The sequence below is a fragment of the Anguilla anguilla genome, chromosome 5 (genome assembly GCF_013347855.1).
Source record: "Anguilla anguilla isolate fAngAng1 chromosome 5, fAngAng1.pri, whole genome shotgun sequence".
Lineage (NCBI taxonomy): Eukaryota > Metazoa > Chordata > Actinopteri > Anguilliformes > Anguillidae > Anguilla > Anguilla anguilla.
In genome coordinates this window covers 52,459,093-52,747,450 of record NC_049205.1, presented here as the reverse complement: position 1 = coordinate 52,747,450, position 288,358 = coordinate 52,459,093, and the positions used below count along the sequence as shown (strand labels likewise).

Here is a 288,358-nt window from a genome sequence, read left to right as displayed (position 1 = left end):
GTGTGTGTGAGTGAATATTAAGCAGTATGATCGGTAAAGGCCTCCCCAGCCTCTCTACGTGCGGCAGCCAATCACGCCTGATTACACAATAACAAAGGGCAGCTAACAAACCAAAGTAATCGATAAGCGCTGGAGACCCTGTTCTCAGAGTCGCAGCCCTGGCGTCTCGAGAGAGGAGGAAAGAGAAGAGAAAAGGGACTATATTTAGCTGACAATATCGCTGCTCCGCTGTATTTATAGGGCTTAAGAAGTTAGGGTCCTTTGAGCGGCAGGCTCATATAGCCAGGAATGCTTTGACTCATGAGTTGATGCCACTGATAATGTTTCATCGCGCAGCAGCCCTCTGTTTAATTGGTTAGCATTAGCGGGCCCAGCGCTGGCCCGCCTTCAAGGTCTTGTGACTGGGACCATGTGTCTGTGGGTATCCCGTTTCTCCCCCAGCCCCTACACCCCCCCCCCACGCCCCCCCAGCACCACCCCCCGCCCCCCCTCCCGTTGTAACGAGCACTGGTTCTGAGCTCGCCCGGCTCTGCCCTCTCATGCTGTTGACCTTTTATAGACAATGGCGTTAAGTAACTCCACACCAGCCTGCTCGAGCCCCCCTGCCCCCCTACCCCCGCCCCACCCCTAAACCACAGGTCACTTCAGGAGGAAAATATTAGCCCTTCACTTCTAACACCACTGCCGAAAAAAGAGGAATAATCAAAAATAGGGGAGAAAACAAGGGGGCCATTGTGTGAGTCCATCTCAAGGGAAAGCTCCAGCCTGTATTGCAAAGGCTGGTTTATGACAGAGCTTTGGGTTTCCAACAGTTAGGGGCAGCAACACACATACACACACAAACCAGAAAAGTGCATGTTACTCTTTGTCTTACATTATTTTATTTGCTGTGTGAATTAAAGAATAACTCCTGTATCACACATTTATGACTATATATATATATGATATATATGATAATAAATAGTATAGGCACAAATTATGAAACACAAATTTACGATTTTTTTATTTATTTAAATTTTTCTTTTTGGCATAATATATGTAATGTAATGAATGCAATATCAACATTAAACATAAATGAAGAAATAATTGGCATTTGTTTAAGCAAGTAATAACTATTACACCTTCCTAAATGTATTAATTCATACCCACACAATTGAGGAGTCTAATGTGTCTTACTGGGGGAAATGTTTATAATCAAGGTTAAGAAGATAACGAGTTTTATAGACAAAAATGGCTTGGAGAAATAACAAAAGAAGAGAGGGCACATATAAAAGTTTTATGAGTACTAAACGTCTTTAAGCACACTGTTTCCATAATCTGTGTAAACTGTATATCGACTCATTAAAAAATAAGAGGCAGTAAATCAAAAACTGTCCTGAAAAAACCATGCCCTTATTCTTACTCAAAATCCCTGACCTTAATAAAATAAATAAAAATAAAGCAGACCAAAGTTTTTCTGTGCACTAAATGATTCTTCTGTTTCACTCAGAACTCAATATTATTTTATAACTCATAATGGCAAATGAAACATGGTGGAGTAATCAAACTTAACCGACGGTAATTTGGGACAGTGTCTGTAGGAGGGGGAGAGTGTGAGGAGATGAGCTCCCAGAGCAGGGAAAGGGATCAAGGTTTGTAGGACACAGAGTGAGAAAAGGAGATCACACTTTTCTTTCAGGAGTGGTGCTTTCACGCTGCTTAAACAGTGTGCCGCTATCTCATCCACTGCTAATAAAAAAAACACTTATTACTATTGTGAGATTTTTCCTAAAAAAAAAAAATCAGTTCCCCCAAGAACTCTCCTAGAAGAGGGAATGTGGTTAACACTTGGGATTGTGTTTCGGCTTGTATCGTACAGATAAAAGTTCACTACTAAGAAAGTGGTATTTAAAGCAAACATGTTTTGACGAAGCTGGAGAAGACATTCATTCAATGGCATTTTAAATAAATGATGGATTCAAACAAAACAAGGATATGTCAAAAGGACAAGAGGAAGACACACGCAAGAACAATAATAAAAAGGCACGCAAATTGTACATGTCATTTATCATATAAAGTGGTCTTTCAAAATGACACAATGAGTTGAAAAGAAAATCCCATGGGGGAAAAAGAACTCCTGAATTTTAAGTGAACAGGAAAGATGAGACAGGACTTCAGCACTGAGCTTTGAAAGCGAGAGTGAGGGAGGAGGCAGGAGGAGGAAGAGGAGCAGGAGAGACTGGTGACTGAGCAGGATTCCTGGGGGGACTTTTCCCATATAATGAGATGCTCCTGACTGGGATATCATTGCAGCCTTTACTGTCATTTAGTGCAAATAAATGACCACCTTCCACTGTGACTGTACAGTCGCTCAAAGCCAAACCAGTCCAGCTTTGACACACAGTGTGTGAGAGAAAGAGGGCGAGAGAGAGAGAAAGTCGAGACTCTCTCAAACAAACCTGGGTAGCATATACTGTATACAACCCAGGTTTGTATATACTGTTGTATTACAGGGCAGCTCTGGTTCTATACTGTTGTATTACAGGGCAGCTCTGGTTCTATACTGTTGTATTACAGGGCAGCTCTGGTTCTGTACTGTTGTATTACAGGGCAGCTCTGGTTCTATACTGTTGTATTACAGGGCAGCTCTGGTTCTATACTGTTGTATTACAGGGCAGCTCTGGTTCTATACTGTTGTATTACAGGGCAGCTCTGGTTCTATACTGTTGTATTACAGGGCAGCTCTGGTTCTGTACTGTTGTATTACAACAGGGCAGCTCTGGTTCTACACAGTGGTATTACAGGGCAGCTCTGGTTCTATACTATGGTCTTATAATTGTGAATCAATGAAAAGCTACACTTCCAATCCTCTTGTGCTCTGTGCTGTGGTGCAAAAGCTACTCATTCACATATATACCTATCTGAAATGAAGAACTGTGAACATTGTACTGTGTGTTCTACATAACAATACACTGCACTACACCACACGACGCAGCACTGTCCCTGCTGGTAGGTCCTGAGTGAGCACTGCAGCATTGCAGTTATCATTTAAGCACAGTACCCTGTCAGTAATTATTTAAGCACAGTGCCCTGTCAGTAATCACTCAGCGACCAGTCAGTAATCACTCACACGCAGTGCCCAGACAATAATCATATACAATGCCCAGTCAGTAATTACTTACGCACAGTGCCCAGTCAGTAAGCAGTCAGTAATCACTTAAACACAGTGCCCAGTCAGTAATCACTTAAGCACAGTGCCCAGTCCATAAGCAGTCAGTAATTACTCACACAGTGCCCAGTCAGTAATCATTTAAGCACAGTGCCCAGTCAGTGAGAAGTCAGTAATCATTTAAGCACAGTGCCCAGTCAGTGAGCAGTCAGTAATCATTCACACACAGTGCCCAGTCAGTGAGCAGTCAGTAAGCACTCACACACTGGGCCTGCCAGTCCCCTCTGTGGTTCTCCCTCTACGGCATCCGTGTCCCACAACTTCACAGCCTGACGACATAACACCTTCTCAGATCACAGAGGGAGGCGGGGAGGCCAGGGCGGCGCTGCGATGGGCCAGGCGGGCCTGCCGGCTAGGCTGGCTCACACACACGTCCACAGCGGAGAGCCACGCGCTCGCTCGCTCACGCGCACGGGGAGAGCCAAAACCAAAACCGAATTTACGAGGAGAAGCTTCCCGCCGGACTTTGGTGCTGCAGCAGCGGCAGACAGACGCAAAAGAGAGATTCACAGACGAGAAAAGGCTCACACTGTTTCTCTCCTCCCCTCTCTCTTGTTCTCTCTCATTCTCTCTCTCTCTTTCTCTCTCTACCTCACTCTTTCACTTTCATTCTCTCTCTCTTTTTCTCTCTCACTCTCATTCTCTCTCTCTCTCTCTTCTCTCCCTCTCTCTCTCTCTCTAAATGTGCAGCGGTCTGGGCTTTCTGGGGGATGCAGTTCCCAAAGTGCCTGCTGTCACTGTGCTGCAGTTAAGCAAACTTTACAGCCCGGTCAAGCCATCAAACCAACGCAGCCTATTTGCCGAGCAACAGTAGAGCTTTGTGGTCCCGCTCACGGCTGACAGTAAGTTATGAGCCCTTTGTGAGAGCCGGGGAAGGAAAACAGAGATCGGAATTTGGCAGGAAAATATAATACAGAATTCTCCTCTCCTGCGAGAAGAACCTGCGTTTTTTTTTTCTTCCCGAGAACAATCAAGCATTGTCGAGAGAAAGAAAGGCAACTGTGACAGATGAAATATAGAGGGGGGGGGGCCCCATTTTAGGAAAACAGTAAACAAAGCACCATTCAGGGGCAGGTCTCTCTCTGTCACTTATACAGATAGGTTTCTTCTGTGCGGTCAGGAGTTTACGGCAAAGACTTCTGATTCAACAAATCAAGTGTAAAAACTCCCACAGTCCGCTCTCGAGGCTAGCTGCGGAGAAGGGACAGACTGCCAAAGAGAGGGGAGAGAGAGAGTGTGTGAGAGAAAGAGAGAGAGAGAGAGAGAGGGATATCACAAGTCTCTCTGTTTCTGAGGGAGATACAATGAGCAGATAGGGGCCAGGGGCGGGGGGTGGGGGGTAAAGGAAAATAAAGAGGGCAGCCCTGTAAAAAAGCTCCAAAGGCCTTGCCAAAAGAGCGGGAACAATGGCTAATTATGAAGGAGTAATTTTGCCAGGGACAGGGGGGAAAAAAAGAGGGACACTGGAGACTGTGAGGGGAAAATGAAAGGACGGGACGGGGGAACTGTGCACCCCAGTCTTCGGCCCATTCGGCCCGGACCTGATGAGGTCATCATTGGCAGCCGGCACCCGGAGGTCCTGGGCTGGTACAGCCGTCGTTCTGGGACATCTGGAATGCCGGCTCACAGTGGCCCGCTTCTCTCCCTCCAGCATCCCCATTCCTTTCTCCTTTCCAAAAATAGGAAGCCTTTCCCCAGTCACCCAAATTGGAAAATTTGCGAGCGGCACAATGCAAAGAAAAGCAGTTTTGTTCCTCCTTGTTCTCATCATAACTGGACCGCTGTTGGGGAGGGAGGGGTAGTGTACTGGGCACTGGGGGAGGGGTAAGATTTTTTTTGTGAGGAAATTACAAGACTTGCTGGTCTGTTCTTGGGGCCGGGCAAACTGCAGCTTGTTAGCTACACGCACACTCGTTCTCTTCCCTCAGAATCTCTAAATTTCATTGGCCGATTGCACGGAGCAAAAGAAAAGAACGGTCTGTGTGTGATCTCCCAGGCTTTCATTATATTACGAATTGCAGAGGTTGAAAATGATTGAGGATGATAATAAAATTACTGTGGGAAAGTCGTGGCCAAGTTCCGCATGACACTGGATAACACAAACATAAAGGGAGCAGCTTCATCAGCTCTGTCCATATGACAGCTGGACACGGCGAATTAGCCCCACCCAGATGATGGCAAATGAAGGGGCATTAGCTCCTCCCAGATGATGGCAAATGAAGGGGCATTAGCTCCACCCAGATGATGGCAAATGAAGGGGCATTAGCTCCACCCAGATGATGGCAGATGAAGAGGCATTAGCCCCACCCAGATGATCTGCAGGTGAAGGTGTCCTATCTGAATCCAGATTATGGCTGTTTTTGGGTTTGATGAAGCAAAGATCAGCCAAGAGATACAATCTTTTTTTTTAATGTATTGCCCCCAATGAATGGAGTCGATTCCATTGCATCAGAATCTGTTTAGAAGGTCCTAAAAGATTTAAAGAGTGTAAAAAAAAAAAACAGGGAGAGTCAGAGCAAGAGAGAGAGCGACAGACAGAGAGAGACTGTACTGATGACAGTAATGGACTGAAGCAGCTAGTACTTTCTTGGTACACATTTTATATTTTTAATGTGCCTTTTGAAAATAACAAATACTTTTGTAAACTATGACTTTGAAACTGTGACCTAAATCTCAGTATGTGGGTCCTAATATAGAGTGTAGGTCACAAGAAACGGTCCTTTATGATAAACGAATGAATGAATGAATGAATACATAAATAAAATGACTATAAATCAGAAGCTCAACATCAGTATTAATAAGTTCCATCAGAGCAATAGGAGCAGTCTTGCTGTCTGACACCGTTTCCTGCACTCTTTCCAGCAGAAGTGCAGTACGGGGGCACATCAGATAGGGTTTCAGAATCAAATCATTAACCAAGCTCTTTCTCTCAAAAACGTGCTCGGCAGGGCTTCCAGGCCATATCCACGACACTTTCTATAAAGCTCCTTTCCCAGGATGCTTTGCACAGATCCAGTTGTGGTATTCGCCAACCACAGACCGTACAGTGTCAGGCCCGGAGAACGGCGTGGCTCTGGAGGAAATATGGAATAATCTGGTAATCTCAAACTATTCCTCCATTTTCCCCCCCTAGGCCGACGGACAAAGACGCCCTTTGTGGCTTCTGTGTTCGTAAAAGGCTCACTTAATGAACCCTTAACTCACAATCACAAAATCAATCAAAAACACATTAAACTAATAAACTGCGATGTTCAGCAGAGGCCCCTTCTAAAGAGCTCTTTCTGAGGCAGACTCCGCTTCACATTCACACAGCACGAATGTTACGTTGCAGTCTGCAGTCAATCGGGAATGTATGATCGTGAATAATATTAAACCGGCACTTTGGTGCTGACATACAGTAGGCCATAAAACCCTCGACTCTAAAACAATAAATTATTAAAACAAACATAAGCAATAAATAAACAATACACCTTGAATACATAAGGATGTTCCCTTGTAAACAGGAATATGAATAAAGAGAGAATGAATGCAGTGAGGGCAGAGCATGTTAACAAGGTAAATTATGCAACAACAAAAAAAAAGACATTTCTTCAGTGTCTGATATGTGGAAATACGGTCTCTATCAGACTCAAACAGACTTATATATCCACAGCAAACAGACAAAGGCAAATAGCTGGTGAAGGCCAGACAAATATTTGACAAGTAGGGGGACCGTGCCCGCGGTCTCCATCAGCAGAGCTGACTGTATACTGTATGTACTACGGTTCTGCCTCTCTTTCTCTTTCCCTCTGCCTCGCTCCCTCTCTCTCTCTCTCTCTCCACCCCCTCCCCTCTCTCCCTCTTTCTCTAAGCTCCAGGGAGCAGATGTGTTGTTCACATGCCACGGTGTGCACAGGGAATCTGCAAACAATAGCCGTGAGCTGACAAAGGTCGCCTTTTCGCAACAGGCCGGCCGGCCACATCGGCCCGGAGCGGAGTCGGCCGCCGCGCCGCGCGCCCCTCCCGCGCTCGGCGGGCGGTCCCAGAATGCCCGGGGAGCCCGCCTCCCCGGCGGTGTCCTGTCCAGCAGGGCGCGAGTTCATGTGCGTGCGAGGGGGCCACTACAATGCTATTCTAACGTGTAAATAAGCCAGTTACGTGAGTTTAAGAACCCTTCTCTGACCTTACCTTAACCTGACAGTTGGTGTAAACAAGTCCAATCCTATTATCCTAATAATATACATGGACCGGGGCCACAAACCTGAGGGGTCAGCCCACTAATGCCGCTTCCAAGGCTTAAATAACACAGTGCGCCATCAGGGCCACACAGGGCCACTGACGGCCAGGGCAACTGTGCGATCCCCATTCTCTGCCCGAGAACAGCACTGCAGTGTGCATCTGATTGTCCCGAGTACACTGCACTGCCTCCTCCTTCAGAGCTCTCTGGAAAACCAGTGCCTGAAATAACTAAAAACTTTAAAAAAACAGAAACAAAACATGTTTTAGTCTTAGTGGTCTATGACATCCTTTTATCAAAATAATTAGTTCCCATATGGCAAAAAAAACAACATTTTTACAGAGAAAGGATAAATTTTCATTTATTAGCCTCTAAATTGTAAATATCATGCATTAATAATGGCATGAAATGTGCTGTAGCATGTTCTGGAATACTCTGTTCAGCATATGATCTTGCAAACACGCCAGCAGCGTCCTTTTGAATTTCCAGCGATGAAATTAAGGCGTGAGATTTTTTTCTTCTTCTTTCTCATATGCACTGTAAAGAATCTCATCTGTCTCTATGTATTTTACAACAGAACTGCATTAGCCCCCAGGCCAGAAACAGACAAAATGAGCTTTAATAAATAATTAGAGCTCATTAATTATATCTGTGGTTGAAGCAATAACCAACTGTTTGTGTTTACAGTTCTTTAAAGTTGTTATTTACCGCAAAGCTTTCTACTGTTTGTTTTTCTACTCTATGCATTTTTAATGACCTTTTTGAGGAAATGAGCAGTGAGCTTAGCGGATGTGAAATGAGTTGACACTGGAAAGTGTGCTGAGTTCTGTGATATCACTACTTCTACCAGAGCATGTGGCTGTGAAATGGTGGTGTTTTAAAATATCAAAAAGCCTCAGATGGATTCACTATTCACACAGAGTCCAGAGAGTCAGCCTTTAAAGGCACTGTAATTCTTTGGATCCCTCAAAAAAAAAAATAAACAAAATATTTTCACAAAGAAAATTAAAACTAAGATTATCAGACAGATATGTTAACAACAACATTCAGGGACAAGTATCAAAAGACAACTGTACACTCTTTTTTGCAGGTTATCGAAGATTTTCTGAGCAAAATAAAAAAATTTAATTTTAAAGACATCTATTTAAAAAAACCTTAAGTAGTTGCCACAGATGAATCGCTCAAATAACTTAACTTCATTCCCAGATAACGATTAAATGTTTGAAAGCAAACTGGTGTAATGGAAAGTGATCAGAAATTTATTTTACCTTTCACACCACACCTGGGTTTCAAATGGCTTAGGTGGTAAGGGTGCAGTTGGGCTTCTTTGCATGGTCGCATGGATGTACCTGTTTGATTAACCCTGTTTTAACATTACACCAGTATTCAAATCTTCCTATTACCCTCACCAGTCCGGTGGTCAAATTATGCACTAAAACAATAAATACCAAAAAAACCAGTTACTAAAAATGCTGAATTTCTGTACGTTTTGGTGGGTGCCTTAGCCAGAGATGGGCTGGGATAATGCCTTCTCAGAGGCAGGCAGGCACAAGCTGAACAAGCCCAGGCTAATGCAGAGCCATGCAGGCAAGCCTCCTGCTGAATGAGGCGGCCGCATACAGAGACAAGGCAGGCCATGATGCGGCGGTGTAATTTTTAATTAAGTTCCCCTTAGCGGCTGCTGTTATCTCAGGCTAATGGCATACGTTGGCCCTCTCCCATTACAGGAGTCGCTTTTTAACTGGGCCACTTGTTCGATACATTTAGAGTTAATGCACTATGAATATCTCACACCGAGAGTCATCAGATGGTTTCGCCGAGCGGCGTCGAGCAATCTGAATATTCAATAACTTCCGTAATTACATGCGCAATTCATCAGATTCCATCTGATTGCCGGAGAAGGAGAAGGAGAAGGGGGGAGAGAAAAAAAAAAAAGAAAAGAGGTGCAAACAGATCTGATTCCTGGAGGACAGGACTCCTAATCACAGAACTAACATTATGGCTGCCTCTAATTGAAATCTAAATTGAAAGGCTTGGCTCCGGGGAGAGAGTGCGTTGGACTGCGGGAGAGGGAGCCTTCGCTGCCGCTCACCAAAAATGAAGCCGGCGGGCTGGGAGACGGTGGGCTTTGTGGTGCAGGGGTGGAGCACGAAGACGGAGGGCATGCTGACAGAGATGAAGGAATGTAGCAAGAGAGACAGTGGGACTGATGATGGAGTAGCAGGGCAGTGAGACAGTGGGCCTCCTGATGGAGTAGCAGCAGAATTGAGCAGTGAGACAGTGGGCCTCCTGATGGAGTAGCAGTGAAGTGAGACAATGGGCCCCCTGATGGAGTAAAAGGAATCGAGCAGTGAGACAGTGGGTCTCCTGACGGAGTAACAGAGCACTAAGGAAATCCTCCCAACCCTCACAGCAGCAGCCCCCTCGTTTCCAGCACTTCCGTGAGCCCAGATCCCACACGCTGCCAAAGCTGTTGCTCTCCCCGGAGTCCCCACATGGTATTCTAGGCTGCATACATATATATATATACGCACAAAAGCCATCTTATCCCATCCCATCCTGTGCCATGCCGGTCACCTGTGGAACAGTAAGGGAGCGCAGAGCCGAGCCGCGGGCGAGACTGAGCGCTGCGGTGATCCTGAGGGTGGCGGGGCGGAGCGGGTTAATGGGAACACAATGAAAGGCCGCCAGTCTCTCTGACGGCACGGCAGCACACAGGGCTGAGTGTATCGCTCCACTCAGGTTGCAGTGGGTGGTTCATTCTCTTTTCAGGGGCGACTGGGGGTGTTACAGAAGAGTGTTCTTCGGTGAAAGAGTGACAAAAAGAGAAGAAAGAATGAAAAGAAAGAGGGAGAGAGAGAGAGAGAGAGAGAGAGAGAGAACCTTCCCTTGCAAATTCCTGCCACAAGCTTTTTTTTTTCGCTGAATGCTCTCAGTAACATTGGGCTCAGTTCTCTGTTTTTGAGCGGTACGTGTAAAGTAAATGCACAACAATCTTGCCTGCATAGCACAGCCTTTGTGTGCATGGATATTTTGTACACTGGGTGGAACATAAGGTCCTCAATTCACCTCCAGAGGTCCTGTTTAGTTTGGTTTTCTATAGCCCTGTGTGATACGTGGCTGTGGTTCACACAGCAGAAATGTGGCTTAAATTCATATAAAAATCTCTAATTAAAAACTCAGACACACGTTTATTTGGAAAAATATAAATATCACAATTCTGCACGTGAAGGGCATGTTTTTAAAAATAATATCCAGTATATCAAGTACCACCTCATATAAAGTCATGTCATTTACTAATAGACTTCTCTTGTGTTTAACTGAAGGGGCAATGTTCCAAGATATTTGATCAAAATCGAGATATCCATATCAGCAATCTCTCTCTCTTCAGGCCCTTGGAATAGAAACTGGCTTTTGTGTGCTCTGGAATTTTTTTCTTTGACTTTATTTAAAAAAAAACAAAAAAAAAAATTCCTTTGTGTTCTGGTACTTTAGATGTTCGACATCACGCAGCACAACAGCTCTTGTGCGCAGTGATACGGGCTTACTAACGCACTTAATAAATCAGAGGGCTGATCTCCTGTCCTCTCTCTCCTCCCCCCTCCCTCTCGCAAGCCCTACGGTCTGAACATCCTCCCAGAGGTTGGATTAATATTCAGCCCTCAATAGCAGTTAATTAGCAATGCCAGATTCATTAACCCGTATTGCTGTTACGGTGGCCCACACCATAAATTAGCTTAATGCGAGCAGACATATTCCAGTTGTAATAGGAGACATAAAATGTAAGGAGAAACACATATGGCCGCAGATCGTAGATCATAACAACTTTAGGGGAATGGAGTCCCTTTCCTCGCAGATAGACTTTGGCTCGTATTACAGAATCTGTTAATTCACGCTTTTTATTAGAAAGAATTATAGCTTGCGAACTTGTGAAATAAATCGAATCACGGGAAGCAGCAGGCGTCAGAAACTGAGACCAACAATGGGGCGGAAGGGGGGGGGGGGGGGGGGGGGGGCGATTCGTCCTGGATCGCAGGTGACGAGAACAGGGGTGCTTGCGTACGTGTGTGTGCTTGCATGCGTGTGTGTGTGCATGCGTGTGTGTGTACGTGTGCGTGCTTGCATGCGTGTGTGTGTGAATGCGTGTGTGTGTACGTGTGCGTGCTTGCATGCGTGTGTGTGTGTACGTGTGCGTGCTTGCATGTGCGTGTGTACGTGTGTGTGTGTACGTGTGTGTGTGTATGTGTGTGTACGTGTGTGCGGGTCGGGCCCGACGGGAGAGGCCTTATCTGAGCGGAGCGCGCCGTGCCTGAAACCAAATATTAAAACTGCAGAAAGCTTCCCCTCCCCCCCCCCCCCCCCAAAACTCCCCGCTCACGCAACGGGTCGGGGGAAACAGCTGGAGCCGGTCCAAGCGGCGTCTGACAGCTTACAGGAGGAGTTCTCTTTCTCCCAAATCTCCGGCGTAAATCCAGTTTGTGTTTGTTTAGCCGGCCGGTAACAAGTGGGTTTTGGCGGGGCGGCGCGGAGCGCTTTCACTCCTACAGCGCTCGGGCCCGAGTCCTCCTCCTCCTCCTCCTCCTCCTCCTCCTCCGCTCCTTTCTCTCCCTCTCCCTCTCTCTCTCTCTTTCATTTCACCCCGCCTTTCAGAGCGGCCGAGCCGCAGGTATTGGGTTCGGCGTCTGGCCCGGAGACGGGGGGGGGGGGAACAAACGAAGGCAGGAACACAAACTGCTATTGTAGAAACGAGGGGGACAGCGACCTTCGCCGTCCTTGGATTACGCGCTGACCTTTCATCTCCCCGAATCCCCCAGTGGACTGGACTAACAAATCACAGCGCAGAGCCTATTAGGCCTGGGATTCCACTTTGTTGTTGAAAAGGGTCTTGTCCTTTCAGAACGTTCTCTTTCTCTCCCTTGCTTTCCTCGCTCTCTATTTTTTGAAGCCAAGGTGGTAGAGGAACACAAGTCCATTGTTCCCGCGCAGATGGAAGTTGGAGTTACTACGGCAACAGCTCTAATCCCTCTTTTTACCACCTTCCTTCATATTATTGGCCTATCAAGTGCTACCTTTTAACTCATGGGCTCAGAGGCTGCTGCTAGGGGTGTCACCCCCCTCCCCACCCCCCTCCCCAACGAGCTCCGATTTTCACCATACAAGACAATGTGATGAGCTAATCGAAAATTTGCTAAATAATGACGTACCCACAGCAAGTATTCCTCCTCCTGAGGCCTGGTCTAAGAATAACAATAATGAGTCCATTATCTGCCTTTAAAAAAAGCAGCCCTGCCCAGCAAACAGAGAGCGTAATTGTTCTGGTGTTGTCCACACAAGCAACAACCTATTGTGGCCAGCTTGACAGATAAAGGAGTAGTAGAATGGCTGGCATAATGATTGGTGTGCACTGCTGCGGCGGCTCCTACAGAACTTCTTTAGAGAGAGAGAGAGTCTGAGAGAGAGAGAGAGAGAGTCTGAGAGAGAGAGAGAGAGAGAGAGAGTCTGAGAGAGAGAGAGTCCAAGAGAGAGTGGGGGGGGGCTAGAAAGACTACTGATTTTTCAGTGCTGTTTGAAGGCTGCATGGATGTGGACACCTGACTTTTTTTAAATATAAAAGGATGTTCCTTTCTGTCTTCTGTCGCTTTTGCTGTTCTGTTTTTTTTTTAAATAGCATGACAGGAAGGAAAATATTGCCAAAGTGAAACAACAAAATGTAAGAAAGAAATGCAAATGTTACTCTGTCAAGCAATTACTGGACTATAACAATAATGGCTGTTTAGTAATAAGTGTACTACACACAGTATAGAAGCATGCTAGGCACTCACAAATAAAGTTTCTGTTTTTATAAACAAAGGTCGACATGTTAATATTGCCGATTGCTGAACTCTCTTGCATTTGTGCATCAAACCAAATGGACCAAATTAACACTGGATTACTCAATAACATTTTTTAAATGTCTTTTTAATGTAATATTAAGCCATGCGAAGGCACCCCCTCCTGATGAGGAAAGTGTCTCTCAAGATGGCTCCCAAACGATGGAGGGGCTGCATCTGCAGTTTGTGGTTTTCGAATGCAGATTTCCTTTCTTTCTTGGTGAAAAGATTCTTGTGTTAAAGTGAGCGAGGGTGAAAATGAAACAGGCCCTGGCCTAACCGGGAGTCGCACCTTGTAAATGAGCTTCATTGTGAGCAGAAGGTGGCGGTGGGGGGGGGGGGGGGGGGGTTGGGAGAGCAAAGCGGGGGGCCCCCTACCCCTCCTCAGCCTCTGGCGTGCTTCATTTATCTTCATCTCGTTAGACTAAATTAATTAACAATCTCAGTGTTACACACTTTCTCTTTTCATTACATCAAATAATGGCAGGGATGTAGGAGGAGAGGCTCTCTGGTGGGATTAGGAAGAGACCGCGGAGTAACCTCTCTCTCCGTTTCTCTCTCACACACTCTCTCGCACACACAGGCGGCAGTGACAAACACCGCGCTTCAGATTCTCCAGCCACAACGCCAAAAAAATGCCAGATTTTTCCTAAGGAGCGAGACATGGGTCTGGTGACTGTCTTTTTATTTTTTACTTTGAATAGTTATTTAAAAACTGATATCACACTGACGTACTGTATTTTGGTCTGAAACCTAAACCCCTTTAGCTATATCGCAGATGTCCTGCTCTGTATGGGATTACATGATTTACATCTGATACATTTGATACGGCAGTGGGCCTTTCTAACCTCCAGTTTTAAACTCAACAGTCATTATTTTGGACACGTCGTGGAAAAGGTGGTACGTTCAATTATTTATACAAGCCAGTGTCACAAGTGCTTAATGTTGAAATGAGTTTTTTTGCTTCTGGGAACCTTAGCATGTCTCTCAGAATGAGTACTACAGTAACAGAGTTGCAGCTTACATCAAAATACATAATTATTTTGACAACTGTAATAGGGCACAGAACATAAAGGCAGTTAGAAATACCATGACTCACTAATAAAAAATAAAGAGACTCAATTCTTATGTGGAAAGAATTCACAGAAAGAGTGCGTTCTTTTTCCACACTTCGGTAAATACTGAGGGACTCCAGGGTTTGAAAGCCTCTTCCTTCAATAGCGCCATGTAGCAGGCCCACTAGCACTAGCCCTGTGATTCAATTCACGGAGTTTTAAGAGCAGGGAAAAGCCAACACGTTCTTTTGCGAAAGCTATGCAAGAAAGGAAAAAAAACGAAAAGGAAGAAGATGTATTGCTTGCTTGAAGTGCGAACTTGGAGTTGCTACACTATGGTTCGCGTACTTTCGCATATTTGCACTCGACAGAGCCCCTTCTGACCTCGTACAGTTGCTTAATAAAATATGTTGCGGTACGCTTAAGAAACATTCTTTCACTCTTTCTCCATCTCTCTCGCTCCTTCGCTCCCTCCCTCCCTCCCTCCCTGGAACACAATAAGCACTGGCAGGGCAGGAGGGCAGGGCCCGGGGAGAGCTTGGCTGTAATCTGGGCCTGATTGTTGGGGCAGCCCTCCTCCTCCTCCGATTCCCCAGCGCGCGCGTGTGTGCAATATCTCCCCACTGCCACTTCTGTCTTCCTTAATTAAAACAGACATTGACAGAAGGGTGTGGATTAAGACCGTAATGTTGCTTTTACTCAAGATTAATCGCGGCTCTTTCTCATCGGGGGAGACAACGACGGAGAAGAACAAAAGCAAATTGTTACGTAACTGAGCCTTTTGCACTGGGTCAAAGGTCAAGAGGTTTTTTTTTTTTTTTTTTTTTTGTCCAGCACAGTTCACAGTTCCAGAGGTAGAGCATTTCCTCTGGCTCCTCCCCCCGTACTTCAGAATGCCAGACTGCTGCTGCTTCTGCCTCAACAGGTGGCTAGAATCTAACACAATCCCACAATCCCCTACTCACAATCCCACAATCCCCCACTCAGAGGTATTAGGAAGAGAAAGGAGGAAGGTGACATGCTGGAAATAATCCAACACTTGCCCCTAACTCGTCCTACCGCTAAGAGCCAAAATAGGAATTACATTACACAACCTCTACTTAAAGCGCAATTGACAATTCAGATGGATTCTTTATCAATGTCATATTTCATGGTTTGAAATATTCTCGAAATGAAAAGTTCCTGGGGGCCAAATTCAATCCAACCACAAGTCCCTGACCTGAAGTAACACTCGTTTTTCTCTTAGCTAGTTTTCTTTTCTAGCAGTATTCAATGCCTCATCATATTCACAGGCTCTTCGCATCACTAGCACAGCCTCTGCATATTTGGGAGAAGGCAGGCAAGCATGTGTTCTGTTCTTAATCTGCTTTTTACTGTAATGCTGGACTAAACTGAATGGGCAGCAGCCTGAGGAGGAAATCTTGGCCGAAAAGGAGGAGAAAATCGTGCTGACTGGAAACCTTGGGCAGTGCAACAGTTACGTTCAATACCAGACCATGGGGTGAGGTCTTCAACACAACGACCAACCAGACAGCTCCCCAGAAAAAAAGAATAAAAAAACAGAACCAAATAACATCACAATGTGATGAGATGGTGTGAAAACTAAATGCTCTTTATTTTTAAGTGCCCCTAATAAGAATTTGTTTTCAGATAAGCATCTATTTTCCACTCTGTGTGTGTGTGTGTGTGTGTGTGTTGTGTGTGTGTGTGTGTATATAATTTTTTTTCTCCACACCGTCAATCCAGATCGTTGGCTATAGATAAACTAAATAATATTTACAGATAGCAAACAGGAAATTTGGAAATTTCTTTATTTTCCCATTGATGAACAACTTGTATATAATTTTTTTTTTTTTTTTTTAATTCTACACAAGATCACTGTCCATATACAATACGCTAAATAAAATACTTAATAGTAATGGACAGTAAAATAGATTAGGCAATTAGATACGCTAAATATAAATACTATCGACCAAAACAAATACAAGAAATATTTGAAAAGTTTAGCATGAAATAGAATACAGAATTATCAACTGAGATCAAATACAGCTTAATACAGCTGCCTGCTGTTTTCAATTTACTGACTATGTACCATTTAGAAAATCTAACAATGTGTAATTATGACATTTCAAACAAGTGCTAGTAAAATATGATCATTCTGATTGCAGGGTACCTGCGTTTAGTTTTTTTGGTTGTGTTTAAATGATAAAACTAAAAAAAAAAAAAACAAAGTTTGTCGTGTGTAACAATTATAATCACACAGTGTAATTATTGTTAAGGTTTTTTGGTGTGAAATCTTCAAGGCTATAATCCTACTTTTCTTGTATTACTTTTACAATATTTTCCAAAATTTCCACGGCTGCCACACTGATGCAAAACAGTCGAAAAAACAAAACTGCACTTGTTTGCATTCATAACTTAAAATTAAAAAAACAGCAACGGTGGTGAGATTAATTCTCCCCCACCAGCAAATTTAAATATTTGTATCACGGGTCAGTTTTTCAGCACCACAGACCTCAAGCCTACATTATTAATTTAATTAGGTCGGAGACCAGATTCAGATCACAAAGATTGCCATTACCTTTGAGGTGCCACTCCAGACGGGCCCTGGTTGTCTGGTTAAATGAATAAATGTAAATGTGCCATGAGGACTTATCAAAGGCTCATCAAACGCATCAGGACGGCCCCCCCCCCCTCGGGCGCCTTCGCTTACGATGGCCAGGGCCGCCGCGCTGCGAGCGCTCCAACGCCGACGCCAGCGCGATCAGAACTTTCACGGCTGGCTTCTCCGGAGCGCGCAGACGTTGCGAGGGCCGGGATCATCCGGGCGAGCGGGCAAATCTTCAAAAGGAGCGCGGGTCGCTCACTCCCAGCTCCGCAAATTCGAGGCGTCACTTTCGACCCGCCCGAGCGTTAAGAGGGCGGTTCCGCGCGCTCCTCCTCATTTTTTTCGCCGGCCCTAACGAGGCCCGCGGAAACCCCCGGCCCTTCGCCCCCCGCCGCGGGTCTGGGGCCTCCCTCCGCGTGACGGCCGAGCAGGGCGCTGTCTAAACGTTTCCGCGGACGGATTACCGGGGCGAGCCTTCGCCCGGCGTCCCGAAGGGCCGAACGGCCGCGCCGTACGGACGGGAAAGCCTCTTCTTTACCGCAGCCAAACCCAAGCGAGGAAGGGAAGCCGCATGTGCACCTGCACGCCGTCCCCCGCGTGTGGGCACCACGCGCTGCAGCCGCGCTATCCAGCGTCTGAAATATTACGTATTACGCGCAGATTCCAGGAAAGGGACCCAGCTCTGCACTGAGGGCTCGAGATGCCCGTGCTGCAAGTGGACGGTACAGTAGAAGTGAAACAGACACAGTTCCTTGAGCCACACTTTCGGAATTAGACTTACCAAAAACAAACCAAAACCCCCCAACTGAAGGGGGGGGGGGGGGATATGTGTCATACCACAATGCCCTTCATTCGATTAGGTTAAAAAGTGTTTGAAAGGAATTGGCGTAAATCTAATCAAATAAATGACCTCCATTACACTTAAGCAATCAATTTCAGGAGAGCGAGAGAGAAAGAGGGGGGGGGGAAGAGAGAGAGAGAGCGAGAGAGAGAGAGAGAGAGAGGGAGAGAGCGATAGACAGAGAGAGAGAGAGAGAGCGATAGAGAGAGAGAGGGGGGAAAAGCGCGGCGCTATCAAAGCAGATCCATTAGGTTCAGTAAGTTTCGGCTGACAGCAGCTGTAAAAGGCAGATGCTACGGCGGGCCTTAATGAGAGGGACGTAATTAGGGGGTAACGCTCGGGCCCAGGAGAAGCTAACTCACCAGAAGAGCAGCGAGCGCTAAAGCTACTTACTGCTATTTATTTCCTCCCAGCAATGACAGCACAAATTCTTAATTAGAATCGCAGGATGGCGGGGGCGGGCGGGCGGGGGTGGGGGGGGGAGAGGGGGGGAAAAAACGGAGACTCCGGGTCGTTTCGGCTTGGCGTACCATTTCAAACGTGCTGAATAAAACTGCACGTCCCGTACGCTAACCCCTCCCCCCACCACCCTCACCCCGACATGTGCACACACACACACACACACACACACACACACAAGTGCGCATGTGCACACACACATACACACACACACACACGCACACACACACACACACACACAAGTGCGCATGTGCACACACACACACACACACACACACACACACACGCCCCACTACCACCACCTGTATAAGAGCAGCGAGGACAAACAAGCACATGCGATGCGAGCAACAAAAACAGTCCACCCGTGAAGGGGCCGGGTTGTGAAATGTGTCATGTGAGAATCTCGGCCTGTGAAATGAAAGGCTTTCGGTTTCACTGTACGGGGAGCGGCCAGAAGCCCTGTGAGCATGCCGGTGTTACATGGGGGGGGGATGGGGACACGGACAGGGGCGAGTGTGTGAGTTGGGGAGGGGGGGGGGGGGGGTGGGTTGCGGGGGGCGACCCTGGCAATTCACTGACAAAAACACACGAGTCCAGGATTCATTGCTTCCTTCTCGCCAGATCAAACGGAAGGTGTCAGGACGGGTGGGAGCTGTGATTGGGCAGATGAGTTTGACCCCTCCCCCCACAACAGTGAGAAAAACAGAGAGAAACTGACCTCAGGAAAAAGCTGCTACGAGGAGAGGCCTCCATGGCTGCTGTGGGAGGAGTCTGCGACAGGAGAAACGCACAGAGAGCCACTGTAACTCTGCACAGAAACACGCAGCATACTCTCCATAACACACACACACACACACTCTCACACACACACTAACACACTAACACACACACACTTTCACACACAGACACACACTAATAAATGCACAGAGAGCCACTGTAACTGCACAGAGACAAGCAGCATACACTATATCACACACACACTCACATACACACTAACACATATACTCTCCCTATCTATCACACACACACACAAGCTCTCTCTCACACACATACACACACACGCTAACACACACACAGACACTCTCACACAATTTCCCTCTCCATCACACAGACACACACAAGCTCTCTCACACACACACACACACACACACTAACACACAATGTCCCTCTCTATCACACACACACACACACACATGCATGCACACAGATGCACACACACACACTCACACAGTGCACTCTCACATACACACTAACACATATACTCTCCCTATCTATCACACACACACACACACACACACGGTGTACTCTCACATACACACTCTCCCACACATAAACACACACACGCGCGCACTGCAGCAACGCAACAAGCCCTGCAAGTCTTTAAATAACGAGTGCGCGGCCGCAGCGGAAGGACCGTTCTGCCTGCCCTCTTACATCATTAATTACAGGCCGTGCTCAGAGGAGACGTGCATGCGGCCTGACGCTACGCTAGCGCCCCAGCTGCCGCCCATGTGTGCGCCGGGGGTCACCGCGGCTTCCAGGGGCCCCCCGACCGCACACGGGGGCCCTGGGCTGCCACCGCACACCGCTGAGGGGGGGGGGGTGGGGGTGGGGGGGTGATGTCACCGCTCTCAAAGCTTAACCTTGCAATTTGGGGGAACACGTGTTTGGGAAGTTGTGCCAAACGGTTTTCCCGTTGGCTTCTGGTGTTGTTTTGATTTGTTTTTTTAGAAACACTGTTTTGCGTACCCTTTTGTCATTATCCTCTGTAATTCTTTCTTCTTTCGTTTCCTTTTTTTTGTAAACGCTGAAACTCCATACTACAGCGTCTGCCAGAGCCGAAACGAGACTGAACCGAAAGTACATATGGTTTGCACCCTGCTATGTAAAACAGGAATATTTAAATGATTTGCAACTGAAAAATACAAAACAAAAAAAATGTGCTAGTACAGTTAAGTGCTACTGTAACGAGTGACTTCCGGATGCAGTGATGTGACAGAACGATACTGAAGCACTCCCACTCAGTTTAGTGTCTGTGCCTTTCACATTGGGGAGTTGACTCAAACTTGACTCAAAGTCCTACAACTTTTTTCCTAGAACTCTTAACAGTACCTTCCCAAGAGCATTGTCACAAATAAAGTGAAAAAAGACCGTTTGCACACTGAATCATTTCGTTTTCGCTGTTTTTCTAGAGCTCTCCCCTCTTCCTCTCCCCCCTTCCTCTCCCTCCGTTATACCATCTGAGTCTCTCTCTCCCTCTCCTGTCTCTCCCTCTTCCTCCCTCTTTCTCTCTCTCTGAGGAAATGGAAAGAGTGAGTTGCCGGAGCCCAAGGACGGCGTGTCTTTCAGGCGGGTGCGCTCTTAGCCGTGGCGTGAGCCCCGCGGGGACCTGCCAGCTTTACACCGAGGCTTTCCGCGCGCCCGCGCCCGGCCGGGTGCCACACCAGCCGTCGCCGTGGCGACAACGCGAGAAAACAACAGCGAAGCGTCGAGCGGCGCTGACCAACCGTGCTTCCTCACCACTCTGAGGAAGTGTGAGGAGCTGAAAAAAAAAAGTCTCCTCTGTACGTCCTCTGCCCCTCCTCCTCCTCCTCCTCCTCCTCCTCCTCCCCCACGAAAAGCAGCCAGAGGAGACGCGCACCCGACCCGCGTCACCTTCACGTTTCAGAAAACTTCCGCCAAGCAGAAGAGCACAGAGGCAGCTTATCGGGGTGAGAAGGACTCTTTTTGGGGGACCATTGTTCCTCCCCATCCACCAAGCAAGGGTGAGCCAATGCGACATAACCTCCACATCTGAAATGGGCCCTAAGACACTGCAGTGTGGCGCAGAAGAGGGGAGTCCCGGGCACACGCACTTTAAAAGCAGTGCTCTAGCTCTAACACTCTTCCCCAATCAGTAACGGACCAGACCATTCCGAAAAATAAGGCAAAAGTGAGGACTGAGAAGCAGCGCTGGGCTCACAGTTTTTTGTTAAGACGGGGGGTTGGTTAGGGTTAGGGTTAGGGTTAGGGAAGCAGCGCTGGGTTCACAGTGTTTTTGTTAAGACGGGGGGTTGGTTAGGGTTAGGGTTAGGGTTAGGGTTAGGGTTAGGGAAGCAGCGCTGGGCTCACAGTGTTTTTAAGACGGGGGGTTGGTTAGGGGCTCGTGTGCACGGCGGGCCGGCATGTTTCAAGGGCAGCGCTCCCGCCGGCGGGGCGGGGCGGGGCGGGGCGGGGCGGGGCGGGGCGGGGCGGGGGACGCGGGCTGCAGATGCTGGAAGGTGCCGGAAGGCTGCGCGGCGGCCACACGCGCCCGGACGCTGCGGGCCTATCGGAGAATCGCCCCGCTGCCAAATCCCGCTCCCATCCAGCCGCCTCTCCCCCACCATCTGCAACGAGCGTGCTCCGATAGAGCAGGACCATATGGCCCAGGAGCTCGCCATCAACACACGCCTCTGCCTTCTCCCCTTCACACAGCCTAACCGTCTGCAATTAGCACAGCTGCCTCTGCACCTTAACACCGAGTCTAACCGTCTGCAATTAGCACAGCTGCCTCTGCGCCTTAACACCGAGTATAACCGTCTGCAATTAACACAGCTGCCTCTGCGCCTTAACACCGAGTCTAACCGTCTGCAATTAACACAGCTGCCTCTGCGCCTTAACACCGAGTCTAACCGTCTGCAATTAACACAGCTGCCTCTGCGCCTTAACACCGAGTCTAACCGTCTGCAATTAACACAGCTGCCTCTGCGCCTTAACACTGAGTATAACCGTCTGCAATCAGCACAGCTGCCTCTGCGCCTTAACACCGAGTATAACCATCCACAATTAACACAGCTGCTTCTGCGCCTTAACACCGAGTATAACCATCTACAATTAACACAGCTGCCTCTGCGCCTTAACACTGAGTCTAACCGTCTGCAATTAGCACAGCTGCTTCTGCGCCTTAACACCGAGTATAACCGTCTGCAAATAACACAGCTGCTTCTGCGCCTTAACACTGAGTCTAACCGTCTACAATTAACACAGCTGCTTCTGAGCCTTAACACTGTGTCACTGTCTACAATTAGCACAGCTGCTTATGAGCCTTAACACTGAGTCTAACCGTCTGCAATTAACACAGCTGCTTCTGCGCCTTAACACTGAGTCTAACCGTCTACAATTAACACAGCTGCCTCTGCGCCTTAACACTGAGTCTAACCGTCTACAATTAACACAGCTGCTTCTGAGCCTTAACACTGTGTCACTGTCTACAATTAGCACAGCTGCTTATGAGCCTTAACACTGAGTCTAACCGTCTGCAATTAACACAGCTGCTTCTGCGCCTTAACACCGAGTATAACCGTCTGCAATTAACACAGCTGCCTCTGCGCCTTAACACCGAGTATAACCGTCTGCAATTAACACAGCTGCCTCTGCCTTCTCCCCTTCACACAGCCTAACCGTCTGCAATTAGCACAGCTGCCTCTGCGCCTTAACACTGAGTATAACCATCTACAATTAACACAGCTGCGTCTGAGCCTTTACACTGAGTATAACCATCTACAATTAACACAGCTGCTTCTGAGCCTTAACACTGAGTATAACCGTCTGCAAATAACACAGCTGCTTCTGAGCCTTAACACTGAATATAACCGTCTGCAATTAACACAGCTGCTTCTGAGCCTTAACACTGAATATAACCGTCTGCAATTAACACAGCTGCCTCTGCGCCTTAACACCGAGTATAACCGTCTGCAATTAACACAGCTGCTTCTGCGCCTTAACACCGAGTATAACCGTCTGCAATTAACACAGCTGCCTCTGCGCCTTAACACCGAGTATAACCGTCTGCAATTAACACAGCTGCTTCTGCGCCTTAACACTGAGTATAACTGTCTGCAATTAACACAGCTGCATGTGCGCCTTAACACCGAGTATAACCGTCTGCAATTAACACAGCTGCTTCTGTGCCTTAACACTGAGTCTAACCATCTACAATTAACACAGCAGCTTCTGAGCCTTAACACTGAGTCTAACCATCTACAATTAACACAGCTGCTCCAGAGCCTTAACACTGTGTCACTGTCTACAATTAACAACTGCTTCTGAGCTTTAACACTGAATATAAACTCTGGACTTGTGGTGCAAGTAGGTCCATAAAGGAGATGATATTATAACCCCTCTACTTTGCACAGCATGGACTGGAGGATGAGACTGCGTCAGCCAAAGTGTGAGGGCGGAGCATGGGCGGGGCATTTGCCCTGTCTGGAGGGCAGAGAGTGGGCGGGGCAGGGCATCTCTAGGGCGACAGAGCCCACCTCCCTCTTTGTTGGCGGAGGTGGCACTGATGAAATCTGGAAAGCTTTAACCCCTCGTCATGCAGTGACCACGGTGACGCCCTCCTCTCTGAGTCAGGCCAGGACCGCGCCCACAGGCTACAGAGCAGCTCTTTAACAGAGGGAGCATGACAGCATGCTGGGAGCATGCCAGGCACAGGACAGCCAGACAGATACACAGACACGCAGACTACAGCCCTGGGGACCAGACCCAACTGACCAGGTCACAGGACGCGTGTGTGTTTGTTCTCCTCAGGACCTGAGAGACTGACTGTTCAGAAATTACATATCAACATTCTACATTCTACTTAAGAGACTTCGCCGATCCAAGATGGACGCTGCTACGTAATACAGCTCAGTATCACGTTCCTCTGTGGTGCCGCACCTCAGTCACAATTTAAATGACGACTTTTTCAAATGTGTCCGTGCCCGTTTTCCGTCAATCTCCTCTGCTTACAGCACATATACACGGAGCACACACAGGACAGGATGTTGAGTTTTATAGCTCAGATGTCATACAGTTCTAAACGAGTGCAAAACTCCCATTAAATGTGCCTGCCCCTACACGTAATTTGGATCAACAACCTGTAAAAGTAACCTGCCCAATCACTCAAAAAATGCCTCAAACAAGAACAAGAACAAGAACGGGGCCTTTTTTAGCCAATTAGTTATTAATGACAGGAACAATTAGAGTGTGATGTTGGAAATAAACACACAGCTGCAGTTTTGGATACAGATTTTTTAAGCTTATGAAATTACTCATGTTGCAGAACATAAAATAGCTGTGTAAATTGAAATCTAATTTACAGTGTTAACTGTGTACTGGGCACAGTATATACAGACATGATGTACAGTGCTACTTAAAAAAAATAAGCAAAAGACTTGATGTACGAGAATTCATATTATAACTGTATAAGGATATAACAGCACGCACATAACAAATATCCTGAGAGTGCTGCAACAAAAAACATATTTCAGCCGACAGAATATTCTTGTGTTTATGAAGGGCTTTTGACAGGCACAAAAGCTATGATTTTGATGTTAGTCCATCACACAGGCAATCTTTCTAATGCGCGGGTCGCTCTTAAACTCTCCAGGTCACAGCTTTCAATACACAGCGCATCCGCAGCGAGCGGATAAAGCCCAGAAGGCAAGGACACCGCCAGCGGAACCGCACGCTCGCCGAGTTCCTCCCTCTGAGCGTCTGAGTGTGCGGAGATCAGGACCCAGCGAGTGTACTTTCCTGAGACTATCTGCATCAGTGTGAGTGTGTAAACCCTGAAGAGCTGTTTGTGAGGACCTGTATCAGTGTGAGTGTGTAAACCCTGCAGACCAGCATTGTGAGGTCCTGTATCAGTGTGAGTGTGTAAACCGTGCAGAGCTGTTTGTGAGGACCTGTATCAGTGTGAGTGTGTAAACCCTGCAGACCAGCGTTGTGAGTACCCTTAGCTTATGTGAGTATAAGTGTGTAATCTGTGCATCCCTGCTCCTGCTACCCATATCAGAGTATGACTCTGAGTGCTTAAAGTGTTTCCTCTGGGCACTGAGAGGTGTGAAAGGCCTCTGACTAAAAGGGGGGTGGGGGTTTTGGGGGGGGAGGGGGGGTGGCAGATGTCTCAATCCCAGCAGCCCTGCTGTTTCAGGTCCAGCAGGTCCCTGGTGTGCACTCCCACCTTCACACTGACAGACAAGAGAATGGGGCATGAAGACAGGCCTGACTGAGTGACAGGCCGACAGGATCACCTCTGACCAATCACCAGCTTGCCTTCCTGCACCTGACCGTACCTGAGGGTCCCTGTCATTCCACTGCCCACCCACCCCTGCCTTCCCCCAATCAAAGCTGGCAGATGAGAAGTGAATTAATTTGTGCAAAGCGCTGCGACGTGGGGAAGGTGTGCTGGAAGGTGTCTGCTCATGCTTCAAATGAAATGCACTGCTGGTCAGTGTTAGCACCTCAGAGCCCACCGCCTGCCTCTCACCTCCAACACTCCTGGGGGTCTGCGTGTGTGTGTGTGTGTTAGTGTGTGTGTGCGCGTGTGCGTGTGTGTGTGTGTGTGCGCGGGTGTGTGTGTGTGTGCGCGGGTGTGTGTGTGTGTGCGTGCGCACACGTGTGAACGCGTACGTGTGTGTGCATCGGGAAGAGGGGAGGGAGGCAGTGGATTTGCTGTTCACACTGGAATAATTAGAACATGTCAGAAAGAATTAATTTCCTCATTTTTCAAAAGGATACACAGAAATTACCATGTTATTATATGGCAGGGTCCCCGGGAGGATTGTATTAAATTTAATTTCTAGCGCAGCCCACACAACAAATTAAAGTCATAAATAAGATGGAAGGAAGCGGGGCGCGGAGCATATGTTTACGGCAACGAGGGAAGCCAGGGGACCCCAAACAACTATCTTCATTTCATTTTATTTAAATCAGGCCGACACCGTGTGTCTGAATGACAGCGGCTGGCTAATGGGGCCCAGATTACAGGCTGCTCCGCGTTAGCGCAGACACACAGCCCCTCTAATAGGTGAGCGGCACGGAGCCTTCCCCTACAGAGACCAGCTGGCCCGGCGGCGTTTCTAATGAAAACATTACCGCAGACAAACTTGCGAAGGTCCCCGCTCGCCGGAACTTAATAAATAAATAACAGAAAGGGATTCTGCAGGTTACACATTTAGCAAAGTGGAAATCAATTACAGTTCTTCTTTTTTTTTTTTCAGCACTTGCTAAGTTCACAGAGAAAGTCTCCAGTTTCAGTCGGAAGCCTAAATATCCATAATTTGACGCTTTGGAGTTGCATCTGGCTCTCTGAGTAGACAGGAAGGAGAAGATTAAGTGAGGTTATTGTGTAATGAAGAAGAATTAATTTCTGAATAAAGACATTTTTAGTGAAGTGAGCCAGCCACCATTCTTCCTAAATTTCGTTTCGATTAAAACCTTAATTTACAACAAAAAAACAATTCTTGAAATAATGTTTTTTCCTTTGACACTGATAGCCAGAAGAGATGCACTGAAAAATGACTAAAAATAACAAAAACCACAGCATAAGGAAAATATATTTTCATTACAGCTGTAATGTTTGATGAGGTTGTCTCGACAAGAGCTATTTCTTCTATTCTTAACAGCTGTCTGGCAGCGCTTTTCCCAAAATACACAAAAGAAAAGCTCAAATCAAAACTATGGAAAAACAACTTAAGAAATGACTCACTATGGAATTACATTTTTCAGCTGCCATTATCTTGCCTGGAGGTCAACTCTGCTACTGTGGAAGAACTCAGAAGTAATTCTGCAGCTAACGTTCTATAAAAGGCATCCTGTCAGGCCCTGCAATGCACTGCAGTGTTAATCAAATAAATATGTAACCGTATCATGCACTGTTGTTTTGGATAGGATACAGAAACCTGGCCAATCATTTTTTACTGACGAAGTTAAAAGTGGACCAGTGGTGTCGAGGTCATCCCTGCAAAACCAGCCCAGTGAAATGCCCACTGCAACCTGGTTTCTGATTGCACCGTTGATACAAAACATAAATGTTAAACAGGATGAAAAGATCCCTTTCACAAGGAAAACTGTAACTAAATGGTGTCAGTCTCGTTTACAATTCCCAGAACAATTCTTAAACCGGTGAACATAACACAATTACGTTATAGATACACAGTATAATTATTAAAGAATGTCTGTTGCATTTTGGTTTCATAACAAAACGGCTGCAGTCCAATCTGATGAATGTGTGCCTCATTTACAGACTTCACAGAGGAAGGTGCGATATCCTGAGAACAGGAAGTAAACAGTAGTCAATCTATGAGATGAGCATTATTATTTGAACTGAACTGCACAACTCAGTATTAAGAGAGGTCTGATGTAGTTGAGTGTGCTGTGATTCAGATTGGGTTGTGGCCAGTATAAGTTGTCTTGCTGCAGGTGATTGCTGCAAGCAAACATGGGGTAAAATGGGTATATAAACTATTATTACAAGAATAAATTAATATTACTAAATATTACTAACACATATTTCTACATACATACTGTAGTCCAACATATTTCTCCTACAAAGACAACATGTCCTGGCCATAAACCAACTAGCCAAAAAAATACTCTTAATATTATGAATATAACATTATTTACTAGTATTTAGCAGTACAAATTTAGCATTAAAATACCTTAAAAGGTTGCACAGCTAGTTAAATCATTTGCTGGCTACATTAGTTAAACAGCAACAAACTGTTACATAGAAAGCAAATTATTTCACTAGCCATGCAACCTTTTAAGGTTTTTAAATTATTTGATGGGAAATCCATTTTCAACCAATCATTAACCAAAACAAACCGCAAAGTATATTCTCAACCCAGTCTAGTTTTTCTGTGTAGAAAAAATTGTAGCAACACAATAAGCTGTGTTGCACTCCAAGGCACTTTAATGTCACGATAGCAGTAAATGTAGTTACAATGTAATTACAAGTGCAGGTTGTTCATACTGACAGTGGGCTGCGAGCCTGTAGCAGAAGTAGGCCTTTTCTCTTCTAAAATTAAGAGGAAGTCCTTGGAGGTTTCCGCCAGCTGTTCCAAAGTATAATGTTATTTTTAGACTAACTCCGTTTCAAAGGCCTCTGACCTCCACACTCGCCGGACACAAAATGGTTTTTAAACCAAGCTGAACTGATTGTTGGTAACAACAGAGGAGGGGCATATCATTAAGCTAATATCAGGCATACATTTCCAGTTACGGCAATAACCAACTCATAAATTATACTAAAAAATCTTTTGGTATAAATGATGTGTAACAGTTGTACTGCATGTTCATTTCAGCTAATTGCATAGTTACTGAAGCTTACCAGGGTATTTCCCACTCTTATTTCTCAACTTATTAATTAAACTCACATTAGTCACAAAACCACATCTAAAGCTGCACCGGAACCTAATCTTTGAGACTAAGATGTCATTTGACACTGCAGCAATGACGGTGATGGCCCGGCAGAGTCAGAAACAATCCTTCTGCCAAGTGGCCTGAGTTTATGTCCCACATCAACAATGAAGCAACTCTTCTTTATTTTTGAGTTTCATTTTCTGCCATTCCTGCTGTTGTAACACTTGTTCCAAAAACACAGCATGAGAGGATGCAGCCCCAGATTGCTGTCTCCATAATGACTGTTTGTTTGACTTTTGAATTTATTTATTTTTTCCTCAGCATTTACAAACAATTAGGATAATAATAATTAGAAAAATGTAAAATGCTATATCTTATACGTCTAAAGAATGAGCGGCATGTAGAAACTGTATGCTAGAGACATGGGCTTGAGCTGTGCGGTAGCAGACTCATCCAAATACATGCATCAAACACAGCAAGAAAAGAATAGTGCTGACCTCCCCGATCCACACAGAGCGCAGGCCGGCTGATGGGCACTGATCTGCAGACGCGCGCGTGGAAGCGGAGGAGGGCCGTTTCACCGGGCGCACTAGGACCGGGAGAGAGACGCTCGCCCAAACTAGCGCCGAGAGCTCCCCGGGGCACCGCAAACTTTAAATAATTTGCGAATCAATTAACTGACGAGGCTCGACATGGGGGGGGGGGGGGGGGGGGGGTTCACGCTGGCGGACCCGGTGCATTATGGGTGCCGGGGATTCACGGCCCTTCGGGACAAGAGTTCACGGCCAAAGCCGTTAATTCATTGTGTGAGACTTTAGTTTGTAATTATTGCTCGTCGCAGGCGGGGGGGTTAATGAGCAGCTACCCGGCGAGCTCAGCGGATAGGTGAGCAGCGCTTTCTCGCCTCGCGTCGCCTCTGGCTCGCTCCTCCACGCGTTAGCGTTTACCCCGGTCAGAATTAAACGCGGAATACGGAATCGCGAAACGGCATCCCTCCGGCTGTGGAGAGGAACGAAAGAACACGTAAAATAAGAGAGGGAGAGCACGACTCTGGACAGACACCGGGCCGGCGTGTGAACCCAGCAGAGCGGAGAATGAGCCGCCGTTCGGTGGAGCCGGCTGCGGATCTCCAGACGCTAAACGGGGGAATTATAAGCACAGCCCACAAAGCGTCGCACGCCTACCTCAAGCCATCTTCAGACTTTTCAGGAATCCTTTATTTATTTATTTATTTTTGTCCGCTTGTTTCTTGAGAGTAATTTAATCTGCCGCTATTACATCTTTAAAGACACGACACTTACATCCACCGCTCCTCTGGGGCCTGATGAGATTTAAGCATTTAGGAGCTGATGAAATTAAAACTCTGGCTCTCTCAAAAGTAGCCTTGTTTCCACGGTGACATCACTAATAATCACGTAACGGTCATAAGATGGGGCGGACAGATACATTTAAAAAACTGGAAAACAGGCATCCTCTGGCTGTTCATTTTCATTAAGTGGTGGAGTGATGTTTATTCATCCACTCCGAGACCCTTTCCTGGCCAAAGAAGACCCTCCACCTACCGAGCCCTCTGACGCACCACCCCACATCACCCCACTCCCTAATGCATCCTCCCTAAAGTGTCTCCAAACACGCCTCAGGTAACAAACCACACACCGCTGAAATTAATCACTCCCTCCTTTCATAATTAATTAAACATGCAGATTAAAGCTGCAAAAGAATTTAGATTAACGAGCAAGTGGAGTCTCCCTGATATAAGTGCTGGGGGGGGGGGGGTGGGGGCGCTTCATAAACAGTGGTTCTAAAAGGAGTGAGACAGGGGGTGCGTGCGGAACCCTGGCCACCTGGACCCCGTGCCTCTGTGTGCACTCTGTCCCGTAGCAGGCTCAGACGGGGGCTGGAATAACGCCCCTGCCGCCCAGACTTTGCCCCGTGTTGTTCCACGTCCTGTCCCGTCACATCGGAATGCTCAGGGCAAACAGAGAACTCTGACCCCCAAATCAATGATCCCCCTCAAAAACAAAACCCGAAACTCAACCCCCCCCCCAGACAGAGTCAGAAGAGCAGGCACTGAGCCGGGCACTGTGGGCACAGAGCACTGCCCTCTCCTGACTAATTAACCAGCCCATTGTCACTGCGACGAGGGCACTGAAGTTATAGCCCATTTCAACAGTATCAATAGCATCCGCACGTTACTGACAGAGAGAGAGAAACACAGAAAAAGAGATAGAACAGAGGCAGCGCAGTCAGGCAGGAATAGAGAGGAAGGTAAGAGATCTGAAATCATTTGGAAGGTTACCTGTTCACAAATAAGCCATTCGTCTTCATTCTACACTACCTGCAGTACTAAACTACTCCAGCACTTACCAATTTAAAATTGTATTTATGGTTGTGTGTTTGATCCGCATAATATCCATATTTGAAATCTAATGAGAACTTGTACTAATCTAACTAATACAATACAAATCATGACTGGTGGAATCCTGTAATTGTGGTCATAATTTTAGTTTAAATTTAACTCTACTTTCTCCGTCACACAAGACTAGACAAGGCTAATTCAGCAGGAGATTTATCTTTTGATTGAAATTATTTATCCGCAAGAGCCTTAAAAGAAGAAATCCTTACCAAGCAATTGTAAAATGTAAGATTTTTTAAAATTTTGTTTCTTTTTTTGAATGACAGGCTCACAAAATTGTCCACCAGGGGCCTAAGTTATTAAACAGTGTTATGGACCCATTCACAAACAGTAAATTAAACAAAAATTATTTTGGTTCACTTCAGTTCAGTTCTCACACACACACAAACACATGCGAGCACACACACAAACACATGCACACACACAGCTGTATGTTCTCTTTCTTTCAAAAACATAAACACACACATATTCTGTATGCTCTTGCCCTCTGTCTCCCTCCCTCCCCCACATTCACACACACATGCTTTCTTTCTCTGTCTCTCTTTTTCTCTCGCTCACACACAACCTCTCAAACACACTTACTTACTTACATACACATACACACATTCACAAATGCCCTCTCTCACACACACATACACTTTTAAAAACACTTATAGTGAAAGACAAGGCTCACTCTGTTGCTTACTGACTGGATGAAAGCCAGTTTGCAAAGCCAGAGACAGATGTTTACTTTTCAGAGCCAGAAGTATTTAGCATTTTTATGAAGTCCAATAAAACCAGTCTTATTGCCCAAGTTGAAAACGTTAATTTGCACCATATCAGTGCAAATATCAGAACTAACAATAACACCTACAGTGACTGAACAGTTCCAGCCTCTCTTGCCCCTCCTTTAGAAACCATCCACTGGCTTTCATATTTAACACCATTACAGACAGCTGAAATAATACAAATATGAACTTAGAGGTGGCAGGTAATTGGAAAAAAAAACTGAAAAACAACTAGCTTGAAATTGAGATATGCTGTATAAAGCGCTATATATATATAACTGAATGAATACATGTTCGTCCTATATATATATACACACACACACTACATGGCCAAAAGTATGTGGACACCTGACATCCAACATCTCAAAATTATGGGCATTAATATGGAGTTGGTCCACCCTTTGCTGCTATAACAGCCTCCACTCTTCTGGGAAGGCTTTATTCTAGATGTTGGAGCATTGCTGTAGGGATTTGCTTCCATTCAGCCAGAAGAGCATTAGTGAGGTCGGGCACTGATGGGGTGATTAGGCCTGGCTCGCTGTTGGCTTTCCAATTGATCCCAAAGGGGTTTGAGGTCAGGGCTCTGTGCAGAGCAGTCAAGTCCTACCACACCGTTCTCAACAAAACCATTTCTATATGCCCATATATTGCCATGCTGAAACAGGACAAGGCTTTCCCCCAAACTGGTGCCACAAAGTTGGAAGCACAGAATCATCTAGAATGTCATTGCATTAAGATTTTCCTCCTCTGGAACTAAGAGGCCGAGCCCAAACCATGAAAAACAGCCCCAGACCAAGGGGTGTCCACATACTTTTGGTCAAATAGCATGTGTGTGTGTGTGTGTGTATAGCCTAGAGAAAGCAACGTATAGATACCTCATATCTATAACATATTCCCATTGCTGTACGTGTAAGTATTTCTCGCTAGTTATTTCATGTAGGAAAATGGTAGGCAGACAAAAACAAAAAAAAAGAGAATATCAAATGGCCACATATAGAGTATGCCATAGATGGAGCTATTATTTCTAATATTCATATACCGTGACAGTTTGTAAAACCAGACGAGCCCAAAAGAAGCAGAAATGGCAGTCAAGTGAAGGGGCCGCTTTAGTTCAAAAGAACATAAATACACACGTAGTGTATCAACTCCGCGCTTCCTGGCCCTCCAGCCTCCAGCCCATCGGTCTTGGATCAGGATTATAAAGGCCCGCGGAATTTTCACAACGCCCCCCCCCCCCCCGAAACGATCGACGGCGAGACAAAAGGAGCGGACGCGGCGAAGCCCTTTGTCATCACAGCCGCTCGGCCCGGCGGAGCGCAGCCAAAGCAAACCGCTTCCCCTGCCGCTTCCTCGCGCTCGCCATTCCTCAGCCGCCGCCGCCGCCGCGGCAGACACCGCAAACAATGTAAAGGGGGACGGCTCGCTGAGAGGCAGGTGCCCGCGGATCAGCTCTGAGAACACAGCGCGACACGCTGCGCAGCTGACACGGCGATATAAGCGCACAGCTGTGAACACTCACACGGGGAACGCTCCTCGTGTCTTCACCCCGCCTGATTACGCGTTTTTATATTCTTATTTTATCTTTATTAATGTAATTCTCTTCTGTTTGTGTTTCCTGGTTAATCCTTTTGTTTTGAAAGATTCATATAGATTATGATTTCTTTTAGCTTAATATGCTTGGGCTTTACCTGAAACAACATTTTTGTAGATAATGCAGGCTCAAGTCTTACAGACACACACAGTCTGTGTTTATCCAAAAGACGCCTATCCCTGCCCTGTCCTTGGCTCCACCCCACTTCAGTAAAGACGGCCCACATTTCTCATGACCCCTCCCCTTTTCCTCTCACAACCGTCTCTGAAACACACTTTCTAGTTTCCGGACCGGAGAGCTGACGGACATCACCCCCCCCCCCACCCCCCACCCCCACAGGCATCGCACTCACCCACCCCCCACACGTCTCCAGCTCTCTTTCCCAAAAATGGGGAGGCCGCGCTTAGTGCCCTGGCCACCGCAGCGCAGCGCAGCGCAGCGCATGGCCCATGACACACGTCCGCGCGGACGTAAAGAACAGCCCCAGAGCACTCGCGGGCGGATATGAGAGCGGAGGCCAGCACGCAGACAGAGGCTGCTGCAGCACGTTAACAGCTCAACCCGACCGCCTTTACTTACGCCCCACTGCACTGAGCCTCCAAACATTCCACACCCTTATAAGAGAAGTGCGCCAACGCTGACGATATTTTTGTGACGTTTTCAACAGAGAAATATTACGAAATAAAATACCGGCTACAAGAGACGGGGACCTTAAAACTTAGTTTTGCTAAAATGTACGTACAGTTAGCTTATTAATTTATAGACATCAACTGCATATTTGTTGATAACAAGGGGTTGTTTACATTATGAAAAATAGAGTGTGGACAGAGTGTAGCTAAAGAGCTTCTATGAACGTCTGATAGATTTCTTTCCCTCAGTGTCTCTGGGGTGATTAAGAGTGACAGGAGTTGAGCGTGAGGTTGGGATTGGCAGCCATCATCTCTCAGTGCAGTTATTAGGAGAGCACTGAGAACAAGCTTTGGGATGATGAAAAATAAAGGTCTCTGCTTTGTTGTAATCACGACCAGAACAGCCTCATCAAAGGAAATGCACCGTGGTGAAAAAAAAGACTACTTACAGAAACAGAGAGATTGTAGCCCCAGCACCCAGAGATCACTGGTTAGTTGATTTTGAATTCATGAAAGTGACCTGAAATAGAAAGGAGAGACTCAGCACGGCAGCCTCTGACATCAAACATGCACTGATTGCAGCCACGGAAAAAAAAAAGAGTTTAACATTTGCTAATTATTCATCAACCGCACCGTGTTGTTCGCCGTGTCAAATGTATTGCACACCGAAGCGCTGAATGTTTTCAAAACCATTTTTCTCTGGAGCCATTTTCTACATTTCTGACATTTGACTCAATCACACAGAATTTTCTTTTCTTTCTGTTTGTCTTTGGCTCCCCGGCTAAGGCCAGCTTGTTTCACTAGAGAACAATAATCGACAGAGGGCACGGTGTCATGAGATAGAGGGAGAGAGAACGAGCGATAGAGATAAAGATAGAAAGAAAGAAAGAAAAACAGATCGACATTCACACCGCATTTACAGCTTCGGCGACGCAAGTTTCCCTGTGGCAACCGCGCCGCAGGCGAAACCGAACTTAAAGCTGAGAGAGGGAGAGAAAGACAAGGAGAGACGAGAGACAGGAAAGAAGGGCAGAGAGAAACAGAGGACAGAGAACAGAGGGAAGAGCAGCGAGCGAGAGGAGAGGAGAGGAGAGACGGGGCGAGGGAAAGAGAGTGGCGTCTGTTTGGATAAAGACGGCGCGCGGCGCACTGGCGCCTGTTCACAGACGGCCCGGATGAAGCAAAGCAGCGGCGGTGCCGCAAGAGCCCGGCCGCTCCGGGACCCCCCCCCACCCCACCGTCACCCCCCCCCCCCCCCCCGGGACGCCGTCCGAGACACTGTTTAGAATCCACTTCTCCGAAACCTCGTTAATCTGTCCGCCGCCCGCTTGATTCCGCTGATGAATGGCTGATGTATAAAGTAGCCGCGTCGCGTCGCTCCTGTCTCTGAGCCCGCGCACCGCTAATGATTTATCCCGCGACACGCACCGGCGGGTCACACCGCGTGGACCGGGTCCCGCGGGCCCTTTCTACACGGTGAACAGCGGCTCCTTAAACGCCCCGGCCGCCGGCCTCACCGTTCGGATGAATATTTCCAGCGCCGCGCGGAAGGCAGAGCTGGAGAAATGGAAAGGAAAGGGGGGAATAAAAGAGGTCACTCCTGAGTGCGCGCGGCGAGGGGAGTGCTAGCGCACGGCTCCGCTCCCTCATATTCATTTGCCACATTATTATATTTTTAACAACAAGCTGGGATCTCATTAACGGCTAATTTATGCCATTAGCCTGCCTGGGCGCCGCCAATTAAACAAGGACAGAGGTTTTTAAGGTCACGGCTAATTGATCTCCGGGCGATCGGCGCTACCTGGGCCCCCCGCACCCCGGCGGAGGGGGAGAGAGGGGGGGAGAGAGGGCCGACGCCGGCGGCGCGGGGAGATAAACACATCAAACAGAGGCGCCGCTGGGATCAAAGGTCAGGTGATGTGGGGGCGCGGGGGGGGGGGGGGGGGGGGGGGGGGGGCAGGCACGCAGGGGAGGGTTGGGTGGGGCCAGCCGGAAAGAGGCGACGGTCATGAAAGAACGTGAATGAGAGGGGCGGGGTTAGAGCCACACAAACCAGAGAGAGAGGCGTCGGCCGTGAGAGGGCTTGAATGTAAGGACTGTCAGCCCGCGCGCCCGCCTCTGATCCTGGATCAGTGCAACGCCGCAGCTTTGAACTCTTTAAGGACTCTGAAGGCCCTCTGCTCTGGAGCAGAGATACCGTACTCTATACTGCACACACACACAGGAGTACACACATTCAGACACACAGGAGTGCACACATACACACACACAGGAATACACACATTCAGACACACAGGAGTACACACATACACACACAGGAGTGCACACATACACACACAGGAGTACACACATAGACACACAGGAGTACACACATACACACACAGGAGTACACACATATACACACAGGAGTGCACACATATACACACAGGAGTACACACATAGGAGCACACACATAAGTACACATATACACACAATAAAACACACAAACGCACCATACAAATGCACGGCACAGCAGGTGAACACACACTATACTGTGCTGTACACACTCAACTGGGGGGGGCGGGGGAAATCTGCAGATGAGTTTCTATTTGTCAGATATGCCGCCTCAGACTTATTCCTGTTGGGTTTGAATAAGTGAAAGCTGCTTTAATTGCAGGGGGTCGAGATGAACGAGGCTGTGATTGGAGGCTAATTGAGAACAATGAGGGGGAAAAGCAAGCAAACAGAGAATGTGCCGTTTCTCATCCACGCCTAATGAGAACAAACGATTTGTCTGAAACGCTTCACAACAATCAATAACGACGAGAGTAACCACAACAATATTCCAAAATCCATAACAGCTGATAATGTTCAGATGCCAAATCCTATTATATTTGTGAGGCGGTTTGAACAGCCATAGAAGCAGAGCTCCCCGCAGACACACTGCACCCCTCTCTAATTAGGCAATCATACTTCCATTAAAGAGAATTCCAATCAATTCCCGGCTAATTTTATTAGTTTCCCAACAGTTTTATTACTGAATCATTGTGTCCGCAATTACAGCTGCAGTTTTCTCTCTCCTGTAGGGAGGCTCAGACTCACAGAACAAGGCCAAGAACACAAGCAGTCACACACACACACGCACACGCTCACACGCACACGCACCCACACACACGCAAGTGCAACAGGCAAGGGGCAGACATACATTTCAAAAAGGTTCAATCAACCCCCAATACAGAAATACCCAAACCTGCCTCTGAAAATAACACATTCCAAATATAGAATCTTTCAATGCGCCAGAAAGACAAGAGCAGATTATTCCCAAGGACCTGGGTGCCCAGGCACCTGCAGTAATTTTTCATCAACCTTTCCCTTTTCCGTTCATCAGGAATTACCGGTGACAAAGACACCCTTCACCAAGAGTGTACGCTTGGCATAAAGACTGAGCGGAACACTTTCCTGTACAGAATTAAAATAGCGTGGTCTTCATAGACACTACGGAAAGGGTGACTGAACAGGAACCATACGCTAATGTTCTATACAAGATTAAAAACACAGCTGCTGTCTGGCAAAATTTAATAAAATTAATTTTACATAGCATCATGGAACACCTTTGCAAGCGGTGCTAATATACACCAATCATAAGAAGCTAGTTAGCTATTAGCTCACTTGCCGTTACTCAGCTTCCAAATCAGCTCTGGATTTTCAATCGATTGCCTTCTCATGAACAGACTGGTATAAAGGTGTGGATTAACACATTTATGCGCTTTGAGTTTTAGTAAAGTGGAGTGGTGGCCATTTACAACTCACTGATGCAGTGAACTGCACACTCACAAATGGTGGACACCGTGAAAATCTGACTTAGTGGAGCAAAGCTATTGTAAATGACACCCAACTAACCAATAAATAATTGCTATTTCACTGCACAAACAGGTCCATCAAAATTGCGTGTTTATGATTGATTTAAAAAGTGCAATGTGAATGTGAGGCGGGCACTAATGAGACAAGACCAGAGTGTTTCTCACTGAAGTGGACATAACTGGCCACAAAAAGAGAAAATTTGACTCAGGGATTCATTCATTATTGGATGGGACTTTTCTGTGTGAAGCCCCTCCCGTCACAAATAGCCACTCCTTCATTGCGTGAAGCCCCTCCTATAATATATAACCACTCCCTCAGTGAGAAGCCCCTCCCACCATAAATAAACACTCCTCGCTGTGTAATCACTGGAATCATCCTGATGAAATGGACTAGGGCCACACACTGCCCCAGGCAAGCGGTGAAAGCAGTAAGTGCCTTTAAAGTGGTAAGGAGGTGAAGTAATGAACTGAGATGAAGCTGTTACTAAACTAATAAAATTCATTATTTCGCTTTCTGCTTACTGTGCACTGTCACCTGGCTGGGGGGGGGGGGGGGGGGGTGTGGTGGGGAGGGTGGCGAGGGAGGAGGAGAGGGGACACCCTTATCACTGCCCAGTTAGTGCATCTGAGGGGAGGGGCTCATTTTTCTGCTAGGACAACCTAAATAATGAGGGTCATAAATTCTCTCAGGAACCACTGAGTGCCATGCAAACTGTGCAAGCTTAAGTTTGGTGTCAGGAAGAAAAGCTTTTTTCTGGAAAAAAAAAGAAGAAAATCCACCATATTGAGTTATTTGGCACTGGAAGTGGTCCAATTACTGCAGGACACGGCTGTTCCAGTGTCCAATTGACAGGGTCCCACGACAGCCACCCCCCCCTCCCCCCCATGAGAAGAGAGGAGGGTTAAGAATGAGCGTGTGCAGGTTAAAATGGAGCTGTTTGGGGGCTTCTCCTGACAGCTGTGAAATCGTACCTGTCTGTTCCCAGCGCGAGCCCCCCCTCCTCCTCCTCCTCCTCCTCCTCCTCCCTCTCCTCTCCTCTCCTCTCCTCCCCTCCCCCCAGCCCAAACCGAGCGCTCTCTCTCTCTCTCTCTCTCTCTCCAGCTCTCCGCTCGTCCCCAGAACAAACCGGGCCGGCTGGGCTGGGCTGGGCTGAGCAGCGGGAAGCCCGCGCGGGCGCCCCACGTACCCCGCTATCCCGCGCGCTGCTCTGCCCCGAATGCGCCGCGAACAACCGACGTATCAAACTCGGAAACGAAATCCGAACGGCAGCGGAGGAGCGGCCAGACGGGGGGGGGGGGGGAGCGCCGAGCCGCCGGGTCCCCAGCGCAGCCCCCAGCCCGGAACCTTCCTCGCCTATTCTCTTTGATGCTGCTCTCATGCACTCCGCCGTGAAGCCAGAAACACACACTTGTCTTTTTGTTGTCTCTGATTTGTCTGCTGTTCCCTACATGGAAATATATTTCCCTGCAAGAGCGAAAAAAAAAAAAAGAGCCTTTATATTTTCTCTCTGGTTATTTTAAGACTTTATGGAAGAGGGGGGGTTAAAGAAACGTATCCCACTCTCCCCCTCTCAGGTAATGTCTTTATTTCACAGGGGCCATTTTCCACTGCACGGTTATAGTGTCACAGTATTCCTGCCCCATGCGGGCCGCCCCAGCTCTTGAAATCCTGTTTACCGCACTCTCTGATTTTAGAATCTGTGAAATGACTGCCAGAGAGGCGCGGCCACAATGTCTGCCCGTGTCACGGGCGGACTCAAATGGGCTCGCCGCTTTTTGTCGGGGGAATGCACAAATGGACGTTTTTAACACCTAAAAGAAACCTTCTGCCTTTATGTAGCAACACTAGAGAGGCCAGCCAGTCTCTGGAGGAGAGAGACATGCTGAGTGCAGCAGGACAAAGAGCCTGTATCACACAGCCAGCAGGAGCCTGTCACACACACACACACACAAACACACACACACGCACACACATGCGCGCACACACACACGCGCGCGCACACACACACACACACAAATGCTTAAATGGGGACACAAACACACACTCACACATAAAATGAAGCGCTAACACAATACTTCAACAAATGCATGAAACATCCACATACGCAAAATCAAACGCAGCACTGAGAGACGCTCATGCATCAACTCAAACACACCACAAAAAGAGTAGCGCCCACCAAAAAATACTCAACTTAAAATACAAAATCAACAGCAGCCACCTCAACAAAACTCCGGCTGAACTCATGTGAACACAGCAGACCCACTCCGGCAAAAAGTGAAGATAAAAACCACAAAAACACTCAAACAATTTACCAGATGTACCTTTGTGAGGTAGCTTTGTCCTCGTCCTTTTCCTTGGGCGCAATTTTCTTATTTTATCAAGTTAGGTGACAAACCAGCACTTAAGCCTTTAAATTAGGGCTCATGTTCTAAATTTACCGTGGATGTGCACAAGAGGCATTTAAATGCAAATAGTCCCTGAGCACAAAGGCTTCGCAAACTCCTGTCAGTCGCATCATAATCTACCTGCAATTGTCTACCAGACACAAGCCCCAAGTAGGCGGCATCTGGATTCAAATGACTTCCCTATTTTAGGCCCAGCTCTGCGCGGTGGATGTTTTCCGACAGATCGGAGCTTCAAGTCCATCACATGGTAAATTAAACTAGAATAGGGACAATTGATCCATAAATGATCGGGTTACGACAAGGGACATCAGCTCCCCCCCCCCCACAAATTATTTGTGTTTGTTCTTGTTCAAACATCTGAGCCGTGGCCTTTCATTCCAGCCGTGAGTCGGGTGAATTGCCTTCGCCGCCGGCCCGCCGGTGCGGGTCCGCCGCTTTAAAAGGTCAGGTGGCGTTTTAAAGGGAAGGGGCCGAGCGCCGCGGGTCGGCGGCGTGGGGGGGGGGGGCGGAGCGTCTCCCCCAGCGCTCCCGGGGTTTGGCGAACACCTCCCTAAATCTCCCGCCCGCCCGCCCGCCCGCTCCCTCTCTCTCTCTCCTTCCAAAGGGAGCCGGCTCGGCTAAATGAAAGCGCCGTTGATCAAGGGGGCTGTTTTTCCACCGGTGGCGGTTTTTTTAATCTCGGAGGCGCGGAGGGAACAACTGGGAGCGTTTCGCCGCGTTTCGGGCACGCCGCGCTCCTTTGTGAGCGGGCCTGGGGAGGCCGGGGAGGCCGGGGCCGCCGCTGGGCTCTCCGGTATTGTCCAGTGACTTTAAACAAAGTCGGCTCCGTTCCACAATGTTCTCACTACTGCTAAAAAAAAAAACTATAGAGGAAAAATAAATAAGAGGCTTTTTTTTCCCCCCTTACATTTGGGCCAAGAGGTATGAGCAAACACAGTGAGGAAAAGAAAGGCTGCACTGTCAAAGAATTAGAGCTCCATCACGCAACAGTTTAGCACAAGCCAGCTGTGACTGTGCATGCAAGGAAGGGGAGAAGAAGAAAAAACAAGAGGAAGGCTAGCATCTCCTTTCTCGAGCACTCACATTCTTAGAGAGGAGGACGTCTTTAAGAGGTGAACGGGAAAATGAAGAGAAACAGCGGCCGTAGGCAGCTGCTGTGGCATAAATCTGCCCGTGATTAGCTCCCGTGCTTTATACCCATACAGCCATTTTGATCGTCCAAACAATTACCACCATTTTAATTTACAGCCAAACCCATTGTATTTTTCTTTTATTTAGCTCTAAATTAACCCACATGACCAAATCTGCCAATTAATTCGGGAGGGGGCGGGGTGAATGATCGGTTTTCTGATATTTCTTAGTTTGTAATCTTGTAGAGAGGGGAATGATTTAGGGGACGGACACAAATCTCCCATGACACAGCTGGGACCGTGGGGCCACTCTCTCCTCTGCTCCCTCATTTTCCCTTCCTTCTCTCCTCCCTTCCGACAGGCCCCACAGCTGCAGGGTCCCAGGCACTCTTTCTTTTCTTCCCCCTATTCCCCCCACCCTTCCCCTTCCACAAAACAAATGTAGTGTTTGAGTCACTGATTGCTTCCATAATTGAGTTTAACACTCCTTTTCTGTACCAAAAAAAAGGTCTTTTGAACTGAGGGGGTCAAATAATCTCTCCAGTCAGGCAATAAATAAGTTGAATAAGGTAAGGGTCCTCCTGCCAGCTTATTTAAGTGCTGAATTCAATTAGCAGAAAAAGACAGGAGAGGCATGGTTCCTCCTGGTCACTTAACCATCAGATGCATGTGGCTTTCCCATGAAGCTCCTACTGTACACAGGGCAGTGAAACGGCCCCTCTGTGAGCTATATCCCGTCCAACAGAAATGACTTTTAACACAGTCAATCAGAGCCATAAAACAGGGCTTTGGATAAATCACAGGAAGGGGGATTGGGTTGGTTGGGTCACGAGACACATGCCAGAAAAACAAACAGGCAGGGTGGAAGAGTAGAAGATCTGCTGCTGATGTCTTGATGCTGGAGTCTACGAGACCTTTTTTGCCCCCTAAAATGCACTGTCGAATGATCAGGCGGGCCCTCAACCCAAAGGCCATTACTTCCATATCAAATGTACAGCACACTGGTTAACAGAGCCAGAGAGCATGCTAACGTAGCCCGTTCTGCTCGTCAGAGCTCCAGTCTTTCAGTCTCTCTCACACACGGGCTTCCTCTGGCAGTCCATTATGCAGAGGGAGCCGTCCAGCACAGGGGCCATTGTGCATTGATTCCCACACAAGAGAAGGAAATGTGCGCACAGCATGCTGGAGCCGGGGCGTGGCTAACGGCAAGGTGGCCCAAACGCCAGGGGAGGGAGTGGGCGGGGATTGAACGCGTCGCCCTGCAACCATTTGGCGACAGTGTTGCCTTTATGACGCGACCTGCTTTTTATTTCCACGGTGCCGTTTTTTTCCCCAGAAAATAATGGAGATTTTCCCATTCAGCACCTCCAGTAATAACAGCTTACATCACTGAGTCCCTCTATATTCCCTATATTATAAGAGAACACTATATTATAAGGGAGCATTCTGTGAGCGAGGGGAGGGTAAAGAAAATACCCCGAGCTGGTTATTATTTTCCACTCACAGCGGGAGACTCCTTACTCCTTTAGCACCGAGTGGAAGGTGAAGTCAACGGGAGCTCTTCACCTTGGGTGGATTTAGGGTGCGGCCGTCGCTAGTGTTTATGTGTTTGTGTGTGTGTGTGCCTGCATGGACAATAGCCTAATACACGCGTCAGATTAACAAGAATCAGGAGATTTCTTGAATGGAAATTTGTAAAGCAGGGGGAAAAAAATAAAAAGATGAGGAAAGTGAGGAAGCTTAGCATTAGTGTTTGTTTGTTTGCCTTTGCACTCGGTCATTGGTTATTAGAAACAGATCTGCTTCCTCCCTCAGGGTGGGGGGGCTACACCCAACCACACTGTTCCTGCCAAAAACCCTGAATGATATGGCGCTGACGCCCCTCCAGCCCCCTCGACATGAAGCCCCCTCCCTGGATGATAGTAACATGAGGTTAGCATTATCGGTGCTGAAAGCACGACAGGTGGGTCACGTGAAAGGTCGCTAATTTTCCTCAGACGGCCAGGCACATGGTTCACATTATTCTTCCGAAAAAGAAAAAAAAAAACACAGAAAAACTGAACAACCTCCAACAAAAACATCAGAAAACCTCTGCTACCACTACTGTTCGCTGGGATTTCGTTTTTTTTTTTTTGCGTATGTATTACATTACATATAAATACATATCTCTGAGCAGGGTGCGCGCTTTGAGCGGCCAGTCCAAACGAAACACAGAAAGCAAATAAGCAAAAATAGAAAGCCGGACACCCAAGCTGGGGCTTCTGGCATGAGGCTCTTCGTGTTCTGCATGACACTGTGAAAAACATGCCGCAGGACATTCTGACCGCTGGTATCCAGCACCCACGAGCCACCCCGGTTTCCGGACAGCGTGCACCTGCACAACAATAAATTACATCCGCCTAGCAGATGCTCTTGTCCGGAGAGAATTACAAAATGAAGTGCATACGCGCATTCAACTAGGTTAATAAGAGCCGCAGCACAACAGAAACGCATTTTAAAGTTATTTCCTGGACTTTTTGGGCTAATAACAGTGTAACAATAAGCGCTTAGAATCAGCTATGCTGTTAACACAGTCAAATACGAAAAACTAACATATCAGATGTGCCTGGAAACACATCAAATAATAATAAAGGGTTTGAAAGGAGGGTTAGAGTTGAGATAGCCTAGATACAGCCTGAAGAGGAGAGTCTTCGTGCACTGTCTGCGTATCCGCTTGATTCAGACACACGCATCAATAAAAGCAGCTCTTTACACCGAATAGCCGTTACGTACTAGATACAAATCCGGTCTCATACAAAAATCTAAAAGCATGTAAATCTTTTTAATGCAAGTTTACTCCACGAGCACCATGTGTTTAGGCTGAAAGAATTCCAAGGCTGATAGCAGCCAAATTTATTAAAGCTGAAAGTATGTTTTTAAATAAACACAAAATGTTCAACTAGTATCAATTATCCGAGTTTCTTCCAACTTCACACCGTCGGGTTTTTATTGATTAAAACAACACTTCAACATTGCAGTAAATTGTTGAAATTGGAAAAATTACACTTTTGTTCGCTGAATGGCAAATGCCCTTTTGCCACGAATACTGATGCAATTGAACTTTCTTTATGAATACCTTTCAGAGCTAAAACTTGTGCTTTTGAAATCAAAGGCAATAATTGGCAGGTTCGCCACCGGCATTTTAAAGAGGAAGTCAGTTGTGAAATTGTAAAATCCAGGAGCCTAGTTGTTTATTTCATATCTAAAGAGCAGGCACCCACCAAAAAGTAACTTCATATAATGAGGCTAACCCATTAATCTGTGTGGTAGAAGTCTGTGATGTAGAAAGAAAGATAAATTAATATTTATCTTCCTGTCGAAAAATTCTGTGAACAGTACGAACCTTTACCTTTGTGCTTAAACAGTGCGTTCTTTGAAGTTCAGAACGTGTGATACTTCCCGAGTTTTGAAGAAGCGAGCACGGGGGCAAACGCTTGGCTTACTTACACATTCCTGACGGCTTTGTGTTCAATTTGCCGTAAAAGTCCACTGCGTTACTCCTGCATGCCAGGCTGATAGCATGCAAAAACACGATTCACACTCGCTACATCTTCCCCTTTTTCTTCCTGATCAAGCACCTCGGGACAGATTTTAAACCTCGCTAAATCAGCTGGACAAATTCCTTCAGTGAGCAAGTCTTCCCTCCACGGCGCTCTGCCGAAAAGAGGCAGCCGCCAGGCTCCTGGGAGGCCGCATTAATGGACAGGCCTCTCTCTGTGGCTTTTCTGCCCAATAGCGGCCGCTGAAAAACCCTGCGATGAAGTCTGCAGCAGAGATGATATCAGCGCATGTGGTTGCACGGCCCGTCTGGCGGACTCGCGCGCCACGTCCAAACCCCACATACATTTATGCTTGCCTCAGTTTTTTGGCTCTAGGCTCTAACATGTAACAGGAGTTTTAATATTCATCCGTTTTTCCGCTTGCACAAAACTGCCCCAATCAGAGTCACCTCCCCTCCAATCCCAGGGCTGTAATTAAGCTCTAATAAACGGTTATGCCAGGAACCTTCAAGGAGGCCGCATCACTCGGATTATCGCGCCGCAGAAATGCTGTATTAAGAGCCGTCTTCTACAGCGGACTGATGAACAATTGCTGTGTCGAAGCGCAGTCGTTCAAAACTGCTTACTTGGTTTAAATCACCAGAGGCTTCTACACGTGTGGGTCTACTGTGTCCCCCCCAGTGTTTATTGGGCAAGTCAAAAGCAATGTCTCTTCCAGAGTTAGCTAAATTTCTCCCTCTCCTTCTGAAGTTCTGTAATTGTTTAAACCTTAGTGGGGATGGCAGTGTGCCTCCGAAACATCTGCCAAAAAAACGCGGGGGAAAAAAAAGCTTCTCCGCAGCACGTTCCTCCTCTGGGTCTGTCTCTCGCTCTAATTCAGCACAGCGCAGCCCCCGAGGATCCACTGGTCGCGCATTCATTCCGAGAGAGCCGGGCTTTGAGGATGAGCACTGACCGCAAGTTGATAATGATGACAGTTTAATTAGTAGCCTCTTTCTGAGCTGGCAGCCGCACGCATCCCTCCACCCTGTTGATGTCGACCAATAAATTTGGATTCATTCAGGGGGGGCTGGGGGGGGGGGGTGCAGGATGGGAGGCCCATCCCTCCTAACGTTTTCAACGAAGACACCCACTCCAGCAAGGCCAATGTGTGGTAAGTATGTTCTAGCGTAAACTGGCTGTATGTTCTGTGCATGAACCAGGTGCACGCCATACGTTAGCAATTCTCACTGTGAGTTTTCATGGTATCTCATTTCACTGTAAATGTATATATACATGCATTTATTATTATTCATATTAATATTAACATTAATATCAATATGAATAATAATAATAACCAAAGCTCAAGTGCTGATGGGTAATAGTGTCCACCAACATTCCATTACAGTTGGGACATAGATCTTATTTATGAAGCGTCCCTACAAAATAGCTAGCGATGAGTTACCACGGAGATCTGGTTGTTCCTCCGGTGAGTAAGAGGAGGGAATGCACCCGTGGGTTTCCTGCTTCCAGAGAAGGGGGCACACGTTTGGTTACAGTGGCCCGCTTTCATACAGAAACCTTGAGTGCAAAAGCAGATGGCTCTGGGACTACGGTTTATTCTGCATTATAATTTCTGCCCCTCTCCAGATAAAGGGCCCTGCACTGCGAGTGCTTTTCAACACCGGTCCAAAAGCCCACCACTGCAGCTTCCTGAAAAAAAGAAGAAGAAAAAAAAATCCTCAAAAAAAAAAAAAAAAGACTGGTGTGGCTGAAGCCCTGCCAGAAAAAGACCCCCTTCTGAGTTTCTGGTTTCCAGCACATTTACAGCAGGGCTCAGCAGAAGCACACCGCTGTGTGTGTGTGTGTGTGTGTGTGTGCGCGCCACGCGTGGGTGTGTGGCGTGTGCCGGAGTGGCTGTGCGTTCACATGGTCAAAGAGGCTCATGGGAGAATGCAAGGGAGGCAAAACCACAAAGCCTCTCCATCATTTCAGCACATCAATTTTTTTTTTTTCCATTTCATCCCATTCAAAAAAAAAAAAAAGTTATATTGCAAACATACGGCCGCCCTTCTCATCGCATGAACAGTTCCCAAAAATCTAAAGATGATGTTAAGATTTTAAAAAGGCTTGTTGCGAGTGCAGTGTGAGGTCTCTCGGCTACACGTTTGACTGATACAGGGCAATTTCATTACCCATCTGAAATCTGAAAAAAAAGGATTTTATGACCGCACACTAGAAAAGCTATCTTTGGGCAGGGGGAGGTTTTCTAACTATAGTCTGTGGAGAAGCTTTGCTGTTATTACAGCATGATGCTCACACTGTTCATGCAAGTCATTTTGAACACTTTTTACAGTTAGTGATCACCATTAAGCAGGTAGGCCGTGCAGTATAATGGTGTGGGAACTGGGCTTGTAACTCAAAGGTTGTAGGTTTGAGTTCCAGGTAGGCCACTGCTGTCGTACGCCTGAGAAAGGTTCTTAACCTGAATTGCCTCAGCAAATATCTAGCTGTATATATTGATTGTAAGTCACTGTGGATAAGATCAGCTGTTAAATAGCTTAATGTAATGTATTGTAGGCACACTGCTTTACATTACAGTGTAATTACATTACATTATATCTCTTACCATCTGACAGATAAAACAATCAAACACAATCCAAGAGTAAGACGACAGATGACACAATGCAACTGAAGAGCTAGTATTCACACACTGCCATGCAGACTCTTTGCATCCTGACATATATATTACATATGTACATTGTATGCTGACTCTCCATTTTCCATAGCGTATTACTGGTGCGACCCAAACCCCGTATAAATCCTATAAACAGCAGATCTGCTCGTATAGAGTGCATTTTCAGAGCCGGGTGACTGCCAGGCAGGCACGGCGTCACCTTGTATTGAGAGAACGCTCCTCCCGGTCTGCATGCATTATGATATTTCTTTTTTTCCCCCCATTTTGCTAAGAAACGCTAACAGCAAGCCCATGAAGCTCAGGCTCCGGTGTGCTGTGATTTCTCTGCAGTTCCCTGCCCTCCACTTTAACTCAAAGCGTGGGCTATTTCCCCCGGCCTCCTACGGCCGGCATGCGGCGGGATCGCGGCGAAGCGGCGACGGGGAGGAGGGGAAAAAAGGGAGAAGTTCTGGGGCAGATTTATTTCAGCGCGCTGACGGCAGTGAGGCCTCGAGGAGAGTCACGGCAGCTCCCCCGAGCAGCGAGTGTGTCCGTCCGTCCGTCCGTCTGTCTGTCTGTCTGTCTGGTACTGCTATTGCCAGCGACTGTGTGCTGTCATGGATGCCGTTCCCAGCAGGTCACACTCACTGGAGCCGATTCATCAGCGGACTCCCGGCAACACTGACACCATTATCTTCAGCCCTCGCTACGAGCAGGGCTCAGACCCTCAGACATCTCACTACCACGGGCCTGCCCCAGGGCATGCTGGGAAGCGTCTGACTGCTGTTTTCAGAGAGGGGGGAAAAATAAAGCAAACCCTTTTCTCTGGGCGCCCTCTCACAGAGGCACGCGCGGCTGCATGCAGCAGGCGTGCAGTACACACAGAAAGCAGAAGGCGCGCGCGCGCGTCACAGACGTTACGGGGGCTGGGGGAGGAGCCAGCAGCCGCACAACTCGCTCCGCCCCCGGTGAGAATCCCGCCGCCGCCGTTTCCCACTGACGCACGGCCCCCAAAGGCAGGCCCGCAAAAAAAAGCCTCCGTGGCGACACTATAAATAATCAGCAAGACCAGGAAACAAAAGCCTCGCTCCGGAGCGGGAGGAGTGTCTCCAGCTTAGCTGCTGTCATAACTTAACCGCTGTGGCGTCCCCCCCCCCCCCCCCCCCCCCCCCCCCCCTCGCTTTCTGTCACTTTAATGTGTTTTTGGCATCGCGCGTTCCCAATTTCCACACAGGGCTGCGGGGGGAATCCAATTCTGCCTTAATATCTCCCAGCTTTTCCATATCATTTCCCGGCCTGCTTTTAGGAAGCCTTCTCGCTTTCGCCCATATGCGAGTGTGCGGCTAACATTATTACAGGACAAGCTCCCAACCCTCTCACCACCAGCTCCTCGCTGCACATCACAAAGGCCGAGAGGGAGGGGGAGAGAGAGGGGAGAAAGGAGGGAGGGACAGAGACAGAGAGACGGAGACAGAGAGAGAGAGATGGAGACAGAGAGATGAGAGAGAGAGAGATGGAGAGGGAGATGGGGGAGAGTGAACCAGGGCAGAGAACCCATGGGGCAGGCAGATGACACTTCCTGGGTGGGTGAAAACATCACCTTGTTTCCCAAACTGTCAGAGCGCATCTTTCTGAGGAAGGGTGTGTGGCACAGCCATCGTGCTAAACGGCTTGTGAACGACCAGGAAGAAAGTGCCCTGTAAAAAAAGCCTCAAGAGATACAAGAAGAAAGGCATTGATGTTCCTCTCATTTTGTATGGCTTTTAGTGTGAAACGGCAAGGACACACGAAAGGGCACAATAGCACTGATGTGGACAAAGGATAAGGCCAAAATAGAGTCAAGGTGGTCTCACCTTGTTAATATGAAGGCCAGTTAAGGTAGCGTTATGTTTCCAGCCACACACAACCTGTTCCTCCCTGTCACTGTTGAACCTTTCATTTTGACAATATCTTCAGTGAAAATACAATTTTTGCAGCTCATAAATATGTGAAACATCAGAGAGGAGGACCAAGAACAAAGAAAAAAAAACACAGGCTACAGTGTGCCTTCTCAGCAAATTAAATAGTTACAGGACACTTTAATATGTGAGGGGGCTGTTGTCTGTCACTCAGACTGAGCACACAGGAAATGATGTTCAGATCACTGTGTTTTCTGCTCATTGTTAAAGCCGCTTTAACACACAAGACATCGGCAGGACAGCAAAAATCTGAGCACGACGGCAGGAGAGCTTGCGTGTCTGTCATCCAGCTCTTTACTTTCTGTCATGAATCCAAAAGTCATTATTGAGTAGGCAGCAGACTAAATGGGAGGGTCATAATTCAGCAATGAACCTAACGCCCAATGGCTTTGAGCTTATTCCCAATCTGAGCAGTGGCTCTCTGGCGGTGCTCACAGTCAGTGCTGCACAAACTTAGTTCCGAGTCCCCACAGATGCACAAAACATGGACCAAAAATCCATCACGCTTCACAAACTGCTCCTGTTTATGTACCCCATCAGCGTTTCTGCGGGGGGATACGAGTCGATGTCAGCGCCCATCTGCATCTTGGACGGGTTTTCCCATCTGCCCTCGCTCTCCGGGCGGCTCGAAAGTTTCTCTCAGAGGTCTGAAGCCCCTTTTGTTTTCCCCTTGATTGAAATTTCCCAGAGAAGAACAGACCTCCGCCGCTCTTAAGTGTTTGGCTGGCCTTTCTCTGAGCCTGTCGCTCCCTCTCTCTTTTTCTCCCCCTTCCTTTCTTCCTTTCTAACTCTCCCCTCACCTTCTCTCTTGCTCTCCCCTCCTCTTTTTTCTCACTCCTCCCTTTTTCTTTTTCACTTTCTCTCCCTCTATTTATCTTTTTTGTTTTTGCCTATTCAGGTTCTCGCTCCCTCTCTCTCTCTCTCTCTCTCGGTGACGGTCATCACCGTGTTGTGTAGGAGGTTTTTTTCGGCAGGCAGGCAGCGGCAGCGGTAACCCACGGCAGGGTCTCTGCGAGGGCGCGGCGTAATTATCCCTGAGAGGACGCCGCCGGTCCTCAACGTGATCTGTGCGCCGGGGCCCGGCGGCGGCCCGTCGGCCGTCAGCGCGCGAGCGACCCAGCGAGCCGCTACACTCGCTACGCACGCTCGCCGCTCTCCGCGCGAAGAAAAAAGCGTCCTGGCGCAACGGCGGAGTTTCCCCTCGCCTCGCGTCTACCTACGCCGTCCTCGTCCGCCAACAAAAATATCCTAAATGCGAAACGCTCTTCCTCCAAATATTCCCCAGTCAGACGGTCCGAGGACCACACACACAGAATGATACCCCTGTAAGGACCTGCAGCGTTTGGGGGGGGATCAGCAGATGTTGCTTTTGGGTCAGCGGGACCTAATTGTTGTAATTGTTCATTTATCTGGCTTCCTGTCTGTGGAAAAATGGAAGCAGGACACACTGAAAAGCCATAAGAGAGAACGAGGGAGAAACTGCTTTCCATCACAAATCGGATCTCGGATCCTCAGTGTTGGGAGTCACCTTGTAAATCTCGGCGCCAAATCATGTTATATCAATTAGTGACCCCCGAGTCACTTCTACATGCAATAAAGTTTGCGATCTATCATATGGTGACAGTTTTGTAGCGGATGAAGACAAGAGAGGATGGAGAGGAGAGAGAGAGAGAAAGGAGGAAAACGCATCTGCGATGCGGCCTCCGGGGCTACGCGCCGGGCGCTACACGCTACACGTCAGGCGCTTACATCATTCAGAGGCCAAATGTGACCTGCAGGCCGGCCTCCGCTCCCAGAAGCTTTGGAGCGTATTTCGCGTCTCATGACAGATCATACAGGAAGATGGCAGCTCAGCTGTCAGACTCCAATATCTGGCTCGTTTCGAATCAGTGTGTGGCCACGTCGAAGGGGGACCTTCAGACATTACCACGAAGGCTCATGAAAGTTCATCAATGCCCAAGAAGGCTCAGGGTTTTCAGTGGAATGACTGTGACATGGGAGAGAATATTCGAGAGACGGAAATCTAGACAGGTTAACTGATCGATACAGACAGACAAACAGACAATAATTTGCCATCATGGCAAGATACAGTATCATGCAGGCAATAACAACCACAATGACAATTCATTGGTATGGGTATAGAACAGGAAGTGGCATGTCTGAAATGAAAGGTTCAAGCTTAAAAAATGCAAATCTAAGATATGTGTACACAAACAAATCCATGCAAGCCCATACAATACAGCTATGGCATAACAAGACCAGCCATAACTGCAGCATAACCTTGCAAAGTAATATAAACATTTAAAAGATACAATACATTTTGACTGGAATTCCTCTTTAAAGGTATTCACCAACCAAATCACTCACAGATAAAATCCCAGATTCATTTTCGACAAGCCGAAGGGACACTGTGACGCTTAACAATGGCTGCCAATCATCAGTGTGCTTAAGAGAGTGAAGAGATCTGTTCCTCTGGCTGATTTCCATTTAAACAAACACGGTGTCGTGACAGCAATTATTTTTAGCTAATTTTGTTTCTTAAGTGCAGAGAACAATTGAAACTATGTTGGTGTCACAGTATGTCAGTGGGGAGTATGTATCAAGCCAGTTGGTTGTCATATGCTAAATAAATTACTCATCTTTCTACTTTTCGCAGATTTTTATTTATTTATGTATAGCTGAAATGTCACTTTGCCTTTGATTATGTCAAAGCCTTCCAAACATTTAATAAACAATTGCGAAATGTTGCCATTTCCCACATGCACACACACATACACGCATGCACGCACACACACACCACTGAGAGATGTATGAAGCCAGCCGAGCCATTGCCACATGACCGCTACCATCTGAGGCCACACCGACACGGTTGTCCTCATTTAAGATCGGTTACCAGGGCAGGGACCCTGAAACAAGCCAGCCACATCGACTCAGTCTACTGTAATGTAAGTGTGGCCAGAGTGGCCTGTGCCTGTGGGTCTCCCGGGTGGTATCCCCAGGGCAGCTCACTGCAGCGGGCCCACCAGCGGGGCTCTTTTCAGGGCCAGTCGGGAGATCAGAGGCTGAGAGCCGCTAAGAACGTCTGGGGCCCACGCTCCCTCCCTCATTCTCTCCCAAAAAAAACCCAACACCACGTCTTCTGAGCCTGGGCGCTGAGGCCGGACGGGCCTCACGAGAACAGAACAAAACAACAGCCACAGCTCCACCAGGACGCTGTTGACTCCCGCAATCCTTACACAGGGTCAGCTCGAAGTTAATTATTCACGCAAATTGTGGGTGGGGCGAGGTGAGGCAGAGGGCTTGTCTTCTGTCACTTGCAGTGCCAATCAAAAGCGCTGATGATGAGCAGTTACGAATACCTTTATATAACAGGAAATTAATAATACGAAGACTGATATTTTGAAGTAGTATCACTATTGTCATTTTACAAAGATCAATAAATGACAAAAGAATGAAAAGTGTTGTGCTAAATGACTTTTCTTTTTGGAGGCAAAAATAAAAAATGAATAATAGAAAAACACAGGAGAGGCCAGAATGAGAGGTTAGCTAAAGAAAACTAACTTTGTCTTGAAATGGTTTTGGCCGGCAGGCAAACTCTCCACAGCAGAGCGTGGACTGGCATAAACATTTGTACAAAATTATAAGTGTATTTGGAGAAGCATGCAGGAGTCAACCGCCCGCCGCCTGCACACACACACGCGCACACACACACACACGTGCACACTCACACACACGCGCGCGCACACACACACACACAAACACACACGTGCACACTCACACACACGCACGCGCGCGCACGCACACACGCACACACACGTGCACGCACACACACTCACTCACACACACACGCACACACACGTGCACACTCACACACTCACTCACACGCACACACACACACACGCACACACACACACACACACAGAGTACAAACTAGGTGACACTGCCACAGTGCATGAGCACAAACTTAAGTGCTGGGCTCAAAACCACTGTGTTTTAATTACTGCAGGACTGCAGGCGGCACTTTGATATCTTCATATCCACTGCTCAGATCTTGAATCATCCGATTCATAAAAAAAACAATAAAAAGCACTAATTCCATTACCTGATTACACTGATTAGAGAATCCACACGCAAAAAAAAAGGAAAAAAAAAGGAAAACACGGCACCTTGGATTAAATTTACATTCGCTGTTCATTAATGCGCAATAAAGGATTTGCAGATTCAACAGAGGCCGTTTAACAAAAGCCACCAGGGCTGTGTTGCTTAAGGCTCGCTTAATTATGCATAATGTGTTCCGGAACAAGAGAAACGGCCAATTAAATCACATATTGAGAATAGCATATTGTGATAGAATCCACTAATAATAATACAAATTTCATCATAACCGAATGTTTCCTGCTTTTCTTTCAAGTAGCAGTCACACAATGAGAAGGAAATCCTTTTGACTTCTTTTAAAGGCGTACAATAAGCAAATCAGTGTGGGGTGACTTAATTAACAGCAATGATCACCACTGCATTATTTTATTTTTTTCATTAATTTACTTTAAACAAGATTTTAAGAGGCAGAAATTATAACCGACATTTAAAGAGATTCAAACAGTACCACAAAAAATATTTTTATTTGTTTATGTGACAACTTGCACATGGTCAGTTGTGGGATAGAGTGTTTCGATTGTGCCTGAGTTTCTGTAACGGGGATGGCTTGAGTCGGAGTAAATTCAGTCACTGCAATGATCTCTTCCAGTTGTTTCACATTCTGCAACGGGGCCACAGGTGCTGGCTTTTTTTTTCTTCTTTCCAACATCGAGAAAAAGGTTGCAATCTCCATTTACAAAAGTGAGCGCAGGATTAAAAACGTATGTTCAATTTTCTATACTTAGACAGGGAGAAATCTGGCTCCGAGCTCACGAAGAAAGCGAGGGAGAAGAAGAAGAAAAAAAAAACAATAACTGCCCTTGAAAAGAAACAATCCATCTGAGCTTGCCCTGCGGTGAGAGGACATGGCGAACAGTGGAGCTCGGCTACGAGTCCTCGTGTGCTCAAGACCGGAGCTCTTTTTTACTGCAGCAAGACTGCAATTTGGGCGTGTTGTTAAGCCTCAGATAAGTATAGGCTGGCTAATTTGTACTTGCAATGTGGAAAGAATACTTAAGACTAAAGTTAAATGTCTATTTGTACCTGTCCATCAGCCAATTATTATTTTGTACGAACACGATTCATTTATTTGCTTATTTCAAAATATTTCCACGGTAGATGAGAAGTGATTCATGGTTCTGGCCCTGCTGAATAAAGCACTTTGTTCGTTCTTGCATTGTGCTGCAATGGCACCCCCCTTGTCCCTATTGTGTGTAGATTAAGTCTCAGTCAAACCCTCCACTTCATCAATATTTCGGAGGAGCCACACGCAGGATGCAAGGATGGGCCAGTGACAGAAGGGTTTAAATTCTCCAGCACGAACAAACAAATAAATAAATAATAATAAAAACCGTTTATTCAGAAATTCACTATATTAATATATCAAATTCAAAATGTAAAATCACATACTCTTAGAAATACTACTACTACTAATAATAATAATAATAATAATAATAATAATAATAATAATTCATTGTTAATAAAAATTGTAATTATAAACAGCAATCAGCACAATGTACCAAGTACAGAACAGCAAAAGCAGCCTGTAGCAGTGGCTTGATTAGCCTAGTTATAACCACAAATAATAAATATACATATGGTACATTGCCTAGAAAACTTCTCATTTTCTAAAATTACACAGGAGCGGACTTCACAACTCTGCTGCCTCTGGCTCCACAATAATTTATGGTGGTACTAAAACTTTTTTTAAAATTAATTAATGCATTAAAACTCCTTGAAATGACAGAACTGTAAACCTTCACTTGACTGACTGTTGCACAAAACTGGACAGAATTAGCATATCTGCGTCTACTGTGTTCTTTCAGAACGCTGGGTTAAAAAAAATCGCAACAAAATCAAAGGTGCTGGATTGATTGAATAATACATGTGGCAAAAACTTCTGATGTTTCCAGTCGCCACAAAAGAGAGGCTCCTGACTAGCATGTCACCGTGGGTTTTGATCATTGTTGAGATATTCCGCTGCAAATTAGCTAACACTAATAAAGACAGATGTCACAACATGTGTTTCATCACATTCATTACCCGGACTGTCCTCCCCCACTTCTGCTCTACCCCCCTCCACCTTTACCAGACCTGCTGTTGTTTACCTGCTTGCATCTTGTTTATCACTGGGGATCGGTCTGCCCGCGCTCCAGAAAAACCTCAAACACGCAGAGCAGAACAGCACCAGAACAAACAGCCACCTTTTTACCACACATACACACGTCCCTTCCTCTTCCCTTATCCTTTCATACTCAGGAGCACTGTGCTAATTCTACCGATATTAAGCAGGGGAAAAAAATTTACGGTTTCTTGTCAAGAAGGCCAATCCTGATATTATTTATGAATAGACAATAATTTCCATTTCCTCATTTCTGAAGTTGATTGCAACCTTTTTTGTCATCTTTTGCCCATAGGCGCGTACTGTAAAATATCATAAACAAAAATGTATTTTTTTTTTTTTAATCTAAAAGAGCAGCTTTCCATTTTGGTCTCGTATGGGTTCAGAAATCTCAAGCAAACACAGAGAGAGAGAGAGAGAGAGAGAGAGAGAGAGAGAGAGAGAGAGAGGTGTTCTGACAGTCTTTAAAGGTGACTGAAATTCTGCGGCCTAAGAGATGTGCATAACCCTGCATTGCTGCGGCGTCGGCAGTGGCGCGCACGCCTACCCACGTCGGCATGCCCGATGGGATTCACCTCATATTTTACATCCCCGGGTTTCAGACGCATCTTTTTATGTCAAAACAAATCCTGTCAAAACCGCACATTGTTACTCGATAGCAGAAACATGTTACGGCGCAATGCTATGAACAGCACTTCCTAAAACACTCTAACAGGAGACGTCCAAATGTCACAAAAGGAGAATGGAAAAAAAGCACACTGAGAAAGGCTGTTCTCTGTGTGCTAAATTCACAGTCCTGCTGTCGCAGCTAAGGGAGACGTTGTACTTTTTCACGGACACTGTGAAATGTAATGGCTTGTAATATGATTTTGATGGAAAATATTCCGTTTGGCATGGAAATTAGCAATGGATAAAATTGCTACAGCAGAGCCAGGCTTTAGATTTGTACCTACAAGCATGCACACTTCTCCACAAAATTCTAACATATACAGCATCGTCCGGACAAAAGTAACAACGCAGAACAACATGAATTTGTCAGAAACGCAACCGATGACTCAATTTCATTAAATGCCAAAGGATTAGAGCATACATGTCAGCCTTGTTACAATGAAAATACCTTTCTTTGCATTTCTAAATGCAGTAGATACAGTAAGACACAGTAAAAAACTAAAATTCACAGCAGCACTGTGCAGCATTAACATTCACTTCAAATAATATTATATGTCTTGTTCATCGTTATTGCAAATAAACATTTCTACTGATTGCTAAGAAGAAGAAAAAACTTCAAAAAGAACACTGCTGCCCAGAAACTACTCTGGACCATATGTCCAAAGGTTACCCACTCATTTTAAGTTAACATCACACTGTCTCTCAACTCTCAAGTTTGTTTTAAAAATGGAAAAACTGAGACATGCTTTCACGTATAATATCATAGCTGAAAGTATAAAAGACATTCTCTAAACTCATTATAATTACCCATCATGAAATAATAGTTCAATGCAGTAAAATTGTACACCACAAGAATAAATGATTCGTAAAAGAACCTGGCACCTGTAACACACCGAGCACATCAAAGACAGACACGCTTTGCGCTGTATGCTGTCAGTTAAAACATATATATGAACAGTACGCCCCCCTCCCCAAATCATACACATATTTCATTTTCAATAGTAAAATGAGGCTGTGTTATTTCAGAGGTAACAGCGTGATCACATAAAACAGAGGACCGTCAGAACACACAGTAAGCAGACCAAGTCTTCCACACAGTCAATTGAAATTATTTGATTATTATTATTGAATTATTTAGAGTTCAGTTAATGCCTGAATTTTGAGCTGATGATCCATTCCACTACAGCCAGCCAGGCACTGGAGGTCCCAGGAGAAGGACTCAACATTCAATTAGCTTTAAACAGACATAAACCCCACCCCACCGCCCAGCCCGACAATGCTCGTCAACATGTATAACATGCAAGGCACAAAATAACTGAGAAAAAATGTAAAAACCTACTATTTAGCTAAAACAGCCAGACATGAAATAATTAATTTCTCATCTTGTTAGGCTACATGTTATCGCACTGTGATCTTAAAAGCATTAAAAATAATTTGTCCAAGGCTGAATGACACTGTATTGAGGAAGGAAGATAGCAGATTTCACATGACATCTATCATGAAATGACATCTATAATGAAATGACAATTTCATAATGAGAAGTACACAGATAACAGTCCAAGTTGTGTCTATGAATGACTGTTACACTTCCATATACACTTTAATACACTTCTATCACTATGACAGCAAAACATTTTCCAAGAAAACAAGGGACTTAAAACTATTTTTAAATGTCTAAAATAAAACAACAAAATACCTGCATTAGTATATAATCGTAATAACATAAAATGTGACTACTGGACGCATGCATTATAAAGAATTACAACGGCAAAGGTGTTTTCAGTAGACTATGGCGCGTTCGAGTTGAAAGAAAACTGTCAGCGTCAGACACAAATAATATATTCAGCGTTTATGTGAAGTAGTGTTTTGTTCTTTTTTTGAAGCCACTAGTGAAATAATGGTTATTACTTTTTGTTTCGTTTGGTGATTAACGTTAGTCAAATTAATTAAGTTACATATATAAAGTTTTACAAAATGGAGCGCAGAAGACAAGAGTCGCTCGTCTTGGCTTTAGGTGGGGTATGCGTTTAAACAAATCAGCCAGCACGCGCAAGCGCGGCCTGCGGAGCATGCGGTTTCAGTATGGCTAAATGGTGTCCCAATTCTCTAAACTTACTGCCACCATATGTGTCAACCAGCGTGACATATTTTATACGTCCAGACTGAACAAGGAAAATGCGATATACGCGCGCACACACACGCACACGCACACACACACACACACACACAATTGCGTGTTCTTTCATTCGTATGTGAGGAGGTAAGATCAACTACTAATGCATTATATATTTATATTATTAAAAATTGAAACTCTAGATTGTGATTACTTTTTTATTTTATTTTTTACAAAATAATTATATTATTATAAAATTAAGAAAATAATTCTAAACTCTTAATGAATAGATTGTGTGTTAATATCAGACAATGCACAATAGGATACCACAGTAAAATAAAAATGACAAGGTTCAACTTTCATGAAAAAGTCAACCATAGATTTCTTCTCTTCTTGTGTGGTGTGTGTGTGTTTCAAAATTACACACCACTATGCGCAGTTTCCTTTTTCTTTTTTTAAGGGGGGTAAGACAGCACATAAGAATAAGTCCAGTGTCATCATTTCTTCTTTTTTTCCTTGCTTAGAAATTGTTTGCCGCGTTGCCATGCAGCTATGTTTATGCGAATGTATTTTTTTATCATGAAAAATGTTTGTCTGCGTCAATGACTTACAGCTGTTTTATTACATTATTTGTCATGTTTTTGGTTTTTTTTTTTTACATTAAATGCAGAGAAGAAAAATAAACACAAAAAGAAGTAAAAGTGCACTGAGAAAGACAAAGCTGATTATGGAAGTACAAGCGCATTAATGCCCCGCATTCTTATTTAGAATGCGCTGTGAAACAGTCGTCCAGTGGATATCAATAGACTCCCTTCTCCTACTCTCTCAACCCATCCGCGCGGGCTGTGTCTAACTGGCCGAGAGTGAATAAAGTCTCCTCTATTGAAATCCCAGACAGTGCTGCATATCCCTGTATAGCAATCGGGACAATGTGCTGAATTGGCAGTCTAATTATAAATGTGCCATTTGGACTTCCATTGGACACCAGTGCCACCTTACCTTATGAGGGAACTTCCACTCACAGCTAACAGCAACTGTTCAAAACAAAATACCATTACGGGATCAACTTCAACCCAACAGAGGGACAAGCCAGAGGATTGTTTTTCAAACAGCCCTTCTCACTTAAGACAAGAATGTATTATAAGACACTGAGTTATACTACTGACTGGACATTATTTAGGAAAAAATATGAGAAAAGTTAAGCTGCGTTTAATTAAGGTTTCAGAGTCCGGCTATTACTTGGAACAATATGCTATTGTACTGGTTTTTGAGGTTAGGTGCGAAAATGCTAAGTTGAATGAACAAAATTGCCTCTACAGTATACCGTTTAATAAAGATATGCCGGAATACATAGGCTATCAGCGGTTAATGTACTAACATATACGACAGTAAGCATATAGTATATATTTTCTTAATCTGTTCCACTATTTGGAGTGAATTGTCCTGATCACTCACATTTCTTCTCCTGCGGTTTTAACATATGTCCATTAACTCCCGTCTCCTGCAGCGTTCACAATATTGCTTATTAAAACGTTATCGCTACACTTGCAGCAGTAGTAAACATGCGTTATCTAAAATGTGTGCGTCTAATTTTGAGAAACACCCTTAAAATGATGAGCTATCTCGGTTCACCAGGCAAGTTCACTCAAACTGCGCTCGTTTTGTCCTCTTAATACCCCCCATCACACCAAATCGTGTTTTTAACGTCTCGGGAAGCCTGGAAATTTTCTTCCCGAAACATATCTTTTTTTAAATCAAATGAACACATTACACTGAACTAATATATTGATGGATCTAGAAAAGCATCTTGTTTAAAAATCATCTTGCTCAATCACCTCCTTGGCTCCAATTTAACACATAAATGTGTGTGGTGTGTGTGTGTGTGTGTATATATATATATATATATATCAAAAAGCAGAATCCAATTTTTCGCGCAGCAAGCCTATCAACATTTTACAAGTTGCCAAAATGACGCACAAAGCAAGTTTAAATATTTAAATTTCATCACTATTATACAGTCCTTTCTTCCATTGTGGCTGAAATATTTCCAATCTGTCTTTCATCCAATGGAAGTAATAAATATGGCAAAGGCAATCAAATAATTCCCCCGGAACAGAATTCCGCATTACAGAGTAGTTTACTTACTGTCAAGTTCCCTCTTCCCCAGCACCGCGCACCGTTTGGTCGGCTCGCGAAGGAAGCCTGGTTTGTCCAGGTCGTGTATTGTCTCTCACTGGATCAGGTTTTGGATGAGGGGTTTATTTTAATTTATGGCTAATGCATTCTTTTAAGGTCAATTTGCGTGACCTCCGGCGAAAGTTAAGTCCGAGAGAATTCCCAAGCTATAAGCGAGGCAAAGGAGATTCCAAATTTTCCCTTTGATTGTTACGATGCCTTTCCCATGAGCCAAACTCTAAATACCAACCTCTTTAAATTAAAACGTCTTCAAAATAAAGAAAATACAACACACTTAAAACTTCAAAGAAACTTTTTAAAGCCTCAAATCCGTTTACACTTGGAGTTGGATACCTAGTGATACGCACGTCAGTCGATGAATAGTACCGCTTTGTGGACAAAAGTGAAATTGCTTCCCCATAGAAACAAGACATTGAGCAAGCAATAGAACCCCTAATGCACGGCAACATAAAAGCCAACTTTTATGATATTATTAATGTTGGTGGCGACATTATGAAAACAAACCATAGCCTACCCAAGACAACGTTCAAGTGGCGCGTTACGTGTGAACTGCATAAATGTAGTACAGAACAGAAGACATTTACGAAAATATCTGAAGGAAACATGGGGTAGCCGCATTTCACGTTCAATACACGAAGAACGTGAATATTCGAACTTCTGTACACTTTTATGTAAGTCGCACTTATCAGTAGCCTACTCTAAATACAGGGGCTACAACAGAAGTAGCCTAATAGCCTAAATCATCACGTTTTCCATGATCGAAACCATGCCATATGTTCAAATAAGAGGCATTACTTTTATTGTTACACGATACAAGCTACTGTTGAACGTCTCTGGCGAAACGCTATAAATTATAAAAAGAATATTGCCTAATTCGAAAAAGTAAAATAACATTTAATGTAGCTAACAGTAGCCTAATGTATTCAAATGTCAGTTGCCCAAGCAAGAGAACACGCACACAGAACAAATCAGCTTATTGACAGCGATGACTGTCAATACTGTTACGAAGCACAAAAAAACTGTATCAACAAAACGTAGTAGGCTACCAGTAAATGCGGCATCAAACCACGAAACAGCGGACTCCGATCGTTTGCGGTTACCTTGTTGTAGCCAGTCAAGCAAAGCCAAATGCAGGTCCTTACGATATCCCGTTTGGGTTATTATAATTTCAAAAAAGCACTGCAAGAGGGAAAAATAAACTAAAGTCTATTGGTTGTTCCACTGGCCATGGAGAAAGACTCCCGATCTTTCGTAGAAGTTTAACTGTCAAAACTGCGAGGAGCTTTTGTTATTGTCTATCTTATTTATCTCCCTTCTCTCTGAAACACAAGGGAAGCGATGGTTACTGCTGTCAATCTTGGCAATCAATGTGAGCGGCCATGTCGCAAGTATTCAAAGCATTTCCCGTCGTGCAACATCAGAAAGTGAGTGGCCAGGGCATTGATCTGAGGAAGGCGGGGAGGCAGGGCTTCCCCTCCCAGACAAGAGAGGGAAGAAAGAGAGAGAGAGAGAGAGAGAGAGAGAGAGAGGGGGGGGGCGGTGGAGGACGCTTGTGTAGACGAGAAGGAGCAACAGAGATCAGGGTGAATACAGCAAAGAGAGGAAACAACATAAAAAGAATACTAAAAAGGAAACGTATTTGAAAGCTACTTAAATTAGACACGATTGACGACGAACGATCATGCTGACCTAAATTCAAAATAATTTTTAAAATATGCCTTAAACGCCGGATGAGCTAAAGTTCACGCACAGGTTCGTACTGATGTGGTGTGTTATTGCCTTTGATAATACAAAAAGTTACAGTCGGCTGTGACGATGGCAGTCAACAACTAACACGAAATAAACAAAGAGCAATTGTTACAACATCAAACTTGAACCGTGCAAAGAAAATGTCTTATTTGTAACACTACGTGCAGCGAAAGGAATGAACCGCATCAGAGATAAGCTACTGGAAAAAAAATCAATAAATCGTGTGTTCTGTCAGATGACTACGCTATATAGTAGTTAGCACTACCAGACATCAACTCTATTCGAATAAATGTTCTACACAGCGATGAAGACTAACGACGAAGCGTGAGGTGTTCGAAAAGCACACTGGCCGCCTTGTGCTTTTTTCTTTTCTTTTACGAAGGATTAACAGCGAAGATAAAGGAAGCTTAACGCTCCTGGGTCTGTCCTCGTGTGAGCTTGAGGGAACTGCTCGGTCGCATGAATAGGAATCAAAGTGTGATGGAGAGCTTGACACAAGTCATCAAGCACGTCACTATTAGAGAAACAACAATTCTAGAGCATTACGATAAAAACAGGGGACACAAGCTTAATGCAATTGCTAGACTATTTCAGGGCCAACTAAAGTCACTGACATGCACTCAAGGCTTTTGAATAAGATCGTTTTTATCGTCTATTCAATTGTGGATAAAGCATATTTTGTTTTTCAAATTTTTATTTTAATATTGCCAGATGAGATTTTTAGAAATCACACAGCATTTACCATCATTTGACTACTTTCTAAGGTATACTTCGTAGCGTATAACAATAAAATAAAAATTTTTAAAAACAGCGTCAATAATATTCAAATAATTGCTAAATCTCAACAGTTGTAACTTATCAACAACAAAAAAACAGTTCTATTAGGATCAAGTGTTTTAATTTGCAGACAGTTCAGTAATAACAGACATCGTCAATGATGAATGGATTTTCCATAAATTGATTATTATAGGCCTTTTTTATTATCGTGTTTTAAATATAATAATTCAGGAAATGAGTGAAACGTGCGCAGATTACACTTGTTACATTTATAAAGGCTTTTAAAATAATATATTAGTTATAAACTATGTACATAGTTTGGCCATATTTTAGTAACTATTTCCTCCCTTTTTGCCCAGACCACAGTCAAACACTGTCTGGATTCATGCAATTGTTTAACTCAAAGACATTTTACAGAAACACAAGTGTCAAGGATTGTTCATGATTTAACAGTGTTAATACCCAAAACGTGCAATGGTTTGATACGCTTGTTTAATCATAACCTCACCTGCGTAACAATAACAATGCATGAAATATTAATTATGAAAAATATATATTCTGAAACACCAGAAATAAAAGGGAAACACTATACAATATATTTTAGCTAATCAGCATCGCCCCATTTGTCTTATTTAATGTATGCTGGATTAAAATGACGAAAATGTTATTAAATGGGTAGCAGATGTGCGTAACGGAATTACCACGTTTTTGCCACTTCAAGTGCAGTGTTCAATAAAATTCAGGACATCAGAAAAACATTGTCCCCACTTATCGTCCCATTTGTTCAAACGCATGTTAAACTGATGTAAATACCTAAGAAGACCAACGCACCAATATACCATATCCGATAACAAAAGCGTTTACATTAATTAACAATGTAGAGTGATTAGCACACGTGAACGCGAACAGATACAGGGATTCCATTAGAACTCCCCAAACAGCATGAGAAATGCAGTTCTTAAAAGGTGTATCGTTAGTGTTAAAAATTCCACCGCTCAAAGCTTTCCTTCCATCAAAGAGCCATAGGCTACAGGTGATACCACAATTCAGAAGACACATTAAAACAAGATCTTAAATCCTGTTCAGTACTTGAAAGCCAATCACTTACGAGTGTTTTAAGAACCTGGACTTTATTTATTTATTTTATTTTATTTTATTTTATTTCATTTTTTGCCGATAATGGAATGGCGAATCGGTGGGAAAAGTAATTCAGGCTGAAAACAAGTCAATTTAAAGCGTTGCTAAAACTGTTAATCTCTGCAAATGAGCATAGCTTCAACTTTGAACTTGAACCTTACAACGCAAAACCTTCAGTATGAATTAAACGCCAACACAGTTCATACTACACTAAAATGGGTAAAATGCGCTGTCAGTGTAAAGTGTACTGTATCATACTTTATATATAACTGTTTACACTTTGCTGTAGGTCTCGAGGCACCTCAAGGGTAAATTAGGAAGTGAAGACAAAAGTTGGAAATTACATCAAAATACATTTTTTCCGGAAATAAAACATGCAATGCCAACTTTTATCCCATCCATAGCAAAGCACGCATAACAACATAACAGGCTCCACCAAAAATCAGATCGTTCAAACAAGATTCCAGACAACAATCGATCAATTGAATCTCTGCTGATAATAGAATGTTCGTACTTACAATGGAAGGGCAAGCTGCGGTAGGAAAAGCTGTTAGTGAACAGAAGAGTCACACAGGGCTGAGGGGAGAGGGAGAGGATGGAGAGAGGGAGAGGGGAGGGAGAGAGAGAGAGAGAGAGAGAGAGAAGGGCGGCAGAGAACGAGAAGAGGATGGAGGGAGGGAGTACCAAAACAGATACCCTTACAGAACATCTCATCACATCTGCCTGGCTCTTGTCTCTCTTTCATTTTTACATTCCCTTTGTTCCTGAGAAACTCATATCCTTACGTCACATCTTCATCCCTATATTCTGTCTACACCAAAGAGAAGATGAATAATTCAAATAGAGCATTGCCTTCAAGGCAATAAACCTTTTGCACTTAAAAAGTTTCCCTAAAACGTTATATAAAATTCCTGGAGTTGTTAGAAGTTGCGGCGGGGTGAGCAGAGAGAGCTCCAATGAACCTCTACAAAAATGAAAAAATGCAAGTTGTTTATTATTTTACAGTCACTAGTAATTGAAGGGGTTGTCAGTGCTATAAATTCACCTATATTCATTCTGGGATTGACACAACGACATCTCCATAAGGATCACTTATTCCTCCACTTTCCGCCTGAACATAAGCTCTTATAAAGGGACTATTGTGGATTTTTCAACAGTACTCCCTTTAGTGTACAATGACACATCATTTACCATAAACCTACTGCGCTGTAAGCAATCAATTCGACATGATTTAAAAGAAAAATAAAGTCTGAAGTAATTTTGGAAAACACTGCTCTTTCTAAGGTAAGTTTCTACATTAATTAAATTACCTGTTGTACTGCAATTTAAACAGATTGTATACACTCGGGTGATGCATAGTGAAACCTCAATTGTAAAATTCAATATTTACATAATAATTGGCGAATAACAGCTTAATTTCGGTTGAATATATAACCACATGGACGAATCGTGCTGTGTATGTGTAACCTATTACAAAGAACCTAACCTGAGAGGATATGCATATCAGCTAAACTCTCATTCAAAAAACATGCAATTAAAGGTTTAAACTTTATGGCAAAACTTATGTAAACAATGACTTTACACAGAACATCGTATATTTTCCTACTTTACAAGAGAAGCCCATATTTGGCCAAACAAATTCCTTGCCTTAGTTTCCAAATGTGCTCAGGTGCAGTATCGATAAAAGGTATACTTTATCTTAATACGTGCCTCATACGCCACCCATCGATGAACTTTAGAATTGCCTTCAAATGTTTATATTTCTTAAATCTTAAGTGTTGGTGCGGTAGCTGTGTACCATGGAATTTACGTCAAATTATTTCAGAGTAGACATTTTAAATGGATTACCACATGCTCGTCACAAAATAAAATGTATTCTACGTTCATGCAGCTCATCGTACAGTATAGAAAGTTGTTCAAAAGTAAATACTATCAGGACAATAAAGAATACGAATAGACAAAACAGTCATAAACTAAAAATAATACAGCGAATCGGTTAGGAAATCGTGTAAAAAATTGTATAAAATTACATTAAATTTCATTTCAGTCCTCGACTTCACACAGGTTCATATCCAATCACAATCGTTATAGACGGAAAATATACAGGCTTCTTTAACACGTGTGAGAATGCGTGGGTATCCCTGACCATTTAACAGTATATATAATTTTTTCCACGTTTCTGAATATATTGGCATTATCATTTCGCAGGCGATACCTAATCGTGCGGAGTTCTTAAATTCGACAGTTTATTGTGGGGTTTACTGATATCTCGGACAGTGTTTGAAGATATTTAATGTTTTTTTTTTTGTTAGATTTTTTTTTAAATTAATCAATATATTAAAGAGGGTGAATATGTACGCTTTAAACAACAACGCTGAAACACATGCTCACAATAGGCGAAGATGCCAATGTATGCATATAAAACTTCTCGTTCGTCACCAAAATTAGGCAAAACAACTTCTGAAAAACGATTATGTCTGTGCAGTCACTGTTTATACAAATACCTGGTAGCCTATCTAACTATAGACACTAACAGTATAACTTAAGTATATATTAATGCGGGGCCAGACTGATTTTTTTTTATTCGATGAATGCATTTTGATGCAAATGGTCCTTCCGTGTATTTTCATCACAAATAAAATAAGTCAGGCCATAGACACACATTTAAAAATATTTTGTTCTTTTAACGAAGCAATTAATTATGCCTACCGTCACATAAAACAACGTGTGCGCGTGAGCGTGTGCATGTATGTGTGCCTGGACGAGTTGCGTGCGGTATGGAGTGAAGTGTTTAAGATTAAAAGGACTTGCGCTAAGCTAGGCAACTCTATTCCTGCACGCGCTGTCATCCAGATACATTAGTTCCACATGGTCATCTTCACGCATCTGTTTTTAATATCAAACATTCTGTTAATGATTCTTCGAGAAGCAATAGCCACTGCTACAGCTATGAGAACATATATTAACAACAGAGATTTCCTGCTCTACCATTGCCTTGTCCAAATGTATCTTGTGCTCTTTATATCATATCCAGTGGTTCCATCTCTTTTCAGGCCCCTTTATTGGGTGACAGTAACAAAAAAAAAAGGACCAAACAGGATGCGACCATTTGACAGAAAAACCACGCGAAACTCCTAAACTTTTTTATCCTATGGTCAATTTTAAAATCGAATGTCTTCAGTCTTAGTGATATGCCACCGTTATTACCCACAAGCTTTTGCTATATCAGTCGCAGGACGACGGGAAAAAGGGTGTTCCTATAAAGGTTATGGGGACGGACCGAGGAAGAACACACTCCTCTATCGATCCCAGCAACACTGCAGAGGGAGGTATTGTCATTCTGTGTCACACCGTGGCAGTTTATTAATCTCTCAATGTTTCCTTATTCAATTATGCAACTATTCACTGTCTGACACGATGGCTTCACTACAAAAAACGAGGAAACCAATTGCCTTAAATATAAAATAAATTATGGGTTCAAGTAAAGGCTACTAGAATATTGCATTCCTGATAAGGCATTTGATTTGACTTTTTCAGTGGATACAACTCAAAATTAATTACTTCAATTCACACTCAAGCAACAATTTTGTAATGATATTCCGTAATTCTTGATATAAATGTTACTGTGAACTTGCAATTATCCAGACTCTCAACGTCAGACAAAGACAGAAGTGTCTCTCTTATACCATCTGTTCGGTGCTTTGAGAATAGAAGCACGCAGCCATCATATCATCAAACCCACTCATCCTACCCAGGGTAACCCAAAAACAAAACAGCATGCACCACAAGTGAAATAAACACACCTCTCATGTACATGATGAATCAACCTAAGGAAATTTCATTTCATGAATTTACGTAACTGAGTTTGGCCAGCTTAATCAGATATAGTCAAACCTACCTAATGAAAAGAAAAAAGATTTTAAGTGAAAAGTATGCTTTTTTTTCACCCCAGAAGCACAGTAAGGGGTGAGCTAAATTTCTCAAACAATTGTTCATAATAAAATTTTTAAAAATCACTGATTTATTATATGTTGGCTTTAACCATTTATTATGCATCATACTGGCAGGTCGCTCTGGATAACAGTGTTTGATAAACAGCTAAATGTATGTACGGTGTTGGTAAACAGTTTGAGTTCACACTTACAGCTTGGCTGTATAATTGGTTAGCTGAGCTTAAGACTCAAAAGGTGTGGGTACAAACCTCAAGTGTAACTCTGTCATTTTACACTTAAGCCAGGTATTTAAATCCACTGCTTTGGTGGAATATCCAGTTGAGCAAATAAGCAATTGTTTTTTATCAGATGTACACAGTGTAAAGCTGATTGTTTTAAGACCATAAACAAATATACATAATGTGATCTGAGGACTAAAGTAGTCATTTTGATGTCATGTTCCTGTTATAGTGCTGCATTCATTTCCGGTAATATGCATTCAAACACCCCCTATATAAATTATTGTTGATCTTTTTGAAATTTTAACAATTTCTTAATTTCATATCTTTGAGAATTTGACTTTTGAATCATTCTACCTTTGATGGCAAGTAAGTAAACAAGGAACATGTCACAAATACTGCAATCAAGATTTGTCCAATTTTTTTACCCTCGACATATAATAAAGTTGTGGCTTAAATAACATCCCATGCACTCCAGTTAAAAATAAAAAAGATTGGTTTTATTGTGCATGATGCACTGCATACTTGCATGCACAGTTATTTGACATACGTAATAATCTGTCACTTTTTTCATTTTTGGTCCTTCATATTGCACTCCTTCGTGGGGTGCATTCATGAACGCGCAATCCGAATCTCTCGGCGGATTCAATAGCCTTTCGCTCAACACCGCTGAAATGATCTCCCTTCTGCAAACATTTCAGTGCATTTTGTCTTCCTTAAGCGCTCCGCTCTCAGCCCGCTCCAGGCTGGCTGGCGTTCCGCAGAAAGGGCTGCGTCTGCAAACGCGCAGAGCTGAAAGCCTCTCCAGGCCGGGAGAGCGTCGGCCTAGCCTGGGAGGGTGCAGTCACATTTGCATATCACGGGCATGCTTTGATGCGCCTCAAAATGCAAGTCTGCCCCATTAATATTTTAAGGCCAAGCGCATGGAAATCAACATTTTTGTTACATTAAATTAACATGTGTTCTCTCCTTCTCTGTGTTTAATTGGGGAACAGTACATTGTCAAAGGAAATATAGAAACAGCCGTGTGATTTGGTGTGACTACAAGGGAGCCAGTAAACAGGCTATAACAGCACATTATTCAGTGTATACATTAGTCTGCCTTACGGTTACCCTACACTCTCCATTGTATGAGACCATCTTAGTGTGGAATCTTACATCACTTTTACGTGCACTAAGTCAGAATTATGCAGATTTTTTTTTTCAAAGAATATATTAATTTTTGCAGTATACCGTCAAAGCACCGATGACACCAGTGTACATGAAATAAAGGCTTATCCATAGCTGAAACAGTTTTACCTGAGGAGCCTAAAATACGCACAGAATAGACGACCCCAAAATAGACTGCCCATGACATCAATGAGAGAGAGAGAGAGAATGCATAAAGGATAATAACTGTATACAATAAAGGATATTAAGCTATTATATTTACCAGACTGAAGAAAGAACTCAATTAGGCTGATTTTTGTAATAGCAAAGCTTATACCAGGAATTGGTTGTTAACTGATGATTTCCTCTCCAGTTACTTTTAACACCGCTAGGAAGACTAGTAAAGCACAGAAAATGACAAACTGCCCCCCATTAAGTGGCAGGAAACAGAGGAGGTTACTTTCTAAACTGCCAGTGGGAACAAACAGTTAATTATGACATTTTGTCACTTTTAAGACTCCGGGGCATTTTAATTAGGCTACATGTAATTGCCCCTGTGTGTTCAAGGATGCATGTGTGCAGTGCATTTCATCTTTAAAAAGAAATTTTGATTGGACACAACTCCAGACATATTACGCAAAAAAAAAACTACAAATGTAATAAATAAAGAAATGCCGGCAAAAAGGCCTAGGCACTTGAGCGGGTTGCTTATAATTAAAAGTCTCAAAATAACTTTTCCACATCTTGTTTACTTAACTGTAACATGGTAAACTTTACTGAAAATCCTACAGTCAGAAATAGTGCCTAACTGGATCCTTAAATCAAACAAATACATGATAAAGATGTCTTGCTCTTGAAAAGAAGCAGGTCACAGTGGGAGATATTTATAAAACGCAGTGATAGATTGGTGTCAGAATGTAGGACCACTGATGAGTGGTCATTCTAACTGAGCTCATTCTAATTTAGCCTCACATCAAAAGAAAAGTGTTCCTCATGAAATGCTCTTTCCTTATATCCCGGCTGAAATACTGAAACAACTGCTCCTTGATCTGTGTTCTTAATGAAGGGCCTTCAACAGCACACGACATACAATTGTAAAGAAAGTCTGCAATACGAAGTGTACACAGATATGGAATGTAGGGAGAGGTGTTGGTTTGTACACCGATACATAAATGAACCTTTCTGCTTTCAGATGTGATCAAATGAAAACGGTGTACTTCATATGGCCACTATTTCTCACACAACAAATAACAAATGCCAGTGTGAGACTCCACTGCTATGAATTTATACAGAACACGGAAAGAATCCTGAACACACAAAACACAGGAAAATTCAGAAACCATCAAACACACACACGCACGTACGCACACACACACACACAAAGGTCTTAGTTAATTTTCCTGGCAGGTATAATTGCATTCCATTTTCCTTATATGATTTATTACTGTGAATGCTGTGTGAGCATTCCATTGGCACCTTGAAATCTCAGAGCACAAAAACTCCTTTATGTGGCAAATACAAGTCTAGTGAAATACTACCGTTAAAATGCCCCGCTATTTTGGGGTTCCCGAAAGATAAATATTTAATATTTGCATAGTGAATTAAATGTAGAATGCTTTAAACTTGACTGTTATTACTGTGTGTACAGAAAATGCAACACTTGTGCAACGTGACTGTTACTTTAGGACAGAACTAAAATTTCATTAAATCTAAAATGTGTTTATCTGACGGTCATCAGAGAAATATATAACCACTAAAAGTGGATGCAGTTATATTAATATGAATCTATATAATGTGTTTGGTGCGTACTGTTACATGAACTCACCATTCGCACATACAATTACACGGTCTATGTAACCTTACGTAGATTGTAGAATAGACTATATGAAATATGAAAAGAGCAATGTACATAAAACTGGCCTTTGCGGATAAAAAACATCTCAAAAGTGTTCTGCTTAAAGGGAAAACAAGGCAGGCAGATAATGTTAAAATTTCTCAATCTGCAAAAATATTCCACTCGGCTATAATTGAAAGGTTCTTGTTCTCTGTCTCTCTCTTTCTCTACTAACACTCTACTCACAAATACAATCACTCTTTCTTTCCCACTATCTCTCTCTCTCTCTCTCTCTCACACACACACACTAACCTGCTCAAAGGTTTCTGTACCAAATGCAACAACTGTCATTTTTTAAAGAAAAGATGTTAGGTAATTTACTGAATCACCATTTTCATGCATGTTAATTAACCTACTCCCATCTAGACTTGTAAAGTGAGACATTGTGCTCCCATTAGTTGACCTAAATTTCATACTTGTTCCTCTGAATTTCATCAACATTTAGTCTAGATCTAATAACTTGCTTTAAGTTAACAGGGAAAGTCTAATTAACTCTTAATAAGAGAAATTAAATGAATGCTATTCCGAAACCACATAATGATCAAAACCTTCAATATCTCCAGACTTTCATTCTGAGTTAATTATGGAAATGTATTTGTTGATTAATTTAAATGTAATTTACATAAACACTAATGAACCAAAGAGATAGTTGTATTTACAACATTGCACTCTGGGGTGATATGTTGATATTTTTCCCCAATCTCTCCCCCATCCTCACTCCAAGAGATTACAGTCTCACAAAGTGTTACACTACCAAAACTAGAAAAGCCAAAGTATATAATGTAACATAACTATGACTGAATTATGAATATATCAATATCCAAATATCATCAGTAAGATGTCATTTATATCTGCCATACATTTTTTAATAAAGTATTTCCAAAAAAGACAAAGCGGTTTGCTGTCTGCTATACCACAACAGTAGCTTTCATTGGCCAGTTAAAATTAAGTTAATCTCAACATTCACACTCGGAGACTAATGATGATAAATTTATGGTGTTTTTATAATACGAATAACCACAAATAATCATTTTTGCCAAGCAGTTCATACATGGCTTCTCCGACCTCCAGCCAGACACTAGACAGGTCTTTTCCCAGACTCCCATCTTGTATTTCACACTGCATAAAGAGGCTATAAATAGATGTTATTGAAACCCACAGAAAGAGAAGGAACAAAGAGCAGACTTATAATCTGAGGTGTACGTAGGCCACCATCCCCCCATAGATCGACGCACACACTCCCGTGACACCAGCCTTGGAACCTGGAACTTGGAACCACCAAACAGCAGGTCTATTCAGTGCCAACCCATCTCTGCTCAGGCTGTCTGTCCTGTTGCCACGGAGGCGTGTTGAGTGACACGTGGGGGAGCACACATCATTGCACAATCCAGATGTCCAGCTGAATCAAGACACAGCACTACTCCCGAGCCAGTAACTTGTGACTGGAGATGGAAGACAGAGCCGCTCAAGCGAAAACATGCAGCATGTCCATTTCCACACCCGGCTCCTCAGTGTCTTTATGGAACCAATGGCACTCGCGGGTGTAGATTTCTCCTTCTGGTTTCAACAGATGTTTCCTTTTTTCCATTGTAGCATTTTCTGTTGGTCAGTACAATAGCCTGGTCACAGCCTAATTGCACGTGTGTGCCTAAATGGACTGGTGGTATAATGTGTGATTCAAAAGCACATAGTGGCCATGGAAGTTGAAAGAATCACAAACTTGCACAAAAAACCTATCATCAACCACGTAATGTGGGGTCAGCTTTTACATTATTAAAATGTGGACATCTTGTGTTGTTTAAATACTGCAGTAAATGAAACAGATAAGCACCTCTGGATGTCAAAGTCATCCTTGGTCCCAAGTAGAAGGAATGTGCTGGAAGGCTCCCATCATGCTGTATTGTGATACTTCTCCCACAGGTAGGTATCATCTGAAAGTTTGACAAGAACAGGTTATCACTGTTTAGTAGCTCATTAGACAGCAGCTTGTTGAAACTGATACCAGGTGTAGTAGCCTCTAGGCTTAATTATCCTTTCTCCAGTTAACAAGGTACAGTGACATTAATTTCCCCAAGGGTGCGATGTGAACCCCTGCCTGATTGGTTCAGAGATACTACTATTATGAGGTGTGTCTGTATTTTTATACAGTCTAGGGTCTGGACTCAGCCAGATATTGGGGTGTTGTCTGTAATATACAAAGACAAACACTGCCTATATGTTCTGCTAGGTTCCAGGGTTTTGTTGGTTTGTATGCTTTTGCCTGGCAAATCTCTTCAGGGGATGCATGGAGCCGGGACCCCCACAGACCATTGTCTAGAAACCGGACTAGAAGATGCCTGTAACTGGGGACACAGTGGACCATCCTGGAACAGCGGATTTAGAAGACGCCGGACAATAAATAGTTCATCTGCATCGGTGTCCGTCGTTCTGTTATTATACCATTCAGATAACTCTGCTTTCGACATTTCCCGCAGCGTGTCTGCTACATCACCAGCTGTTTAGTTACTTCAGTTTAGCTCTAGCAAATTAATTTGGGAGAAAGAGCACAGGTTGTGGGTAGGACAGTGATGCAGTGGATAGAGCCGTTTTAGCAAGAAAGCTCGCGGTTCAAATCGCTCAGGGGCCTTTCTGTGAGGAGTTTGCATGTTCTCTCCGCGTGGGTACTCTAGTTTCCACAGTCCAAAGATATGCAGTTCGGCCGAATTTCCTTGGAGAGCCTAAATTGAACAGGTAATCTGTCCAGGCTGGAATTTCCACCAGATATAAGTCATGCTGCTGGAAAAATTACTTCTCTAAAAAAGTACTTCTCTAAAGGTATTATTAGTCTGTTTGGGCTGACACGCACTTTTGGTTACCTTGAATTGTGAGAGGACGCCGAGGCAAAAAAGAATGTAGAGCTGCTGATACCCGGCAACACGAACATACATTTTAAAGTTGTCCAGCGTCGGGCTTGTTTTCACTTTGGCGCTTAGCTCTTTCAAAAAATCTACTGGGAAATGATGCCTGGGAAATGGCGTTCTTTTGTACTACATATCCCACAGTGCAATATTCTGGGGTCTTTACAAATCAAGCTCGGTGAACAAACAAACTCCTGGAAAAATTAGCCAGCTTGTTGAGGAAAATAGCACCAACCGTGACATTAAAATGAGTTCCGCTGAGGACCGACAGCATGGAACAAAAAGACCAGCGTCTCCAAATGAAGTACTCTTTTTATTTCATTTAACAAAATGATAGCGGTTTATCGTGCAGCAGCCAAGGCCACAGTTGCCATTTTCTTTGTCAAAGATTAAATTGGCTAAGTTAGCTAACGTTAGCTACCAATAAGAACTGATTTTACATAAATATAGAGAGCTAGCAGGTTTTACTGTATTTATTCCGTGTTGTCATTTATGGCTTTATGTCTGATGTGATTGTGGGTCGCATTTCACTGGACGACCACTGACTGGAGTGCTTCTGTAACAAACGATTGAAAGCTATTACGTGAGGCTGACTAGCTAGCTAGCTAACGTTAGCTAGTGAACGTTCCCTTTTCGTTGCAACTTCTCAAGCACGGGCCAGTTGATACTATGAACAGTAACTAGGGCTAGCAGAGAAAACTGGATACTTTGGTTATTGATAGCTATTACATTATGTTTGTTCGTTGCATTATTGCTATCTGCAGAGCATTTCATTGAGGACTGAGTAGCTATTAGCTACAAACTGATTGCAAGAATAGTATCTTGCTTGACGTGGCAGTTTAGCCTACATTAATGCTATTCAAGTTATTTAGCAACCACCAGATCGTCTACTGGTTAACTAGCGATGTACTCTTAACTAACTGTAACGTTACTCTATGAAAAGGAACATGTGCTGAAGCTACACCATAAGCGCAACGCTTTACTGTATCCTCTGTAGCAAGGAGCCAACACCTGGGAGGATGCAGATTTGGGCAACGACGAGAGAAAACAAAAGTTTCTACGGCTGATGGGCGCAGCAAAGGTGGGACGTTTGGGATATTTAAATCTCTGTTCCCTGTCGCATACACTGTTTCAGATTCTAGCTTCGATGTGTAATGGACTAAGCCAAACTGAGCACTTTAGGTGTGCGCTAACGCATGCGCAAAGCGAATTGTGAGCCTTTGCCAGTTCCGCTCATCAATGTTTCATTTTATTTTAGTAGACACGGCAAGAGAAACTGCTTTCTCGGTGTTCTCGCAAGCCTTGAGACTATAGTGCTTTAATTTTACATGAAAGGTGTTGCTGAGAGGCTCTTCAAGTTAAATAAATTGTTAGATCTAACAATAAGCCCAAGGAAATGTAGCTTCATTTATGCATACAAAAGCCCAAACCACTGTAGATATTGTAAATACCCACCGTTTATAGAACATAAGGCGTGCTAATTATTGTTCCCTTAAACAGCATTTTCCAGTCATGTATACTTAATCATGCATGTGTGAAACAACTTGTGAGGGCTGATTAACAAAGAGCCGTGCAATAATCGCACGCGTCAGGCTTTTCTAAGCCATCGCAACGCAAGTCACAGTGTTTGCATATTAATTTATTCTTACCCTAGAAGGAGCATACGGGACGCCTCGTGATCGGCGATCACAAGTCAACTTCGCACTTCCGATCAGGTAAAAAAAAAAAAAAAGAAAAGAAAACTTTTCCCTACTGCATTTGAAATGTTGCCCATGGTACTGCGCACTCATCTGTTCACATGGGGGAATATTTCCTGAGAGTAGATTTTTTTCATGAAGCAAACACTTGTCTTATTAAAGAGTTTGTGTGTCTTAGTGTTTTGTCCATCGACCTTGGTTCCTTGAAAAAAGGGGAACAGAACTAGCTTAAGGGTGTATGAATACGGTGTGATTAGTTCCATTCAATGGGGACTTTGGTGTTTAGCTCATTAAACCAATCATATCCCCTGCCATGGTGTGCAGAAGGAAACTGATTTCACTGTTGCAGTTGATTTTTCCACCAGAAGAATGTGTCACTTTCTGCGCTGTGCAGTGACACTGGGGTGATGTGGTGGTTTGGGTTGGATCACCAAGAGATCATACAGAGAGTAGTTAATGTGTGGAATAGCCTGCCAGTTCAGGTAGTAGAGGCAGAAACTCTGGGGATTTTCAAGACCAGGATTGATACGGTGTTAGATGCTATCTAGTCTGTAGGATATCCGAGCACTAGGTACAATTTAGTCAGGAAAATGGCGAGCATTGTTGGGATGAATGGCCTGTTCTGATCATTATGTTATGTTGTGTCATGTTATGTTATTTCTCTGTGTGCCCTTTGTTGAAAACTTGTCAGACAGTTGTGCTCATTTTTGATTGGTCCACCAGGAGCAGAGGATAAGAAGATCAACACAGAGCTGGAGCACCAGTATCAGCAGGGCATGGAGGACAAGCTTTCTGGCAGAAACAGGAGGCACTGCGGTCTGGGCTTCACTGAGGTGAGTGTGAGCTGAACTGCGTTCACCTTGTCACCATGTCACCCCAAGGGCTGACACAGTCACATGACTTCGAGCACCTATGGTGGGGGATCACTTGCGGATGGGCACATTGTAGTAAACTATTAATTATTAATTAAGGTGGTTTACATTATACGTTTACATTTTGGCACTAAGCAAATGCTCTTATCCAGAGTAAGTTAGACCAATTATCTTTGCACACAATCCATTTATACAGCTGGATATTTTACTGAAGCAATTCCGGTTGAGTGCCTTGCTTGGGGGTTCATTGGCGGTGCCCCAGTTGGGAATTGCACCCACAAGTGCCGAGTTCCCTAAGCATTGTACTGTGTTGCCACCCCAGAATTGTCAGGCTTCAGCCTAGCAGGAAAGGTGCAGGCTGTAATCAGTTTGTAGCATACACAGTCTGAGGAATGGTTTGGAAAGGCTGCCTCCATAGTATCTAATCCTGACTGTGACTGAGGGTGTGAGGGGCAATGAGGTGCATAATTACCCAGTTCTGGAACCCCCTGTGGTAACAGTCACTGACGTGCCCTGTTTTGGGTTTAGAGTCCTACCCCAGGCACTCGGTGTGGTTAGTCCTCACTCTCTCTCTCTCTCCTGCCACCTGCACAGCCTGACCTGCCGGAAGAGAGCAACAGCACGGCCCAGCCAGGGAAAGAGGACAGCCCCGAGTCGGGCGGTGCCGCAGACGAGCCGGAGCCGGAGCCGGAGCCGGAAGAGGAGACGCCGGCACAGCCCGGCGAGCTCGGCGAGCAGGACACGGCCGCAGCCGACTGCACGGATAACGGGAAGGAAGAGAAGAGGCACAGCTTCAAGGTGGCGTTCGTCAAGTCGTCCTGAAGCGCAGCCGGGACTTTGCGCCGCGATGCTCGGTTGTGCACGTTTGTGTTTTCAGGGCGCGGTCTCCACCCCAGACAATTCGCTGTCACCTCTCCTTCATTTCCAGTGAAAATTTGTACTTCATGTCATTGTCCAATAAGAAGTAAAAACCCGATGAACTGTTAAGCAAAGAAAGTCGATTAGTTCAGTTTGCAATGTTATTCAAAGTCGGTCTCAACTAGGGAAATGGGGGGGGTGAATGTGCTTTTATATATGTATATGTGTGTGTTGTTTTTTTTAAAGCCGTTTTCAGGAGGAAGCGAAGAACGCTTTGTAAAGGATTAATGCGCATGCCGTCTATTACACAACAGGCCAAGGATTAGCATAATAGGCATTTTACATTCTCTTTGAAGTTCAGAGAAGAGCATAACAAATGTGTATGAACCATCATCTGAACATAAATAAATGGAAACGCCAAAATCCTCAGCGGACATTCTACAGTGGATATATAAAGGAGAAGGGGGGAGAAAACCCTCTTTTTTGTGTCAAATCAGCATAAGAGCGGATGTGATTTTTTTTTCCCCCCAGCTTTTTCCCACCAGGCACATTGGCACATAGGGGCCTGCCTTCCCCTCTCTCTCTCTCCCCAGCCTGATACAGAGAGCCGTGGCAGCTTTAACTGCGGAGCGCGGGGACGTGTGCATGCTTCCAACAGGTGTTTGTTTTTTGTAGTTGTGTTTTTTTTATTTTTTATTCAAAGATGCTTGAGACTTGAATGCATAATCACTTCCAATTAAAGTTTAAGATCTCACATGGGGATGAAATGCAGGGGCCTACTTTTCACTGAAGGCAAAGAAAATTGTGGTTAACAGTCTCAAGGATTTTTATTTGTTTGTTTTCCTGTATAAAGTCCGTGGTGGTAGCTGTGTGTCGAAGGGGTGCGTTCTGCCAGGGAAATTTACCCTAGAACAGAAGTGTTCTACTTTGGTTGCATTCTCAGAGAATAATTAGGCTATCGGTCTTCGTTTTGTGGTTTGGCCTCATGAGCAATATAACCTACTCAACGATCTGTCAGACAATGACATTGCACTAAGTACCTTTTAAAACGCAGCACGTGTGGGAGACACTGCTGTGGTTTTTTGCTGTTTAAAAGAAAAATTGCTTCATATTTATGATTTCTGTTGCATAAACGGAAAACATTTCTCCAGGCCTTCGGAACATGAACTGAGAAAAGGAATTAAAAATGCCCTTTTAAATCATAAAAAAAAAAACTCTTTGAACTATAGAAACATCTCAAGTTTTTTTTTTCTCTACTACCTTTTCGTATTGAAAGTTCACCTCTGTCTGAGTCTGCCAAAGTTAGAACCCCTTTTCAAATAATGGAATGAAATGTAGAGGTCAAAGCAATCAATAAAAATGTTCAAAGAGAATCCTTGGGACTGTGATGACAGAACATTTTGTTCTTTTCCTTTGTACTTGGTTACTATGACGAAAAGGTTATGTTGCTACACAGAGGGGGAAAAAGTGAGTTTTTAAAAATGTGAATGTCATGTGTTATTGTGACTCCGCCAGACACTGGACAAGCACAGCATGTAAAACAGAACACTTACAGTGTTAGAAAAAACCTGGTGTTACCTGAATTCCAGAACCCTTTCAGTTCCAATGCCTGCAAATAAAACACTAGGCCCAACCCAACACCGAACGCAGGTTCCACGAGGAGTCTGGTTCAGATGAATACTTTTTCTGTTTCTTTTTTGGTTTGTTTCCCTGCTGTTTTCAGTTCTTACTGAAATGTAAATGGCTGTGCCATTTTGTCCTCATAGGCACAGTTCACACATGCCTATTTCCTTTTCTCTGAGAGACTGGCACTGCAAACAGCTTGAGATCTACTCAGATGTGAAATCCCTTTCTCTGTACTGTACTGACACAAATAACTGAAAGTGGTTTTCATGCATGGAAATAAAATAAATGCAAAAAATGAACAATCGAAAAAAACAAGGAAGTAAAAATACTTTCAGAATCTGTAATACTCCCATTCAGACCGACAGACCAATGAGGCACATCCTCAAATAAAGCTCTGACTCCGCCATTCAGGGTAAGACAGCTAAATATAATAAACTATGCAGGCATGTAGCTATTTTGAAATCTAAACAGATTATATTCTTTTATACCAGCACATTTGCTCAGAGAATAATTTTTTCCCCAAAAAGATAAGTCACAGAACTCTCAAAAGAACTCTGTAGAGATGATTTTAAAAATCAGTATATAATTGCCAAAAATAAAGAAATATATCACTTCCCACCATTGGGTGAATAATTAAATAATTGTCTAAGACCACCAGAACACTGGTAAACCTTCCTAGTAGAGGACAAAAGTGCACCCTGCCCCCCACACACATCGATGGTTTGGAAGTTAAAGACAAATTCATAGGCCACAGAAGGAGATCTTCACACTGGGAAAAGTTGCCAAATCTATCAGATGCTGCCCCAGGCCTATAGACTTTTTAGAACAGTGTCCAGAAAAGAAAATTCTCTTAAGAACAATCAAGAAATTATGGTCAGATAAGACCAAAATTGAGGTTTTTGGCCATGGAGAACCACTGGTGGGTTTGGCACTGAAAGGAGGACACTTAGGCTGGAAATAACGTCATATCTATGGCGGAAATGTGGTGGATCTTTGATGTAATGTGGTTGTTTTGCATATGATGGTCCTGAGGTTCAGGTTAAGGTCAATGGAATCATACACTTTGGCAAGTACCGGGACATTTTGGCCCCAAACCTGGTTCCCTCTGCCAGGAAGGTCAAACTTGGCAGCAACTGGATCTTTCAGACAATCAGACAGCGATTCCCAAGCAAGCCTCAAAATCAACCAAGAAATGGTTTAACTCACCACAAAATTATTGATTTGGAATAGCCATCTCAATCTCCAGATTTGAACCCAATAGAAATTTATTTGTGGTTTGAATTTAAGAGGGTATTCTACAAGTGCAGACCAAATAATCCGAAGGACTCTGTATATATGATTCTGTATGTATAGTAGGAATGGTCAAATGTCCCCACAATATGTTCACCTCATAAAACACTAGAAGATAACTCACTGTTCATGTGAAGAGAGCATGAACAGTGTACTAAAACAAGGGGTGTGAATATTTATGACAATGTATAATTTGAAAAGTGTCATTTTGGAATCATTAAAGTTGAATATTTTCCAGATGTGATACAAGTTTTTTTTTTTTTTTGGTTCTGTACTTCAGGAGATTTGAAATGATACAATGAATATGAGGTTAAACTGAAAACTCAGCTTTAATTCAAGGGTATTTACATGAATGTCCAGTGTTCCATGTTGTTGTTACAGCCCTTAAACATGGTCCCCCATTTTAGGACACACAAAGTAATTGAACAAATTTACAACCATATAGGCATCATATAGTACTTGGTTGCCTATCCTTTGCATTTGATGATTGCCGGAAGTCTCCGACCCATAGTCATCACCAGACGCTGGGCACTGTATCTTCACTGGTGATGCTCTGTCAGGCCTGTACTGCAGCCATCTTCAGCTCCTGTTTGTTTTGGGGGATTTTTGCTCTCAGTCTTGTCTTCAGCAAGTAGCACGCATATTCAGTTGAATTCAGGTCAGGCGGATAGACTTGGCCAGTCAAGAACATTCCATTTTTTGGCCCTGAAAAACTCCTTGCTTGCTTTATCAGTGTGTTATTAGGGTCATTGTCCTGCTGGAAGTTGAAGCGCCGTTCAATGAGTTTTGCAGCATTTCTTTGGATCGGAGTAGATGTTTCTGGACGGCAACTGTGGTCGGTCTGGCTTTCCACTTAACGCGTTGCCTCCCTATATTTAACTTAACTACATTTACATTTAGAATGTAAAGTTCTAAATGTAAATGTAGTTAATGCATTGAGATGTAGGCTATAAAAGAAATGCATGACAAAAAAAAGTTACAATTTAAATATTTATTGAAGAGTTACATATTGTAAGTTCCAGATTTGGGGGGTGGGGTGGGGGGATATAGCCTATACTGAAGGATTTACAAGGATTTGTAAGGAGATCATTCCACAGGATTAGTGGTATTTGGAATTGTAATATCTCTGGAAATGCATTTCATATTTGTGCAGTGGGTAGCACTGCTGCCTCACAGCAAGAAGGTCTATGGTTCAAATCCTGGCATGTTCTCCCCATGTCTGCATGCAGGTTAGGTTAACTGGAGAGTAAAAATGTTGAGGGACAATTTCAACAGACTCCAAATGCAAATTCCACACCTAGAATCAACTCTAGAACATTTGTTAGTTTTCTTGTACATTAAACTGATGGTTCAACAGCATACAGCCGGCCAAGAAACAGCTCAGTAGCCAACTGCCCAATTACCTTTGCTCCCCCAAAATGGGGAGGCTGTGTAAAAAGAGCTGCATTTCCTACTTGATTCACCCGCTATGGATGGAAATACCCACAAAATAAAGCAGACAATCTGCCCCTTAACCTCATATTCATTGTTTCATTCCTAATCCACAAAAAATGTGTCACTGTCCAAATCCTTGTGGACTACACTATGTATATATATATATATCCAGAAACAAGCCAGCATGACACAGGTAGTCATACTAATTTTATGTTCTCCATCAATTTGGGAGTGTACCAACACAAATCCTACTGACAGGCGTGGGCTGCCAACTGCCAGTGCTTCTGTTCACCCTCAGACCAACTGCCGAGTACACTACATGACTGCAGCAACATAAACACAGGGAGAGAGGAGGCCACAGCTGACCACCAGCCACTGTCAGTATTCAGGACTCAACACTCTACAAAAACATACATATTTCAATGTGCACATTTGAACATGCTGATCACTCTGAAAGAACTCACTGATTCCGTTTCAAGGCAGGAATGGTTTTAATACTGTACTTGCAGTTCCTTAATGTGTGGTATAGTGACAAAATATGAGGCAAAAATATCTGGTTAATAACTTTAATATTTACATTTTTTCAAAATTTGCATCATGTACCTTTTTCTATCCACATTATTTCGAGAAAATAGTTTTGAGGTTGTCATTTCATCGCCGCAATGTTGTAAGCAAAAATAAAATCAGTTTGGCAAGCTAACATGAAACTTACACTGGCAGTGCTGGGTTACACAAAAATAATATTTTAAGTGATTTGGTGTAAGAATAACATCTGAGATCTGGCAAAAATACAATCAATTTTTTGTCTCTTTCTGTGACTTTCAGTTGTACAACAGCTTAACTTTCCCTTAAAATATCCCATGAACAGCAGTAGACACTCCAAGGCATAGCGAATGTTTCTCTTTCTGAGTAAAAACCATACGCATTCCAAATCTTCACTATGATACTGTATTATTAAAAGTGCAACAGCATGTACAATACCTCTTTCTACAACAATATTAACATTGTTAGACACTTCCATAGTTAACATACAGTGGCTTCCACAGCAGAGTTCCCATTTCCTGTAGAAAATAAAGTTTGTTTGAGCTCTAATATAAAAAAAGGAGGGTTGCAAAAACAAGTCATATATCGGGCGCTAAAATGTTAAGCATTAAAAGATCCGTGTTAAACAATCTTTAAAACCACGCCAAATGAAGCTCTTCAGTCCTCCAGGGTCCAGTCTGCTGTGACTCGTCCCATGTTAGCACCTCAGTGTTGGGACACAGCTTTGGCTGGAGAAAGACATGACCAAAGAATCAGTGGTGTTGCTATGGTGATGAATCATGAGTCCTGATTCAATACAACAACTACAACAACAACAAAAATGTAATTAAATAAATAGTAATCATAATAATAATACTTCTTTAAATAAGTATTCTTCATGGTAAAGGTTAAATAATCCCTCAAAAGATGAAAAGTGTAATTTTAAAAAATGAGCAGCTTGTTAAAATTTTGCGATTGAAACGAAAATCAGGGGTTGGAACGAAACCAGCATGAACAGGGGTCTCCCAGGGAACTGAGTTTGAGGAACACTGCTTTAAGGTAATGCTCCCATCGAGTACTCATCCAAAGTTCAGGTGAAACAAAACAAATTATTTAAATTATGTCTGAAAATAAAATCAAAAGAAAGAACGCAAAAGGTGAAAACACATGGATAACAGAACAACACAAAGATCACCAAGGGGGAAATTAGGAAGGCCTCATAAAAACACGACCATGTCATGAGAGAGCTGTACCTTTATACCTGGGTGACAGGTAAGCTCTCCCCGCTTTCCCTCGCTGCAGCACGTATCAGAGTGAGAGAGTTCGGAGTTAAACACCACGCTCACACCCAGAGGAGAATACAGAGCTTCCTCACACTCACACACACACCCAGAGGAGAATATCGAGCTTCCTCACACACACACACACACACACACACACACTCACTCACACCCAGAGGAGAATATCGAGCTTCCTCACACACACACACACACACTCACACCTAGAGGAGAATATCGAGCTTCCTCACACACACACACACACACCCAGAGGAGAATATAGAGCTTCCTCACACACACACACACACACACACACACACACACACACACACACACACACACACACACTCACACCCAGAGGAGAATATAGAGCTTCCTCACACACACACACACACACACACACACACACACCCAGAGGAGAATATAGAGCTTCCTCACACACACATCCAGAGGAGAATATAGAGCTTCCTCACACACACACACACACACACACCCAGAGGAGAATATAGAGCTTCCTCACACACACACACACACACACACACACACACACACTCACACCCAGAGGAGAATATAGAGCTTCCTCACACACACACACACACACCCAGAGGAGAATATAGAGCTTCCTCACACACACACACACACACACCCAGAGGAGAATATAGAGCTTCCTCACACACACACACACACACTCACACCCAGAGGAGAATATAGAGCTTCCTCACACACACATCCAGAGGAGAATATAGAGCTTCCTCACACACACACACACACACACACCCAGAGGAGAATATAGAGCTTCCTCTCACACTCACACACACACCCAGAGGAAAATATAGAGCTTCCTCACACACACACACACACACACAGAGGAGAATATAGAGCTTCCTCACACACACACACACCCAGAGGAGAATATAGAGCTTCCTCACACACACACACACACCCAGAGGAGAATATAGAGCTTCCTCACACACACATACACACCCAGAGGAGAATATAGAGCTTCCTCACACACACACACACACCCAGAGGAGAATATAGAGCTTCCTCACACACACACACACACACCCAGAGGAGAATATAGAGCTTCCTCACACACACACCACAGAACAAGTTTGAAGAATGGAAAAGCCACACTGCCCCCATTAGCCAACCTGAACTCACCACTGACCACAAGAATCACGCACAGTATAACAAATCCGGCACCAGTAACCACGATGCCAGCTATCTTACTAGATCTCAACCATTCACAAACAATGACATGCCTTAATATAATAGTAAACATTTCAACTACTATCCAAATAAACAGTTAAAATGTCAAAATTCATTTGAGTACATGAGAATACTTGAACGCAATATAGCCGTACATGTCACCGTAGAATATGTGAATTATCGCTGAATGAGGATCTGGTATTCCAGCTGACGGGAGGGCAGAGGCAGGCTGGTGAGGGCAGGGGAGCTAAGGCAGGGGAGCGCCGCACACGCCACGGCGTGGGGGACTGACACACATGACTGTGACGGATGCATGACTGCGCAGCATGACTGTGACTGGCGCACACAGCGGGTTAACGGATGTGAGTGTAGCTGCCGCTCACAGGGGGTCACAGGCGACAGCAGTGTGGAAGTGACTGAAAGCAGCGACTGTCAGCACAATCACAGCCCGCATGCAGAGATGAAGCCAGCTTCATTAGACGCCGAGGACCACAGAGACCCCCTCAGGGCTGACGAAATCCCCAAATACTGACCCCCCCCCCCCCCCCCAGTATCGCCCTAGAGCAGAATTCAGTATCCTGGTTTTTTTCCCACATAATGGTGTTTGGATCAGGGCTGTTTAAGTCTCACCAGGGGGTGCTGTTGCGGCAAAGGTTGGCACTGGTAGCTGAACTCAACAGGACACAGGTTCTCAGTGCGTGCGCCTGTGTTCGTGAGTGTGTTTGAGTGTGTATTTGTGTACGCATGCATTTCTGTGTTGTGTTGTATACAACTGAACAGGCAAAAGAGCAGTTTAAGAGCTAGTGTTTAGCCCACATACAGCTGACAACGATGGCCTTGCATGATCATGATTATCCCACAACAGGGTTCCCATGTGCATTATTGTTGCTGTGTCAGTGAATGAGCATGTGCATGCCAGTGTATGTGTATGTGTTTGTGTGTAAGTAAGTAAACTGTGCTCCACATTATTCTAACAGACAGAAGTTTCAGCGCTAGCCCACACAAAGCCAATGGTGACAGAGATGGTAGGATGGGACGGGTGCATCCCATTGGCAGGTTGCAGATGGCAGTGTAATTGGCACTCCGGAGTGCAGCTGTGTTTTCAGCTCCACACTCAAGGTGTGGAAGCGTGAGGGGGTCCCACTCTTTGTTAATTAGACACCACAGCACAAAAGCAGCATTTGTTCGTATTTTTCCCATTCTCTTGTTACCCCCCCCCCCTCAAAAAAAGGAAAAGAAAAACAAAACACTTGCGCAACTATCAAAACAAATTTGCACACAATTCACACGCTGCCTGCTTAATTTAATTCACAACCTGCAAATGTTTGATGTTAATGACAGGATGGTGCCGCAAACACTTTGCTGGTTTAAAAAAAAAGGAAAAGGAAAAGGTTCATCTGCGTAAGCCTTTCGGGCTTCAGGCCGGCGAGGCAAAACGCATGTAAACCAGGCCTGATGTTAGCACGATTAGCACGATTAGCCAAGCACACCCATCAGCTGCGTGAAACGGGCAGTTAGTCCTTACTTTGCTTGCCGTTTATTAGACAAACGTGTAGTGAAATCCATTGCTTATAGGAGAGGGGTGAGGCGCCCGTGTGACAAGAGGAGGAGGGGGGGCGGAGGGATCGTACACCTGCTGCGGAGCTGGGGAGGAGGGGGGTGGGGGCACACAGGAACACACCGCCATTAGTTAGGGGGAGGGGGACTCGCGCATCCACCACAAGGGGCAAGCATACTGGGGGGAAGGTTCTACGTCTACAGAACTACAGAAGCAGGACTCTGCTATCCTCTAACAAACCTCTACTGTTGCGCACTGGAACATGGGACATGGAGTTCATGACAATAGTTAGCTGCTCCAGTAGTTAGCTGTGTGTTCTTTCTTTAATAAGCACACATTTTTGCCACCATATGATCCTTTGTTTAAGGTCCTCCTGCTGTATGCAAGCACACAGGCTACTCACCCATAGGCTTGAAGCACAAGAGTGACAGCACAGATCTTTCACCATTGGTCAGACTCCACTCAGCCCAACCCAACCTCAAGTCTTAAAAATTCACAAGTTTTCAGCGTGAACTCACAATAGATCAATACCAAGCACTAGATGGGCAGAACGGACCAGCACAAATACTGTTAGAGTCCATTAATAAATACAAGCCAGAGTTAATATGGCCTCTTACAAGTGTTAATTGGGATTTTGTGGCCACAAGTAAGGTTCTGGTAGAGACAGAGAGCAGGCTCGTACCCAAGGGGCTGGGCGGGGTCAGGGGTCTCAGGGGAGCTTACCTGCCACCTCCTTGCTTTTCTGTGAGGCCTCAGACGCCAGAGCGTAGGACATGGTGATGATCCGCTCCTGCTCCTGCAAGGCCGAGTCCAGCACTGTGACGTCCGGCTTGTCCACGGCTACTGGAGGCGGTATGTTCTGAACACTGACACACGCGCACACACACACGCACACACACATACACACATACACCTGTCACTGTATTTGTTGAGTGTAGGGGTGGGGCCTGGGTGTGGGTCAGTACCTGGATTTGCTGATTGTAGGGACAGTACCTGGGTGCAGGTCAGTGCCTGTATTTGTTGAGGGTAAGGGCAGTAACCTGGGTGTGGGTCAGCACCTGGATTTGTTGATTGTAGGGACAGTACCTGGGTGCAGGTCAGTGCCTGTATTTGTTGAGTGTAGGGGTGGGGCCTGGGTGCGGGTCAGTACCTGGATTTGTTGAGTGTAGGGTTGGGGCCTGGGTGCAGGTCAGTGCCTGTATTTGTTGAGTGTAGGGGTGGGGCCTGGGTGTGGGTCAGTACCTGGATTTGGCCAGGATGCTCTTGATGCGCTCCACTTTGCGGTGCCGGGCCTCTTTCTCCTGCTCGCTAAGCGGCTCCTCGGGCTCCAGGTCCAGATAGCGCTCAGGGATGCACACCTTCTCTGGCTTAGATAACTGGAGAGACCCCCACAAGGAAACCGCCATCAGCCAGGTTATATGGGGGTGTATACTGGGTGTTAGGCCTGGTCTATATGTGGTACTATGTGTTGGGCCTAGCTAGTTTTAATCGACACAGCATTCAGTCCTGGCATATACAAAGTTCCTTGTGTTGGGTTCTGTGGTCAGTGTCTACCTCTCGGCTTAGGTCCAGGTCATAGTCCAGCGGCTCGAGGTCTAACTCCCTCATGGGCGTGGCTCTGACGGTCAGCCACTCGTCAGACTGCGGCCTCGGCGTCTCGTGGTGCTCTGGAGGCTGCTCCTCCCCCTGCACCGCCCGCTCCAACAGCTGCCAATCAAAGTCCTGCTCCCGCCTCCACTGGGGGGCAGAGAAATACAGTGTCATTACTGCCTATTTTTGCATATCTCCACCTTTTCTGGGGGGGGGGGGGGGGGGGGGGGGGGGGGTGTGGGTTAAACAAAATTTTTTTGACTTATACAAATCTACACACACACCCACAAGATATAGTAGCTCTCACACAGTAGCACTGTGACTATATAGTGCACTATACCCATCTTCAATTTACCTTAATACTGCTACATGTCCAGTATACACAGCTCACAGGGCTTAGAGGTGTGATTCTGAACAGCTGTGATTGAACAGCTTGCCTAAAACAACCTCAGTGTGTGTAATGTGGCATAGCCCCCAAGCCATATTAACAGATACTCGATACCCAGGTGTCTCCAATGCAGAGATTATTCACTGTGGCAAATCACTTTACTGTGTAATTGTATATTTAAGCTCTAAATTTCTCAGAAAAACTCTGAACTCTAACTCTAAGCTACATCATTCTCTATTAGTTTCAGAGACACAGTTTCAATAAGACGTGAAAGACAGGTATAATTCATCCATGTTCTGCCTATATCATGAATACATGAAATGATATAAATATACTTATTGCACACATGCATAAAACTCAATATTGAAGAATAAGTATATGACTGTAAAATAAATGCTGAACAGTAGGAATACTTAAAAAACCATACTTTAAAAATATAGACATTTTATCTAAATAAAAATAAGGCATTTCTACTCATTAATAATAACATTAATCTGTTTTATAAAGACACATAGGCACAGGATAACTACAAAGCAACTTTTCATCTCATTGACTGTCTTGCATCCAATCAAATGTTCTGGAGGGACAGCAGGCTGTCCTGTTTTACTGAATGAATGACAGCTTCCTCCAGCACAGTAAACAACATCTTCCAATGTGCTAAATGACTGATGCAAACAGTCAATCGAATGCCCTTGCATAGTTTACCATATATTTATTGCAATATTGTCACTGATGAATAGCCTACTAATAAGCAGTTTGGGTTCTTGCATGAGTTGGTCTGCATCCTGGCACAGTTTCCTCCTGCCCTTACCTGACTGAGCCTCAGCTGTGCTGAGCAGGGAGAACAAGTCAGGAAGGAAAGCTGACACAGCTGAGTCACACTGGTGATGTCACACTTTTACTTTCATTCACAAAGTTACGGAAGAGTCACTGAGCATGTGCTGAAACAGCATGCACTTTCTGGCCAGGAATCCAACAGCCCAACCCTCTATGCAGCACTCCAGTCCCTCTATCTCCTTATAAACACAGGCTTTTGTGTGAAAGTATGGCAGGCACAAACTCACATATCCACTACTAAGCATAGGCAAACTTAAAAACATGAACATGCAGGACTGATAAATAACATGCCACCCTCCCCAGAGGCAGAATTACCCAACAAGGCAGAATGATTTGGGTGGGGTGTGTGGAGGTTGTGTCCCCTAGTCAATCTAATGGAAATGCAATGCTTCAAGTAGTACACTTTCTCATTTGAATGTTTTATATTTTACAGGTTTAAATTGGTCTAGTTTACTGCTCTGCATATAAACATTTGATTTATGTTGAGTTCAGTGGGTTGTGAAATGAATAAATAATGTGTACGGGAAAATAAAGACTGCTAAAAAAAAATCAAGGAGGATTTTGTTTAGATTGAACTGAGGCAACGTGTGCATATACCCAAGCTCTCAAGGCCAAGCATGCACTGTCAATGGAAACTGTGTACCAGGCATTATTGTGCTCACTGGAAAAAACTAAGAATCACAGAAACCCCACAGAGGCATATTCACAAATAGCAGCAATGAAACACACAGGCCACGTTTCACAACTAGATCATTTTATTTATTTTATTTATTTATTTATTGAGCGCAAACCACTACATTCCATTAAAAAAACTAAAAGTATGAGTAGTGCAACTGGGTATTCCATTGAATGGATACAGGTACTACAGTTAGCCGTCATCCCCATGCTCGGAGACAATTGTTAAGAACACATCTAATGAGTGGCATTGACTGCTATGGAAGAACACAAGAAACTGGTGGCACTGCAGTCAGTTCACTGCTTCACCTCCCTTATCACATGCCTTCTAAGTGCTTACATGAAGGAGGCCACAGTGCCCAGATATGGCTCCTGGTCTGGCAAACACTAACAAGCTGAAATGATCTCTTAAAAGGAAAGTGCAACAGCTTATACAGCTACTTTTACAATATGAAGAAACAAAAATCTGAATTATAACAGCCTACATGCTAGTTCTCCACAGCATCTAAAAACATGGGTGTGAGCTGTTTCCCTGTGGTTAACCAACACACTCACAGTCAATTCCAAGTACCCAAGCATAATTTTCTGTTAAAAGCAAGGGGTTGCCATGAAAATGTAAGCTCTGGTTATTTGAATTAAATACTGCTACATTTTAAATGTAAAGTGCAAATCGCTCCCTACGCCAGTAGCACAATGCAGCCTGGTCACACAGTGATCTGGTTAGAGGTTATCATCAATCTCATTACTCCGCGTACCACACGATCCACGTTAGAAAGCCAATGAAAGGATGCTACAATGAACACATGGGTGGATGATATATGAATGAATGTCAAAGTGCTATGAAGCCTGAGAGCTTGCGCAGTGGTGTGCTTTGGTGATTGGGGAGGCGGGATGTTGGGGGGAAGCGTTTTGGGGGGAGGGGGGGCAACAAGTGTCACTCTCACAACGCTGCTGTGATATCACAACAGCAGGGGGAGCACTGCTGTGACATCACAGAGATGCACTTTCCCCAGAAGCTAGGGAGGGGGAAGAGTGGGAGACAAAGGAAGATGGTCCTGGTGGAACCACCCCCCAGGCATGGATGCAGCTCAGAATAATCACTACCAACTGCACCAATCAACTGAGCCCAGTTAGGATGACACAATAATCATCCCCGAGCTACACCAATCACCTGAACCCGTTTAGGGTGACACAATAATCACCCCCCAGCTACACCAATCACCTGAGCCCGGTTAGGGTGACACAGCAATACAGGGCTGAAGGGGACACCACACAGCCCACATTCACTCACATTAAAGCAGAGCTGAAGCCATCAAGGGAGAAGGAGATTTAGCACTGCAGAAATGAGCAGCAGGAGGGCTACGTTTGAGATTCACTCTGTCTGTGAGACGAGGTGACCAAGCTTTCTGACTACATTTCATTTTTTAAATTTTAACTGTCGGCAGAAATATAAAAATTTGCTCATGATTCAGAGGTCTGCTCAGTGACCTCTGAATCTCTGACATCATAAATCTGCCTGATTCAGGCTATAATGCAACTAGTTCGATCATGGTCTGAATGGTGTCTGAAATCCACAGAAAGCATACTTGTTCTTTTTTTGCAAGTAGGTTGACGAAGGCCAAATTACTTTCTTATTCTTCTCTTAGCAGTACACTCAGAAGCCCCTCAACAAGAGGAGAAAACGCCACCGATCTTCCCATCTCTCCATGACTCACTTCTCATATTCCACCGGTGACACTTCACGCAAACCCACTTACCTGCTGTACCAGCTAGCTAAGCCCTACCATTATTAACCCTGCTGTTGGAACTGCAGTCACAGCTAACACAGCTAACTGATTAATGTGTAACCACTCTAAACAGTGTGAGAGTGGGCAAAGGGGGTCAGCATGGGGTGTGTTATGGGGTGCGTTATGGGTGCGTCCGGAGCCCTTCCGGCGGCTCTAACGTACTGAGCCCAGGTCGGCGGAGAGGGGCCGCGAGGAGGACGAGGTGCGGGAGGAAGAGGACTGCCGCTCCCCCTGGCTCAGGGTCCTCTTGCGCTCCCGCACCAGCGCCTTCTGGTGCCTCTTCATCCTCTCCAGCTGCTCGTCGGCGCTCATGCGGCCCCGCGGCGCCGTGTCGCCCGAGTACAGCCGCTCCAAGGCACTCTTTGGTCTCTCCTGAGGGGAGCGCGCAACACAGAGAGAGGGAGCGAGGGAGGGAGGGAGGGAGAGAAGGAGGGAGAGAGAGAGAGAGAGGGAGAGAGGGAGAGAGAGAGAGCGGGAGAGAGGGAGGGAGAGTGAGGGAGAGAGGGAGGGATGGAGGGAGGGAGAGAGAGAGAGAGAGAGAGAGGGAGAGAGGGAGGGATGGAGGGAGGGATGGAAGGAGGGAGAGAGAGAGGGAGAGAGAGAGAGAGACAGAGAGAGAGTGAGAGTGAGAGGGAGGGATGGAGGGAGGGAGAGGGGGAGAGAGAGAGGGAGGGAGTGAAGGAGAGAGGGAAGGACAGAGAGAGGGAGGGAGAAATAGAGGGAGAGGGTGGGGGAGGGAGAGAAAGAGAGAAGAGAAGAGAAGAGAAGAGAAGAGTGAGAGTGAGAGTGAGAGTAAAAGAGAAACAGTGACAGAAAAAGATGGGATGGATTTGGACAAAAAGACAGATAGCCAGAAGGAGAGACAGAGGTGAGAGTTAGAGAAAAGAAAGGGAAGAATTAAGGCAACAGGAAAAACAGAAGTAAAAGCAAACAAGAAGGGGAAATTACATTTCTCTAGAATACAGTGTAAAAAGAGAAAAACTTGTGTGCTGTAAGCATGCTAACATGAAAACATTACAGCAATAATTCAATAACATTAATGTAACTTTACAGCAAACATTCAATAACATTACACAGCCATTCTAACAGGCTGTAAAAAAAAAAGCTATTTACATGATCAGCGTTTTCCCCTGAGCGCTACATACAGTCGTACCAGCTCCTGTCAGCCGTGCAAACAAAGTGAAGGGCAGTCTATGGAGTATGGAGTGAGTCTTATTAAACAGCACCATAAGCCCCTCACTCTGCCCCTCGAGCAGCCCATCTCAGGCCATCTCACAGGCCTGAAGCTGCTCCATGCCGAGCCTCACCTTCAGAACCGAGGCGGTGACTCCTCTTCTGAGCGTGACGTACGACGAGATGTTAGTGGACTGATTCAGCCTGGAGGAGGAGCCAGTCGGTCCTGACAGAAACACACGGGAGAAGAATGGGTCCTCCTGGCTTTGCGCCGCTCGCCGCGTACAGTGTGTTTGTGTGATGAGCAGCCCGGACACTGAAACAGCGGTGCGGACTGAGCCGGCTACTGAGTTAAAGCACATGCTTGCTCTGCGTGTCACTGCTGAGAAGGAAGCAGCAGACCTGTGTGCCCAGGAGCCAGGGGCCAGGGGCCAGGGGCCCTTACGTACCTCTGCTTGGTAAAGTCTGGTACCCTCCAACGAGCCCCATGGGCCCTGAGCCGGCCCCCACTCCCAGCAGCTCCGGCTCGCTAAGGTACGACCGCAACTCCACCTGGTAACCCACAAAAAAACAACAATCAACTCAGCACAGCATCAACTCACCAATGAGAGGAGCCCTCAGGGACTGACACACAGTACACGTGACCCGCTGGTGTTAGCGGTTAGCGCCGCACACACACACACCTTGTAGTCGCCGTTGACAAAATGGCCGATCTCCCTGTCGCGTTTCCGCTCGTCGGACTGGCGCTTGAGGCCACGGACGGACATGTGTCTGATGACAGAGGTCTCCTTGGGCAGGGGGGGCACGACGGGGGGGTGCTCCTCAGGGCTGTACACCTGCGGCAGGGGGGGGCGGGGTGGAGCACCTTCCTCTGCCTGAGGCCCGGCATGCAGAGACCAGAACGCATCAGTGCTCAAAAATCTTTTCTTTTTTTCTTCCAATGACAACATGACAGCCTTTCTGGTTCAGGGATTTGCCATGTAACAGCATGAATGGTGGAGCATTTTAGCCTAAGATGTTTCCATCACAATGAAACATACTGATTTAATAAAGGTTGATATATGAAGATAACTACATTGATAAAACAGCCTTTTCATTTATGATGAAACCAGATTCAATCTGCAGTTACATTTTAGGGGCAGTGTTTAACAGGTTTCCATCTGCATATAACGGACATCGAGTCACTGGGCCCATGTGCCTGTTTCTGATGTATGGGCTGAAATAACAGGGCAATCTTTTTTTCTATTTATAATAAACAAAAATGAAAGTTTGGTCCAATGTCCCGTTTGAGTCACTCACCCACTTTGGCACAGATTTGTGGAGCACGAAGCTCTGGGGGTACAGAGCCGACTGCTGAGAAGGCTTGCTGTCATTGGCTGGCTGCGCGTGGCTGAGGGCGGGGCCTGTCTCCCCTGCAGGCGCACTCACACACTGAGAAGGCACTGAGGACGACGCTGAAGGCACGAGTTTCCTCTCTGAAGACACAAATGCACGCACACACACACACAGACACACACACACACACACACATGCACACGTGCACGCACGCACGCATACACGCACACACACATACACGCACACACACGTGCACACACACACACACACACACACACACACACACACACACACACACACAGTGTCTTCAGTGTATCTGCAGCACAGCACTTATTTTACCCTCCACTTTATTATTTCAATCCCTTCAGTAAACAAATGCAATCAAACATCAAATACAACAGTCCCATTGGGACAATAAAGTATGGATCTGAATGAAAATTAAAGAGGAAGCGCTGGCCGTGCTGGATGAGGGCGTGTGCTAAGGCTAAGAGGCTGTAATATGACTGAGTTTCTGCGTAGCAGTGGTAGCAGGCTGAGTGGCCAGCTCACCTGGGTTCTTCATAGAGTCTATGGTGACTCTGTAGTTGGCTTTGCTGGAGCTGAGGCCAGCCAGCACGTCCTCCACCCTCCACAGCTCCCTCCTCATCTGCTCCTTCTCCAGCTGTGTGGGCCACACGTAGCACAGGGGCACAGGTGAGCTGACCTGACAGGGGCTCGGACACGTACGCACGCGGCTGACAAGCAGGGAGCCGGACGCCGAGCTTACAGGAGGTACACCCGTGCATTTTTAGGCTTTCAGGTGACACGGGAAACGGTCCTGGTGTTTAAACCTCACTGCAGTCAGTCCTACTGGGCTGCCAGCCAGCCAGGGCTGGTGTGGTCAGGATTCACAATGGGGGCACATAAACACTGTGTCTTAGCAGGACGAGCCACCCAGCAGCCTCTAAGGGACCCTGCTTTATCATTGCAAATCAGAGAAACAACCAGATAAACACAGCATTTGGATTCTGAGCGGTTCCTTGTTTTTGCATTTGGCCACTCTGCCCAGCAGGGTACTGACCTGGGAGAGGATGTTGCGATTCATCTGGTCTCGGAGAGCCCCCCTCAGCTGGTCCAAGTCCATCTCCAGCCGGCCGTACTCGTTCCACGCGTTCTCCATCTCCTGCATCGTACACAGCCCGACACAGACCGTCAGCCTTGCGCACAAGCAGCCAGTCAGACACAATATGAAGTAGTCTATCGCCATTTTAAAAAACTGCCAGTCAGACACAGTACAAAGCATTCAGTCAGCCACAATATAAAGTAGTCTCTCTCAGTTTTTTTAAAAAACTGTCAGTCAGACACAGAGCAGTCAGTCATTCTCCGTAAAAAAAAAGGGGAAAAGCCAGTCGGTCACCGTTAAAAAAGTATCAGTCAGTCACTTTACAAAGAGGCCAGTGAGTCTCTGCAAAAAAAACTGTCAGTCACAGTAAATACAGTCTGCTACAGTTAAAAAAAGGAATCGCTTAACAGCTGGCTGAGCACAGGCAAAGGGAAGAGATAAGCTGCGCTTCAGAAACACAGCCTCAGACATGGCACTAACAAATTACCAATAATAATGGGAAAACGGCAGATGCTCTTTTAAATGTAGTTAGGTAAATGGAATGTTTTAAATCCTGACATCTACAACTAAAAGTTGTTGCAAACCGTGGTACAGTTTTGATTATGATATTAAAACCGGTACCGGTAGCATAAAAATTAATCAAGTGATAATCATTACAGCTAGTTTGATTCTGTTTTTTGTGGGTAGAATCTCAGAGGGATTAGCTAAGCTCAGAGCCCTGGGCGTAAGCAGAAAGTAGAAAGCAGCAGCAGTTAGGCTCTCAATTAGGAAAACCCCAGAGATGAACACACACAGAGAGCATCTATGGGAGTGCTCTGAGGTGAGGCTGAGTGGGGGCTGTAGTCTTTTAATATATTTTTTAAATATTTAATATATTAATGTATTCACAAAAAGAAACTTTTTGACATTTTTAAAAACTATTTTGCTTTACTTTGCAACCCCAGCACTGCAGTGCATGAACCTTGGTGCTTACAGGGCACTTATTGCTGCACTGGAAGATATTTATTCATCAGTAACTCATTCATCAGTATTTGTCTAGTGCCTGTATTTTTTATTTTATTTTAATTTTTATTCAGTTCTAAGCTCCCTTCCATCTAGTCATATTTAGAGGTCCATCATTGCAATGGTCTCCATTCTCACTCTGCAGTCCAGCTTCTTACAGATGCCTTTACTGTGCAATGACACAAACCATTATAAACCCAAGGTGGATGCACAGAGAATGTCAGACAAAAACAACACAATATTTAATGGCAGAAGAGAAGGCACGATATTCAAAAGTAAAAGACTAGGCAGAATAGTCAAACCATGTATGAAATACATTATTTCCAAGCCGTTTTTTTTTCTCTTGTGAAGCAGGGCTCACCGTGGAGACCTGGGAGATCTCGGCGCGGATGTGCACCACGTCCTCCTGTAGGAGGCGCTGCTGGTAGGCGATCTTCTCGGCGTGGGAGGGCTGGTCCCGGTACTGCTCCATCTGCTGGTGGGACACGTCCAGCACCGACTCCAGCTTGTCCTGGCAGAGTTATGAGCGTACTTCATTCATGTATAAACACAGTGACCACACCAAAATGCACACACAGACAATACAGGCCTGTGTCTGCAGTGACTGTGTTAAAGCAGGCCTGTGTCTGTAGTGTCTGTGTTAAAGTAAGCCTGTGTGTGTACCTTGTCCTCCTTCAGTGTGCGAATCCTGGTCTCCAGCTCCTGAAGAATCTTGTCTTGTTCACACAACCTGCTCAACATGACCTAGATGACATACACAAATTATAAGAATTATAATGAATGACCTAAATAATGAATTAAGATTATACATTATATTACATTCAGATGATCTTGTCCAGAGGGATTTACATTCAGGTGATCTTGTCCAGAGTGATTTACAAAATGAAGTACCTGGGTTTCACATCCAACCATATTATAAAATTTGCAGCACCACAGAAAAGGATATCAAACACTTTTGGAACCAGTCATGGTGCAACAACAAGTGCTTAGACTCAGCTTCACAAATGTAGTCAACTACCCTGAAAAGCTTAATGACCTAACCTGGCAACTTGTCTAATAAGTTTAAGATGAAAGTCCTAAGATTAGTGAAGGGGCTACAAAAGCAATGCTTAAGATCTGAAATAGTCTAAATGCAATTTGAAGAGCATGCTCACCAAGTGCTTTTTCATTTATCTTATTAATTCACTTGAAAGGATTGCCACAAATATTACCATTATATTTGTGACATTCTCTTCATCAGCTGGGAATAATGCATCGCACATAGGAAAACTAACCCAGTTTTCCTCTCCAGATCCCCTTAGCTTTGTCTGGAAGATAACTAATGCGAGGCCTAGAAATTTAAGGTCACGCATCTGATATTATACTGTTTCAAAGTGGGTATTTATGGCCACATGATTTATTGAAAGTGACAAAAATAATTTCAATCCAAGAAAGTGGGTTAGATGTGTTTAATAAAACAGAAATTAGTTGAATAAAAATAAGAAAACACAACTTGAGCGCCTGCCTGCCTAGATTACAGCCTTTCTCTCACAGCAAGTGTTTTTCCGCAACTCTATTTACCATTCCGTTCAATTAATAATTAAGATGTTTTTATTTCGCTGCAGTATATTGTTGTTTTAATTACATGAAATATTCATTGTTCAGACAATTTCACCCACATTCTTATAAATTGTTAAACTGGAACAATGTCGATGATGAGAAAGCCAGGACTTCCAAATGATTTACCTCCGATAAAACATAAAAGAAAAACAAAACAAAACAAAGCAAAAAAAAAATTAGGATTACAAATATCAAACTGAAAAATTTAAGAGCTCAAACTATGAAATCCCACAACATGTATTTTTCTCTTTAAACTGAATGCTGGAAGTAAAGGCGCTCATTGATACTCTCTAGATTCGAAAATCCGAGTGGATGTTAGATACTCTTTTCCTCCCACACTGTAACTGTGTTTACTTCTGTGTGTTTGTTTGTTCCAATGTACCATCATTACCACAAAAAAAGAGTCCCAGATCCTCAACAGCTTTTTGTAAACCGAGCAAACAAACAAAAAAAAAACCCGATAAAACAAACTAAATTTAGCAAAGGTGTTCACCAGAGAGCTGCATTTTGAGAGAGCGCTACAGAATCTTATACTTACGTCGACGTCACTCTCAGCTATTTTGACTGGTTTCGTCGATCTGTCTTTCGACGTTTCGCGCGCCGTGACCTGAGAAAGCCAGCATACAGATGAAAAAGGCTCGCATATTTCACTACATTCCGTATAAACTACCAGAATGTTAATCGAATCCCCGTAGATAACATTGACATTAACAACAGTCTGGCATCCCCCTTTCCAAGTCAAGTAGCTACGACCATGTGTCAGCAGTAAGCTTGCTGCTAGCTATGACAAGAACAATTCTAAAAAAGCTTCAATTATACAACAGCCAATGCACCAGCACTATGCTAAGAAGCTAAGCACATTATTCATGTACACATGAAAAACTTTCATATAAGAGACAACACACAGCGCAAATGTGACCCACAGATCCACTCTCCTGACACAGTGACAGCATGAAATTTGCACAAATAATAGCAGACAGCATCTCCTTAAAATATTCCCAGATTGTGACTATGGACGAGCAATTTCATAACCATCAGAAATTACAGTTTAGTTGGGCCATAATAGGTACACTCTGTAGCACTGACCCATATTAGTAATGCCCCGTACCAGTAATGCCCTGTATTAGTAATGCCCTGTATTAGTAATGCCCTGTATTAGTAATGCCCTGTATTAGTAACGCCCTGTATTAGTAATGCCCTGTATTAGTAATGCCCCGTACCAGTAATGCCCTGTATTAGTAATGCCCTGTATTAGTAATGGCTAGTAGTAATGACCCGTATTAGTACAATATTAAAGCTGTAAAAAAAAAAAATTTCCCCTGGGATATATTAAGGAGAGAAACTCAAAGGTACATATAACCAGCATTATTATACTCATAACCGCCAGGAAAGATAAAACAAAAAGAAAAGGCCTTCAGTATGACTCCCAGTCGCACGCATGCGCATGTGCACCTCCTCAAACAGAGAAGAGCAAAATCCTGCCAAACCACGACATCCGCACCGCAGAGATGGGTATGGTATCTCAGAGCCCAGGCATGTCACATGGTCTGAAACGGGCCCGCCCCACATTGAGGGGGCTGGCGGGAAAGGGGTGGGGGATGGGGAGGGCGGGGAGGGGGCGGAGGGTTGAGTCACGTTCTCGCATGGAAGCGATGGAATGGTCAGACTATGTATGCACGCAGTCCTTACGTTCACAACGGTCTGATAACCTTGAGCCGAGTTTTGTAACACACTGCGAACCACGGTGATCAAAGGCTCAACACTTTTGATCTGTTTCAGACGGAAAAGAAAATTCTGGTTATGCCCAGCAAGTGTCGCTGCGGCTCAAAAACACCCAAAAACACACACGGCTCTGATTAAGTTAAGGTCTTTTGCACCAAAGCCGTTTACAGTAGCACTGCTAAGTGCCATTAGAACATCTTAATAGAACACCTGCAAACCCAAAGGAGAGGAAGCCTTTTATTTTTGCTTTGGAACTGCTGTTGGCAGACGGCACCACCAGAGGGCACTCTTGGCAGCACTTCCATATGAGAGAAAAAGCCTAAGGCAAGTTTCAAGATAAGCAGCATTAAAGCATCCAGCTCCTCACTTCATCTCCTATGTGCTTTGCCAGTACAGTGCTGCATTGAAGTTTTGCCGAACAAATTCACTCCTGCCACATGCACTGTATTAGACACACTGTGGTGTGTTCAAAGCCATGCAAACCATGCTGGCGCCACCATTAGTTCATGTACAAACTGACAACCCAAAATGACTTGATGTGTTTGATCACATTGTAACACTTCAGTGCACAGTAGACATCAACTGTAATTTCATATTGGCTGTTCAGACAGGAATAACGGTTTAGTTACTCACACAATATCGAACTGATTTCAAACACCCTGTGTAGGCTCCTTGATACGAAGCAGTTAGAATAGATTAGCAACACGTGTTTTCCAAAGGTCCCAAAAAAGACAGAGTGCTGAGTAAGGTTGTTTAGAGCCACAAAGCGAGCGCGTGAATAAGGAAGAGAGGAAGAGGGGTGTGTGAAGAAAGGTCAGAGGTCGCAGCTGGAGGTGGTGGTATGGAGGGATGTGACCTACAGAGGGGAGCTGAGAGCAGGAGAGAAAGAGGAGGAGGAGGAGGAGGAGAAGAAGGGAAGAGCAGCTCAGCTACATCAGGTCCCACCTTCAAATCTAGATACTCCAGGTCCTTCTTCAGCTGCATGTAAGTGTCATCGACCTTCGGGTGGGGGGAGGGGGTATGGGCGGGGAGAGATAGATCACATGACTCAAAGCTGCACAGAGCGTTGTTAGTACCGCCTGCAGTGTAATGGGTTATACTCCCAACAGCAGCGAGCTGAACATGGTCTGACCTCATAACCCGCACAGGATGTAGTTCCCCATCGTTATGCAATGGTGCTAGTCATGGTTGTGAAATCATCAGTTTTCTTGTACCGATTAAGTTATTGTTAGGGCAAGAAAAATATCAGTGATGAATCAAAGAAATCAGTTATTTAGGCCATCAGCAGGCCTAAGCGACTGAGGTCCAATCTATAATCTATAATTATACAGCGCCATAGCATTTCTCCCTACACTTAATCAAGCTGGCACTGTGGGCCATCAGCTGCAAGAAAACAGTACCACAGTACATTATCAGCAATTCAGTGAACCGCCTTATTCTTCTTCTATAACACTCTGTTCTGTAGACACAAAAATTTATATATTTTGCTGAGATCCTCCTGGGACCCCAGTTTGGGAATCCCTGTTCTAGAATGCCATGATGTTCAGGAAGAGGACTCAAGAAGTGAGGAACCAAACATAGTGTCATCATAACCATCAATCTAAGTGGCATCGATGCCCCTATAAACATCTACTGAGGCGAGAATCTAATTTCATCTCTCCTTTGCATGCATGTATAGGGCAGTCTGGAGATGAGGTATCAAATATCAAAGTCATTTTGTGCCATTTCTGGCCAACCATTGCAGAGATGCAGGTAAGGGCATCACAGCCTTTGAAGGCTGAAGCTTGGAGGCCACAAGCTTCTCAGTGCAGTCCACAGCAAAACTTCAGCAAAGAGGCATAACAGGGCGAGAGAAGCAGGGCAGCGCAGACGCAGAAACAGTCGCAGCCACATCGCAGTCGCAGTCGCAGTAGGACACACACAGGCCGGTGCGCTGAAAGCTGCAGCAGCCCAAGCGGACGTACCTCAGAACTGGCTACAGCGACTACGGCGCAGCGCAAAGGCCCGTTTACAGATAGGGGCGATGCATGATCGGCCGATGGACATCGCTACACTGTCACCAACGTTCCACTGTCACTCCACTTTGATATCAAACGCTGTCGCTCTTAAAATGTATAAACACCTAACCGATAAGATAACGTATCGCCAAAGTGAAGTCATTAATTCATTAATGGCATCTTTGTAGCCCTCCCAGTTGGCAGCACACTGACACAGAGACATTGTAATTGTGTTTATCAAGCTTTCAACAAATGTGTGGTCTTCCATTTAATTTATTTTAAGGTTAGGCTAATTGACGACTTCACACTTTGCTAAAGATAATTACAGGAGATGAGAACGTTCTATAATAATACTGTCATGACAACCGAGCCGGCGATGGGGTCAATAAAGTTCAATACAATTTGAGTCTCAGCGACGGATAGAACGACGGCAGTGATGACAACAAGTCGTCTGTCACTCCAGTATAAACGAGAAGTCGTTGCGGCCAAAAATCGAACGTGACAATCGCCGGTGGCAACGATCACACATCGCCCAACTGTAACCCGGCCTTGACGCACGCTGACGACATCACCGGAACAGAAGAACACAGCGGCGTCTGACGGCGTGTGGGAGGGCCCACCATGCGCAGGCACAGGCAGGGGCAGCTGGGCCCCCTCACCTGGAGACGGGGCACAGAGGGGCCATTGAGCTGCTGCAGGTGGGCCAGAGCACCGTTGCGCGCGCTCGCCATCTTAGCCTGGTGTCTCCTGAGCTGAATCAGGAGCAAGGTCAGCTCCTCCGGCTGTAGGGGCCCCCCCGGGGACCCCGCGCAGGGGGGCAGAGAGAGGAGCGTTTATTCACGTCCCGTAAAATACCCAAAGCTCCCACCAGGGCGGCGACAGAGAGCAAGGGGCAGGAGGAGTCAGCTCTAGTGCTTGGAAAGTGAGGCATCGTGAACCCCACTATGAATTGAGCTATCATGCATTGCGAATCAGAAGCAATCAGGAGACTTTGCTATACACAGCAAAATACTGTGTTGTAATTGGTTCAAAATCATCAGGTCATTGATCTCATGGGGAAGCTGAGCTCCGTGTTAGGGCTCATGTGGCCTCACTGTCCAATCACTGATCTGCATCACCCAGGGTATGTGGACAGTTCTGGGATCAAATGCAGGCCTTATTTCCAATATTCTCACCCCTTATCAACAGCAAGCCCCTGCATTTAAAGAATGTCACAGAAGCCCCTTTGTCTGCTGGAAATCAGGTGTCTTCACATACTATACATTCCATAAAATTCATGGCCTTGCTTGAATTTTAAAAAAAGCAGCAAAAGAGCACTAATGGCAAAACAGCGTTTAAAGGCACAACATATCAACACACCAGTATTACATCATTTGAGCTGAGCCTGTAGGGGGTCCCTGAAATGAGCATTAGAGGTTGGGGCCCTTACCGTTTTCCCCTGCAGGCTGGGAGCGCTCACTGTGTGGGTGATGTAGCCCATGGCCGGCATCGAGCGTCTGTCCACCGGTGTCGTCTGTGGAACATTACAGGTCACATGACCACACAGAACAAAAAAGTAATTGAAACTGTGCCTTATGAGCTAATCTCACACACCGCTATATAAAGAGAGAGACGTGTGCGCGTGCGTCCCTTTCCTTCCGTGCTGCACGTCACATGACACCGTAATCCACACTCTTCGAGGAGAAAGCAGTACCTGTGTGCATGTGCCCGTAACACCACAACAAAGATCACGCGTGTTAATGCATCCCTGCTTCTGCACTGAGAGCTTCAGCATGGCTTAATAGCTCAATCAGTCCTGGTGTGATGATTTTATTCCCCCTTTTTGGTGCTAATCTGCTCACTATGAACACTGTGAGAAAGGCATCCATGTGTTCCACAGAATTTAGCAGGGATATGGAAAATGTCGCTCAAGTCTCTTTCCATTGTTTCTCGTGACAGAATTTCAAAAATCGATTTGAAAAGTTATTATGAGAAAAAAAACCCATTCCATTTCTTCCATCCGTGCCTCTAAAATAAAGCCATAAATTCACATAAAAATATGACCCGTCATTCCACCTCTATGGAGCAATCTAGCCTGAGGTGGAGCTCTTGGTTTGAAGAGAGCCATTGCTGCTGTCAGCACCATTTATTTACCTTCATTTTTGCCAGTTACTTCTAAAGTAAAGTAATGCCTTCTGACCCAGTTAAAACCAAGACAGCAGGAAAGCGATCGAGATAATCCTGTGTGTGCCCTTCTTACCTTTTCCAAACACTGCACATGCAGACTGTGCAAAACTCGGAACTCCATAAGCCTGTATGTAGTTTATCACAATATACAGGTCTATATATAACTGCCACTTCAAATGAGTTCTGCGGGGACGATAAACCCAAAAGAAACGGATAACATAGGCTTGCTTTACAGATGAGGCTAGTTGCTAAATACAGTACAGGCTATATCTAGGAACGGGCCATTACTGCACCCTGGTTTTATCTTTCAGGTAACAGTACCCAATAATGCGCATTTCTACGTGACCTCAATGACTGGAGACCGACCGCACAGGAAAGCTCAGTGTAAACTCCGATGCCACGGCAACGCAGAGCCCATCAGGGTCTTTATTTCTGAATGGCGGCGGCTGCCTCTGCTTTCAGTAGCCAGCAGGCTTCGCGGACTCGACAGTTTTCTGCTTGATAGACAGAATTTTGAAAAGGCACGGTAATCACAGCTTTAAAAAAAAAGGACACAAACAACAAGAGATTTAATTAGTTACACATAAATTATCCCCCGAAACCGCTCTCTTAAAACAACATTTGTTTGCTACCAGCAAGAGAGAAGGCAGTGCGTGCCTACCCAGCGATATTCCCACGCCTCTGTATTTTTGCTGTATAATAGGTTTTTTATTTAAATTCGAGATCAGAAGAAATAGCTGGTGCTGATATTTGAAAAACACGCTTCTTGTAGAGTGGTGAGTAGCCCAGGGCCGGTACTAGCTGCCCATAATCGCATTAAGCGCGCTAATGATGGTCCACAGAGGCCCACGGACCACCGAAAAACAGCACCCAACAAAACAGGAAGCCAGAAGAAAAATAATTACCTCGAAAAGATAGATATGCACCAAAACAAAAGTTGCTTGACAGACTGCTTGATAACTACCCATAGGCCACCTCCCAGTTATTTTGTCTATTGCGCTATGCATACGTGTAAACGTCCTTTTCTTGACCTTCTATCGTAATCTGCGGCTGTAAAAGTAGCAGCATTTCCTTCACACACAAGGCCTATGCTAACACCCTGGACCCTTAATCAGACGGCCCAATTTTAAAATCAGGGGTCAGGGAGGCTCGGACACACAGTTTTCTTATAAGGGGTCGTACGGTGGGCTTCAGACTAGAGCTGTAAGAGGGTGGCTGAGGCATTTTGCTGCAGAACTGGACCAATCAAGTGTGGGGAGAAGGGCAGGCAGTGTGGCCTAGAGATGGGCTTCTGTGTGCATGGCTGGTATTGTGGGCTGCTCTGTGTGAATGCGCAGGCCTGGACAGCCAATGGGATTTCACATTAGAGCTCCTTCAGCAGGTGGGTGCTGCTCTACTTGGTGGTGTGGTTGGGAAATCATAAAAGGCACAACACATATAATGGCAATGCATTGTGCAATGTGCAGTTGTTGTTGAAAATGCGCTTCATAAATGCAGTCCATTTACCATATTATTGTTACTTCAGCTTTAATGGCAATTGACTTTTTAATAAGTAAAAATGAGAGATAAAAAATAAACATGAAAAATTTTGAGTTTAGTGAAGTGCCTGCACAGCATGGCGTGGTGCGGCTCCGCTGTGTTACCTTGGAGCGGTGGGACCGCACGCGCAGGGGTGAGGTGGAGGCGGGGACGTCGGCGGGCGGCATCTGGTCCAGCGGGCGGACGGTGACCCTGTCGGCCGGCGTGTGGGGCCTGCGGGGGGACGTGGGCTTGCCCGGGGGTCCCGGCGGGGGGATGTCGGAGGGCGAGGGGGGCACGGAGATGCAGCGGGGGACGTCGATGGCGACGCGGAAGGAGGCGGGGTCCTGGTAGTCAGGGGCGGGGGTGTAGATGGGCGCGGTGGGGCTGCCGTGCCGGAAGTTCTGGCGCTGCTGCCACTCGTAGAGCTGCCACACGGTGCCCTCGCGGGACGCCGAGCGCTCGCCCGTGGTCATGCGGAAGTGGCTCAGCCGGTCCTGCGCGTACTTGTAGTCGCTGGGCAGGTTGCGGGGGGCCTGCGGGGAGCTCCCGCCGGACGACAGCCGCGACGTCTTTGGCAACGACTGGTAGGCCTCCACTGCGCTGACTCTGGGCTGCATCGGGGGGGTCCGGCGGGGGAGCGTGTGCTCAGAGGAGGGCAGGCTGAAATTGCATTGGGGGGGAGAGGACGTTAAAGGTGAGCGCACATTCTCCACAGCAGGGATCAGCAACTCACGGTCCTCGAGGGCCGAGAACTGCTGGTTTTCCACCCTCCCTTTGCCTGGGAGTCAGGTGTGAAGACAGTCTGACCAATCAGTAGCGCTAATTACCCGGGAGGAAAAAACACAAGGGCTGGATTTGGATTCGAGGGCCAGAGTTGATGATCCCTGCTCTACAGCATTCTCTCATAGGCCCCAGAAAGCCACAGTGCCTGCTGGCTTTGCCCTCACCATATAATCAGCTAACCAAGAAGTCAGGCAAGTTAGCTATCTTGTACTGAGCAAATTTTGATAAATTTTGAGTCGCAATGTAATTAAGCAAACCCCGTGGATCTCGAGGATTGGGGGATTTCTGTTCTAAAGCAACAGAATTGGTAGCTGCTGTAGCTCTTCCTTCTGTTAGCTCTACCTCCTTATGTTACTACTTTGGGCAACAAATAACTGGCATGAAAGCTGCTGCATAAGTATTACTTTATTGTTATTTTTTATTTTCCTCAAGTTTATTATTATTTATCATTATTACTGTAGAAAGTTTCCTTTGGTAATAGGAGTCGATGTAGTGTGATGCCATTGCATTACAGTTAATCGATCATCATAAGGACGCATTCTCAAGGAGAGAGCATCATAAATATTCATGAGATACAACAGCAGAGAATAATTAATTTAAATTTTATTGCTAAGAGCATGGAGCTGACAATCGGGTCAGTCTAATCTAGAGGAGGGATCTTAAACCCAGTCCTGTAGTGTCTGCTGGGTTTTGATACATTTCATTCTAGTGCATAAATTAAGTTAACAACTGGCTCCAGAATTCACACTTTCCCAGGCCTAAATTGGCACACAGTACCTGCAGATACTGCAGCACACTAGAGCTGGAGTTGGGAGTACTACAGCCCACCCTGATCTACAGAACCTGTGGTACTTATTTTCACACAGTAAGTTTGCAATGTGACATCCTGACTGTACTAAGCGTGTAAGGTCGCAAGGAAGGTGTTCACAGAAGTGTGACATAATGGTTAAGGAGTTGTGCTTATAACTCAGAAGTTGCAGGATGAAATCCCAGGCAAAGCACTAATGTTGTACCCCTTGAACAAGATATCTCCTATGAACTGCTACCTTTTCATGTATTGAAATGCATTTATTTCCACTGCACTGTATGTTAAGGTAACATTTTACATGTTGTAAGCACTAGAGGGAGCCATTTGCAAATGTATTTCTCCACAGTGTTTTATCTAGTACATTAAGTCACAGTTTGAAATATTACACGTGCATCTGTGTGTCCGTGTCTGTGTATGTATGCATGTGTGTGAGCATCTGAGTGTGTGTGTGTGTGTGTCTGTGTAAGTATGCGTGTGCCTGTGCATGTATGAGTGCATGTGCATCTGAGTGTGTGTGTGTGTGTGTGTGTGTGTGTGTGTGTGTGCACGCACGTGTCGTGTTCATTGGGGGTATTTGGACAAGCGCGTGTGGTCATGGAGATGAAAGTAACTGACCTCTTGGGCTCGGTCTTCTGTGCCCTGACCCAGTGCTGGACCTGTGCGAGGGTGGTCTTCCTCTGCACCTGCCTCTCCGTGTCGGAGCGTGGGACCAGGCCCCTCTTATGCACCGCGTTCCCGTTCTGCTCCACGCCCACGCCGTTCCCGTTCCTGTGCACGGGCCCCGTGGAGGCGGGGCGCTGGGGGCCCGCCGGGTTGGGGGAGGGGCCGTCGGCCTCAGGGACGATCGCGGGCGGAGTCTTGGCCCTGCGACGGCTGCGCCGCTCCTCTTCGCCCTGCGACGCGCGGATCTCCTCCAGCGCCTCCACGCCGGACGGCTGCCTGCCCGCCTGCTCCACCCGCCGCAGGGCGGGGCTCCTGCTGTGGCTGTTGACGTGATTGGTCTGCTGGACCGCCTGTCGCTCCAGCTTCTCCAGCTTTGCGGACTCTCTGTGATGGAGTGAGGCAGCAACGTTAAGGCTTGCAGGGATCCAGGCCTAAAACACTACTGCAATCTGTGTATATCTCTGCACTGCACGAACGAGGTACTGCCATAACTCCCGCATGCGCATATAAAAGCTAATTACGACTCGCAATGCACTATAAAACAGTGCCTCCCTTATTTAAGTACGATAATTACTCTGCCAAAAAATCTCTCAAGGCACACGGCAACAAAAAATAACGCGATGAAATATACGTCGGAAAAACGCGAGGCTCTCGTCTCCCTGAGCCCAGGATAGTGCTCGATTAACCAGCAGCATCCCCAGCAGCCATTAACCCGCCCAGTGAAGACGGAACGCACTGTACGACACGTCTCGGCACATGATTTGCCACCGAAGCAAACTCAAATGGAAGATCCGGCCAAGCTAACGGGAACAGAGTCTCACTCTATTTGCACATGCAGCGCTGCTCTTAGAGAGAGAGAGAGAGGCTGCGTTTTCCACAGGGTACACCCGTCTTCTCCAGCCCCTCCAAATGACAGCCATTTTTCCTTAAACAAACAGCCCAGGGTGGGCCCATCCCCCTGAGAGTGTCTGCAACATCCCTGATGATGCGACTGGCAATTTATCCCATGTCCCCAGTTTTATTCATGAGTTTTTTTCTTTTCAGCTTTAATTTAATAACTACGCAAATAATTTAACTGTTTCTGGAAACCGCCATTACAGCATTCGCCATTAATCACAGACATCTATTCTGCCAGACTCTCCCTGGATCCAGATGACAGTCAACAGCACCGTCTTGTAAATATTTCTTCATTAATAAATGCGACTCTATTTCTTCATTAATAAATGCGACTCTGTATGTCAGGGGGGAGATTCAGAGATGCATTTTAAAGCCTCCGTGCGTCAGGTCACGGGTGCATGTGACAGGAGGGCCGGCGTCGGCTGACACGTCTCTCCAGGAATGAAACCGTCTGGCTCTCAGCCGCCCTTTTCTCCGGTTGGCGCAGGATGACAGGGAATCGCGCGGGTCGCCATGGCGAGCGCCGCGCCTCATCAATCTCAATCCAACAGGGCCCCCCCCTGCTCATTTTCCCCTTCTCCAGACGCCTTAAACAGGCAACGAGCCCCTCCGAAAATACACCCGACACAGAAGATGAAAACGTGAAAAACTGATGCCAATCAGAGGCCACGGCAGACGAACGAGGCAGCGTTATGCATTCTCCGCACGCACGGCGATGGGCATGGAAACCGCCGTCATCAACCTTCCACTGATCAGCAAAAAAAACGGAGAATTGAGTTCACTGACCTTTCTCACACTCAGTGACAGAAATAAATAGAAAAGAACATCAGAAGTTAATTAGGCGTAAATACATGGAGGCCCGCACTCTCTTACAATACACTCTTGCGTCTTTATTTTTGAAAAGCTATTTATCTTGAAGGACCCGAAGGCATAGCCCAGCGAAATAAAATCCCTGCGGTATGTAAACTCCTCCGATGGAACGCTGGCTTAGTTAATAGCAAATATATTTTTTAATTGAATTGCAGCCGCAGCGCCAACCGCTCCAAGACCAAGACCGATGTGTCAGCAGAACGAGGAGGAGAAAGATAAGAAGAGGGGCGGAGAGGCAGGGAAGGAGAGGTCAAAAACTATACATTCTGCTGAGTAAAAGAAAAGTTCGCACAAACAGAAAAGTCCTTTAAGTGTAGTGATGCAGCAGAGTCACCCGATCCTGCCCAGCTTTCTACTTCCTGTATGACCCGGGTCTGAAGATCATTGGGGGGGGGAAGTGACAGTGCAGTGGACACGCCCCCCGGATCTGCCCCACCCCTAAAGGCCCTGAGCTGAGGTAACAGGACTGGAGTCAGCCAGCTGCCTGGGGGGTAACAGGGGTAGAGTACCGGCCGCAGAAAAGCCCCCACACCCCGGCGGAGCACAGATTCGGCTCTGCGGGCCGAAGAAAGGGCCTCAGCCAAATGCACTCTTTCCCAAGCCCCAAACCCCCCACAGCCGTGCGTTCCCTGGGAAATGGAAGAGGAGGAGGAGGAGAAAGGGGCGCTTTTCTGCTCTGGTTTGGGGGGTCATTGTGTGTGACAGAGAGGGTGAAAGGGGGGAGGGCGGTGTTTCTGGGCCACCGGCGGCGCTGAAAAGGACCGCGGAGCTTTAGCGTGCTACGCGTTTGTGCAGCTAGCAGCACGCACATAAAAACTGTGCTAACGCAGCACCGCTTCCCTTTTTTCTCCCGTCGCTGAGATCGCCACAGCGTTCGGCGCCCCTCTCCTCTGAGCGCCCCTGAGGCGAAGGGCACTCGGTGCCCATGTGCGTGCCCTGTCACGGGCTGCTGGCTGGGCACACTGGCAGCCTCGCTGCCTGGGCGGCACAGAACCCCTCTGATGCCAACCCATATATACAGAATGCATATAAACACACACACACACACATGCAAATATGTACGTATACCTATGCACATATCTGTGTACACGCACTTGCAAAATACATACGTACAATTATTAACAAACACATTCCATACATACATATACAAACAAAAGCCTATTCACACATAAAAAAGCACACATTAACACACATACAAACATATAAAGTAAACAGAAATAAGAGACACACACACACGCACACAGTGTAAATGCCTTTAGTTTGAGTTTCTAAAGCACAGAGCAGCTGCTCCCATTGGCCATTGTGAAAACCTTAAAAAGCAGGGAGGGACAGAGGAACGCAGTAGGGCACTGGAAAGGCTCCACGGGCCGGTCTGAAGCTGGAATCAGCGCTGCAGCCTGGCGGCCCGTGCTACAGCCATCAGCATTCAGAGCGTCAGAAGCCTGCTGCCACACCGTTTAGCGTTCCCCTTAAACCGTCTGAGTGCTGTGTTCTTACACAGCTCACATCAGCGCAGTGACAGAGTTCATCATCTCTTCACTCTCTCTCTCTCTCCCTCTCTCTGTCTCACCCTCTTCTGCATGTCTTCATTATCTTAAGGGGGAACTGGAGCAGAAAATGAGTGTGAAATCAAGTCCGTTTTTTTTTTTTTTTTTTTTTAAGGGTGAATGGATCCCTGTGCATGCTCAGCTGCCAGGGCAATAGAACTTTGGTAATTACACCCACTGGGGCTCAGGTCCTGCTGCGTGTTTGTGTGTGTGTGTGTGTGTGTACCTACATGTGTGAGCAAGAGAGAGTGTGCACTCATGCATGCGTGTGTGTGTATGAGTAAGAGAGAGAAAGAGTGTGCATGCTCTTGTGTGTATGTGTGTGTGCGCACTTGGCATCCTTTGGATGGCACTGCAGTATAATTGTTAGGGACCTGGGCTTGTTACCAAAAGGTTACAGGTTTGATTCCCAGGTAGGATACTGTCATTATACCCTGGGGCAAGGAACATTGCCAGCACTGCTTCAGAATATTCCCAGCAGTATAAATGTAAAAATAAATATTGTGTAAGTCACTCTGAATAAGCCAGACTCTTGTGTGTACATGCTCTGTGTGCATGCACTGTCTGTGCTGTGTGTGTGCGTGTGTGTGCGCACGTGTGCGTCTGTGCTGTGTGAGTGTGTGTGTGTGTGTGCGCATGTGCGACTGTGCGTGTGCGTGCGTCTGTGCTGTGTGCGTGTGTGTCTGTGCGTGTGTGCGTGCGTGTGTGCGTATGTCTGTGTGCGTCTGTGCTGTGTTCGCGCGTGTGTGCGTGCGGCGCTGACCTCTTGGAGCTGTGATTCTGCATGAGGGCAGCCTGGTTCATGGCGCGGACCCAGCCGTTCATGTCCTCCTGCGTGTCGGCGCTGAAGAAGTAGGTCCTCATGCCGCTGTGCTCGGCCTGCGAGCCAATCACAGAGCTCTTACTGTAGATGTACGAGCGCATGCCCGTGTGGCTGGCCTGCGGAGAGAGAACATGGCCGTCAGCCGGGGGGGGGGGGGGGGGGGGGGGTGTGGCCGCTCCTGTGGGTCACCAGGCAATGTGTTAAGGTGCTAAGAGCAGTGTTAGCATCCCGAGGCTATGCCTAGTAACAACACAATGCTGAGATGAGAGCTGGTGTCAGGACAGCAAAGCATCACGGCACCCAGGGTGTTTCTGTGGTGCAATAAACCCAGTGAGTGTTTCCGTGGAAACCCAGTGAATGTGTTTCTCTTGTGAAATAAACCCAGTGAAAGTGTTTCTGCTGTGAAATAGACCCAGTGAATGTGTTTCTATGAGGTACTGAACTCAGTGAATGTGCTTCTGTTGTGAAATAAACCCAGTGAACGTGTTTCTGTTGTTAAATAGACCCAGTTAATGTGTTTCAACAGAGTATTAAACCCAGTGAAACTGTTTCTGAGAGACACTGAACCCAATAGAAGTGTTTGTCTTGCCAACTGATGCTGAAAGATCCACAGACATTATGCATGCTTGGTATACTCAGCAAAACACTTTCACTGAGGTTCAATGTCATTCAAACAATTACTGGGGTATATGCATAAATCTACCAAATAATCTAGACATATCTGAGTGGTATATGCCTTCACGTCATTACATTTATCCCCAGACTGTAACGGCTGATCTGGGAAACTGATACAAAGACAGTGAAAAGGCAAGAGACACAGTCAAACGGCGTAACAACACTAAGCGCTAACGTGCTAACAGCACCACTGGGAAGAACACCGAAAGAAAGCCCAAATTCTCCAAAAAAGAGCCCCAGATGGGGTTTGCCGGAGTTCCAGCACGTGGATGTACTCCATAAACTGTTAGTGAATAACGACTGTGCCAGTACCCACTGTGGGTGAGAGCCCCACAGGGTGGACCATAACTGGCCCCAGTGTCAATCAGGGAGGGGGAGTAACAGACAGGGAGGTGTAGAGTGTCAGTCAGGGAGGGAGGGTGTCAGTTAGGGAGGGAAGAGTTTCAGTCAGGGAGGAGGAGTGTCAGTCAGGGAGGAGGAGTTTCAGTCAGGGAGGGGGGAGGGTCAGTCAGGGAGGGAGAGATTCAGTCAGGGAGGAGGAGTTTCAGTCAGGGAGGGGGGAGGGTCAGTCAGGGAGGGAGAGATTCAGTCAGGGAGGAGGAGAGTTCCAGTCAGCCAGCGGTTGGCTGGTTGCCTTCAGTCTATCTGCCCTTGCTGTGTATAACTGCACATCCCCAGTGTGAAGACCGCAGAGCTGCAGTGGTGCTCTGCAGGGAAACAGAAGCAGTGGCTGGACGAGTGCATTTCAGAGGACAGAGTGTGCTCTACTGCACCCACCTGATCTGACAGAGGATTCTGCAGCTAAAAGACGTGATTCACTTTAGAGAAAGTTAAATTACTGTAATATGATCATTGATTATTTCACCGATCCTTTTGATGCGCTGGTCATTCAAACGATCGATCACAAATGCCATATTCGGAGGTAACCGATAACTACCTTTCTCTGATTGCACCACGGCTGACAATATAAAACGGCAGGAATTGGCTTTTTAATGCGGTCATCATAATACCATCAGCAGGCCTTCCCTACGCACCACTGAAACGAAGAGCAGCTCTGGGTTTCGGTCCGCGTAGCCAGTATGGCACGGTGATTTCCCCGCACACACATTCAAGGATCACTAAAGCACATGCTTCTATTAAGACTAGTGTCATAATAAACGCATATGCATATACCCCAGTGGCTTTTACCAGAGAGCCACTCAAATACCCAGCTAATATGCTGGATGGTAAACTATTGACATTTCAGAGAACAGCCCTAGGTGCCCATTAAAGTGAGAACAATGAATTCTCCAGGAAGCGTAATGATGAAAACTGATGAATAATAAAGCTGCTGATGCAATTGCCTCAAGCTTATTTTAGACTGTAAAAGATGAAACATCTATGGTATCTTGCAGGATAATCGAGCTGAAAAACAGATGTTTTCTTCCAAGTTAATCAAGCTGAAACATCTATGGTTTCCCTTTGAATAATCTGACAAACAGATCTCTGATTTCTGATCAATCATGTGAGTTTCCATTTACTCCTGCATTGGAGGTAAACAGGCATTTCAGTGTCAGAAACCCAATGTACCATAATTACCAAAGCTTACTTCCAGAAAGAATCAAAGAAAACCAGAAAATCTGAATGATTGTTTACTGAAGCAAACATAGTACACTACAAATCCAACACACCCCCTTCAGCACAGGGCAGTTCTGAATGCTCTATGAGCTCCCATGTCTCACTCACACACCCACACACACAGACACAAACACACACACACACCCACACACACAGACACACACACACACACACACACAGACACAAACACACACACACACCCACACACACAGAGACAAACACACACACACACACACACACACACACACACACATACACACGCACATCCATCCAGAATGCAAATAAAACCGTTCGGAATTTGAAGTCTTTCTTTTAAGCTTCTTACCTCATTCCTGTGCTTGGGAAGGTCAGGGCAGTTTGCTCTGCAGTGAAACGAGCCTCAACCCCCTCCACCCAATCCCCCCCTAAACCCCACCCAAAAAACTGTCCCCCATTTCAGAGGCTGTCCCAGTCCATTTGGGGGTTGGGGGTGGGAGGGTTGATGAGGACAGCCTGCAGCTTAACCAGAGTGCAGCTCAGCACTTTTTCACTGCCCCACCACACCCAAACATTCTACTCTCTCTGTACCTCTCTAATGTTCACCCAAACCACAGCTCCACTTTTCTACCCTCAGTGTGCCACCCAACCCACCATTCTACAGCCTCTCTCGCTCTCTCTTCCTCTCTCTCTCTTCCTCCCCCCCTCTCTCTCTCTCTCTCTATTATTCTCTCGCTCGGATGTTCTGATGTCCCACCCACTCCTCCATTCAGCTCTCTCTGTACATCCCTTAATGTTCCACCCAATTTACTGTTCAGCTCTGTACTCCTCTAATGTAACACCCGAGCCATTATTCTACTGTCTGCGAGCACACTACCGCCTCCTCCATCCTCCATCAGCCCAGCCCCAGTACCAGCGCACCACTTCCCACAGTGACCTCACTGCCAGGCAACTGAAAAATGGGACAAGTGCCAGTCAACCGGAAAAGACCTACATACTTATTCTGGAATTTGAAAGGAGGCTTGGGTAACCTCCAACTGTACAGACAGGTAGAAAATCCGTATGTTATTCATCAGCGGTGTGGAACGGAGTGAACCCATGTCTGCGGTGCTTCGTGAGCACAGCCAGCCCGCGCGCTGTGCTGTATCAGTGATGGAGTAGAGCCTGACCCTATGCCTCCGTGCGCATAATGCCTGTTTTGACAGGGCAATGTCTGCCTAATCCCGTGCCCTGGTTCCAGCGTGATCTCGGCTACGTTCCCAGGAAACTGCTGATCAGTGCATCTGAGCCCCCACACACAGACGACCATGAGTGTGCAGCTCCACACACACACGCACACACACACACACGCATGTGCACATGCACGCACACAAACGCAGAACAGTGTGCAGATACACACTGTATAAATACACACGCATGCATGCACGCACGCATGCACACACACACACACACAAATGCAGAGCAAGGTGTGCAGCTACACACATGTACACACACACACACACGCACTTATGAACTTACACACATACACATACTGGCATGTGTCCGACCGAGAGCGTACAGCTATGTACAGGCATGCAAACACTTGTCTACTGCCAAATCCCTGAGCCCTTCCCATACTAAACATCCCTGGACACTCTCAGTATAGGAGGAACTAATCTCTCATCAGCAAGATATTAATCTATCCAGTATCTTTACAGTCAGGAAAGAACCCATCTACTTAGCACTCTTACACACTGCCAAAAAGCAGCTAGATCTGCTGAGTGCCCACTACATTGTGCTGATAATGTATTGAATGAGGAAATTAAATGAATGAATAAAAGCAGTTAATACCAAAAGCAGTATACTTTCTGTGGAAGTTCCAAACAGAGGTTTAAACTTTGAGCATACTACATGTACTTTTTCTTTTGTGTGTTTGTTTTGGAATAATTTAAAACATAAATCAGGATTTTAACCCTTCAAGGTGTAAGATCAAATCCTTTTGATTGTTCTTAACAGAAAATTCTAATGCTGAAGAAACAGTCACTACTGGTAATTGAAAGCAATGGGGTTCTAGAACACAGGCTCAGAATAAAAAAAACATTCCAAAACAACCTTCTCTACCAAGGGTTAATATAGAGGAAGCAACGCAGGCCAGTATAATGAATGGAAGGAAATACCTATTCATGCATGAAGGTGCCTGAGTGTTGCTAGGAGCACTCTCCCCCGCAGCGCACCAGAGTGCCACGCCCCCCACGGGTCAGAGGGCGCAAACCAAACCCACCAATAGGAACGAGAGAAAGACAGAGAGTTGAGCAAAGGGAGGGGAATGAAGGAAGGGCCAGCGACTCCTGGAGGGGCTCAGCGTCCCCGCGTGGGCACGTGAAACGCCACGGACAGGCTTCGGACATCCTCGCCCAACGAACCGGCGGGAAAAGCTCAGACACAAAGCCACAGCAGCGAACGGCACACCAGGACGACACACCGCGGCACGTTACCATGGAGAGGTCTGAGAGCCGGACGGGGAGACATTAAGGGTTTGGCAGCTGGGCATACTGAGGGACATCTGTGTGCTGATTTTCTCATTCGAGTTTAATCAGTGACTCAGAACAATTCAGGGGTTCTGCACCGCATTACAGCAAAGAAAGCCGCTCTTCAGTGAAACTCCTTTAAAATACTGCAGCTCTGGTACTGAGCCAAGAGATGCAGCTCTGAGACTGAGCCTAGAGATGCAGCTCTGAGACTGAGCCCAGAGATGCAGCACCGAGACTGAGCCCAGAGATGCAGCTCTGAGACTGAGCCCAGAGATGCAGCACTGAGACTGAGCCCAGAGATGCAGCACTGAGACTGAGCCCAGAGATGCAGCACTGAGACTGAGCCCAGAGATGCAGCTCTGAGACTGAGCCCAGTGGCGCAGCTCTGAGACTGAGCTCATGGATGCAGCACTGAGACTGAGCCCAGAGATGCAGCTCTGAGACTGAGCCCAGAGATGCAGCACTGAGACTGAGCCCAGAGATGCAGCACTGAGACTGAGCTCATGGATGCAGCACTGAGACTGAGCCCAGAGATGCAGCTCAGAGACTGAGCCCAGAAATGCAGCACTGAGACTGAGCCCTGAGACGCAGCTCAGAGACTGAGCCCTGAGATGTAGCTCTGAGACTGAGCCCAGTGATGCAGCTCTGAGACTGAGCCCAGAGATTCAGTTCAAATGGAGTTCAGAGATGCAGCTCTGTGACAGAATCTTCAGTCAGAGTCCAGAGATTTAGCTATAAGACTCAGCCCAGTTACGCAGCTGAGGTTGAGCTCACACTGGCCCCTTTTCACCTGAGCTTCAGAAGGTAGTAGTATTTACTGGCTCTAATTCAATATCGGCCTCCAAATGTGTTTAGCTGTTGGGTGCCTGAGGTTACATGGACTTGTCTGATCCAGCTGATAGATCACAGAGCTGGACTGTGGGGCCCCTAACCTCTGAATGACACACACAGTGGGGTCGGGCAGGGCGGAGAGGGCGGGGCAGGGTGCTGAGGGCCGGGCAGGGAGGTGCGAGGCGGGGCAAGGCAGGGCATGGCAGGGCAAGGTGGGCTCTTAGAAAAAGGGCTGGATGTAAAATTAATTTCCGCAGTGGCACTACCGTCATACGGATATAATATGGTGAAATTTCAGAGGGGAAATATGGAAGCCAGCCAGTGGCATACTCACTGCGGAGGACATGAGGATATTGTACTGAAGCTGTCTTAAAGATAAGCTTCAGGAATCCTGAATCTAATAAATTCTCCCAGAGAAGACACATCAGTCTTACATGGCACTTAAGGTAGAGCAGGCAATACAAAACCCTCCTGATCAGGCCAGCTCACACACGATCAGCGACTGGGTCACATGATCAAGCACTTGGAGCTCACAGAGCACCCGCTCAGTGATGTGGAGCAAGGTGCGGCAGGATTACAGAACTAGGACTTGCAGCATGGGGGAGGATAACTCAGTAACACAGACAAACACAGGCAAACACAGGCAAACGCAGACAAACGCAGGCAAACGCAGACAAACGCAGACAAACACAAACACAGACACACAGACAAAAAGCCACCCTAGGAGCCATTTGCCTTCCTTACAGACAGTATCATTTTAACCAGCTGTTCACATTACTTTGGATATTGCAGTGATCGCAGGGTCAAACCTCAAAACAGGGCGAATGTGTGCTACTGCAGCACCGCTCTGTTTCACTCTGAGCGGTAAGACCAGTCACGTTTTTACAGAACCTTCACTCAGAGGCATTATTACATGAGGATTCTCTCTGCTGCCAGTGGCAGGTCTTGTGAAGCCTGTGTAATGCACCTCTGTGAACGCACTACATCCTGTGATGTCAGAGTGATGGTATTCCCTCTATGAAAGCGCACTACATCCTGTGATGTCAGAGTGATGGTATTCCCTCTATGAGAGCGCACTACATCCTGTGATGTCAGAGTGATGGTATTCCCTCTATGAGAGCGCACTACATCCTGTGATGTCAGAACGCAGACGTCAGTGTCAGTTTAATGGTGCAAACGTGCTTTGCTCATTGGTACACTGTGTCCTGTGAACATGTATTTCCTGTGCATATCCTCTGCAGTATACCGTGTGCATTGCTATTTAAAACCTGGTGAGTGCTGTAGCTGTTTGTTCAGGTGAAACTGAGTGGCCTAACTGAGTGGCCATTGCTGCCGTATCTGTGTGTGGTGAACTCTGTCGGCGGCAGGCCTTACCTTGAAGGCGTACTTGCGGCTGATGTGGTCGTCGGGCTCCACCGGAGAGATCACGTAGCTGGGCAGGGGAATGCTGCCCAGGACCGCCTCCTCTCGGCTGTCTGTGGACAAGGAAGCGAAGGCGGACCGTTACCCACAATCCCTGACAGGCCACTTCAGCAGCAACCGTCTGGCAGGTCACTGTACTCAAACCCCTCCGACAACCACTTCCTGCCCATATCTGAATCTATGACTCTTAAGTAACTCTACTACATCTCACACGTTTAAAAATAGCACCACTAATATCACTAATCTCTGTATTTGGTGCTGTTTCCTGCAAGGCGATGTGTGAGTGCGCGCGTGCACGTGTATGTGTATGAGTAAGAGAGTGTGAGAGAGAAAGACAGAGAGGGAGAGAGAGGGAGAAGGAACAACGAAAGAGCAGCTGGATTAGAGTACAATTGTTAAAAAAAAACTCAAGGATGTGTGAAGGAGACATTCTCTGCATGGTGTCAGCAGAGCGGTGGACGGTGGGACGGCATCACATGCCAGCTGGTCTGTGACTGGCTCTGACACAAGGGCAGATTACCGCAAGCGCAGGAGGGGAAATTATGGGATGTCTGAGGAGGAGAAGCCAAGGCTGCACACGCCACAACACCACCCCACAGACAGCAGATTACTGACACTGTTCATACATCCGCTCCCTTATCAGAGCCAGAGACACTCCTAACAAAATAGGTACTCACAGAGTTTTAGTGAGTCTGCTTCAGTGTAGCAAGAACATTAGCAGGATAATAACTCACTTTGTGCAAATAGGTATACAGTTCCATAAGATATAAGCGTAAGCATTCTGCCTCCAGTGAAAATAACTGGGAAGCAAACAAAACTGCAAAAAGGCACAATTTCACTCACCCTAAATATAAAAACTATTGATTTTCTACTCACGTCCCTTATGCACTTATTCAGAGCACATGACTCACCTTTGTAATAAAAGAGGCAGTAGTCCGACAACACAAACCACTTGCGTTTCCACAGCCTCATCCCAGAGCTGTCCTGCAACACACACACACACACACACACACAAAAAAACACAAACGCCACAGTCTGATTCGTCACCAGTCACGAGATCTCTTGCAAAACAGATTTTATATCTCAGCGAGACAACCTTGATAAATACAGGATAAAAAAGAAAAAATAAATAATCACACAAAACTATGACTAGAGCCACTGCAACTGAACTAGCCAATGGATACAGTCCATCTTTTTGTGAGAGTTAGCAACTGGTGTTCTGTCAAAGCTGGAACTCTCACTGATTCGAGTCCAGCAATTGAGTCTCAATAACAGCTATTAAGTGTAATTGCACTATATAAACAATCATTAGGCATAACAGAGGGTGACAGGAGATGGCTTTAAGGGTTTACACTCTCAAGTCCCCTGCTTTCTGTGAAAGAGACCATCAGTGCATTTTCACAAAGTTTAACAAATTCACCTTATGTACAGCTGCACCCCAATATGGCCACTGGTGTCTTCCACACCTCCCCTGCTGCAGCCATGACTATCCCCTATTTTTATGATAGACCACCTTGGTCTAATTTCTTTGGGGGCCACTAGGTGATTTAACAAGTTAATTCATTTGTTTTTTGTTCATTTCTGAAGGACAGGTACAATCAAACACCCACACATTGACGGTACCAGGCCAGCAGCCTCAGAGTCTCAACCGGGGACCCCAGCACTCAAACTGCAAGCTGTGATTCTGGTACAGAACTGCACTCTTCCAACCACAGGTATCATAAATGAATCATGCCTGTAAACATTAAATTATTACACAGTGTAATCCGCCCTCGCTCTCTCCCGCGTCTCTCCAGAGCAGAGGCAGTGTTTCTAATGAGACCTCATCATCAGTGACTTCTGGGTGTCCGTCTGTCTGACGCACGCCTGGCTCAGCTAATTATTCACCTGCCTGATGTTGACGGAGCCAGAGCTGACCTGTGGAGCTCATTACCAGCTGGTGCAGAGAGAGGGAGTCGCCACGCCGAGAGGGCACGGCTGTCGGCTAATCACCGCGCTACCTACAGCGACTGACGTGCCACCTGACAGCACCCTGGGAACACCTGAAAGCGATGTGCCACTGCCAAAATCTGACAAAGACCGATAGATGTGTCACAGGGATGGACAGAGAGTAACCGTGACTACCAGTGACCAACACTGTCTAACAGGGAGTGGCAGCGGCTGAGGGAGCGTGACGGGGATTGAGAGCGACTGCGGCGTGTATGTGACAGCGTGTACGACGGCGACAGACAGCGAAGGGGGTCTCACCTGCTTGTAGAGCCATCCCCGCACCACCACGGGCACGTTGCGGTTCCTCTTGACGGCCTGCTCCCGCTTGCCGAAGCTGTGCACCTTGCCGCCGGCTCTGGGGCCCTGGGGCAGGTAAACAGAGCGCCGGCAGCGCGGGCCGCTTATTTATCCACCGCCCGTTAGCGTGCGGCTAGCGCCGGGCAGATGGACCGGGCAGTGACTCACCGGCTGGTGGCACTGCCAGGGCACGCACCCGCCGCCGCCCCCACCGCCCCACCCCAACAGACCACAACTCACTCATGCAAACAGCTGGGGGGAAAACATCCATGAGTCAGGCCCTCGCACTCTTATTATATCGGTGTAAAACATAACAGAAATTTCTAGCGCTACGCTGCCACAAAATTACGTCCCACAATCTTGAATATTTTCACAGTTTGTACATGCCGCTGTGTTTCCACGGAGGAAATGAACACAGAGGTTGAGAACGCATGTCGTCTGGGCTTGCTTACATTTTCTCTTAATTATATTGTGTTATTTCAATAACCCGTATGACCATTTTAAGCTGAATTTAGTCTGACGTACATAAATGGCCTTAAAGACCTTCTATTAGATAGCATGGGTGATTTAAAAGGAACGAACACAACAGATGCCACGCACAACAGGCATTTCAAAAAGCTCATAAGAAACACGCCTTCGCACATATTTCATTATTTTCCTGTATTCTCCGCACCCCACAGAGGAATTATTCAGATAAATACAGTTCAGCTTCATTACATTAAAAGAGTGGGATGGCAGGAGCACATCCAGATTAGTTATGATCTCATAACACCGGGATCATTATAAGCCATTTCCCTGAACAAACACCGATGCCCATCTACAGCTGGCAGATATAACATGCTAATTCCGTGATTTATTATGAACAAAGCACGCATATTACTTGGAAAATCTACAAATTGGATGGTGGGCTGCATCACTGACATCTGCGGATGGCAATAAACTTGCATGCAGTGAGAAAGAGCGGGAGATTGGGACCGTCAGTGTCTCTGGCCTCTTCACCCTGGTAAAAATATCCAATCAGCTCTCTACCACAGGGGGGGGGGGTCACAGGGAGACCGGCCATTTATAGATGGACACCAATTATTTTAAACTTTCATTTACACGATTGGATTTCGTTATTTGTAATATGTCTCTGCGATTAAGCCAAAAACAACTTGTGGTTCACCAAGGGACCCCCCCCCCTCACTCCACCCTTTCTAAATCTGTAGTAAGTAGCTACATTTGGAGCCAAAATGGTGGATTTGTTTTATTGGGTCCTGTGGGAAGATTTCATCATAGATTACATATTTTAATAAAGCTGGGAGCTGGCTCCTATCCTTGGGATGTAAAATGGAGCCCTCTTTACTTCCACCCAGGCTGTAGTGAAATGCAGCAGTGTCAAATGGCTACAAATGGCATCGAATGACTGATGTGCGTTCATCTGTGACGTCGTTTCTAATCAAGCAAGGGGACAACTGTTGATAGGGCAGGCATATGGCATTTCTAAGGGACGTGAAGCAATCTTGTTTTTCGAGGGGGAGTCATATGATGCTGACGCTGTGGTATCGGGCACAACGACGCCCTTGCGCGTCGCCCAGTGCTAACCCCACCCCCACCCCGGAGCCACTGCTTTCACTGCCTTGCCCAGCCGCGTTGCCTGGTGATGAGGGTGCTCTAATTGAGATAACTTATGTGTGAAAGGCTGTCCAAAAGCCTGCCAAAACCAGAGGCTGATAAACCAGTCCAATCAGCATGCAGTAGGTGCTTCTGTCTAGTGGTAAACCAGGCCAATCAGCACACAGTAGGTGCTCCTGGATAGTGGTAACCCAGTCCAATCAGCACGCAGAATGTGCTCCTGTCTACTGGGAATCAATGGGCCTCACTGCAGGGAGGAGTGGTCTATGTATGCTTATATCATATACCGTAAATGCACAGGTGTTGCCCGAAGGCAACCTCTTGCAAATATGGAGCCCCTATCATGACCCACTCCTGCACCAGTCAGTCAGGCGCCTCCACTTACATCCAGGCCAAGGGGAATTATGGGAAAGGGTGTCAGGGGCCCCCGGGGAGAGTGAGAGCTGGTGGGGTGGAGCAGGGGCAGTAAATCTCTCTTAAAGATAGGATGAGTATCGCATGCATTTACATTCTGCAGTGGGGGGGCCATGGCCCTCACCAAACTGGACAGGGGACAAGAGGGCAGAGATGGGACGGGACCTTGCTGAAATATGCCCCCCTTGAACCAGACCACCCGCCACTACAGCTCACAGCCTGGCTCAAGAGTTAAAGCCGGCCTGAAAATGGGCTACTGCCTTATCTCACTGCTTTAGGAATGAGAGGCAGCTTTCAATTCACTTTGACAGGTCCAAAAAAAATCCATCAAACTCACTCAGCACCTAAAATGGCACCCAGGTTGTTGGGTTGGAAAGTGCTTGTTTTCCATCTCCTAGCTTTCCAGCTTAGGAACTTTACCTGAACTTCTCTGACCTTCGGCGCCGGGGCGGTGTCCACCGTCGATGAGGTCACGGCGGTGGAGGACTCGCTGACCATGCTGGGGGGCCTGGGGTCGGGGTGTGGCCTGGACATGCAGGAGTTCGGCCTGCAGGAGGAACCGCAGCGACGGGAAGTCACAAACAGAGTCCGAGGCTGCGTTTCCCTGGCGACGACCCCCGCCCACCATCCAACAAAAGGCACGCAATGTACGCTGCACTTTAGAAAGACCAACAATAAGCTGCAGAACTCAAAGGTCCGCTCCTAGCACACGTCCCAAGACACAGCTGTAAACACATGGCAGCACGCTTACGGGGATCACTGGAGGCTTAGATTCTGCCCCCTTTTTTTCCAAAATCAATTTCAAAGCCTGATTTTAGCATTCCTGTCCGTTCAGATTGCACAATACAGTCACAGGCACATTCTCTGCGGATTTAGGACAGCGCGAATAAACACAATCAGCTTCAAAACCGCTCTCCCTGCCAGCCACCATTTCACGCCATTCAGTCCATTAGCCAAATATAACATTTGCTCACAACATTGACTCGCAACCAAATGCAAAATTTTGGGGGGTTTTTGCTTTGCAAACACAGATTAGCTGGTCCACTCTAAAATCAGAAAGGGACAAATGTTGACTGAATCCAGGACTTGGTATCAGTCAGCCCAATGGTAGAACCCAATCTACCCCTCTGGACATTGACAGTGTTCATGGAGCAGCTGTAACAGACAGTGACAGATGAGCTCTACTCTCCCCTGGATCAGATATCAGCCGATACACCCGCTCAGACCCTCCCTGTAGAGCAGAACGCACGCTGGTGTGGGAGGGGTTCCCAAATGAAGACTTGGTGTGAAAAGCACATGTATGGATAATGTGCAGCAGCATTTTACTATGCTTCTTTTCTCCACATATGTTATTCTTATATAGTGTTCAGTTAGTGCAGTAGCCTATACATCTCATTGGCTGACACGTTCATCTAAAAAAAAATCTGAAGTAACCTGTGAAGATCATGTAGGTGGAAGTGTTTTTTTGTTTTTTTGTTACCAATATTTAGCCTCAGTTTTTGACAATACTGTGTGTTTCTTTGTGATAAATTGCTGGGAGTTTAAAATAAATTGTATGTTTCACGAGTGCTAATTATTACACCCCTGCTGTCACTTCTGCAGTTTGTGGCATCCTTCACTGCCGCAGTCTCTACTTATTTCTCTCCATTTTTCTGTGTCCGTGAACAACTTTATACTTGCTTATGGACAGGGGTGAGCCAGATCTGGAATTCCAAGCCAGAGTCAAATGATGTATTTGGCTGGAAAAGATCTCAGCTAAACTGCAATTGGCATTTGATAAAAATGCCACATCACTGCAAACAAAATGCCTTCTAAGGTTCTAAGGGACACAGGCAGACAGAGACAAAAGTGTTGTGTGTTTAACCCTCAATTAAAGGGCTAAACACACAACAGGCAGCAAGGATCCCTAAGACACAGACTACAGTCAAACTCAGGCTGCTCCACCCTCCCACGGAAGTCTTTCAGGGGTGCAGTCAGAAAAAAAAAACATTTGTATTTAACTATGATTCCCAATTCAGTTTATGGGCCAGTTTTTTTCCCTTTACAAACATAGCATCCCAAGTTCAGCGACCGCAAAAGCTGGCTTAATTGCTTATGTTCACACTGAAAAAAGTGCATTTAATTGAAATTCAAAGTTAAGGATGAATATGGATTTAATCCAGGACAGAAACAAAACTGTGACACACTCATCTGAATACACGGGCTTAGAAACATTAACGTCTGTACGGGCTCCGGACACAAACACACACACACACACACACACACACACACATAGACAAAGACATGCACACACTCACACATGCATGCACACAAACACACATAGACACACAGGTGCATACACATAGAGACAGAGACAGAGACACACACACACACACACACACACATAGACATGCACACATGCCCACACTCACACATGCATGCACACAAACACACACAGGTGCTTACACACAGAGACAGAGACAGAGACACACACACACACACACACACACACAGATCTCCCCTCCCACCCAGCCAGGCTGCAGGAGCTGCAGTAGAGGGGGGGGGGGGGGGGGGGGGGCTGAAGGTTTACTGCAGTGTTCCTCAAACAGCGCCAATGCAGCGCTACCACAGCAGGACTGCAGCATAGAGCCAGACTCTGCAATATTTCTGCCTGACAAACTGCAGCAGCACTCACTTTTCTGCTGTGCTATCCATCTCCCCAGTTCCAAAGTCTCCGCATGACTCAACCTCTACAGACCTTACAGACAAAGCCTCTGTATGACTCAACCTCCACAGACCTTACAGACAAAGCCTCTGCATGACTCAACCGCTACAGACCTTACAGACAAAGCCTCTGAATGACTCAACCTCCACAGACCTTACAGACAAAGCCTCTGAATGACTCAACCTCTACAGACCTTACAGACAAAGCCTCTGCATGACTCAACCTCCACAGACCTTACAGACAAAGCCTCTGCATGACTCAACCTCCACAGACCTTACAGACAAAGCCTCTGAATGACTCAACCTCTACAGACCTTACAGACAAAACCTCTGAATGACTCAACCTCTACAGACCTTACAGACAAAGCCTCTGTATGACTCAACCTCCACAGACCTTACAGACAAAGCCTCTGCATGACTCAACCTCTACAGACCTTACAGACAAAGCCTCTGAATGACTCAACCTCCACAGACCTTACAGACAAAGCCTCTGAATGACTCAACCTCTACAGACCTTACAGACAAAACCTCCCCCAACTGCTGCCCTTCACACCCGACACGACGCCCGGCTCGGTGGTACTATGTGGGCCCTGACAGGTCCCTGCCCATTAATCACATGCCACACAGGGGCCTGGCAGATACTGTCCCTGCCCAGGGAAAGGAATGCAAGCTAGCAGAGGAATGCTGGGATGCTACAGCACGTCACACCTCACAGTGCTGAAAGGCCAAGGCCCCTGGAGGCAGCCGGCTGGGGTAGGGGTCAGGGGCAGACCTGGGGTAGTTTGAGGTGTAGGGACTATTTCTGGTGCATGGAATAGTTTGGGGGAGTGTGTATGTGTGTGTGTGTGGGGGGGGGGGGGGTGTCTGGAGGTATTCTGTATAGCGGCCAGAGTGAAAAATCCTCGGGCGTCCACACAGAAATCACCGGCTCGCCGGATCACCGGCACTCCTACGGCTGTCTGACAGGCAGGGAAAAGGCCACAGCCTGTGAGTCACTTTCCTCAGAGCAGCGGAGGTGGTGCAGGACTCAGATCTGCTTTAATGTGAAAGATGCACTCCTGAATACAGCACCTTCCACACCACCGCCAGAGCCCTTTCACTGCCTGGCTGGCCAATGAGAATGTGTCCTTTTCTTTATTTACAGAGTCCAGCGCCATTTCTTCAAGTCTTTGGACACGGTGTGCTGGCACAGTTAGGGATCTGGACCTTGTGTGTACTGCTGGCAGCTAGGGACTGTGCTAATTCACAGGGCTGACCCTCACACAGACACAAGCATGTTTAAGCAAACCCAGTGAATACAGACAGGGACTAAAACTAACCAAACCCGCCCAGACCCGCTCAGAAACACACAGCAAAACGGCCAGCCAATCAGGGACATATGATAAAGCCCACAGCCAATCAGGGAATAGGAATCATACCATAAATTCAGCAGCCAATCGGAGACGTAAAGGAGAGACGGTGAGATTGTCTGAAGTAGGCTCAACAAATAACCCAGCTGTAGAGATGTGGTTGGGAGCACCAGTCCCAGCCCTAGCAACAGCGAGGCAGCCTCCACCTGAAGCTGTTAAGGTGCCGCCGCCAGAGATGTGACCGCGTGCGCAGCAAATTAAAACCGGGTCCTTCACCTGAGCCGCTCTCCCAGGCTGCACCACTCCTGCTTCCTGGAGAGGCCTGTACCGAAAACAGGCCCCCTGCCATTCACCGAAATACCAACACCCCCCCATTTCAGATCAAACCTGCAATTCAGGCAGCGTTAAGTACCACTTGACGATCCCCGCAGCTCATTTTCAATGCACTGCATTTACTGGCAATCCCACGATGCCATCCCATAATCGCAAATTCCACCTTAAGCCTGGGTGCTCTCATTATAAATGTCTGCTTCGCTTCAAGGGTGGACCAGATACATTCTTCACACTGGTTAATTTGGGAATGATGTAAATGAAAAATACAGTACACTCTCTCTCTCTCTCTCTCACACACACGCACACGCACGTGTGCAGGCACGTACGCAGGGGAGGGGGGGGTTTATATCTACTTGGGTAAATCTAGTGAGCGGGTTTAAAAAAGGAGGGGGTCATGAAACTACATGCAGGCATTTAGCAGACCCTCTTATGCAGAGCAATTCTTTCTTTTTTATTTTATTTTATATTGTACAAAGTTGGCACACAACAGCAGGGCACCAGCTCAAAAAAGTGGATTTTTTGTTATATTTTTTATAGAGACACTAGTGTTTTCACTGCATATATTTTTCAGCCCTTCGAGAGGAACCGGCACAATAAAAGCCCTGGCACTCAAGAGCCACTGCAGTAGAGCCCTTAGTTTTAGGGGTTCTGGGACTGTCTGATGCGTCTCATAGCCTACCCTCATATTACATACACACACACACTGTATACACAAACACACACACACACACTGTATACACAAACACACACACACACACTGTATACACAAACACACACACACACATGCACAAACGCACAAACGCACATCCACACACACACACACACACACACACACACAAACACACATCCACACACACACATACGCACGCACGCACATTCACACACACACGCACACAGACACACACACACACACACACACACACACAGACACACACACACGCAGACGAGCTGTGCGCTCTAAATCTCGGCGCTGGACGGCGAGACCTTTCGGGGTTTGTAACCGTAGCCGTCCTAACGACAGGCCGCTCTCTGTGACACGGGGCCACCGGCACTCTGTGACCCCCACGGTCAGCCTCGGGGTCCCCGGGGCCAAATTGCGCCGCCCCGACCTCTGAACTTTCCGCTAACAAGCATTTACAAACCATCGCTATGGAGATAACGCGAGACGGATTCCCCAAAGCACGAACCGGAGAGCGTTTAAAAGGCAATTACGAGGTTCAATAAAAATAACTGGCTCTCTGAACGTAAAGGGCTAATGTAGTTTTCACACGTGCCCTTAATCGACTCCCTGGGAGAAGGTGAAGACGCTCCGCTGGCTGGCCTAGGCCTCCAGCAGCCACAGGAGGGGAGATTCACCCCCGCAGAATCTGTGGCTCTGCCTTCTAAAGACGCACGTCATTCTCACACAAACAGCCCATCAACTTGACAAATGCTGCTGTCTGTTGCTCCTAAAACATATTCAAAGTATAATGATTGCTGTGCAATCTGTGGGCACCAAAGAGACTTGTTGCCAGCAGTAGAGTAGACACTCAGACATCAGTGACTCAGAAATTGGACAGAAGTACCAATCACCAGGGCCCTAGACTTCAAGAACAGAGACTCTGCTGTAGGAAATCTGTGTAGACTGATTCAGTAATGTATGCAGCTAACTCCTGCAAGAACTTTCACAAACCCTCTGCAAACAGCCCTTACTGCTGTTTTCATGATCATACATACTTCGCTGTAAATGAGCCACCCACACACACTGAAGCAAAACAGACACACAGACACACACAGACACACACAGACACAGACACACACACACACACATACGCACGCACACACACACACACACACACACACACACACACACACACACACATATACACACGTATGCGCACACACACAAACATCTTTTACAATCTCCCCACCATAGGCTGGTCCCTGAGGAGCAGACACCGCTTCTTTTTCTCCCAGCCCTGCAGCAGTGCATGCTGGGACAGCGGAGTGAGGAGGCCTGAGCTGCAGCACTAAAACAGCCCGCGGCAGCGTCTGCATTGTTCTCCCGCCAAACTAGACGGCCTGTGATTACTGTTTTTTCCTGCGAGCTCTGGAGCGGGGGGCCACCACACACGGGACGTCCGCGGCCCTTGGCCTGGGGCAGGACAGCAAAACAGGGGGAACAATGGAAGCGGGGTCCAGCGGGAACCTCCGCTCTGGAAAAAAAAAAAGAAATCCCGCCATTCCACAGGACTCCTTCCTCACGCTGGAGCGAATCCAAAGCTTTTTCGCGCTTCTGTGCAGCACTGAGGGACTTTCCAGGGTCAGCTCACGCTGGGAGCCTTCGCAGAGCCTCCGCCTACAGGTGGAGAGAGAAGCTGAGCTCCTGAGCTACGCGCCAGAGCTGGGGGAAAACAACGCACCGCAGCCAGCACCGGGAGGACGGCTGCGCCGCGACTCGGTGCACTACATCGCGACATCTCAAACAAACTGTCCATCAGTGTCACGGAAACTTAGGAGGCCGATTGGCCGTGAAGCTCTGATTCTGCCTCCAGCAGAGAAAGGGATGCTTCAGCAGAGCCATTTCCTCCTCTGTCTGCAAAAACCTCCCACTCTGAGCGTCACTAACTCCAGGCTGGCTCCGGTCTGCTTCTGGGCTGATCCTGGCCTGTTTCTGGCCTGGTTCCGGCCTGTTTCTGACCTGGCACTAGTTATAGTCCAAGCACACAAAGGGTCAGAAAGGGGATACAGGGCATTCAGCATAATGAATGCCTATCTGATGTTCTCTTGGAGAGGTGCGCAAATCACTTTGATGGCTGCCGTCTTGCCCCCTTGTTTCTACAATATTCACTGACTTCAGGGCACAGTGTGTCTGTGGCACTTTTGTGCATTCTGGCATCACCATCGCCTCAGCTGGCCACTCTGATCTAAGGACCTGAACATGTGACCCTGGAGAACCCGACTGAGAAGAAAGCCCTGCTTTCCATATCCCAGCTGAAATCCACACCGCTATTTCTATGGGAACACCAGGCAGCAGTGCATCTGAACGAGCTGTCTGTCTCTCTGTGGGGTGGGGCAGGGCGGGGCGACAAATTCGAGAGGAGGGGGTGAATCACAGTGCGGCTCACATGTATTACCCAGGGATCACCAGACAGCACAGCTGTCGAACGGGGCGGATAGGTGGGATGGCTGAGGGGGTTGACTCCCCGAAGAAGACGGAGGGATGCGGAGGAAAGCAAGCAGCTGGGCCCAATGCGGAAAAGCAGGAGAGCTATAAACTGGCCCCGAGAAACCGGAGAGCAGCTATGCCCCGACACCCGCCATTCCAGCCCCCGTAGAACCGCCATCTCTCGGATCGTTAACCAGCGCCCACCTGCGCGGGGGACGGATAGGGGGCACGGGGAAGGGCTGTCAGCTCCAAAGTGACAGACTGAAATGATGCCTCTATCGGTCCTCCATAAAGGGACCCTGCCCTGCTGCTGTGTGTGCACTGGAGAGGGGGGGGGGGGGGGGAGGGGGGCGTGGTGCTGCAGCCTAACGCTGGTGCTCAGTCACTGGCTGAATAACCCCACAGCACGCAGGCTCTGGACCCACAATGCAGACTCTGGACCCACAATGCAGTGTGTACCGTACAATGAGCTTTGTGTGTCCTATCAGCACTTCTCTCCTCCACATAAAGCAGCTCATGATCGCTGCCCACCAGGACCGCGGCAACATCAGCCGGTGGAAATATCCCGTCTCCTTCCAGAAAGAAATACACTGATGAAATTCACCTGAGTGACTGCTCGGTGAAATCTGCTGCTTTACTAGTTCTGAAATATTTCACCTTGTGGGGGATGGCATTTTTTAAAACTTTTTTAAAGAACAAAAGAACCAAGTGGTTCACTTCAAATGTCAACAGCTTCGGTGAAAAGACAGAAGCTGTTTAGTAAGATTATGTGTACAAATAAAAATGAACGCCTGGTTTCACGGCAGAGGCAGAGCAGGATGTGCTTATCCTAGCGAAGGCTCTTTAATGGGACATTTTAACATGTTACAGAACAGGGAATAGGGCTGTACCAGAAGGGCTATAGAGAGAACTCAGCTTTGAAAGAGGAAGGTCACCAGACCTTCTGTGTGTGTGCGTGTGTGTGTGTGCACATGTGTGCGTGCATGTGTGTGGTGTGCGTGCGTGTGCTGACTGCAGGTCAGTGGCAACATCTTTAATCCAGATCACAGCTTTACGCAACTGCCCAGGCTGAGCAGGCTTTCCTGGAAGGGCTGTGGGGCTGAGGGCTGAGGTCAGCTGCTGATCACTCAAGCCCAGGAGCAGCATGACACCAGAGAGGGCCTGAAATGCATGTCACGCTGTCCCTACCGCTGTTCCAACAACCCTGGCTCTGTGTCACTCCCAGTGCGCTTTTTATACCCTCACCAGGAACACAACACAGAACACAAAGGGTTAATTAATTTATTATGGTACTATTTGAAGCCTGCAGCTCTGGCAATATGGCACTATCAATAAAATCCACAATTATTGTTTCTTTTTGTTTTTTTTGATGTATGATCCCAATTCACAGTGGCATGCCCCTCCCGTATAATAGTCAAATAATTTTGCGGGATGGCAGGTTTATTGGTCTCTGTTATTTCCATGGATTCAATTGAGGTAATAAAGCCTGCACAAATATAAAATCTGGGGACCTGAATCAGTGGTTGTGTAAGCAGTTATGAAATCGAGAGTCTTGAATAAATCCATAGTCATTAAAAATGTGATCATTTTGTATTGCTATCCCCTCCTGCTCCAGAGTTAATGGAAAGCGTCTCTTTGGGCTGTTCATGCTCCCCACCCCCTCCCCACCCCCGCCTCACCCCATCATTTTTCAAAGCACGGGCTAATCCCCGCTCTCTAATCATCCCATTTCACACTCTTCTTTTTGCAAAGAGCCAGGACCACACAGCCCTGCAGGACGCGGGTGGGAGTCCCCGTCCGTCTGCGGAGATAACGCAGAGGGGGAAACACTCACTGCTCTCGAAGGACGTAGTCGATGTTTTCAGGCGAAATCTGGCCCGTCACAGGGTGCCTAAAAGACGTCGTCCTCTGGTTATGGCTGAGTGAGAGACAGAGAGGGGGGAGGAGAGAAGGGGAGAGGGAGGTGGTGGAGGGGGGGGGGGGGGGGGAGGGGAAGAGAGGGGGAAAAACAAAGCAGAAAATAAACCTTCTGTACATAAATCATCCCTGGGGTGGGGGGGGGGGATTTTTACACTCAGGTACAGGAGGGAGAATTCCGTGGGAGCCCGCTAAGCTCAGAGGCATCCTGTGACTTTCCCAGGGTGCGTGTGGAATGCACTGCGCTGCGGCGGGACGGAGGGGCCGGGCTTCCACACAAAGCACGGGGGCGCAGGGGACCTGGCACGAGCATCTATTCATCGCTCTGGGGCACTGCAGCATCCCACTGCTGCCACCACAATTAACAGGGGGAGAGAAGGGACCCCTTGTGAATCTGCGCAACCATGACGTGCAGAATGGCTTTTTTTTGCCCTAGCAGATGACACTTACAGCCATCATGCTGCAACTCTCGACTATGTACCTGCCTACGGACTACAGTTGAAAATTAGCCATACTGGCTAAACTGCCATATTTACAGAAATGTTTATTAATGTGCACTCTCCCTGTAAAAATAAACTGAATAAAGTCAAGAACAAAGAACCGTGCCGTAACTCTGAGTGGGGACAGGAACTTAAGCAGAGTCCGCACAACTGCAGCCTGGGTCCCAGAGTCACTTTCACACTGTACCAACACATTCAACAGCCCAATCCCAACACAGATATCAAGACACACATCAACAATGAGGGCAGCTCAGGCTGAGATACTGTAGAATTACAGAGAACCTCTGGCTTAGGCAGCTTGCTTAGACAGCACATGTATTATGATAACACACTACTGGGTCCAATGGTTCCCCAATCAGAACAGCAGAAGGTCAAACCTCTACAAACAGCAGCAGTTCCTGATTTCTTCACCACACCACAAGATGAATAAGCCCTTTCATTTCTTGTGCATCCCTGCATCCCGCACCTCCACTTACTCGCCCAATCACCTCCCTTCCCGCCCCCCGCCCCCCTACCTCACATAAACCACCCCCACCCTGGTCCCAGTGATAAATCACGGGCCATTTGGATTAGGCACACTGCTCAAATGGATTAGTATCGATTTCATTTGTACTCATTTTTCCCCTGTGGCAGCATTAAGCGTGTTCGCAGCCCGCCGGACGAAAATAGTGTGGAATCTTGCACACCATTCGGCCCACGCGAGGTACACACATCGATGCAGCCTCGAGTGCTGGGCTGTTTCTCACTGAACCCCACTTCACTTGCAACAGTAACTTGCTCTTTGTCAAGCAGTGACAGAATTTGCCCAACATTTTTCATTTTAGGCAAATCTATTCATTCCATGCTCCAATATTCATTAGTCAAAGTACTCGCTGGATTGTAATAAGCTTTAGTATGCTACTGCAATGCTAGCAGTCTCTTACACCTGAAAAGAGTGGTCCTGCAAGGCAAACGGCTAAACACTCAGGGGAACGGAAGTGTTCATTACAAGGTGAAAGGGATTTGTTGTTTTTCGAAAATACTGTAAGTCAAGAGGAAGTGTTTGGTCAAACAATCCTTAATGAAACCTTACCATTGATTAGGTTTGTCTTAAGACTACTTTCACAGGGGTGAGTCTTTCTCATGTACGCAAATCTCATCCAAGAGGACAGGTAGCTTCTACTCTCCAGTGCACCAGTGAACTATCCCAGAATCCATTTCCGATCTTCCCAATAATTCCGCAAATGACATGCATTCTGTTCTCGCTGCATGCGGAGGATAATGCTCATGGGCCATGATAATTTTCTGAAAGGCACAGCTCTCTGAGAAGAAGTCAGGACCACATCTCATATCACACAGCATCTCATGTCAACCAGTAACGACTACCAGGAGGGACTCAACGGAAAAATAATCATAAGCCGCGTTTCCACCGCAGGAACTATACCCCGGAACTAGGAACCTTTTGAGGAACTCAGTGCGTTTCCACCGCAGGAACTAGGGTCTAAATTTAGTTCTGGGGGCTTTGTTTTACCCCCCAAAACGTTCCTGCTCGGGGGGTAGTACTTTCCGAAAGTACAGGAACCTTTTGGGTGGAGCTCGCAGCGCTGAACATTTCTGATTGGTCGAGTACTCGTAGCATTTGTGTTGTATTTATTTTCCGCCATTACCCGCCATGTTTGAAAATATGCAGCGGCAAACCAATTTATTTTCATAATAACTTCAAATCAAACTTGTATGTTATGCGGCGCAGTAGCCTACTTTTGGTTATAGCCTGTCAACGTCTTGGAATTATAACGTGTGCTCTTCTGTTCTTTTCTTGCTTTAGTATTCGTTTTATAAAATGCTAAGCATTCGTGCTGGGACAGCATATTACGTAGGCTACCAAAACATTCAAACGGATTAATTCGGTTGCTGAATATTTTCTTCCGGATTTTCTTTGTTAGCCTGTTGTAATTGACTCAAAACGTTTGATACAGTTATGTGAGGTATGCGGTAGTTCTGCATAATTAACATTGGTGATACAGTACAAGCAAACTGGAAATCACCTTCCGCACGTTTTATCCGGGTAAAATAACAGGTTAATTCTAGTAATCTTCCCTTTAGCTTTTTCAGACTGCCGTAATTTTACTCAATTTTACTGCCATTTTTCAATTCCACGAAAAGACCAGGAAGACTATGGACTCATTTATGGTGCATGGTTCGCATCTGGAGGGCACACTTCGCTGCTCGGCTAGCAGTAACTTCGAAGGAAAGCAAACGGTGGCTATACCACTACTAATTTACATTTTCACGCAAGTCCGAGTTTTCGTTCTATTCTTGTCATTTTGCCATTAGCCTATATGGAATTGACGACGAGAAAGTAATAAAACAGCAAATTGTTTACAACGTGTGCATGTTTTCTGCTGTTAATGAATGTGTTTGAGAGGATATATGAAAATCAATAAATACAAAAGTAACCATATATAGTCATTGTTGCTAACCCGTTGTAAATATGTGGAATAAACCCCTCCGGGCTGTCCCGGTTATTAGAAAATAATGTAGGCTACTTCGGTGGGAGTATGGGGTTACAGAAGAAATCATATGACAGATGGACCGATGACAACGTCAGTGGGCTAATTTGCCTAATCTTCGCGGTACTTTAGACCCCAGTGGAAACGCAGACAACCATTGGCTGAAGGAACCTTTTAGTTCCTGGTAAAGTAGTTCCTGGGACTGAAAGTTCCGGGTAATTTTGGTGGAAACGCGGCTATAGATGTATTCATACTGCCTTCTATCACAGGATCTCAAACTGATCTGCAGTGAATTCGCCTCATCCACCACCAACATGTAGCGCCTTGAAGACTGAAGCAGGGAGACTATTTAGACAAAGAAACCGGTGACGATTAAAATGCTAATGGAAGATTTAAACAAAATGACAAAGGTGAGCAATGGACTGTACGTCCCAAGGGGAAAAACCCTAAGTGCCCTTTCAAGGCGAGACCTCTGCTTCCTCTTCCCGAAAGGCCACGCGAACATGTTCCTGCGACACCCGCTCTCAGATAAATCACCTCGCGCCTTCACAGCTGACAAACGTCAGTGGTCTCTCGACTCAGGCCTGGCTGTTATAATGACAGGCTCATCCATCTCAGGGGCCCCAGCCCACAGACACAGGGTGTACATGCACACCGCAGGCAGGGCCCCAGTCCACAGACACAGGGTGTACATGCACACCGCAGGCAGGGCCCCAGTCCACAGACACAGGGTGTACGCCACACGGTGCAGGCAGGACGTCTTCCTGCTCCCACTGCCTGCAGGAGCTCCTTCAGATCCTGCTGGTCACATCCGGCCCCACAAGAGTCCTCCCTCACAAAACACACACAACAGTCACGCAACACCGGAGGAAGCAACTATGGCGTTAAAAGAGGCTGTGCCACAACCTTCAACTGTAACAGGTTCAAACATTTACCCATCTTATCATCCCTGACATGCATATTTACCCTTCGTGACTAAATCGAAAAACATGCGACAGGTTTATTTGCAGGAATTTCTGTATAGATATAAAACGAGCTTGCTGAGCGCTCGGTTGGAGGACGGGGGGGCCTTTGGGGATCTCAGGTGGTAGGACACGGGTGTCCGGGTGCACAGGACTGCTCTTCCGGATGAGCGGACCACAGCTGAGAACTAAAGGGTTAGTACAGCCCAGCCCTGCATTCCTACAGCTGACCAAACCTGGAGCTTCAGCTCCATACCCACCCATACACTGATCAGTACAGCCCACTCAACCCTGCCACCAATGCCATCCTCCTGCTCCTCCTCCTCTCCATGTACGCCAAGGCTTTGACCTTGGCCAGGGCAAGGGGCCAGTGTTGAGGGGAGACGCAGGCAAATTAATTCCTCCTTAGCACATCGGCCGCAATAAGAAATTCCGTAACGTCTTGGCGATGTGACCCCGCCCCCACGACTTGGACAGATCGAACCTGGGTTGCGTGGCAGGCAGACGTGCATCTTGAACAACTTTCAGGGGGGCACTAAACCCCACCCTTTGGCATGAGAGAAGGTCGGAAATGGGGCGTGTCCTAGAGCCTGGGCAGAGACCATTCGCTGATGCCCAGGCCAGAACTTATGAATGGTCGATGAAACACGATGGAGTAGAGCTGTGTTGCACCAGTAAAACCGGCCTGATCCGGTCAGGGTGAACAGGAGTACGTTCCTGAGAAGATCTACAGGACAAGTTACCAGCAGCCACACCCACTTCACACCAGAAAACAGAGAGTTACAAAGACCTGACCCGACCGGACATAACCAGCTCCACTCCCCACTTCAAACACTCCTTGCACACATCCTTCTGAGCACAAACATTTCATAGATCTACGAGCATTTCCGGTCCTACTGTATTTTCAAAACAAATTCCAACGCCGCGATCATTCAAACCGGAATATCGAGAGCTGCGCGCATTAAATACCTGACGCTGCCTGATCCCGCCTCCCCCACTTCAATCTCAGAGGAAACGCTCACGCCGCGTCACTTGCTGACTTTTAATTAAGTGGCCGAGAAGGAAAAAAAAAAACACAATGGGGTTTGTGTTTGCGGTGATTTATAGACTGTAATTCCTCCGAAGCTATGGGAATGGCGGTAAATCAGGCACGGGCACCGCGGTGAGCTGGGCTCCGTTCCCGCGAACAGCACGCCGCTCTCTCAACCGCATCAGGGCCGCACAATGGCCCAGTCCCTCCCCCCCCCCGCGCATAATTGCGAATCTGCATTCTTTAGCTCCTTTGTCTCTCCCACATTACTTCTGAACTACTTGTCATGGAATTCACTGCGGTTAGCACACTGCGAGCAGACCAGCGCGCAAGTACAGCGGTCCCCCCGTTTGTTGTGCCGGAGTTACTACGCAGTTTCGGCAGAGCCCCGGGCCAAGCCGCATCCAGCAGGAAATGAACTCCCCTTCCAGCCGAGCTGGCGCTTTGTGTCCCCCTCACGTGCGAAATCGAGGGCACCTCCACGTAGCGCATCGCTGCTGCTTCTCACGGGCACCGCACGTGCGCACACACACACAAACACGTAAACACATACACGTGCTCGTACACGCACGCAGCGATACAAAAAAAAGCATGCGTATGCATAAACGCGCACTGCGCACACACACACACACACACACACACACACACACACTGTATGTTCCTCATTCATCCACCAGGGTATCAGTGTCAGGCTCTAATGGAAAGAGCTACTCCAGCTGTTTCAGTGCTGCCTGGACAGATGGGCTCTGAGGACTTGAGATGGCCTGTAGCAGGGGACACCTGTTTCTGCACTGCATTCCAGTCAGCCGCACGCAGTGACCTCGCCAAAACACCAAAGAGCACATCAGGTCAGTGCCAGAGGTGAAACCGTGTGCGGTCTTCAGGCCAAACACTCCCCCATCATCTTGTGTGCTGCATGCGACATTCCATGGTGACAGTGATGGGTTACACAAACAGGGTATACACAACACAGGTTTCGCCCTCCCACCTCTGATGCACTACACCTGCCCGTAAAACAGGCAGGGAGAGAGGGTCACATGACCTCACACGACCAGCACATTCCGCCACTATCCTGGAATTGCTGTCAAGCACCTGATGGAAGCAGACGGGCTGCTGGAAGGGGAGCACTTCACCCAGTCTGTGCTGCGCCGATATCTCCCTTGTCTGAGCTTACGTTATATCACTCTGACACGTTCTCAATGAAGGTCCCTTCAGCCAAAGGCCCAATCTCTCCCAGGCTATTTCCTATCAGCATCAAACCACTAAGAAGGAAGAGAAGACTCCAGAAGTGCAGCTTTCCATTACCGTCAACAACCCGTTTGGCTCTTCAGATAGGCCTGGAGTGTTTCATTCTGGAAACTGTCACACGGGTAGACGTTGACAGAACAGATTTTTTTTTTTTTAAATAACATGAGAAATGACCTGCCAGTTAAGGTAAATTGTTATGACTGGACTCTATTTGTTGTAATCTCACACATTTAAAACAACAGCATAGGATTCCCCAGCCACAACAGCAGCTGTGCGCTTTCAAACTGGCGTCCGTCCACAGGAGGATGGGTGTGTTACATCCACTGTCAGTTTAATTTAAAGGTTAATAAATACACAGGCATTAGAAATGACCCAAAGTTAATTATGTAGTCGCTATTTCATTGGAAATGGTACAAGTGGGCGGCTTCTGCTTAAAGTGCAGCCGCCATGATGTAATTTGATTTCTATCTAAAGTTCACATATTGCGTTTAAGATCCGACATAAGATGGAGGCCATTAATCCACCTACAATATAATAACTCCCCCACCCAATAAAGCCCGTCCTCTTATTTCACCACATTCCACTCCGAGCTAATCACAACAGGTCCTGCTTTGCGAATATCCGGTAAGAATGAAGAAAAAAGTGAGCACGGTGGAGCTTTGATCAGCAACCGTAATCACTCCAGGCTTCTCTCAACCGAGAACACTGCCTTTCTTCATCAGTTTAATTACAGCATATTCTCAGCTGTGGAACAGCTCTAGAGGGGCAGCCAAGGCCATTCTCGGAAAAAGTAGCAGAAGTTCTTCTAATACAACCATGACAACTTTTCAATAGCATTTGAAAATCAACTGCAAAGAAAAAGTGTTCAGTTGGGCATAGCAAGCATACACACACAGTCGCGCAGTGCTAATAAGTTTTCATTTAAAAACAGATTTTTAAAAATGAATCACATTTTGGAGATAGCAGATGTTTCAGCTGCTGGGCACCTGTCAAATTAACAATTCATGTTTTTCTGTTTCTGTACGGAGACTGTTAATTTTGTCATCATCCGCCCCAGGGTGACTTTTAAAGAGAAAATTTTTTTAAAACAGGAAAAACACATGCTTTTGTTTGACACCTCTTGTGCACCAACTCCAAAAACACACCCACCACACAGCTCTGAATCCCACAACAAAAACCGCAGCTTTGCTGCTAATCCTTCACCCAGCGCACCAAGCAAAACAACGTCGGCACCGGACCCCGAAAGGGCACCACAGCGTGGCACTTTCACTACCGCTGCCACAGCGAGTTACAGCCAGAGCCATGTGAAGATATGCAGCCTGGCCTCTCTATCTCTGTCAGCCCGATAGCGATCCAGCTAGCTCCTTCCTTTCCTGACGCGAGTCCGAAACTCCCTCCTGACCGTGGGGTTCGGAGCCCGGCTGTTCTGATCAGTGTTTACCTCTCTCCTCATAGCGCAGCGAGGTGACGGGCCTCCCCCCGCCGGGTCTAACTCCGCGGTTCCTCTCGGTCCTCCCGGCTCCAGCACACAGAGAGCAGAGCTGGCACGGTAGCTGTGTCCCGCCACGGGATAGGGGAGGGGGGGGGAGTGAGGCCGCTTCAGTTCCCGCAGTGACTGCTGACTGAAATTTCATTCAGAGTACAGTGTCTGCACTGGCTCTCTCCCCCCCAAACTCTGGCCGTCAGAGAAATGCCATGGAGCTTATCAAAACGTTACAACCCCTCCCGCGCCCCTCCCTCCCTCACTCTCTCACTCTCTCTCCCCGTCTCTCTCTTTCTCTCTGGCCCCTATCCCTCTGTCCGTATCTCTTGCTTTCTCTCTCCCTATTTACCTCGCTCTCCCCACAACACCTCTGTCTCTCTCTTTTTCCTGTCCCCCCTTCCCCTCTTTGTCCATCATGAGGGCAAAACTTGATCCCTTCCACAGAGAAGAGTGGATTATTTTCACTTTCTCCAGCTGCCCGAGGGCTGGAACACTCTCCACTCCCAGGGCTGGGCAGCTCCTCCCAGCCTTCCCAAACTGCAGCCTGGCACCTTTTCAAATGCTGCCCAGGTAGTGCCCGGGCACACACTGCTGCGCACCCTGGCAGCCACTGGGCATACTGCACTCAGATACTGTGAATCAACTTTGATGTTCCGCTCTGGGTTTGGGTAAGAGACAAAATTCCACTGTTCCTGATTGGTCAATGCTTTGTCACTACTTGGCCCGACTGGCTACTGCAGTTGTACAAACATTGGGCGTTGCAAAGTCTTCTGTTATTGCAAATACTCACATCACATGTCTCAATTATCTCCCCTGCCATTCGCCAGCAACTCCACTCAAACAAAACAATACTACAGTTCATCAGGTCAGATCGATGGAGAACAGGCTGTTTTCACAAACTGTACACTGTTACAGCCCAAACCCTCCGACATGTTTTTCAAAACTCCAAGCTAAGACTAAAAGACAAAGTGAATGCTATAGCAGTGAAAGCAGGTACGGTCTCACAATATGGGCGAGGCTGCTACAAAATCCAACACAAGGAACAAACTGGACTCACTACATCTGTACGAAACTGTCAAATTTATCCCTTTGGAAGGGAGTGCTTGTGCTGAATAAAGGACAAAGCAGCATGTGCCCCAAAAAGAAGATCAAAAGTCAGGAGCATGTGACACTAATAATAACAATGTCTACTGCTAAGGCTGTATCTGTCATGAACACAGTCAATAAGAAAATAATATTTCCTAGGAAAGGCTATTTAAACTTCAGTTCATGGTTCATGTTTCAGATCTATGCTTGTGACCACTGGGACTTTGTACGTGCTGTAATATCGCTGCTGGTCTTTTGTTTGGTTTGTGGAGCTTTATTTAGACTTCAAAGAAGAGGTTATAAAAAATGAGTCGATTGAAGTATTTGTGCAATGCCGGCAGAGATCGCCTTCAGGAAGGCCAGCTGTGCATTCACTTCCAAGAACAACAGCGTCCATTTTATTGGGTTTGGTTAAACAATATTACTCTAGGTAGTGGTCCATCAGGCTTTCCTCAGACAGACAGACAGACAGAAAGAGAGAGAGAGAGAAAGACAGACAGAGAGACATACAGACAGACAGACAGACAGACAGCTGTATCTGTGGTGAGGCATGTCTGTGTCCATGGCAACAGAGTAAAGTAAATGCGCAGATTATTTTAGCTTTTTATTTTAGCAGGGGTTAGACTGCAAGCTCATGCCGCCCGATCACAGGCAATCAAACATGATTTTTTATTGTTGGAGGCATATAAAAAAAAAAAAAACTGCCTTTTGTCAAAAAAAGACTGTTTGTGAGGAAGACCAGAGTGCAGCATCGATTTCACTGTTGCCCAAAATAGTGAAAGAGATTAGGGCAAAAGCTCCATGCAGAGACTGAACTGACCGAGGGACGCAGGCAGTGCTTGCACTTCTGAGCCAGCTAATGCGTTCATTTCACATTCGTTTTTCCAAGCCTAGTTTTTTGTTACTGGCTAAGAAAACTTCTGTTTTCAAGTGCCCATGAGAAACATTTAATTTCACTAAAACTTCCCACCACAAGAAGACATTTTCAAGGCTTTTTTAGCACTAAAGAAGCATCTCTGAGTCATTTTACAGAAAATACGCACATCACTGTCAACTGTCACACCACCACTCTGAAACACAAGCCAGCTGCTTCGCACAAACCGAGTTCCTGTTCTGTTCATCCGCTGGCACTAAAGAGACACATTTTAGATGAGATCCGATTTTCCTCCATAATTAGTTCATATTGCCCATCATGCCCAGTCAATTCTGCTGGGTGGGGGGGGGGAAGAGACACTAATTTACATCTTTAATGCTACCAGTGGAAAAGCACAAATTTAGGGGGAATAAAGGCTCCCTAGGGATGACCCTACCAAAGAATGTTGGTGGAGGACAGGACAAAAATTCATCTTTTTTTAAATGTATGACTAATTTGTTTTCTTTTTTAAAAACAAAAACTGGAATGATTATTTGGATGTTTAGCTGTAACAATGCTGGATGCATAATAAAATATTTTTAAAATAAACATATTCTTTTCCATTCTTGTGTCCAGTTCATCCCAACAATGAAGAGCTGTAGCCTAGCGCCAAAAGCCAAAGCAGCCTGAGGAAGGCAAGAGGAGAGAGGCAGAGCTCGTGGGACTGTGACAGGGATCATCTAACACTGAAGCTCACATGCCACCTGCTCCTCCTCATCAGGCAGGCCACACAAGGGAAGAGGCTAACGACACAGGAAATACCTTCCCTGCAGAAGAGATTTATACCCCCCTCCACACGGGAGACAAAGTGCTATTGACTCTTTACTGATTACATGTTATGGTTATGTAAACTGTGAGTAATGGCCTTTGCCAGGGGGGGGGAACTGGACACATCAGTCAATCCTTCATGTGTCTGGAGATCTCCAATTCTGTGATGCAAGTCTCGAGGGAAACTTGATCCATGTCCAGGGGACATAACCTGGCTCAGAGATAACCATCAACAGATTTTTCTTAGGAGCAGAATCCAAAAAGAAACAAAAAAAACGGAACATTATTTAAAGCTTTGTTTACCAGAACCAGTTTTGACAGTTAATGTATTACAGGAATAGCGAACAAATATACACTCGGCTCAAGAAAGGTGACAAAAACTACTGGGATTAACAACCAAAGCAGCAACCTTCCTGGCTGGAAGCTGTTTATATCTCCTAGCAACGCAGCACTTTACAGCTAGCTTGAAACTCTTCTGTGCCGATCATGATATGTAGAAAACGATGAGAAAGCCTTTGAGCTTTATGTCTTAGATTATGCTTCCAGGACTGCTGGGGGGCTGGCTGGGCCATTATAACACTTGGGTTCAGGAGAGTGGCACGCCAGAGAAGCTGTACTTGTCTGATCACCCAAGACTCCTCGGGTCGGCTGGATGCCTGCAGACTGCTCGCGGCAACCGTACATAAAATCAAGTGCGTTCCTTCAAGGCAGCGTCGCTCAGCCGGTGAGCCGCGGAGGAGAAACAAGAGACGCCTGGCAGCCAATGACAACGTGCGCTCGCAGAGTCTTAGCATGGAGAAAATGAAGAGCCACTCTGTCTTTCACTCCAATACGCCTCAATTAGACTGGGAAATAAATGACATATTCACACGAGTTAACTGGCAGATCTGTACTTCATTAACACTTCAGAAAAAAGCCTTCATCAGGGAGCGCAAGGTCAAAGCCTCTGGTCCAGTGCGAAGCAACAGAGACGGCTGCTTATCTGTGAGCCCGCGGTGCGTTACCCTGCCAGTCAGCCTTGCAGCGCAAATGACTTTAATGAGAGCTTTTAACCGTACGGAATGACAAAAGGCCATTAAAATGGTGAGATTTCACTGTTCAGACACACGTCCGTTTCCTCTTTAGAGCCAGCTCACCTGAAAACACCGGAAACAATTCCGTCACATTTTGTTCTTTGCTTTTTGGCATACAAGCGAGGGGAAAATAAGTAGGGCTTTTGTTCAAGGTAATGCGAGGTTTTTCTCAGCTTAAAACAGATTTTTTTAAATAACCAGCAGAGGACTAGTTTCATCGCAATTTTGACATTCCACATTTCCTCTCCAAATGGGTAGCGCAGATCTGCTGCCTGAATTAGCCCTCGGCAATGGAGACAACCTTTGCAGGTAAAAACTCACAAGAAATCAAAGCAATTAAACTCATGAAAGAGTCAAGGTCAGGTCCCTCTCATTCTACGCACTCATACTGTGCACAGGAAAACCGCACCCCCCAACTTCCCCTCCCCAACACACTAATCACTCCTTTCTTCTGCAGTAAAGAGAAGCCCCTCCCCCACCCCCAAATGGCAACCACTGTGCATCGTCCCAATTTTTCCAGCATTAAATTTTATTTCTAAGAGGATGTGACTTCACATTCCCAAGAGGGGCGGGGTCCTGGGTAAAGCAGTGCCCAGCACATGGGGGCCATGGAAAGTGACAGTCGCACATCTCCAGTTTCATCCCGGGCCCTTTCTCTAATAATGGAGCCCCTCCAGAGCGCGAGAGGTGAGCATCCCTCAGCAGCACTGGCAGCAGCCAAAGGTGGGAGAATGGATGGGTGGGAGCCAAATCCAGCTCACCATCCAAAGCAGGGCTATTCACCCTTCCTGGCAAAGGAACATTGACTGGCGGTCATAAAGTGGAGAGATGTCTCCCTGCCCTTAACACTGCGTATTTTAACAAAACACACACGCATACACACACACACATACACACACACACGCATACACACACACACATACACACACACACACACACACACACACACACCAACACACACACACATACACACACACACTGAGGAAAAAATCTGTGCCATTCTCACAAGCATGTAGGCTGAAAGCTAATTAGCACAAATTGAATGGTTGGGGGGGGTTCAGGGAATGGGCTCAGTGATTTAGTTGGAACAGAGGTTTCCTATCGCTTTGTTCTCGGGGGGGAAAAAAATAGAAACCGTCAATGTCTCCCTTCTGCTGGGGGGGGGGGGGGGGGGGGGGGGGGGGGGGGGGCGGGCCAAGCTCCAGGCGCAGCAATCTGTCAAGCAGACGCTCTGAAAGCCGTGCCACAGCGAGATAACCCTCCAGCTGTTTGCAACCTGTCTCCGCTGCGATTCTCCGTCCAAATAGGGGAAATGGTAACTGCAGAAAACACTGCACCGCAGAACCCAACTGCTGATTATAGGGGTTCCAAAGGGGACCCGTGAGAAACCACAGCATTAAATCCCTGGTTGCCGTGTGAGTGATTGACCTTCAGAGTCCCAGACCATGTCTCACTAAGAGTGGGGGTCCTTTAAAAAAAAATTTCTTCCCATTTTATCTTTTCCTCCTCATTTAAGATGGCCTAGCCTAGTCATAACCGTACTCTCCTTCAACGTCCTCCATCACCTTGAGAGGTCACACTCTGGCATGCTTCTCCTCCTCTATGGAGCCCACAGAGCCAGCCAGCCAGCTGGTGCAGACAGAACACAGGTGCCTGACGGATCAGTGACGCTGCCCTCCAGCTGCTCATTGGTGCTGAGGCCCCACACTGCAGCACTCAGTGATGTCACACGCACAGTGAATGAGACAGGCCATGCCTCGCTGCTCAGCAGCAACCCCCCTATTCAACTGTGCACCTGTGAGGTGCCCGCGCCAGCTGCATCAGCCCTGCAGTGCAGCAACTGCAGCAGCAGCTCAGGACCAGGGTGCACTCTTCTACACTGAGGATGCAGCAGTGGTGTGCTGCACTTACAATAACGAACTGGACATTCCAAACTGTGCAGAGATCTGGGGAATCAAAAACATGGTAGATTTCAATCTTCGATGGCTTTGAGGCAAGGGAGTATTTGCAATGAATAACACGGCTGCAGCTACAGAACCGCAGAAAGGCTGCATATAAAAGGCCTGCTCAGGTCGATTTGAGTTTTTTAAAAATCCCATAAATCTTGCGGCATTTTAGATCAAAGATCAAAGAACATCTCTTGGCGGAGAAAAGGAGGGTTTCATAATGTCTTCTCACAAGGCTCAGACCTAAGTCTTTTCACGAGGCTAAACCTGAGCCCTTTTCTGGGAGCGAGCCACAGAGCAGGATCTTTACACACATCCATAAATTTCATCAGACATATGAAATTTCGGATTTTGACCTAGGTTCACCTTCTAACCAGTGACACCTAATGCAGTTTTGCTCCCTTAAATATCTCAATGAGGCACAACATTACTGCAAAACTTTCAATTGATTATGGCTGTGAGCCCTTCCCTTGAGTTATGTCAAAGGCTGCCAATGTTATGAACCACAGAGAAAACAGTTTGAACTGTAGTGTGTTCCTCTCTTGAGCTCTGAGACAGTAACAGCTCAAGCTCAATCCAGGTAAGACAGAGCTCATTTATATTCCGGCTCTTAACTCCCCTCTCTCTGATCTCTCTATCTCCCTAGGTAATACCATCCTCACACCATCACCCTCAACTAGAAACCTTGGCGTGGTGATGGACAACAGACTGTCCCTCACCGAGCACATTTCAGCAGTGACACGTTCATGCAGGTTCTTCCTGTATAACATCCGGAGGATCCGCCCCTTCCTCACAACTTACTCGACCCAACTCCTCGTCCAGGCAGTGGTCCTGTCCCGCCTGGACTACTGTAACTCCCTGCTTGCTGGCCTCCCAGCATCATCTATCAGACCCCTGCAACTCATCCAGAACGCAGCAGCGCGTCTGGTCTTCAACCTCCCCAGACATTCCCACGTTACCCCCCTGCTCACCACCCTCCACTGGCTCCCCGTGATGGCTCGCATCAAATTTAAAACATTAGTGCTTGCCTTCAAAGCAGCCAGGGGGTCAGCCCCTCCCTATCTACGTCAACTCATCAGACCCTACACCCCAGCTAGACCTCTCCGTTCTGCTGCCACATGTCGCCTGGTCCCTGCCCCGGCTCGCACCAGCACCCGGTCACGCCTCCTGTCTGTTCTAGCCCCACGGTGGTGGAATGACCTTCCTGTGCAAGTCAGAACAGCAGAGACCCTGGCCGTCTTCAAACGTAGACTGAAGACTCACCTCTTCAAGCTACATCTCACCTCATCACCCCCCACTACCCTCTAACATCCATTAAACCTCAACTGAGTAACCACGCGTCATGTTATTTTCATGTAACTAGGTTCATCTACAACTAGGTGGGTGGGGGGTGGGAATTTATATATATTTAAAAAAAAAAAAAAAAAAAAAAAAAAAAAAGGGGTACAATTCACACTTTTTGCAAAGTTATACCTATTGTAGCTCTCTTGCAGGAATGTTGTAAAGCGCTTGTCTCTGAGTTTTGTAATGCACTTGTTGTAAGTCGCTCTGGATAAGAGCGTCTGCTAAGAATCTATAATGTAATGTAATGTAACAGACCAGTCAAAGAATGTTGGGGAAATCGTCTTCGTCGACATCGCAAACGAAAGGACCTTTTTTTGTATATTCATTTACCTCTACATTTGATTCATGTCATATTTCAATGGCACTCCAAACCAAATCAACAATTGATTGCAGTCATCCGACAGATAATCAAACTATGCACATTAGCATAACCGGCTGCGACAGTGTGATTTACACGACATGAGGGGAGGGGGGGGAAGGACACCACCGAGTTGTTTTTCCAGTACTTCATTATGCAGGGGCTGAAAATGAGGTCCACCTAAAGAGTCAGGCCATCAATTATCTGTAAAGGAGCGCTTCCATTTTCAAGGACTACAAGGGGAGGAAAAATGATGAGGAGAGGTTTTCTAGAAGGGAGATGATAAGCAATGCGGGTTCATTACTAATGCTGATGACCATGGTATGGTTAAAAAATGTTTTTTTTTTTAAACATGTAGAGGTAGGGCCTCATTTCCAAGCAGTGATAGTGATGAACTCTCCAAGTTCTCACCGCAATCTCTTCTCTATGGTGAAGCACTACTATGAGAGGGTCAAGAGGGCAAGGTCAGGTGAATCAGCACTTCACTGCATCCAGAAATAACTGCAGTGTCTGCCGCTCTCCTGCAACCCAGCCCCCAGTGCCAACTCAATTGGGAAGAATTCTGATGAATTGGTGTCCTAAAAATGACCTGGACAAGATCCTCAAACAGTTCTCCAGATTGCACCACTTCATCCGAGCTGAAAACCTTTTACTGTTCCAGTCGGTTCTGTTAGCCCATGGTACTTCCTGAAAAATGAATCCTGAATCCATAAAACAGAAGTTCTGGGTTCACAGAATTCATAAACAAATAAACCAATCAACAAATTAACAACTGCAGGACAGGCCTATGAGTGTGATAATTCATGCAAAACTGAGAGAAGAGATATAAAAACTCCACAGTAAATACATCAAAGAAAAAAATACCAAACTCCTTAGAAAACAGCACCAGTCTGACCTCAAATTAATCAAAACAACTCCTGTTTTCTCAATATTAAGAGGACCACCTGTTTGAAAGCAGAGAATCTGTGTTTTCATTGCTGAAGCACAAACAGTCCAGGAAATAGCTCAAAATTTCAGTGGGGTTGCGAACTGCAAACAGCACAGGCTTAAACCTCATCACCTCAATTGTTCTTCCAGCACATTGCTTTGGACTAATGACAGCCTGTGTACCGGACAAAAATTCCTGCTTATTACAGATAAGAGGCAACTACTTATAAACAAAATAACCACATTTAGTCTATCCCAGAGCATGCAGCCACAGCAAGAGATCCTTCAGGGGAATGCTAGCAGCGGGCTCCACACTTCCATTAGTGCTTTAGCACAAAGCTGAGCTCATCTATAAATATTTATAATGGATGATTTGATGTAATTCATCACTGAAATTGGAGTTTTAGAGTCCCTTCTGACTAACAAAATGCACTCTTCCTGGGGTCGATGGAGGCAGCAATTTGTGGCCGCAAGAAAGTTATGTGAAATAAAGCCGTATGTCCAGGGGAGGTGGATCATTACTGAGTGGGGGTTCCACAAAAGGACTCTAATGCCTTTGTGCCCATTAAACCGTCACAAGTGCCAGAAAAAAGACAATTCACAAATGTAAGTTTTGTCCTTTTGCATGCCCTCTCGCACCTCTTAATACCCATCCACAAACAAAGCAGCAGAAAATCCTGTTAGCAACCGGAACCCGCAAGTGAAGGGAGAGCCAACCCCTGGTGCTGGAGAGCCACAGGGTCCCACTGATTTTTGCTTACACATTACAAAATCAGCAGTGAATTAAGGCCTAATAAACCCAAGATTGACTATCCTGTCCTACAGTAGGGAAGCAGTAGACCAACCAGAGCTGAGCATCAGGTTACTATAGACAATCTGCCCAAACAACAAGATGTTCTATTGGATGACCAAAAAAAAAAAAAAACTATTATTTTCTCCAATGGCAGCCTGGCAATCACAAACGTCACCACACACACCAACAGCGCTGGTCCCCACCTCTGTGATCCTGCACGACCCTGGCCAACACAGCAGAAAGAGCCAAGATGGCCGATTTCTCCTCGCCAAGGAACCATGAGCAGTAAACAAGGGCGCAGCAAACCTGTCACTGGAGCACTTTACACATTTTACAGAGCAAGATCTTGCCTTTTTAAATTCTCAAACACACAGGAGTATGTGTGCAAGACCAATCTTTCTGGTGTGAATAAATAATCAAGTTAAAAAATGAATAATGGTAATTATACAGAATGCTAAAAAAAAATGCTCAAATGAAATGAATCTCAGAGACATGCTCAGCAGGTTAATTGTTATTCCAGGTTTGGTCTGACCTGATCTCCACAAAATGAGTTTTATATTCCGTTTCACTTTTGACCTCAGTTTAGATTGCATTTAGGTTTATTAGACGGCAGAACCCTGGGGGGTGTCCGATATCTCTGGGAGGTGTGCGTCAGGGCTCGGGGGTGGGGGAGGGGCTGAGTGTGGAAGATTTTATTAAATGGATCAGAGAGATGTGTTAAGTGTTGATTTGATCAGATGGATTGCAGAGGGACTAAGAGGGAATTTGATCCGCTAAATCTGGGAGATGTATACATCGGAGAATTCATCAGACAGCGAGCTCAAACTCGGCACTCTTTAAGCCCCCTCAAAGCCTGCTTCCCAAAAAGAGGGGGTCCTTCCATCACGGTGCAGGCAGCAATTACAGACTGTGAGAGGATTTGGACACGGCTCATCTCAGCCATTAGGGAAGCAAACCAAATACCTCACCCCAAAAAACGGGCAACAGAACAGATCCCACCAGACAGCAATGCGATGCTGTAAACATTCACGTCCTCTCAGAGAAGACGAAGGGCTTTAGGTAAATACCACAGCCCTCTCTTTTGAAATGACATGTTTCCCTAGTGTTTAACCTCTGAAATTAACATGTGTACCCTACCTTCCATTTTGACATCACAGTGCTGATGGAGATTTTTAGATGGGAAGAGCTTTGGAACAGAAAACTCACAGGAAATATACTTAGAAGGTTAATTTACATTGGGATGTCATTTGGGAAAATATTTTTTTCACCCTTTATAGATTTTGATCACCAGATAATACACCTGGTACACAGGGTTTGACTCATTGTTGCTTTAAAATGAAACTTTCAGTTAACAGGGTAATGACGGATCTGAGATGACCATTGAGACATCAAGCATCAAGTGCAGAGAGAAATCTACCAGCCACTTCACTGCATGCAGTGACTAGGGCTGAGGCTAAGACTGAGCAGAGTGCCAGGAGCCTCTGTGGTATAGGCTACATCAAGAAAAACCAGCGGCCTAGGTTACCTCTGCAGTCCACGTCATACAAATACAAAAACACGTCAAGGAACTGGAAAGTGGTAATTAGGTTCTTTGGCAGAACAAAACAGGAAGTGGAAAAGAGAGGGGGGGGGGAATGGCCATGCTTGCAGCAATGCCCCCTGTTGTCATTCCCTTATCTGTATTCACACTGCATATCTAATGTGGCATCAAAGTCCTTTTTCACACAAAGAAGATTAAAATTAGTTACAGACAACAAACAACAAACAGATAAAGCTGCAGACACATTCAAATGAGATGCAAATCTAATCAGAGCGATAAAAAACACGAGCCCATCTAATCAGGAACCGGACGTAGCAAAAATGAAAAAAAAAAAAAAAAGTACAATAGTAGGTGTAAAAATACATATTCTGTGGTCTTTTCCAGTCTTCAAAGCTAAAGCATTTACCACTCCACCATGACAAAATCTATGAAAGAAATATTCAGTGTTAGGTAGCCATCTTCTCATCACTAAAGATGAAAAACACTATTACACAGTAGGAAGAAAATAGGGAGAAGGGAAGAGAGGGAGAATCCTCCAAGTGAGTTAGTTGGACAGACTACAGTGTAGTCACTGGACAGGTAGGAATGCTGAACCTGTAGTAACTGATCCCTTGAGGGGATTAACGATTAATATTACAACCATGGCCCCAAATATACAGTATGTTCTCTTCCCCCTTTATGAAGCACTGTATTTGTAGGGGTGGGGGGGGGGGGTGTAACATTAAAACCTATTTTTTGCAGGCAATTTTCCAGAGGAAGCCATATAGATCAAGACGACATGTACAGATATATAGAACACGCTCTGCTCCATTCACAATGCCCTCTCCGTACACCAGCCAATAGAAATCAAAGCTGGGCAGCTAATTGCGAGTCTGATTGAAGCCCTGTGAACTCAATCTTCAAGGCGAGATGAGATGTTCCGTCTTGATTGCGGGAAGCTCACAGAATGTAATTTGGGCGTGTCAGATAGCACAATCTCACCACAGCCAACAGGCTGGAGAGGATACAGTAGGCTCAGTATGCAAGACAGCGCCAGTCTTTACTCTGAAGCCACCTTGAACCGGGCAGCACCGCGGAAGTCGTGTGTGCGGTGACAAATATAGACTTGTTCAGGGAAACGGCAAACAACAGTGACACAAAGCACACCTGGGACGGAGCGAGAGACCGGAAATGATTTTCTCAGAAAAAAAAAGCATGAAGGTGAACTGTGACTGGAAGCCCCACAGAGCAGCGCATAATTGGCCGCACGGTCACCCAGGGAGGCAGGGACGCAGGCGGCGTGACTGATCATGCGCTAGAGTCGATCTGCCACCTGCAGTCCGCCCGCACCAGACGCATACGAAGCGAACCGCTCCAGCCGAGCCACTGAATGCCTCAGCTGGTTGACTGCGGTTTGAAAAGAAACGATGCCTGGCACCATGAACTACCGAGAGAGAGAGAGAGAGGCATGCTCGACTGTGCTCTCCTGATTTGACAGAGGACAGTACGTAGATGAGGCAAGGCTCGCAAATACAATGGGACTTTCCAGTTTGGGAGGGGGGAAAAAGTGAAAAGGTTTAAAGCCCTCCAAACGCCTGTTTCCTGGAATCCGACAGTGAAGAAGGATGTGTGACTCAGAGCCGCTCTCGTTTACCCCCTCCTCCGGGACCACCCACGGGCCAAAGGCAGCTGGCCTTGAGGGTAGGTGTCTAGCTGTGACGCTTTTCCTATGGATCAATTTGGAAGACAAATGTAGACATGCAAAACGGAACGCTCGAGGGCGGAAAAAAACATTCACTATTCAGACACCCCGCCTCCAGTCAAGCCCTCATTATGTGGGGTGGGGAAGGGGGGGGGGGGAGTACTCCTGAAAATGCGCATATCAGGAACTGGAAGAGTGAGTCCAGCTGCGCAGCTGTAGCGGCCAATCCTAATTAAGCAGTCAAGAGGTTCCCAGGCACAGCAGCCAGAACCGAGCCTTCATCCCAGCTGCCCTCAGCCTGCACACCACCCCTGTGTTATCTGAACTGGACTGAGAAAGAATTACACGCCGATTAGACTGGATTCAATGGACCCCGTTTGGATTCCCCACTGGGAATCTGTGACTGACTCGCCGGGGGAAGAAATAACCCGAGGGACATTCCACAGTCAGACTGGCACTCGAGGGGCCCATAACTGATAACTTCATCCGCCATTTGAAGGCTGTCATGGGCCGCGCGCACAGGAGGAACACGCGAGGACGTGCTGTCGACACCGTCGCTACGTGCAATAATATCCCCGCTCATTTACGGCACGGGTAAAAGCGGCTCGGAGACGCCGGCAAGCAGCTATTTCACATGACATTAAAACGCATTCTTACGACCGCAGAAGAAGCAGCCGGCGCAGGGAACGTGGGGGGGTGTCTCCACAGGGGAGGACGTGATGGGAATCATAAGACTACCCCTACGTGTAACACTGAGGGGTTGAGGTGTAGCCAGGTGATTACAGATATGGATCCATCCACCTACAAGCAAAGGCTGGCTTGGATTAATTGAACTATCCCAGTTCCTGGGCAGCGCCCACTTCGTACATGTTCTAGGAAAGGGCGGGTCAGGAGTCAGTGTTAAAGAATTAGGAATACAAAATTCATTAATGCAACATGCTTGCATTATGTCTGCTTTGCTTCCAAAAGGCAATCCGCAATTTAAGAACTATTAAAAATCTATTACTTCTTAGTTGATGACAATCTTCCAAATCTGTCAACCTGTTATTTTCATCACGTTTCATCACAGCCTTAATATTGCTGATTAATTCACTAGAGGGACAATCTAAAACAATGTCCTTGGAATAATGCGAATGTCCTGGCTGCTTGTGGAAAAAGCCAATCCCCGCTTGTTTTTGTCTTTCTCCCTCGTTTTCTTCTTTTTTTTTGGTTTCCATCCCTCTGACCTTTTCCGGAAATTAGCTGCACCAAATAAATTCTGATTTGCAGTCCAATTTGTCCTGTTGTTCAAAGCCCTGACTCATATTAAAGAGGTAAGACAAATAAATAACTCAGAGGAGCCGGGGGGGTGCCAGCCGGGGCAAGATGAGATTGTTTTCCTGGCCTCAGAAAGCCCCTCGGAACAATTAAAGTCAAAATCCTGAAAAACAACACATCACTCTCCTCAAACCCACCGGAGCTCTGGCAGCCCCACCGCCCACCAGGGGGAGACTCGGGTTAATCAGTCCATTTGCATTCCTCGATTCCTCCCGCTACACCCCACGCTGGGCTCTGATGTGATAGTCCACAGCCTCTCATCCTTGCTTTCTGTCTGCAGACAGGTCATTACAATTTCAGATGCACTTTTTTTCCCCTCATAAATTACAGGCATCTCAAAAGAACACAAAGCCGTTCTCTGCTCAGATCTCATCTCCTCTGACTGCAGTTGTGTTTTTTTCCCCCCCTCTCTTGAAGTGTTCCCACAAAGAAGCGTGTGCTGTAACTGGAGAGGGCTGGCGATGCGAGATTGAGTTACCCAAACACAAACTGCACATAGACGCACCACAGCATTCGAATAATTTCCCACCCCAGGACGTGAAAGGTTCATTTTTCCGAAGTCAAGACCTGACCTCGCCAGCATAACTGGCCATGGCACTGCCAGTGGCTGCACGGTTTAGCTGGTGGACTGTCAAGAAGCAAGAAGAAGCTTGCAGCTGGTAGCATGCCCATGGGAAGAGAGTGTGTACTCTCCCACAACCCATGAACATGAACAGGGAGATTCACATAAAGAAGCATGAACACATGCCCAAGGTTTCCGTTTGCTGGAAGTTTTAAGAACCGTGGCCCAGACTATGACCAGACAATGAACTGACCGGGAGAATAACTGGCTGTGGTGTCACCTCTGCAGAGAGGCTGACACAAGGCCACAGCAGCCTCCTCCATCTCCAGTGACCCGCCTGTGACATCACACAGGCTATGAGGAGGGAAAAGAAGCGCCCGGCTAAATTCAGAAGGGGCGTGTGACTGTCCTCACCCTCTAAAACTGACAGGGACGCTGCGGCGATGAAGCAGGCCTGAAATTTTGTATGCTCATCCCAAAACAAATCTCTCCGTCTATTCGTTCTGTAACAATCCATGGCTTACAATTCACAGCAGTTTTGACACTTATCTTATTTTGGGCTCCCAAGCAAACATACAATCTTATGCCAGAAGATATTCCAAAAGAAGAAATGTTCTTCTCTGTATCATCAAAAAGGAGTGCATGCGATATATCCCATTCATACGGCATGAGTATCACTTACCTCCATATGAATGCTATCTAAACACAGACCTGGGCTGTCAAGACACAAACAGAACGCTCTTCATCCACAGACCAACTACTCCACTGATCATTACACAGACTGGCTGGCAAAAGGTTCTCTGAAAAGCAGAGTCAGGGTAGAACAGAGCCACATCTGTCTCACATACATGCGTGTATGCACACACACACACACACACACACGAACACACGCGCACACACACACACACCTGTGCTACCTGCCAGATCTTTGATCTACTCAATTTCCAGACAGCAGGACATAAATTGAAAGCAAAGCCGACTGACCTGACTTCTCCTGTTACTAATTTTAGATCCCAGCCCGAGCGATCGATGTGTTGTATAAAAACACACATTCATGTTTACATACAACAGCAGACTGCCCGTAAAAAAATGAAGCGATTGCATAAGAAAACAACAAAGAAAGAAAACTCATTTGACTCAAGTCATTTTAAAGGAACGGCGTGTAGCACACACATGCAGCTGGGACCGATATAAATGAGCCAAAATGGAGGCATTAGTGGGTAAATTAAAAATCAATAGCCCTGACCGTTGTCATCCCATTAGACAAACGAGAGATACAAATGGGTTTGCACACAGACGTTGGACTCTGAAGCCCCAAAAGCAGTCTGCCTCCTTAACCAGCGGAGAGAAGGCTGACTTCCTGATGCCAAAGCGCCACATTACCAGGGCGACTAAATTAATATGGCAGACGGCGTGTTGCTATATCTTGTTAGCCATACAGAACAGGCTAGGGCGCGGCACGCCACATCCTGCCAACAAAACGACACATCAGGGATGTGAGAGGCACTGGCGCTGGAACGGCAGCAACAAATTCACTACATCCCATCTTCAGATAACGCCCAAAAAAAACAAATACCATATCACAACCTGGAAGAGATCATAACGTTGACATACAATCCACTCAAAGGAGAACCGGAGTGTGACAGTCATCAAGTCGAACCGACAGCATTTTTTTTTTTGTTTGTTTGTTTTTCTTTCCCCTCTTTTAACAGCAGGTTATCTCGACAGCCATTAAAAGGCATCACCAAGTCGCGCCGACGTCAAGTGATTGGGACGCAAGGTCAGTCGCTGGCTGAGGGGCTGAGGGCGGGAGAGGGGACAGTGCGCTGTCTCTGCTTTGGGCAGGAGGCTGATTGCGGTGTTGTTTCCGTTCCGCTCCTGTGGCCAGGACTCCGTCTCCCAGCAGACTCTGATGAAGGGCATCACATCTCTCCTTGCCTAAAGGCGGCGGCCGCCGCGTCCCTCATTTCGGGAGGACAGCGTCACGCTGGGGGCTCCTTCCCCGCGTCAGTCACAGAGCGCCCCGCTTTGTCTCAGCCTTTTTATATCCCAGAGAGCGGAATCAGTCACATGTGTGGCCTGCATCTCAAACAAGCAGGCAGCGGCATCTGGAAGCTGAAAGACTACGACTTCACAGCCGCCCCAAAGTTATTTCCCAGAATGTTTTCTGCCACAGCTGTCAATTTTGCCCGTGTTTTTAATTTAAATTAAATTTAGAGAGGCTAAGAGGACTGGGCACTTGTCCTCGCAGGCCAAGGAACAAGACTTCTCATTGGCCAAGCAGGAACCAGCCATGGATGTGCCACAAATACAGGAGGCCGGAACAAACATCTTCAGCACCTCAGACATTATTTCCTAAAATGCAACTCTGATCTACTGGCAACACGCAGGGCAATGGCAGGACAGCAGCTGGGACAGATCACTAAATAGCACAGCCTCTCCGGTCTAGAGCCATTCAGCCGATTCCTACTCAAGACACTAGACAGCACGAACTGCCTCATCCTCACGCGCTCCTCACACTGCTAACATGGCAGACTGAGAGAGACAGATAAAAGGGGCTCTAGTAACAGTCCACTTAAACAGTCCCCACGCTGCGAAACACGCACAATCCATTTAGGATGGTGACCATCGGCTTAAACAGCCGCCACCAATCAGGCGAGCCGGAGCTGCCCGCCAGCATCGCGGCAATCCATTTACGGCTGTGCGCCGTTCTTGTCGGTAGTTTTCGACACCCCAGAGGCTGAAGCCCCGTGAGGAACAAGGCGACTGACAAAGCTGTGCTGATGGACGGGGTGAGAAGCGGGACTGTTTAGGACAGGCGGAAAGAGCTCCGCCTCTGAGGGGTCTCCGAAAAACAGATCAGTAAACCAACCTCACTAAACCGCCTCAGTAAGCCACATCACTAAACACCAATTACTGGACAAATCCACTGACCTTCACCACCAGCTACTGAATATTCCTACTCATGTCTTCCAGCTACCAACCGTATTGAGAATGCTTCTGTTCTGTCCAATGCACTGGGCTGTTACTCCACTTCAACATAGTACGAATACATTACTGATATAACAGGCATAAATAAAAGAATCCAAGAGCTCATATTCCAGTCAGACTCAGACTCCACAAGCTCACAAGCACTTTAAACACATTTATTTTCCATAAAAATACATGCTTTGAAATTCCTAACCCAGAGCACCCTAGGCTGACAGTGGCAAAGCACACAGGTTTTTATTACAATGCATCAACACAAAGCTCAACTTACTCACTCAACTCCCCGCTCTTCTCTCTCTCTCTCTCTCTCGCTCAGCAGACTGGGCCAGCTGAAAAAAGGCTGTTCGTTCAGCCGGTGCTGTGGGGGCGACCGTTCTGGATTAGTCCCCTCTCTGTGCCCCCCCCCCCTTCGCAGTTCTCAGATGGAAACTCCGTGGGTTACGGTTACCCCAATTCCCCCCGAGGACCGTTCACACTCATATGTAGCGTCCACCTATGCTGGTTTTGTGAGAAAAACGAGCCCAGGCTGAAGAACGTTAAATCAAAAGTGCTCAACTGTCCTGGGCGCAAACAGCCGTGGCTGCGAGGAGATAGCCAGAAATCACCTCATTCGGCGTTCCCGGGCCGCTTTATTGAGCCGTAGAAAATGATAAACTTTGCCGTCCTGTAACCTTGCGGGCTCTTATTTGGTCATATTTCTGCGGAGAGCGGCACGCTTACCAGCGGTGTCTTTCAGCGGCCCCACATCACAGACGCGACCGCTAGACTCATCGTGATAGCATGCAAAACGCGCGACGAGACGAGGAGACAACAATGAGAGCACAGATTCATACACACCGCTCATTCACTCCGCAGGTACGGCGTGATTGAACAGTCACTTAACCCTGTCCAAGGTCTTTTCCTGCTGCCAGTGAAAGTGTTTGTTCTGCCTGACGTGCTCTCAGTCAGATCGATGGCAGGGTTGACTGGCCTCCTGGTAACATGGGGGCCATTAGCTGGAATTGCTTGTGAAGAGCTCTGTTAGCAACATTGCTGTTGTATGACAGAAACCACGCACAGTTTTAGCGCTACTGTTATTAGCACTATATAAATAACAAATAATAATCAATCATCATCATCATCATCCTTATTATTATTATTACCGGCATATTATTATTATTATAAGGTGGCATGATACCTTCAAAATGAAAGAAAATAAAAACTCTTGGATTCTTCATGAAATTATGAATGAATGAAATGATCACAGGACGTTTCTCACAGGAGGTATCAAACATTTATCCAGAAGATTTTAGCAGGGATTCACTGAACATGTACTTTGCACGACCGACTGCACACACAGTACGGGTTTTTAAAAATTGGCACACACACACGCACGCATGCACGACCACCATTACTACAATAAGCACTACAAATGTATGCCATTTCACCAGAAACATACGCAGAGGATGTTGGATTTCAAATCATGTTTTCTTAATGTCAGTCAATCATTTATGACCTAATACACATTGATGACATGGAACACTCAACTGCCTTTGACTGCTGCATAAAGACTACATCACCCCAGGTAATGAGGAGATTTAACTTTGTGAACGACAGACTGAGGAAGAACAGAAAGAGAAAACTCTGAAAGTAACCAAGATGCCCTGATTATCAAGGGACAAATAAGTTTTAGAAATAATGGTTTATGATGGGTTTTCACAGCATGAAAATAAAGTGTCAGTCCTTTTTAAAAAAAACAAAAAAACAAAGCAAGCGCCAAAATACTTCGACGAAAACAAGTCTGGAGCCAACAATAAGTGCAACCAATGAAAAAATGTTTATCCAAAGTTCAGGCTTCATGAAGGTTTGTGTGTCGGCAGCTGCCAGCCATAATCAAGGCTGTGTAGCAGTCACACCCACCCTGTACTGTGGGACACAGGCAGCACACACATTACTGTTACTGGACATCAGGAGATGTTAACGTTCTGCCTATGCGCAGGGAGGAAGGAAAAAAGCTTTAAGTATCTGAAGCAAAAGCGGGTCACACCTTCTTTGCTGTGATAAATGTAATCGTCCTATTACTGCTGTGTAGCAACAAATGAAGAAAAGTTGGTCAGCCGCAACATTATGCAAACAAGCAGTTCTGCGCTATCTCAGTCGAACCTTCTCCCATGTTTCAGAAAGGCATTACTCATGAAGACAAAATGGGAATACTCTTTGCGGCGGTAAAATTCACATCCATCAAATTAACATGAGGTTCCTGAGGGTGATGAAAAACAGGCCACTCAGTGCAGCAGATTAGGGTCCAAAATTCATGTCATGATAACAACCCCTCCCCTCCAGGGGCGGTTGCCACATACTTTCATATTTCTGTTACTTTTGCTCTGTTTACCTTACGCGCTCCCAACAAACCCCTCTTCCTTGGCGTCCATTTCTGCCTGAGTCAACCCTGACGATTTCAAGATTAGATTAAACTTTAAAAATCATTCAGATTCTGACGGACCTCCGCTGGCTCCTGCCAAGGGCATTCCCGTAAGCCAATTAGTAAAATAACTCCCAATGCGCAGCGCACCGAGCCGTTCCAACATTCACTAATGGCAGCTGGGTGTCTCCACCAGCAGGCAGATTCCGGTCACTGCATTCACCTGCGCTAAGGAAAACCCGGCGCGGCTCAAACCGCTCTGGAGCGGGAGTGGCCTCATCCAAACCCCACTCCTGGAGGAAGCCTGTTTTTAAATCCGTTTAGGGATTTTATCAGGGTAGATATTCACTCCTATAGGTAAATATCGCATGTCGTTGTTCAAACACCGTGACTCCAGTCTTTGAGCCCAAAATCACTGCAGTGTCTAGATGGCCATATGAATGCTCCAGCTCACCACACTGCTCCATGCTTGCAGTCTCTCACACAGAGTATCGCACAGTGCCCAAAACACAGGCGTCCAACGCAGGGCAACTTCACATGGCGAACCCGCCTCTGTCCCTGACTCACAGAACCCTCGTCCGAAAGCCACCGTACATTTCCTCTGACCGCAGACCCAAGTCCAGGCCCCTCGGCCTCATGGGTGAAGGCGGAGCGGGGAGAGTGAACGGCGGAGTTGGTGGTGCAGTTTCCTCACAGCTCGGCACCAGCTGAATAAACACACGGGCCTACTCAGATGGAACTTATCAAAGGAGAATATGCCATTCCATGACAGCGGTACCAACACCACGCCGGTTCGTAAATAACCAGCGCGCCAACATATACGCTTTCCATCCAACCGCTAACAACGCAGGACCAATGCCGGCCAATCAGTGGGACAGAACGCTTAATCCTGCCTGAAATGTGACTTCAAACGCTGGGACAGCTGGAGTCCTAGGGTTGCAGGTTAGCACGAGCCAAGGTCGCACGGAGCATGTGCGAGGGGGCAGAGGTGCGCAGGCTGATTGGCTGGTTTCCCCTACCCCGTGGGCGGGTCCCTGGGGAGGTCAGGGTGGAGCTGAAACAAAAGGGCACATTCCAGGGTGGAGATGTTTCGGCTCAGAGCACCCACCCCGTCCTGCCCTGGGAGTGTGAGCGATTCTCACGCACACAGAGTCAGGAGTACAGGGGGGTGTGTCCTCAAAGCAAGGCTCCTCCCCTCTCCTGCAGATTCTGACTGAAGACAGCACCATGGGGAGCACCACATCAGACATACAGGCAGCCAGAGGCCACAGAGACAGGCTACGCCTGTAAGAGCTGGAGAAACAAGCTTCCTCCATGACTGATACAGTAATAACCACATACACACCCACACACTCTCTCATACACCACACACACACACACACACACACACACACAGACAGGCACATACACTTTCTCTGCCTCACACACACACACACACATACAAACACTCTCTCTCTCACACACCACACACACACACAAAAAAAAAATACGCACACACACTCTCACACACACACACACTGTCACTCTCTCTCACACAGTCACACTCTCACACAAACACTTTCATACACACTCAAACACACACACACACACACACACAGGTAAAGTCTCTCCTCAACGCAGACACAAAGATTCGGCAGCAAACTTAGAGCGCGCACACCGACTATGACATCCCAGCATACCCTGGGGCCGCGTCCCGGACCGGTCCGCCGTCTGCACGCCCCCCACGCAGCACCCCAGGTGCGAGCCCGCCGAACAGCAGTAACAGCAGCCGCCCCCCGCCAGCGTCGAAACTCCGCTGCAGCGCACCGCGCCGGACAGGACATCCATCACCGCGCGGCGCACGCACACGCACTCATACGCACCTGTACGGCTCGCGGTAGAAGGGGTGGCCCAGGTGGCCGCGGTGCCTGGGGTGACCGTGGCGACCGGGCGGAGCGGGCTGGGGGACGTGTCCCCACATGTCTGACGGCGCTCTGTAATCCGCTCAGCTGTGGCCCCCCCGCGGACGCGCGGACGAGCGCCCGGCTCTCATTCAAAAGCGCCTCCCGCTGCCGCCGTCTCTAGCGGAGCCGCGAGCCCCTCCGAACCCGCGTCCCGCGCGCATCACAGGGGCGCCGCGCCAGGATCCCGCCGCGCGGAGGAGGTGAAGGCGCCGGGGAGCCGGCCGTCTGTGCTGCTCGTTCTCTCCGCCGCGGCTTTCCCCCGCTCGCCAGCCTCATGACACAGCGGCTCTGTCTGTGACGGACACGCTCGCTCTCTCTCTCTCTCGCTCTCTCTCTCTCTCACTCTCTCGCTCTGCTCCCTCTGCACTCAGCACATGCAGAGAGACGCCGACCGGCAAGATGTAGAGCGAGAGAGAGAGAGAGAGAGAGAGAGAGAGGGACAGAGAAGGAGAGGGAGAGAGAGGCAGAGAGAGAGAGAGGCAGAGAGAGGAAGAGAGAGACAGAGAGAGGGAGAGGGAGATGTAGAGAGAGAGGCAGAGAGAGAGAGAGGAACAGAGAGGAAGAGAGACACAGAGAGAGGGAGGGAGAGGGAGATGTAGAGAGAGAGAGAGGGAGAGAGAGAGCGATAGAGTGAGAACGAGGGGGAGAGACAGAGAGAGAAGGAGGGGAGGGAGGGAGAAGCAGAGGGAGTGGGAGAGAGAGTGATGCAGGGACAGAGAGAGGAGGGGGAGCTAAAACTTCCAGCGGCTGCTGGCCGAGCTCCAGCGGTCAGTGAGACTGATTGCGAGCTGAAATCCCTGCTATCAGCTAATGAAGATCAGACTGCAGGTGATCAGCCCGCGGGCCCAGAAACAGGCTCCCCGGGGGGGAGGGGGGGCTGCTGACGGCCTCTCTTACACTGGAATACTGCATACACTGCAGAAACCAAACAATAATCAGTCTTAAAAAGTGTTTTTGTTTTATATTAAACTAAAATCGTATTAATGGTGATCTCTCTTACGCTGGAACACGGCACAAACTCATTTCAAGATTTGCTAAGGAGATAAGACAATTTCATCTGACAAGCAAAGATTTAGGCTACTTAAAACAAAGATAATATTTTCTCATTTCTATTTTTATGTTTCCCACTTATTCTACCTCAGATTAAGTCTCATCACAAGATGAAAACACTAGTTAAGACTCGTTTTTTCAGCGCTCCTGTTCTGTTCATCTCAGAGCCCCTCCCCTATTCATTTGTCCACTTCATAATCCGGACCTACCCGAGTCTCAGTACGCAAGCCAGCTAGCGGCACTTATCGGCCTGCTCAAAGGTATAAGCTTATAGACAGACTGTGGCAAACAGAAAGAGAAGGAGTGAGGGTTAAGCTCTACATGCTATTGATTTATCTCAAAGACGCTGGTTCGTGACATCTCTACCTACAAGGCCAGAGTTTGCACTGATAACAGCTAATGAGGGCAATTCTGTCTCAAATGCCATTCAGTCTGCAGAAGAGGCAGAAGCACAGCTGCGCTGTATGAACCAATCAGCATGCTGTCAGTCAGAAATATCCTTAAGCATGACAACCAGCACCCACCTGCATGATTACATTTTTAAGCAGATGCCCACATCCAGAGTAACTTAATAGCCAAATATTTACTGAGGCAATTCATGTGAGGTACATTTGATCAAGTGTACCACTGCAGTGTCTCACCAGGGATTTGGAACCACAATTTCAGTTACAAATCAGGCTCCTTACCCCACACGATCACGTGGTGAGCTCCAGGGCATTAGAAAACCACAGAATACACACAGACTGGTGTACTCACGACCAATTACAGGCCACAATGTAGATCAACACACTGTTGTTTAGGGAAACAAGCCCCGGGCATCTTATACATGAGTCTCACAAACAATTAGTGGGCTTAAGAGTTGAGTCAAAACTCAGACAAAGCATGCATTTAGCCTGGCTTTCTCAGAAGTTCAGGTTCTGTGATTCCATGCCTATGCACAGACCACATAGCGTGGGTAACACTGGTACAGTCACCATGGAGATCACAGAACAGACCCTGACAGGCCAAAGGGTGTCAGACAGAATACGCATTGATCCCTGGTACAAGATCATGCAACACACACACACACACACACTCCAGCATACACATGCACGTTACCTTACATTACAGCCATTTAGCGACTTACACAACATTTTACACAGCATTTACATTGTATCCAGTTATACAGCTGGACATACAGTATACTGAAGCAATGCAGGTTAAGTACCTTGCTCAAGGGTACAACGGCAGTGTCCTAGCGGGGAATCAAACCTGCGACTTTCAGGTTACAAGACCAGTTCCTTGCCCATTATACTACACTGCTGCCCCACACACACACCAGCACACGCACACACGCACACACACACACACCAGCACACGCACACACACACACACGCAGTGGAATGACTTCCTCTGTGTAAATCACAGTTTCCAGGATGTGAGAGGCCTCAGAAAGGCAGGTGATGGGGTCCCACAGTGGCTGTACCTGCGCTGCTCTCCCAGCCTTGCCCAAGGAGAGAGAGCAGCTCTAATCACACATCCGCCAGTTACTTCCATCAGCTACCTGCCCCACCACGCCTCCCTTCCCTTCACTACGCATCAGCAAAGCAGCTGAAAAACCTGGAGCGTGACTGTCTTTAAATTAACCATACATACATAGTCCATACATACTGCAAAATCCAAATTTTATACAGCCTCATCGCTACAAATCTTTAGAAGACCTTTTTTCATTTCTACATTGCCTTTCTAACATGGTATTCTTTCTTTTTTTTTTAAGTAAAAATTTAACTCTCCACTTTCATTCTTTTTGGATTGCCTTTTGGGATAATGTTATATGTATAGCTGTGTAAAGAGGGAATATCCATAGAGCTGTATTTACTTTTGTTCTTAATGCTAATTGTTGGTTTGTTTGGCTAAGTTCACTCTTATTACAAACGTACCTGCAGTGCGTTCTTGGTTACATCGCACGTCTGTCTTCCTGAGACTGAGGCTGAAGAGTTGTGGATAAGACAGTCTGCTCTCTGATTGCAGTGTAACGCAATGTAACCGAGCAGCTCGGCTATTTCTCCGAAGAGGCACCTTGGGGCTCGACTGAACAGCACCACGCGGCTCAGATTCTACACCGGCTCCAGACATCCGTATATCTATACAGTTATCTGCTCTTAATAGAGATATACTTAATGCACATATATTAGGCCTACTATTATTTTCACCAAAACCTTATCCACAATGTGAAGGTTCAACGCTCTTGCCGTTTATTCTTATTAACGTTTACCTCGGGCTTGCGTGAGACACCTTTAGCTACGGCCAGTAATGACATTCACAGCCTTTCAGCACTCGCAGTGGACACTATATTTAGCAGAGCGCTGATGGGTTTCGCACAGCACCTCTAGCAAAATGTATGCCATTTGATAACACGGGTATTTTTTCAATGAATTTCATAGCAGCTTTATTATTCTCATTTTTCACTGAGAAACGTTATCGTTGCGAGTGACGCAGACAGGTGAAGGGCAGAAATTAATAATCAGCCCGCGTTTTTTTCACTGGATCAGACTTCAGCCGCGATTTCCAGCCGCTGAAATGAAATCCCAGTACTGCCCAGAAGCTAACAACGTGCGATATTGTAAAAGAGTCACTTTGAGTTTATCTGTGCATCTGGCTGGGAAGTTAATGGTGTTTAAATTGAATTCCACCGATCCCTGGGTGACAGGCCCTCACCAAAGCTAGCTCACTGCTGGAGAATAGCGTTCAAGAAGAACAAAAAAAAAAAACGAACGTTTAAGACTCACCATGTCAGTCAGTACAAATGGAATTCACCCTATGGGAAAACTGCTACCACTATAAACCCTCATCTTCCTTTCAAACATGAAGTACGCTGGAACAATTTCCTTCAATCACACACACAAAAAAAACCAACCAACGTTCAACGTTAAAGACCATCTTTAAATGTTTAGACACTTCGTTGTGATCGGCTTCTGAGGTTTCACAGAAAAGCACAATAAACTGTGCCAGATTTCATGCTTGCCCTCTGTATGATTGCAGAGAAAAATCTATTTTCCACTGCGAGAAAAAGGTCTAAATGCCATGCCAAAACAGCTAGGAGCCATTCTGACACCCACATTAAAAACAGTACATACACGCATACAAACACACAGCTTATATGGAAATGATACTTTCTCCATACGCTTCTTTTCATGTGAATGTGCTGTACTGGCTGTCCTCTCAGTCCAACTCTGGGTGGTCTCATCTGTGTAGTCCATACAGACAAAGGACTGAACATTAATGCTATATATGCAAGGAAATCATGGTGGAACTCCCCCAATATACACATTTTTGCACCACAATCCAGAACAACCCTCTCTCACTCCTCGTGGAATCTGGAAGGTAGTCTCACCAGAGACAGTTGGGTTGAGTAAACTGTACACATGTATAACAGCACACTTGTGAAAGGGGTTTGCAAATGACCATATTTCCCACCACTGCCTGAGCGTGCATTTAGCTGCTCTTTTTAGGCCATTAAGGAGCTATCAGGCTAACCAAGCGTGGTGTTATTACCGGTGCTCTAATGACATTTTCATATGTGACATTTTAAAAACCTGTGAAGAATGCAGTGCAGCTCCTGGGTGCTCTATCCATGCAGAGAAACTGCAGGTGGTTCCAGTGAAACCCTGTACGTAGCAGTGCTGACTGTGGCCAGGAGTCCCTCAGGGTGTCTCACAACTGGCCATAGTGTCACTCAGGGATGAAAGGGTTCCACCCAGCCGAGTACAGCCCCGCCCTCTCACTCAACAGCGCCTCCTCTGGTCAAACGGGTGGCAGCAGTGTGCCTGCGCGGCCCTCCCACGAGGTAGCTGGAGCAGCCGGCTGGGCAGAGGTGTCTCAGTGCCCGAGCCCGCCTGTCCTGGCCCTCCGGATTTGACAGAGCGCACTGGGGAGCTGGGGACCCACAGCTGAGATCGAGCATTCCAAACGCACAGCACGAACGCAAACAAAGAGGCTGACATCAGAGCTAAACAAATGTCAAATGTTACTTGACATTCATTTTTCATTTTGTATTGAAGGCCATGTTAATCACTTGTAATATGCAAGCATACACACACACACACACACACAAGCCAGGAGAGCTGAATATGCCAAACCTTGTCAATCCTAAATTACTGCACTATCCCCAAACTAATTCTTTTGGAATGTGTTCACTCAGAAAGCAGTTTTGTTAACAGGAGCCAGCGTGGCCTGACTGGCCAGAAACACCAGTGCTCGCTCAGCCTTTCAGTGAAACGGGGGGAAAAGTGCAGGAGCTGCGCAGCTCCTTAGCAATGCGCGCTATGCTGCGCTATCTGCCTGCGTCTGCGGGACTGACAGGCGAGGCGTGATGTGGTGGGGGCCGCGTCGGGACCCCACTCCCGGGGGCCACAGTGAGAGCGCGCATTCCTGCTGTCCTGCAGGAACAGCCCACGCTCACATCTGGTCAGCATCAAGTTAAAAATAAAAACCAGCCAGCCCTTGATCCAGTGCTCGTGCCGCTGCCCTCCATCTCAGAAAAGGGAGGGGTGGAGGGCGAGCACAGGAGTTTGAGGGTGAAGCGGACGAAAATGAACGAAAATACTGTTCTAAGAAACCGCCATGATTGCCAGTGCACTGCACCAGCAACATTGCTTTAGGAAGCATGTGTACACACAGTGCAAACAGGCGCACGTGCACAAACACACACACACATGCAAGCACAGATACACACACTTACATAAACAGACACGGCGAACACTCGCACACGTACGCACTCACACACACTGCCGTATAAGGTAGTTCAAAAGCCATCACATTGCTTCAGATATTCATAAGCCAAAGTAGATGAATGACGAATAGATGACGAGTAGAATAATTCTTTAGAAAGACATTTTCCTTTCTAGTTTGTATAATAGCTGATGGATAGGTCTCATACAGAGGCATGTCAGCAGAAACGTACCTGTGAAACTGCACACTATGAAGAGAACGAAATGGGTGGTCTTTTGTGTCAGCAAGGGGTAGAAAATATCATCGATCACCCCAAGACCACATTCAGATCTAATTCAGAGCCCCATTTATTACTGAAAGACTTGCAATTGCTACTTATTGATTCAGGAAAGACCTACATAATGAACTGGCATTTAATAATCTCTAAATAAAAGAAATAAACAGGGCCTGGATTACATGCCATTAGCCACGGCCCAGGGGAAGCCGCACTAATGGACACACCGAAGGCACTTTACTACACGGAGAAAGAAAGAAAAGGACAGAGCCCCTTTTGTAAGCCAGGGTTTTCTCTTACAAACTTTCACTGAAAACGACCCCTTACCTGTGTACGGAGCCCGCAGTCAAGCCTCGGAGAAAAAAAAGAAGGAAAACAAGACGAAGAAGAAAAAGAAACACGAGCAAAGACTAAAAAGTGGGCCGAGCGTGGCTTCTCTGTGGGCGAGGCCTCTCGGGAGAACAGACTGGAGCAGGAGTCTCACTAATGGAGGCGCTCCGTTCTTCTGCTCAGGAGCTGGCCTTGGCTGGGGGTCTTTGTGGGGAGTTTTCGGAGTGCTGGCCTGGCCAGACTGACCCAGTCCCCCCGACGGGTCCCGGCGTGGGCTGAGGCAGCGATATGTCACTGGAGAGGGATTCCTGCGCTCTTACCTTAGGAGCCAAAAATATCTCACACGGGCTTCGTCCTTGCTGCCCACCGAGGGAGCGAGCGAGCTCCCCGATAAGATTTATTGAAGGCGGGGTTCAAACTCGAGTCCAGCACACCAAGGCCACAGCAGGCGATGAGGGCAAATGCATCGTAAGTGCTTTATTGGCTTGAAAACCAGGAGAACAGATGCCAAAGAATAGCCAGAGTGGAGGAATTTCTCCTTCCCACTCTTTCTTCCTCCTCCTACTCCTCACTCTGACCCTCACCGTCTCTCACTCTCTCTCTCTCTCTCTCTTTCCATCCCTCCCTCCTCTGGTGAGGCAGCTCTGTGGGGGCCAGTCGCGAGTTTGACCTTGCAGGCTCCAGGAGGAAGAGTCTGTGCTCTGTGGAGATAAGCACCCATCAGCCTGTCTGCCTTCACCCCCCGCCCACCACCCAAACCACCAACCTCTCAACCTCCACCTCCACCCCGCCCAAACACCTTACAGCACAGACACGAAGCAAAGCAACAGCCTCTACACCTCCACCTCCACTCCACCTACACAGCTTACAGCACAGACACGAAGCAAAGCACCAGCCTCCACACATCCACCCCACCCAAACACCTTACAGCACAGACACGAAGCAAAGCAACAGCCTCTACACCTCCACCTCCACCCCACCCAAAACCCTTACAGCACAGACATGAAGCAAAGCAACAGCCTCTACGCCTCCACCCCACCCAAACACCTTACAGCACAGACACGAAGCAAAGCAACAGCCTCTACACCTCCACCTCCACCCCGCCCAAACACCTTACAGCACAGACACGAAGCAAAGCAACAGCCTCTACACCTCCACCTCCACCCAAACACCTTACAGCACAGACACGAAGCAAAGCAACAGCCTCTACACCTCCACCTCCACCCCGCCCAAACACCTTACAGCACAGACACGAAGCAAAGCAACAGCCTCTACACCTCCACCTCCACCCCACCCAAACACCTTACAGCACAGACACGAAGCAAAGCAACAGCCTCTACACCTCCACCCCGCCCAAACACCTTACAGCACAGACACGAAGCAAAGCAACAGCCTCTACACCTCCATCCCATCCAAACACCTTACAGCACAGACACAAAGCAAAGCACCAGCCTCCACCCCACCCAAACACCTTACAGCACAGACACGAAGCAAAGCAACAGCCTCTACACCTCCACCCCACCCAAACACCTTACAGCACAGACACAAAGCAAAGCAACAGCCTCTACACCTCCACCCCACCAAAACACCTTACAGCAGACACGAAGCAAAGCAACAGTCTCTACACCTCCACCCCACCCAAACACCTTACAGCACAGACATGAAGCAAAGCAACAGCCTCTACGCCTCCACCCCACCCAAACACCTTACAGCACAGACACGAAGCAAAGCAACAGCCTCTACACCTCCTACTCCACCGCGCCGAAACACCTTACAGCACAGACACGAGGGTCTCTGCGGTTTTCTGTCCAATCCCAGCCCTCGTGTGCCTGCCTCCAATCTTTCTGTTATCTTTAAGAGGGAGGCCTGACTCCACCGCACAGATACCATGGAAACCGCCCCTCATCAGGTCAGGCACATCACTGAGGGTAACCAGGGGAACACTGTGCTCTCACCCAGCTGTCCCACACACACCACCCAAATCCACACTGAGCAGCATGACTACCCCTCACCCCAAATCAAAAATGACCTGGGCCCCCATCACTTTAAATCTGACCTCTACTCCCACCCCTCAGTCAAACTGAACACTGACCTGAACCTCCCCCTCATATCGCCCCAAATCAGCAGTGTTCTGCACCACATCCTCTTAGCACACAAATCCACACCTCCTGACATTATGGTTTATATATAATCATGTCCTGGCACGGAGGGAAGTGTATTTATGGTGGACATTAAGCACTGTATTTCTTCTATCTATCCAAAATTCCCATTAAGAGTTATGACACCGTTGCAGAAACGGCCATCTCTAAGGGCAACATAAATCTAAGGACAGGCATAAAGGTATGAATGAAAGGTTATGGAAGCTATGAAAGTGTACAAAATGACAGAAAGACACAGTGAAGACACAGAGCACTGTAGCTCAACTCTTTCCAGGACGGTGAACAAATACAACATTTTTATGACATTATTATTTTGCTTGTTTTTAGGTGTTCCTTGTTTGGCAGAAGACAATAAACTCAACAAACAATACGACTTTAATCCCGAATTGGGTTTGTGATATGACATTCCCATGATGCAATGTGTAGGAAAAAAACAGCCCTTCACTCTACTTTTCCTATTGACTGAACATTAGAAATGCAATTTAAATTCAAATAACTGCCATATATATGTTTTTAAACTAAAACAAAATATGTTTATTTTACATTGACCATGCAAAGATTTTGGTAGTGATAGCCTACGTGAAGCATTCTTCACTTTTTATAAACAGCTTTTCCTGAATTAACACCAATCAGTGGTTTAACAACATCAGTGTGTTGCCTTATCCACTAAGTAACATCAGTTAAAGTGTACAGTTTCTTTTACAAGACAATTTTAATTTTAGTCATGAAGTGTAATTTTATTTCATGCACAACAAGTGCACAATATAAACATGTTTTCTATTGCTTTACAAATGATTAAATTTAAATACAAAAAATCATGATCACTCCGCATAATTTCTTACACAAAAATGCATGTATATGGACATGTTTGCGATTAATAAGTCAAAAATAAAAAATGATAACTGGTAACTGATATAAATCTTAATTGAGAACACATCAGAAATCTGACAGCCAGGCTATGAATGGGTGAAATTCCCTGGCTAGACTAATGGTGTGAAAGCAGGCACTCAAATCTCAGCTCTATCTGGTGCAATAAGCTGAACAGTTTAGGCTAGACTCAACAGCAGTCCCTGGCGGCCATCCTGTGTAACAGCAGGCAGGGCCGCAGTACCACCTGCAAGGTATTGCCTTATATCAGGGGTGCACAACAAGGGCCAACCCATTTCAGGATTTTGTGCCAACATTTCCCAACATTTGACATTTAACATTGAATTGGCCCAATCATATCTTGATCTGACATGTGTATAAGCACCAGGCTAGAGTCACAGTCTGCCAGTTTATCCGAGATTTCACCGTGCTCAAGTACGGGAGTGAAGCAGCATAGTTCATAGAGCTGTGAGAAATGGTAAAAAGTTGGAACAAAAACCAGCACGCAGACGGGGACCGGAGTTGTGCACCCCTGCCTTATATCTTCATGGGAAACAACAATTGGCTTGGTAGAGGCAGGCAGCAAATCACAGAGAGCGTGAAGGGCTGAGCTCCCTTCTCATATAAAGGAATTTCCGCAAAGCCACCCACCCACGCCCTCCTCGGCCATTAGCCCTAGAGTCGCGGCGCGTCGGGCTGCAGAGGAATAGAGCTAAGGCCGCGCGTGGCACGCGTTATTAGAGGCCTAAATTACAGTGACGGATAGCAGCATTACGGCTTGTTCTGCCATTAGGCTAAGCACCGCGCGTGACCTGACCCATGCGCCGCTCTCAATCAAGAGCTACGCCCAACACCGCCCCCTAGTGGCCCCATCCGTCATTCCACCAACTCCACCTCCTATAGCCGTCTCAAAACACCGCCCTGGACCCCAGCCACAAAACGCTGCAGCAACCTTACAGCCAATGGCGTTTGACGGCTGTACAGCCCGTGCTTCAATAGAAATGACATCACAGGTAGCCTCAAGAAGAAGCCTCGTCTTAGAGGCAAAGGGCCAGGCTTGATTTACAAAGAGGGGAAAGGCAAAAAAACAGAAGCACATTAAACCCGCCACGCAAACAATCATCCTCGCTCCAATCAACCAGAAGTGATTTTTGATTAAATTCCATCTGGCAGGTGTGAACGAGGCGGCGATAAACGGACGTCGCGGCGCGGACGGCGTCAAGCTTTATCGCTGCGCACGTGAAACAAAAGCGCTAATTCGGAGGGCCATGAATAAGCAATGCGCCCGCGCGCAGACGCCAAGCTAATCAAATTACAGAGGGAGCTGAGACTTCACATTTCAGCGTGGTCAATACGCTCTCTGGATGACACCGCGGGCGAAAAAACCGCTTCCGCCCGGGGGTCTGGCGCTCAGTCGCGTTACAGGACAATTTATCAGAGGTTTCAAACACCGAACTGTCCACTTACGCAAACGGAGGCACTCGAGACATCCAGCTCAACACAAACAGCAACGCAGAAGCAGCCCCTCCCTGGACCCAGTACCACGGACGGACACTGGACTGGATACCGAGCAGATCAAAGCCATGCAGCCATCAGCGGGTTCAGTGGTCCAGCGCACCCTGGGGCTGGCTCTCCAGAACAAGGCTTAGCCACCACAGCTCTAATACACACGTTTAAAAAAAAAAAAAAAAAACTGCCCAGGTCCCCAGGCTGATATGCATTCCTTTCCAGCGATAGGGCCGTATTTCTCTCTGGGTTAGGAGCTCAACGGCGACACTTTACGGCTTCCTGTGCCAGGATATGAGGGATATATTCAGGATGACAGAACCCTCTCGAGAGCTATGACATACGCTCCTGTCAGACGTAATGGTGCCAAAGCTCGCCCCAGAAGCCCCCATTTACAATAATACCCGCTGCCTCGCGCAGTTTCCTTGAGAAGACCAAAAAGGTTTGTCTTCCATTGGCCATTCACAGTCAGACTCACCTCACAAGGGAGTCACAGGCTATTCTCCCAAGGGGACACAGAGTTCTGTAAAAAGTCCTGTTTATGAATCAGTGATCGGGACATATGAAAAAGGAGACCCCATCTTTCAGCAGACACCCTTTCAGGCTGGGGCGCTCTCCTGATGAGTTTGGAACAGAGCGAAAGCTGTTCAATGCCATTTTTATCAGACACAAAAAGCAGTCTGTATTAAAAAAGCATACAAACAGCCGACCGCTATTCACCGCGTCTACACTCCTCCGATGAGCCTCGGTCACAAACGCTCACAGCAGCTTCTTACAGCTTTGAGGCAATCGCACAATAAGTTTAAATGCAGCACATGCTGATTTTCCATGTGTGTGTGTGTGTGTGTGCATGTGTCTGAGTGCGAGTGTGTGCATGTGTGTGTGCGTGTGTGTGAGTGCGAGTGTGTGCGTGTGTATGTTATCTGTGTGCGTGTGTGCGTGTGTGTGCATGTGTATCTGTTATCTGTGTGTGTATGTGTGTGTGTGTTTGTGTATCGGTTATCAGTGTGTGAATGTGTGCATGCACATGCATGTCCATGTCAGAAAGAGGCAGGCAGGACATGGACAGCGTTAGTGCCCTGCAGAGAAGGCCCGAGAGACAAACCAACACCGGCAGTTACCACTCCGTCTCACAAGCTGTTTCAGTGCTGACACAGGCAATAACAAAGCGAGGTCTTCAGTCAGTGCACCACAGAATGCTCATTATTAATTTACCAGACAGGAAATGCAAAATGTAAGGTGTAAAGAGGTTTGCCAAAGCATGAATGATGTTCCTCATTTTACCTTACGCACGCTTTTTTTAGTGTGAGTATGCCCCAGTAACACCCAGTCTTCTGGTCTATAGAGCCGAAATAAAACTGGGGCAGTGATGGTGTGTGTGTGTGTGTGCGTGTGCGTGTGTGTGTGCGAGTGTAAGTGTGTGTGTGTGTGTTGCCTGGGAGGCAGACAGCAGTCTAATCAGGCTATGGATGTTGACAAACTGCACCAGTAAATCCTGTCATCTGCGTTCTGTTGCTGGAAATGAACTCTGTGTTCTCTTTGCCTGGACAATTAAATCAGCTCAGAACAGATGTTTCTCCTGTTTCGGGCATGCTGGAAGGAGTTACAATGACTGCCAACATCTCTGCATGGCAATCCAAGATGCACAATGTAACAGCGTGTAACAGCACGCAACGGTCTCCTCGATCCCTACAAAGCCCCAACTCAACAACACAAGACAAGACTCCAAAAACAAAGCCTCGCTTCATCTGCGTCACAAAGATACCTTGTTCGTCCAAGTTATCGGAAACAGTGTTTTTCACATTTACCAACACAACATTACGGTTCAGTCACATTGGGTTTCTGAACCAATTTAATTAGTTGTTACGAGGCATTTACAGTACAGAAAGGAAAACTTTCCAGCTTGAATACATATGAGCACATGAACGTGAGTGCACATTGTATTGTCATTACCTGCCTCCACAACTGACAGCCAATCAACGCTCAACAGCTCCAGGGCCCCGGGAATAACCCGGGGGTAACCGTGGCGATGCGTTAGAGGCACACGCACACGGACAGGCGGAGCCCGGGGTTGGTCGTCTCCTCACTCACCTGGCGAGCCCCGTTTGGGGCGGGATCAGAACCAGCCGGTGACCGGGGCCCGGTTCTGGGCGGCGGCCCGACAGCGGGCCGCAGCAGCAGCAGCAGGTGGCCATCCTCGCGCTGGACCCGCCGGGCACAGTGTGCCGCCCGCGCCGCCGCCCGCTCCCTTTTAATCCGGCCCGCCGCCGCCGGCGTGCGCGATCGCCACGCGCTCACATCGGAGGCAAATGTCAGCGCGTTCCCCCCCCCGGGGGCGGGGGCTAAATATTACAGGTCACACACTGACTGATGGGACAGCGATGCCACACAGCCCACTGCACCGTCACCCCCTCCACACCCCCCCCCCGCTTACTTTCAACAACAGAAATAATGCCCTAACGGTGACCTTCACACAGACGTGACTGTTAACGCTTTATTACAGAGTTTCTCTTTCTGTCACACTACTGATGTGCTTTGTGCAGGACTGCGTGTGGAGCGTTAGCAGGAGTTGGGGGGGGGGGGGTTGATTGACTGTCATGTGCACACATGTAAACCTTTGGAGAGGATCACATGCATGAATGTGATAGTGGCATGTCGCAGAAGCACAAACAAGAAGGAGACGGCCAGCGGCCCACAGACACACAACCGCAGGAGAACCGAGCCTCCAACCGCTCTCGGATCTGACCCTGTACACGTATCCACTCTGGACAGAGGCCTGGGCTTCACAAACACAGTTTCAGAATGGCTGTGAATGCTGGGTAATACATCCCTCCAGCACACATCTTAACTCTGGGGTCTCACAAGAGGACCACACAGTAAAGAGCAGCACCGCAGCACCCAAACAGATGCAGAGTTAGCGCAGGGCGCTACAGCGATGGCTATCACATGCAACCAGTGCTACCCAACAACCCCCAACTTTTAAAACGAGCTCCCTGCTCCGCCCACGGGCTATCCCGAACACCCCACCAGAGGTGCAGCTCCCACCCCACAGACCCTGGCGGTTGTGTCTCCCCCCCCACCCCCCCCCCGAGGTACAGAGGGCTGTGTGCAGGGCTGTCGCTGACCTTGATACGCAGAGGAAGACTATTTATCTCCTTCGTCATTACTTCCCCTGGCACCTCTGCCACAGTCACATCTGACGGCCGATCAATCCTCATCGACTCCCCGCCCCTGGGGTAACAGGGATGTAACAGGGGCCATCATTTACAGGCAGCCTCTCAAGGGGCCGGGCTCCTGTAACCCTTCATACTCCCCACTGCATGTCAACACCACTCAACTACCTCAACTGCATCACACGGGATTGGCTCTAAACCAGTGAGAAGAGCTTTATGAGTTTCCCTAAAGTGGAGTACCGCACTGACGATTTCACTGGGCCAAAGAGCAGCCATGTTCGTCAGAGACAGAGTAGAGTCTTTAATACTTTTAGAAGGTTTTAGTTTTGTATAGAATGTTCATGCTTGCTGCCAGCACGATGGAAACTTCGTCCCTTGCCACTAAATTTGAGCCAGGTGTGCCATTAGACGAAACAGCAGCCAAAGCAAGACTGGCACAGACAGATTCTTACCAAAAATCTAAATAATAAAAATTTAAAAAACACATGGAAATGTCCAGTTGGAATCACATAGAAGTCAGGACTGTCAGTCGACTTCAAAAGCCTTCCCCGTTGCAGCCTGGTCATCCACAGAGACAGAGACCACAAAAGGCCACGGAGAGAGTGCAACCATAGTGGGGGTAAGGATTATGACAAGGTCATTTAAAATAAAATAAAACACAAACTTCACTATAAACAGACATGTCAACTTCCTATAATTTTATAGCTTATATTTAAAACTTTGATTTCAATAGAATTTTTTAATGGAATGCATTTTAATGCATCAACTTTTAAGGTTTTGAGGGAATCTTTTCCTAATGTCAACTGTAAATGAAATGTAAAATTCAAGAGATCAAACTGAAACAACGGTGAAGAAATAAAACGACTGTTTCCATAACAACGAGCTACGAGATTGGTTAGCAGACCCATCTGGTCCTTAATGCAGGCTCGAGACATGACAAGTCTGGCAAGTCTGGGAGACTGAAGTAGCCATCACTTGACACCAAAACATGGCAGTTCACAAATCACAAAGATTTATTCCAATAATGTTCTGAAACAGTCTCGTCTGCTCATTACTTTTTGTTCTGATCAGGCCATAAGGTTGCGGGATAAAAGAAAATCTGTAGAATCATCATTATGATCATTATGATGATGCAGAATGATGGCTGAAACATCTAACCAGGGAATACGCAACCAGACTACCTTTACACTGAGCAGGTATTCACCTGTGCATTTCTAACACTACGAGTTCTGCCTCTACTATTAGAGAAACAAAGTGTCTCTGATAATGGCTCGTTACAAATATGCCAGGGGGGGTGGGGGGCAGGGCTGAACCAACCACAAAATCAGACTGAAAATCTGGAAGGACCAGAACCTTCTGTTGCCAGCCAGAATCTCCTAGAATCAGGATTAATAAAACAGGCAGACTGTGCCTTGTCCAAGTATTAGTTCCAAAAAAAAAAAAAGAAGCTCCACTTACTCAAATTGAAATACTTTCTCCTAGTTTTTCACAATAAACTGGAAAAATAACCAATAAGTGAGTAGTTCTTAACCATATGGAACCCCTTTCCAATTAACTGTGTCACAAATGAAGACGTACAGAAGATGGAAGGGATGCAAGGGCTGATTATCTGGTCATTACATAGAGCATCTGTAATATCTCTTCAGGAGACACAGGAGACGCAGGGGTCACCTCTCCTCAACCCCCCCTCCCTTGTTCTGTATGAAAGTGAATAGGTTTTTTTTTAAATTATTATTAATACATAAATGTATGAAAAAGAACTCATTTTAAAAAGAGAGACAGGAAGTAGAACACAGTTCATCTCCCTTCCCTGCATGTTAGAAATTTCAGCATTTAAAAAACGAACGGCAGAGGATTCGTTCTGACTGCAGAAACAAGGCTTCGTTAGCAGAGACTGAGGAGCCCTGGCGTCTGATGTCCACTCAAAACCTTTCGCACTTGAAATGGCTCGTAGCTGATTAACTCAAACAACACCCAGAGCAGAAAACAGACCAATCAGAGGCAGAGAAAAGGAGAGAGACAAACAAACTGCAGATAAACTATACACTACATCAGGGGTAGGGATATCAGTATATCAGGGAGTCATGATTTATCATCTCCTTTTCTCCACTCCTAATATTTTCAGACTGCTATGCATGTTTTTTTGATGGCTGGAGAGGAAGAGAAGCATTATGGGAGATGGTAGTCTCAGTGTGGAGGGCAGGTAGCTGCAGAGAAAAAATGCATCTCCATTACCTTTTAGTTTAAATAATCCATATACCAACATAAATAGTACAGTACATAAATAATTCTAATAAGAGCTGGTATACCATCCCATTTGCGTTACAATAAGCACAACAGAGAACATCCTAAGAAAAGTAAAGGTGGCCATTTGAGACCCAAGAAAGCCAGATGAGTGTGTGTGTGATCACCTCCTTTGACTCATCAAATACGTGCTGAGCGACAATGAAAAGCAGCCACTCTGATCAGGGCTGGGGCCCCCTGCTCTCCACAAAGCAGCAGTCAGTGTGGGCCTACTGTCCTCTAAAACCAAGCTCTCACACTGCCAGTCCTATAGGAGCGCTCAGCCCCAGAAGATAAAGCCGTGCTGTCCCGACAGGACACTATTGTTCCTCAGTAGAATCTGCGTGCCTTCAGGGAGGTGTAAGATTACACCTGCCCAATGCAAGCAGGCTTCGGCTCCTCTTGTGTAGAGGGAAACTGGGAAAACAACTTTTTCCTCTCATTACACCCCTTGTAAATGCAGTCCTTACAAACTACAAAATCTTATTCCAGTGTTAGCCTCCTGTGCTTTAAAAGGATAACAGCCGCGCTCTGGGTGAACTGTTTAATCACGCGCAGTCCCATTCAGATTCACAACAGAAAAAATACTGAACAGTGAGGCGTCCATAATTGGACTGAATAGCCTTTTCAGGTGTTTGTGAAACTGTCACTTGATGAGACAAAAAAAAAAAAAAAACGATTTTCCCCCCCTTTCTCGCGTGGCCTTCTGAAAGAGCAGGGCGGAGGGAAAGCGGCGTTCACTCTGCGCTCCCCTCTCCCCTCTCCGCCTTCCCCTCTCCGCGCTCCGTTCTCCCCTCTCTGCGTTCCCCTTTCCCCTCTCCGCGTTCCCCTCTCCGCGCTCCGTTCTCCCCTCTCCCATCTCCGCGTTCCCCTCTCCCCTCTCTGCACTCCCCTCTCCCCATCTCCCCTCTCCGCGTTCCCCTTTCCCCTCTCCCCTCTCCCCTCTTCATGCTCTGTTCTCCCCTCTCCCCTCTCCCCTCTCCGCGTTCCCCTCCCCGCGCTCCCCTCTCCCCTCTCCCCTCTCCGTTCTCCGCGCTCCACACCGGGGTGGGTGTAAAGGAGTGTCGCTGTGCTCCGCCATGTCGGCCAGTCTCAACAATCCCCTCATTGTGCCAGCGGTCCCTCGCACTCCCGCCCGCCTGCTGCTCTACGGGGAATGGGCCGTTACCATGGCAGCCACATGCGGGCATGCGGGCCCCGGCCCTGCCCGCCCGGCCTCAATGCGCTGGATTGGCCGCGTGCACACACACACACGCATACGCACGCACATAGACACACACACACACACACACGGGCACTCACATACACGCATGCACACACACGCACATACACACACACAAGCACACACATACACATCCACATGGGCATGCACATAAATACACACATACATGCACATGTGCACACGCACGCATGCACACACACACATACATACACATCCACATGGGCACGCACATAAACACACATACATATATACATGCACACACACACACACACACACAAACGCAGGTGCACATACAAACACATACACACGCACACACGCACACACGCACACACATACACACACACACACGCACACACGCGCACACACACAGAGCCTGCAGCCTCATTCTGAAGACAGAAAGGACCTGCAGCTCTAACAGACAGCAGAAAAGACGGACCGGAGCTCAGATCCAGCGCTCAGTATTCCACAGGAGTGCCTTGGAGCCGCTGGGTGAGTCTGAGTTCACTCGCTGGACGGCATCCCACTCCCCAGGAGGCAGCACTCTCTCCTCCAGCAGGAGGACACGGGTCAGCCTTCAGCCCGCTGGAAAAGCTCGAGCTGGGCCGCTCTGGCCCCCCACGCAGGCTACGGGCCTGGGGCACACTGCTAACAACTGCCCCACAGACAGGATCACTCACAAAAACACCCTCGCCCCCCTTCAGGCCTCATGCCCCGCGCCCTGCAAATCTGTGTTTGCGCATTGTGAGGACACACATTTGCGAGCAACATTTAACCCAGGTTTTTCATTTCGCCTTAATCGAAATGTCCACTCATGTTTATTGACCCTGTCTAATGGACACTGCTCTCTGCATCAATTCCACAACGTGCAGACAAGCACCTGGTCTCCTGCACTAAAACACATGCTGCCATCCATCGCTTCTTCCAGTCCCCCGGCCAGACCGTGCAGTCACTGCACAGAGGAGGGAAAGGAGACAGGCGCTCGTCCACCCCAGCCCCCGCATGTCCACCTGTGGAGTCAACACCTGAACCTCTGATCCAATCAGGAGACATCTTACAGTGGCAGCGTCGCAGCTCCCGAATCAGGGCAAGGCTCACATTCGGCCTTGTGTAAATACCTCTACCACTGAGCATTCGTAGACTCCTGCAGTGTATTAGGCTTACCAGTACTGGGTTACAAACAAACTGTCTTTGTCTCCGACAAACAGAGGTTATTAAACCTCCCTGCATTTCATTCACCCAAACCAGCGGCCAGAGCAGGCCAGGGTGGCATGTTCTCACCCAGCGCATGAGATGCAGCGTCGCAGCGGGTCAATGCAGCACAGGGCTAATCTGGATTAAAAGCGCAACATTCCACACGCATTCCTGCACGGTGTCCACACGGGAAAAGATCGGTCGCTGCCATCGCCGTTCCTAAGGGGCTCCCGCCGCTACGTAAATTGAATGACCAATGCCCCGATTCCAATGTGCTAAACAGGGGAGGGCAAGAGGGACTGCTGCAGGCTTAGCCCTCATCTCAGAGGACCACAGCCCCCAGTCAGCACACAGATCAATACCAGCAGCTCACACCGTCCTCGGTCAGAACCAGTAACAGATCTGAACTACAGCAACCCACCACTAAGAGTCCCATACCTCTCACTGTCCGCTTTCGCCACAAAATGACTTTATCTTCGGGGGAAACAAACGGGCCCCAGACTGCAGTAAATTAAGAGAGAAGGTTTTTACAAAATCCACCCTCATTTCAAGGATCAGTTAAGCTTCCCAGCCCAGCCCGGCCCGGCCCCCTCGGCGGGTAAACCATAAACGGGTCAAGTTTGAGCGGTTTACGTGTCTGTGTAAATACAGGGCATGCGGATTCATTTCAGTGACAGCACATGCAAAAAACTGCTGAACACAAACTTCACTGACAGAGCGCAGGAGTGAAAGATACTGGATGTGCATATATATGTTCTCTAATGTTTGCATAGATCTGTGTGTGTGTGTGTGTGTGTGTGGTGGGGAGGGGCTTCAGCCCTATTCCTCCCCTGCCCATGCCTTGATCCATCATCCGGCTCCTCTAAACTGCCCTAATCTGAACTATACCATTTGGGTCTTCTATTATTCCTGTTAGCTTTCACCTCTGCTGTAACCTGCTGAACCCATTTTATTTTCTATCTGCTACTTTACACCAGGCTAGCCAGTGGAGGATGGGCTCCCCCTCTATATCCGGGTTCCTCTCGAGATTTCTTCCCATTGGGAGTTTTTTCTCGCCGCCATTTGAGGGTTTTCTTCCCACTGGGAGTTTTTTACCGTATGTAATTGCTGTTTTGGGGTTCAGGCCTGGAGTTTGCCCTGTTTGCTCTGTCTCTTGCCTTGCTACTCTGAAGTGTCTTTGTGACAGTAAAACATGGAAACAGTAAAACAAACAAAACTGAATTGAACTGAAAGGTAATTAAAAGCCTAGAATTAAGACTAGATACTGAAAGCTCTCTTACACCTGCCCTAAAGTATTAATTGAACACACCTGACTAATTAGAAACACCTGTGAAGCCATTTGTCCCAAACATTATGGCGTCCTGATATGGAGGGAGTATGTATAAAAAGTGCTGTACTTTCTACATGGTGAAACCAAAATGCATAAATAAAATGATGATAAAACGTGACCTTTAACTACCTGTGAACAGAACATGTCTTTATTTTTTTTAAATATGTCTGACTTATGGAGCTCAGGATATCACAGTGACTGCAAAGCGGGTTAATGGTTAACGAACATGCCGGAGCAGGACATTCTATTCTGGAGTGTCCCCACACAATGCATGACAATTCACACATGCCAGACGGAGAGCCGATCCTCAGTAAACATTCCTCAGCCACTCCAGGTTCACCGTGTCGAAGTGATCTGTGGATTTCACTTTGGAAATTAACTCGACAAAATATGAGAATCAGGCGAAAAAATTATAATTATTCATTCTCTGCTGAGGTGAATTAATGAGCCTTCGCACAGACAGCTGGGCCACAGGTCCAAAAAAGAGAGCATCGGCGACCAGCTTCGGAAGCTCATTTTGGGCCATTACAAGGTTATAACGCTAAAGCTAGCAGATGAATTTAATCTAAATGACATCAGCAAGGGCTCCTGATTGGCTCAACAGAGGCATTCGCCAGGCTGGGCCGTAAAGTGACCGGTTCAAGCCTCAGCCCCGACTTTAATATCAATCGATATAAAGCAATAATGATGTCATTGCAATGCGAGGGTTAAACCTCCAGCGCTGTGAGTAGTGTTACATGTCCAGCGCTGTGAGTAGCATTACATGTCCAGCTCTGTGAGGAGCGTTACATGTCCAGTTCTGTGAGGAGCGTTACATGTCCAGCGCTGTGAGTAGCATTACATGTCCAGCGCTGTGAGTAGCGTTACATGTCCAGCGCTGTGAGTAGCGTTACATGTCCAGCGCTGTGAGTAGCGTTACATGTCCAGTTCTGTGAGGAGCGTTACATGTCCAGCGCTGTCAGTAGTGTTACATGCCCAGTTCTGTGAGGAGCGTTACATGTCCAGCGCTGTGAGTAGCGTTACATGTCCAGCGCTGTCAGTAGTGTTACATGTCCAGCGCTGTGAGTAGTGTTACATGTCCAGTTCTGTGAGTAGCGCTACATGTCCAGCGCTGTGAGTAGTGTTACATGTCCAGTGCTGTGAGTAGCGTTACATGTCCAGTGCTGTGAGAAGCGTTACATGTCCAGTTCTGTGAGTAGTGTTACATGTCCAGCGCTGTGAGGAGCGTTACATGTCCAGTTCTGTGAGGAGCGTTACATGTCCAGCTCTGTGAGTAGCGTTACATGTCCAGCGCTGTGAGACACGTTACATGTCCAGCGCTGTCAGTAGCGTTACATGTCCAGCTCTGTGAGTAGCGTTACATGTCCAGCGCTGTGAGTAGCGTTACATGTCCAGCGCTGTGAGTAGCGTTACATGTCCAGCGCTGTGAGTAGCGTTACATGTCCAGCTCTGTGAGAAGCGTTACATGTCCAGCGCTGTGAGTAGCGTTACATGTCCAGCGCTGTGAGTCGCGTTACATGTCCAGCTCTGTGAGTAGCGTTACATGTCCAGCGCTGTGAGGAGCGTTACATGTCCAGCGCTGTGAGTAGCGTTACATGTCCAGCGCTGTGAGTAGTGTTACATGTCCAGTGCTGTGAGTAGCGTTACATGTCCAGCTCAGTGAGTAGCGTTACATGTCCAGCGCTGTGAGTAGCGTTACATGTCCAGCGCTGTGAGTAGTGTTACATGTCCAGTGCTGTGAGTAGCGTTACATGTCCAGCTCTGTGAGACACGTTACATGTCCAGCTCTGTGAGTAGCGTTACATGTCCAGCGCTGTGAGTAGCGTTACATGTCCAGCGCTGTGAGTAGTGTTACATGTCCAGTGCTGTGAGTAGCGTTACATGTCCAGCTCTGTGAGACACGTTACATGTCCAGCTCTGTGAGTAGCGTTACATGTCCAGCTCTGTGAGACACGTTACATGTCCAGCTCTGTGAGTAGCGTTACATGTCCAGCGCTGTCAGTAGCGTTACATGTCCAGCGTTGTGAGGAGCGTTACATGTCCAGCGCTGTCAGTAGTGTTACATGTCCAGTTCTGTGAGGAGCGTTACATGTCCAGCTCTGTGAGTAGCGTTACATGTCCAGCTCTGTGAGTAGCGTTACATGTCCAGTTCTGTGAGGAGCGTTACATGTCCAGCGCTGTCAGTAGTGTTACATGTCCAGCGCTGTGAGTAGTGTTACATGTCCAGTGCTGTGAGTAGCGTTACATGTCCAGCTCAGTGAGTAGCGTTACATGTCCAGCGCTGTGAGTAGCGTTACATGTCCAGCGCTGTGAGTAGTGTTACATGTCCAGCGCTGTGAGTAGCGTTACATGTCCAGCTCTGTGAGACACGTTACATGTCCAGCTCTGTGAGTAGCGTTACATGTCCAGCGCTGTGAGTAGCGTTACATGTCCAGCGCTGTGAGTAGTGTTACATGTCCAGTGCTGTGAGTAGCGTTACATGTCCAGCTCTGTGAGACACGTTACATGTCCAGCTCTGTGAGTAGCGTTACATGTCCAGCTCTGTGAGACACGTTACATGTCCAGCTCTGTGAGTAGCGTTACATGTCCAGCGCTGTCAGTAGCGTTACATGTCCAGCGTTGTGAGGAGCGTTACATGTCCAGCGCTGTCAGTAGTGTTACATGTCCAGTTCTGTGAGGAGCGTTACATGTCCAGCTCTGTGAGTAGCGTTACATGTCCAGCTCTGTGAGTAGCGTTACATGTCCAGTTCTGTGAGGAGCGTTACATGTCCAGCGCTGTCAGTAGTGTTACATGTCCAGCGCTGTGAGTAGCGTTACATGTCCAGCGCTGTCAGTAGCGTTACATGTCCAGCTCTGTGAGACACGTTACATGTCCAGCTCTGTGAGTAGCGTTACATGTCCAGTTCTGTGAGGAGCGTTACATGTCCAGCTCTGTGAGGAGCGTTACATGTCCAGCGCTGTCCCGGCTCCAGCGCTTGCTGATCCATGCCCTCTTCATTCGGCTCCCAGAACCTCCATCTTCATTTAGAAGACAGAGAGACAACGTCCACCACCGGAGCGCAGAATCAAAAACAGGAACCTCAAAGTCATTCAGGGCAACAAACAGCTGATTTATTCTGCTCTCCTGACATTTAGAGCCCTTCATACATCTCCGCAAATGCCCTGTTGTGCACCGATCTCTGACACTACAGCACAATGGCCCCCGTTCATGTCGCTGGCCATAAAAGTGTCAGTGGCCGCTATTCCCGAAATCATTTTCACTGACCTTTAAGGCCCCACCCATTCGATGCCAGCAGTGTCCCGTCTAACCATCAGCGGACCTGAGCGTAATGGCGTGCCATTGGCTCCACAGGCCAAGGAAATTAATCCCAGGCCAAGACACTGCTATTAAAATGCAAAGCAGGGCTGCAGGACTCTCGAGGAAGGTGGGGCCAACGGACGGACGAGCATCAATGTTCATAACTCATTCAGGTGAGGTGCATTATGGGCCGCCATTTCCCCTGAATGGCGCTCAAGGTCCTGGCGATTAGGAATAGGCCGATTTATGTTGCAGCACCATTACTACCGACTTGTGTTCATTTGTCCCTGTCGTCGAGGCGCTTGCGCATGACGACGGCTTTATTACAGTACTGTTTACTAGATGACGCTGTCTTGAGTACTGCTCTGCCTGTGTCACTCTGCTGTAGATTATACTGTGAGTTGCTCTGCATAAAGGGTGTTGGCTAAATGAATAGATGCTTTACAGCAACATCTGGGACAGTCCCGCGTCTCAATTAGGGCTGGGAGATATAGCGCAATGCTAATTATAGAATGCAATAAGGATCATCGGCACCATTTGGTATATTGCCTTTTGGTCTTTTTTACTTTAATTACACCTGATGCAGTACTAAACGTCCAAACTTAAGAGGCTCCATGAAATTCTTCCTGGAAAAAAAAAAACATCACAACTGATATCTATTGGGTGTTGCAGTGATTACATGGGCCTATGAATATGATTTGGTAATCCAAATTAGGACAAATACATCGGCACTGATAGTATTTTCTGCATCTCCAAGCACACTGACAATTACAGCAATTTACAAAATGGTAATGTGAACACTACCTTCAACATCAAGGTACATGTAGCTATGACTAAGTCAAGCAGAGATCTATGAAACTGTACTGCAAATGGCTTTGTATCGAATCTAGCCTCAGTCTTCAGGACCTCCATTGCCCCTAGTTCATTCATGCATATCAGCACTACGAGAAGACGAATGGTTTTCAATACAAAGTCAGAAAATGTTTCTTCAGCCTGCTTTTTCAGTTTATTTTCTTCATTTCGCTTTTCATTATTTATACTTGGCTGGGAAGACTGCTACCAAATCTCATAATCAACATCCCCCCCCCCCCAGCCTCAGTTCTGACATTCCTTCCATACTCCTACCACAAAGAGAGTGGTCCGATCGGGTTTCATCCAGTGTTCACGGCGCAGGCCTCTTATGAACACATTTCCACCAGCAGAGCAAATGTAGGACTATACGCATTTTGGCATGTCACGCCTCAAAATTCAAGGCCCCCAAGTTGTATGAATTCATTACTGTAATAAGCCTGTCAAATACCAACTGCCCCTCTAAAATAAAGGAGCCATAGCTTTTATAAAAGGGCTCACTGGCACATGAACTAGCATGTGCATAATTAATGACACTCACATTAAGGTCAACTAAAGGATATTTAAACCATCATAAAGCAACAAAAACTATGAATGAGAAACATGCACCAGCCTTCCCAGTCAATTGGAGGTGGCTGTATTATTACATTTAAAAATGCATCATCTATAACTTAATGAGTGAGGACAGTGATATCTCACTGCAGTGAACACGTCACCGGAGGCATCCCTGAACGTGTCCTTTCGACCCGACTGGCCTAACTCAATACTCCTGAACAATCCAGTCTGGCCAGTCTCATTGCCAGTACTTCGCTGTTCTGATTCCACTGAAGCTGCCCTTTTTTGGTGAAGAGCCACTGGTTCTTGGGCCAAAATGTCATCCAGTTCCAAATCTGTTCCTCACTTTTCAAAGTAATTCAACTCATATTGTTGTTTCTAATTTACCTGACAAAGACAGTTAGAAGCAGCAGTGCTTTAAATGTTCCAACTGAAATAAATTTTTAATCCCAAGTTGTTTTCAAACAAACTACTTTTACCTCTGAGCTTGAATTTCTGACTGGGTTGCCTGTCTGCTCTCCATGTACCAGGATTATGTTACATGCCAAGTGGATCCTTCAAACTCACCCAACTGCAGAGAGAATGCTTAATTTACACACTCACTCACCCAGACAGAATTACAGTTACATTCAGCCAGAGTCCCACTTATCCACAGACAGAGTTCTACTTACTCACACACTGACAGAGCTCCATTTACTCACCCACTGACAGAGCTCCACTCACCCACAAACAGAGTTCCATTTACTCACCCAGAGACAGAGTTCCACTTACTCATCCACAGACAGAGCTCCACTTACTCACCCACAGACAGAGTGCAGACTCACCCACCCTCAGAGAGCCCACTCAAACTTGTTCACCCACAGACATCCTCACTCAAGGCCCCATATTTAAAACAGGAGCTCTGCTCACCGCACACTGTCTGGGGTATTTGTGTGATGGAGGCCTATAGGTCACACACACAGACCGAAGAGCACATAACAAGCACCAGGGGCCAATTCAGGTGACCAATAGCAATGGGAAGTGGGTGGTCAAGCACATGGGAGTAGAGCTCAGAGGGCCATCTTCAGTCTGAGACTGTACAGAGTACCTGTACAGGAGGGGGCAGAGCCTATTTCAGCAGATTTACAGTTCAGACAACAGACAACCAGCTGCTGGGCATCCCTGGGCTGGCCGTCACACTGTATGCATGGATATATCTTTGCAGTTTAAATTGAGCCAGCAGTGTACGCTAGCATTAGCATCATGAGTTCTGTACATTCTGAGGGGACCTGAGTGGGGCCCACCAGCCACAATCCAAACTTGTGTCTTGTCGCTCCAAGACACAAGCCAAGCAAAAAAACCGGTTCTTGCAAACATTTAGTCAAGGCAAACATGTTGTTCATAAAGAAAACACGGAAGATGACAGGCTGTGAGTCTGGCCCAATGGTCACCATGCAAATTCTGGTCATGCAAGTCAGAAAGGAAAATAAATGGTAAATACATCACATGACCACTCCAGATAGGCCATTCTCTGCCTGTGGCGCTCGTGATGCACAAGGCCTGCCAAACATGTGTGGAACACGGCTAACAGAACAGGTAAGGATCCTGCAAAGTGGACAGCGGTAAGAGCTAGCATAGCACCAGGGGTGAACAGAACCACAGTGGGACAAGCCACAGCCACAGCCATTCATAGGCAGAATTACATGGGTAAATGGGGAAGGTAATTGCTAAGGTGCACCGTCATGGGGCACCAGCATATAATATTGACTGACAGCTTCCGTAATGAAGTTATGGCTTGCAGGACCCTGCTGTTAGAAAAAAAAGGCTCTCACGTGATGATGTCTGACTTAGCTAAAAAGCTGGCTCAGTCCTCTGGTCAAATCCTTACCCTCTGACCTGTTATAGTGGAGAAATCCTTCTATGTGCACTGTCGTTCCCTAGGAGAAGCAGGTGGGGTAGCATTCTAGAAGTAGCAGGAGGTTTTTGATTTAAGGTCATTAGTGAGAGGACAGCAGGTGCAGTTTTAGCGTCCATTTTATTCTTTGGGCAGGAAAAGTCAATGTGACTTAGGCTAGTGGAAGGGATACACAAGCTGAGTTAACCTCTGGGAATTTAAAAACTAGGGCTCGAGCTTACCAATAAAAACATTTTTAACAAAATAGCTATAGTTACACTCAGTTGGTGAACGCCAGCCCAACTTTTAAAAATACAAGGCTCGCTTTCTAAATCAAAGCCCCACTTTCTAAATCAAAGGCCCACGTTCTAAATCCAAGCCCCACCTTATAAATACAAGATCTACTTTATCATTTCAAGCCCCACTATCTAGAGCCTGTAATGCTACCTTTCTCTGAACACTCGGGATGTGCTCTCAATCACTTTCAACATTCCTTTGTCCCAGGGCCTTGAAAGGCGGCCCCACCATAGAGCTAATTTGGGCCTCGTGGGGGGAAAGGCTGACTCTCTCCTGTGTGTTTCACAGGTGATCCATGTCACTTTTTACAGCAGATACTGTACATAGTCTAAAGCTAATCAAACACAGGAAAAATACTGGCTCGTAAAGCACAGCATGGTACTCAGACTTCACCAGAGAGGCCATCAACAATGCTTGGCTGAATAATAAACATAACTGAAAGTTTCTGGCAGGAGTTTGGAAGGCTTACCCCTTAAAGGAATTTACCACAGTATTTACACTTAAGCACACACTCTACAGCCAAAATGGTGGGGGCTGAGTTTGAAGGGAAAAAAACCCAACACTAACCACACAACTTAGCCAATAGATATTCTGGAAGAGCTTGGTAATTTTGAATGAAATGGGGTCCAACACATGATAGTATAGAGTTTCAACAGTGCCATGGTAATTCTCCAAATCATTCCAAAGTTATTTTCCAGTGTTGTGGTTGGCAATGTCACAGTTCAAAAGTGAAACTACGTTCAAATAAAATTAATTTATTAACTCACAAGCCAATAAAAGTGCGCTAAATTTTAAACGAGCACCATGACTGGTACACTCAGCGCTGAGTAATTCACCAAAATATACGAAGGAAAAGTAGTTGTGAGATGAATCAATATCCTCTCAAATCAAAATCTCAAGTCAGTAAAAGGACGTTGGTTTCACTTTTAGACGCATACTTTGCAAGCGTAGTTAAATTAACTCGAGTCCTCGAGGCAAATGTAAAATGTAAGTATTGAGTGTACGTGTTAAAACCATATCTACCGCCAAGAGGGAACCAACATAAATCGGTGGACTGGAACACGCGCCCGATAAATGTAAACGTCATTACAAAGATACAGTAACCAAGAGCGGTGACGAGAGTTGTTACAACGAACGCTGTCCAGCAACTTTTCTCTGAAACAAGAGTATCTGAACACGCAAAGCAGACCTTTGTAAAAGAAGAATAATGCAATGACCAAAGAAATAGGCAGCCATTGCGTATTAAAACTAAATTTCCATAAAATCATAGCCTACATGTAGGTTTCACGAGCTAGCCAACATATAGAAATTCCAGACTTTGGACCATAAGTGACACAAGCAGCCAAAACAGCTTGAAGGCCGAAATTATTGCCGCGCAACATCTATGGACTTCATCAACTTCAAACTGAAGACGTGAAACTTTAAATAATTACAAGGCAACCGAACTACTAACTAAAGCGCCGCGGGAGAATTACTGTAGGCTGCGTACAATAACCACATTCAGCCTGGTGACCCACTGCAGACTGGAACCTGCGCTTTGTGGCAGGGTTGAATAATTCTTGCAATTCATAGGCTACACAATGCAACTCAATACAAAGAATGCCCTGGTTACTTACTTTATGAAGTAGCTTGCCCCCTCATCTGTGAACCCTTCTTCCCACCCCCGTGGTAAATCTACGGTGAAAAATCAAACAAAAAGGACGAAATATTGTATGTATCGCCATGGTTTCTGATCCGGAAACTCAATCATTATATCAACCAAACTAATTAATGTCTGTTTACAAAAACAAACACACAACTGTTTAAACACACATACTTTTTTCTTTTACAATTAATTAGGATATGCATACCTGACCGTATCATGTGCCCAGAGTTGACAGGTTCACCCGTACGGGGATGAAGCCAAGTCGTATAGAGAGTTTCATCACTGAAAGAAAAAAAAAACAAACACCTGTTAGCTACGGAGAAAAAGAAACGCGTCAGTTCCCACTCAGCAGTAATCAATAGCGACAGCGTTCAAAATCTGGAAATACAATGCGTGCTCACTTTATGAAAAAAACTCTTCCATCCTTGCAGACTCCGTAAGACCAGTGATCAGGTAGAGTGTCCCGCCCGAGAGGAGCCGCCATGATCCCGGTCTGAAGTACGACTTCATGCTCCCCTCTGTGGAGTCTCCAGGGAAGCAGACATAGCCCAATAATCGCCAATAGAGCTTCACAGTAATTAAAGGGGAAAACCAAACTTCGGAGAAACTACAGCGCTTGCCGTAGTTTTTTTAGCCGACAGAAAATGTGGGGAAACAGAAGACAGAAAGTGAAGGAAGTTCAACGAGCATTGGCGACATAATGGGCAGGGTTCGAGGCACGATAAAATGCTTTGTTTGCCGCCATCCACCGAGACAAAGGACTTGCAACAAGAGTTTGACGTATGGAATGCATAGGGCGGATTTAACCTTCAACGCCCAAAACCTAAAAAGACAACATTCAGGTGAATCACACGCTAGTTCCACGAAAGGAGACGGCATTGTCATTTAATCCTGGAATACAACATACTACAGTATACACTGAGGTGAATCAATACGCTCCTAATTGGAAAGCGTGGGCACGCATGGCCACTAAAACCAACCATTCGGTAGATAATGAAAAATCCAAAGAAAAAGCAAAGGATAACATGGCAAAACCTGCAACCTGTTAAGTTGAAGGGGAAAAAATTATGGAAGAACTCAAACACATTTGTTCAACAAGCGTATTAGGAAACCTTTGATTGGCCGCAGTCTTTAATTTGATCTGTTAAAAAAAATCTGTTACCTCATTTTATGTCATTGTTTAGAGTAAGCGGAATGAGAACATGGGATTTCTATTCTTCAAGTCATACATCGCTATTTCTGAAAAGGGTAAACATGAAAAGCACCTATTCAAGAAAAAATAACAGCTTGTTAAAATTTGGGGATTCCAACTGTGATTATAACGAAAAAACAGCATACACAGGGTCGAGGTTGGGAAACATTACCTTCTATCAGGTGCACACCAAGGGCTGATCCATTTCAGGATTTTCTGCCAACTTTTGCTCTTAATTAATTATCTCAATCATATCTCAATTTGACATTTGAATAAGCAACCAGCTGCAACTGCAGACTGCAAAGTGTATCCAAATGATTTTACTTAACATGTTCAAGGTAAAAAATCCTGCGTAGTATTCCTTTGACTCTCCTATAAATTATCTTAACTGTGTCTGTGTGTGCTGTTATATTCTGGCGTAGGGACTCTCTAATGGGAAGCAAACGTGTTTCTCATGAAAAAGGAAGCAGTTCATAAAAGTGGACTCTCAGGGCTTTTGGTGGCTCATCCTGTAAAGCCCCTGATTCAGTACATGCATGAGCCCTGCAGTCTGGTATCTAATCCAGTGCTGACTGGCTGGCAGTTCCATATAGCTCTGCTAGTGTTACTCTGGGAGGCTTCCAGCCAGCTGGGATGAAGAGGTCTCATCGTGCTAAAGCAACCCTCAATGCGCCCTCTGTTGGGCTGTACATGAACTTAGTGTCCTCTGGCTCATGTCTGTGTGAGCTCGTTTTGTTGATCACAGAGTGAAAAGAAACAAGGGCAATATCACACATGCTTGTCTTTGGCCCTCCCAAATTTACAATAGGTCGGCTTGCAGCATGAGCATGTCTGGGCATGCCAAATTAGGGGGAAGCAGGCGGAGCATCTGACAGCATTGTCCTGGCACACCTCAACATAATTTACGATTTAAGGCGTGCTCTCAGTGATTCAGGTTGGCGCTGGAAAAATCTGCGTCAGGTGTCTGTTTCCTGTTAGCATTCTGCAAGCTTTATGCCCCCCTGGCACCTGCCACCTGGCTTCAAAGAGTGTCTAAAAAAAGATGTGAAGAGATTTTTAAAAACTAAAAACGGTTCTGTGATGCAGCCAGATTTTCCCCGAAGCTTGTCCTTAAATGCACCCCTGCTGGCTCTCCATCCTTCGCCCTGCTGCCCTCCTCCTGTGCTTTCATTGCCTTGGGCCCAGCGATTGTGGGCTTTTGTATCGCCAGCACAAGCAGTGATGGATTCCTTGCATGCTCTGTGGAGGAAAACATGGCGCTGGAGGTAACTATAGAAACAGCACGCTGGCTGGACATTCTGCTCAGGAGAATGAGGTCATAGAATAAAGATAAGGTGTGTGGGAGCCAAATCTTTATCCCTGTCTATTTCTGCATGTAAAAACACAGGGAAACTAAAGGTCTGATCATGCTGGATAAAAATTACTGGAATGCTCCATCACATGCATTTTCCATCCCAAACCAATCAATCAAATAAAACTTTATGTTCTGTAGAGACATCATATTTTCACCCCCATCATCACACTAAGTAAAAAAAAAAAAAAAATTACTCCATGAGCAGTGATTCTTCACATATTCTGTGGATGCGAACATAGCTCATAAGGTACCAGTATTTCACTGGAAAGGGGTAGTGTGTGAAAAACTCCACTTGTTTTTTTTGACATCCTTCTCAGAAAGACTGGGTCAAGAACCACTGGCTTTCAGCGGATCAGTGGACATTCTAAGTGACTGAAAAAAACAACAAAATAGGCCCCTGGTGTGACAGACCTAACCTAAAGGCAGGCAAAGCCATTCACAGTGACAGAGAAAGGGTGCAGTAGGCCTGGGGATCTTGCCTGTCAACGTAACCCCCTTAAAGGGGTTGCCAGGTGGCTCATTCTGTTAAAGTACAAGGTTCCAGTGCAGTGATGCACTAACCCTGAATGTGTCCGTGCTGCCAGTAGCTTACAGTTAGCCGTCGTGTAACTTGGGGAGGAAGGGGTTGATTTTCCTGGGTCTGTCTCAACATCTCAACAGCAGTTACTTTGGTCAGTCATGCACCCGCATTCTGCATACGTCAACTGCGCGAGAAGTATACACCGCTGGTGTCAAGTACAGGGAAATAATCACCACCTATGTCTGGCTCTAGGGGGCGCTGTCGTATCGCCTTTATTGTACATCGGCACGCTCACTCACAACGATCCACCGGTGCCGTGACTCCGTCGTCTCTAAATTCACAGCCACCGCCTGCCATTTTGCAGCCTGGCCCGTGGGACAGAGAGCGTCCGGGACCGAGACGTGCGGCGCATGGTAACGATGCTCGCGCCGCGGCGCAGCGCAGCACAGCGCAGGGACACATGCGGTCCCCCCTCCTGCTGCGGGGCAGGCCGAGCCGCGGCGCGTTTTCATACGCGCGGGAGGAAAGACGCTGCGTCATGGACAGCCCCGAAGGAAGAGGCTTCGTCAGCACCCGCCTGCTGCCTCGTGGCGCATTTAATGCACCATTTTCTGTGCATTTCTCCCTCTTTCCCTCTTCGCATCCTGCTGAATCTTGTGTGTCGACGCAATTTATCCATTCACCACCGTACAATGCTGTATACTGAGTCCTCCTACTTTAATTGATAATAATAACATTTGAATATTTAAATGACGTCATTATCCATTCAACGTTATTAATTTATAAGTTAATTTGGCTAGACAATGTTTGCTTTTTAAATCTACGATGCACAATGCATTAAATACATGACAGCAGAAACAAGGACATTAATAATATAGCATACAACAGCCAGTATTACAGTCTAAAATGAAAACAGTGTAAAAATAAAAGTACAACAATATATACATTGTGTCCAGAAAAGACACTTCAGTACAATTTCAGAATATGTAAATTTTGGTTCTATTGTTTTTTTTTTTGCCAATTGCCTGGGGATAAATATAACAAAATCATTTATTGTACATGATCATTATATCAGTAGGAGGAGGCTAGAGGAGATGTTACCACTTTCTATTATTCACAACTCCCACTGGTGCCTCTTGTCAGCTGGGAACATCAAACTGCTAGCCTCAGTATAAATATTTCATCAACCAATCCTTTGCAGAAAAGAAGCATGAATTTCCCCCTGTGAGGTTTGATGCCAAGTGTCTTTCCTTATAGGTGTGCAGAGATCTACATGTCTCTTCAAACAAACATCTGTCAGCCATCCAGAGTTTTTACTGAAAACCTGTTCTTCTGAAGGCAAACTGATCTGACACAGAGGGTAAGAGGAACCATTAGCAGGATTAAAAGCCAGCCAGGAGACAGCAAACACTCCAACAGACTGACAAGTCCTCTTTGACCAGATCCTCTTGATATGCATTACCCATCATGCAGCAGGGTTTATCTAACGTGCCACAGTTCATGGTTTGTTTATTATATCTCCCTTTTGATGTACATTTTTGTGCTGCTCAGAGAACAGAATATTCCATTATCTTCCAAGTAAGTTATTTGTTTGATTATCATTAATCCCCAAACATGCTAACTGTAAGCAGCAAATGAAACTGAAGGCCTATTTCCTTTCATTAAAGCAGATTAAGCTGACACAGCAAGTTTAGAGAAAAAAACCCCAAGAAAATCAGCTTTACTAACACAGGCCTATGCTAAGGAACAATGAAAGCTTAATATGAATGCATTAATGTAGCCCTTCAGTCCCATCCAGCTCACCTGAATGACCTTTGAATTAATCTGATTTTCAGCTATCGCTAATTAGCGCACAGCAAAAAAAAAAAAAGAGAGAGAGCAGTGCCTTGTGGGATAGGATGCTTGACTGAACATGTCAGATCTGCCCTGTTCAGAACACTGCACATCGGGGGTGGGGTTAAAGGTTGGGATGGAGGGGCACCTGAGGGGCGTATTGAGCTGAAGCCATTTTTCATGAAAACTGCTGCCCGAAACAGATCAAAAACAACGAATGCTGCAGAATTTAAACCCTCCTAATTTGTGTCACATACAGAGAAAAAAAAATTAAAAGACATCAACGTTTTTTATGCTTTTGAATTGACAGTTTTAACGGCTTCGACATGTTTGAATAAACAACCACGGGCATCAAAAGTTTTACTGCAGACACCGGCGTCCACATACAGACTTGTCGCTGGCCTCTGACCCAGAAGCACTGGCAAGTCAGTCTACTCTCTGAGAGCTGCGTCAGTTACAGTGCTCTCCTGAAAGGTCCAGACTTTAAAACAGCGCCACCACCTCACACAAACAAGCACTCTCTCCTCTTTCTCTCCTTCACTCTCTCCCGCCCTCTCTCCGTCCTTTCGGTCACAGGCTCCTCCATTGTCTGTTATGTTAATGAAGAGTAAATAATGCATGCCCTTGCTCTCTTGAACCACTTGCATAACAATGAATTCACCAGGCAGTCTGAGAAACTTCACCTTAATTAGACACTCAGCAGCCCAGTAAGAGATTTTCATAAATGAAAAGCCATATCTGGGTTTAAAGTGTTTGGACAACGGTACTGTATACAGCTCTTTTCCAGTATTAGGCATGTATGACATCTATGGATATTCACAAAAGCATTAATTGGCTCTCTCTAATGATCAGACTTCAGGGCACCATACACAATTCAGGCCAAGACCCTGTTGTCAGCTCTGGTATTGCAGCTGAATGGCATCCTCAGATCGTGAAGAGATGTAGCCTAGCCATGCTGCAACACAAACTGAACACGGGGGGGCCTTTGAATAATTACCTATTCATTTGTGCTGGCTTGCCAGGTGACCTCCCTTTAACTCCTGCTCCCTTCTCATCTGAGCAGGAGACCCAGAGCTCGGCTGAGAAATAAAAGTAGCCCTCACGTAATTACAGAGACATAGCCTCTATATCTAATGACACCACTGGGAGAAATAATTAAGATCCAGCTACGAGAGGAGCGCGCAGTCTGTGCCTTGTGTGTGGAATATATATATATATATATACATATATATATATATATATATATACATTTTTATTTATTTTTATTCATTAACTTACTCTCATTCCTTTGCCACCAGATCTAATTTACATGATGCAATCTAATTTTCTAATCAAATACAGGGGTCCGATGAAAAATGTTTGAAGTAGATGCAATTTGTTTACCATTACCGTTCTTAGTTTCCATCGCACCCAAAGAACAACAAAACCAAAGATGGAAGCTAGTATTAAATTGCATTTAAGAAACTTATCCAGAGGGATGTGCAGTTAGCATTTTTTTCAGTACAATCCATTTAAGAATGGATGGATGAAATGTATGAGCATTATAAATTATGACTCTAATATGACAGTTAATCTCATTCTAACCTTTGTTGCCATCATTTACATTATGACTACTGCCAAGTTATACTGGTCATTTGTTACATGCAAAAAATTTTTAGAGTGGTTTGATCGTTCGGGGAGGCAACTCCAAAGCTTAATATTAGTTCAATACTGACCTCTTGTGATAGAAAGCACATATTGCAGTTGTAACTGTTGATGTTACTATTGGTTTGCTGAGAAACAGGGGTCCCCACCCCTGGTCCTAGGAAACATCAGGGTGAGCTGATTTTTGATATCACTTAGCATAACACCAAATACCAAGTAGTTTATTACATAATAAACCTACTGCACCAGGTTTCTACAGTTAAAACTAGTTGCTGATTTAAAGACTAAATGAAACCCTGTGGCTCATCAGGAGTTGGGGACCTCTGGTCTAGAACACAAGTGCACTATTAGAAAGTGAAACAGGACTGTTGTAGAATTTGTATAAAACAATTATTCAGTGATGAACAGCAGTACTTGAAACAGTATCATCACGCCAAACTACATAGTAATAAAATTTATTACCATGCATGAGAGCCACAGTGACAAATGAACACACATTGATAATCATCAATGACCAAGTGCTCTAGAAGTGGCTATGAGAGAGATGAGCGCACACTTCTATAACTATGAAAGCCGAAGCCTTCATTGTTCCTATGAGTGAGGATTTGTTCCTGTATACAGGTCAAAAATGTGTTTACTCACTGCAACCACTTATTAATCCTTTACTGCCCCGATTATTTAATTCACTGGCAAAGAAAATGTCAGTGAACCACCTTCCATATCAGGCCAGGAAGAAAGCAGTCTCACAATTCACTGGCACACACATTATCACTTCGGGCAATTCATTGTGATATTTTGTTTCTGAACCCTCATCAATTTCAGAGGTTGAACTCTGCAGTAGTGTGTGACTCCAGTCTTTGAGGGCTGTAGTCATTGTTTGCTGAATTTATGCAGAGCACTTCTCACCAACTGATGACTCGCATCACTTTTCAGTTGGAGAGTGAGAACAATTTTTTTGTTAGCCAGGGGATGATTAGATGGAAGGTTGAGAGAGCCAGGATGGGAATTTAACATAGCGTTTGCTGGTTTGTTAGCATTTAAAGCAATTACCTAGAATTTTAAAATTTATACATTAACATTTTAACATTATAATTACTGTGGCAAGCTGATACGGTATCCTCCAATCCTCCAACCCACTTATTCCTGGTAAGGGTTGCAGGGGGGCTTGGAGCCTATTCCAGCATGCATTGGGCGAGAGAGGCAGAAATACTCTCTGGACATGTCACCAATTCATCACAGGGCACACGCCATTCACTCACACATTCATACCTATGGGCAGTTTAGAGAACACAATCAGCATAACCTGCGTGTCTTTGGATGGGGGAGGAAATCCACAATGACATGGGGAGAACACGCAAATTCTAGACTCCACACATATACAGGGAAATTATCACTAATGCGACCCAAGCAGTAAGCACAGGGTATGACATACCAAGCACATAAGAGCTCTAGCATGCATAAAACTGGCATTTACTCAGAACATTCTTTGAAGTCTTTAAAGAATTGAGGTGCATCCTGGGAAGAACTTGCTTGTATGTACAAGGTCCATCAGTTGCAGATGCTGGATATGTCTTTGCATTAACCATATGCCTAAAAACAATTACGCATTTGGCAGTGAAACTGGTTTATGTTCCCCAACATGCTTAAGTGGCAAGGAACTTACTAAGGAATTGCTCCTTATTCAATGTTAGTTCCTGTTCTGTACCCATAATTCCTTTGTAGCCCTTATAATAAGCACTTTCTGTATCATGCCACTATTGCCCTTGAAGGTTCTGGATGACAGTGATAACCGTGCCGAACCAGTTAGATGGCCTCTACTTTACCCAGAACACACCACACAGGACACACGAGTACTCCTTCCAAGTGTCTTTTATTTGTCCAAAAAGCGAAGAAACTTATGCCACCAGAGCAGAGGCAGTAGAGGATTCGCTGTGGAAAACAGATGTAAATCAGTCAAAAGGTGCAGGGTAACTTAACTAGTTAAGGTAACAGTGTATAATCCACACGATGAACACTTCCTGACATGGCCCCACTCGGCTGTACAGGTTGTCTCGAATGGCCATCTAGGAAACCCATCAATGCACGTCCACACCCCGATTATAAAAACTCATTATGCACCTCTGATAAACTTATAGTACTGTAGGATAACAGAACCCACACAGGTATGCAAATGAGTCAGTTCAGTCAAACTAGGCATATAACCACAAGTGCCTTATCTTGTATTATAACTTGACATAGCGCATATAACAGTACTGCTTTGTTATACCCTTAAGTGGTTTACAGTATCACAAATTTCCCTGCATGAGGGAAGCAAAATGTTAACATCTATGTACAGTAAGCCTCAGAAATCATGCATGCACGCACATGCACACGCATGGTGGTGATGGAGAAAAGCTTGTTTTTGATGGTAACTAAAACTAAAGTACCCCTAAATGACACTGGTGCTCATCAGGGCATGATAAGGTGTGTTGTGAACATTGTCTGAAGGGGACTGGCAGGGTTGGCACAGCACAGCCACTCTGCTAATTTACCTCCAAATTTGGTCTGGCACATCAGAAATATCTCACTTCTTACAAGGCAAGAATGGGACAATGAAATGTGCTGCCTGGCGAGCTTATCGTAGCGCACTGTACTGTAAACAATTTGGGAAACTGACAACCAAATCATGTTAACAGATACAGGCATAGATCGTACGAGTTCACTGAATAATAGGTGAATGCACCAGAAGAACACGCATACAGCAAGAACAGAAATAAATGTTGCAATACGTACTACTTCCAGTTGGGTGGGAGTACTCTCTTGGTCTTGTAGTAACGGGCCAGTCTGTGGATTCTGCTTTCGATCAGAATCAGACGGAATTTGGCATCCTTGTCCTGCACAAAAACCAATAAAGGACAGGAAACAGACATGAATTCCAAATTCTGATGTCCCCATTTATAACAGATTCAAACATTGCTCTCTAGGTCAACTTCCTTCGCTAGGAATATAACACGCAAGATAATTAGTCTTATTGTATAGCACCCTTTATGGACACCAGAGGACCTAATTGTTGGTAGAGGAAAAGGAAAAGTAAAAACCATTGATCACAAACAAATTAAAATAAATTAAACATTAACTTAAATTCTAAATCATTACTGATGTTAGAGGAATAAAGTACAAATAATCAGAAAATGCACTACCCTGAAAAAGTACAGAAGGGTATGCATGCATGTATAACAACTGTCAATAAGCACTGTTCAGGGGCTACAGACACCCTCACTGTGATTCGATACTTCAAAACTTTGAAGTATGACATGGCATGTCCTGCATTGGTTTATTATCTTGCTATGAATTTGTGCTCTGCATGGTTTTCCTCCCCAGTCATGGCCCCAAGGCTCTGGGAAGGTGTAGGAATATACAGGACGCTGTCCTCACCAGCCCTGAGGGCCGGGGACAAGCTTGCTGTCCAACGTCGTGGAACGGGACTGCGCGTCACGGCGCGTGCTACGCTCCCATACGCCACACGGACAGAGCCGCGCGAGGGCGGCCTCGCGGGCCGTCCGCGTCGGGCCTGCTTCTCAAAGCGGCACAGTGACGAAGCGAGCGCTCGGTGCGTTCAGATCATGTGACCTTTCTGTTCCTTTCCAGGTGCTTCCTCACGGCGACGGCCTTCTTGATCAGGTGGTACAGGTCCTCGGGCAGGTCTGGGGCCAGGCCCTTGGACTTGAGGATCCTCAGGATTTTGTTGCCGGTGACAAAACGCACCTGGGCGACACCATGGGAGTCCCTCAAGATCACACCTGGAGCACAGATAACGCACAGTGTAAAAGTGAGTGCTCCCCAAAATTAGACCCATCAGTAGTTAAGGAAGTTAAGGAGTAGTAAATACATACATATATATATAGTAAAAGCACACAAATACAAACTTGTGCAAGTGTTTAACAGTGCCCTTACTTGCGTAATACTTAGTGTTGAAATAAGATGAATAAATTACTAGGATATCAAAAAGTACTTTGATCAGTGATAAACTGCAAATATTATTTCTGGGAGAGATAGTGTAAACTGAATCTGACAAAACAGCCCTACAGGAACTTGAGGCAGCCATAAGCAACACGTGAAAAAGACTACGGTCAGCACCATTAGTCAAAAGTAATCACAGCCTCGAGCTCTTATCAGAGCAAAAATCCTACACAAAATAAAACCATAAGAAAATCAGAAACTGACTTTAGGATATGAAAAAAAACTACTTCACAAAAGAAAAGAAGCCAACCAACACTAAAACATCTAATGTGGCACCATGACATTTAACTGCACAGGGGTAGTTCACATACAGAAACAGACCTCAGGTGCACTGTGGGCTAAACACTGCTGTATCACAATCAAAAACATTGTACATTTAAACAAAAGGCTGATGCATAATTAGTGACAATGAAGGTGTCAGGAGTTGAAACTTGACACTGGAATGCTATAATGCAATTCATAAATGGAAATTCATAAAGTCAAAGTAAGAGTTCATTCCCTTGTTTAGGGTGTAAAGAATGGGCCTTCCAATTTTACGAAAGAAATTACAGGACACTTAATGGGTTAATTCAAAGCAAATGTATAGCAGCAAGTCAAATTGAAAGAATATGAACTACAAGCCTTCAATGGAAATGTACAGAAGTCATTGACAGCTGACACAGAATCTTACCGATCTGAGAGGGGGTCAGACCCTTCTTGGCCAGTTTGAAGATCTGTTCTTTGACGTCATCAGATGTCAGTTTCAACCACTATGACAGAAAAACAATACATTATCAATCTTCATATAATATTCTCAAAGGCAAAGAAAAACTGGCCAACATTAAACATGTGTAATACAGCTAATAGTGCTATTTACCAATACTCACCGTGGGGACACTACGTCTGTACGGCAACGCCGACTGGGACAAGCCCTTTCTGCGTAACAGATGACAAACAAGTGCATTACTCACGAGTTAAAGCAAACATTATTGACCTCCTGGATAGCGAAGATGGCTAGCCAGCTAGTGATGTAGCTGGCATGCAAACAACTGACAGCGGGTATGCAAGTGCTAAGCAACTTGAAAGTATTATAGCTGGCAATCTACTTTGACCTAAATCTATGAATTCGACTTAATTAGGTTTCAAAACTATTTAATAACTTTATCACTTCATCCAACCAAGGTATAGCCCAACTGACGTATAGAAAGCTTAACGTTACACAAACCCAAGCCTGCTTTCTTAACTAACGTTGTCTTACAACCTACGTGACTTACATTAGAAAACCGGGTAACGTTAGCTACTTCCTGAAGCCCGGTCAGTGCCTAGATGTCCCATTTAATATGCTGTTAAAAATAATTTTGCTGGATAGAAGGAATTTAAAGCTTGCAATGAACTGTCCGGTCGAAATGCAAATATTCAAGCAGAGCCAACGTGTATCGACATTCTATGGATAACCTAGCAAACCACACGCTGAAGCGCTAGCTAGCCGATAGGTGTGCGGCCTTCAAGTCAGGAGTTTAAGGTAATGTCAGTAAACAAATGATTGATTCATTTCACTAGGACTTTATCCAATTGCAGAAAATACATTTCTTTTTTTACAACTGCTTTAAGTAAGCTGGTTAAGTTATACTGTTTTGCATAAGAATAACACAAAAATAACATTTTCGTTTGGCACACGCGGCCATGCTTTCTTCAAGAACTGAGCTATCCGGGTTTTAAACGTGATATGAAGCGGCAAACTGCCACTTATCTCATTTGCGGACCGACAGCCTTATACTGCAGTTGGTATAATCTACAAAAGTACATTTTTCTCGTCTACATGGTGAAGATGCCCCATTTACCGGGTTAAACACCAGCTTACCCGGGAGCGTGCATACGACCCATGATGGCGATCTAGCAGAAAAGGAAATTCATTCTGAGGCTGCGCGAGAATTAGACTCTGCACAGGAAGTTACGTAATTGTTCGTCAGCGACCTTGTGTATCTCGATGTCAGGCGTATTTTTTAATACAGTCTATGATTTCAACCTGATTTTAACATTCTGTGCGTACTTTTTTATACGGTCTATGGTCCTGATCACGGAACTTTGTCATTGATCCTACGGTCTACGGTACTGACCACCTTTACCACAGCAGACGAGGACCGTGGAAATTGTATTCAATTAGAAGGTAAATAATATATACGACCAGTCAAATTGTCACAATCCAAAATTCTAAAAGTTTTTATTTGTGTTTTGGTAATATGCACGTCGTGATTGTAAAATGTGTCTTTATTGGTTTTACTTTTTCCCCAACAATTAAAACACATCTCATTTAAAAGTCCAAAGAAAAAACATGTAAGGCAAATATGTTCACACAAAAATGATAAAAAATCAAGAACAATCAAAAAGGAAAATCATAAATTAAATCAATAATACATACAATTAAACCACAAGGAGAGTAAATATTTTCTAAAAAAGAGAACAAACATTTTAGGAAAAACAATACATGTGCTGGGTTAATTATTGGCGATACCGGTGTCCCTCCCAGGGGGCTGGACTAAATTATCGGTTCTTTCCAGTGATCCATCCCCCATTTCTCTTTAGCCAGTCTTTTGTTTTTGCACTGATCCACCATAATACGATTGTAAAGTCGTCTTTTTTCAACCACAATTTACGTATTTCCGTCTTAAATTTAGATTCTAGTGTCCTAGGTAATCAATCCATCCATCCTTTCCATAATCTATACCCGCTTATTCCTGGTCAGGGTCACAGGGAGTGCTGGAGCCTATCCCAGCTTGCATTAGGCAGGAATACACCCTGGACAGAACACCAGTCTAATGCAAGGCACACACCACATTCACTCACCATTATCTCACACACTCATACCTATGGGCAATTTAGAGTCTCCAACTAGCCTACCTGCATGTCTTTGGTCTGTGGGAGGAAACCAGAGTACCCGGAGGAAACCCACACGAACACAAGGAGAACATGCAAACTCCGCACAGAAAGGCCCAGGTTGTGATTCGAACCCAGAAACTTCTTGCTGTGAGATGGCAGTGCTACCTGTCTTAAGTAATTACAGTCCTATATTTTTCCAGGAGGACCCCCTGCAATAGCAAAGGCTACTAAAGAGAGAGAATATATTGCAGGAGGACTCTGCATTGGAGATACTGACTCGGTGATACTTGGATGGGTCAGTGGCCAAAATCATGTCCTTAACTTAACTGTTAGTGCCTGTAATAGCCATTAAGCTTCCAACCTAGCTGTTAGGCTTCCAACTTCATAACTGCTGGAATAGTAACTCCTTAACCTTTCCTGCTCGGCAATTACTCCAATATTACAGCCATAGTAACCCATGTTGAAGTGCTTACAAGTGAGGGAACTTTGCCACCGGTAAGTAGGCCTACATGTTGTCCAACAAGCACCCATATATGCTGTGCTCCAGCGCCAATGAGGATTTCATATCATTCAGTAATGTTCTGGTGAAATTAGTTATGAGCTCTCCCAGCTCAGGCAATTCAGCCTAATACCACAAACCATTGTGTTCACAGTACACCTCAAAGTGGGAGTGCATGATAAAGAATGTGATGTACCCTATATTACCATTTCTCTGGCCATCCAGATCTCTTCATGAAGGTTGGGGAGAGATTGAAATCGCCCCTACGGCAGGTTTGAATAACCTCTCAAACATCTCCCTGGGAAGTAGATCTTAAAGCGGGCAGCGCACTTCAAAATAAGTCTATTTTTTTTGGCTTGCCGAAACCGAAGAAGTTCTCTGTGGACGAGATTGTTTTATACTCGATGCGGTTTCGCAACCGCACGTAGCAACAAAAGTAGGCTATCAATACGGCTGGGAAACAACAACACCTCCTCAGCCACCCTTTCTTCAAAACTGTCCATGGTAACGAACGAATGGATTGTAAACGTATTATTGGATTGAATTGCCAATGTATTATTATGTATTATTGTAACAAGCATACTTATTGCGGAAACTAAGTTTTTATTTTTTTTATTGATCAAAAATCAGAACATTGCAATTGCAACTACAGTTATATAATATAATACAATTATACAGACAACATGATACAAGCGAAGCAAAGTACACACAGAAAAATAATAATAATAATAATAATAATAATTTTTTTTTTACAGTTACGGGGGCTTAGCATAGCATGGTCAAGAAGACAAAAAAAATGTTTATACACCTTTAGAGTTTTAATGGCTTTACAATGTTTACTAAATTTTTGCGGAAACGAAGTTCGGCGAGATCGTAAGAACAAAATGACGTGATTGCGGAGAAAACGAACAAACGCAAGTTTTTTTTCGGCACTTCTTTCACTTCCAAGATTTTCTAGCTCGCCGAAATCACCGCAGATGACACCAATGCGTGTGTGATTGGTCAGAAATTCAAATTGGGCGTGATTTAATACTTTCGGAGACAGACTATAGAGATTTACAAAAAAATTACAACAGCAGTTTACCAGAAGCCATTAAACCATGTTATACCAGAGACTGTAAAAAAAAGTATATTCTGTGTGTTAAAGCAAGGGTGGCAATTGTGCTCCTGGAGGTCCTGTGCATGTGCAGTTCATTGTTTCTACCAAATAACTTGGCTCAGTTATTATAAGTATTGAGTTCTGTACATGGGCATCAGTGCACTTGTATATTTATACCACAGTACAATGTTGTATATTGATACATTTAAAAAAACACCTGCTGTCATCTATGGGCGTATCAATAAATGATGCTAAATGTCAGATCATGAATATGATTGCACTGATTAAATAATTAAGAGTAGAAGTTTTAAATCCAGGAACATATGCGACCCTCCTTGTCCTTCCCTGGTGTACAGACTCAGCATAGGATGGCTACATCTTTCAGTAGTATGTAATGCCAGATAATGACACGCAAAAGTCCACTAGATGGCGACAACTTATTAACCCAAGTTTTTCCAGAGCACCACCTACTTATTAAAATTTATCCAGTCATCTGTGGCTTCTTTTCATTCAGCAGTTCACCCCCAGAACTGTGCAGTTATCGTACTTGAGAACGGTTCGACTAACCCAGCTGGCTAGGGCCAACCAAGAGGAGGTTGACCAAAGAAGTCACATCTAGATGACAAGGCAGGGATACCCTGCCCCCTGTAACTCTACATACCTGACTTAAGCCATATGCAATTAATTTGAGCCCCACATCAGTCAAAGCACTGGAATGTTCTGGATTGATTCTACGCCACAGAGCAAGACACTGAACCAAGCTCAATCTGGTTATATTACAAGGGAACCTCCAAGTTTACCCCTCTTTATAGTGCTCGAGGGGTTTGGATATTTCACATCACTGTATGTCCAACATAATAACCACAGCTGAAGACAACATTTACTGCTTATCAGGAACTGGAGAGTGCAAATGCAAACTGAGAAGGAAACCAAAATGTGAAAAAAACAATAGCAACATTTTATTACCTCTAGACTCAACTGTTTCAGTGGCAGTCTTTCACGTTGCTTATGCATAGAGCACTTCCATCACTGCCATAATCCTCCATCAGATCAGGATAGTGCAGACAGCCATGGTAGAGCAGGAATTTAAGGATTTTTTGGTGTTGTTTGGAATTACATTTTCACAAATATGACTTAAGTCAGATGTTAATATTTGGCTCTAACGGTGCTGCAGCGAGCAAGGAACTGTACAGAGCCAAAGTACCCCCTGCAATAGCAAAGGCTACCCAAGAGAGAGTAGATATTCCAGGAGGACTCTGCATCTGAGATACTGACTCTTGATAATCGGATGGGTCAGTGGCCACCAGAGGTGGACAATCCAGGTTCAGAAAGTAAAAGTTCATCCCAGGATTTTGTTCCAGTCACCTGGATTTGCTAATGAGCACCATTCTTCAGCCAGGAGGTAGAGCTAAATCAGCTGGCTGAGTTCAGGGGTGGATGAAATACATGGCAGGACTTTTACTTTCTGACCCCTGGATTGTCCACCTCTGGTGGCCACAATCGTATACTTAACTTAACCGTTAGTTCCAGTAGTAGCTGTTAGGCTTCCAACTTCATAAGTGCTAGAATGGTAACTCCTCAACCTTTTCTTCTCAGCAATGACTCCAATATTGCAGTCAGAGATAGCCATGTTGAAGCGCTTACTAGTGACACTGGCATTTGACTCTGAACACATTCCTCTCAAAACCCTGACCCAGCCATCTGCCCTCCAATGGAGGCAGTATGTCAGGACAGGACCACACTGCTGGGCTATTCTAGCATAGTCCTAAAGGTCATGTCTCTCACAATGACCATAAAGTGGAGGGATTGAAGGGAACAGGGACTATCGATCAATACATTCTTCTACAGATAAAGAAAACTGTTAGATTAGATGAAAACAAGAGAATGTAACCTTGTGTGTTTTCAGTATTTTTACCTATGTAGCACTCAACACAAAATTACTGAACATGCAGAAAGCAAAAAGTACAACTCATGCATTATGTAAACATACTGGAATGGAAAAATGCAAAAAGAGAAATAAGTTCACAACAGTGAAGTTCCTGATTTGTAGCTATTTCACAATGTGGTTTAAAAACAAATTATATCTCAATCTTATATCTCAATTCCTCAAAATATATCCTGCATTGCAACATGATATTCTGTTTTTCTAAGAACCAACCAGAAGCCGTTAAACCGTGTTATAGCCATATATAATGATTAAACCATGCTACACCCATTTATCTACTGTATGAATAAAAATGACTCAAATGCTTCCCTTATTTTCTGTACAGCTGCAACTGTCTTTAGTGTGTGTATTTTAGCATTAATACACTGTACTCTTTCTGCAGAAATAAATCTTATTGTGTGAATGCTGTCCACCTGACTCTTTCCAATTAGAGAAATACCTCTCTGCACAGCACTCCAAAATGGCAAACATGGAATTGATTCTAGGCCACAGAGTGAGACGCTGTACTGAGCTCAATCTGTATATATTACAAAGGAACCTCCAAGTTCACCCCTCTTTATAGTGCTAGAGGGGTTTAGATATTTCACAGCATGGTAAGTCCAACATAATAACCACAGCTAAAGACAACATTTACTGCTTATCAAGAACTGGAGAGTGCAAATACAAACTGAGAAGGAAACCAAAATGTGAAAAAAACAATGGCAACATTTTATTACCTCTAGACTCAACTGTTTCAGTGGCAGTCTTTCACATTGCTTATGCATAGAGCACTTCCATCACTGCCATAATCCTCCATCAGATCAGGATAGTGCAGACAGCCATGGTAGAGCAGGAATTTAAGGATTTTTTGGTGTTGTTTGGAATTACGTTTTCACAAATATGACTTAAGTCAGATGTTAATATTTGGCTCTAACGGTGCTGCAGTGAGCAAGGAATTAAATGTGAATGAGTATAGCAAATGTACAATGCAAAATATACTGTTGAGACACTTTAGCTGAAACACAAGCATTGGAACAATGCAGAACAATGGAAAAACAACACATGATGTTAAATGGAAACAGCACTATTGATCCAATGCAAGAGAGTCGAGTGGATTCAGTCATTTTGAGATTTTTGTCAATGGTGCCATTGGTAAATGGACTGCATTTATATAGCGCTTTACAATTGATGCCTCTCATTCGCCAGAGCAGTTAGGGGTTAGGTGTCTTGCTCAAGGACACTTGACACGCCCAAGGCGGGATTTGAACCGGGAACTCTCCGACTGCCAGACAATCGCTCTTACCTCCTGCGCTATGTCGCCCATATTCTGGCAGAAGCAACAGGTTACAGGCTATAGAGTCTAAAGTTGCAGCTGATCTCAATCCTACCTCATTAAATGGACAAATCAGCATGAAGAATCTGTCATGACTCATAACCAGCGCTATGAAAACAACTTCCTTGGTTAGAATGGGATTCAGTTCCAAGGGAAGCTTATTTCACTGTCAGAAATTTCTTTACCAATATTAATATTAAATACACATATGGCATTGGAAATGTCCATTATCTATACATCAGCTTATCTATATCTTATCCTGGTCAGGTTCACGCTGGAGCCTATTCCAGTGCATTTTCCTATCTACTGCAAGGCACACACATCATTCACTCACACAGCCATAAGTATGGAAATTCAGTCTGCAATTAGCCTACCTGCATATATATATATATTATATCCTATGATGTCTTTGGACTGTGGGAGGAAACCAGAGTAACCAGAGGCAACCCACGTGGAGAACACACAAACTACACACAAAAAAGGATTTAAACCCAGTACTTCTTGCTGTGAGGTGACAGTGCTATCCACTGCACCACCATGCCGCCCATACTGGGTGCTCTATATGTTAAAAAAAATGAATGTATTCAAGCTGTCATATTAACTTAGTCATATTCATTAATACACCTAATTTAACATGTCAGATTTTCTTCAAATTAAACATAAGTGAGGTGGAAAAGTAAACAGGCAGGAAGGAGTTCAATATACAAATGTTACATTAGAGGTAATATTTATTTAGTTTAATAAAATATTATTTTCCTGGTGAGTTAAATGGATGAATAACATTTTTAAAAATATTGAACTTCATTTCAGAAATAAGATACAATTTTATAAGGAACCTTTCATAATTTAAAAAATGTTTCATGTAGGAAAAAGGCTTACAATACATACTGACGTATGTAAGTTAAAGATAACCAATTAAAAATAAATAACTGGCCATATTTATATGAACTCAGCATGTTTTTACAGTTATTAAAATAATTAAATCACTCTTTTGTAGCATGATGTTGATTTCATAAGCTTCCACGTTTGACATACTCTAAGAAACACACTTCCAAGTAAACACAGTTCCTTTTCTTCTATAGTTGTACACAGCTGACTGCAGCAGAAGTGCCTCCACTCCAAGTCCCCTGATACTGTCGTTCCCTACTGTCGTCTAAATGCAATGGTGATACGGGAAGCATGTAAATAAATATGACCAGAAATGTATAAAAATCATAAAATAAAAATCACAGGGGAACTGGTGTGCCTACAATCATATGAGGGGAGAGACTGCAAGAGTCCCATAACCCAAACAAAGACAATGTCATCTGAGTGGGTGGTTAGCGAGCAGTCTGTATTTGCAATTCAATGGTAACTGAAGATAATGCATACATGTACTATTCCGATAACATGGACTGAGAATTTGCTGACGGAGTTGTAAATAGTGTAAAAGAGGAAAGACAGCTTATTGCTTCTAACTGTCTTTTGCAACTGGCTATCCACTAAGTAAGTTCCGCCCTTCAGTTCAACATGAGGTTTCTCCTGGATCATGCTGGAGGTCAATGGTGTCAGGGTTTGTTGTGTTAGGACCCAAGTGCAGGTAGGTACCCAAAAGGTAGGTTTTAAACAAAGACTTTACTTCCAAAAAACAGGGAACAAACAAAAAGGCCATGACGGGCAATCCAAAAACTCAGAAATGCTTGAAACAGAAAAACACGCAGAGGAACTCAACTCAAAAACACTAGAAAGACTCGAAAACAAGATAACAACCGGAGGAACTCGAAACAGAGAAACTCGAAAATACTCTAAATACAGGGAGCTCGAAAAACACAAAACGCAGGGAGCACACAACTAGGGAACACAACAGTAGGAACCAGAAAAGGGTAACAGGGAAACAGGATTTAAATACACAAAGGTATAACGAGACAACAGGTGAGCACAATGATTGAATAAACACAGGAGGTGAGCACACTGATAGAATGAATGAGACAACAGGTGAGCACAATGATTAATGGGCGACAAGACACAGGTGATGACAAAGACAGAATAAACACAGGAGAAAGCAATAAAAACAAACACATGATACGATGAACTGTCGCCCTCTGGCGACCAGAAAGGGAAGCAGCAGGCAACACAAAATACAAAGATTATGAAATGTCGCCCTCTGGTGACCAATAAAGGCACAACCGTGACAAATGGAGGTCACCAAGACTTGATGCAATCACTAGTGACAGATAGAGGCAAAGTACCCCCTGCAATAGCAAAGGCTACCCAAGAGAGAGTAGATATTCCAGGAGGACACTGCATCTGAGATACTGACTCTTGATAATCGGATGGGTCAGTGGCCACCAGAGGTGGACAATCCAGGTTCAGAAAGTAAAAGTTCATCCCAGGATTTTGTTCCAGTCACCTGGATTTGCTAATGAGCACCATTCTTCAGCCAGGAGGTAGAGCTAAATCAGCTGGCCGAGTTCAGGGGTGGATGAAATACATGGCAGGACTTTTACTTTCTGACCCCTGGATTGTCCACCTCTGGTGACCACAATCATATACTTAACTTAACCGTTAATCCCAGTAGTAGCTGTTAGGCTTCCAACTTCATAACTGCTAGAATGGTAACTCCTCAACCTTTTCTTCTCAGCAATGACTCCAATATTGCAGTCAGAGATAGCCATGTTGAAGCGCTTACTAGTGACACTGGCATTTGACTCTGAACACATTCCTCTCCAAACCCTGACCCAGCCATCTGCTCCACCAATGGAGGCAGTATGTCAGGACAGGACCACACTGCTGGGCTATTCTAGCATAGCCCTAAAGGTCATGTCTCTCACAATGACCAAAAAGTGGAGGGATTGAAGGGAACAGGGATCAATACATTCTTCTACAGATAAAGAAAACTGTTAGATTAGATGAAAACAAGAGAATGTAACCTTGATTGCTTTCAGTACTTTTACCTATGTAGCGCTCAACACAAAATTACTGAACATGCAGAAAGCAAAAAGTACAACTCTTGCATTAGGTAAACAGACTGGAATGGAAAAATGCAAAAGGAGAAATAAATTAACAACAGTGAAGTTCCTGTTTTGTAGCTATTTCACAATGTGTTTTTTAAAATAATATCTCAATCCTTCAAAATATATGTTGCATTGCAACATAATATTCTGTTTATCTAAGAACCAACCAGAAGCCGTTGAACCATGTTATGCCCATATATGATACTTTGCTGATTAAACCATGCTACGCCCATTTATCTACTGTATGTATAAAAATGACTCAAATGCTTCCCTTATTTTCAGTACGACTGCAACTGTTTTTAGTGCTTGTATTCTAGTGTTAATATAGAAATAAATCTTATCGTGTGAATTCTGTCCGCCTGACACTTTCGAGTAAGTGAAATACCTCTCTGCACAGCACCCCAAAATGGCAAACATGGTGAGTATTGATAATGCCTTTTACATTTTAAAACCACTCCATTGATACAGTACAGGTGTCTTTACTCCCTGTGCCAGCCTGATGTCTAAGCCAGTGTACTGTGTGTGTGCAGGTTGGTGTCGGGATCTGGAAGATTGCTCTTCTGCTTCTCTCTCTTTCCCTCCTGTCTGACAGAGGGGACAGTGCTTTATCTGAAGATAATCTTCAGAAAATTATGACACAAATGTTCAACAGGTGAGGGTCTGTTGAGGCACTCTACTTCTTCTACCAATGCAAATACGGCATATTTATTTAACATTTCTGTGATTAATTGGTTAATAATGCATTGGGAAGAAGCTGTGATATTTATACCGTACCTGCAGTTTGAATATATCATTTATGTGTAGCCTACTGAATAGTCATTCTGAGCATATTCATGATGAAACCTCTGCAGAGGATTGATGTGAACTCAGAGGTTCTGGCATATCAAATTGCAAAACAACCTTAAAATACATGGCATAGTTTTTAATAGCTATTTATCTACAATTAACCTTCATGTCATAATGTCTCTTCAGGTTTGACCAACAGGCATTAATACAACAAATGAAAGTGATAAACAATAGAATACCAACTAGGAAAAGAGCTACGTAAGTGCAAATCCCCTTTTCTTTAATGTTAAAGTTTCAACAGGCTGATTCCAAGGTGGAAATCGACATGTAAATAATATTATATGTTGTCTTTTTCTCATTAGAGGCATACAGTACAGTATTACTCTTCCACTCTCAGAAGACGACTGTAAGAAAGGACAGCTGGGAAACAACATCCCTGCAGACTTCGCAGACATCAGGAACACTCTAGCTGAAGAAAAGGTGTACAACAAAGACAATGTTGTTGCAGCGCTTCCTCGCCATATATATGACCAAAATAAGAAAACTACTGACCATTCTGAATACAGAGTCCTCATGGCACTAGAACAACAAAACATTAGCCCTGGATGTCTAATTATCTACACTTATTTCAGTCCTTGTTTCGCAAAGTGCCTGTCCAATAACCATCATGCCAATATCATTAATCTACTCAATAATTTAAAAAACAAAAACAAAAACACAGACATTGCATTAGTTTTTAGTGCACTATTTCATTATGACCGGGACAGCAGTACAAAAGATCAAATTTACGAGAACCTGAAAGCAATCACCGCAGTCCCTGTTTATTGCTGTTATGAAAAAGGAGAACGTGTTATCTGTGCAATGTTTGATAGAAATAAAGATAAGAACCAGCACTGCCTTTCAGAAAAAATGTAAAGCCTCATAGGGGAGGCGATCTTGAAAAAAGGCTTCTCCAACATGAAACCTTCTGGATCTATTTCCTCAATACTATGTCCCCAACGGTCTAAATTAGTAATTTGATATAAAACCTTTTTTGTGATTTTCTTTTTTTGCCCTCTTTTCCAGTACCCTAGTATGCTAGTGGCTAAAAAACTATTATTGACTATTATTCTTATATGATATGTAAAAAAATGTTTACTTGTTGCTTGTTGGTATGTCGTTTGCTACTTTTTCTATTATGTATCTCTATATATTTTTCTATTGTGGTATTATTAAATGTTAGTATGTGTTTGCACTATTTTTTTTACTATATTATCGAGTGGCCAATGTGGTATAGCCTACTTAATTGGCTGACATTGATGTCAGTATGATATCATTGGCTTACTGTCTATATATACCTTTTTATCTGTCGTGTCAGTCATTTGCCTGATGAAGACCCTGTTGGGTTGACATGTTGCTTTGCTTTTTAGTCAATAAAGTATTGGGAGCTGTAATCCAGTGTGCGGATATCCATTTTCCTTCAATCTTCACATGTACTTTTATCCTGCACCCGGCCAAATAACTGGTTGGATGTGTACACAGCTACTCTACTGTGCAGTTCATTGTGTCTACCAAACAACTTGGCTCAGTTATTATAAGTACTGAGTTCTGTACATGGGCATCAGTGCACTTGTATATTTATACCACAGTACAATGTTGTATATTGATACATTTAAAAAAAACACCTGCTGTCATCTATGGGCGTATCAATAATTGAAGCTAAAATGTCAGCTCATGAATATCATTACAGATATAGCTGCAGAAATTAAATGCATAGTATTTTAAGGAAATTAGCAAGAAGTGTCCTTCTTTAGGATTCGAACCTACAACCTTCATCATCATCTGTAGGACTGGTGAACAGGACAATTTAATAACATTTTTTAAGCAGAGCAAACCTGGTAACTGTTGGTTCAAAAACCTGTAAGAAAGGAACTATGCAGTTTAGACACTTGGAAAGGCCCTCCAAGAATGATAAAACAGCAAACTGAATCAACAACTGCCAACGTTAATGACTCAATATACAGAAAGTATATCATGATAAACAGTATTTCAAGGGTTGTTCCAGAACAGCTGAGAGAATAAATGTGCCTCAAACTGTTTTGTTTTTTTACTGGAAAGTAAATAGATACGCCTCCAGGATAGTCCTAAAAACATCAACAATGCCTAACCTCAAGCCAGTACCATGAAAGGCAAACGTACAGTTTTTGGGTTTGGATGTGGGGAAAAAAAAAAAAAAAAAAAAGAACTCCCTTTCCACATTTTCTACCTATGTAAATGAAATGGCTTCAGTAGACTAAATAAAACATTTATAAACACATACACCTAGGTTAAAGACAACTCAATTCCACACATTTCATGCTACCATACATTTCCTGTGTTAAGTCAATTAGGGTATCTACTTTATTTCCATAAGTGGTAATTTCAATACAACAGCTAAGAGACAGAATTATTTCAGCTTTTATGTACTATATAAGATTTTCAGGGGGTCAAAAGTTTACATACACTTTCTTAGTATTTGGTGGCATTGCTTTTAATTGCTTAACTTGAATCAATGCTTGGGTTAGTCTTCCACAAGCTTCTCACAATACTTTGCCGGAATTTTTCCCCATTCCTCCTGACAGAACTGGTGTAACTCAGTCAGGTTTGACGGACATGCTTTTTCAGTTCAGTCCACAAATTTTCTATGGGATTCAGGTCAGGGCTTTTTGATGGCCACTCCAATACTTTCACTTTGTTGTCTTTGTTTGGTGGCATGCTTAGGAACATTGAAAGACCCAGTTGGGACCAAGTTTGAACGTTCTAGCTGAAGTCTTGAGGTGTTGCTTCAGTATTTCTAGATAATCCTCCTTCCTCATGATGCCATCTATTTTCTGAAGTGCACCAGTCCCTTTTCCAGCTAAACATCCACACAACATGATACTGCCACCCCCTTGCTTCACAACTGAGATGGTGTTCTTCAGATTAAAAGCTTCACGGCCAAACAGTTCAATTTGTTTCATCTGACCAGAGAACACTCCCCAAAGGCTAGGTCTTCATCCAGGTGATCACCTGCAAACTTCATTCTGGCCTTTTTATGACAGTCTTGGAGTTGGGAGTAGGGGCTTCTTCCTTGCTTGACAGCCTTTCAGGCCATGGTAATGTAGGATTCTCTTCATAGTGGATGTAGACACTTTGGTACCTGATGCCTCCAACTCCTTCACCAGTTCCTTTGTTGTGGTCTTGGGGTTCACAGTCCCTTCGGACCAAAAGTTTGTTCAGCTCTGGGAGTTAATTTGTGCCACCTTCCTGAACGATGCAATGTCTATGTGGTCCCAAGATTTTTATATTTGCATACAATTGTTTGTACACATTCTTGCGGTACTTTCAGTTATTGGTATCAAGGGCAAAAAGGCAGTCGCTCTAAAGGCAGGCCCTTAAATACAGCCACAGGTGTTGTGCACCCTTGCCTTTTTAAAGAGATTTCTGAGACTATTGGACCAAACATCCAAATAATTATGAACAGCAGTCTCACTTCAGGTGTTGTACCAGCAAATTTTAAGCATGCAGTAGTGCAACCATTGATCAAAAAATACAATCTGGACACCTCAGTCCTCTCCAATTTTAGACCAATTTCTAAACTCCTGTTTCTTTCAAAAATTTTAGAGAAAGTTGTACTCATACAATTTCAATCTTTTTTAGACATACATGGCATTCTTGAGGTGTTCCCGTCAGGTTTTAAAGCCCTTCACTGCACTGAATCTGCACTTTTAAAAGTTTTTAACGATTAGCTACTGATTCCGGGGATTCCGCCATTCTTATGCTTTTAGATTTCACAGCTGCATTCGACACAGTACACCATAGTATCCTCATCTCTCGCCTGGAGCATTGTGTTGGCATTAAAGGTACTGCTCTGGAGTGGTTCAGGTCTTACTTGTCTGACAGAAGTTTTTCTGTCAGCCTTGGTGACTCTGTATCCTCCTCAGCGCCTCTCCCTTGTGGAGTCCCTCAGGGTTCTATTCTTGGGCCTATCCTTTTTCCCTTTAAATTCTCCCTTTAGTGTCCATTCTTAGAAAATATGGCATCTCGTTCCACTGTTATGCATCTCATTATGCAGATGACACTCAAATTTACCTGCCTTTGAAACGGAAAGATGCAAACTCTATAAAACCATTGTTGGACTGTCTCAAGGACATCAAAGCTTGGATGGCCTTAAATTTTTTAAACTTTAATGTGAATAAAACTGAAGTCCTGATATTTTGACCCAGTGGTGCCTGTGATGCCCCTCATATGGACCTGTGTTCCCTGGAACCATATGTAAAACCCACTGTAAAAAATCTGGGTGTGATAATGGACAGGGATTTTAATTTGGATAAACAGATAAACTCAGTGGTCAAATCTAGCTTTTTCCCAGCTGAGGCTCTTATCTAAGGTCAAATCCTTTTTATCATTTAATGATTTTGAAAGGGTTATACATGCTTTTATCTTGACCCGACTTGACTACTGTACTGCCCTTTATGTTGGTGTTAGCCAGGCCTCCCTCTAATGCTTGCAGTTGGTCCAGAATGCTGCAGCTCGTCTTTTAACAGGAAAATGCAAGCGAGAGCACATCTCCCCCATACTGTCCTCCCTTCACTGGCTCCCTGTATGTTTTAGGATTGATTTTAAGATTTTATTGTTTGCCTACAAATCATTAAATGGGCTAGCTCCAACCAATCTCTCTGACCTTTTACAACCACACGTCCCATCAAGGTCACTCAGGTCCGCTGACCAGTTGCTTCTGGTTGTCCCAGGATCAAGGTTGAAGCACAGGGGAGATCACGCTTTTCCAGTGGTAGCCCCCAAACTCAGAAACAAGTTGCCTAGGCATAGGCTGGCCCCTACACTAAATCCTGTCTTTAAAAACATCTTTATTCCTTTTAACTCAGTATGAGAGTTGCCTTTCTTTTTCTTATGACCTAGTTGTTATTATTTTATTGTCCTTTTGTCTTCTAAACTGATCTTTGTGTTTTTATTGTGTTGTTTTATGGTTTATGCTATTTTTGATTGTACAGCACTTTGGTCAACTGCTGTTGTTTTTAAATGTGCTTTATAAATAAATTTGGATTGGATTGAACAGGTGCCAATTAACTCCCAATGAACTCCTAATTATCAGAAGCTTCTAAAAAGTCATTACATCAATTTCTGGAATCTTCGAGACTGTTTAAAAAGACTGTCAACTTGGTGTATGCAAACATTTGACCCACTGGAATACTGATATAGTGAATTTAAGCTGAAATAACTCTGTTTCTAATCGATCGTTTTGAAATCACCTCAGATGTGAACAAAATAGATGCCCTAACTCACTTGCCAATAGAAATGTATGGCAACATGAAATGTGCAGAGTTTGAATATCTTTAGCTTAGGTGTATGTACACTTCTGGCCTCAACTGTATGCCGCTGTAAATTTGAAAGGTTTAAAACAAATGTATTCAAGCTGTCATGTATTAATAAATATGACTATTTTACCAACTAATTTAACACATGAGATTTTCTTTAAATTAAATATAAAAATCAAGTAAGGAGTTCAATACACATCCATTAATGTTACAAAAAAAATACTCAGGGTAGACAGAAAATTAGAGGTAACATTTATTTGGTTTTAAGAAAATATTCTTTACCAAAGCATATTGAAAATATGCATCTGGTGAGTTAAATGGATGAATAACATTTTTTATATTGAACTTCATTACAGAAATAAGAAATTCAATTTCATTAGAAACCTAGTTTCAAAAATGTTTCATGTAGGAAAAAGGCTTACAGTACATACTGATCTATCCAGGTTAAAGATAACCAATTAAAAATAAATAACTGGCCATATTTATGTAAATTCAGCATGTTTTTACAGTTATTAAAAGAATGAAATCACTCTTTTATAGCATGATGTTGATTTTATAAGCTTCCACTTTTGAAATCGTCTAAAAAATACACTTCCAAGTGAACACAATTCCTCTTTTAACTGTACTTGTACACATGCAGTAGAAATCTCTCTGCTCCAAGTCTCATGATATTGTCATTCCCTTTAGTCTAAATGCAATGGCAAGAAGGGAGTTATTTAATATATACAAGTCAAATTCATAGCATTAAAACTCATGAACCTAATCAGGGTTGCTTGGTCAGTCCAGGAAATGAATCGAAATTTAAGTAATTTCTTGGAAAAAAGAAAGAGAACATTTATGGCTCATTATTGATTCATGAATTTAATTTCTATTCATTTCCTGAACTGACCTAGTAGAAATAGAGTACGGACCAACCCTGGTTGCACACGTGCTTCCATAGTTAGCCCGACTGACATCTTGAGGAAGTGTGGTAACTGCAGTGGTCCTGAACGTCGGAGAAACATTTCACTGGATAAAGGTTTTAACTGAGAATAACGTGTCGATAATACAGGCCGTGTGCAGAGTGAATGGGAAAAAAGAATATCAGAGGTGAAGTCACACGTTTTGTCCCACTGAGGGAAGTGGTTCGCGATCCGCATTTCGTTTTTGGCACGTGCTTTGGGGCGCACCGCATTCACAGCACTGCGGCCTTCCCACACGCTCACGCGTCACAAACTCACAGGGAAAAATCAGCGCTTCCCATCTGAAAATGTGCTTCGTAGAAAAAAAAAAAAAAAAAGTGAAACGTAAAAATGAGCCGTTTTACAAATACACAGTATGTATATATGCATATATATTAATATATACACACTCTTCAAAAGTGAGCTGGTTTTGGTCCTCCAACGTCAAATGTACAAAATATTAATACAGCTTTCCTATATATTCTGGGAACAAAAATATACTGTGCATAAGGGGACACGACCATGATTAGTGTTGGGGGTGTAATTGGAGGTGCGCTGAGTTTGGAGGGGAGAGATTGAGTGGTCCCCCGTAGGCATGCCGCGAGTTGTGCAGACTTTAAAAGTAGGGGACGGCGGTGAGCTTGTACCAGCCGACAGTCTCTTTGCTCAGGTCGAATTCATGCAGGCCCAGCGTGACCCCGCCCAGGTAGAAGTTCTCCCTCAGCGACTCGGCACTGAGCACGCTCAGTTGCAGCTCGCGCTGACGCAGGGTTTCCTTGCTGTAGCCGCTGTAGACCAGCTGGGGAACAATCAGAAAGACGGACAACAGAGAGGTTACCAGCTTATGCGGGGCGGTCATCCAGGCGGGGCTGGTTAAGAACTTTCACCGTAAGAGAGCTTCTTAAATGCGCTCTCATTCATAGACGCTACAGAGTGCACACCTCTGAGAAAACACACCCTGGTACTGGACTGCCACAGTCTCCCAGTTTTTACTTTTAACTTAAATCAGCAAACAATTCAGACCAAAGAAATCAGGGTTAGCCACCTCAAATACAGTATATATGATTTGTCCATAATAGAAAAATGGAGGTAATACCACACTGCACAGTAAAACTCCACTGAGAATAGTCCTGTAGTAACTAGGGAACACTTATGGTACATTATAAAGCTACAGTGCTTTGACAGCAGAGGCCCTGTTACTGTTCTCGTAGCAGAGATGGGCAGAAGGGACCAGTGAGGGGACAGGACAGGCGCACCATTTCATTGAAGGTGGGGTTCCTGGTCTTTCTGGAGATCTTCGTTTTACGCTTGGAGGTTTTGTGCGGGTCGGGGAGCAAGTAGGTCTTGACGTACGGATTGGGGTCTGCTCCGTCGTCCGACACCTGCGGGCGGGGGGGGGGGGGGGGTGGGGGGTGGGGGGTGGGGGGTGGGGTGGGGGGGTTAAATGATTAAATGGCAGTCGGAACGGGGTTTCTTTCCCCTCAGCTCCCGCATGGAGAGACAGCGGTGCGGGTGTCACGGTAACGGTGCGGGTGTCACGGTAACGGTGCAGGCGTCACGGTAACGGTGCGTATGTACGGTGGCCCGGGCCTCACCAGATCTTTAATGTGCATGACCATGATGAAGAGGGTGCTGTTCCGGTACGATACGGACAACTTCACCTCCCCCTCGACCCTCCCTGAGGTAGGGCTCACCGGCATCACCTCTGCAGGGGCAAGAGCACCGTTAGTGACCACTTCCCCGTCAACCATCCCCCCTTTCACGACCAGCGTGTTAAACCTTAAAGACGCAGCGTGGCGTATGAACAGCGCTGTCAGGGGAAAGGAGAGCAATGCAGTGCTTTAGCGTCAGCACAGGGCCGCTCGGGGGAACCCACCTGTGGGCTTGGCCATTCCCTCGAACCCCTCCGTCCTGTCGTCCCTGGCGATCGGATGGAAGAATGTGTAAACAAGATCGCACTGAGGAGAGAGAGAGAAGAGAAAAAAGGCGGAGAGGGAGAGAAGAGAGAGAAAGGAGAGATCAGTTAAAATGTCACGCCCTTTTTTTTTGGCACCCACCGTCAGGGTGGAGCCATCTTGTTCACTGACGGGCATCTGTGCCCAAAGCCAGGTTTCCGCGGGTAGAGCTCACACTGCCACTCACCTGCGCCACCTCACTGGAGCTCCTCATCAGGCTGTGCAGGTAGCTGTTGAGCTCCACCTTCCGCTTGGCTGCTACATCCTTGATGTGGGTCCTGCCCAGCACCATCTTATTGGGGAACCTGAGGGGGAAGGGGGGGGGGGGGTGATGTGCACAGAGTCAAACAGGCTGCAGTTCATTTCAGGGGGTTGCTTATGAGTTCAAGGTTAGGGTTGGTGGCAGGGTGGACGCATGTTGAAGGTTAAGGTTACAGTTACTATAGGGTTATAGGGTTGGGGGTCTTAGGGTTAGGTATGTAAGACGGTTAAGGTTAAGATGGAGGGCATTTAGGGTACAGGTTAGGGTGAGGACTCGGGTTAGGGGTAGGGTTGGGGTTAGGTGTATGGTTAGACTCGGGGTGCAGGTTTAGGGTTAGGGTTCGGGGGTCACATGGAGTCGTACCCGGGCAGTTTCCACAGCGGGAAGAGGATGGTCAGCTTGTTGTGCAGTTCCTGGAACTCATCGAAGGTACGGAACACGAACTGGGCCTCGCCCTGCCCCTCCCGCAGGACTCGGACCACATACGTCTGCGGGACACGCAAGGACGGGGAGATCAGGATGGCTAATCAATAACCAGCGCTCTCCTGTCTGATAAAGTATCACAGTGCACCAACAGCCCATGTGGGATTCATTACATATTCAATACAAACGCTTGAGAAATTTGACTTCATAATATCTCACTGGTCTTTCTCCCCCTTTTTTCTCCGTTGTGCGTTACTGCTGATTAGTGTTTAATTTTTTTTATTTCACAATTTGATTGTTTTTACTGTCTGTTGACAGTTTTTATATTGATCATAATAAATGTCATGATCGTTAAAAATAAAAAAATAAAAAACGACAAGCCAAGTTGGGCTGATGGCCAGTTCCTGTCATCACTTTTCTTATGTTCTTCTCCTATACTGGCCCCTGCCCACCACAGCACTACAGCTGAATCCAGGGGCTACTGTGCAGGGGCTCACGTAGTGCTTGTCCGGGTTGTATCTCTTCTGGTAGGTGAAGATGGACGCGTCGCGGATGCGGCCGTCCTGCTTGAGGGTGTACGTTTTCGGGGAGAAGGACAGGATGGGCTCGTCGCTGGAAGGCAGGCCAGAGAAGCGCATCTGGGCCAGGTTGTGGATGAAGAAGTTGAACTTGGTGGCAACGCTGCCCAGACTGGACTCTATCAGCCTGGGGGAGGAAGAGAGGATTACATGAAAGAGAAAGCAGAAATGGGGGGGAGAGAGAGGGGGGCAGGGAGGATTAGAATGAAAGGGGGAGAGAGAGAAAGAGAGCAGAGAGGCAATTCAGCTCATTAGACCGGACTACATGCATGGAGGTATTAATGCACTAACTAATCACTGTCTGTGCAGTTAATTCTGATTGTTCACTTATTCAGTGTTCGCCCTTGAAGATGTGTGACTTAGTGATGTATACTGACAGTGTGCTCATACCTAGTGAAGCTGTATGACTTAGTGAGGTACTCTGATAGTGTGTTTGTACCTGGTGAAGCTGTAAGACTTAGTGATGTACTCTGATAGTGTGTTTGTACCTGGTGAAGCTGTAAGACTTAGTGATGTACTCTGATAGTGTGTTTGTATCTGGTGAAGCTGTAAGACTTAGTGATGTGTGATGTATACTGAGAGTGTGTTTGTACCTGGTGAAGCTCTAAAGAATTAGTGATGTACACTCATAGTGTGCTTGTACCTGGTGAAGCTGTAGGACTTAGTGATGTACTCTGATAGTGTGCTTGTATCTGGTTTAGTGATGTACACTCATAGTGTGCTCGTACCTGGTGAAGGACACTGTGGCCTCTGCATCGGTGGCCTGGGGCTGCAGTGCTTCATAGACATATTTCAGATCCTGAGCACCGGTGAGCTCTGGTAGGCCTGACGATGTCATCTGTCACACCCACGCACAGTCACACGCACAGTCACGTGCACACGCACGCGCACGCGCACACACACACACAAACACAGGTGCACAGGCACACACACAGGCACACACACAGGCACACAGGCAAAAGCAAACACAGAGAGAGTGAGTATATCTGGGGCCTGTGCGGGCTGAGCATCACGCACAGGGGGCGGGGGGGGCTGTACCAGAGAGAGCAGGTTGAGGAACAGGCCGGAGTGCTTGCGGATCATGTTGTAGGCCTGGGAGCAGAGGTCCACAAACAGCTGGAAGCGGCTGGTCGGCCTCTCTCCGCCGTTGATCACGTACGCCATGTCTGAGGTCAGCACGAACGGGGCGCGGTCCCTGGGACACACGGGCACAGCGGGGCACCACGCCCCCGTCAACACGCACGCAGCGGAACATCCCGGAACCCGACGAAATTTAACCCACAGGACACCATCCGCAATCCATTCGCCAACCAGCCTCGTAAGGTCTCTGTACTTCACATGCACAATGAAACTGCATCTTTAAATTAAACTTTTCATAAAAAATACAAAAAATAAAGAAGTTAGTTTCTTGTTAATAAAATATTATTAACAGTTATATGTTCTTGTTAAATGTTACACATTAAAATATTTTAAGAAACAAAATTAAGAACACACACAAACCATCAGGGTGAGGAAGGGGCAAACAGAACAACATCTATGACCCACTGCTTAACACCAGGCTAACACTTCAAAGTTGTTGGCCCTGTGCTACCTCAGCCTCAACCTATGTGTTCTTACTGAACTGCAGCAGAACAATAAAAGGCTTTAGGTTCAGATACCGAGCTACGATGCCTACAGAAAAAACAGCATTTAAAAAAAGCCCTTTGTTTCCATTGGGAGTTCCTGAGAGTGTCCAAGGCCCGGGAGAGGACGCTGCAGTACCTCTTAAAGCTCCCGAACATCTGGGCGTGGCCGAGGAACTTGCCGAAGTCGATGTGGAACATGTGGCCGGTGGAGCGCAGCATGATGTTGTCGTTGTGGCGGTCGCAGATGCCCAGCACGTAGGTGGCCACGCAGCAGCCCGCGCACGAGTAGATGAAGTTCTCCGACGCCTGATAGGGGAAAGGCGGGGGGAAGAAAAGAGTCCGTCGTCACGGTTACAGGCACCGCGCTGGCTCAGGGCCCAACAAATCCTGATCAGTGACTGACAGTGTCAGCAGTAGCCAGCATACGCTGAACTTCTATCATCGTCAGGCTGATCCCTGAGGTTGTATGAACCTTAATGCTGGACCCCCTCTTTAGAGTGTCCCCAGGTGCATTGATAACCATGTAATCAGAGCTGAAATAGCATTTTCTCAGGCCGGGCAGGAAGTGGCGGGAGGGGGAGGGGGAGGGGGAGGGGCACCTTCTCGTACTCCTCCTCCGCGGGGTTGTACTTGCGCAGCCACTCGGCCAGGGGCTTGTCCTTAAAGGACCCCGTCACCCCGTACTCCACCTGGATCTTCCTCAGGGTGTCAGAGGACGGGACCAGCTCCACCATACCTGCAATTGGGGGGAGAGGGGGATTCTGAACGCTAATCCTGATCGAGCAGCGCGCAACGCTACTGCCGGCCTACCACATTCAAAAACTGAGTCTTCAGTTTAACCTGGTTTTCAATATGAGCTCCATCGGATTCTCGTTGTCGCAATGTGGTTGATGTATGAGCCATATCTGGGTTTGCTTGTCAAAATTTGATTGGTGCACAAGGAGTGTCTGGCTTTCCTTGGTGAAACGTGAGTGGACCACAAACTGGTGTTATCTGTGGATATGAGTGCACTGGAGTGTGAGCTCTGCATTTGCAGATGTAACTGTGGGCGAGAATGATGTGTGAACCGTGTCTGGTTGAATTTGCAGGTTGAGTTTGCGGTACTTCAGACTGAGTGATGTCTGGTGTTACTGGTGGAGATGTGAGAGATGTCTGGTGTTACTGGTGGAGATGTGAGTGATGTCTGGTGTTATTGGTGGAGATGTGAGTGTAGACTGTGAGTGATGTCTGATGTTATTGGTGGAAATATGAGTGATGTCTGGTGTTATTGGTGGAGATGTGAGTGTAGACTGAGCGATGCCTGTTGTTATTGGTGGAGATGTGAGCGTGAGCTGTACCTCGATCTTTGCCGGTGGAGATGCACTTGAAGTTGACGATGCGCAGATCCAGACCTTCCTGCAGCCAGATACGGTCCATGATCCGAATCATCTGCAGGGCCAGCATGTCCTGCCTCAGGTCCTCCCCCACCTGTCAATCACACACCACGCGTACCCGCTCACTTAGGAGCCCACCCAAATGAAAGCAACAACACTCATATGAAAAGCTATTTGAAAGTCTATATGTTAATCTAACAAACAGGCGTAATAGTGGGTAAAGGCTTTGCTTTTTTGTGAAAAGCACTGTCATTTCATATTTATGCCACCAGAGGGCATACGGTCAGTCCAGCCAATTACAGCCTGTAACCAATTGCTCAATAAAGAGTGAACCCAAGAGCAGTCACTGAAGGTTCAGAGGACAGGAGCAATCTTGCTCAACTTGTTTACATCTCAACAATACCTGAGGAGTATAAACTTCACCCACGATTTAGTGGAGTGCTTGATGCGCATAGATACACAAAACAAAAACATAAAAGAAAAAATACCATCTTGAACAAGTATAATAAACTCAACATGGTATTTAAGGAACCAATATTAACATTAAAGGTTAATCATTCACTACATACAAAATCCTTTGCAAATACAGTCATTTAAATTTACATGTGTTAAGTTTACTTGTTGACATTTGATTTGCCAACAAGAGCAACATCTTGGAATACTTATGTTTTATGGTAAATGGTAAATGGACTGCATTTATATAGCGCTTTTATCCAAAGCGCTTTACAATTGATGCCTCTCATTCGCCAGAGCAGTTAGGGGTTAGGTGTCTTGCTCAAGGACACTTCGATATGCCCAGGGCGGGGTTTGAACCGGCAACCCTCCGACTGCCAGACAGTCGGTCTTACCTCCTGAGCTACGTCGCCCCATATCATAGTGTCATCATAAAAGCCTGGATTAGTTTCCGCATCCACAAGCGCCTACCTTGAACATCACATTGATCTCCTCTCCCAGCGGGTCGGCATTGACCAGAGCGATCTTCAGAGGCACGGCGTTGGAGTTGAAGAAGGAGCAGGCCTAAGGACAATCGATACGGAGTTGTTTCTTGAAGGCGGTTACAACTACTCTACGGCCAGGCAATAGTGCGAAGGATTCATTACGGTCAAGGACACATCTGCTTAGTTCGTGTTTGGGGTTCAAATAGTTCCTACGGGGCTCAACATAGTACCACAGCCGTGAGAAATTTGCCTGGAAGGTGCCGACTGCAAACAATACTGAAACTTCCTCTACAACAGAGTGGGTTTCTGTGTAGGGCGCTGGTGTAAGGGGTGAATGCGCCCCTTCAGGAATTCACAGCGTACAGCAGCGAGTGCAGTCACAGTGCTGCGTACTGGAGGCTCCATAGCAAACAGAAGGGCACTGGCTGCTCCTTGCGTCCTTCCTAGACACCTTGGGCCGTCGTAACTAGGCAACAGTCTTAAAAAGAAGCACATCTGGAATGCACTTGAACGTCAGGTGAGCGTCATCAGTTGTGCGTGCGGGTGTGTATCAGTTTTGCGTGGACGAGCTAACGACAAATATAAAACAGCTAGCCAGTTAAACAGCTACCTCACTCATTCATCAGACACACTATAGTAAGTTAGCTAAAGATAACATAGCAAGAACACCAGACAGCAAGAAACAGTGTCGTCCTCAAAGTACAGCTACAAAACTGAATACAACAATATACCAATACTCATTTACTGATACTAATGTAGCTACACAGCCAGTAAACAGCTAATGGTGAAATTAACCATATTGGACACTTTCCAATGCGACTTTCAATCTGGGACAAAACTTAAGATGGCGGGCGGTGTAAAACCTGCTGCCTTTCCATCGTCGCTGTAGCCATGGTGACGGGGTGTCACGAGGCTGGGGACGGCTCACCTTGATGTTGAGCTCCTTGGCCACCAGGCTGGGGCTGAGGGGCAGCCGGCAGGTGTGCGTGTGGAAGAAGGACTGCGCCCTTTCCAGACCGTCCTGGAGCACGGCCTGCAACACAGCCACAGACCACCGTCACAGACCACCGCCACAGACCACCGTCACAGACCCCCCGGGGCCGACTCACCGCTGCCGGACACGGCAAACCAGCCCAATGAAGGGCCACATTCAGAGCGCAGCGGGGTGAGGACGTTCTCCCCAAACATACATTATTCATTTTTCACTGCAGTCTCATTCCTATCCAGACATACAATATTATGCCTGAATAATGTATTTCTCCACAGCTCTAGGAATAGACGGAAATGGAAAAGGGAAAAACAGAAATTATTCAAATGTAAAATGTCAGCCCGTACAGACTGGTTCATTTAAAAAAAAATAAAACACGAATTCATTCATTTGAATTTTCCATATTATTGAGCTGTATCAGGGACGTTCATACTCAGGTTCTTTGTATGAAAACGCGACAGGATTGGCTGAAATATTCTAAATAAATTCATATAAATGCACTATGAGGTGCTATGACATGGGACCACCGTTCCTCCGGGAGCCATTTTGTGCCCCCTGTTCCGCACGCACACATGAACATGGCTGCCCGTGCAGCTGCGGGTCCCGGTCTCGTACCTGTCGAGTGGAGCCGCTGGCCTGCCGCACCTTCTCCGCCAGCGCCCCCAGCAGCTGCACCAGCCGCGTCTGCTTATCCAGCTCCGCCCGCAGCCCCGCCCCGCACAGGCACAGCAGAGCCCCCAAAACGGTCTCGTAGCGCGCGCCGAAACAGGGGTCCTGCACCGCGTCCCGCAGGAGCCTGGCGGGGGACGCGTACACGCGTGTGCAAAGGGTTAGACTCAAACGGAGAAACACTCTGTCTACATATAACACCAATTTAAATTGCGATCACCTTCACCAATTAAAGGTCACCTTCAGGTACGCAACAGGTGTGCATGCATGCAAATACTCACCAGTACAGGTGATGAGCGATGTTGATGTTGCCTTGTGCTCGAGACAGAAGGAACATCACCAAGGCATTCTTTAAATGGCACTCAAATTTCAAGGCCTGCAAAAATACGATACGAGACAATCTTTATTTGTTTGAAGAAACTTGCATTTGCCTGACCACGTAACTTCCCTATGAGAGAAACAGGGTATCTCCATGCAGACTACAAACCGCACCAACAATCCAAACCGTATTACCAATTTCTTCATATGCAACAATAAAATGGCAGATGTACAGGTGTTTATAATGACTGTGAGGATTCTGAACCCTGCACCAGGAGGCTGGTTTACCTGCACCAGCTGGGGCAGGTAGTCAGCCAGCTCATCATCACTGCTGCCCTCTATCCAGGTGACGGCCATGTTCCGCACCTCTGTGTCTGCAAACCTGCCGCAGAGAATGCACACTGAACACCAATCCCAGTGCAGCGCGTGTCCTCACACACGCATCCGCACACACACCTGCTCCCCTCACACACAAACACTATGCGCTCATACACACAACCAATCACACACACACACACACACACAACCAATCACACACAAACACTATGCGCTCATAAACACAACCAATCACACACACACACAACCAATCACACACAAACACTATGCGCTCATACACACAACCAATCACACACAAACACTATGCGCTCATACACACAACCAATCACACACAAACACTATGCGCTCATACACACAACCAATCACACACAAACACTATGCGCTCATACACAACCAATCACACACACACACACACACAACCAATCACACACAAACACTATGTGCTCATACACACAACCAATCACACACAAACACTATGTGCTCATACACACAACCAATCACACACAAACACTATGCGCTCATACATAACCAATCACACACAAACACTATGCGCTCATACACACAACCAATCACACACACACACACACACAAAACCAAACAATCACACACAAACACTATGCGCTCATACACACAATCAATCACACACACACACACACAACCAATCATACACAAACACTATGCGCTCATACACACAACCCCACACAACCAATAACACACACACACACCACCACACAACCAATCACACACACACGAACCACCAAACAATCACACGCACACGCATGCACACATACGCATGCACACGCACACATGCACACACACACACAACCAAACAATCACACACAAACACACAACATTATGTGCACACACGCAGACACACACGCAGACACACACAGACACAGACTGTTTCCACACACACATCCATTTTCTGCAGCGTCAGCCTCTATGTGGATCAGGCGACTAGCCGACAGCCACTTCGCACTTTACGTAAGAATGACATACGCTGGGTTGAACTGTCAGGTAAAATATGGCTGTATTATTGATGGTAAAGGTTGTCGTGAATGCGTCTCACTCTCTCACAAGCTTTCAGGAATTTACTTGTTCTTCAGTCTCTTAAACGTTAGAATGAAAGTCATTACTAGAATGTCCTCCGCCCCTGCTCTAAACTGTACAAGTGCATCAGTGCGACTTGTACTTATGCCGCACTGTCTTAAGGCTGGTGGTTCATAAGAGGGAACTGAAAAAACCTCACAGCACATATTAACTCAGCAGATGCTCTTAACCAGAGTTCAAAATGAAACACACAACTAACCACAGAAACCTCAGAAAAAGACAACGGACAGCAACAGTTTAAGCAGAACTGCTAGAATCAAATCTACTGAACTGTACTGCAGAGGCAACTATTCTGACAGCCGTATTCACTAAGCTAAAAGCACATTCAGTATCAAATGCTTGTGCTGTGCTAGCAAAAGAATGACTGAACTGCTGAGATTGAGTGGGAGGAGCCATGCCAGTCATGTGACCAGTCATGAGTGTGGGCATGACGTACTTTGAGTCAAGCAGCTCCAGGGCAGAGACAGGTGACAGGGGGGGCCAGTGGTGCAGCAGGGCGTGGATCTCCGCCATGCTGCCCCAGTCCCAGCTGGGGGCACTGGCCAGGACCTTGGGCAGGCTGCCCTCGAAGGCCCGGCAGTGGTGTCGAGAGTCCCACAGGAGCTGCCGGTCCGCCCGCGTCAGCCTGGTGAAAAGCATTCTGGGTAAGTTTTTGGGAGGGGAGGTGGAGAAGCATTCGTCTGTGCTTACAACGCACACACAGACAGTAACCTGTAGAAACAGGAAGGAGATCCTAAAATGATTCCCTGCAGGGTTAGAGAGTCATGTTAACAGCATGGCTAAGTCTGGGTCAGACATGGAGCCACACACCCTGTCTCTCGCTGTTCTGGTACAGTCAGGTGACTCGGCTTGTCGGCTACACTGTGAAAACAGCGAAAGAACCTTTGGCATTTCAGACGTGAAACCCAACACCGCTCAGAACTGTAAACCAGGGTTGCTTCCATCCACCATAAAAATGTGAGGCAGCACATTCAGCACTTTCTTTTTTACCCCCCTTAACTACAGAAAAATTCCAGCTTTCCCTCTGAAAATAATTTCACCCTCTAACTAGCTGGGGCACGTTTCCACGAGCAGTTTGACACTGCTTTGACTTCTAACCAGTTCTTTATCCCTTCATTATAACTTAAGGTTCTGCGATTTGGAAGAAAAGGTTAAGTCAGTTTTTTATGAAGATTTTTGAAAACAGGTTTACAAAGGATCAAGGTGAACAAGTAACAGAATTATCACAATGATCAGAAAGCACCTGAACCTCCCCCCGGTTCTGAAAGAGGAGCTTTGAGGGTGTGTGGGTCTGGCTCACTCGCAGGACTGGTATAACGCGTTCATAAGGCACAATAACAATCCCATTTGCCCCGTGAGCTGAAGACCCACGTCGCCAGGCAATGGAAGTAATCACACTCTCCAGGGGGTGACGGGATCACATGCTCACTCTGCCACACAGCCCCACGGACAAACACCAAGCACACACACCCTTCCTCTTACCACACATTTGTTTGTTTTCCAATCACGGGAAAAAATGTCCAAAAAAGTTACTGCTTCTATTTTTTCGGGCCCTTGTCACATGTGGGGGGAGCGGGGGGGGGGGGGGGGGGGGGGGGCGTTACATACCCAAAAGTAGAGGCTCTGCCACACAGCTTTTCAGCACGCCTCTTCAGGTCTGGGTCCAGGCTCTCCAGGGACTGGGGGTCGGGGCAGCTGGCCGGCTGGGGGCCCACGTACAGGACGTCCAGGGCTGGGGTGGGGAAATCCACCTGCAGCCAGGAACATTTTGCATCTTTAAATCATGGAAACAACCTTTACATCTTACAGCTTCTTAGAACTTGTTGCAATGGGCTCAGTCTGCACACTTGCTTCCTACAAGAGTGAGCTGGACCCTACAGCCTAGACATGTGCAGTCTTAGTGTGCGCAGTGCCGCTAGCTGACTGTGACTGAGTGTGGTGCTCAGTGAATGGTAGTAAGTGAGAGACATGGTGAGAGAGTGATGCAGTACACAGTATGGCTATATGGGGAAAATGATCATTAGTGTAGTGACGGAGCAGCCATTCTTTTGCTGTAGTACTCACTGCACATTAACATGAACTCAACAGGAAACTGCACACAGGGGGAGCTGGAGGGCCATTACGGCTCTAGCCACTCTGAACTGTGAAAGCTGCAGACAGTATGACTGGAGCGAGTACTGAGAGGGTATACAGCATGTGCCTCAGCTACAGCGCTCCCTATGCAAGTACAGGGGGGGCAGAGCCGTGATGTGAAAGCATACTGGAAGCAGCCATTCCAAATGACAAGGTGAAAAAAATGGAGGAGAAACCTGCAGGATGATCCTCTCAGTTTGGGCCTTCCGTCTACCGGGGACAGGGAGGGGAGCCCACAGGGGGAGCAGCTTGGTCCCCTGTGCCAGCACCCTGAAATGCAGCGCACGTCAGAGACCCCGCCCACATGGGCACCAGACACCCCACCCAAATACATGCCAGACACTCCGTCTACATATGAGCCAGAGACCCCGCCCACACACACACCAGACATTCTGCCTACAGAAGCTAGAGACCCCGCCCTCTCACAAGCCAGAGACCCCGCCCACACACACACCAGACATTCTGCCTACAGAAGCTAGAGACCCTGCCCTCTCACAAGCCAGAGACCCCGCCCACACACACACCAGACATTCTGCCTACAGAAGCTAGAGACCCCGCCCTCTCACAAGCCAGAGACCCCGCCCACACACACACCAGACATTCTGCCTACAGAAGCTAGAGACCCCGCCCTCTCACAAGCCAGAGACCCCGCCCACACACACACCAGACATTCTGCCTACAGAAGCTAGAGACCCCGCCCTCTCACAAGCCAGAGACCCCGCCCACACACACACCAGACATTCTGCCTACAGAAGCTAGAGACCCCGCCCTCTCACAAGCCAGAGACCCTGCCCACACACACACCAGACATTCTGCCTACAGAAGCTAGAGACCCCGCCCTCTCACAAGCCAGAGACCCTGCCCACACACACACCAGACATTCTGCCTACAGAAGCTAGAGACCCCGCCCTCTCACAAGCCAGAGACCCCGCCCACACTAACTGAACTCCGATGCCACCATCACCGGTGGGAAAGGCAAAGCAGGGGGTCTGACCGTTGGAAGTTGAAGAGAGGCACGGACGCCTTGCCCAGCAGTTCGGGGCCCTTGTGCTGCTTGTTGGAGTCGGGGGAGCTGGTGGCATTCTGGTTGAGTATCCCGTACAGAGAAAGGATCAGCATGGACTCCAAGGGCAGCAGGGCAACAGCAATGGGAAAATTTATCCTGTACACGAAAGATTAAAAAAATTTTTTTACACTTCATCCATGTTGTTATTAATCAGAGTGACTTACAAAAGCAACTACATATGCACATTCATAAAGCAATAAAAGCCGCATTAACTACAGAAAGGGTTGATTAACACAGTTAAAAATGTGTTAGAATCAGGTCCACAGTCCTGAGGAACATGCCATTTTAAAAGAGCTGCTAGAAAAGATGTGGATGAAGTGGGAAGATTGAATGGAACTCCGTAGCAGGACGCAATGTGGTCATGTGCCAGAATGAGCTAAACTGATAGCACAGCCACAAATCAAATCATCAACTCATAAGCATATGCAGCTCTACTGCCAGCACATCCATATTAATCAAAGCCTGAAGAATGCCACATTTGTAGCTATGTTTGCTGCATCTTTTAATCAGTTGCCTCTTTAACTGACAGACATGGACCACTTACAGTTCGTCCCATTTGATGTGGTAGAAGAAGCTCTTGTACGTGCCAACTTTCTTGGACTGAACCGGCTTGAACAGGTTTCTTCCATTATGGGTCAGAGCACACATGAGGTAGTACTTCTCATAACTGCAAAACACACATTTTAATTCAGTTTTCAAATGTACATTTGCACATTGCCAGTCCGACCAAACCAAATCAGAAAAGAACAATGAAATATGAAAAAAAGAACAGAATAACTTCCCAGGGGGGTACTTCAGGTGTGATGATACATATGATAATAACAATAACAATTGATACAATAACAATAAAGATGATCAGCATCATCATCTCAATAATAATATAAAATAATATCAAAATCTACTGGGATTACCTCACTTCACTGCTACACACTGGTGTGCTGCATTACTCATGTTACCAGATGGCATTTAATTACATGTGACTGGAGGCCTGGGCCTCTGTTCCAAACCCCTTCATGGAGTATTCCTGGAGCTGCGCTACATGACGTTAGTGAATTCTCAGCGTTTCAGGGTTATAAATAGCGCTTGGCAGCCAGGCGGGGGGAGGAGGCCTATTATTAACCACTTTCTGGTTAATTTTAAAATCGTGGCTGGCCCTGGGACCCGGGGAGCCGAACCCCTGGCTGGTCTGTCTCACGGAGCAGCCAGAGAATGCAGCGGGGTTTCCACAAAGTGCATTTTATTCCCGAAAGGGAGCGCGCAGCACCCCTGCTCGTCCCCGCGGCTTCTGCGTGTGGAAATCGTTTTTAGCGTTAACATGGGACGGAGTGCGACAAAGCTGGACAACTGTGCCAAGAGAGACAGCCCAGGGGGTGCAGCGAGACACGACCCAGGGACATGAAGCAAAGAGACACAAAGCAGAGACTCATGATGGAAAAAGACATCAGAAACACAAAGTAGAAAGATGTGAATTCGACAGACATGAAGAAAATAAACGCTAAGCAGAGAGGTTCAAGGCAGGGGTACTCAAAAGCAGGGAGACTCAAAGCAGAGAGACTCAAAAGCAGGGGGACTCAAAAGCAAAGAGACTCAAAGCAGAGAGACTCAAAGGCAGGGGTACTCAAAAGCAAAGAGACTCAAAGGCAGGGGTACTCAAAAGCAAAGAGACTCAAAGGCAAAGAGACTCAAAGGCAGGGGGACTCAAAAGCAAAGAGACTCAAAAGCAAGGGGACTCAAAAGCAAAGAGACTCAAAAGCAGGGGGACTCAAATGCAGGGGGCCTCAAAGCTGAGAGACATGAAGAGACACGATGACAAGATGCAGCACATCTGTGCATAACATGCGCAAATACACGCCACTGACCCCACACTAATCCCCACCGAAAGCGCAGGCTGACCAAGTGCATCCTGTTCAGCCTAATGAGCATTCACAGGGCTGCAAAAAAGAAATCAAATCTTCCTTGCTCTGTTTAAAGGGGATTCACAGCAGAAAGTGATATACTTTGCCAGATAAAAAAGGTGAACCGTACTGAAGTGGATTATGTAACGAGAAGGCTTTTATTGCGCGATACTGGCAAAGACGAGAGAGCTTTGGAATCATGAAACTGAGAGTACGTATTGTAAAAAAGCCATATGACTCTAACACTCACTCACCCATAAAATAGAAAGCAAAGACAGGTGAAAATCAGGTCGGAAAATCAAGTCAGAGATGAGGCATAGTTAACAATGGCCACCCTCCTTTTAGAAGAGGGACTGCCCATCAGAAACGAAGGGTCCAGGGAACCCCCGGAGGTCTCCAAAGAACTTCATTACACATTCATACTGTAATAAACAGACAAATAGACAATGGTGCCCCACTACGAGCAACATTCTGACCACAAAGCGCTTAAGAGCCACAGCACTGCGGCCTTCAGAGGCTGTTGGTTGAAGGGGTCACACCATTGTATTGAACCTGGGCTTCCTTAGCCAGAGGACGATCCTCTTAAGGGGCTCTGAGATAAAATTTGCCGGTGCATTCTGGACAGGATTGGACAGCGCGAGACCCCTCCCGTGTCCCCGCAGCCTCCAGCGGGGGGCGCTGTAAGTACCTGCTGACCCAGGCGTTGGGGATGCCGTGCACGGCGAACAGGGTGAACTGCAGGTGGTCCGTGGTGCCCGAGGCCTCCTTACTGCTGCGGCCCTCCTCGGGCTGCCGCTCGGGCTGCTGGGATACGATGGGGCAGAAGGAGCGGAGGTAGAGCGTGGCCAGGCCGTGCACCGCAGCGGTGAGCCCGGCCAGGCTCTCCTCCACGGGGCTGACACAGCCTGGGGGGTTCAAAGGTCAGGGAGACGGGTGTCAGCTGACTTGGTGGGGATGCAGACACACAAGATTCAGACAGTACACCAAAGGTCAACCCCAGGTAGAAAGAAACTTACCATTAGTAGAACCACCAGAGGATTTCACAGAACCCTGGAAGACAGGAAGACACTTTGAGGCACTGCCCAAATTTAGCCTAATTTAATACCATGCTTTAAAAAACATGTCTGTCTCTCTTTATTAGCATTCTAACTAGTGCTGCAATGCAACATCATAACATAAATGACTAATAGTCAAATTTTTTATGTTCATTAAGTTGATTTTTATGCATAATGTGCACACCATATGTGAGAAATGTAGGCAACAAACAATATTTTTAAAATATGTGACACACCACATCAAATTTTCTGAGTAATCGTTTCGGACAGCTCAACTGAGCTAATGAACGAGGAAAGGATCTGTGAGAAAGGGGCAGGGACAGGAAGTCTCACCTCCGAGGTCTTTGTTCTGGGGAGGTTGACGGCACGTTTGACCCTCTTCACCGCCTCCGTGATGGCCAGGGTCTCAACCTCATCCAGAACACAGCAGAAATTCTTCACCGTCTGGATCACCAGATCTACCGTCTTATACTGAGTGTTCTGGGGAGGTGCAAAAAAGAAAGAAAAGAAAAAAGTTAGGATTTGACCAGCTGTCTTCAGACAGCACTGCGCCATGTGTTGATTTCATCACTGAGGGCGGTCTGCAGATTCCTCTTCACGCCAGGCTTCCAGTGAAAGACAGGAACAGGAAGGCCTACCTCGTTCTGCAGGCACGCGCTGACTTGATTGTGATAGCCGTCCAGGTAGTCACTGAGGCTCTGTCTGAATGGAGAGCAGAGAAACAAACGCATCACCCAGAGGCCCAATCCCTCGGCCCGCAGGCGGGGGCGAGGCCTCCCAGTAACCATAGCAGCCCAGCTTGCACCCCTACCTAGAGATGGTCTCCTTGAAGAGTCTCTCTATGTGGCAGAGGTATTCCTCCAAACTGATGGGGGCGGAGTCATCCTCTGCCTGTGTTTAAAAAACACACACACAAAATAGACTTTGATATTACTGCAAAAACAGAAAACCAGCATGTCATTGGTCTGCAGTGACCCAGTATGTCACGGGGGGGGAAGAATGGGGAAGTGGGCTTATGTTGGGCTGTGACAGGCATTGTGTGTGTGTGTGTGTGTGTGTGTGTGTGTGTGTGTGTGTGTGTGTGTGTGTGTGTGTGTGTGTATGTGTGTGTGTGCGTGTGTATGTGTGTGTTCATGGGTGTGTGCGTCTGTGTGCGTGCGTGTATGTGTACGTGTGTGTGTGTGCGTGTGTACTTGTGTGTATGTATGTGGTGGCGTGTGTGTGTGTATGTATGTGGTGGTGTGTGCGTGCGTGCGTGTGTACATGTGTGTGTATGTATGTGGTGGTGCGTGCGTGCGTGTGCGGTGTGTGCGTGTGTGTGCTGGTGGTGGGACTCACCGTGCGGGCGAGGTCTCTGCGGATGGTGCCCTGGGAGAGAAGCTGCAGTTTGATCTCTGCTTCCCACTTCCTGCAGTCTTGAACGTACTCATGGCTGCCAAGGCTGTGCTTACTGAGAGAACAGAGCAGCACAGTCAAAACTGTGCTCACTGAAAGCAAGAGGGCACAGCCAAAACTGTGCTCACTGAGGTAACAGTGCAGCACAGTCAAAACTGTGCTTACTGAGAGAACAGTGCAGCACAGTCCAAACTGTGCTCACTGGGGGAAGAAGCAGCACAGTCAAAGCTGTACTTACTGAAGTCAAGACAGCACAGTCAAGACAGCTTAGTGAGGGGGAGCACTGCTTGTGCTTACTATGGGGTGGGGCACTTCAGTGGCACAACTGGGGCTCAGCTTGAAGATCTCATATCCAAAACGGCTACAGGTCTGAACCCAGGGCATGACACTGCAAGTTGTGACACCGCACTCAAGGCACTATATGTGCTGTGGTGAATCACCAATACGCATTTCACAGGCTGAGCACTCTGCTGGGTAACATCAAAACAACCACACGAATGCTCTGTGTACATGCAAACATGTCTGCTAATGCACCTCTCCCACAGTGGAGTAAGCCTCGTTTCATTTTCAAAAGCGGGCGAGAGGGGAGGGAGGGCGCTGTTGCTAGGCGATTGGGGAGGGGCCCTAACCCAGTGGCCTTGCGCTTTAAGCCCTCCTCCCAACATTACGCACCTCCCGTCCCTTTCCTTAACTCGGGCTCAGACTGTGAGAGTGCGCGCTGGGAAGGAGGAAGGAACAACATCCTCATCAAGAAGTTCCAGCATTTCTGGTGACGCCTGCCAAATTCAGCCGAGACAATGCAAGCGTGCACCCACAGGAAAAATATTACCAAGTTCTAGTGACACAAAACAAAACCGACTAATGGTTTTTACACCCTTTACAAAGGAGTGGAATTACAGCATGCAAGCAACATGCAGGGGGGAAAACAAGTGCTCTGCAGAAAAAAGAAAAAAAAAAGTTTCTGGGGAAAAACAACTTGTCCAAGATGCTGTAGAAGATACCAGCCAAAGTAATTTCATTTCTTCCAAAGTTGATTTTGCTTGACAAAAAGCAAAAATGAAACATTTTCCTAACATAACTTAAGAAAAATAGTCCCCACTGTGTGGAATGTTGGCATTGACCTTGTTTATACACCACTTTCCTTTTCTTCCCCTCTCTCTGCTCCTGCTCTCTCTCTCTGTCTCACTCTCTCTGTGCTCTGCTCTGTCTGTCTCTCTCGCTCTCACCCTGCTCCTACTCTCTCTCTCTCTCACTACCTCTCTCTGCTGCTGCTCTCTCTGTCTCTGTTCCCCTTCAGAGAACATGATGATGTGTGTGTCTGTGTATGTGTTGGGGGGGGGGGGGGGGGGTTGGAGCTTAAAGGGACTCACTTCTGCAGAGCTTCCTCTTGGCCGAACACTTTGAGGATGTAGCTGCCAATGTTGACCTGGTTCAGATCATCATGAACCCAGCACAGGGCCTGCATGATTAACAGCTCCACCGGGGAACTCACTGTGTGTGAGAGAGAGAGAGAGAGAGAGAGAGAGAGAGAGAGGGAGGGAGGGAGAGTGAGAGAGAGAGAAAGAGGGAGAAAGAGAGAAAGAGAAAGAAAGAGAGAGAGAGTGAGAGAGAGAGAGAAAGCGAGAGAAAGATGAAGAGAAAGAGGGAGAGAAAGATCTTACTGACAGGGGCAGAAATAACAAACACAGGCCAGTAATTCATGCCACATTAATCTGTCGACAGAACGTAGATCAAAGTGAGGCCCCTCCCATGTGTACAGGACAAAATGGCAAGTGCAGCTTTCACTGGGGTGCTAGCCCAAACGACAGATGACAAGTATTGGACTCCACAGCACACAAATGCACTGAGCTCCACTGTACTGTGCTGCATGCAACTGCACTCAGCTAGACAACTGCACGAGTTCAACTTCAAGGAGTTGTTTGGGTTTGTTGTGGCTTGTTTGATGTGGTTCAGAGGCGATTTGGGGAATCGACCAATGGCAGTAAATGCCAAGCATGATCTTCTGGTGGATATGTGCTAAAACTCTCCACGCATGTCAGGTACACTGCACGCATGGTGTTGGAATGTCAGGCGGCTGATATGGAGTCTAATGAGTGAAACAGATCAGATGGGCAGTCTGCCCCACCGGCAGGGCAGAGGGAGCTACAGGCAGGAGCCTCCACCCACAGCCACCACCAAACCCCTAACAAACCGCCACCAAACCCCCAACAGACTGCCACAAAACCCTACTGAACCACTGCCAAACCCCTACTGAACCGCCACCAAAGCACTAACAAACTGCCAACGAACCACTGACCACCAAACACCACCAAACTCCTAACAAACCGCCATCTAACCCCTAACAAACCGCCACCAAACCTCTAACAGACTGCCACCAAACCCCTAACAAACCGCCACCAAACCCCCAACAGACTGCCACAAAACCCTACTGAACCACTGCCAAACCCCTACTGAACCGCCACCAAAGCACTAACAAACCGCCACCAAACCTCTAACAGACTGACACCAAACCCCTAACAAACCACCACCAAACCCATAACAAACCACCACCAAACCCCTAACAAACCACCATCAAACTCCTAACAAACCGCCACCTAACCCCTAACAAACCGCCACCAAACCTCTAACAGACTGACACCAAACTCCTAACAAACCACCACCAAACCCCTAACAAGCCGCCACCAAACCCCTACTGAACCACTGCCAAACCCAAACCGAACTGTCACTAAACCCAGACTGAACCGCCACCAAAGCCCTAACAAACTGCCAACAAACCCCCAACAAACTACCACCAAACCGCGAACAGACTGCCACAAAACCCTGACTGAACTGCCACCAAACCTCCTCAACTGAACCACAAAAAAAAAAACCAAACAAACTGCTACAAAATCCTGACTGAACTGCCACCAAACCCCTAACCCACTGCCACCACACCTCTACTGAACCGCCACGAAACCGCTAACAAGTTGCCACTAAACCCATAATGAACCGCCACTAAACTCCTACTGAACCACCACCAAACCCCTACTGAACCACCACTGGACCCACACTGCACAGTCACCAAACCCTCACTCAATCGCCGTCGATCTTCATATGAACTCAGACTGAACCTCCTCTGAAACAAAACAATAAAAAAAAATTTAAAAAGAAGAACAGTGGCACAGTCAAGAGCAGGCAAGCGCGAAAACTCATGCTTGCTCCCATTGGTCAGAGAGGCAGGGCCTCATTAGCTTACACACCGTGATGTAATTGGATGTGCCAACAGTATTGCCTCACTGGTCAGAAGTGCGTGACAAACATTCAGACAATCAAAGCCAGGTCTTTCTCAGAGAACTGAAGGCAATTGGTCTGGGCTCCACTGCTTCCCATCTCCGAATGTAAACCAGAGCTGGTCAGAGCACACACAGGTGTAACAAGAGGGGGAAAATGAAGAGGTAGGACTTATTAGCCGGCAGGCTCTGTGGGACGGCTCTAATGGTGGCATGCGACACAGTTCAAAAACCCGTTTTTTACGGAGGGGGTGTTGGCCTTGCGTCAGGCGTACGCGAGGAAACGCGGAGCGGCTCTGTGTAGCGTAGCGCGGGCGCTCTGCCGCCCCGAGCGGCACGCATTCTTCAGAGCCCGCGGCCCGCGCCTGAGAGACGAGGAGCGGCGCGGCGTAAGAACGCCTCACAGACGGATTACTCTCCACAAAGGCCGGGGCCGACTGCCAGCCGGCGCTGGCCAGCGCCGAGCGACGCAGGAGGACCTGCAGTGGGCCCCGCCCCCTCACGGGTCTCACCACACACCAAGGCAGGCCAAAACGACTTCGCACCGCACGGGTCACCAACAGAGGCCCCGGCATTAAATCAGCAAGCTTAAGTAAATGGAGACCAGGAGAAGGAACTTGGTGTGCTTCCCAAAAAAAAAGAAAGAGAAAAAGAAATGGACTGGATAAATTTTTTTCCAAATGCAACATCCCAGTCCATGGTACGCTTAGCAACTAGCGAACCATTTCGCCAAAAGCTTCACAACTCTGTTTCAAAGGGAAAGTAGACATGCATTTTTTCGAGAAAAAAAAACCCAATAATATTATAAATATTTGTGTGAAATTCACACACCAGAAAAACTGCAAGACTCCATCCTACTCCAGGGAAGTGGTTCAAACAAGCACAGAGCATTCCCCGCTGCTTCCAGGAAACCCCCTTGGCAGGGCTGCGTGGGGACTCATCTAAAGGCGGGGACTCGTCTAAAGGCACTGCCTCAGGGAGTGGGTGGGCCCTATGGACTGGCCTTCAATCCAGACCAGGCCTGTGTCGACTGGCTGGCAGCCCCACAGAGTGACACGAAATACACTGCGGCCCACGGCTGGGAGGGTTTCGGTCGCCGGGGATGATGGGGTCTCCTCATGTACCAGCGACCCCCGCACAGGTCCATTGGGTGCCTGCAAGCTGCATGGTCAGCTGGGCATGAAGTGTCTTCCTCTGACTCATGTCTGCTCGAGCTGACATCAGATACTCTGCAAGACCGCATATACTTGTCTGTACTCTCCTGAATCGATAGCAGCAATAAAGCAATGGTGAATACAACTGGGCAGTCCAAATTGGGAAGAAAAATAAGAACAAGCATAAATAAAACTGCTTTGTGAGGGTAGGAGATGACCACAGCCGCACCGCACAGTAAGGGCGGAGAATGGCTGGAGAAACCGGGTGGGAACAGGAACACCGGGCGCGCTGTACTGCACACAGGTGGCCGAGCTGATGGCGCTCCTTACCGTCGCAGGTGAAGGTGACCGGCTCCTGGGAGCCGGGGGTCTCTATGGAAACCTTCACGCTGCTGCCACGGTCACTGTTCATGTCCCTCTGCGGGATCACCGGGCTCAGCACATACCCAGGGTTGGTGACGACGTCATCGTAAGGGAACTTGGACCTCAGGCTAAAAATTAACAAAAGTGAACAAATAACATTGCCATCAACAAAAAGACATAATTTAAAAACTTGGTGTAAGCTTCAGATGTACAGAGGAGATTAAATTAAAAAAAAAATACAATTAAAATACAATTCACAGCAACTAATCCCTAATGACTGGGGTTGATGCAAAGTTAATCCCCCTGTCAAACACACAGCCAATAAATCATAACCACCCTGCCAAACGCACAGCCACACAATTACTCTTGCAGCAAAGCAGAAAGAACACACAGTTGCCACAGCATTTCAGTAAAATTGAGAGGACATTATTTTCAGAGAGAAGCGTTCGTGAGCAGCTGGAGAGCTGTTGCTGATAATTAGTTTGACTCGTAACTGCCTTATGGGCGGATCGACACCCAGCTGTGTGAATCTATTTAAAGGCAAAAGTCACACATACGTGGTGTGCTAGCCGGACTCCACTGCAAACATAGCGTCTGCTTTTACTTCAGTCAATCGTGTAAATTCCGGTGCATAGACCGTAAGAATTTCAGAAACTACATTCACAGAAAGTGTTCACACTTTTTCCAATTAATATCCACTGAACTTGTTCATAATTTCACTTTTAAAAGGTGGGCTCCAATATAGAAGTTTCTTTCTAAGTAAGCTGCATTGACATGTTAAAACATAGGTCTAGAATTGTTAGTTATGACAATTATGACATCGCTGGAGTATGGGGCATGGGTAGTCATGGTTTTTGTTTCTATGGCGACGGAAAGCTTACGCTGCAATGTCCTCACAAAAGGCTACCACCTCCTCGTTCTGGGCCTCCATCTCTTGAAGGAAGCTGTACTTTGCTGACAATTTCCCATTTCCCTCTTTGTCCTGGAAGGTGGAGACAAACCACATTTTGAGAAAAGGAATTCTGTTCACCATGGACACAGTGGCTATGGGATTATAAAAAGATTTTTAAAAACTCTGCTGACATCAGCACAGGCTACATGACGTCTATGAGCCAATCTGTTCATGCCTCCTGGAAAGAGGAAATGAAACAATGTTCTGACAGAGCCAAATACTGGCAGAAATGCACAATCATGCCACAGACAAGAGCCAATCATAAAACATCTTCAAGTGAGTCATGCAGGTCATTTCAAGGAAACATGCTACAATCGCCTACAACTGTACAGATGCTGTAGCTCTTCAATACCTCAATAATTACCACCTGTGGACATGAACAGTACAATACAGGTGAAATCCCCAAAAGAATGAATAAATACTCTAACTGACATATGGGTACACATATATCACCCTGTTAAACAGAGAGCAGAAGTATAATCTTGTGACTATTCTATACAAAACCATTGAAAATAAATACGATAAAATCTCTGCGATAACATCGGTTAGACAGTCAAACGGCTACTCTCGTCTAACTGCATATTTGCACATTTGGCAACAGGGAAATCTGGGGACTTGGGTCTACTTCTTTCTAATGCCTCCCACCCAAGATAAAGCCTAGTAAACAAGCCCTCTGCTTCTGCAACTGAGAACCACAGATCTGCCATGACAGAAATGTTCCAGGTTAGATATCACAGACCATTTGCAATGTACCGAAAAACAAGAAACACATTTGCTTCGTAAAAAAAAACATTCTGATCTCTAAGTGCACCCGCCTATCATACTGCTGAATCATAACGTGCTGTGGAGAGAATTCAGCTCAATAATGAGCTTGGGCACAATTTTACAAAAACTGATGCTGAAAAATAAAATGAAAATATTAAAGAGGCAAATCAGAGCAAAGTACTGGATACTGTATCTACTATAATGACTGCACTAGAGAGACAGAGAGACAGAGCAGCTTTGTTATTCTATTATAGGTTTCATAGCTATTATAGGTTTCTATAGAACAGAACTGGGGAGTTGGGGCTGGGGGAGGAGCCTGTAACCAGCACATTCCCTTTCACTGGCTAAGGAGAGGTAGCTGGGGGGACGATGAAAGATAACACAATCACAGCCGTGAATCAGTGCACTTTATCTGTTCAAGACCGTCTCTGCCGACTTGGCATATCTGTATGCAGGAAATCTCATGTTTCAAGCACCACATAGCTATGACAGCTCATGCACATAAAGTACTTATTTTCTAAGAAGTCATTGGAATACAATCATAATAAAACAAGCTATGAGAACCAACCTCCTGTTTTTCAACAAACCCCACTTTCTGTTGCACCTCATCTTCTGTCACTACTGTACATCCAGCCCATCTTACTCTACTGCTCACCCTGTTTCTTCACCATGCATTACATTACATTACATTCATTTAGCAGACGCTTTTATCCAAAGCGACGTACAAAAAAATGCATTTTCATGGTCGTAGACAACTGCTGAACACGGGTTCAGTAAGGTACAATTACTTATTTTGTAAAGCTATTTCTAGCCGAGAACAAAGAACACTATCCTGGTCTAACATCTGCAAAGCCAAACTAGGCAGAAGAATAAGCTAGAGTATTAGGACAAATACAATTTACCAAGAAGTGCAGGGATGGGGCAACATGTAACAAGTGACAGGAAAAAGGGTTTTTTTAAAATTTATTTATTTTTTTTAAATATATATATACACAGCGTGGTGGTGGTTATTCTAGGTATAGTCTGAAGAGATGAGTCTTCAGGCCACGGCGGAAGATGGATAGTGAGGGGGAGGTTCGGAGAGGGACGGGGAGTTCGTTCCACCACTGGGGAGCTAGGGTGGAGAAGCTCTGTGATCCCTTTGGGCGGGTGGGAGGGGTTGCAAGATGCCCTGCTGCCGCAGAGCGGAGTGGTCGAGCAGGCACATAGAATTGAGTCATGTCCTGCAAGTAGATGGGGGCTGTCCTGTTGGCGGCAGTGTAGGCAAGGGTCAGGGCTTTGAATCGGATCCTGGCAGCGACCGGTAGCCAGTGAAGTGATCGCAGCAGAGGAGTGACGTGGGAGAATTTGGGGAGGTTGTAGATGAGTCGGGCAGCGGCATTCTGAACCATGCTAACTGCCACAAACAGGAACAAACTCACTCGCATCACACATAACGCCTCAAAAATCATTGGACTTCCCACCAAAACCTCTCAGAGCTCAACAACAGAGCCCTTACACACAGAGCACTCACCATAGCGCACGACCCCACACACCCCCTCAACCCACTCTTCTCACTCCTTCCATCTGGCCGCAGGTACAGGTCTCTCGAGGTGCTGAACAAACTGCCTTGCTGAATGTCAGGTGTATTTTATGTATGTATCTAGGTATTTATTACTGTATGTATCTATGTATTTATTATATGTGTGTTATATGTATATACTGTACTGTATGTATCTATGTATTTATGTGAGGCTGCAAGACAAAAAAATGTGAAAACAAATTTCCCCTGAGGGGACAATAAAGTATTGTATTGTATTTATTGATGATCTCAGTAACGCGCATTGTTCTCTCACAGCGGGGACTTTAGAAGCACCTCGGCTTCCCGTTTCAGACTTCCCCGTTCTGAAGCAGCAGAGCATATACGCGGAAAGGTCCGCTGATAATAAAGGCCATATCGGCTCTCATCAGGCGAGCATCTGCCTTCCCTGTCAACTCTGCAATCTAACCATGGCGCCTATCACCTTATGATGCATGCCAAGGTCGCTGCGATCCTTCTATTCGCTCCAGACTGAACAACGTCAAATGGGAAGGTGCTCCTGAGAAGGCTTAACACCAGCGTTCACCTCTGAACACAGCTGCTGTAAACCTTCCCAGCATGCCTGCGGAACCGTGAACAGCCATCTGGATGCATTCAGACATGTCTTAATTACACACTTACACAGCTGCTAATTAGCCAGATTTTCTCTCATGGGGGGCTGATGGCTTTTTAATTTGATTTTTTTAAACTTGTTTTTATAAGGCAGCACCTACATTTGGTTATGATTAGAGTTGTATTTTTCAATTAATTTCACATTTAATTATTCACTGGCTCCAAACATCAAACGTGTAATTTATCACAGTGTTCTATATTTCATTTCAAGCTTTTCCCCCTTTTCCTCCCCAATTTGGGAAATATCGCAACACACACATCAGCACTCACTGCTGCAACCTCGACTATAGATTCCTCATAGCGGAGCAAAGTGTGCGCTCTCCTCCACAGCAAGCAACATCACTGCTGCCCATTACAGCATTCTGCAAACTTGTCACACTGTCACGAGCTGCAGGGAGGCGTTTCATGTGCATCTCAACAGGTGGGAGTCGCGGGGTGCCGATCGACCATCGGAGGTCACTATTGAGCACTGCGATGCTGTAATCCTGGCAGACCAAAACCCAACAAGAGAGGGGGCGATAATATAGCCGACTGTGTGTGGCCCTATGGGGCTGCTGACCACAGTCGGCTCTGGCACAGTCAAGACTTCATACCACACCGAGAGGCCCACCCATGCATAAGAACAGAGCTGGCAGCCCCCTACAGGTCCTCCTCCATGTTATGTACATTACCCCTCACCAAACTATTCTGTTTACATCTCACTCTACTCTGATAACGGATGGCCTCCGTTGTCTGGGATGCAGATCCTTATGGACAAAGGAACTCATAATATGTAGGTTATGTTAACACTATTACAGCACATAGCTGTTTAGGGGTACAACAACTGGACAATTTGCCCAACTACATGTGTTCACTGGTATAAGAGGACAGTACATGCAACGCTGCAATATACAGAAACTCTTCATCCTCAAAGCAACAAAAATAAAGAATGATGTACGGCTTGGGCCCATTGGGTGAGATGAACAGATTTAACTGGAATAATACGGTGTATTCACCAGTGTTACCTGTAGGTACACAGCTGGGTTTTTACACCGTTGCCCTATACGCTCCAATACCTGCATGAACACACACACAAATTCATGCACACACATACTGTGCTTCCATGGCAACACAGCACAGCACCCATTTACTCGAATTCACAAAACACCGGTTCATCTAGAGGTGGTGGTGTGCCCCAAGCTCCAAAGCATGTCAGCAGATAAACTGTTTGTGCCCTGCAGGGAAGTTCTCATTTGTTTTCCTGCTCACTTTAAACCTTTCAGAACATTCCTGGAGAAGTCTGCACTGTACACAGTACTAATGATCAACATAAATATGGCTAACAATAATCACCATCACTTCACAATTGTGTTTTTCACTGGAGAAATGTACGATAAAATACCTCACACACTTTAAAAAAAAAAAAGGATCCTAGTACCTAGATCCTCCGTTAACATTTCCTAATGCGCAAAAGAGAAGTCTTTACAAGGAGCAGAACAATGTAACAGGAAGGGAGCCTTCGGCGGAAAAAAACCCCTGATTCATGGAGAGTTGGGAAACTAGCGACACTGAAGCAGAAACGGCCCCAAACACAAATCTGAGATAAAACCCAAGCCCCGGGAAGAAGCGTTATCAGGAATGCCTCATCAGGGTCATAAATACAGTCTGAATCAGCAGAGGGAGGCTCTGTCCCAGGGGTTCAGTAGTCCTGATCCAGGCGAGCTGCAGAGACCGCTGGTCTGTCTTTCCACTAAAATCAGTAACCAGTTCAAAACAAAGGAAAACAGGCGTGGTGAGCTAACTGTGTAATCAGATGCTGTGCTGTAAATTAATTATCAAACAACCGCGAAGTAAGAAGAAAAACCAACCCTGCCGGGACCAGGGTTGAGAAACCCTACTCTAACCAGTCTCAAACATGGCCATTTCATCATGCACTTCAAATAGATTGCAATTTCCTCTGGCAGTCAGAAGGGGGGAGGGGGGGGGATGTTTCGTGAAAACAAATGGTACCAGGGACCTGGCACCGGGCCACATGCACACACAAAGGCAGCCCAACTACATCCCACTGCTCTCATGTGAACTTCTGCTGAACAACGAGTGACACTGACAGAAAAACAACAACTACTGCAACCCAGGGTCCCCATTCTTACCTGTGCAACCTGTTCAAACACTTTTCAAGTGATTTCAAGGGCCCACTCGCCCAAATTACAGGAGCCATAAACAAGAGGGGTTATATGAAAAATGGACATGAAGTTTTGCAAGCTTTTGGCAAACCCTCAACAACAAAAAAGTGCTTTAAATTACCTCTTCAAGTCTTCAAATTTCATTCTTGTTCTTGAATTAATTTCCAAATTTCAATATTTTCACAGATTTTTAAGGAAGGTATCTGACAGTTAAAACAGTACACGAGCCATAAGAACATGACTCATGGAATACACGGGTTTGGTTAGGTGCTCCTGTGGGCAGTATTTATTTATAACCAGGAAGTGAACTAGGTTAAGTTCAAAGCTAATAGCAGCATTGTTCACACCGAGGAACCTCAAACAGTCAACTTCAAACAGGTAGCAGAAAATTTTACATGGAAGGGTAACATAAACCAAAACAAACATTAGCAGGATCGAATTGCGTGCCCAAAGAAGCAGTACAAAGCGGAGGTGTACCTGGCGGTTTTGGCTGTGCGGTGAGGATGCAGCTGGGATGTTCAGAGAGTGGCTCCTGGTCACAGCGGTCCCCGTCGAAGCTCTACGCAGCTGGGTGCTGGCTGGGCGCTGGCTCCTCTCCTCAGTGAGGGGGGTGCCGGAGGCGGCACCACCCTCGCTCTCGTCCAGCAGAACGGCGTCCCAGGGGTCCCCCGCCGGGCCGGGTTTCACCGCCACGGAGCCATCTGGGGCGCACGGGGCCTCCTCGCACTCAGCCTTGCGCTTGCTGAGGGGGTCTAGGTCCAGCCACTCGAAGCGGCTGATGCTGGGGGCCTCCGAGGCAGGGGGCTTGGGGGACAGGGCTTTGACGCCGACCGACTCCAGGTCGGTGCTGGCAGACCTCCCGTTCTTCAGGTACTCCGACGTGCTGGCGATCTTGTCAAAGAGCTTGGCCATCTCCGGGTTTACGGCGGGGGGCTGCTGGAAGACCATGGGGGAGGTGGCTCCAATGGGCTGGAAGGCCATGAACGGAGGCGGGGCAGCCAGGCTGAGGAAGAGGCCGTCTGGAGCGCGGAAGGCCGGCAGACTGGAGGTGAGGCCGTTCTGGAAGGAGCCAGGGGGCTTGGGGAAGGGTGCAGGGGGGAAGACAGGGGTCTGCTGGCGGGTTGGGGTGGGGGTTTGCAAAGCAGAGCCTGAAGGGGTCCAGGGCCCCCGGCCACCGTGGAAGAGAGAGGGGGTGAACGCCTGGCTGCCTGGGTAAGAAGCACTCAGGTTGCAGCCGAGCAGGGAGGAAGGTCGGGGCACTTTGCTCTGCACCCCAAAACTATCGTCCAGCAGGAGCTTCTCCAGCTCCTCATTAGTAAGCTTCTCCACATCAATGTCCTGGAAACGGTCCTGCTCCGCCCTCTTCTTGGCCTCGGACTCTGGGAAGACGATGAGGTCCTTCTCGGGCCTGCTGGCAGAGGCCGCACCCTGGGGGGCACCAGTCAGGGGCTTGGCAGCGGATGAGGATGACGACGCAGACGATGAAGGCAAGGATGCAGGAAGCGTGTGCCTCTTCTCCCTCTGCAGTTTGGCCAGAGCCTCAGCCTCCATACGCAGGGCCTCCTCCCTCCCCACGGCCCCCTTGGGCCGCCCGGCCCCTGGAGAGGGCGACACATCCTGGCCGAACCCATTTCCACTGGATATCTGGGCCATGGTGTCAACTAGCAGGGGCCATGTATTCAAGGGAGAGGGTCCAGTGTTGGTGTCAGTGGGTCCTGAGCAGAATCAGTCTGAATGTCTGTCAGAAAAAGGAACAAGCAAAACAGATTAACTCAGAGGCCCCACAACCACGGCTTCTCAACACTTTGGACCATGGAATGGAGTGTTCAATGCTGGACATAAAAAGAGAGATAAACCTCCAAAACGAAATACTGCTTTAGTAGGTTATGAGCTGTATAAAATAACATAGCCTTCAAATAAATATTGTTTGGGAAATAAAACTGACATGTGCAGAATGCAGATCAGAGCCTTGCATGGAGGAAGTAGGACAGCAAACCTACAGATTTAGAGCTTGTCCTCTCTTTTCGAACAGGTCAGTCACTTTAATTTGGCCTCCCAATTATACACGCCTGCAGGTTAGGACTGACAAACATATAAAGAATGGATTTAACACATGCAATTTCATTCAGCAGAAATGTAAAATCTTGCTCTTATTGGCTAAAATTCAGTCTAGCACCTTCCTACAAGTTTTCACTGAGGGATGAAAGTCATAAGAAAATGAGCAAAGTAGGAGAATTAAAACAAACTTGGCCAAAAAACTAAAAACAGCAGGCTGTGTGGGCAAATACTATCTGCACTGTTAACCATTTTGAGTCACTAAAAAAGGAACAGTTATTTCCTTATGGAAGTTAACACTAAATAGCTAACAGGTGGCTAAACTGTATAAGGTGAAGGGGAGGGGATGGAAGTGATTTGGTCTCCTCACAGTTATGGTGATACGGAAATAGTGCTACTGCAGGGCACCATCCAAACTTTGGTTGAACACTTAAACCCCTGAAGTGGGGTGTAACCTACTCCCCCCGAAAGAAAATTGAGCAAAAAACCAGGACTGAAAAAAAGAAACCTTGCTTGGTGTTTTTCCATTGTTTCGTATGTTGTATTAGTTTGCATTGCCTTTAGCAGTTAGCCTAGGCTATACACTACCACAGGAAAAATATGTGCGCTCACTTGATTCAAGTTGAAAAACAGACTTAGGGCAAGGGAGAGAAATGTTTCCATATGATGTGACAAGCGGTCTCGTTCGATTTCACACGGAATGAAAAGTGGGGTGCTTGAGAACGAGAAGGCTGCCGCGTTAAATTGGCGTTTTGGTTGGGATGAAGTGGGGCGGAACCGCAGGCCGTTAACAGCGCACACCAGTAGTTTCATTCGAGGTACTGCAGCGGCTCACGGGCGGGGAATTCTCGCTGTCTGAACCGGCATCGCAGCCAGGCTCCGGAATTCGCGCTCAGGCGACACGCATAAGGCGCTAGCCATTCCTCGCGGCTGCGATGACGAGACCGCGTATTTCAGCACGAGGCCCGCGCTGCCGGAGGCACACAGTAGGCCTCTTCCTTCCTCCATAAAAAATACTAGAGCGCAGTGCCTCGGCCTTTCCGTCAGTCCTGGAAGAATTCAACGTTACTGAGGCAACCGGGTCTCAAAAGCGCACCCCATGCATGACTCGGGTACTTTATGTTTCTGGTCTTATCAGCTGACCGAAGCTTCAAAAACCAAACAAACGGAAAAACAAAAACAAAAAAAGGAATCCAGCTGTGGGACAGCAGTTCAATCACAGTCAAACTTTTCCCAGCAGGACAACTGTGACTTCTGTGCATCTGCTACGAATTATGTCAATGTTTGATGTGCAAATATAGCATTCCATTAAACAGTGAGTAAAATTTTACGCACAAACCACTGCTAAATATAATAAGTACAGACTTTCTAGCACATATTTTGAGCATGAGCATAGAGAATAAAAAACAGAAATACATTAAGTATTGCATGATACATGACTATTTCTCTACCTTTGAGAAAAAAGTTATTGAGGACTGGAGGACTAAACAAAATGCCTCTGCCATTGAAACTAACTGCCGGCTATGGGAACCTACCTCCAACAACAAAAGAAACATCTACATTTTCTTTAAACAAAATTGGAAATAAAGAACCCACTTTCCTATTTATGACAATTGAATATTTTACCACCACCACCAGCATATACTTCATCTATACTTCAATAGATCATTTTGAGAGCTATGAAGAACGATGACACCCACTTCAGCTTGTAACCACGGCACAAAGGGTCTTGACCCAAGTGACTGCCATGTTTTGAAAGCCCTAAAAAGGAGTTTAATACCACAGCACTGCGTGACATAACTTCAGTAAAATGGAGGGCACAACAGCACAAGTCAGTTAAAAACATACTGGAAACTTGTTTTAGTAGGACTCTGGATTTAAAGAAGCAATATGTTCATAGTAAGAGAGCTGAAACACACACATACTACCTTCTCATGAATGCAACACCAAAGGAGAATGAACAGAATCTGGTCTTTGCACTAAAAGTTCAGTGGCTCAGGAAATTGTGCCCCATTATATTTTTTATACATCTCTCATGATACAAAACTCATGAGAAGACCAGTTATGCACGAGTCAAAAAAACATAAACAAGCTACCGTGTAACTGATCAAAGTACAAAAGTGTCTCCAAGGAGGAAATGAATAACTAAATTTGTATGCTTAGGGTTTAAGGATTACTTGTATGCCATTTATGCTTTCTAATGACATGCCTGAGTGAAGAACCTTGTAAGCCAAGCTTCTGCTACTTTGGCAAATAAAAAACTAAACGCTCAAATTAAAAAGAATAACCATACAAATTGTAATACTTCCTGTCGTTCACACACAATATTTTAGGAGTACAAAGTGGTAAACGGCCAAACATCAGAGGACCCCTAATCAAGTGTGTCCAGCATGTTTCGGGAAGGACAGCAAAGGCATTGTTAATAACCATAATCTGGCCTCTGGGAATGATCTTTTTCTGCAGTAACAGATTAAATACCGTTACATATTTAAATAGACTGCACAAGAGGCCTGATGTTCAGCAAAGACCCCAGACACAAACAGCAGGAGGCTGCACAAAGGTAAACATAGCATGTGATAAGTAATGGTTTTCTAAAACATTTTTTTCCTTCACTGTACAACAGTAGCACTGAATGACTGTGTAAAATGTTGGTATTCATAATTTATTTTTGTAAAGCCGCCAAGTCTAAAGGGCCAAATGGTGCCAAAAGTTTGTATGACAGCAGAACTCAGCACCCAGAAATAGGATAACCTTAGAAATAATTCAGGCAAAGCTTTGAGAATTGTTACCATCTACCACAGCTCTGCACTGTTGTAGGAGTAGACACATTCATGAGACTGTTCAGTCCAGCATAAACTTAGCACTTGACACAATTTCAAACTGCTCCCAAAGGCCTGCAATTTAACTTAGTCTGCAGAGCAGCAAGGTCCTTAGTTTGCATAAGTTCAAGAGGAACATGAATTGAGGAACATAGTAGGCTTCACACATCACGCCAAAGCTACCCATTTAAAAACAAAGCAACAGCTACTTAGGGACCATTGCCAGCAATGTGCCGGTACAATATAACAGCTGTCCTGGACAAAAAGATGTGAACTGATTGTCTTATTAAGATATGAAATAAGACATTATAGCATTATTAAGATTTCAGAAACTGCTATTTAGATTTTCCCACACATTGTAGAAATGTGGCTCTGACATAGTTCAGAGTATGTTCTGTTAGGTTGATCAGTTAGCAGGTTGTTGTGTTATTCTAATTTATAATGGCCACCTACACTGGGACTATTTAAAAGGAATGCTAAATTCTCACCTTTAATAATACAGGCTGTCGGGTGAATTTGGTGGTGGCTAAAACACAGATGTCGCAGATGTTACAGCAGTTATGAATGTTAGCAGTGCACGGAAGGGTAGCTCAGAGAGCATGCTACTGCACTGATTCACATTCAAAGGCAAACTGCCATAATGCGGAAAAAATCTTTGTAAACATGCATTTCTTATAGGCTACTATTTACTAGGATACTAAAGGTTAAATATTAAATACAAAAATCAAATGACACAAACGAAAATATCTAACCATCATATCAACACAGGCATCATGTAGCTAATGTAATAGCGCTTAGAATAATTCCATGACACCTGCTGTTATTTCTGGACAATTTAAATAATGAATGTGTCTTACCCACAGATGATAGCGTTCACAGGATCACTGACTTAACATCACTACAATCAAAACGAACTGGAATTAGGCTAAGGCATGCAGGCTAATCCACACACTAGAGTGCGGTGCATGGCAACTAACCCTCGATATCTACGCTAAGGGCAAAGGCACGATGAGTCACAAGACGCAGGGTATAGTTCACTATAATATAAAAAAACTGGGATGTAAACTCGAAGTGGCCCCCTCCCCTTCCTCTTTAACATACAAAAAATATCTATTTGAATTGGTTATGCAACTACACATCTGAAACTTTAACCTTACATACCAGAGAAGTGTAAAATAACTGCCCTAACTTTTCAATATATTGTGACGTTCTCATACGTTGTAACGTTAGTAAGGCTGAACTTCGGCAAGCAAATTCTAAAATGCGGCTATTGCTGGCTAGCTATGAGCTTAGAATCCAGCCAGCACGGTAGCCCACAGAACTCCGAATTCCACAACGTCGACTGTTTTCCGCGGAACAGCCGGGCTAGTAGGTTACACTTTGGCCTCCGCAAAGCACTTGTACTTACAGTTCCGACTTTATAAGACACTTGATTGAATAATTTAAAACATCAACACGGTAGCAAGCGACAGTAGAAAAAACAAGGAGGAACACAGGCATCTAGCGAACGAGGCCCGAATACCTGACTTGCCTTGCCTAAACACATTAAACCCACTGTTAAAACTTTTGCACATCTATATTTTTGTGAATATGGGGTTTAAATCTCACCTTTTAAACTCCGCGATCTTTGAAGCCATTTTTCCTGCAGCTGGAAATGTATCTATCCATCTCAGACTAACGTCAGTTCCTGTTTCAAAGTCGAGGCAGTTTTTGCTCGCCTTCATCTCAGAAAACACAGTAGCACAGTGACACGCAGAGGCAGCTTGAAATAACGCATGCTTGGTTTCTGAGTCCGAGTTGTATTTTCTTGTAATTTTTGTTACACACAAATGTATGTTATATTCCGTTGAATAAATTGCCCAACCGCTAGCACACGTCCTCGTGATACAAGCTATTTGTCAGCTCAGTTTTTTTGCATTACGCTTTTAAAAGCTGAAAAGCAGAAATAGACTTGGTTTCCTGTAAGAGTGCAACAACAAAGTTACACATAAGCAGAAGTTGAAGGAAAAGAGAACCAAAATATTTGTCAAGTGAAATAAATAAATAAATACATAAATAATCTATATTCAGAATTCGCCAAGCAAGAGTGGTCGGTTAAATATTGAACCCATGGGTTTGTTTAAAAACAGCTTTTTCTGTTATGATATGTTAGATTATGGCTTATTGGCTACATAAACATGACGCATTTCATTTGGTCAGTGGTGCAGATGTCTGCAGAACTATCCGGTTTGTGGGTAGGCTATGCTCACGTAGGCTACTTTCTATCCTGCTGTTAATATATGATTTTACCCACACATTCTGCAGGCAACAGCCATATGCTTTTTGTTTTGTTGAGGCCTATGTCTATTTAACTCGGAAATCTTTGCAGTGGATAGTCAAAAGCAGAGTAGGCTGCGTCAAAACGAACAATGTATTTTTAGACAGTCACAAAGCAAAAGCAAAAGCAAAACCAAAAGAAAAAGAAAAACAGTAGGGTATTGTTTACTTTAAATGTGAAAAATAAAAATCGTTATTAAAATGTGAAATAAAATAAAAATGTGGCACCATTTCAATGTCTGTCCAATAATTGGTAAACGACAGCCAGCAGCCTACATTTCGTGCTTGTACAGAATTTAACATACTGTTTTGAGATAACAGCAAAGTAGCTTGGATGTCTCCGTTCATAAGCTTCGGATATCATGAAGTAGGCTATCTTATTTGAAATGCCAACCCACAACAACGCCTGTACATTACCCACTGACACCGCGGTGTAAATGCCACGTACTTTTCGCTGCAACGCAACTTGATAGGGAAGGTAATGTTAACTTGTAAATTCTTTGACTGACACAATTGTAGCTCAATGGATCGCCAACGTGAACTTCTGAAAACAGAGAAGGGAAAACATTCCTATCCAATTATCGCGGTCAAAAGTGGGCGTGTTCAATGTTAGTTTTAAATGTTGTATTCAAGTAGGAGGACGCTGGGTTGATCGGAAATCTCAAAACAAACTGAAGAGGCCAACGTTACAATCTCGTCATATTAGCTACACAAGGAAGCTGAAACTATCTAAGAAGGTAAGTCGTATTATATTTGAAACATTTACCTGACTGGTTCTTAACTGGAGCTTTAACTTTTACATTTCGAACATTCTGGCAAAAAGGTCCACTTTAGCCCGCTGGTGTTCCTGCGAAGCGCGGTAGGCTACTTCAGAAGTTAGCTAGCCAGGGATCTATATATTGGTTTCCTGTAATATTACACATTAACAAGCACTGGGTGGATCGCTAACGATATGATTGATGTTCTCGTGATTGCAGGGCTACATAGAGGCCTTCGTTTGGAACTTAAATATGAGTGGAGCTGTCTGTAAAAAATCTCCAGCTGGAGATTTCACAAGACGGAACAAAGCGAGCCAGTTTACTATCCTGAAATGTTTATCACTTGTCAGTCAGAGTGAAGCAATTCAGAAATGTATCTTTACTAGCAAAGTTAGAGGCACGGCCCTAGTGATGTCTGATATGTGCCTTGCACGATCGTCAGTTGTTTTAGTGCCAGTCTTCCTACTTGCAGACCAAATACGACGTAGTCTTGTTTTTTGACAGATGTTTCAGAGTAAGAACATCTACCACTACTTATTGTTGGCGAGCCAGCTGATCTGTTCATCCGCAGTACCCCTGAGCGTGGACAAGACGAAAATGAAGCCCCCAGAAGAGAAACCTTCGGTGAGTGACGTGGGGTTCAGAACAGGGAGAGTCCGTGCCGACGCTCATGCCGAGGAGAGGTCCCCTGCAACTACAAATACACGGACCATTACGTTAGTCTATGTGCTCCTCGTTTGCTTAACGTTTCCGAAGTGAAATGAATTGAAGAACATTTCCTGTGCGAACCGTCTGCCACAGTGTGACTTATGAAGGGCAGGAGTAATGTTGGGATACAGGCAGTACGTGTTCAGTTAGCTGTCAAGTTTGTAGGATAAAGTATGTTTTCTCATGTTCATTTAATGGCCTTTCAAGAAACTCAGTCAGTGAGTACACAAAGTACTCACTGTAAGCAATATAAATATAATCAATCAAATTAAGGCATGAAAATAATGAAATATTTGGAAGTGCTCAGGTACGTATGACCTTTTATGCCTCAGAGTTTATTTCTTTTTTTTTATGCCTTATTTATATAACTTATCATGTGTGTTTTTTTTTAGTTGTGTTGTTTTGTTTGTGTGGCAGGACACAGGGCTACACTACGACCGATACCTCAGGGAAGTGATCGATTTCCTGGAAAAAGACCCGCATTTCAAAGAAAAGCTCCACAACACAGACATTGAGGACATCAAGGTGCTGTGGATGGTGTTCTGCTTGTATGTCTTTGTTGCTCCTTTTCTTGAACAGAACATACAAATACCATGATGAGTGATCACCACAACCTTGTCTCAAACAGCAAGGGAAGTTGGCCAAGGAGCTGGACTTTGTGAGCCATCATGTAAGGACCAAACTGGATGAGCTGAAGAGGCAGGAAGTTAGCCGTTTAAGAGTGCTGATCCGAGCCAAACAAGAAATTGACGGAGCGAATGGTAGATCCTTTATATTTTGAAAAGAAAACATAGTTCACTTTCTGGGTTTTTTAAAAATCATTTCACTTTTAGTCAATGTTTTTGCTCGTCTTAGTTTTTGCGCTCTTAAGAAGATGTTATACTTATTTACAGAAATTTCTGATGACCCCATGGTTTTTCCAGTGATGTTAACTCTGGCTGCACTTACTTGAATTGCATTCTCTTGCTTTGGACCACAAACGCTCAAATTCCCCAAATTGATTTAATCACAACATTAAAAAATGTGCATTTTTCTGGCAGTTTGAAGTCATAGTCATCTAAGGCCTAAGTCGGGGCGTGTGATTGGTGCAAACGAGGAGTAAGCACGGAGTCTGTTAGTCATTGTTTGCAAAGGCCAATGAAATTGTTCAGTGAAATGTGCACCATCCTGTACAATTTGTACTGCATACCAAACACTCTTAATATAATCCAGGCAAGGTAGTGGATCACCAGGCTATGCTGAGACAGTTCCAGTACCTAAACCACAGGAACCCACACACTTTTGAGGTTGAGGACCTGGACCGGCTCATTCAATCGGTAAGTGCTTTACCCAGAATGTGTGTGTGTGTGTGCTTTACTGCATGTATGTGACAATCCTTCATTGTTTTACTTTAGTCAAGTGGGATGCATCTTCATTGAGTCATGTCTCTTATCTGCTCATGTACTCACAATGACATTTTGTCTCTAAATGTTCTTTTAATAATCATATTTTTGATAAATAATTTTGTGTCCCCTAATCATGTGATTACATTGAATGTAAATTGCCAAATTACTCTGAAATAAATGGGTAATAGTCAATGTTATACATTTAATAATTATTCTGCTTGAATATATTCCTTTATATTTTATTAATATATATTTTAAATTATAAGGCATGTGGGAATGTTTTCTTATTGTTTTAAGCCTAAGAACATCTCGATGTTATAAGTTTGTTCATTCATTGTTGTACTTATACCCAGACCTACTGGCTTCTCTTCAGAAGCTAAAGACAACAGCTTTTATCCTTGGGTCAGTGTGTACTCTGGCCTGACCTTTGTGTGGAGTAATCTAGAAATTATCAGGTATTGGTTTGGACTGCAAGTACACCGCCCTCAGGTTATACATGTACCATTGGCAGTTTTAGACTTCGTTTACCTAAACAATGATGAGGTAATGTGGTGATATGTCTTTTAATTGTGTTAACGTGTAGATTTTATGTAAGTTTTCAAGGGATGAGAGAAGATATGCCTTGCTAGGTAACTGGGTGATGCTGTGACTGTTGTCGCACAAGACTCCTGCCTTCTGTGACTCTTCTGCTCAACTCCTTAAAAATGAATGGAAACCAGGCAACAAATGACCTGGAGAACTATGACCAGAGGCGCCACGAAGAGTTCAAGCGCTACGAGATGATGAAGGAGCACGAGCGGAGGGAGATGCTGAAGACACTGGATGAGGAGAGGAGGAGGAGGGAGGAGGAACACTATGAGGAGATGAAGAAGAAGCATGCCGACCACCCTAAAATCAACCACCCGGTTAGTACTGTGGAGGCACAGTGTGTGGTTGGATGCACTAATGGTTTATGAATTGGCCTTGGCGAGTGCTTGTCGGGGGCAGCTGAAAGAGGGCAGTGTAGGACAGTAGGATGGCCAATGTGCTGCGTTCCTAGAGTTGCAGGGGATGTTGTGTGGACGAGCCAAGCCTACAAATACAATTGGACGTTCCCAGTTGAGGAATAATGAAAATTTGGACAATTAAAGGCATACTTTCCTTGCTTCGTTCCTGTGTTTACAATCAAAAACGTCTTCTCCTCCATTCTTAACCCTGCCTACACCCTCAAGATGACAAAGCTAATACACCAACAAAATAACTAGCTATTTTGCTCTGGCTAGCTAGACATGTCGATAGCTTTATAACATCATATTGCAAAAGTGAACAGATACAGATTACCAGTGCATCATAGTAATGACTGAGTGTGGTTGTATTATAATATTTTCAAGGTGAAAATTCTGCATAGTATGTGTTTTCATGAACCAGCTGAATTACATCCACCCTAAGGAGGTGGATCTGATGGGCTTCTGTTGTTCTCAGGGCAGTCAGGACCAATTTAAGGAGGTCTGGGAGGAGGCTGACGGTCTGGACCCCGAGGACTTTGACCCCAAGACATTTTTTAGTCTGCATGGTGAGCCGAGGGATGGGGGATGGGGTGGGTGGGGGGGGGGGGGGGGGTTGAGATGGCTATTCAATTTTACTTTCTCCACTTCAAACAGTAGCCTTTGCGTTTCACTGAACTGCTGCCAACTTTGTGTATTGATGCAGACACAAATGGAGATGGCTTCTTGGACGAGCAGGAGCTGGAGGCACTATTCACTAAGGAGGTGAGAACCTTTCCCACACAATGGGAGAGTAAAGCCAAGAGAGCCCCCTGATGGGTGGGGATTCTGTGTCACATCGATCGCTGTCTGCACAGAATCAAGACTGCCTTCTAGACTGTGTAAATATTGTTTGATTTAAATCAGCGGGGTACAGATTTTTTATTTTATTTTTTATTTTGACATTTACCCAGGTCCAGTGTGATGATGGTGAGATTTTGGAAAAGCACATTAATTTAATTTGCTGTGTTTGGTCATAGCTTGAGAAGATCTACGACCCCTCCAATGTGGAAGATGATATGGTGGAGATGGAGGAGGAGAGACTGCGCATGAGGGAGCATGTTATGAACGAGGTGGCGTCCCCCAGAATGCTTTTCAAACTGTCTCCTTTGCTCAGCACAATATTGTTATTTTGGTATGGAGAGTGTAATTGGAACCGGTCTCTTTGATTCATTAGTGTTGAAGAGGCTGCGGGGCAGTGGCATGGCATTTGAAAGGCAGTAAATATTGCAGCTGTAATGCAGTGTTTTCCAAAGTAAGTGGTGACTGCTTTCTTGATTGGCGGCGTCAAACAGGTCGACGCAAACAAGGACCGGCTGGTCTCCCGGGAGGAGTTCATGGTCGCTACGAGAAAGAAGGAATTTCTTGAGCCAGACAGTTGGGAGGTATGGTGCACTTAACGCCTCCTGTTTTCAGTGTTTCCATTTCTGGAATAAGTAAGTGTTGCATAAGTAAATTCATTGATTGGCTTATAGTCCACTAGCCTTCCCTAGGCCTTAATTGGCTGTTGATTGAAAGGAAAACACAAATGCCTGCAGACACTGCAGCCCTCCAGGACTGCAGTTTGACACCCCTGATGTAAATGGTGAACCAAATTACACATGGTGTACCTGTTCAAAAAGTTGCCTTGAGAATGAAAAAGCCTGAACAGGTGGTTGTCAGGTTTTTTCCCAACTGTTGAAATATGCACATTTTTATTTTGTTTCAATTTCAAAATACATAATTAAACACAAGCTTATGTTTGGTAATCTGTGCCTGAGGGTGTATCTGTCTGAGCAAAACCTTGGAATATCAAAACAGCAGCAAACTAGCTGCCTACATATGAATGCAAATTTCATAAAGTTCATCCATGGGCCACTAGGGGGGGTCCTCAGAGATCACTAGCAATCCACTAGTCTCTACTCCAGTAGAGCCTTTGTGAATAGTAACTGACCATTGGTTTTTTGGTAAATGTGAATCTGTAAATTGGAATTGTACCACAACAGTCAGTAGCTAGTCAGGTTCATAGTTATGAGTCTGCAAACTGAGTCTAGCAGTTCACAGACCAGAACCACTAGTCCTTAATTTGTTGCCTCTCCCATCTCATCAGACACTGGAACAGAACCAGGCCTTCACTGAGGAAGAGCTGAGGGAGTTTGAGGAGCACCTGGCCAAAGAGGAGGAGGACCTGCAGCAGAGAACCCTGGATCTGCGGCAGCAACAGGAGGAGCTGGAGAGACAGCAGCAGCAGCTGAATGCCCAGAAACAGGAACTCCAGCAGGTAGGGAATGGGTGTTCAAGGTTCTCCAGCTAACCTTGCTAACACTGGCTATTACAGAACACTGACGTTGCTACGGGCAAGCTAACATTGTTCAGGGCAATGTTCCGCCTATCAGGGGGTATGCCCCCCACCCCCCAGTCTTTCCATGAAGAGATTGGCAAGAATGGAAGCAAGCTTTATCAACCTGACCAGACCCGACTAAGAAAAGACATTTGTAAAGTCAGTGAATACAGGTTGACCATGCAGGCAGTCTAGGCTCATCATTTTGTCCAGTCGTTTCCATAGTATTTATTCAATTATTGCTACTGCTATGAATCAGTCTTGTAAAATCATCCTTCTGTTGCAGGCTGTTGAGCACATGGCAAGTTTAAAACTTCAAACTGCAGACCCTCCTGCACAGGATAAAGGTGATTATGGATTTTCACTTTTCTTAGTACAACTATTATTTTTTTTTTTTCCCAAATGAATTTGGTTGGGCTGGTGTTAAACATTTTATATTACCAGATATTGGTTAAAATTTGTCTGGAAATTTAAGGTTATCAACATTTTAAAATCCAGGTGATGCGTTAGCATGCGTATGTCGTGATGTATCGCATGTAATTCCTTTGTGAAATAAATTAGCAGCAGTTGTAATTCCTCTTCCTGGCTCAGATGGAGACGCTGCCGCTGGAGCCCCACCCGCCAACTCCCAGCTTCTGGTCCAGGGCGTCCATCCGGAAATGCCAGCACACTTATAACCTGCCCTGTGTGTGTGTGTGTGTGAGCGTGTGTGTGAGAGATTTTGCATGTTCTGTGTACAGCTCAGACAGTGTATGCACTTACACAGACTAACTGTGTGGATTTACAGATTGTCCGGTGTTCGTCCACTAAAACACTTACCTTTACAGCAAAGATGCATCTCGGTACAGACTATAAAATATGAAATCATTTTGTTATTCAGTGTTATTGGGGACTTTGAATATTCATGGTGACATTATCTAAATCTACTGTAAATGAGCCAGAATGTTTCAGACTGCTCTACAGAGCATGGCAAAGTCCATTGATGTACTGTGGATTGTACGTGACATTTCTGCTCTGATGCATAGTTTATATTAACAAATTCAAAGACCGCTATCTCTGAACAAAGAATACTTATTCCTTGTGAAGATGGGTGTACTGTGAAAGTTTTAAAATTTAAAATGAACCTACAAGTGCACTGCAAGACCAATTTAACCCTACAGGTTTGGTTCATTTAAATTCTGATTTCTAGAATTAAATTCACTTCAGTAAGGAACTATCTAGTTACTTCTGCTTTAAATTTTCCTCCGGATTTCCAGAATTCCCCTGTAGGTCTCATACCCTTTATGCACTGATGAGGTCGGCTTAATGAGAATAAGAGAGAAGTGAGTCCAAGTGAATTGGTGCAATGCTTGCATGGCGTCAAACAAGAAACCAATCCTGAGTACAAAGCATTACCAATAAACATTTCACAGTAGTCTGGCCTCTGTCCTGAGCTCAACTAAAGGGGGGAGAAAGATGCTCAAGGAGGGGTGGATAGCTGCAAGAACACTTGGGGGGAGGAGGGGGACACTGGCCTTACAAGAAATTATTTAGGTACTACACACCACTTCTGATGTTTGAAACGTAATGGCCCTTTGTGCTTGCCTGTACAGCACCAGCTCCTTTTAGAAGCTCAGAACAAAACTCATGGGTGTGAACAAATTCCTGTGTGTATGAACACAACAGGCATATATTCTCTACCTCTTTCAACCTGTTTTTTTTCCGCTTTGAGGAAGAATTTTCATCTGTCAGCACTGCTGGGAGTAGATGCTATCAGCTGAAAGTGAATGTCTCCTCACAGTTGAATGTACCGTACTGGAAATCACCAGCACAGCTTGTACCAAAGCCAGGGCTTTGTATTGTTCTCATCTGTATGATTTACAAAAAAAAATAAACACAGCTGTACTTTTGAGTCACATTGTGCTTTTCATCTCTAATATTTCCCGATGGTTCTTATACTGCAGAATTAGGCCTGTATTCAGTCACTATTTGTCCTTAACCTTTAAAAAGGAACCATTTCAGTCACCAGTGGACCTTTACACTGACAGAAAAAAGCTATTGTACAAAGTAGCACTGGGCTAATGCTCATCTTCAGCAGGGGGCAGCAAAAGCATGGTCTCCCATCTTGCCTGGTAAGGGCTGGTAAGCATACAGGCTTTTGTTCTAAATGGTAAATGGACTGCATTTATATAGCGCTTTTATCCAAAGCGCTTTACAATTGATGCCTCTCATTCGCCAGAGCAGTTAGGGGTTAGGTGTCTTGCTCAAGGACACTTCGACACACCCAGGGCGGGCTTTGAACCGGCAACCCTCAGACTGCCAGACAATCGGTCTTACCTCCTGAGCTATGTCGCCCCATAAAAAGCACTGAAACTTCAGATTCAACTAACACTGGTTTCCAACCAAGACCAAGATTCTGTTTTAATCTGGTAATTTAGCAGCAGGCTATAACTTATATCCTGCACTCACACCGGCTCTTATTGCATAAGATGGGACGCCCACACCCTACGATATTTCCCCATAATTCAACGCATTTAGCGAAGTAGCAAACAAATTTCCAAACGTTTCCCCATACATCTTCTAAACCTAAGCCAGGTCGATGAATGACTTAATGAAGAGGGGAGGCCGCCACGCGGTGCCAGAAAAGCCAGAGTGAGCTGGAGGTCTTAACACACCGAGCCAGTCGTAAACAGACACAGATGACATTCACTTCCTGGTTCAGAGCTATGACCTCAGAGCTGTAATGAATGCAGTAGAACCCACTGCGTCTCGGATGGGCATTCCTGCTGCAGAAGCACAAAGCTTTGCTGCGAGTTTTTGGCGAAAGCAGGACCCACGAACACCACAAAAACGACAACTAAGAAATCAGCGGCACACTGCAACTTAATGCAACACAACTTTATTGAAACTCACTCAAGAAGCAACATCCATATACAAACTGAGGAACTGGTGGGAGTTTCTTTCAGAAGGTAAAGCTCAAAAGCTTTTAGAACCGAAATGAATTAAAAAAAAAAAAAAAAAAAAAAAAGGGCGGGGGCTGTGAAACAAAAAACTCCCAAGGATTGGACCAGCAGTGGCAGTTCGTTTTTTTTTGCGTTTTATTTTATACAAAAAATAAATTAATGAAAATTCTTTCAAGTTTACAGGAATAGCTATTTGTTTTCCAAACACAAGCTTGCTTCAAATCCTGACGCTGATGATTTCAGCTTGGCGTGTGATTCGACTCACTAAAACTGTTACGTTTTTTTTTCCTTTTTTTTAATGTAATTGCTCAAAGCAGGCTTACTCCAATCAAAATGCTGGGGAAATACCACTGATGAGAGAGAGAAGACAAAAAAAAAAAAGTGGTTAAAAAAGTGTGGGCTGGGGCAATTGCATTCTCAGGTTTTGAATGTTCACCGTGGCCTAGGCTGTCAGTCTGTCCGTCCGTCCGTCCATCCGCACACCGCTCTACGAGCGCATGGCCTGGGCGTTACCTCGGGAGCACCCTCGAGGCCCCTGGCCGGCTCCACGTTTGTAGTTCGGTTGGTACCCGTCCTGAGTGGAGACAGCATACACGGATATCACCGCCCTGACGGCCCATGATGCACTGTACCAGATTTACCCACCAGTCGCGCAATTAGCCACCTTCATGCAAAACTAAATCCTCATACCCAGAAGGCCGAGTATTTCACAAACACTGGCAAGCCACAATCTAGGATGAAATAATGAGTTTGAACACAGCGGTTGCCAAAACTTTGTGAAAACAACGGCAAAAGGTTTCACCATGACTGATGTATCTGAAATAAAGTCTTAAGTGAGTCTAGGAATCAAAAAAGGCTACATGTAGGTAGTCGTACTGCTCTTGAGCCTGAACGGGGAGAATGCAATCTAATGGGGTACATGCTGAAAGAGACAGCAGTGGCACTGTGGTCTTACCCGCTGGTAGTTGCTGCTGGAATAGTCACGAGGTGTGTTGAATTGGGCTTGTCCATAGCCACTGTTTGGAGTGTTGGGAAAAGGCGGCCGGTACCCATCATATCCACCTGGAACATAACCATTCTGCTTCAGGACCAGGAAACAACCTTCACGCCCTGTTCCCGTTTAGCATATTTCTCCCTTGACGCACTAGCTTCTACATCAGGGTAATTACAAACATGCTCTTTTACTAGTTATCCTGCTAGCTATACCCACTTCTGAATGAAGAGCATGAGCACCAATATTAATACAGAGCATGCTGGGCAGAATCTGGAAAGACCCTGAGGACTCAGCTGAGCACTTTAATAAAGGGAGCAGGAAAACACACAGGATACCTCACTGGAGCGGACTGGCCCCAACCCTACCAGGACTAACAGCATCAGAATGGAAAACAAAGCAGGAGAAAAGAATAGAGCATAAAGACACTCAATGGAGCTGCAGATTATACCAACAGTATGGTAATGAATGCCATGTAGGTATACTAATAAGTACACCTAAACTGGAATTGGTATCCAAGAGTTTCCTGAACCTTTACCTTTCCCAACATTCCTAGCAAAGGATATCCTAACTACTAGGTTGCACTCCTTTTCTGTTGCCACAGCATTGTGTACAACAAAAATATGAAGAAATCCAATTCTTGAAAGCTAGTATAAACTAGTGCAAACACATGACCAAAGGTCAGTAGTTAAGCCTGGAAGTTATCCTGAATAGCTACAGCAGGAAAACTGTGCTTTGTCTATTGTGCCAGCTACCTTATAGTGAATTAGCTAGCCTGCTCGCAGACTTTTGCTACTTGCTGTTGTGGCTAGCTAGTCACCATGTTGCTTTTTACTCAAGTAGCTACTCCACAAGTTATCTAGCCAATAAGAAAAGTTGCTGGTAAGATGATTAGCCAAGAAAGACTGCCGACGCAACAAGCCGTCTATTCTCATTAGTGTACTGCATTCTGTAGCTACAACAACAGCCTCATATTGCACATGATATTCCAGTTCGCAAATCTAGCAAGTCTGTGAGCGCTCAGTGTATGCCACACCCTTTCATAATCTTCTTTGAGGTTCTTTGGTAAGAATATCATTGAGTGTCAAGTGTCATCCATATTTCCCAAAGTACTTACAGTAGGCAAGGTGAGGTCATTTTCTCTGGAAACTTCCAGATAGAACATGCATCATGTATAAAACATAATATCCGTGTGTCGACATACTTCAAACAATCAAAATGAAGTGTAAGCATGTCTGCTCGCTGCATTTGTGCTGGCACGACCACAAATGCAACTACGGAGAGACAAATAATGATTCAGCTGACCGGACGAACTGAAACAGGTTTGGCACAAACAGTGACAATTCAGCTGACTGGACGAACTGAAACAGGTTTGGCACAGACAATGATAATTCCGCCCGACCGGACGAACTGAAACAGGTTTGGCACAGACGGTGATAATTCAGCCGACTGGACGGACAGGCACAGCGGGAAGGGACGCTGGCGGTCGGCTCACCTCTGAAGCCGTTGGAGGCGCCGCGGTAACCGTTGATCATGCCGCGGGCGTTCCTGGGCCCGCCCCGGGACACCGCCCGGCTGTTGTAGAAGGACTGTCCCGGCCGGCCGAACGCCGTGCCCTGCTGCTGGGGCTGTGGGGAGACGGCCTGGTGACCCCCGCCGGCCGGAATGGTTTGGTCTTGGGTGTGGAAGGCACCAACAACTAAGGGGGGGGGGGGGGGAAGCAAGAACGTCATGACTGGACACAACCGGTAGGAAAGGGCTGACCAGAATCAGTGGCTAGGACTGGCCTGTCAAAAAATGACCCCCAAGTATAAAGATGTTTAAGTATGTATACCATGATATAGCCATTTACAATGAACTTCCCCCTCTAACTGCAGGTGTCCCTAGAGGGAGCACATGCCAGTCACCATGGCTCCGCCTCTTTCCCCACCCCCCAGCTCACCAGACTGCAGCTGCTCTGCCTGCATGTCCTGCTGCTCCACTGCGTGCTGCGTCTGGCCGCTGAAGCCCTGGCCGTAGCTGCTCTGGTATTGGCCGGGCTGCTTCAGAGAGTCCGCCTCATTGGCCGGGGGTACGGGGGCATTCAGATTGAAAACCTTAATGGGGAAAAGAGTGTGAATGGGCCAAAGACTTCAGTCATCATTTAACATGCTTTAGAGATCACTTGGTGGGTTGAAGGGTACCAAATTAAAGGCACAGTCAAGTCTGCCTAACTACTGCTAGCCTTCATGTCCAGTTTCAGACCGGTGAAATACTGAAGTAACCACGTACCTGGTCCCGTCCACAGACGTAGCCCTATACACCGCCACTGTACACTGTACAACAGGAACATGGTTTAGGAACATGGAATCCATCTTGGATTCACAAACCAATTCCATTTCGTTTTTGTTGCTGGACCATTGGACCTCCTTGTCAGCAATATCACATTACATAAGAGTTAATAATTGTTATTAATAGCCGTTATTGTTATCCGGCTTGTACAGTGCCTCCTTATCAAAAGCAAGTCTGAAAACAATTTACACGTGGTTTATTAAAGGCTTTGTCCGTGGTACACACAGCGTGGGAACCAGCACACAATTCGATGCGTTCTCGCTGTTGTGAAAATTACCACACACGGCAGTCTACGCATAACTGACAACCACTTCATCTTGGCCTTTACACAGTTAACTTCTACAGCCTGTGTGGAAGGTCCAATTTACCACCAGGACTGCACAGCTAATTAAGACGCGATTAAAATGAGGTCGCTGGTGCACAAGCGTGCGGATAATGCAGATTAGCCTCTGCTTCCTAATCCAAATCCAGGTTTCATAATGCAGAGGAAAAAACTGATATACTGCTGGAGATTTAAGAATGAACCAGGCTCCAATGGCTTTATTATTTGTAAACATTTTAATTGCAGTCCCTTAATTAAAATCCAAAAAAGCATGCAACAAAATGACCAAACTGCCAATGATTCACTCTCCACAGCTACATACTAAAAACTTGACCCATAGATGAACCATACAGCATAATTATAAACCCACACAGATAAACAAAATCCTGGTTCCACCGACCTCGTCATACTGAAGCAAAAACACTAGTCAGGTTACTGCTTACAACAGTGTGATAGAGGAGAGAGGAGGTAGGGAGGGGGGCAGAGGGGAGAGGAGAGCGTGAGGGGTGTAGAGAGGAGAGGAGGAGGTAAATGGGTAGAGGAGGGAGGAGGGGGTAAATGAGTAGAGGGGAGAGGACGGAGTTAAGGGGAGAGGGGAGAGGAGGAGAGGAGGGGGTGAGGGGTAGAGGGGAGAGGAGGGAGTTAAGGGGAGAGGGGAGAGGGGAGAGGAGGGAGGAGGGGGTAAATGAGTAGAGGGGAGAGGACGGAGTTAAGGGGAGAGGAGGGGGTGAGGGGAGAGGGGAGAGGGGAGAGGAGGGGGTGAGGGCAGAGGGGAGAGGAGGGGGTGAGGAGGGGAGAGGAGGGGGTGAGGGGTAGAGAGGAGAGGAGGGGGTGAGGGGTGTAGAGGAGAGGAGAAGGTAAATGGGTAGAGGAGAAGAGGTAGAGGGGTAACCACCCCGTTGGATGAGAAGAGCAGCAGGGGCCTACCGTCTGCATGGACTGGAAGGGGGCAGCGTTGACGTTAATGCCGCTGCTGTGGAGGGGTTTGGAGACGGGCTGGAACGCGGGGGGCTGGGAGGAGGAGGCGGGGGGCTGCTCTGACGACAGGGCCATGGAGGCCTGGGGAGAGGCGCAGCACCCAGTCACTCGTACACACTCAGTATGCGCACACACAGTTACACACACACACACACACTTAGGGAAACAGCCACACGCTTGTATGTGCAGGGCCCAATGCACATGCACTTGCGAGGTATGAAGAGAGGAGCGACGCATGCAGAGATGCACCGCGTTACACACGCATGCAGACACAAACATGCACCGACACCAACGCACACATGAACATGAGGCCTGGTCAGAGGTTAAACATGCGGTACACGTACACAAACATGCCCGCATACACACACACACATAAACACACGCGCGCACACACACGCGCGCGCAGGCACAGGGAGCAGCGTGCAGGCTCACAGCGTGTCAGTCACTCGCATGCACGCACAGGCGGGTGTAAGGAAGGCAGACAGCGGTGCATGGTGCACAGGGCACACACGGGCCGGAGCCTGGAGCTTGCAGCAGCGTTGCCGTTACCTGGATGGGGTCGATGGGGTCTGGAGGTGGCCGGGGGTCTGCCGTGTGCGAGGGCTGGTAGAGGGGGGGGGGTCGTGGAGAAGGCTTCGGGGGCGGGGGAGACCAGGGGCACCTGGAGGGGGGAGGGGAAGAGGCCGCTCTGGGTGGCAGGGCAGTGGGGCGAACGCGGCGCGGTGCGCGGGGGAGAGGCTAGCGCGGGCGCTTACCTGCGCGGGCTCCGGCTGCACGGGCACGGGAGGGGGCTGCGCCAGCCGGGACTCTGCGTGACCTGCACAGGAAACGGCACAGTCAGGCCACAGGGACGGCGCAGTCCCAACTGAGCAATACGACCGCTTCTACCGAAAACAACAGCCACTACAAACTAACGCTTAAACATCAGGTCCTGGGTCACAGATTCGGTCAGCGAACATTGGGGAGGAGGGGGGGTGGCGCCTACCTGGGGGGCACACCATCTGCGGGTGGTCCATGCTGGGAGCGGGTTTCATGGGCTGAGCCGACACGATGGCCGGGTCCAGGGCGTGGCCGTCAAACTCCAGCATGGAGTCCTGAGGAAGAGGCAGGCGAGGGCAGGGCTCAGACAGAGGCAGGGAAGGGCAGGGCTCAGACAGAGGCGGGGTTCAGACAGAGACAGGGTTCAGACAGAGGCAGGGCTCAGACAGAGGCAGGGAAGGGCAGGGTTCAGACAGAGGCAGGGAAGGGCAGGGTTCAGACAGAGGCGGGGTTCAGACAGAGGCAGGGAAGGGTAGGGCTCAGACAGAGGCAGGGAAGGGCAGGGTTCAGACAGAGGCAGGGAAGGGCAGGGTTCAGACAGAGGCAGGCAAGGGCAGGGTTCAGACAGAGGCAGGGTTCCCATAGAGGCAGGGAAGGGCGGGGCTCAGACAGAGGCAGGGTTCCCATAGAGGCAGGGAAGGGCAGGGTTCAGACAGAGGCAGGGAAGGGAAGGGCAGGGCTCAGACAGAGGCGGGGCTCAGACAGAGAGCATTCCTGCTCCACCGCATGTCTGCTTTGCTGCACAGAACAGGACAGAACTGTGCGACTGTGTGGCGATAGCAGGACTGCAGGATGAGTGAAAGGAGCGTGCCTGCTTGTGTTTGTGTGTGTGTGTGATGGAGGGATGTCACAGAGAGTGGGACAGGGGTGAATAGGACTGGGAATTCCAAGTAGGGTGGGGATCGTCGGTGCCCCACCTGCATGAAGTTGTAGGGCCCCTGCATCTGCGCCATCAGGTCCTGCACCGCCTGCTTGCGCACCACGGGGTCGGGGGCGGGAACGGGGGCGGGCACGGGGGCCACGGAGTTCAGCTCCAGAGGCTCGGGGGTGACGGGGGGCGGGGCCGACTGCAGGGGGGCGGGCTGCTGCTGCTGGACGCTGCTGGCCACCTGGGGGGGGGGGGGGGGGGGGGGGGGGGGGAACAACACACAGCCACTTTCAGCAGCCGATCCGAGCCACACCCGCTTTAACACGATGCACTTCTGACTCAAGGACAACAGGGAGCGTCTGTAGGAAAACCATGTCCTTACGCAGCAGTTCTAAAACTCAAGGTCTGTCACGAAGCAAGTTTCATGGACACAACATTCAAAAGAATGACTAAGCAAAAAGGGTAACTAGTCAAAATACCCACACCCAAAAAGTAACCACTGAATGGGAGAGATTGTGCGTTTTGCCGAACAGGATACCATGATTTATTTGTACAGGCTACATACCATCACAGATAAAGGGCAGTAAACTGAAATACAGAAACTCTTGCACCTACGAGCACTCTACAGTTCAATCAAGCTCTTTAAAGTTTCCCCCGGACGCCTGCGTGTCTTCCCAGTGAAGCTACAGCTTGTTCAGTCCATTACAGAGTTTGCACAGCGAGTGATGAAGAGTGTACACACCTCAGACTGTGCGCTCCAATCTTCGTCCGGCTCTTTGTCGCTGTTGCTGTAGGAAGCTTCTGGAATGAACTGTCTGTTGACAAACTACAAGAGCACAGCATATAAAAGAATGACACATCAGGCACTATCTAAAATCACCACAACCAAACACAGCTAACACCAAGGGCTGGTGTGTTTTCAATGTTAAAGGATACGTGCTGGACATGGGTTCTGAACATTACAGGCGAGGACTGAACATGGCTCACCTCTGTGGCTTCCACTTCAATGGGCTCCAAGTAATCTTCAGGTACCTCACCCTCTGAAACAAGGAAAGACATTTACACCCCTTACACTGGCACAGATCCTCTGGAGAAACTCCACTCACGTTCTAAGAAGTTCCCTGTGGGGAGATGCCTGGTTCTGTGCGAGGAGGGGTGGAAGGTTTGCCTGGCTCTAAGAATGGTGTTAACAGGGTTACTTTGCTCTGTCAGTGGGTGTTACAGCTTTATCAGGCCCTGTGAGTGGGTGTTACAGCATTACCTGGCCCTGTGAGTGAGTGTTACAGCATTACCTGGCCCTGTGAGTGGGTGTTACAGCATTACCTGGCCCTGTGAGTGGGTGTTACAGCATTACCTGGCCCTGTGAGTGGGTGTTACAGCTTTATCAGGCCCTGTGAGTGGGTGTTACAGCATTACCTGGCCCTGTGAGTGAGTGTTACAGCATTACCTGGCCCTGTGAGTGGGTGTTACAGCATTACCTGGCCCTGTGAGTGGGTGTTACAGCATTACCTGGCCCTGTGAGTGAGTGTTACAGCATTACCTGGCCCTGTGAGTGGGTGTTACAGCATTACCTGGCCCTGTGTGAGGGTGTTACAGCATTACCTGGCTCTGTGAGTGAGTGTTACAGCATTACCTGGCCCTGTGAGTGGGTGTTACAGCATTACCTGGCCCTGTGAGTGAGTGTTACAGCATTACCTGGCCCTGTGAGTGGGTGTTACAGCATTACCTGGCCCTGTGTGAGGGTGTTACAGCATTACCTGGCCCTGTGAGTGAGTGTTACAGCATTACCTGGCCCTGTTAGTGGGTGTTACAGCATTACCTGGCCCTGTGTGAGGGTGTTACAGCATTACCTGGCTCTGTGGGTCGTTCCTCAGCTTCAGACTCTGCCACCCCAGACTGTCTCCCTTCCTCCTCGTCCTCCACATCCTCCTCCTCCTCCTGCTCCTGCTCCTGCTCCTCCTGGCACACGCCATTCTGGTGTGTGTGCGCTCGGTCAAAGTACCCACTCCGCAACACCTTATCCAGTGTCTCTTTTAGGGACTTGTCTGCAAAAAGATTCAGCCAAAATTATTATAACACTGACTTTGCAATATCTGTTTATAGATAATTTATTCAACACATGGAAAGTTTTAGCAGTGGCTAAAATGCAGCTGCTGGAAGGGAAACCCTCATTAGCCTTCCATTAGGAGGGCACTATGACTGTGACTGAGTGGGCAGAAATCTGACTCACAGTGCCTCTGATTTCTATTAGGTCATTTGACACCAGCCAGGCTGCCACCCTTAGAATCAATTATGCATCGGCAGACATTCAATACGAGGTAAATTTGCTTAAGACATATTTTACGGAGATATTCCTTAAGGTGTCTCCGAGCTCAGTAATTAGGTTAAACAGAGACCTTTATTTAATCCACACTTTGGTTTCACTGGGACTTAAAGCAAGAATTAGTTACTTGAGGACAAACCAAAAAAATAAAAAAAACCACTTAACAGCTCTGACCACCCCACAGCCCCTTCCACTCCCAGACAGACAGACATGGATACAGATACATACGCATACAGTCACACGAGCAGCAAGACAAGTGCGCTGTACCACTCTGGTTCCCGCTACACGTCCCACAGGCAGAGGGGCGGAGCCAGGCCCCAGGCCCCTCCCCTCTGGCAGGACCCACAGAGCGTCTCCGTGCGCATTCCGCGCACGCGGGAGACTGGCACGGCGCCCTTCCCAGCGGGCACTGCCGGGCGCTGCCGTCGCCTACAGGATTCCAGAGAGAGCGCGGGCCGGGCGGGGCCCTGCGCCTGGCAACCTGCCCTGCTGCTGAGTCAGGGGCCCGGAGCCGGGCAGCGTTCCCATCCCGCCCCCCTCCCCCAAAGCGTGGAGTTCGACCTCATCCAGCCACCATAAGCCTGACCCTTTTCTCTATCCTTTGAGACACCACTTCAAAGAAACCAGCAAGCAATAGATTCTTCCATTTAGGCGAGCTTTGACAGACCCAGATTTGAACCCGATTCTGCGCGTTAAATTAACAGGCTGGCTCTTACTACATTAGAGTGATTTTCACAAACCACCCAAACACACGCAGCCGGAAAAGCATTACATCATGCACTGGCATTGTCACGATTCGATCTGGACTTCAGAGCACCCCGTTGCACTACAGGCATTTCAACTTTCTTCCAAGTATTTCAAAACACACTACTTATTCATTCTGAAAATGCCGACTTTCACTTTCAGGGCAACAACCACTTTAAATGACAAGAAACTGACTCAGGTAGACACTGCTCTCATTTAGATTCAATTTTGCTATAACGGTTTTTCAGACAATTATCTGAGGGTACAAAGGAGCCGTTGCTGTGGTACAGCTGAATGACCAGACTGAACTCATCATCCGAAGGTTCTCCCACAGTGAACAGTGTGGCTGTGGAGCCCTGTGGCACATGCAGGCAGGCACACGAGACGGCCCCGCCCCGCCCCGCTCCCCACTCACATGTGGTTCCAGCCACAGCTTTGTCCTTGCCTTCCAGAAGGTCCCAATAATGCAGGGAGGCCTGCTCAAACTGCTCCGTCAGCCTGCGAGAGCGAGAGAGGGGGTGGGGGAGGATAAGGAGCCATTAAACATATTTCACAATTCCTGACTTCAGCTTCCAAAAGATGCCACTGGTCATTTCAGAACCAATTAAATAAAAAAAACCTGAACTGACTCAACAGTATTTTCCTAGACCGTCTCTACTGATCTTTCTTATACCTGCAGATTCAGGGTGCACTGAGGATTAAGGCATTCCTGAAGGGCTGCGGTTTCCTTACCGAGAACTCATTTCAAATCAACACAGCTACTACAGGAAAAAAAGCATTGCAGGGAGACCCATGATCAAACTATAGTCGTGGAGGAAAAGAGAGACAAATCCTTGTATTCTTGCAACACAGAAACTGGGAATAAGTAGAGAGGAATGGAACAAAAATCTGCCAGCACCATTAATACACTCTGGTGTTCTTTGGTCCACGCCATAGGGAGCAGACTTTTGCTCATTAACTCCACGAATACATATGAACTTTTCCTTGCAAGGGGTCAGGTAACATCCTACCCACATAGTAGACCACAGAAGATGTCCACAGCAATTTAACGCAGTTAGCTGGCTAGAAATAATCAAGTTCATTTAATTAAATACATAATATTAATCTAATAAAGTTAACGTAGTTAGTCAGTTGACTGCTGTACCGAGGAAAGGAAGCCTTAAATAAATGAAGTGTGACACAGTATAACCTACATGAAATCTGCACTGGGGGCTGTTCTGATGAATTCCTGCTACCTCATAAAAGCATACAACCGCCCAGTCCTGAACACTGCAGTCACTTTACAGATCCCTACATGACCTGAGAGGCACATCATATATGGAGATGACACTGGGGGTGCTAAAGACGGCGTTGCACATCACGGGTAAGGGTCACTCTGGTGCACACTTTGAAATCCCAAACGGGACACAATCATCCTCCTTCATCTGATTGGTTACACCTTTTTCGGCCAAATATGACCTGCCTAGTCATCACTGTAAATAAGGAAGTGAAATAATATAACTTATACACTACATCAAACATCTCATTCAAAATGAATATGGTGTTGGTCCACCCTTTGCTATGACAACCTCCACTCTTCTGACAAGGCTTTATAGTAGATGCTGGAGCATTGCTGCAAGGGGTTGATGTCAGAGCTCTGTGCAGACCGGTCAAGTTCTTCCACACCTATCACAAAACCATTTCTATATGGACCTCACTGATGCGCCCGGGGACATTGTCATGCTGAAACAGGAAAGGGCCTTCCGCAAACTGCTGGAAGCTGAGAATAGTCTAAAATGTCAGTGCATTAAGATTTTCCTACACTGGAACTATGGGGCCAAGCCCAAACCATAAAAACAGCCCAAAAGGTCCAAAAGAGCAATCTCAGAGCGGCAGCCCATCTGTACCTGACGTTGGGGTCAGGTTCTGAGCCCACCAGCTTGTAGAACTCGTCGAGGGCGGAGAGGTCCGCGTCGGACAGCAGGGCGGAGCCTTCGGCGGCCATCTTGAGCTCCTGCCGCACGCCGTCCTCGCCCAGCCGGTCCAGGAGGAACTGCAGCTCCAGCACGGTCTTCAGCCGCCGCTGCTCCGCCTCCTCGCGCTGAAGCTGCTCCCGCCGAGCCGCTTTCTTCACCGCCTTCTGGATCTGAGAGAGGGGGGCACCGTCCAATCACTGCACGGAGCCACACTGCGGCACGACACACTAGAGCCTCACCAAATAATCTCAGCCAATTTTACCTGAAGTCACCATGCAGAACAAATGTCTATAGTATTACTACTCAATTACACTTTTGATAAGGCACACTGCAAAAAATAAACAAATTAAATTAAATACTAATTAATCAATAAATAAATAATCCTTTAAAAAAGCATTTACTATTCCAGGTTTGTCCCTTGGGGGCAAGTGCAACCACCCCCATGACCCACAAGCTTGCAAGTGACAGTGCGACATTGACAACTGAACGCAGTGTGAATGTGTAAAATCCTTCAGCGTTTGAAAAGCTTTTAAAAATGAGATTTCCCGTAAGACGTAACATTTCAGTTGTTTTTGCTTGGTCTGCAACTCGCGTATTAGCACAAGAGCAGGCTTTTCCCAGGTTTCAGTAAAACCGAAGCAGCTAGCTAACAACTGAGGTGAGGCCTTGACGTCAATATGCATTTCTTCTTATCCTTGAACAAAAGAAGCACTATATGACAGACCTGACTGACTTGATAAGTAATTTATATCCCAAATAAATTTACTTAGAAAAGCATGTGACATTCTAGGCTTCTTTTGTGCAGGATTTTAATCAGTCACAGGATTATTACGTTTAAGAGGTGCGTCAGTCACAGAGGATCCTCACGCATATGCAGCACTACAGAGGTAGAGGGAGGAGCTTAGAATCTAGAAGTCATGGTTGCAATTTCAGTAAACGGTAAATTAGGCCAAATCCACTCACGTCTTGGCCCAAAGCCAGGAAGCTCTTCTGCAACTCTCGAGCAAACTCCAAGTTATTTGCAACTTCCTGGAACTTGGACAAGGCATCCTTACGAGAACAGGGAGAAGAAAAAAAAAAAAAAGAGGAAACATGAGGCTGTTATTTAGAGCACTTCAGCTTAGTGCATCCATTTACGGAGGAGGGGGTGTTACAAATACAAGATTCAGCTCGCACTTCAAGAACGTAGTGCAAAGACACACAAAATGTTTTTTTTTTTTTTCTTTTCTTACCAGCTGGTCCTGGTTGAGACGTTCTCCTTTGTTTTTCTTTGCCTGATAGTCATCCAGCTTGCTCTGTGGGGAACGTTGCAAAAGGAAGTATTGTTTATGGCACAATGGGGGAAGGTCACCCACTTTTGCCTCAGAGGCAGCACAACAACACAATTTCCCAATAAGAAATGTGAAGATATCTTTGTAAAAGTAACATGCTGGAAGACTGTACCAAGGTAATAGTAATGCATGCAACAAGCCCACATAACTATGCATGTCTATTTATTGGGAATAAGTGCGAACAAATCCCAATATGATGCAATCTGATAAACAGTGAGATATCCAAGGGGTTGCATTCTGCAGTCAGAATAACACAATATCAATTTAAAAACCAGTCTCAGCAAGAACAACTTAACAGTGCAAAACTTTCAATGGGTCAAGTGCAACTACTGAGTTCACAAAGAAACAGTAACAGTAACACCCAATAACAGCGTAAACAAAGTGTTCGAACTGACAACACTGTTAGCATAACAACTTATACTGACAGATATTCAGTAACCCTGTGACATGCTGCCCCCCAACACACCCAAAACCAAATGATTATATGCTAGAGAAGCAAGGTGCCAAAAAACACAAACGTATTATTAAAATGTGTAAATCCACACAAAATGTTAGTATTTGCAGATGAGGGGATTATTTTAATAGTTTAGTCTCCACTCCAAGGGGTGGCCTTAAGTGGAGCAAGTCTGTAACACCAAACCCATGAAGTGGGAAAGCAGTATTTGTTTTGTTTGCTTTTTTTTTTACTTGCCATAATATCAGTGCTTTATGAAAGTGCCATACTCTGCTTTAAGTACAGCCACATGCGAATAAGAATAATTTGCAGCAAACAGAAACTATTACCCACATCTGATATTTACTGGAAATAATAGAAATAATACTTAGATACGTTTCTTGCTGTAACTCATTTTACAGGGCTCAGACAAAACCATTTAGGCGCACTGCTCTATCAGTCTTCAGGTTCTGCACTCCCTCTACACGCGGGATGGGCACTCGTTTTGTATGACAAAAATAAAGGGGGGAGAAATATGGGAAGAGACTCCCTAGCGTTCACGTTTACTCAAGATTTCTAAACCCCCCCCAAATCCCCAAAACGCAGGTTCCTTGTTCTTCATCAGTTTCCCTCTGCTACGACTGTAATGGGCATCAACACTGTTATTTTATTTGCCCATTAAATATATTGTAGCAATAATCAATGTTCTCGGGTTGAAGCATCTATACAGGCACCTGCTCGGCCGACTGTAGCTTGGGCCTCCAAAGATCAATTGGCTAAGCGATTCAGCTTGTTGTCGTAAAAGCCACGATTTAGACAAAGTTTGTTAAATGACATATTTTTGAATAGAGACAGGATACCGCGATAGTAATTTTAGGACTAAAGTACGATTCGTACTCGATGACTGTCGTACTTTGTATTTTTCTACGAAACACCTAGGTCTAACGTTTTTCCGGTGGCATTATCTTATAGCTAGCTAATGTTAGCTTGCTAGCCAACTGATGCGAGACACGAGAGATCACATGTAGCTAACGTTACTTCAAATATTTGCTCACAGCTAGCCACAACGTAACTTTACAACATAAACCCAAAAAACACTAGCTACTAGCACACGACGTAGCTACAAACAAAAGCCCGTTCGCTTTTCGACCCGAAAACCCTAAAGCAACAAAACGGGATATTAGAAATTCTGGCAACAAGCTAACGTTAGCTAGCAAGCGGACATTGGTCAACTTCAACTCGAGCCATGTTGCAACAAAGCATCAAACAGTCGGTTGAGACTAACATAGACAAGCAGTTTGTCTTCATCACAGCTAGCTGTAAAGGTTGTCAACTTGGCTGAAATTAAAATATCGAAGACTAATAGACTAAGTAATGTTTAAAAGTTTACATTTCGTTTAAATGCTGAAACTTAATTTCCACCCCATTTCGCCACACATGGGCAACATTTGATGCTAGTGACCGAACATCGAAAACGTGTTTAACAACCAACTACCATGAGCTTATTAAAGGTGCTTGCAACGCAACCAGGCCTTTGAAAAGGCATTTGTGAAGTTCAAGTTCTGGTCTGCTGTAGTCACGGCCAGGTAGAAATACCAATGACAGACGTTTGCATTCATCTTATGGGTCGAGTATTCTATAAGTTTCACACTGCAGCAATCCACAACGGCACTCGTACTTTTACTGATTTGAGCCTAACCTGCCCCCAAGCTGTCAGCGTGAGCCTGGTATGTTTTAAGTTGTCTAATGAATTTAACCCATGCAACAAATAAACATGCAACTATATATTTTGGTGTATTTTCTTTAGTCAACGACACAATTCAGTCATTTCGTACAGGTTACAGTATCGTAAAGTTTGGGCTTACCTACAATGCAAAAACACTGTGTAGGTTTAAAGCAAAGGCTCGCAGCTTATTTCAAATACAGATACCGATAGTCACATATTCCATAAAGTTGGGGTAACCTCATTGCTGTAGCAATTGAAGTATACAAGCCTGTGGACAGAATTATACCCTGGTTCTGCTCACCATCCGCCATCTAAACCCCGGCCTGGAATGGTTCAAAGTGCTATGCGCTTGTCTATGCACCGTTTTATTTCAGTGCTAGTTTTCATTTCGAGTTGCATTGCACACATGAAAGGTGCTATACAAACTGTTATTATTATGCTTTATTGCATCCTTTTTCAAGAACGTCATACTTTATGGGATTGAGTTACCTTTTTCTTCTCCATGTTGCGGACCTTCTTGTCAATGACACCGAACACTTGCTTCATTGCTTCAGTTTGGGCTCCGGACGATTGGCTTGTCATGGTGATCTGGCCGATCGATCCGGGAGCGGACCCCACATCCGGACTTGAGGACTGCACAGTCCTGTTGCCAATCGTCGCTGAGGGCATCTATTGACAGTTATCATAAAGGGAAAAGCAAAACAATTAACGTTTGAGTACTTAAGAGTAAGTAAATCGTCACCAACATCCATCTGTGTATTTGTCCGTGAAATGCCCTAGAATTGTAAACAGTGGTTTCTAGTACACCAATACGAGATAAACGTACTGACATCTCAGTTCATTTAGACTACATATGTTCCCCCGATTCCAAATCAATAGAACAGTCACGGTTTCGTGTATTCATTCGACGACTTTCTGTAATGTACCGTTACTGGGCTTTGGTCCCGGACATAAGAAAGAGCACTCACACTGCAGACAACCGCCAGTGGTCGGTGTGGAGCTGCAAGGCAACAAAGGCTTCCACATAACAATGGTGTAATTAGGGACAGGGTGCGAAAACGTTAGCCATCTAGTTCATGGTAGTGAACTTCAGTAAACTGAAAGTATTTTTTTACTCAACCCACACGCTTTCCAACTCCAGGTGAAACTTCACGCCTCTAGCTGTAGTTAACGTTGTCGTCCATTGTAACGTTAGGTAGCCAAATATTATCGTTAAAGGGGCTGTGTATGTCTTTGCCTGCAAGGTGGATAATTAGCTAGCTAGTCACATCTAACAGCTTAACGGACTTGTCAGTTTTTTTACCAATGTCTTGCTAGAAAAGATTAGTAGTTAGACGTCGTGCATTCCTACGAAGTATCCGACGTCAATGGCCATCCTGATTATGTCCAATTGTCCTACGGCTTAGCGAGCTAGCTACATATCTAACGCGATTAAGCAAAGTTAACAGCTAATTCAATAAGACAAAACCGTATTAGTCCATACTCGCTTGCAAAATGAGTGTAGCGTGATAGCAGACGCGATTAATAAGAGCTAGATACCCAAGTAACTTAGCTAACTAGGTCATATACATAAAAATTCGGTGCAAGCCCAACCGGCACAGTGGCTAAGCGGAACTACTTCCAACCCTTTGGACCGTTCTTCTCGCCCATTCTTTTTGCGGTCAACAAACTAGATTAACGAAAGCTACACCACAGATGGAAGCAGTCACGTGTTATTAATGGATACAAATACGTACTTCGACAATAACCAAAGAAAAAATACATTTCTAAACAGTTTCACGATAACATTCTTTTCACTACGATCGTGAGCTACCGTTACGCATGATGCCTGCTAACGTTAGCAAGGTAATGCTACCATTTCCTAATCAGCTTGCGAAGCGAGAGTGACAACACACTTTCGGGATTCGCTTACCTTTTCGGTTCTGTATTTATATCCACAGGGGAGATTATTCGTTCGAGGATAAAAGTTGCCTAAGTATATATTGTGTTGCTTTATTTTTTTTCGTAATATAACCAATATGGGATCCGCCCCGCCGGCCTCACCGACAACTGAGAGAGACCAACCAGAGAAGTATCACTTTATTTGGAGGAAGGACCTACGTACGGCTGACCGAGATTTGCCTGACCTTATGTCAACGTCTGGGTCTTCAGGCGCACGTTTTTAAAACAAAATTTACATTAAAGTGCTTGCTTCAACCGGTATATTATGCATACTAGTGTATTCCATTGTTCTTTTTGTGACAGTTTGTTGAAGCAGTGGCATTTGATGATGTCGGCAGTCAGGCAAGACATAGATCGTCTTTGGGATTCCATTCGCGATGGTTCTCCATAACTTGCAAGTTATCTCCATAGGGGTGTCCCGATTGACGTCAATTCATAGTGCACCCTATTACTTGTTTTCTTCGTAAGGGCCACTAGGATCAACGACTCATGCTCATTGCAGGGCGAAAGAAGCACAACAAATAAAAGATCAGCCCATTTTATTAAAAAAACGGAAGTACTTAGAATTTCTTTGAGGCTCACGAGTGGTCTCACCTCCACTGGGGCAATGGTTCTCTCCTGCATTACAATGCAACGTGTAGAGTGCAAAATAGTCACTGGCTTGCATGTAAGCGCGTAAGGATGTGCGTGTGTTTTAGCAGTAGTGCTCCTTACAGAGGGATGCTGGTGTCACAGCAGGTACAGGAGAGACACAATCAGCAATTACAAATTGCCGAGGGAAAAAATCGAGCAAGCAATATCAGACCTTCAGTTCAGTTGCAATATAGATTTAGTCGTATTTTTCTTACATGCAAATTTGCCTCCCCACTTGTGCAGTTGCATATGATATCATGGAAACAAATACAGAAATTAACGTGGCTTACTATGGGCAGGTGCTGATGCATTTATACAGAAATAACTTTGACTGAAGTGCGTACTCATTGCAACATATGTTATGCTTCTTTCTCCTGTGTGTGAACCTTGCAGTTATGTAAATGTGAAGAATCTTGAAAATCAGTGCTGTTTTTTCTCATTTCACCGACACAGTCTTTTCATCTGCAGGGTACAGGCAGATGATAATTGAGAGATCACTGATACAGTGAGATGCAGACAAGCCCACCCACTTTCGGCACAGTCATAATTTGATACCAGACCACAGAGCACATCCACATACTGGAACAGTATCCTAGCAGGGTGAGCCATCCAGCATCCCCCAGCATACCTGTATTTTCTAGAGTTCAATTTGTAAATGAGTGGAGAGGTACAGTTGATTGATTATGCACTACTTATTATTTAACAAGTTAAATTCCCTGTTTTTATTTTCCTTGCAAAATTTCAAATGCTCTATGGTAAGCCTGTTCAATCATTGCTGCAAAGTCGTTTATCAATGTCAGGAGGTGCACACTGGCACGTGTATCCTGGGAATCAAGTGCGCCCAGCTGCTGTGCCTTTTCAGTGTTGCAGGCCACCATCTGCACCTGTGTACTGTGCAGCTTATATAATCAGGTGGCAGGTGACAGTGCCACAGAAGAGTCACTGTTGGACAGTGAGGCTGGGAAAACTCTAATGAAACTCCATCAAAGTTTCTGGATTCTTAAGGACCTTCTTCTTCAAACATTACAGCACAGTCCTTTGTGGTTGCAGGTATATGACATCATTATTTCTGCCGAGAAGCCCACAAATCATTGCTTCCACTGACATGCACTAGGCCCCCTGGGACAGAGAGCAGGTGTGACCTGGAAGTGCATGCATGCAGAGTGGGAGGAGCCAGGTGTGCCATGGTTGCAGAATAAAGGGGTCCAGCTGCTCTGCAAAGTTTGATGACCACCTGAAGGTAAGCCACAGCTGTCCCCTTAGCAAACCAGTTGGTTAGCACCAAGGTTTTGAATGTGATGTGAGATGCAACAGGCAGCTAATGAAGGAAAGTGAGGAGGGGGCTGACGTAAGAATGCTTTGGGAGGTTTTAGATCAGGCAAGCTGCAGCATTCTGGATGAGCTGGAGGGCCTTGGTGGCAGAAGCAGGGTGGCTGGCAAGAAGAGAGTTGGAGTAGCTCAGTGAGAAGAGAACAAGCGCTTGGACCAAATGCTTGGTAGAGTAGGTGGTGAGGATAGGGGCAAATCCTCCTGATATAATGGCTGCAATGTTCTCAGAGTGGGTCAGCCGGGGCATCATGTTACCATGTGAAGTGCACTTCTGAATGTCACTTTGGTTGAAAACATTTACCAGTTGGCTAAAATGTAAATTGTAAATCATCACATCGCTGTACAGTTTCAACTGTACAGTAATTATGAAATTATATTGATCAATGATAATTACTTAGTCACTTGCTTGAATGATCATATATTTAAGCCATTTTAGCAATCATACATTTGTGGTTTTTCCCATTTATTAATTATATGTATTACTAGTTAACAAATTTAATGACATATAACTACGAAAGAAGACCTTGCTTTCTGTTGAGAATATTAACAAATATATGTTATATATATATATATATATATTAACATATATTACTCATATGTAACTGATCCTGATGTGCAAATATCAGTTACTGTATTTTGAACATAGGGGTGAATAAATATCCCTGAGCAAACAGAAAAGGAGTTACTCGCAGGTCTTATTCCTTATTACTGTCTATAATTCACCATTTAGGAAATTAAAGGTTTAATGGCAGTGAGTTAAACGTGTAAAAGTGCTCAAATGTGAGTGTATATAATTACTTTCAGGAAATAATTAGAAATGTCATTCAGTGTGGTTCCCAATACTCAAGCAGATAGTACTCAGAATAGTGTGCAATTTGCACACAACTACTAAGCGGAAGGAATATAAAAGGAATCAGCAATATTTTTTACTCATTAGTCATTTTGATTTTGAGAGCTGAAATCTTTCCACAGACATACTAATGCACATACTGACATTGCCTGGGTTTGTCAGGGCATCAAGGGCACATTCTCATCTCAATCTCTCCATATTTTACATAGCTGCAATGAACAACAAAACCATGGCCCTTTCTCACAATGTGTAATTACTTAAAAATTAATTTTCATGAGGGTCTGTTTCCAGACAGAGGTTTTTAAAAATATTTGTAGTTTTCTGTTGCCAATTTTATTGTATAATTGCCGATTTTGTTTTACTGTGAAATCTATTTAATATGTAAAGCAACAGGTTTCTTTTGTTGAGCTGTCAATCTGTTGCCTGTGTGAAATTAATGTACTGTACTATTGTTTACCGTGGCTAAAAATAATTTATCTCAACATTTCTTCAGAAGGGGGCAGTATAGGTCCCAATTTTGACATTTGGACAGCACTGCTGTTAGTGACAGTATTGCTTTCTCTGCTCTACTCATATTGATCCTGAAGCTTTGAATCTAGACTGGGTGGAAAGGACAAATTGAGTACACGTATATTAATTCAATGCACATTTTAGTGCTAAAATGATTTTTAATATCACTGAAATATAATTGCCCACTTTTATTTACACATTTATCTCCAGATGTGGATAAAGTAAACATGGCCATTATTTCATGTTTGTTGACAAGTGTAACTGTAAAAGAAATTCTGTACTTGCATCTTTCCTCATTTGTTGTGACGTTTGCAATGTTTTAGTATTGTGTATTCTCCCAGTGAGATGAGAATAAATCATTCAGTCCATGAATGTCCAGTCCAGTCCTGCTGTCTACAGAGCATGCAGCACTGTGACAAGCCTGTTCTCAAACATTCCAGATGTCTTTGCTTCTACAATGACCAACAATGACCCGCTTTATGCATGAACTACAATATCCACCCTTTAGTCAATATTACTGTTCATTTCTCAACATTGTTTGTTTATATTGGATGGACAGTCATTCTAAAAGCACCCCAGGAAGATCAGAAACATTGAAACACCAAGAATAAAGGTTAAAGCTATTACTGGCTAATTGTAGCGCCACAGAAACTTCTCTCCAGAACTGACTGAACTCCCCAAAACTGCCCGATTGCACTCCTCGAAAATGTGTGCTCTCTTAAAATGTTTTTTTTTTTTTTTTTGCAAATACAGGAAGCCGTTAACATGGCCACACTGCTCCTTGATTGTGCTGTCCTATTGAAAGGGTGTTTTTGTAGAGGGATAATACTGATTAGACAAATGTCCCACAGGGAACTGAAGATCTCTTTCAACAACTGACTAATTTCCAGAACTTTCCGCATTTCAGCTTGATAGCAGAAACTGTGGTACATCTTTCAACTGGAGACATGGCTTCTTCCTGAGAGAGATCTGGTGACTGCTGAACTCAACAAATTGTATAATCACAGTTTAGAACAAAATTTGACTGAATCCCAACCTATGCATTCCCTTGCTTTACATGGGCAACACTTGGCCGAATTGTACATTATGCCAGACATAATGAGGAGCTCAGACCTAGTGTTTCACAAGAGGAGCCATTAATCACTTCACCTCAGATTAGACAGGAAACAGTTGCCTCGCTATTATGTGGTCCCAGAACTTTCTCTATCTCAGAGACAACAGCAAAGCATCCAGGCTCTCGCCTGACAGGAAGTGGGCCTGCAGGGGTAATCAGTCACCAACGGATGGCTCCTAGAGCAGTGGGGGACGAAACAATAAAATTCATGGGTCCTCTTGCTCCAAGGAGCCACCAAACTCTGGCCCAGGGACCCCTGGGAGTCCATGGAAAAGTGCTAGGGACTCCTCAGCAAAATCTTAATAAAAATATATAAAAATATAAAAATATTATTTTAAGAATGTTTATACGTTGCTATTCCATACAATACTTACTATATTTTAGACTCTTTGATAAAATACACATTGTCTGATTTATTAGATACATATAAGTATTTGTATTATACTAAAACGTCTTATATAGATGCTATTACATAAAGACAGCACTAAATAAACATGGTTCCACATACTAGTGCATCACGTTGCCTGTACTCTGTGTTGTATAATGTCGAAAACATAAACTGTTTTTACTGAGGTGTGGTCCTCATCCACAAGGTCGTTGATCAGGGCCCCCTGAATTTACAAAAATTGGGCACCTTAGCTTGGACAACCAGTGTCGATACTGTAGATACTGATGAAACCGGACATTCCACATACCGGTGAACAATTACATTGCTAACAAAACAAATAAATGTCTAGCCCACCTTTCCCACTGGCTAAAACAAAACAATTGTACTATACGCATAGCTATACAACCTTTGAGCGAGCCTTTATCTTAATTGTCATCTCATATAAACTCGTTGTAAAGAGTAATGAAGGGAAGCAGAGGTGTGAGGTGAAGGCTTATTGTTTAGGCCCAGGCCTTCACATTCCTATGGTCTGGCTACCACTCTCCACACAACCGTTCCCTTATCTCATCCTATCACACAAATGTTACATAGCCAAAACAGGAAGCCCAGCAAGGGTTGCACCACAGCCAAAAACGTTGGAAACCCTTCGCTACAGGGGTTTGTTTTAAACTGCACAGTACACCAAGAGTGGAGGAATACCATGGACATTACCATGGACAAGACATATCACATTTATATTGTATTTTGTCATAGGAATGCATATCAAAGTTCAAAGTTTAGTTTCACTGGTAGAGGAGCAAGCAGAAAACAGTTAGCTTATGCCAGCCCTGGCATTTCACTCATTTTGGTACGGGTCTGGTGAAAAGATGGTTGTTGGTCATTAGGAAGAATGGACTGCAAGCATTGATGAACTTAATGACTCTCGTGTTGCCAAACACTCACTCTAGAAAACAGCAACTACTTCACTAAGCTGAAACCATGGAATATTGATTGTTTTAGCAGCTGTCTTCAGAATCAGATTTCTGAAAAATAAAATCTGTTTGTTTTTTACAGAGAGGTTTATGCTCTTGAGTCATGAGACAGGGACAGTCCCAGAGACCAGAAGTGGGCAATGTCACAGCCAAGCATGCCCAGTGGGTTACCAAACACAGCTGTCACTGGCTAGGGAAGGATTTGATACAAGACTCTGGAGCACATGAGTACTTTAAGATAATTCTTGCACCCTTCAAGTGCCCTGCATGTTGACCCTAGCACTCTCCCTCCATCTTCATCACAGCAGATATGTGGTGGTCATTTTGGCACAAAATGGCTGCCATATGTCGCCCAGGTGGATGCTACACATTGGTGGTTGTAAAGCGCTTTAAGATCATGAAATGCACTAGATAAAAGCAATAAATCATTATAAGCTGGCTGATGGACACAATCACCTTTGTAACAGGAAACATATGTGCCTACATGGACCTGTTTCTAAAAGAAAACTCCATTCTTTAAAATGATTAGCAGAGACAGGTTGTTACAGGAGCTTGTAGCCCAGTAGCTCGTAAAAAGGCTTCCCCAATAATATGAATGATTGATTGATTCAGTGACTACTTGAATAGAGTTGCTGGCTTGTTAGGAAGTGAAATATAGTGAATTATAATGATTTCATGCGCACTCCTCTACTCAAAATTCCCTGTTCTTCATTCCACAGCTACTGACATACATTTGCAATAGTAATGACACAATAGTATGTTCACTGAAGTAATTAAGGTGCTCTCTGTTTCTCTGAGAGGGATAGAGGGGTTGCCCCACTGTGTGATTCCAGACCCTCCACCCAATCAGTTAGATCCATCTGGAGCTGCTGGCCTATCAGGGGTCCACAGAATGGATAAATGGGGCAGGCAGGAAGACCCCTCCGCTAGCTTCATCTGACTCTCACTTCCTGTTCATCTTCAGCCCTCTTCCTGTGTGATCCTCAGGAAATGGTGGATGGTGAGCACAGCCCCATGCATCCTCTCTGTCATCTGAAACCATATCAACTACATCTTGGTATTTGGCTGCGGTACCAACATTTCACACCCTTGCTGTGACCTCAGTTGTTCCAAATCATCAGCCAGAAGATGACAAGAAACTGCTGACCACAGTGAAAGCTATTAAATATCAATGGCAATGAGATCACTGGCAGAAATGGGCGGTTCTGTGGACATACCACGATAGCTGCTCCTAGAAACACATGCCTCTCTACATTCTAGCCTGCCTCAGACAAATTGTTTGGATGCAATAAGATCACATCAAAATCAATGGCATAGTTCTCATTTCGAAAGGGTGTGTGTGTGTGTGTGTGTGTGTGTGTGTCTTGGGGGGCACTGTTGCTTGTTCAATGAAGAGGGGCTGTTGAAAAAGATATGTTCCCTCATATAAAAAGGTGGTGGTGGGGGGGGGGTAAAAT

General features: G+C 45.9%; 7 protein-coding genes, 3 long non-coding RNA genes and 2 other non-coding genes across 53 annotated transcripts in view; 4 read left to right on the top strand and 8 right to left on the bottom strand.

Moving 5' to 3' along the window:
- The window catches only part of LOC118227027 (transcription factor SOX-6-like), a 188,160-nt gene extending 123,361 nt beyond the window's left edge, over positions 1 to 64,799 (bottom strand). For 4 of the 21 annotated variants that reach the window (XM_035417087.1, XM_035417089.1, XM_035417088.1 and 1 more), the window contains exon 1: positions 3,411 to 3,428. Coding sequence is in view for 7 of the 21 variants with exons in the window: in XM_035417093.1 (XP_035272984.1) it covers positions 18,976 to 19,010 (35 nt within the window). In the remaining 14 variants the exon portion in view is untranslated. Of the gene's footprint in view, positions 1 to 3,410; positions 3,429 to 18,975; positions 19,029 to 34,261; positions 34,333 to 34,445; positions 34,691 to 59,377; positions 59,413 to 59,833; positions 60,155 to 60,523; positions 61,393 to 61,674; positions 62,020 to 64,755 lie in introns of those variants that run through there. The other 17 variants (XM_035417099.1, XM_035417105.1, XM_035417093.1 and 14 more) reach the window with 16 other exon arrangements.
- An 8,158-nt stretch (positions 64,800 to 72,957) lies between these two features.
- On the bottom strand, positions 72,958 to 74,436 carry LOC118228405. The gene is made up of 3 exons (XR_004765477.1): positions 74,307 to 74,436; positions 73,283 to 73,382; positions 72,958 to 73,050 (listed from the first exon to the last, which is right to left on the bottom strand). It is a non-coding gene; the product is annotated as an uncharacterized LOC118228405 (long non-coding RNA).
- Positions 74,437 to 74,475: 39 nt separating this feature from the next.
- On the top strand, positions 74,476 to 79,163 carry c5h11orf58 (chromosome 5 C11orf58 homolog). Its single transcript, XM_035419921.1, has 5 exons — positions 74,476 to 74,652; positions 75,346 to 75,429; positions 76,003 to 76,063; positions 76,769 to 76,878; positions 77,512 to 79,163. The coding sequence occupies exons 1-5, from the start codon at positions 74,596 to 74,598 to the stop codon at positions 77,737 to 77,739; spliced, it is 540 nt and encodes a 179-aa protein (XP_035275812.1). The 5' UTR covers positions 74,476 to 74,595; the 3' UTR covers positions 77,740 to 79,163.
- A 3,434-nt stretch (positions 79,164 to 82,597) lies between these two features.
- Positions 82,598 to 191,305, bottom strand: LOC118228401 (pleckstrin homology domain-containing family A member 7-like). Of its 18 annotated transcripts, none has more exons than XM_035419908.1 (30): positions 191,140 to 191,305; positions 190,944 to 191,020; positions 190,710 to 190,767; positions 132,692 to 132,775; positions 123,760 to 123,871; positions 121,258 to 121,362; positions 119,922 to 119,994; positions 118,963 to 119,063; positions 111,920 to 112,035; positions 107,795 to 108,226; positions 105,711 to 106,248; positions 103,331 to 103,414; positions 102,561 to 102,683; positions 99,872 to 99,952; positions 98,721 to 98,789; positions 97,247 to 97,327; positions 96,945 to 97,094; positions 95,540 to 95,641; positions 95,029 to 95,140; positions 94,444 to 94,619; positions 93,828 to 94,019; positions 93,594 to 93,696; positions 93,279 to 93,370; positions 92,134 to 92,343; positions 88,249 to 88,431; positions 87,937 to 88,070; positions 87,418 to 87,560; positions 86,662 to 86,780; positions 83,901 to 83,943; positions 82,598 to 83,396 (listed from the first exon to the last, which is right to left on the bottom strand). In XM_035419908.1, the coding sequence occupies exons 1-28, from the start codon at positions 191,220 to 191,222 to the stop codon at positions 86,677 to 86,679; spliced, it is 3,918 nt and encodes a 1,305-aa protein (XP_035275799.1). In that variant the 5' UTR covers positions 191,223 to 191,305; the 3' UTR covers positions 82,598 to 83,396; positions 83,901 to 83,943; positions 86,662 to 86,676. The 18 variants fall into 18 exon arrangements, with proteins under 18 accessions (XP_035275799.1, XP_035275798.1, XP_035275797.1 ...); XM_035419907.1 differs by having other exon boundaries at positions 123,745 to 123,871; positions 191,140 to 191,304; XM_035419906.1 differs by lacking the exon at positions 99,872 to 99,952 and adding an exon at positions 100,850 to 100,903 and having other exon boundaries at positions 111,920 to 112,095; positions 191,140 to 191,304.
- A 7,827-nt stretch (positions 191,306 to 199,132) lies between these two features.
- LOC118226802 (40S ribosomal protein S13) lies at positions 199,133 to 203,219 on the bottom strand. Its single transcript, XM_035416709.1, has 6 exons — positions 203,121 to 203,219; positions 202,147 to 202,195; positions 201,951 to 202,029; positions 200,891 to 201,060; positions 200,054 to 200,154; positions 199,133 to 199,210 (listed from the first exon to the last, which is right to left on the bottom strand). Exons 1-6 carry the CDS (start codon positions 203,141 to 203,143, stop codon positions 199,177 to 199,179), a joined length of 456 nt encoding a protein of 151 aa, XP_035272600.1. The 5' UTR covers positions 203,144 to 203,219; the 3' UTR covers positions 199,133 to 199,176.
- On the bottom strand, positions 199,757 to 199,885 carry LOC118228552. Its single transcript, XR_004765525.1, has one exon. It is a non-coding gene; the product is annotated as a small nucleolar RNA SNORA19 (small nucleolar RNA).
- On the bottom strand, positions 200,612 to 200,829 carry LOC118228542. Its single transcript, XR_004765515.1, has one exon. It is a non-coding gene; the product is annotated as a small nucleolar RNA SNORA73 family (small nucleolar RNA).
- Positions 203,220 to 212,245: 9,026 nt separating the features above from the next.
- LOC118226742 lies at positions 212,246 to 214,203 on the top strand. The gene is made up of 4 exons (XR_004765094.1): positions 212,246 to 212,402; positions 212,515 to 212,636; positions 212,957 to 213,028; positions 213,133 to 214,203. It is a non-coding gene; the product is annotated as an uncharacterized LOC118226742 (long non-coding RNA).
- A 4,140-nt stretch (positions 214,204 to 218,343) lies between these two features.
- pik3c2a (phosphatidylinositol-4-phosphate 3-kinase, catalytic subunit type 2 alpha) lies at positions 218,344 to 255,996 on the bottom strand. 5 transcript variants are annotated; one of them, XM_035417350.1, is made up of 34 exons: positions 254,502 to 254,831; positions 253,751 to 253,791; positions 248,497 to 249,757; positions 242,831 to 242,931; positions 241,917 to 242,077; positions 238,534 to 238,654; positions 237,107 to 237,218; positions 236,580 to 236,659; positions 236,407 to 236,470; positions 236,102 to 236,248; positions 235,730 to 235,763; positions 235,402 to 235,618; positions 233,363 to 233,485; positions 232,747 to 232,914; positions 231,929 to 232,022; positions 231,228 to 231,370; positions 230,056 to 230,244; positions 228,462 to 228,555; positions 228,137 to 228,231; positions 227,802 to 227,982; positions 227,127 to 227,231; positions 226,185 to 226,277; positions 225,225 to 225,354; positions 224,487 to 224,623; positions 224,024 to 224,193; positions 223,301 to 223,457; positions 222,991 to 223,100; positions 222,182 to 222,389; positions 221,625 to 221,749; positions 221,187 to 221,304; positions 220,921 to 221,002; positions 220,640 to 220,749; positions 220,301 to 220,426; positions 218,344 to 219,843 (listed from the first exon to the last, which is right to left on the bottom strand). In XM_035417350.1, the coding sequence occupies exons 3-34, from the start codon at positions 249,670 to 249,672 to the stop codon at positions 219,661 to 219,663; spliced, it is 5,154 nt and encodes a 1,717-aa protein (XP_035273241.1). In that variant the 5' UTR covers positions 249,673 to 249,757; positions 253,751 to 253,791; positions 254,502 to 254,831; the 3' UTR covers positions 218,344 to 219,660. The 5 variants fall into 5 exon arrangements, with proteins under 5 accessions (XP_035273241.1, XP_035273243.1, XP_035273240.1 ...); XM_035417352.1 differs by lacking the exons at positions 253,751 to 253,791; positions 254,502 to 254,831 and adding an exon at positions 255,976 to 255,996; XM_035417349.1 differs by lacking the exon at positions 253,751 to 253,791.
- On the top strand, positions 255,639 to 263,297 carry LOC118227176 (nucleobindin-2-like). Its single transcript, XM_035417354.1, has 13 exons — positions 255,639 to 255,946; positions 256,472 to 256,591; positions 257,093 to 257,200; positions 257,304 to 257,436; positions 257,888 to 257,991; positions 258,780 to 258,965; positions 259,522 to 259,612; positions 259,750 to 259,808; positions 260,063 to 260,155; positions 260,378 to 260,467; positions 261,172 to 261,342; positions 261,689 to 261,749; positions 261,994 to 263,297. The coding sequence occupies exons 2-13, from the start codon at positions 256,472 to 256,474 to the stop codon at positions 262,077 to 262,079; spliced, it is 1,302 nt and encodes a 433-aa protein (XP_035273245.1). The 5' UTR covers positions 255,639 to 255,946; the 3' UTR covers positions 262,080 to 263,297.
- Positions 263,298 to 264,264: 967 nt separating this feature from the next.
- On the bottom strand, positions 264,265 to 281,236 carry LOC118227982 (caprin-1-like). The gene is given in 19 exon segments (XM_035419132.1): positions 264,265 to 264,918; positions 265,300 to 265,406; positions 266,831 to 267,034; positions 267,278 to 267,431; positions 268,916 to 269,047; positions 269,516 to 269,584; positions 269,586 to 269,627; positions 269,722 to 269,783; positions 269,952 to 270,060; positions 270,703 to 270,894; positions 271,396 to 271,479; positions 271,641 to 271,693; positions 272,504 to 272,698; positions 274,136 to 274,218; positions 275,607 to 275,845; positions 276,639 to 276,725; positions 276,908 to 276,970; positions 279,655 to 279,834; positions 281,078 to 281,236. Coding segments are annotated over 18 exon segments (2,142 nt in total). The 5' UTR covers positions 281,078 to 281,236; the 3' UTR covers positions 264,265 to 264,831.
- A 499-nt stretch (positions 281,237 to 281,735) lies between these two features.
- Positions 281,736 to 285,830, top strand: LOC118227983. Its single transcript, XR_004765391.1, has 4 exons — positions 281,736 to 281,844; positions 282,208 to 282,339; positions 282,790 to 282,979; positions 285,336 to 285,830. It is a non-coding gene; the product is annotated as an uncharacterized LOC118227983 (long non-coding RNA).
- Positions 285,831 to 288,358: the final 2,528 nt, after the last annotated feature.

Coding starts and splice junctions, on each gene's coding strand:
- c5h11orf58 (XM_035419921.1), top strand. CDS start 74,596: ATGAGTTCCGCTGAGGACCGACAGCATGGAACAAAAAGACCAGCGTCT. Junction 74,653..75,345: donor GACCAGCGTCTCCAAATGAA/GTACTCTTTTTA, acceptor TATCCTCTGTAG/CAAGGAGCCAACACCTGGGA. Junction 75,430..76,002: donor GGCTGATGGGCGCAGCAAAG/GTGGGACGTTTG, acceptor TTCTTACCCTAG/AAGGAGCATACGGGACGCCT.
- LOC118228401 (XM_035419901.1), bottom strand. CDS start 191,222: ATGGCGGCTCCTCTCGGGCGGGACACTCTACCTGATCACTGGTCTTAC. Junction 191,021..191,139: donor GGAAGAGTTTTTTTCATAAA/GTGAGCACGCAT, acceptor TTTTTCTTTCAG/TGATGAAACTCTCTATACGA. Junction 94,020..94,443: donor ACAAATCTGTGCCAAAGTGG/GTGAGTGACTCA, acceptor GCCGGGCCTCAG/GCAGAGGAAGGTGCTCCACC.
- LOC118226802 (XM_035416709.1), bottom strand. CDS start 203,143: ATGGGTCGTATGCACGCTCCCGG. Junction 202,196..203,120: donor GGTCGTATGCACGCTCCCGG/GTAAGCTGGTGT, acceptor TCTGTTACGCAG/AAAGGGCTTGTCCCAGTCGG. Junction 201,061..201,950: donor TCTGACCCCCTCTCAGATCG/GTAAGATTCTGT, acceptor TCTGTGCTCCAG/GTGTGATCTTGAGGGACTCC.
- pik3c2a (XM_035417352.1), bottom strand. CDS start 249,672: ATGGCCCAGATATCCAGTGGAAATGGGTTCGGCCAGGATGTGTCGCCC. Junction 236,660..237,106: donor GCAGAGACCTCGCCCGCACG/GTGAGTCCCACC, acceptor TTTTAAACACAG/GCAGAGGATGACTCCGCCCC. Junction 221,750..222,181: donor ACAACCCGGACAAGCACTAC/GTGAGCCCCTGC, acceptor CGTGTCCCGCAG/ACGTATGTGGTCCGAGTCCT.
- LOC118227176 (XM_035417354.1), top strand. CDS start 256,472: ATGTTTCAGAGTAAGAACATCTACCACTACTTATTGTTGGCGAGCCAG. Junction 256,592..257,092: donor CCCCAGAAGAGAAACCTTCG/GTGAGTGACGTG, acceptor TTTGTGTGGCAG/GACACAGGGCTACACTACGA. Junction 257,437..257,887: donor AGAAATTGACGGAGCGAATG/GTAGATCCTTTA, acceptor AATATAATCCAG/GCAAGGTAGTGGATCACCAG.